The sequence below is a fragment of the Myxine glutinosa genome, chromosome 3, assembly GCF_964187855.1.
Source record: "Myxine glutinosa chromosome 3, kmMyxGlut1.1, whole genome shotgun sequence".
NCBI classification, from domain to species: Eukaryota; Metazoa; Chordata; class Myxini; order Myxiniformes; family Myxinidae; genus Myxine; species Myxine glutinosa.
In genome coordinates, this window is record NC_136263.1 from 45,392,923 (window position 1) to 45,681,280 (window position 288,358).

Here is a 288,358-nt window from a genome sequence, read left to right on the forward strand (position 1 = left end):
TGTAACGTTCACATTGTAACGTTTTCACATTCGTTACACTTCCTCCAAAATTGTTACACTTCTCAAAAACCGTTACACTTCTCAAATTCGTTACACACTTCTCAAAATCGTTACAATATATTTGTAGGTTTGTTGGGATTGAATCAGTGTGTGGTCGGTTTTTCTGTTGTTGTTTTTCTTTTCTAGTTCATTGTACTGTTTTGATTTCCTGTCATTATCTCTTTTTCTTTTCTGTATTTTTTTTTTTTTTTTTTTTTTTTTGATTATTGTGCCTGTATTGAATAGTATCTTCACCGACTGGCTTGTATTTTTATATTTTTGTAATAAAAAGTCTAAAAAGTCAAAAGTCTCTCTCTCTCTTCATGGTACTTCAAGCTGGCTGCCCGACGTGCTGGTTCGTCCTTCCTCGTGCTGGTGCTTGAGCTAAGGTCGTCGCCTGCATTGAATCGTTCATTCGACCTGGATTGTCGTTCGTCCTGAACGGCCTCGGAGCTGCGCGCCGAACCTGGTGAACCTAAGTCCGCGGCTGCACATTGCTCGGTACAAGTTAATCTGTGCGATTCATCCCCCGTGTGTGTGTGTGTGTGCAAGGTGCCTGTTGGAATTTAGATAGGTAAGAATTGATAAGCCTGCCTCTCGTCCTTGTTCTGTGAATAATAAATAAAAGTGTACATTTCGTTTCCTTTCAACGTGTTCGTGTACGTCGTTCCCCCATTGGCCCAGCATAGTCCGAACCGAATTTGACTTTAATTAGGCCCATAAATCACGCAGCACAACCGTGATTCACACCGGTGCAATAAAACCGCTCGGCGCACTCGTCACGAAACTTCACCAAGTTGTATAGGTCGTCCCAATTGAGAAGCCTGTTGATTTTGAGGTCAAAGGTCATCTGGAGGTCAAATTTCTAAAATCGCCATTTTTAATCCGATTGACTCGAAAATTGAATAGCATTTGTATATTGAGTCACTAAATTGGGAAACATACTATTTGAGGTCAAAAGGTCAACTCAAGGTCAAACTTCCACAATCATCACTTTACATATGAAAAACCATCAATTTTCATCCAATTTACTTGAAAATTGAACAGCATTTGCAAATTGTGTCACTACATAGGAAAACCAACTATTTGGGGTCAAAAGGTCAAAGGTCAACTCTAGGTCAAACTTCCAAAATCATTAATTTTCATCTGAAAAGCCATCAATTTTCAACCGATTGACTTGAAAATTGAACAGCATCTGCATATCGAGTCACTAAATTGGGAAACATACTATTTTTGAGGTCAAAAGGTCAAAGGTCAACTCAAGGTCAAACTTCCACAATCATCACTTTACATCTGAAAAACCGTCAATTTCCATCCGATTTACTTGAAAATTGAACAGCATTTGCAAATTGTGTCACTGAATTGGGAAACCAACTACTTTTGAGGTCAAAAGGTCAAAGGTCAACTCAAGGTCAAACTTCTAAAATCATCATTTTTCATCTGAAAAATCGTCACGTTTCATCCTGTTGACCCGAGCTTTGATCAATATCGTAAATTTTAATCTTCATGAAATGGACAATTTGCTGTATCAATGGAAACTTTTAGGGGGGGGGGGGGGGCGGATTTTGCAAGTATCGTGCTCCACATGACGTCTTCTTGTTTTGTTTTTTGATTAATCAATTAATTGATGAGTTATTTAATTATTAGCGATTAATAAAGCACATATACATTTCCTTTCTCATCTGGGCAATATCTCAGGCACCTTTTGAGCTAGGAAGCTGATATGTGGACATGACAATGACCAGGTGATTTGGCTGTAAAGGGTATTTTTTTATTTATTGATTAATTAATCGATTAATTATTTAATTATTCGATTAATGTAGGGGTTCCCAACCTGGGGTGCGAGATGGAATATCTGGGGGTGCGACAAAGGGTGGCTTGTGTCCTTGTCGTCATGTGTCATGAATCATCACTCAGCCATCTGCCAGTGTGCCTTTTGAAAATGACATAAAACTTTTATCTCTCTCTCTCTCTCTCTCTCTCTCTTTCTCTCTCTCTCTCTCTCTCTCTCTCTCTCTCTCTCTCTCTCTCTCTCTCTCTCTTCTCTCTCTCTTTCTCTCTCTCTCTCTCTCGCCCCCTGCAGGCCGTTCGTGTTGGGCGTGGCGTCATGGCGGCTGTGAGCAACTGCTCTGTGTTGTAGTGAGTCCGTTGTGAGATTTCCTCCTCTCCTGCCCTCCCCTGACCCCCCCCCTCCCTCTCCTTTCCATCCTGTGTACTTTGGCATTTTGTTTTCATCCGTTCTACACCTTTGTCTTCGAGAGAGAGAGGATTGAGAGCGGGCCCATTTTGGGTGTGGCCTACTGGCTTTGACGGCGCTTTGTAAGCCATTTTTGTGCTTATAATGCACGTTTATTACTTACTTTAGTTCGATTATTTAGGTTTGATACCTTCTTGTCCGGTTCGGACAAGTGGGGAGTGTTAAATTCGCTGGTATGGCGAATGCACGCTCTCGGTTAGAGGCGTTCGATAGCCTAACGAGGAAGCATGCATTTGTGTGTGTTCCACCAGAAGAAGTCCTCACTGAGGATGTGGTACTCGCAGTGGGGAAAATAATCGGGTGCGAACATGTCCGAGCTGCCTCACGAATGAATCAAAAAGTTGTTATTTTCGTGTCCGAAGAAAACTTTGTTCACGACGTCGTGAGTGCAGGTTTAACCACAGAGAGTGGTGTTTTTATGTTAGCGTCCCCCATGGATACTCCAGCGATGAAAATCGTCATATCAAACGTACTGTAGGAGCTATGCTCCAACGTAAATCGGAAGAATGGACGCGACAAAAAGCTGGAATTCGTCCGAGTTTCTTTGTTGTGTCAAATCAACTCGGGTACTGTAGCGGCTACCGCTGGGTTTTCACAATCGCCTTGCACCTATCAAGGACGCGGAGCGATCACCATGCCGGGCTCGTCCAGGACGCCCGGGCAGGCTCGCCCTCAACTTGCCAGGCCGCAGCCAGGACGCTGGGCCACGCCCCCTCTCGCCTTTCCTGGGCAAACGCTCCGGGATAATATGTATATATATTGCTGCCCGATAAACGGGCTTTTCAGAGTGCCTGAGTGTTTGGTTTGATTAAAGCAACTCGGATGAATTCCAGCTTTTTGTCGCGTCCATTCTTCCGATCGACGTGGGAGCCCCAGCTCCTTCATTGGTGACCTACCGACATGGACACGGCAGTCGCCCTTAAATTGCCTACCTTCTGGGAGGCTCACGCGGCGGTTTGGTTCGCACAGGCGGATTCCCTGTTCGCCCTGCGAGGCATCACGGCCGACGACACCGGCTTCCACCATGTGGTAGCAGCGCTCGGTTCGGCCACCGCGGCCCGCGCCCTGAGCCTCCTCGAGAGCCCGCCAGCCGCTGACAAATACGGCGCGATTAAGAAGCTTCTCCTCGACGCTTTCGCCCTCCCATCGGCGGAACGCGCACGGCGCCTGCTCGACCTGCCCGAGCTCGGCGACACGCGCCCTTCCGAGCGAATGGACTACATGCTTTCACTGCTCGGCGAGCACTCTCCGGCATTCCTGTTCCGGGAGCTGTTCCTCCGTCAGCTGCCTAACCCGGTACACCTCGCCCTGGCAAGCACGATGATCACAGATCCCCGGGCCCTTGCCAGAGAAGCCGACAAGATCTCCGCCGCAGGACAGCGCATCGCAGCGGCGACATGGGACCCACCGCCGTCCGACGCAACACCCATGGTGCCCGAGCACCCGGCACGGTCGACGACCGAACTGCCGACGCAATTGGCGGCCGCTACACCGAGCCGACCACCTCCAGCACGACGACCGGGGCCTCCACCTGACCAAGCGTGGTGTTACTATCATGCCAGGTTCGGACAGAAGGCCCGGACATGCCGACCCCCGTGCACCTTCCGCAGGCCGGGAAACGGCCGGGCCGGCGTTCATTACCAGCCATGAGCGCCGGCCACATGGGCAACTTACTGTTCATCATGGATAAAGCGTCTGGACGGCGCTTCCTGTGCGACACCGGCGCCCAACTGAGCGTCATACCCGCCTCTGACCAGGACAGGCAATCCACGGTTTGTGGCCCCTCCTTGGTTGCGGCCAACGGATCGACCATCCGCACCTTCGGCCCGCGCAACGTCACCCTCTGCTTCGGCGGCCAACGCTTTGCTTGGACGTTTGTAACCGCAAACGTGCCCATGGCTCTGCTAGGCGCCGACTTCCTCTGCGCACACGGACTGCTGGTGGACGTCCAACGGCGTCGTTTAATCAACGCCGAAACCTTCAGCTCCCTGGTATGCACATTGAGCAGCTCCGCGCCGACCGAGCTGGCATGCGCCGTCCCGGCGGCGAACGAGTTTGCTCGCCTGCTCACGGAGTTCCCGGCCCTCACGCGGCCGACGTTTTCGGCCGTCGCAGTACGGCATGGGATCGAGCACCACATACCAACCACGGGCCCACCGGTCTACGCCAGGGCCCGCCGCCTCGACCCAGCCAAGCTCGCCGTGGCGAAGGCCGAATTCGACGTGTTGGAGCACCTCGGCATCGTGCGGCGCTCCGATAGCGCGTGGGCCTCGCCACTGCACATCGTGCCAAAGCCGGGGGGTGGATGGCGCCCGTATGGCGACTACCGCCGTCTCAATGACGCTACCACCCCCGACAGGTACCCGATCCCGCATATCCAAGACTTCTACGCCCGTCTGGCGGGACGGGTCATTTTTTCGAAAATTGATCTCATACGGGGATATCACCAGGTACCTGTCAGGGCGGCCGACGTCCCTAAAACGGCAGTCATCACGCCGTTCGGCTTATTCGAATTCTTGCGGATGCCGTTTGGTCTCAAGAACGCGGGTCAGGCATTCCAGCGCTTGATGGACGGCGTGCTGCGTGACCTGCCGTTCCTTTTCGATTACCTGGACGACATCCTCGTCGCCAGCACGTCCCGGGCCGAGCACCTCCTCCACCTCCGAACACTGTTCGGGCGCCTCAGCGAGCACGGCCTCATCGTCAACCCGGCCAAATGCCACTTCGGCACGACGGCCATTGATTTTTTGGGCCACCACATCACCAAGAACGGGGCCGTGCCGCTGCCAACCAAGGTCGAGGCCATCACCACGTTCCCGCGTCCCCGCACCATAAAGGCCCTGCAGGAATTCCTGGGAATGGTGAATTTTTATCACCGCTTCGTGCCCCGCGCTGCTCAACTCATGCGGCCCCTCTACGAAGCCCTCCGGGGCAAGCCGGCCAAGCACGACATTGCCTGGTCCGCAGCAATGGATGCGGCCTTCCAAAGCTCAAAGCGGGCCCTCGCCGACGCAACACTGCTCGCTCACCCGGTGCTCAACGCTCCCATCGCCCTCACCACGGATGCCTCCGACTACGCGGTGGGCGCCGTACATGAGCAATGGGTGAACGGGGTTTGGCAGCCACTCGCTTTTTTCAGCCGGCAGCTCCGGCCGAACGAGCTCAAATACAGCACGTTTGACCGGGAGCTCCTCGGTCTACACCTGGCCGTCCGCCATTTCCGCCACCTCCTGGAGGGCCGACCTTTCACGGCGTTCGTCGACCACAAGCCATTGGTTTACGCCATGGCCAAGGTCACGGAGCCGTGGTCGGCCCACCAACAGCGCCACCTCTCCGCCGTGTCGGAGTTTACCACGGACATCCGGCACGTCGCCGGCAAAAACACCGCCGTGGCCGACTGTCTTTCCCGGGCCAGCTCAAACGCGGTCCCACCTGGGCGTGGACTTTGCGCTTATGGCGGCGGACCAAACCACCGACACCACGGTGCAAGCCCTCCGGGCGGCGGAGACGGGCCTCCGCCTGGCCGACATCCCCTTCGCGGACACTGTCCTGCTCTGCGACGTCTCCCAAGGCCAGCCTCGCCCCATCGTGCCCGTCACCTGGCAACGCCGCATCTTCGCCTCCCTCCACGGCCTTTCCCACCCGGGCCGGAAAGCTTCCCAGAAGCTGGTGTCGGCGCGATTCGTCTGGCACGGCCTTCGTCGGGACGTCCGCGATTGGACCAGCACCTGCACGGCCTGTCAACGGGCCAAGGTCCACCGACACACCCAGGCCCCGCTGGCACCTTTCACCGTGCCCGAACGACGTTTCGACCACGTCAACGTGGATCTGGTGGGCCCCCTCCCCCCGTCACGGGGGGTTCACACACCTGCTCACCATGGTGGACAGGACCACCAGGTGGCCGGAGGCCGTTCCCCTCGTCTCCACCACCACCGCCGACGTGGCGCAGGCTTTCATCGCCACCTGGGTCGCCCGCTTCGGCGCACCGGCGGACATCTCGTCAGACCGCGGACCACAGTTCGCCTCCGAGCTGTGGGGCGCGGTCGCCCGCAACCTGGGGGTCAAGCTCCACCGTACTACGGCCTACCACCCCCAAGCAAACGGGTTGTGCGAGCGATTCCACCGCTCCATGAAGGCCGCGCTCATGGCCGGCCTTCAAGACGGCGGTTGGGCCGACCGGCTGCCGTGGGTCCTTTTGGGCCTCCGCACGGCCCCCAAGGAGGACCTCCAGGCATCCACCGCCGAGCTTGTCTATGGCCAGGCGCTATGCGTCCTGGGCGAATTCGTGCCCGACGCTACCAGTCCCTGGTCCGCAGCTCACCAGCGCTCGGACCTCCAGGAGGCCGCCCGACAGTTTGCCCCCGTGCCAACATCCCACCACGGTGACCCCCAGTTCTACGTCCCCCCAGCACTTCGCACAGCGGAGTATGTTTTTGTGCGTCACGACGCACATCGGGGGCCACTCCGGCCGCCGTACGACGGGCCCTTCCGGGTGCTGCGACGGGACGACAGGTCGTTCGTCATCGACATCGGCGGCAGGTCGGACCGGATTGCGGTGGACCGCCTCAAGCCGGCGCACGTGGACGTCGACCACCCACCACGGGTGGCTCTTCCGCCGCGGCGAGGCCGCCCCCCGGCCACGGTGCCCCCCACTCGACCGCCCACCACCACACCGGACCCCCTCCCACGAACCGCCAGGGGTCGCTTCGGCCGGGTCATCAGGACCCCCCTCAAATTGACCCTGCCGGTGCAAGTCGATTCTGGGGGGACGTGTGTAGCGGCTACCGCTGGGTTTTCACAATCGCCTTGCACCTATCAAGGACGCGGAGCGATCACCATGCCGGGCTCGTCCAGGACGCCCGGGCAGGCCTGCGCTCAACTTGCCAGGCCGCAGCCAGGACGCTGGGCCACGCCCCCTCTCGCCTTTCCTGGGCAAACGCTCCGGGATAATATGTATATATATTGCTGCCCGATAAACGGGCTTTTCAGAGTGCCTGAGTGTTTGGTTTGATTAAAGCAACTCGGATGAATTCCAGCTTTTTGTCGCGTCCATTCTTCCGATCGACGTGGGAGCCCCAGCTCCTTCAGTACTCTGAAAAGCCCGTTTATCAGGCAGCAATATATATACACATTATCCCGGAGCGTTTGCCCGGGAAAGGCGAGAGGGGGCGTGCCCGGGCGTCCTGGACGAGGCCTGGCAAGTCGAGAGCGGGCATGCCCGGGCGTCCCAGACGAGGCCTGGCAAGTCGAGAGCGGGCATGCCCGGGCGTCCCGGACGAGCCCGGCATGGTGATCGCTCCGCGTCCTCGGTAGGTGCAAGGCGATTGTGTATACCCAGCGGTAGCCGCTACACACGTCCCACCAGAATGGACTTGCACCGGCAGGGTCAATTTAAGGGGGGTCCTGATGACCCGGCCGAAGCGACCCCTGGCGGGTCGTGGGGGGGGTCCGGTGTGGTGGTGGGCGGTCGAGTGGGGGGCACCGTGGACGGGGGGCGGCCTCACCGCGGCGGAAGGGCCAACCGTGGCGGTTTGTCGATGTCCACGTGCGCCGGCTTGAGGTGGTCCACCGCAATCGCCGATGTCGATGACGAACGACTTGTCGTCCCGTCGTAGGACCCGGAAGGGCCCGTCGTACGGCGGCCGGAGTGGTCCCCGATGTGCGTCATGACGCACAAAAACGTACTCCGCTGTGCGAAGCGCTGGGGGGACGTAGGACTGGGGGTCACCGTGGTGGGACGTTGGCATGGGGGCAAACCGTCGGGCGGTCTCCTGGAGGTCCGAGCGCTGGTGAGTTGCGGACCAGGGACTGGTAGCATCGGGCACGAATTCGCCCGGGACGCGTAGCGCCTGGCCGTAGACAAGCTCGGCGTTGGACGCCCGGAGGTCCTCCTTGGGGGCCGTGCAGAGGCCCAAAAGGACCCACGGCAGCCGGTCGGCCCAACCGCCGTCCTGAAGGCCGGCCATGAGCGCGGCCTTCATGGAGCGGTGGAATCGCTCGCACAACCCGTTGGCTTGGGGGTGGTAGGCCGTAGTACAGTGGAGCTTGACCCCCAGGTTGCGGGCGACCGCGCCCCACAGCTCGGAGGTGAACTGCGGTCCGTGGTCCGACGAGATGTCTGCCGGTGCGCCAAAGCGGGCGACCCAGGTGGGGATGAAAGCCTGCGCCACGTCAGCGGTGGTGGTGGAGACGAGGGGAACGGCCTCCGGCCACCTGGTGGTCCTGTCCACCATGGTGAGCAGGTGTGTGAAACCCCATGATGGGGGGAGGGGGCCCACCAGGTCCACGTTGACGTGGTCGAAACGTCGTTCGGGCATGGTGAAAGGTGCCAGCGGGGCCTGGGTGTGTCGGTGGACCTTGGCCTGTTGGCAGGCTGTGCAGGTGCTGGTCCAATCGCGGACGTCCCGTCGAAGGCCGTGCCAGACGAATCGCGCTGACACCAGCTTCTGGGAAGCTTTCCGGCCCGAGTGGGAAAGGCCGTGGAGGGAGGCGAAGATGCGGCGTTGCCAGGTAATGGGCACGATGGGGCGAGGCTGGCCTTGGGAGACGACGCAGAGCAGGACAGTGTCCGCGAAGGGGATGTCAGCCAGGCGGAGGCCCGTGTCCTGTCGGTGGTTTGGTCCGCCACCATAAGCGCGAAGTCCACGCCGAGGTGGACCGCGTTCGCGCTGGCCCGAGAAAGGCAGTCGGCCACGGCGTTGTCTTTGCCGGCGACGTGCCGGATGTCCGTGGTAAACTCCGACACGGCGGAGAGGTGGCACTGTTGGCGGGCCGACCACGGCTCCGTGACCTTGGCCATTGCATAAACCAACGGCTTGTGGTCGACGAACGCCGTGAAGGGTCGGCCCTCCAGGAGGTGGCGGAAATGGCGAACGGCCAGGTGTAGACCGAGGAGCTCACGGTCAAACGTGCTATATTTGAGCTCGTTCGGCCGGAGTTGCCGGCTGAAAAAAGCGAGTGGCTGCCAAACCCCGTTCACCCATTGCTCATGTACGGCGCCCACCACGTAGTCGGAGGCATCCGTGGTGAGGGCGATGGGAGCGTTGAGCACCGGGTGAGCGAGCAGTGTTGCGTCGGCGAGGGCCCGCTTTGAGCTTTTAAAGGCCGCGTCCATTGCTGTGGACCAGACGACGTCGTGCTTGGCCGGCTTGCCCCGGAGGGCTTCATAGAGGGGCCGCTTGAGTTGAACAGCGCGGGGCACGAAGCGGTGATAGAAATTCACCATTCCCAGGAATTCCTGCAGGGCCTTTATGGAGCGGGGATGCAGAAACGTGGTGATGGCCTCGACCTTGGTTGGCAGCGGCACGGCCCCGTTCTTGGTGATGTGGTGGCCCAAAAAATCAACGGCCGTCGTGCCGAAGTGGCATTTGGCCGGGTTGACGATGAGGCCGTGCTCGCTGAGGCGCCCGAACAGTGTTCGGAGGTGGAGGAGGTGCTCGGCCCGGGACGTGCTGGCGACGAGGATATCGTCCAGGTAAACGAAGAGGAACGGCAGGTCGCGCAGCACGCCGTCCATCAAGCGCTGGAACGCCTGAGCCGCGTTCTTGAGGCCAAACAGCATTCGCAGGAATTCGAATAAGCCGAACGGCGTGATGACGGCCGTTTTTGGGACGTCGGCCGCCCTGACAGGTACCTGGTGGTATCCCCGTATTAAATCGATCTTTGAAAAAATTACCCGTCCTGCCAAACGGGCGGAGAAGTCTTGGATGTGCGGGATCGGATACCTGTCGGGGGTGGTAGCGTCGTTAAGGCGGCGGTAGTTGCCACATGGGCGTCAGCCGCCCCCTGGTTTTGGGACGATGTGTAGTGGCGAAGCCCACGCGCTATCGGAGCGCCGCACGATGCCGAGGTGTTCCAAAGTGTCAAACTCGGCTCTGGCCACGGCGAGCGTGGCTGGGTCGAGGCGGCGGGCTCTGGCGTAGACCGGCGGGCCCGTGGTTGGTATGTGGTGCTCGATCCCATGTCGTACTGCGACGGCCGAAAACATCAGCCGCGTGAGGGCCGGGAACTCCGTGAGCAGGCGAGCAAACTCGTTCGCCGCCGGGAGGGCGCATGCCAGCTCGGTCGGAGCGGAGCTGCTCAATGTGCATACCAGGGAGCTGAAGGTCTCGGCGTTGATGAGGCAACGCCGTTGGACGTCCACCAGCAGTCCGTGTGCGCAGAGGAAGTCGGCGCCCAGCAGAGCCATGGGCATGCTTGCGGTTACAAAAGTCCAATTAAAGCGTTGGCCGTCGAAGCAGAGGGTGACGTTGCGCGGACCGAAGGTGCGGATGGCCGATCCGTTGGCCGCAACCAAGGAGGGGCCGCAAACCGCGTACTGCCTGTCCTGATCGGAGGCGGGTATGACGCTCAGTTGGGCGCCGGTGTCACACAGGAAGCGCTGTCCAGAGGCTTTGTCCCTGATGTAAAGTAAGTTGCCCATGTGGCCGGCGCTCATGGCTGGTAATGATCGCCGGCCCGGCCGTTTCCCGGCTTGCCGAAGGTGCACGGGGGTTGGCATGTCCGGGCCTTCTGTCCGAACCTGGCATGATAATAACACCAAGCCTGGTCAGGTGGAGGCCCCGGTCGTCGTGCTGGAGGTGGTCGGCGCGGCATAGCGGCCACCAATTGTGTCGGCAGTTCGGTCGTCGACCGTGCCGGGTGCCATGGGCGTTGCTTCGGACGGCGGTGGGCTCCAGGTCGCTGCTCCAATGCGTTGGCCTGCCGCGGAGATCTTGTCGGCTTCCCTGGCGAGGGCGCGGGGATCCGTGATCGTCGTGCTTGCCAGGGCGAGGCGTACCTGGCTGGGCATCTGACGGAGGAAAAGCTCCCGGAACAGGAATGCCGGAGAGTGCTCGCCGAGCAGCGAAAGCATGTAGTCCATTCGCTCGGACGGGCGCGCTTCGCCGAGCTCGGGCAGGTCGAGCAGGCGCCGTGCGTGTTCCGCCGATGAGAGGGCGAAAGCGTCGAGGAGCTTTTTAATCGCGTCGTATTTGTCAGCGGCTGGCGGGCTCTCGAGGAGGCTCAGGGCACGGGCCGCGGTGGCTGAGCCGAGTGCTGCTATCACATGGTGGAAGCGGGTGTCGCCGGCCGTGATGCCTCGCAGGGTGAACAGGGAGTCCGCCTGGGCGAACCAAACCGCCGCGTGAGCCTCCCAGAAGGTAGGCAGTTTGAGGGCAACTGCCGTGTCCATGTCGGGTCACCAATGTAGGAGCTATGCTCCAATGTAAATCGGAAGAATGGACGCGACAAAAAACTGGAATTCGTCCGAGTTTCTTTATTGTGTCAAATCAACTCAGGTACTCTGAAAAGCCCGTTTATCGGGCAGCAATATATATACACATTATCCCAGAGCGTTTGCCCGGGAAAGGCGAGAGGGGGCGTGCCCGGGCGTCCTGGACGAGGCCTTGCAAGTCGAGAGCGGGCATGCCCGGGCGTCCCTGACGAGCCCGGCATGGTGATCGCTCCGCGTCCTCGGTAGGTGCAAGGCGATTGTGTATACCCAGCGGTAGCCGCTACAGTACCACCATTTATATAAAACGACAAACTGATGTCAGTCCTTTCTCGTTATCGAACAGCTGTGTCGAGAATGTCCATGATCCCTCTGAAGAGCCTAGACGATAGGATAAAACACGTTATGAGCTTCCGTCGCCAAGTTTACATGGTACTTCCCGATCGTGGTGATGATACAGGGTTAAATATTTCATTTAAAGTAAAATCCGACGATCGGGAGTAGTATCAAATGTACGCCTCGTCAGCCTCACTAACGTGCTTTCACTGTGGAGCCTTTGGTCACGTTAAACGTTTCTGTCCCAAGGTTTCGTGTTCAAAATGTGGGGAAAATGGTCACGGAGACACCGATTGTAAAAAGGATAAGAACACTCGTGTTCCCATCAAACCGACTGGAGTTAATCCTGGGAGTTTACCGGTTCCTGCTGTTCCCTTCCCTCCTGCAGTGAGACGAGTCTTGAAAACGATCGCACTTCACTTCCTGTTACAGAAACCGAAGCGACTCCAACTCGCACAACCTTTGCGGCGATTCCCTCATGTAGTGAAGGAATGGAGGAGGATCCTATTATTGGTTCGAAAAAACGAAGGGCGTCGGTTGATAATTTTTCTACCAGTAATCCAAAAAAGGTGGTATTGGAGAAAGCCCGTGTAGCTGAACACACACCTCAATGTGTTCCTCATGCTTCCATCGGGTTTGGAAAAAAGGATGGTGAATCGGGTGCTGCAATTGAGGATAATATGTCTGAAAGTTTGTGTACAAACTCTGTGGACGCAAATTGCTATATGGGTGAAATAAGTTGCAACACTGAATACGTTGATAAACCCTCGAACGAACCGTTACGATCATTGACATCAGTCACTGTGAACGAGCAGACAGTGACTGACTCATCCCTCCACAGTGCTGCTCTACCGATGCAGATTCAAAACTGTGTTACCGAGTCGCTCATTGATTCGGTAGATTGTGCTCCACAAGAGGATGAAACCGAGGTTTCAACTTCTGACGAGCACAAATATCACCATGGCATCGTGGATCGCACAGTGGAGCTCTCCAGCGAATCCCCAGAGATACTGACAATTCCCATTGTTTCCACGGAGGCCGACATCCTCGATCCTGGAGGGACCTTGTCAGACTTGTCGGAATCTGATGAGGATGACGAGGTGCCCGAGTTGTCTCAGTCTCAGTTGAGTCAGCCAATGATATCTCCTCAACTCGTACTCTCCTTTCTGAATGAAACCTATAGACAGCGAAATGTAGTTATCAGGGATACATTTCCTGATTTCAGTTCATTTATTCAATCAGCAAAGGAAATAACAAGAAAGGGCAAAGAATTTCCACTAACAAGGTCACAATTTCACCGACTCAGGAAAATTATTACAAAAGCTGGTCTTGAGATTTCGCAACACCCAATCAAGCCTTTTGATAAGGAATGAAGCAAATTACCTTTGGCACCTTGAACGTTAACGGTGGAGGTGCAAACCCCAACCGCCAAGCTCAAGTGCAAAGTTTGTTTCGGCGCAAAAATGTCGATGTACTTTTACTGCAGGAAACGCACATCACCCAAAACGTAGAATATGATTGGTGTCGCGTTTTTGGGGGACAGTGCTTTTTTAGCAACCTGTCTGCCTTTTCGGCAGGTGTTGCTTTCGTACTTCGACCAGGGCTAGTACCTGAGTCAATCCTCTTCCAGGAGATCGTTAAAGGCCGATTCAGCTCTCTTGAACTGGTGGTTAATAATTTCCATTTCACATTATTCAATGTGTACGCACCAAGTGAGAGCACAGAACGGAAAGCTTTCTTTGCGTCTGTGATTAATCACCTGCAGACAGTTGATCTAAACCAATGTGTGTGTATCGGGGGTGATTTCAACTGTACCTTTGAACCTGTAATGGACAGGAACTCGGCAGAACCTCATCCCGAATCATGTATTGATTTATCCCTTTTCCTTTCTCAGGTTGGTTTGCTAGATGTATGGAGGGTACTTTTCCCCAATGAACCTCAGTTTACCTGGAGCCGCTCCACCAGAGGAAGAGTGTCCTTTGCGAGACTCGACCGATGGTATATAAACTCACCTTTTAGAAACGCTATCGTCTCTCCGGATTATTTTCCGTCAATATTCTCAGACCATCATTTAGTAACCATGGGGTTTCTTTTTCCTCAGTCAATAAATAAAAGTGCATACTGGAAATTTAATACCAGTCTTCTAGAAGATGGTCTATTTAAAGAAGCCTTCCAAGTTTTCTGGGCTAATCAAATCCAAAGAAAGCCCTCTTTTTCTTCAATTAATCTTTGGTGGGACAATATGAAAGCCCAGATTCGGGTGTTTTGTCAACAGTTTAGAGCAAACATTACAAATGTTAAGAATGTAACAATGACTTGTTTGGAAGCTGACATTGTACAGCTCGAAGGTAAACTTGCTAAAAATAACAATGCAAGAAACTTCCAGTTATTACTAGAAAAGAAGACTCAGTTGAGAGAGTTAATCCAGGAGAAAGCAGCAGGGTTGTTGCTCAGACTAAGGGTTAAGAACTTAAAGGTTTTAGATACCCCTAGTAAAGCTTTTTTTCGTCTGGACTCTGTCAATAAAGCACCCAAGAACATTTTTTCTGTAATTAATCCTGGCGGAGCTGTTGTAAATCCCAGAGACAGACGGTTATGTGTTCAAGACTTCTTTTCCAAACTGTTTTCAAAACAGGTTGTTTGTGATGAAACAATGAGACTTTTAACCTCTCACCTATCCTCGTTAACCGAGTCCCAGCGGCTGGATATGGACTCGCCAATTACGCTCGAGGAGTTAACGCAAGCCCTGGCTGGAATGGACTCGGGAAGAGCCCCTGGAATCGATGGACTGCCGGCTGAATTTTATGTGGAATTTTGGGAACTATTAGGTCCAGAGCTGATGCATGTTCTTGAATCATCACTGACTTATGGAGAATTGCCTTTAAGTTTGAGAAGAGCGGTGATGTCCCTTCTTCCAAAGGCTGGTGATTTGCGACAAATGAAGAATTGGAGACCGGTCTCTCTACTATGCACTGATTATAAAATCCTTTCAAAAGTTCTGGCGAATCGAATTAAAAGGGTAATTTGCGATTTGGTTCACCCTGATCAGAGTTATTGTATCCCAGGTAGATCTATGTATGATAACATATTTTTCATTCGAGATCTGATAGATGGCAACTGTGTGCAGAATGACTTTGGTATAATTTTTCTTGATTTAGAAAAGGCTTTTGATAGCATCGATCATGTCTTTTTGAATCATGTGCTTGAAGCCTGTGGATTTGGAGATATTTCAGAACTTATATTGCTTTATTGTACAACAATATATTCAGTTTAGTTAAGGTGAACAATGAGCTTTGTTCTCCCATACAGGTTCAAAGGGGGGTAAGGCAAGGTTGCCCTGTCTCCGGCTTACTGTTCACCCTTGTAATGGAATCACTTCTCGTGTTACTAAGGAATAACGTTTCTGGAATGAGTATATCTCCTGATCATCCTCCAGTTGTCGTATCGGCATATGCTGATGATGTTGCAGTTATTGTTAAAACAATAACGACATTGCAGCTCTTGCTAAGTGCCTACATTTGCTTGGTTTAGCTTCCTCGTTGAAGTGCAACTGGGAAAAGAGCAAAGCGTTATGGGTTCCCTCTGTCAGGGACAGTGCATCTAGAATGGCCCAAGGCCCGCCAATACACCTTCCTGCAAGTTTAAAGTGGGTGGATGAAGGTGTTCGCTATCTTGGAGTGTTCCTTGGATCCCCACAGTACAGCCAGAAAAACTGGGAAGGTGTTGCTGAACGCGTAAAAAAGAGATTGAGTAGATGGAGGAGAGCCCTGCCTCACCTTTCGTATAAGGGCCGAGTTTTGGTAGTCAAGAACCTAGTCGCCTCCTTTTTGTGGCACAGATTCATCTGCCTGCAACCACCAGAAGGCTTGGTGAAGGAAGTGCAAAGGCAACTGTTGAAGTTATTTTGGGGAGGGCATCACTGGTTACGGCCAAACGTTGTATGCCGTCCATTGGCCGAGGGTGGCTAGAGTATGGTCGACATCAGGAGCCGTATAATGGCCTTTCGGCTATGCCCTGTGCAAAAACTTTTGGTGAAAGAGCAATTACCAAACCATGTTTTGGCCACCCACATTTTGCGGCAAGCTGGCGGGCTGGGATATGGCCGCGAATGTTTCTTGGTCCTGCTTCAACAAGTTGACACATCTCCTCTTCCTGTTTTTTATCAGAGGGTGTTGAATGCTTGGCAGAACCTCACAGTGTGCCGTCAAGAAGACAACTACGACATCCATATGTTTGCACAAGAGCCTTTGTTCTGCAATCAGCTTTTCCCAAACATACCCAAAAGTAGGGACCTCTGCCAGCATTTTATAATTGCCGGCATCACAAAAGTATGGCACCTCCGGCAAGTTTCAGGTTGCGGGTGGAAATCAGCTCGAGAGGTAGTCGAGCTAGCAGGAATTCGGTCCGAAAGAGTGACTGCAAAAGTGTTGAGAGAGGTGATACGAATAGGGGTACGGCTGAGAGTATGCTGGTCCCACGAGCTCGAACCATTGCAGGATGAGTGGGGTTTTCCTAGGTTACTGGTGCACTTCAAGTTGGAAGACTTACCCCCGGTTAGCATGGGGTTAAGCCCCTTTCAAGAGACTAGCAGTAAAGAGCTATACAAGTCATGTGTCAAGTTACTGCTGGGGGATACGCCGCCAAATGGAGTAATCCGGTGGAAGAGACTGTTGCCTGTGGGACCCACCTCTGAACCTGTATGGAACTCCTTGTACAGCAAGCTCGTAAGTAAAAGATCTGGTGATCTCCAATGGAGACTGATCCACTGATCCACTGGAGGAGCTGCATTCTGGATGATGTATGACATGTAGTGGAGGAGCTGCTTTCTGGATGATGCTTGAAGTGTAGTGGACGCGCTGCATTTTGGATGATGCATGGTGTGTTCAGAATGGATGCGTTCTGGATGATGCATGACGTGTAGTGGACATGTTGCGTTCTGGATGTTGCATGGCTTGTCGTGGACAGGTGATTCTGGATGATGCATGACTTTCGTGGGCAGCTGCGTTCTGGATGATGCTTGAAGTCTAGTGGTCTAAAGGGTCTAAGTGGTGAGCCATTCGGGTGGTGAAGGGTCTAAGTGGTGAGCCATCCGTGTGGTGAAGGGTCTTAGTGGTGAACCATCCGGGTGGTGAAGGGTCTAAGTGGTGAGCCATCCGGGTGGTGAAGGGTCTAAGTGGTGAACCATCCGGGTGGTGAAGGGTCTAAGTGGCGGCCCATCCAGGTGGCAAAGGGTCAAAGCAGCGCCCCATCCGGGTGGCGAAGGGTCTAAGCAGCGCCCCATCCGGGTGGCGAAGAGTAAGCGGCGGCCCATCCAGGTGGGAAATCCCCAATATTACAAGAAGGTAGACAGGCGGGCATGAGAGAAAAAAAAAAGTGGTGGGGAATGGAGGGGGAAAATCCCCAAGATTACAAGAAGGTAGACAGAGGGTATGAGAGAAAAAAAAAGGGTGGGGACGTTTCTTATTAGACCCTCTAATTAGACACTCTTATTAGACCCTCTAATAAGTTAATCAACCATTTCTCTCCTACATCCACATGATGCCCATTCTGCATATGTACGGAGGACGTGTTCCACGCCTTCATTAATTGTGTGAGATTGGTTCCTTTGTTTCGGTGGTTTAATCTTGTGGCACACAGAATGAATGTTGTTTTCTCGTTGCGTTCTTTTATTTTCGGCTTTAATGCCAAGTCAAGCAAGGAAAATATGTTAATGAGGTTTCTTGTCGCAACAGCCAAGCTGGCAATATATCTCTCAAGAAGGGAGAAATTGAACGATAAACCTGCCGGGGAATGCAATGTTATGTTGTTTTTCAATGCCCTCGTGTCAGCAAGACTTAAACTAGAGTTTTGTTTCTATAAGGATGCAAAAAATCTTGATGAATTCACCAATACCTGGTGTCATGAAGGCTTGTGTGAGGTTCGTGAGAACCAACTGGTAATATTTTTGTAGTTTTTTTTTTTGTAGGTTGTATAAAGTTAATGGTTTATTTTGGCAAATTGTGTGCCGTAATACTTCTGGAACCTTTTCGTTTCATTGCTTTTTTCATGTATTTATGGTTGGTGTAAAGATATAAATACAATACTTTTTTTTTTTGTATTATTTTGATAACAAAAGGACACAAAGGTCATCTCTATCTCTCTATCTATCTCTCTCTATCCATCCATCCATCTCTCTCTCTCTCTCTCTCTCTCTCTCTCTCTCTCTCTCTCTCTCTCTCTCTCTCTCTCTCTCTCTCTCTCTCTCTCTCTCGTGCGTGCGTGATTTAATTGATATCTGTGATCTTAAACAAAGAAATGTTGGTTTGGTTTTTTTAGACCAAGAAAAGGCCTTTGACACCATTGATCACTTTTATCTTTTTTCGGTTTTACGTGGGTTTGGGTTTCCAGAAAATTTTATCTCTCACGTACAGTTACTGTATAATAATATCTTTAGTCTACTCAAGGTTAACAATATTTTATGTCCACCTTTCCCGGCCAGTAGAGGCATTCGCCAAGGATGTCCTTTGTCTGGCCTCCTGTACTCCCTCGCACTTGAACCTTTGCTTGTTCGCTTGCGTGCACGTCTTCTCGGTTTCCTTCCGCAACCAACGGCGCACCCAGTTAAGGTGATCGCTTATGCGGACGATCTTTGCGTAATCGTTCATTCGGATGAAGATGTCTCAGCCTTGGTCCAATGTGTCCATGAATTTAGTTTGGCAAGTTCTGCAAAGGTCAATTGGAAGAAGAGCAGTGCTCTTTACCTTGGTCCACAAAATGGAGCCATTCCTCCAACTCTGCCCGAACAACTTGAATGGACAAGGGATGGAATCCTTTATCTCGGTGTTTTTCTTGGCCCTGGAAACTTTATTTTAAAAAACTGGGAGTCTCTTATAATCAAAACTGAGAGACGGTTGCTGAAATGGAGGGGTTTACTCTGTCAACTTTCATATCGAGGCCGAACCCTTGTTATAAATAATCTTGCGGCATCAATGCTTTGGCATGTTTTAATGGCACTGCAGCCCCCAGATCCCGTTCTCAAAAAGCTACAAGCTACTTTCATCGACTTTTTTTGGGGAGGTAAGCACTGGCTTCGACCTGGTGTGCTCAGCCTGCCTGCTGCTCAAGGAGGACATGGACTGATTGCTGTTTCTAGCAAAGTGATGGCTTTTCGCCTCCTTTCACTTCGTAGGCTGCTGTACACCGACGTCTCGTGGAAAGCGTCGGCTCACTGCCTGCTTCAGCAAGCAGGGAAACTCAACTACGACCAAGAACTGTTCCTTATAGACACCACGAAAGTTGATGTAACACCAGTTCCTCTATTCTATAGGAGTATGCTGAAGGCATGGCAAGCGGTTCCTGTTCGCCATGACAACAGGAACTATTCTCTTGAGCTGTTTTTAAACGAGCCCATCTTTCTAAACCCCATATTTGAAGGGGTCTGCAGTAACCGTGCTTTTATGCAAAAGTTTATCGACGTTGGATGCATCAAGGTTAAACATCTCAGAACCCCTTTTCCTTACAAATGGAAGCCAGCTGCTGACATTGCTGTAGCCACCGGAGTTCGATCCATTCGAGTCATAGGAAGGATCTTTTCTGTGATCCTGCGTTTTTTCAAGGGAACCGGGCTAAAATGGGCCCCACAGGCGGAAGCTAGCCCTTCTTTATCCGAATTTCTCTTTCCTAGACTTCTACTTCATTTTCAGGGCTTCACCTCTTTTCATTTGATGGAGAAATCTTGTGTTTATGCTTTGTGTGTTTTAACCCTTGTTCATGATAGACCCGCAGAACCGCAAGCGCACTGGGGGAGAATGTTCCGGACCACTCCTTTCACCACCATCAATTGGCTTACTATGTACAAGGCCCCCATCGCCAAGCGCTCCGGAGACTTACAATGGCGGCTGGCGCACTACATTTTACCATCAAATGTTTTATCGCATCGCATATGTTCCGATAACACGGAATTATGTCCGTTTTGCGGTGCGACGGAAACCATTTCTCACATTTTTGTTGATTGTCCTCGGTTGGCACCCCTTTTTACAGTTTTATCGCGTGTGGTCCGGGGGCTTGGCCTAATTTTTACGCATTGTGTTTTTATCTTCGGTTTCACCACTTCCCGCCTGTGTAAAGATGAGTGCCTTTTAGCCAACTATTTGTCTTCTGAAGCAAAACTTGCCATATACTTGTCGAGAAAACACAGGATGCAAAATGCCTGTAATTCTGCTGATGATGCTGTTCACCTCTTCAAAGCCTTTGTCACATCGCGTGTAAATCTCGAGTTTCAATCGAATGATTGCACAGTGTTCTCACAACGGTGGTGTGTCAAGGCATCCTTATGTCAACTGGCTGATGGTTATCTTGCAATGAATTTATGATTTATCTTGTCTCCCATTTTAAACTTGTACAGCCATCGCCTTGAATTGTTTTTTTGGGTTTTTCACTGTGAACAATGTTTTCCTGGCAACAAACGGGGACAAATGTCGAATGTTTCTCTCTCTCTCTCTCTCTCTCTCCCTCTCTCTCCCCCTCGCTCTCTCTCTCTCTCTCTCTCTCTCTCTCCCCCTCTCTCTCTCCAAATTTGGGGGGGGGGGGGGGGGGTTACAGCTCGACCCGGGGGTAAATGAGTGAACTGATCACCGCTGTAGCCCCAGAAAGCTTGCAACTCCAAAGCTTCATACAAATGGAGCATCTGTAAGATGGAGAACCTACAAGATGGAGCACCTGCAAGATGGATGACCTGCAAGATGAATAACCTGCAACATTGCGTGCCTGCAAGATGGCGCACCTCCAAGATGGAGCACCTCCAAGATGGAGCACCTGCCCATTACGATCGGCCTTTTTTTCAACACCTCTGGAGTGGCTCACAAGTCCCCAAGTTCATCAAGGAAAACATATCTGAAAAGTGTTATGATGTAATGCGTTCACAAACATTCCTCCAACAGTGAACATGGTGACGTGTTACATGGTGCATTCAGAAAGGAACACGGCTGGGAAGGACACGGATGCTCTGTCGCTCCCGGCTACTGGTTGTGTGAGGTTTGTCTCCTGGTCTGTCCATTTGGATCGCATTGGGATCTCTCTCTCTCTCTCTCTCTCTCTCTCTCTCTCTCTCCCTCTCTCTCTCTAGTAAGGGCATTTTATGAGATATTTCACAAATCTGTTAACTAAATTGTTACCAAAAAATTTCTTCACCAATATGTTTGTAAAGGTGTGTAATAACATGTGTTAAAATGTTGAAGTTCAACTCCCGTGGGAAACCCAGAAAAAAAGCTGTTGAATTGGGGTACCGAAAAATTATTTTCGAGAATTTTTAATTTTTTTTAATCGGCCCTTAAGTAACTTATGAGGGGTCAATTAAGGGTTTTTCATGATTCTGAGTTGATTGTTAACATTTATATTTTCACTTTTACATTTACACACAAAGTAGCTTTTATTTCACATACGTGATAATACTCAAGAGTTATTTCTCATTCACAATGTCAGAAGTTTCAACAGTCATTGTCTATGTCTTCTTCAGACTCAACAACATCATGACTGCAGTTTCTGCATGTAATGCCATTACAGACTCCACAGGCCGAGATGCACGTGACCCCAACCTTGGAATGACGGGTAGATTTGCCTGCTTTATTATATTCACAGCCTTCAGCCAAATCGGAAGATCAAAGGTCACTATAGCGACCCCAGCGCGCCGTATGCACTCTTTCAGAGTGGTGAAGATGGTGTTGAGGTCATTAGGGTCTCCTTCAATAACTGGGAGGAACTCGATCTATGTGCTCTGCTTTGCATCATTAGCATGGATTCTCTTCATCCAGCCATTCCAGTTGGAGTGTGGGAACTCAGGATCGTTGGCTTTGATCACCCACCCCGCTGCCCAGAGTGTATCACCTGGAGTGAGGAGTGGCTGATCATGAGCCAGGGAGGAGGAAAGCTCAGCGAGGGGGAGAAACATGATCGCGTTCGTTCCTATCTGTTTCCTGTTCGTAAATGGAATAATCTTTACTTCAGTTCCTCTCAGGATCTTAGCTTTGTCGAGTGCCTTCAACTTCACCCGGGGGAAAGCTGCTGTTGTCTGTGGATCTGGCAAAGGTGGTGCCGGAGAGGTGACTTCGATCCAACCCATTGAGTGAAAGGGAGTGTTTCCGTGAATAGAGACAATGTTTAAATCTATATTGTCTCCAACAAACTGAGTGACTGCATTGTTTGTTTCCCCAACCTCCATAAAGACCACCTGATCATTACTTGACAATTCACTTTCACTGGCTGGCACTTTGGCTGTCATCACTGATTGATCCTCAAGCGCAGCATCAACCGCAACCTCATCATTGATCTGTTCATCGGTTTCCTCCACAATGGTGTCAAGAGTGCCAGAAGTATCTGGAACATCATCTCCACTCCTACTATTAAGGAAGCAGTATTTGTAGTTTTGTGTCTCCGTGTAAGACTCAGTGTATCCCAGCCGGTGGAACTTGTTGAGCATCCATTTTGACCCAAATCTATGATCAAGTTGTATGGCAAGCCCCATTTGGTGTGGCAATACTCCAGACCGAGGTCGACAGGCCTTAATAAAATTCTGCCCCCAAACGGCAACTCTTTCGTCTGTCTTGACAATCGGTCTCAAGAACATCTGAAGGCTTGCAGGAACAAGTGTCAGCTGACTATCGATGTCAGTCATACTGTGTGTGGTGGGGTATGACTTTGGACCTAAATCAATCAAGGCAATATCATTGGATATGAACTTGAGTGCCGTCTTTATGATCTGAGTCTTCTCATCTCCATGGTCAAGATTAGCATGATGCTCTCGCAGAATATTGTCGGTGCCATCTTTGAGACAGAGTACATCTGCCCTTCTTTCCTGTGTTGTGAAATACAAGGTGTCTTCGTATTTCTCTAGAAGTTTTATCTTTAGCCAATGCTTTGAATAAGAAAGGCTCTTCTCTGGTGACTGACCAAACTCCTGCAGCTTTTCATGGACTTGGTCCATGTTCATTACCCCATGCTCTAATTCTGAGTCTAACCATTCGCAGAATTCAATAAAAACTGCCTCTCGCTCCTCATCAATACTCCTCTGTCCTCTCTTCCTTTTTCCTTCCTCATCAGTCTTGGACAAACTGTCACCTCTCGCAAACATAAGTTTGCATCGCAAATGGTACAGTGTTTCTTCTGCTACCAAGTCGTTGATCCCTTCCAGGCGTCCAGTGACTTCAGTGCCCCAGTCATCCCCGCGACTCCGTGCTGTCTTCAGCAAGCTTGCCTTCAGTGTATCTGCAGTCAAATTATCTGGCACTCTGTATTTCTTTCTAGCTTGTGCTGGATTATTTTTGTAGAGCTGGGCTGGTTGGTTGCAAAGAATGCATACATCCTTATACAGGAGGTCAACTGACTGTGATCTTCTAGAACTGCAGCCAGTTGATGAACTGAACTCACAAGTAGTGCGTCTTCTCTTCAACTTTGATGACTCTTTCTCTGCCTTTGATGCTTGAGCTGACTTCTTGGTGGTTGCAACAAAGTTGTTGTACAGATCATTTTTACACTTCTGGTGGTACCTCAGTTTTCCTTCCTTTTGAGCCTCCTTCATACGTTCCACAACAGTAACATTTCGACAGTTTCTGCTTGTTTCAATAAAGTTGAGTATCCCTTTGGAGTTGCCTGTATGAGCCTTTCAGCTGGTGTATCCGAGCGTGCACAGATGAAGCAATTGAGCACAGGTGGAGTAACGTCTTCATCCATATTGCGAGACTCCATGTCCTGCAAAGTAGAAAATGAGATATATTTAGAAATTATTTTTCCACAAAGGAGTGTCTGTGGTGAAATATAAATGTTAACAATCAACTCAGAATCATGAAAAACCCTTATTTGACCCCTCATAAGTTACTTAAGGGCCGATTAAAAAAAATAAAAATTCTCGAAAATAATTTTTCGGTACCCGAATTCAACAGCTTTTTTTCTGGGTTTCCCACGGGAGTTGACCTTCAACATTTTAACACATGTTATTACACACCTTTACAAACATATTGGTGAAGAAATTTTTTGGTAACAATTTAGTTAACAGATTTTCATATGTTTCCCTTACTACTCCCCCCCCCCATCTTTTTACACGACAAGAAAAAAAAAAATAGGAAGGATGGGAGATCAACTAAGATTGTTGTCATTAAACGCGTGCTTCGTTGAACGGTGACTCATGAGGTAAATGCTCAAATTTTCTTCAAATTAAAGTTTGACCACTCAATAATATTAAAATTGTGGATTTTTTTTTCATCAACCGCTGTCACAACGGGAACCCAACGGGTTCACGGGTTGTCTAGTGTATTTATATAATTACTCCCGCCAAGGAGTAATGCATTCGATCATGTTCGTCCGTGTGTGTGTGTTTGTGAACAAGATATCTGGAAAAGTTTTGGACGCATTTGGAGGAAGGTTGGTGGGATGATTGCCCTTGGGATAAGGAAGAAATGATTCGTTTTTGGTGAAGCTCAGGATATTATTCCGGATCCAGGAATTTTTTGAAGGATTTTTTACCATTGGAAGATAGGGCTCAGCCGCCGAAATCCAGCACGGCTTGGGCGATTCTGCCCCTGTTTGGAGAACACCCAGCGAGGCCTTCATCGGGGCCGAGCGAGCAAGGCTTCCGCCGCCGAAATCCAGCACGGTTTGGGCGATTTTGCCCCAATTTGGAGAACACCCAGCGAGGCCTTCATCGGGGCCGAGCGAACAAGGCTTCCGCCGCCGAAATCCAGCGTGGCTTGGGCGATTTTGTCCCTGTTTGGAGAACACCCAGCGAGACCTTCATCGGGGCCGAGCGAGCAAGGCTTCTGCCGCTGAAATCCAGCGCGGCTTGGGCGATTTTGCCCCTGTTTGGAGAACACCCAGCGAGGCCTTCATTGGGGCCGAGCGAGCAAGGGTGTGTCAGGGCCTGGTTCGCGCCATTGACCGAGTGGTTCGCACCAACCGGAGCTGTTTTCGGATGACGTGCTGATGTCCTTGGACTTCGTGCCAGGCTCCAGGCCGACCGGGCGACGTGGTGTGGTGCTGACCGGGCCGACGTGGTGTGGTGCTGACCTGGCCGACGTGGTGCGGTGCTGACCGGGCCGACATGGTGTGGTGCTGACCGGGCCGACATGTTGTGGTGCTGATGGGGCCGACGTGGTGTGGTGCTGACCGGGCCGACGTGGTGCGGTGCTGACCGGGCCGACGTGGTATGGTGCTGACTCCGCCCCCCCCCCCCCCCCACCAGAATTTCCATGTTTTAAACGTTTCCCGGTTTGTACCCTGGTTTAGAATAGGTACACCGTATCCCTGCGTGTCGTAAGAGGCGACTAAGAGGGATGGTGTCAGGAAGGGCATCCGGCCATAAAAAACATTGCCTCAAAAAGAGAACCATGACAATTACAACTACATATGGGCAGGGTACAGCCCGAAGTGGAGATCGGTTTCTGAGGTTTGGGACATGGAATGTAGGGACAATGACAGGGAGATCAAGAGAAGTGGTGGAAGTATTGGTCAGAAGAAGAGTGGACATATGTTGTGTGCAAGAGACGAGATGGAAGGGAAGTGGTGTGAGAATTGTGAAGGGTAGGCAGGGACAGAAATACACGTTTGTGTGGCAAGGGTGCCCAGAGGGCATGAATGGTGTTGGTGTCCTGTTTTCTGAGGAGTTTGTAGACAGTGTGGTGAGTGTGACTGGAGTGAGTGATAGGTTGATGATGGTGAAAATGATGATTGTAAAGCTCTTGGTGAACGTCATCTCAGGATATGCTCCGCAGGTTGGTCAGAGCGATGAACAGAAGGACAAGTTCTGGTGTGCGATAGAGAAGCTGATGGAAAACGTGAAAGATGAGGAAGTTGTTGTGGTAGGAGGAGACCTAAATGGACATGTGGGAAGGAGTATGGACGGTTTTGAGGGAGTTCATGGGGGTTACGGATATGGTGTGAGAAATGGAGAAGGTGAAAGGGTTTTGGAGTTTGCTGATGGAGCTGATTTGTTGATTTGTAATACTCAGTTCCAGAAAGAGGATAATAAGCTTGTTACATACACGTCAGGTGGGTCGACGACAACTGTTGATTACATGATGGTGCGTAGGCGAGATAGGGGGCACCACCGGGACACAAAGGTGATCCCGGGGGAGGAGGCTGTTTCACAGCACCACTTGGTTGTCTGCGACATAAGGGTGAAAGGTGCGAGGAGAGCTCGGCGGGTGAAGTACGTACTAACCGAGAATGAAGGTGTGGAGGTTGAAAGAGGTGACAGTAAGGGAGGCATTAAAAGAGAGGATGAGTAGGGTAGAGGATGATGTGGTTGAGCTTGAAAGTGGTTGGATGTCAATGCAAGATAGTCTGTTGGGAGCCATTCGTGAGGGATGTGGATGGACAAAAGGACCACCGAGGCACTCAAAAACATGGTGGTGGGATGATGAAGTTGGAAAGAGGATTGACGAGAAGCGGAAGAAGTTGAAGGAGTGGCAGTAGGCGAAGGGTACGTGAGCAGAAAAAGCAGAGCATGAAAGTTATAAAGCAGCCAAGAAGGCTGCAAAGAAAGAGGTAGCAAAGGTGCAGGAGGCATGAAGGAAAATGTTCGGAGAACGCTTGGATTCGGAAGAGGGTCAGAGAGCGGTATTCAGGATTGCAAAGCAGATGGTGAAAGAGAGGTGTGATGTGATGGGGGTGAGTTGCTTGAAGGATGAAGTGGGACAAATCGTTGTGGACCCGGATGGAATGAAAGGAAGATGGAAAAGATATATGGAAATGCTGCTGAATACAGAGAATGAATGGGATGGCAACATGGAGAGTAACCCAGTTTTAGGACCGACAGAGAAGATAACTGAGAAGGAAGTTGAGGAAGTGATAAAAGCAATGAAGAGTAGAAAAGCGGGAGGGCCGACGGGAGTTGTGGGAGATATGTTGAAGGCAGCAGGAAGTTGGGGTGTGAAGAGAATGACAGAAATCTGTAATCTGGTGGTGAAAGAAGGCCGCATTCCAGTGGATTGGGAAATGAGTACCCTCGTCCTTCTATACAAGGTGAAAGGTGACCCTCTGGAGTGCGGCTCGTACCGAGCGATAAAGTTATTGGAGCATGGAATGAAGGTATTGGAAAGAGTGTTGCAGAGGAGGATAAGGAAGAAAGTGAAGAACGACGAAATGCAGTTTGGATTTATGCAAGGAAGAGGAACGACAGACATGCTTTTTATTGTGAGGCAGTTGCAGGAGAAGTACGTGGAGAAGAGGAAGAAGTTGTTTCTTGGGTTTGTTGATCTGGAGAAAGCATTCGATAGGGTTCCACGCAAAGTATTGCCATGGGCAATGAGGAAGTTAGGAGTGGAGGAATGGTTGATCAGAGTGGTGATGGCAATGTACAAAAGAGCACACACAGCTGTAAGGACGAAGGACGGGAACAGTGGTGAGTTTGAGGTGAAGGTGGGAGTGCATCAGGGATCGGTACGAAGTCCACAACTATTTGTAGCTGTGATGGATGTGCTGGCTCAGAACGTAAAGGAGGGTTTACCGTGGGAGTTGTTTTATGCAGATGATCTGGTGTTGATTGCGGAAAGTATGGATGGACTGAAGGAAAAGATGAACAAGTGGAAGGAATGTATGGAGACAAAAGGTCTGAAGGTGAATATCGGAAAGACGAAGGTGATGGCAAGTGGTAAAGCATGTGGTGAGGTGGAAAGAACTGGGAAGTGGCCATGTGCTGTGTGCAGGAAGGGTGTAGGAGTGAACTCCATTCAATGTACAATGTACACTGAGTGGGTTCATCAAAAATGTAGTGAGTGGTCTGAGAGGGTCATTAACCAGTGTGGCAGCTACATTCAAGTGTAAAGTGTGCACAGAGGCAGCTGCAGATGGAGGAAATGTTGAGTTGGATCTTGGAGACGGCATGAAGCTGGAAGGTGTGAAAACATTTTGCTACCTCGGAGACATGCTGAATGGAGAAGGTGGATCAGACTCGGCAATGGTTGCTCGAGTGAGATGTGCATGGACGATGTTTCGGGAACTGAGTGGCGTGCCGACGAGGAGGGGAGTGTCATTGAAGCTGAAGGGAAAGGTGTATGCTGCATGTGTGAGAAGTGTTATGATTTATTGGAGCGAGACATGGGTAAAGAATGTAGAGCAGCAACGAAGGTTGGAAAGGGTGGAAATGCGAATGGTTCGGTGGATGTGCGGAGTATCGTTGAGAGAGAGGAAGACAAAGGATGAATTGCGAAAGATGATGGGAATAGAGTCTGTGATTGATGCTGTGAAGAGGAACAGGTTGAGATGGTTTGGTCATGTGTTGAGGGAGGATGAAAGTGACTGGTTGAGATGAGTGATGGAAATGAATGTAGAAGGAAGTAGAGGACGGGGAAGACCGAGAAAGACTTGGCTAAAGATGGTGGAAGAAGAAATGCGGGCAAGGGGGTTAACAAGGAGAGATGCAGAAAATAGGGCAAAATGGAGAAGATTGTCATGGGGACCACAAGGCTAACCCCTGCTCTAGCAGGGAAAATGGCCTTAAAATGCATGTTGTTGTTGTTGTTGTTGTTTTTGGAAGATAGCTCTCAGCAGCGGCCACCCACGGCGGGAGTATGTGCTCCACTGAGTGGCGTTCTAGTTTTTTTTATGTGTAGCTTAAATTGCTTCCCCCATGACGAAAAATCACCACACACCACTGCAAACGTCTCAAACCAAACGTCAAACATATTCCACTCCGTATACGTTATTCATTTTTTTGTCTTTTTTCAGCACAAACAAACTCTTATCGTGTAGCAACTTTTTGTAACCTGTATACACCATTGTATACTTTTTACATATTTTTTATAATTGTTCCATATTAGCTCATATTTTTTTCTTTCTGTTTTGCAGATTAACCCTTCATCATGTCAAAAAGAAGGAAATGGAATGATGACTATGTGCGCTTTGGTTTCACTTGCATAACGGGAAATGATGGCTTGCAAAAACCCCAGTGCACTCTTTGTAGCATTGTGTTTTCCAACTCAAATCTGAAACCCTCCAAGCTTCAAGAGCACTTCAAGAACAAGCATGGCGGAACTGATGCTGAAGGACATGATGTTGGGTCAGTGAAAATCAAAAGAGCTCGTTTTGATTTTGTCGGAACTCTTCCAAAGTTGGGTTTCGTTTCTGTTGAAAAACCACTACTTCTTGCTTCATACCAAGTGGCATATGCAGTGGCCAAATCCAAGAAGCCCCATACAATTGCAGAAGATCTCATCAAGCCATGTGCACTGGAAATGGCAACAACTATCCTGGGCAAAGAAGCATGAAAAAAATTTGAACAGGTGCCCCTATAAAATAATGTCATTCACAATCGAATCAGTGATTTGAGTGAAGATATTATGGACCAAGTCATCTCAGATATCAAAGCTAGTCCTCTTAAAATCCTATTCAGTTGGATGAGACAACTGATGTCTCCAGTTGTTGTCAACTCATCACATTAGTGAGGTATGTCAATGATGGTGCTGTGAAGGAAGATTTCCTGTTTTGTGAAGATTTAAAAACAAGCACAACTGCAAAGGATGTGATGCAGCTGGTCAAAGATTTCTTCGCCAAACATGATTTAGATATCAAAGTCATTGGTTCTGTGTGCACTGACGGGGCACCTGCAATGCTTGGAAATAAATCTGGCTTTTCTGCATTGATGAAAAAGGAGATTCCAGACTTACAAGTTACCCATTGTTTTCTTCATCTGCATGCTTTGGCATAAAAAACATTGCCTTCAAATTTGAAGAAAGTCCTTGATACTTGTGTGAAGATCATCAACTGCATCAGTGGGCGAGCTTTGAACCATCGCATCTTCAAATCATTTTGTGATTTAACCTGCTTCTTTGAACTGCGGGAAGAAATCAAAGTTTTTCTGGAAGAGCGTGAATGTGATCTGGTTGGGGCATTGGAATCACAGCAATTCGCCCAAATGCTGGCTTACTAGCTGACATTTTCACTCGTATGAATGACCTGAGTGTTTCTCTTCAAGGAAAACGGATAAACATATTGAAGGCTTGTGAAAAGTTGAACGCCTTCAAAGAAAAGTTACGTCTTTGGCGTCAAAGGATGGAAAGAGGCAATCTCTCAAATTTTCCTTCACTTGAAGAGATGGTTGGTGATGCTGGATCCATAACTCCTGCTGTGCGTGAAGAAATTGTGGCTCATTTGGAAATGCTGTCAGAATCGTTTGATGGATATTTTGCTGCTGGAGACCTGAAGATTTCAGAAGAATGGATCATGAATCCATATTCCTACAATATGGAGAAAATGTCAAATGATGAAGAACTGAAGGAAGATCTTATTGATTTGCGGACAAATTGAGCTCTTGAAATGCAATTTGAAAGCAAGACTTTGGAGGAGTTTTGGTGTGCAGCACTGGACATGTTCCCAAGACTTGGTGGAAAAGCACTCCGTGTCCTCGTTCCATTTGCAACGATATACTTGTGTGAATCTGGATTCAGTTCTCTTTTGTCAATCAAGACAAAATCTCGGAATCGCCTGAATCCCCAGGCATGAATGACCTGCGGATCGCAGTCAGCAAGAAAGTTCCACGTTTTGACAAAATCATGAAAGACAAGCAGGAAGAAAGAAGTCATTGAATTTTATGTTCACAATTGGGATTGATTTTACTGTTTCATTTTTTTTCTGAATAAATTAGAATCTAATTGCTCAATTTATATTTGCATTTCATGCACTGAGTTAAAATCTTATTTTTTGAGTTCAATTTGTTCACCCACAGTATTGTATGTGGTTCAATTTGTGGTTCAAAAATTTGACTTCTTCATCTTCAAATGTGATATTACTTTTGTAGGGGGTGCGAACATTAATCAAATATTTCCTAGGGGTGTGGGGGATAGAAAAGGTTGGGAACCACTGGATTAATGACTTAATTAATTAATTATTTTAAAGTTACAGATTCGGATTAAATGGTGGTGGTTTATGTATTCTATTAGCCAATTGATTAACCATTTAATTTTTTTAATGATTATTTATTTATTCATTTTCATTATTAATCATTTATTTATTTATTTTCTCACCTGGGCAATATCTCAGGCATCTTTTGAGCTAGGAAGCTGTTATTTGGACATGACAGTGACCAAGTGATTTGGCTATAAAGGATATTTTTAATTCATTGATTAATCATTTAATCGATTAATTATTTATTGCTTAATCAATTCATTATTTAATTTTTTTATTAATGACTTATTTAATTACATTTCTAAAAGATACATCTTCGGATGAAGCACGAGTGGTTTAGTTATGCTATCAGCCAATTGATTAAGAAAATATTTTATGACAATCTTTTTTTGATTTTAATTATGCAATTAATCAATCAATGATTGTTCACCTCTCCCTCCCAATGCAGCCTCTATGAGCTGGCAATGCCGCGCTGTAGGATATTTAATTACTTGGCATGGGGGCGGTGTACTTTGAATGTATCTGTACTTGTTTTCTTTTCTTTTTAGAACAACACAAAATTTACTTAAAGCATGATAATTATTTTACTCCCAAAGAAATCCCCAAACCCCACTGTTGTGCCATTCGAGTTGAAGAACGACAGGTCTAACCGGGATGGAGGTTTAATCACTCTCGTGGACCTTCTGACGGTTGTTGGTGTCATGGTTGCACCCTCACTGCCGACTGGTGAGGATGAAACTACCGGTTTCTCATATACACCAGTTTTGTCATCTCCTGGTTCTGGTATTGGATTTACCAACTTCTCTGGAGGTTTTAAACGAACAGGAAGACTAATCGATGGGACGTCTAGTCTTGGTACCACCTCCGGTAGGTAAGCTCTCTCTACCGGATTTGGTGTTTGCTCTCGAGGGTCATCTGCGATCAAATGATCTGCGTGTACAAATCGGCGGTTATTTCCCGGTATCCTAAACAGGTGCGTATTAGGACCCTTAATGGATACGACGGTACCAGGTAGCCACTTCTCCTTTCCTCCCCTTAAATATCTAACACGTACCGGCTGATACATGTCATGTTGACGAACGTCCGGTGTAATCCGTCGTGTTGGAAGTTTGAAGCCCTCTGCCTCTTTTAGACTTTTCCTTGTGGACATGGTTTGATGAACGAAAGTCGAGTTCTGGGAGTGCGTTTCAGGAACAGTTCTGCGGGTGTTATCCCAGATGTAGTGTGCGGTGTGTTCCTGTAATTCAGGAGTACTTTTACTACCCTGTGTTGTATCGACCATGAATTATCTGATTTCTTGAACATATGTGTGTACGTTCTTTTCGGCCAATCCATTTGAAGAGGGAGGGGAGGGAGGACATAAAGTATGTTCAATACTATTGGATTTCAAAAAAGCAAAAAATTCGTCCGCAATGAATTGTGGTCCATTATCTGAGACTACCTGAGTGACCAACCCGTATCTTGCAAATAAGGATCGTAGAACCTCGATCAAACCCCCCGCTGTGGCGCTAGACACAGGGAAGACTTCTCGTCATTTAGATTAGCTGTCTACAACCACGAGAAAGTTTTGACCCTTGACCTCTGCATCGTCCACATGAATTCCCTGCCACGGTTCTGTAGCCCAAGACCATAACAAAAGAGGAACAACTTTCGGTGCTAATTGTGCGTCTGTGCATTTGTTACATGATCTGACCCTGTCTTATTTGTCCCCATCTAGCCGGGGCCACCAAACGAACGACCTCGCTAACGCTTTCATCCGACAAACACCGGGGTGACTTTCGTGAAGTTCACCGAGCAAACGCGTTTGTAACGGGTTGGGAACTTCAACCCGTCGTCCCCACAACAAACATCCGTCATCGACCGACAGCTCGTCTCGCCGTGTGACGTGCGGTTGTGACGTCTTATCCGTACAATAACTCGGCCATCCCGATAAAGTGTCGGGTTTGAGGACAAATTTGGAATGAATTTTCCATCGTAGTTGACCATTCCGAAACAGGGATTTCCATTCGGACATATTCGTTGGTTTTCCCACTTTTCGAATTACCTCCACCTTGTTTTGCAATGGACGAATCCCCTCAGCACTCAAACTATGACCGAGATAGTCAAGTCGTGTCTTCAAACTATGACATTTTACACCATTTATTCGCACATTGTGCTTCTTCAATGCTTGCAACACCTTTCCCAACACCTTCACATGCTGATCTACCGTATCCATGGCCACCACGACGTCATCCACATAGCAATGGACATTTTCTATTCCGAACAGAATTTTGTCCATGGTTGCTTGAAACTGAGATGGTTCTGTTTTTACACCAAAACTTTGTGTTTTTGGAGCTAGAAGACCTTTCTGTGTGTTTAGCACGAGTAATTTAGAGGAATCCTCGTAAAGAAATAACTGATTGAATGCTCCCATCAAATCAACCTTGGAAAACACTTTAGGCTGTGCCATTCTGTGTAATGTTGGCAAACAAGTCCTGAGTGTTTGGAAGTTTGTAATTATCATCCTCAATGGCCTCGTTTAGGGCTTTGTGATCACCACAAACTCTGATACACTGATTGGGTTTGGGAACATGTACAACTGGTGACGCCCAATCACGAACTGCTGCTGGTTTCAGTATTTCTGCTTTCATCAGCCGATCATACTCTTTGTCTACTTTTCCTGCCATGGAGTATGGAATTGGCCTCGCTTTCTGGAATACCGGTTTAGCATTCGGCTTTAATTTGAGTGTCGCTGTGTATCCTTTTATCCCTCCCCGGGAGTCGAGAATAGTACCTCGTTCTGATCCAGCAACCTATTGAACTCTGGGGTAATCCTTTGATTCTGGGACCTTGGTTTTGGAGATGTCTGACACTGAGAAAATATTTTCCCAATTCAGTTTGATTTCACTCAACCAATCTCTCCCCAATAGGCATGGACGTGCCCCCTCTACCACCACAAGTTCCAACATCTCTGGGTTATCCGGGTATTTGACTGGTACCTTCACACAACCCAATATAGGGACTACTTCCCCCGTGCAACTACGAAGAGTTATGTTTGTATCAATCAAGGTATACTTAGACAGGTTATTTCTATACACAGTCTCTGAAATCCTGAAGTGTGACTCCCCAGTATCCAGGTCCATGGTGACATCACAATGTCCAACAGCCACCTTTACTTTAATGGGTTTAACCTTATTGTGAGAGTCTTCACCGTTTCGGTACAACCCAAATCCTTCATGGTCTCGTTCCCTATCTGATTCCTGATCGCTGTGGAAATCCACGTACTTGGCGGAACTTACAGTTTTTAAGCCGAACTTCTTCTGTCTTCGATCCTGTTGATTGATGTTCCCTGGACAAACCTTGGGAATATGTCCCTTTTCATCGCAGGAATGACGGTTCACATTCCTGAGTCGGCAGTTTTCTGTGCGATGATTTGTCCGACCGCAACATTTGCACCAGACTCCGACCGCCGGCTTATTGTGTGCTTCCCTTTTCCTCCCACCTTGTACGAAACTTCTCTTCCCCTGCTGGACTCGATTCGCCTCCGCTGCCCAGTCCATGGTCGCCTCCGAAGATGTCTGACCCATGTGCTCTCGGTTCGCTTTGCTGGCCATCTCGTCCGCCAGACATTTCACCCTGGCCTCCTCAAACGACAAATCCGCCTTGGACAATAAGTTCGTCTACGTCCGAGACATTTGAGGGTGGAGTCCGGATACCAGCTTGTCTCGTAGGGCTTCGTTCAGAAAGGTCCCAAATGAGCACGTGGACGAGAGCTTCTTCAATCGCCACCGTCCACCGTCATGTAATCGGCCACCGTGTCGTTCTCTCCCTGGAAAGTAGTCCAAAATATATATATCGCTCCGCGATCACGATCGGTTTCGGGGGTCTGTCAACAACAGAATGTCCATTAATTGTTGTTCCTTCTTGTTGTATTATTATGTGTTGCATGATGTGTCGTGCTGAGCTTTGCATCTGTGTTGTTGCAGGTTGTCCTGTTCTGCCTGAATAAAGCCGACGTTGAATGATCTCCAATGAATCAAGCCTTATCGATCCACCCTTCGCCTTATCTCAGTCAGCGCCGACTTTCTGCCACGATCCTTGTGTAACTTCCTGTGGTATGAGCAGTTATTTACAGTTAGCTGGTCTAAACTTTACACACACTGGACATTTGGCTACAAGTTGCTCAATGTCACTGCTCATTCACGGCCAGAAGACGACTTAACGGGTTCCAGCTTTGCTTTTTTTTATTGTCAAAAATGACCTTCACAGATCGTACTGAGTACATTGCAACGTTGTACATTAGGGATAAATATGATGACCCAGATTAATATGCTGTCTCCAGATTAATATGCTGTCTCCAGATTAATATGCTGTCCCCAGATTAATATGCTGTCCCCAGATCAATATGCTGTCCCCAGATCAATATGCTGTCTCCAGATTAATATGCTGTCCCCAGATCAATATGCTGTCTCCAGATTAATATGGTGTCTCCAGATTAATATGCTGTCCCCAGATGAATATGCTGTCCCCAGATGAATATGCTGTCCCCAGATGAATATGCTGTCCCCATATCAATATGCTGTCTCCAGATTAATAAGCTGTCCCCAGATTAATATGCTGTCCCCAGATTAATATGCTGTCTCCAGATGAATATGCTGTCCCCAGATTAATATGCTGTCTCCAGATTAATATGCTGTCTCCAGATTAATATGCTGTCCCCAGATGAATATGCTGTCCCCAGATTAATATGCTGTCCCCAGATTAATATGCTGTCTCCAGATTAATATGCTGTCTCCAGATTAATATGCTGTCTCCAGATTAATATGCTGTCTCCAGATGAATATGCTGTCCCCAGATTAATATGCTGTCTCCAGATTAATATGCTGTCTCCAGATTAATATGCTGTCCCCAGATGAATATGCTGTCCCCAGATTAATATGCTGTCCCCAGATTAATATGCTGTCTCCAGATTAATATGCTGTCTCCAGATTAATATGCTGTCTCCAGATTAATATGCTGTCTCCAGATTAATATGCTGTCTCCAGATTAATATGCTGTCTCCAGATGAATATGCTGTCCCCAGATTAATATGCTGTCTCCAGATGAATATGCTGTCCCCAGATTAATATGCTGTCTCCAGATTAATATGCTGTCTCCAGATTAATATGCTGTCCCCAGATGAATATGCTGTCCCCAGATTAATATGCTGTCCCCAGATTAATATGCTGTCCCCAGATCAATATGCTGTCCCCAGATTAATATGCTGTTTCCAGATTAATATGCTGTCCCCAGATTAATGTGCTGTCCCCAGATGAATATGCTGTCCCCAGACTAATATGCTGTCCCCAGATCAATATGTTGTCTCCAGATTAATATGCTGTCCCCAGATTAATATGCTGTCTCCAGATTAATATTGTAACGATTTTGAGAAGTGTGTAACGAATTTGAGAAGTGTAACGGTTTTTGAGAAGTGTAACAATTTTGGAGGAAGTGTAACGAATGTGGAAACGTTACAATGTGAACGTTACAAAAGTATGGTAACATCCTCGTAATGTAAATAATGGTCGCAGCCGTCCTCCTAGTTAATTCCATGAAACTTACACGCAGGTCACGATATATCTATTAAATAGTGTATTTCCTTATTCTATGTAGGCTAAATATGTGTTTCCCACTAGATTGACTTTGCATTGTATCAAACAAAATAAGCGTAGGCCCTTCCAATTTCCCCAAACATCTCCGCTCTCCAAAGTTCTTTTCAAAAGGGGAGTTGTTTTCAATCCCGCAGGCCGCCATTGCCCATGTGCTTTGAGTCGGAGAAGAAAGGCGTGTCTCCACCTCGTCATAAGAGAGAAGGAGTGAACCAACCCTAACAGCCAATCAGCACCGCGGTAAGCGACCCGGTAGGCGTGCCCTCGGAGCCGGCGGCTTGATTTCGCCCGAGGTGATAAAAGCGACTGTAAGGGACTGCTTTACCAGAGGCCTTGGGAGATGACCTGGGAGATGAGCAAAGAGGCTGCACCAAGAGGAGCGGTGAGATGCGAAACGCTCCAAGCCAAAGAGGAGAGGTACTCGGCAAGGAAACCAGCTTTGGAGAGACGCGCTGAAAGGAGGGAGACGGCTCCACCACAAGAAGAGGAGCAGGTGTGCCGAACCAGCGCGTGACGTCTACCGCAGCGGATACACGACGGAGGGTTTTCCCGCCAAAACCGCGAGGAATTGCGAGCTGCTGCCTCCCGACTTTGCCTCCCTCTCAAGCAATCCACCTCAAGCCCTACCTGCCTGCATTATCCCCTGTGTAAGTGTGAACGTCCTGTCCTGCTCGTTGTCTTGGGGTTAAGTAAAAATGAATAGTGTAAGTTAACGATTCGCTGTGTTACTGCTTCTTCCATCCATTGCTGTGTGTGTATAATAAATCTGTTCTTCCTCTGTATTCTTCTTCTTCTTCTTTTTCATTCTCTTTCGGTCGCTTTAGAGGTTTCCCGATTGAATATCTGTGGGGCGATCTGGTCAACGTCGGGTGGAATCGGGTTCTAATCGGGGAGTAACTGTTCGGACGCGGTTAAATACACCACCGCTCGGTCAATATAACATCTAAAGCCGCGTCTGTAACATTTGGTGTCGAGGAGTTGGATTCGGACCTGGGACTAAATTTGTTAGGCCCAAATTTTGGAACACCAATTGTACTATTAGAGTAACAATTGGTGTCGAGGAGGGAGATCGGACCCGAAATCGGACCCGAAGCGCGCTTAACGCGCTCAAAATTACAAGCTGCCGAAATTTATTTTGTTTTATAAAGCAAAACCCGAATTTTGAGATCGCGCCATGGACAATCAAGGCGATCGGATGTCGGTGGGAGAGATAGACAGGGTGGAATCGACCCAGGACCTCGGGGAAATGTATGTGGAGGAAAGGGAGGAGGAGAACATTGGCAATGTGGTTGAGGGGGTATCAGACGCGCAAAGTGGCGTCCTCGCACACGTGGGTGTAGCGGCACCAAATTTTGCCGCGCCCGCGACCGTAGCAGCGCCGTTGGTGGATTTGAACCTTTTTTTTATACAAATGAAGGCCCTTATGGACAAGAATAGCGAAGAAATGGAAAGCAGAATGATGGGGGTAATGGGGAACCGGATGGATGCTCAGAGTGAGCGATTGGAGGGCCAAATGGGGGTAATGGGAAACCAAATGGGGGTAATGGGGAACCGGATGGTAGCTCAGAGTGAGCAATTGGGGGTAATGAGGGACGAAGCGAGGGGTACCGGTGAGGCGTTAGACAACGGGATAAAAGAGGTAAAGAATGGGTTAACGGGGGTGGAAAACAGAATGGCTGCCCAGGAGAATCAGTTAGAGGGGGTGAAAAATGGGTTAATGGGGTTAGAAAATAGGATGGAGGACAAATTGCGGGAAATAGGGGAACAATCTGCCAGGGAAATCAAACAAATGGGAGAGCAGATAGAGGAGGTGAAAATCGGGGTAGAAACCAAACTGGATGCTCAGAGGGATGAATTGGGACAGATGAGGGTGGCATCTACAAAAGAGATGGAGGAAATACGACGAGGGGTAAGTGAGGAGGTTTCGGGGCTACGCGAGGAGGTAAAGCGAGGTGAGAAGCGTATGGAGAAAGAGGTGAGAAATAATACGGCTAAGTTACAAGGGGGAATAGAAGATCTGACGAAGGGAGTAGAACAGCTGACAGTCAGACAAAGGGAACTAGCGGACCAAGTGGAAAAGAACACTACAATCATCGGGGGTTTGAAAGCGACACAAAAGGACATTAAAAACGAATTAATAGCAACACAAAAGGAATGTCAGATGGTACATGAGGGGTTGACGAAGAAGTTGGAGGAGGTGACAGAAGTGATGGAGACGAAGGACCGAGAGGTGAGGACGCACATCGAAACGGTTAAGGTGGCGTTAGAGGAAGAGATAGAGGGGGCGCACCGGGAGATGAAGGAGGTAAAGGAAAAATTAGAGGAGGTGGAAGAGGGGGTGAGTGAAATTAAGAAGAGACGGAGGGAAACTAAGAGGGAGATAAAGGAGGAAGTCATGGAATATGTACAAGGTCTGTGTTCAAATCATGATGAGGTGCTCACTAACCAAATAAAAAGTTTGCAGGTGGCAGAGGAGGTGCGACGACGAAGTACGGAGGTGAGTGGCAATGTATATGATGTGAGGAAAGCTTCAGTCGGCTTGGGGGTTGCTTTGGATCCGGGTGTTCGTGAAAGGCCGTTGGTGAAGTGTGCGACAGGTCAGGTGTGCGAAAAAGAGGTGTGCGAGAATGTCCGACCATGGGGTGTGTGAGGAAAAAGTGCACGCCGAGGAGTGAGTGTGCCGTCAGGAGTGAGTCGGTCGTAGCGCGTGTGCGAGGGAGCACAGGGAAGCGCGGTGTGGTGAGTGTTACGGAGGAAGTAACGAAAAAGTGTGCGCGAGAAAGGTGTGTAACGGGCGGGTGCATGAGGAAAGAGTGCGCTGTCGGGAGTAAGGGTGAGTGCGTTGTCAAGAGTGGAGGTGAGAGTAGTGAGAGTGACACGGAGCGTGAGTTGGTTGTGGCAGGTGAGCGAGGATGTACACCTGGAATGGAAGGATGCACACCTGGAATGGTAGAGCGTGAGTGGGAATGCACGCTGGAATTGGTAGTGAGGCACGTGGTTGGGTGTGCGGGTGAGAGCACACCTGTGATTGTCACAAAGGAGGTGACCGAGAAAGGGGCGCGAAGAGGTGTATTGGTGAGGTGTGCGAGCGACGAATGTGTGCCAAGGTGTTCGGTGGTCAGGTGTGTGACCAAGGCTGTGAGCGGAATGAGTGTACCGAGGTGTGTAAGGAAAGGTACGAGGAGAATGGGAACAGCTGCATGTATGAGCAAGAAAGGGGTAGCGTATGCTTGTAAGAATCCAGGTGAAGCGTCGACGGTAACCGGGTTAGAGGTTAGAACGACTTATAGCCGAATCGGGCCCTCGGTGCGCGTCGGGCAGCTTCGCGTGCCGCGAGGACCAGCGGGGATCCGAACCACGGCGGTTTCGAAAGAACCGCCGTACGCGATCCACGCTGTGCCTCGCTTGGAACGGCCGCGTCCGGGCTCCACTAGGCGGAGCGGGCAGCTGGATAGGAAGGGTCGTTATGGCGACCACGTTTTGTTGAGACGTGCCGGCAGGTCGAGATCGGGACATTGGATGGCTCCACGCCGAGGTGGTGCGTGGGATCTCGGCCCGGGTAAGCCCCCGCCCCTGCCCCGAATGCGGGACGCATCCAGCCGCCGGCACAAAAGAATCCGCGTTCATTGCTCGGCTGTACGAAGCCGGGCTGTAGACGTGAATTGGCGCACCGAGAGGATGTAATAAGTAGACGGGTGATGGTGATAGTGATAGTGATTTAAAACGAAATTTAGAAAAGTGAGTAGAATTGGCAGTAAATGGAAAATTTTTGAATTGGTTGGAATCTGGACGAACAAAATTAATAGTGAGAGACCCCCGATGTGGTGGGATGGCAAATCCACCATCCCTCACAGTGGGGGCAAATGCGCAATAGTTTATGGGGTGGCTATGACAACCGAGCCAGGGAGGGCTTGGATAATTGTAGGGATCTAGCGAAGATGACATTAGGTAACGTTAAGATTAGTTAGTGACTGATACCTGTAGTGGGGACGCAGGTAGATTAGTGTGGATTATAATGACGTGGGAGCGCAATAGTTTAAAGGGACGACTGGGAAGCGCAAGTTTCAGAGGGGAGTAGTTAGCTGAGATGATGCCGTGTGTGTGAGGATTGAACAGGTGAGAATGGAACAGGTGTGATTGCACAGGTGTGCAACTGAACAGGTGTGTGGAGCAGTGTATGAGGGAGTGAGTGATAGTGATTGCGTGTTGTGTTGACCAAATGGTCCAGGAAGAAAGGAGGGTGCAGGTGGCACCAGGTGTGAGGGCACAGGTGTGCAACAACAGGTGTATGTGGCTGTGTGGAATAAATGGTAGTGTGGAATATCTGGAGTATTGGAATGGATGGTCGTGGAGTGAGAATGGTGGAAATTGTGGAGTGGAGTGGATGGTGCGAAGGTGTGAATGGGGGAAGAGTGGACCCCCATCACGGATACCCGGGGCGGGTAGTGTAAGTGTTAGGTAGAGGGTATAGGTAAATTGTGGTTGGATATTGGCATCTGTGGTGCGGGTGAAAGAATGGTCTTTGAATGGGTGCAGCAGTGTGGTGGAAATGGCTGGGCGTGTAGCCTGTTAGTGTGTGTAGTTGGTTTGGGCACTCCACCACTGTGAGGATGTCGGCCAGGTGAGGCCGCAGGTGGGCTCTGGGAGCCGGTAGTAGTTGTTGTGGATGGGGCCCGAGGATCCGGAGGACGGACCCGGGTAGCCCAGTGCCAGAGGGCACCAAGTGGGGTGACAGAGCCAGGAGAGGCCTGCCCCAGTTAGATAGGTTAGGGTGAGGAGCTAGGTAAGCTCGGGTGGCAACTACAGTGGTGGAGGTGTGCAGGTGGGTAGACCTGTTGGGAGAGCTAGACGTCGCAGCCCAGAAATTGTGCGAGAGCACCGGGAGATGAATCGGGGGAGTGAGACCCCAAATTGAGAGGCACCACAGTTTGGTCAATGGGAATTGGTTTTTAGAACCCATAGTGTAAGTTGGCCAATGGATTGGCAGGGAGAGACCCCGGGTAGTGTAAAGTGTGTTAAAGTCATTTAGAGGATAGTTAGGATGAAGGATCTCCTCGCACCATCTGCATCCACTCACCTGAGGTGACAGGTACTCCACACCATGCCATGTTTTGATTATTTTTTATGATGCAAATGTTTGGATTGTGAGACGCATCATGACGTGGGTGTGACATTGTGCGTAATTCCATCTCTCCCTCCTTATGAGGATTGATGATGAATTGGTGATGGCAAATTTTGAAGTAGAGGGATTGTGGTGACGAATTTGGTATAGGGGAAATATGGGGAAGACGTGACAGTAGTGACGAATTTGTAAATGTGTAGATTTTGTACATATGGGGTAAGGGCAAGGGTAGGATAGGTGACAGGGGGGTGACGTACGGTAGGGACAAGCTTTCTCACTTCGCCCTCCGTACGCATTTCGCCTTGCATTGCCTTATTGACGTGTACCCTTGTGACCTTACCCCTCGCTCAATTGTCTTTCTTTTGTCTCCCACATGACCTGTGCGCCATTGGGTGCCAAGGGGAGCGTGCGTGAGGTGGCCATTGTGCGCCCGAGATTCCCAGAACCAGCATGCATTGCGTTGATGTACCACTTTATGGACCGCTGTTCTGCGGCCAAGTACCACTTGATGGACCCCAGGTTCTGGGGCAGGGCACCTCTGTTGGAGACCGGCCATAGTGGCCAGGGAATCTTGCTTGCGGACCTCGGTAAGGTGGCATCTATGCCAAACAGGTGGACCACCCTTAGTTGGCCCCTGAGGCCCTAAATAAAAACGAACACAAGCTGTGCTTTTTATTATGTCCAAATAGGCCGCATGAAGCCAGAAGACGTCGGGAAGAACATCGGCCCAGCAGAGAAAGTGAAGACCACCACCAGTTGTTTTGTTGTGTTTATTAAGAACCATGGTGACTGCGCACCGAGTGGTGCTTTTGGTGCTTTGTGGTGTTTTTGGTGCTTTTGGGTGCTTTGGTGGTATTGGTACTGGTGCATCGATGCAATGCGTGCTGTCTCCTCCCTCCCAACAGGAATTTCTTTCTCTTGTTCCCTAAAAAGAAAAAAAAAACACAGGTCCTGGGTTGCGTTGTAAATAAGAAATCACATCATTGTAAATAATGCTCCCCACCGTAAATGTATAGTTTGAGAATAATTCCGTAATTCGGTTAGCTGTGGGCTTGAGTCTGTTAGACAGGGTGCAATGCAATAGGGGGACATACTTATTTGTGTTTTAAAATTGTCACACTCAGGGTCAGGTTAATTGTAGAGGGAATTACACCTACGTGTCACACTAAGTTAAAGTTTAGTAGGCCCGAGTACGGGCCTGAAGAAAGGAGGGTGCAGTGTAACGATTTTGAGAAGTGTGTAACGAATTTGAGAAGTGTAACGGTTTTTGAGAAGTGTAACAATTTTGGAGGAAGTGTAACGAATGTGGAAACGTTACAATGTGAACGTTACAAAAGTATGGTAACATCCTCGTAATGTAAATAATGGTCGCAGCCGTCCTCCTAGTTAATTCCATGAAACTTACACGCAGGTCACGATATATCTTTTAAATAGTGTATTTCCTTATTCCATGTAGGCTAAATATGTGTTTCCCACTAGATTGACTTTGCATTGTATCAAACAAAATAAGCGTAGGCCCTTCCAATTTCCCCAAACATCTCCGCTCTCCAAAGTTCCTTTCAAAAGGGGAGTTGTTTTCAATCCCGCAGGCCGCCATTGCCCATGTGCTTTGAGTCGGAGAAGAAAGGCGTGTCTCCACCTCGTCATAAGAGGGAAGGAGTGAACCAACCCTAACAGCCAATCAGCACAGCGGTAAGCGACCCGGTAGGCGTGCCCTCGGAGCCGGCGGCTTGATTTCGCCCGAGGTGATAAAAGCAACTGTAAGGGACTGCTTTACCAGAGGCCTTGGGAGATGACCTGGGAGATGAGCAAAGAGGCTGCACCAAGAGGAGCGGTGAGATGCGAAACGCTCCAAGCCAAAGAGGAGAGGTACTCGGCAAGGAAACCAGCTTTGGAGAGACTCGCTGAAAGGAGGGAGACGGCTCCACCACAAGAAGAGGAGCAGGTGTGCCGAACCAGCGCGTGACGTCTACCGCAGCGGATACACGACGGAGGGTTTTCCCGCCAAAACCGCGAGGAATTGCGAGCTGCTGCCTCCCGACTTTGCCTCCCTCTCAAGCAATCCACCTCAAGCCCTACCTGCCTGCATTATCCCCTGTGTAAGTGTGAACGTCCTGTCCTGCTCGTTGTCTTGGGGTTAAGTAAAAATGAATAGTGTAAGTTAACGATTCGCTGTGTTACTGCTTCTTCCATCCATTGCTGTGTGTGTATAATAAATCTGTTCTTCCTCCGTATTCTTCTTCTTCTTCTTTTTCATTCTCTTTCGGTCGCTTTAGAGGTTTCCCGATTGAATATCTGTGGGGCGATCTGGTCAACGTCAGGTGGAATCGGGTTCTAATCGGGGAGTAACTGTTCGGACGCGGTTAAATACACCACCGCTCGGTCAATATAACATCTAAAGCCGCGTCTGTAACAATATGCTGTCCCCGGATTAATATTGTTGCGGACTCAGGGTCGGCGCTCCCCTTATCAAGGGGGGGGGGGGGGGGTTAGTCCCCTTGTCCTTTTAAGCTGGCCGTCCCCCGATCCTGGAAATTATAACGCTCCTTTCCGGTCGAGATTGGCCAGGGTGATTGGTCAATAGAGTCCCAAATACCTGAGTGCCAATCCGACCGCAAAGCAAGGAGATAATTCCCGCTCTGACAAGATGGAAATTGCTGAGCGGTTTAGCAATCCGAAGCCAGAGCCATTAACGATAAGACTAAACCCGATTAAAGCGGTTCCGAAATCGTGCCACAGGTACTCAATTGAGAAAAGACAAAGACGATCGGATAAGAGGAAACCAAAGTAAAGAAAGAACAAATATGATATATTAATTATGCACAATAACCCACGGAAGAGGAAACGAAAGGGAAAGAATATACAAGAAGAAGAAGAAGCAGACACATGGCAACCTTAACTATAGTCTTACTTAACCCCAGGATAAACAGACAGACTTACACGGGAGGGTTGTGGTAGGAGGAGAAGGTCCAGGCAGATGGCAGGGGAGGAAGGTCCAGGCAGATGGTCGGTGTTGAGGTCCGGCTCCAGGTGTTAACTCGTACCGTGGCGAGAACCCCGGCAGCAGCAAGCGCGTACTGTTGGCGCATGATCGGACCTTATATGTGGCGGGGGGGGGGGGGGGGGGTGGGGGGGAGGTAGTCCTTCGTAAGGCCGTATGCGCAGTTCCATACAATCAATCGCCCCTTGTGCAGTCCTCCCAATAACGTGACAATCAATCGTCCCCTGCGCAGCCCATGCAATAATCTCACAATCAATCAAGCTCTCCCTGCGCAGTCCGTTATGATGCAATCTGCTCGCTCGCCCAGCCTCCATGCAGTCCGTAATCAATGATGCAATCGACCGTCCCCTGCGCAGTCCTCTCCGTAACGTGCCAATCAATCATCCCCGGCGCAGTCCGTCATGATGCAATCTGTGTGCTCGCCTAACCTCCGCGCAGTCCGTTATGAATGATGGCTCCCTGCGCAGTACGTTCAATAATGTCACAACCAATCGAGCTCTCCCTGCACAGTCTGTAATGATGCACTTGACGGTCCCCTGCGCAGTTCGTGAAAGGGCTTGGCGCCTGCGCTTTTATAACCCGCTTAGAAATCAAGCCGCGCTTCATTGAGCCACGCCTATCAGTAAGCTCACCTCAGCCCTGGTTGGTTTGTCGACAGGGCCACGCCTCGTTTTTGGCGCTCCGCCCCCTTCTTCTCCGACTTGACCGCGTGCGTAATGGCGGCTGGGGCGAGCGCTAAAGCGGCTGCGACTGGCAGAGGCGCGTTCCAATTTGAAGAGAGGCAAGCCGCAAAATGAACGGAACTGAAAAGGACCTATCTTATTTAATTAATGCAACGCAGAGTCAACTATTGGGAACACAGCCTTAACTAAACACAGACTAAGGAAATAACTGAGAAGTTCCTATGGTGTCCTACGTGTTGCTGTGGCCTAACTATGGGTGCGACCTTTTTAAATGAAGAGAATTATTTACAAGAATTATTTACAAGTGAGGGGTTCTCAAAACCGCAACACTGCACCCTCCTTTCCTCCAGGCACAGCCCGTGCCGACAAAACTTTAACATAATGTGACACTCAGGTGTAGTAACCCTCTACTTTTAACCTCACCCTGAGTGCGACAGTTTTAACAATTAAGTATGTCCCACCTGCTGCGTTGCATTCTACCTAACAGACTTATTCCCACAGACTAACCGAATTGTGGAATTATTCTCAAAACTACACATTTAAGCTGGTGGGGAGCATTATTTACAAGACTACTATTTTGATTATTTACAGAACTCGAACCCAGGACCTGTCTTTTGGGAAACAAAAGCAGAACTTTTGATAAGAGGAAAATCATTGCACTGCACTGCACTGATACACCATACCATATGCACCAATCAACAAAATGCACCAAAAGCACCATAAAGCACCAATAAGCACCATCATCAAAAATGCACCAAACACACATTTTGAAATAATGATCAAGGATGATGGGATGTCTTCTCCTCTGGGCCGCTGGTTCTGGTTGTCGTCCTCTTCATGCTTGATGCCTATTTAAAAATAAAATGGCACAAACCACGTCCACTTTTTATTTACTGCCAGCAGGCCCAACTCCGGTGGTCCACCTGCTTGGCATAGGTGCCACTTTGAAAACAGTGGTCCGCAACCAGATACCGCTGGCCACATTGGCCGGTCCCCAGCAGAGGTGCCAGGCCCCAAAACGTGGGGTCCATAAGGTGGTGCTTGGCCACAGAACGTGTGGTCCATAAGTGGTGTACCAGTGCAGGCTGGAGGCAGCGGAGGTGTGGGCACACAACTGCGGTCACCTGCGCACTCCCCCCGGGCCTAAAAGAAACAAGCCAATGAGTGGGGAAGGAAGGACAAGCAAAGCAGCGGGGCAAGGTCACAAGAGTCCACGTTAATTCAAGGTAATGCAACATGAAGGGCGCTGGAGAGCGAGCGGAGAAAGCTCATCCCTAGCGTACGTCCCCCCCCCCCCCCCCACCACCCATTGTCACCTAACCTACCCTTGCCCCTATCCCGTATTTACACAGTCTACACATTACAGATTCCGTCTCTACCTGTCTTGTCCTTCCCATTCCCTCTAATGCCAAATTCATCATCAATCCCTCCCAAGAAGGAAGAGATGGAATAATAAACAATGCCCCACCCACGTCATGATGCGTCTTTTTTTTTTTTTTGTATACAAGATCGAGGCTCGTGAAAGAGCAAACATTAATCACACAAAAAGACAAACCGACACACAAAACACAAAAAACAAGGGGAGCGGCAGACAAGATGGGGAGAGAGGGGGGAGGACACAAAAGAGAGGGGGAAGAAGGGGAAGGACACAAACACAACATTTGAGAGCAGGGACATCGGGAGGACTTGGGGGGAGGTGGGAGAGGATTAAAACATATGAACACTGCAAGGACTCTGGGGTGAATTACCGGGGGTAGAAAAGATCAAGGTTTTCGATGGGGGAAGATAAGAGATGGTGGTGAACAGCTGTTTTAAAGACCTGGAGGGAGGAGTGGGATTGAAGGGAGTGGGGGAGTTTGTTCCAGAGGCGGGAGAAAAGGGGAATGAAAGAGTGAAGGTGAGCAGAGAGCCTAGACTTTGGCAGTTTAACCATAAGAGGGTTGCAGGCAGATCTTGTGCGACCTGAAGGAATATTGGGGGGACAGAGCACAGAGAGAGCTGGGGGAGCAAGGCCGGAGAGGAGTCGGTAGAAGACAGAAAGACCACCAACCTGCCTGCGGTGAGTGAGTGAAAGGCCCTCGGCGTTGACTACATCGCAGGAGATTCCAATGATTCTGAAAGCTTTGGCCTCAACAGCGTGAAGCCGAGCAAGGTGTGAGGCAGGAGCACCAGCCCAGAGGGGGGAACAGTATTCCATTGAGCTGTGGATGAAAGCCTTGTATGTGGTGAGGAGCTCAGGTGTGCCAAGGAAGGACTTCGCACGATGGAGGATGCCCAGTCGGCGACTGGCTTTGGAGGCCCGCTTGGAAATGTGGTTTTCCCAAGAAAGATCATGGCAGATAGTGAGACCCAAAAGCTTGAGCGACAGAACTTCTTGGAGAGGATTGTTGAGAAAGTAGATGGGAGGGTTGTCCAGTCGGTCCTTTCGAAGAGACATTGTAAGAGTGTGAGATTTGTCAGGATTGAAAGACATGTTCCACTTGTTTGACCAGTCTGTGATTTTGTCCAGGTCTGCAGAGAGTGAGGAGGCTGCAGACTGCCGATCTGAGGGATGAGGAATGGAGCGACAGAGAGTAGAGTCGTCAGCAAAGAGATAGAGAGGATTTTCAAGAGAGTCAGAGAGATCATTGATGAAGACCAGAAAAAGCACAGGGCCCAGAACACTACCTTGGGGAACTCCAGCCTGAACAGGAAGAGGAGATGAGAGAAACCCATTCAGGGCCACACGTTGACTACGACCAGAGAGGAAGTCCGCCAGCCATGCGTGGAGATTTCCATGGATACCAAAGGAGGAGAGTTTGGAGAGCAGAGCAGGGTGCCAGACCGTATCGAAGGCACGTGAAATGTCAAGGGAGACAGCTCTAATTTCCTGTTTGGCGTTGAGGACCTCCATCCATTGTTGAGAAAGCAGAAGCAGCATGTCCAGAGTAGAGTGACCAGGTCTGAAACCAAATTGATGATCAGAGATCAAGCCATTGGAGAAGAGGAAAGATTTAATATCTGAAGCAATGATGGATTCCATGACTTTGCTGATAATTGGGAGAAGGCTGATTGGTCTGTAGTTGCTGGGATCTGTTTTTGCACCTTTTTTGTGCAAAGCGGTGATGTTGGCTGATTTCCAAGCAGATGGCAGATGACCTTGAGCAAAAGAGAGGGTGAAGAGAACAGAAAGAGGGAGTGAAAGAGCAGAAGAACATGATTTTAGGACCCGTGGGCTGATGCCGTCAGGACCAGTTGCAGAATCAGAGTCGAGGGTTGACAGAAACTTTTCCACCTTGTCAGGAGGAAAGGACACAGAGTCCAGGAGCAGCTGGGTACGACTGGGTACGGTGGGTACAGAGAGGGATGGGTTTGGGACACAAGATTTAGAGGCAAACACAGAGTTGAGGCATTCAGCTTTTTCACGTGCGGAGTCAGCCGTTAAGCCGTTTGAGGTGAGGGAGGGGATGGAGGGGGAACAAACACCAGAAACAGATTTGACCAGATGCCACCAGGATTTGGAAGAGGGAGACAGATAAGAGAGTTCGGTCTTGAGAATGGTGAGATATTGTTTCCTGGCTCTCCTGAGGGTGGACACACACTTGTTTCGGGCTTTGTGAAAGGAAATGAGATTTCCTTCCGTTGGATTTGCTTTCCAGGAGACGAAAGCAAGTTGTTTCAGGGCAACAGCCTCACCACAAGATTCCGTGTACCATGGACGGGAGGAAGGGTATGACAACTGAAGACGAGATGGTATAAATCTGTGCATGAGAGAGAGCAATTTACTTTGAAAGAATTCCCAGGATGAGTTGATGTCAGAGGCGGTAGAGATGGGAGACCAGTCCAGATGATTGATGGCTGCTTGAAGACGGTGCCCGTTGGCCTGAGTGAAATGCCAGACTCGTCGACGTTGAGGAGGCTCTCTGAGAATGGTCAGAGAGATGTCCACTTTGACAAGCACATGATCAGATGAGCCGATTGGAGCAGAAGAAGAGCAGCAGACATTTTCAGGGAAGTTTGTCATAACCAAATCCAGAAGAGAAGATGCTCCGTTGACTGAGATCCGGGTCGGGAAATTGACAGATTGTGTCAGTCCCAGTGAGTCGCAGAAGTCCTTTGCTGAAGAGCCGAAGAGCCGCACTAATGCACCCATCCAAGCAGTACTCTGCTACTCTCGCACCACAGATGTCAATACAACAACAACAACATGCATTTTAAAGGCCATTTTCCCTGCTAGAGCGGGGGTTAGCCTTGCGGTCCCCATGACAATCTTCTCCATTTTCCCCTATTTTCTGCATCTCTCCTTGTTAACCCCCTTGCCCGCATTTCTTCTTCCACCATCTTTAGCCAAGTCTTTCTCGGTCTTCCCCGTCTTCTACTTCCTTCTACATTCATTTCCATCACTCTTCTCAACCAGTCACTTTCATCCTTCCTCAACACATGACCAAACCATCTCAACCTGTTCCTCTTCACAGCATCAATCACAGGCTCTATTCCCATCATCTTTCGCAATTCATCATTTGTCTTCCTCTCTCTCAACGATACTCCGCACATCCGTCGAACCATTCGCATTTCCACCCTTTCCAACCTTCGTTGCTGCTCTACGTTCATTACCCATGTCTCGCTCCCATAAATCATAACACTTCTCACACATGCAGCATACACCTTTCCCTTCAGCTTCAACGACACTCCCCTCATCATCAGCACGCCACTCAGTTCCCGAAACTTCTTCCATGCACATCTCACTCGAGCAACCGTTGCCGAGTCTGATCCACCTTCTCCATTCAGCATGTCTCCGAGGTAGCAAAATGTTTTCACACCTTCCAGCTTCACGCCGTCTCCAAGATCCAACTCAACATTTCCTCCATCTGCAGCTCCCTCTGTGCACACTTTACACTTGAATGTAGCTGCCACACTGGTTAATGACCCTCTCAGACCACTACATTTTTGATGAACCCACTCAGCGCACATTGTACATTGAATGGAGTTCACTCCGACACCCTTCCTACACACAGCACAGGGCCACTTCCCAGTTCTTTCCACCTCACCACATGCTTTACCACTTGACATCACCTTCGTCTTTCCGATATTCACCTTCAGACCTTTTGTCTCCATACATTCCTTCCACGTGTTCATCATTTCCTTCAGTCCATCCATACTTTCCGCAATCAACACCAGATCATCTGCATACAACAACTCCCACGGTAAACCCTCCTTTACGTTCTGAGCCAGCACCTCCATCACAGCTACAAATAGTAGTGGACTTAGTACCGACCCCTGATGCACTCCCACCTTCACCTCAAACTCACCACTGTTCCCGTCCTTCGTCCTTACAGCTGTGCGCGCTCTTTTGTACATTGCCATCACTACTCTGATCAACCATTCCTCCACTCCTAACTTCCTCAATGCCCATGTCAATACTTTGCGTGGAACCCAATCGAATGCTTTCTCCAGATCAAAAAACCCAAGAAACAACTTCTTCCTCTTCTCCATGTACTTCTCCTGCAACTGCCTCACAATGAAAAGCGCGTCTGTCGTTCCTCTTCCTGGCATTAATCCAAACTGCATTTCGTCGATCTTCACTTTCTTCCTTATCCTCCTCTCCAACACCCTTTCCAATACCTTCAATCCATGCTCCAACAACTTTATCGCTTGGTACGAGCCACACTCCAGAGGGTCACCTTTCCCCTTGTATAGAGGGACGAGGGTACTCAGTTCCCAATCCACTGGAATGCGGCCTTCTTTCACCACCAGATTACAGATCTCTGTCATTCTCTTCACACCCCAACTTCCTGCTGCCTTCAACATATCTCCCACAACTCCCGTCGGCCCTCCCGCTTTTCTACTCTTCATTCTTTTATCGCTTCCTCAACTTCCTTCTCAGTTATCTTCTCTGCCGGTCCTAAAACTGGGTTACTCTCTATGTTGCCATCCCATTCATTCTCTGTATTCAACAGCATTTCCATATATCTTTTCTATCTTCCTTTAATTCCATCTGGGTCGACAACGATTTGTCCCACTTCATCCTTCAAGCAACTCACCCCCATCACATCACACCTCTCTTTCGCTATCTGCTTAGCAATCCTGAATACTGCTTTCTGACCCTCTGCCGAATCCAAGCGTTCTCCGAACATTTTCCTACATGCCTCCTGCGCCTTTGCTACTTCTTTCTTTGCAGCCTTCCTGGCTGCCTTATAACTTTCATGCTCTGCTGTTTCTGCTCCCGTACCCTTCGCCTTCTGCCACTCCTTGAACTTCTTCCTCTTCTCGTTAATCCTCTTTCCAACTTCATCATCCCACCACCATGTTTCCGAGTGCCTCGGTGGTCCTTTTGTCCATCCACATACCTCACCAACGGCTCCCAACAGACTAGCTTTCATTGACATCCAACCACTTTAAAGCTCAACCACATCATCCTCGACCCTACTCAGCCTCTCTTTTAATGCCTCCCTTACTGTCACCTCTTTCAACCTCCACACCATCATTCTCGGTTGGTGCTTCACCCGCCGAGCTCTCCTCACACCTTTCACCCTTACGTCGCAGACAACCAAGTGGTGCTGTGAAACAGCCTCCTCCCCCCGGGATCACATTTGTGTCCCGGAAGTGCCCCCTATCTCGCCAACGCACCATCAGGTAGTCAACGGTTGTCGTCGACCCACTTGACGTGTATGTAACAAGCTTATTATCCTCTTTCTGGAATTGAGTATTACAAATCAACAAATCAGCTCCATCAGCAAACTCCAAAATCCTTTCACCTTCTCCATTTCTCACACCATATCCGTAACCCCCATGAACTCCGTCAAAACCATCCATACTCCTTCCCACATGTCCATTTAGGTCTCCTCCTACCACCACAACTTCCTCATCTTTCACATTTTCCATCAGCTTCTCTATCGCACACCAGAACTTGTCCTTCTCTTCATCGCTTCGACCAACCTGCGGAGCATATCCCGAGATGACGTTCACCAAGAGCTTTCCAATCATCATTTTCACCATCATCGACCTGTCACTCACTCTAGTCACACTCACCACACTGTCTACAAACTCCTCAGAAAACAGGACACCAACACCATTCATGCCCTCCAGGCACCCTTGCCACACAAACTTGTATTTCTGTCCCTGCCTACCCTTCACCATTCTCACACCACTTCCCTTCCATCTCGTCTCTTGCACACAACATATGTCTACTCTTCTTCTGACCAATACTTCCACCACTTCTCCTGATCTCCCTGTCATTGTCCCTACATTCCATGTCCCAAACCTCAGAAACCGATCTCCACTTCGGGCTGTACCCTGCCCATATGTAGTTGTAATTGTCATGGTTCTCTTTTTGAGGCAATGTTTTTATGGCCGGATGCCCTTCCTGACGCCAACCCGCTTAGTCGCCTCTTACGACACGCAGGGATACGGTGTACCTATTCTTGTCCAGGGTACACACTGGGAAAAGGCACTACGCACCACAGATGTCAATAGCCACCAAATTTACCTACTCCCTCTACCTACTTTTAAAGTACCCTCCCTGGGTACTCGTGAAGGGGTCCATCCTTTCCCCATCCACTTCCTTCGCACCATACACTCCACTCCACGTATTCTACAATACTCACTCCACACCATTCATTCCATACTCCATTTACTCCAGACCATTTATTCCATCCAACCATTCTCACTTGCCACCTGTATTGCACTTGCACACCTTGCAAGCCAATCACCCAATGCAATGCCATTCATCATGCTCACCACAAATACTCTCGTTCAATTTCTCGTTTCATCACTCTCACTCCAAACACACTGCATCATCTAATCTAACTACTGCCCTTGTATTACTCGTGCTTCCCAGTCATCCCTTATACTATGCACACCCCACGTCGTTATTATCCATCTAATCTACCTACGTCCCCACTACAGGTATAATGTCGCTACTTAAATCTACAAGTACCTATAGTCATTTATAAATCCCTATATATTGTTGTGGATATGAGAATGTTTTTTTATTTTATTGTTGTGGTAAAATGTTGTTGTAAAAGGTTGTTGTAAAATATCACCCCTCCTCCCTCCGTTTGTGGTTGTATAAAGGTCAAAGGGCGTTCCCGTAGTTAGTCCATAAAACATACATGCAGGACACGATATATCTTTTTTGACAGTTATATCCTTATTATGTGTATTAGTGTAAGGCTGTGTCTTCCATTAATTGAAATACTCCATTGCACCAGTGAAAGAGAATAGATCCCCTTTCCTTCCCATCCCCAAAATCTCCATTTCATATTACATCCCCTCTCGTCATTGCCGAGCCTCGATTGCCCATATTACCTCCCCTCCAATAACCGCCATTGACCACGAGGCTCGAGTCGGGGAAGAAAGGCGTGTCTCCACCTCGTCAGAGGGGAGGAGGGGCGTGCCCGCCCGTCGTCATCCAGGGCGGAGCCCGAGGGTCGCGCGACCAACCAGGGTCGAGGTGAGCACCCCGATGGGCGTGTCCAAAATGCCGGCGGCGTAATCGCTGGAGGCGCTATAAAAGGCGAAAACGGAAGTGAGTAGGTAGTTGGTCAGGGATGCGCAAGGAGTTGGTCGCAAGGAGTTGGTCTGAGTTGGTCTGAGTCGGTTGCCAGAGGAGGGTCAGTGGTTGCGTTGGTTGCGGTGGTAAGGAGTCGGTGGTCAGTTGGTCGCGGTGAGGAGTCGGTGGTGAGGAGTGAGAGAAACAAGAAAGAGTTGAGGGTTTGGACCAGACGAGTGGGACAAGGCCTGGCAAAGCACGCGACGTAAACAGCAGCCAAAACAGCAGCGTGGGGCCTGGCCTGAACGGCGGCTGCTAAACGCGCCGGTTGTGCTGCGGGACCCCCTTGGACCTCCCTCTCCCTCCAGCCATCCACATCCTGCCATTCCTGCAATTCCCCGCGTGAGTCAGTGTCTTTTGTTTGTTCTGTCCTGGGTTAATTAAGCTGTATAAGTTAATAATTGCACTGTGTCTCTAATCCTTCTGTATATTATTTTATTATCTTTCCTTCTCCTTGGTTACTTTGAGCATGTAAATAGTAGGAATAAATTTAGTGGTATTTCCAACCTTTTTGTCTTCTGCTTCTTCTTCTTTACATCCGTGTCGCCTTTGTCTTTTCCCTATTGACTAGCTGTGGTGCGATCCGGCCAAAGTCCTGGGTGAATCGGGTGAGCCAGGGATCCTGTTAGGTCGCGGCAATACCAAACCGCTCGGTACCTAACATCTTAAACCGCGATCAGTAACAATTGGTGTCTGGGAGTGGAATTCGGGGCCCGAACCAAATTTTAAAAACATCTAAAAAAAAAAAATTTTGGTCAAAATTTGAAGCGGACGAAATTTGTTTTGTTTTAAAGCAAAACCCGAATTTTGAAATCGCGCCATGGCTGGTCAAGGCGACGGGATGCCGCTGGGAGAGCTAGAGGAGGGGTTAGGAGTAACCCAGGATCAAATGGAGGGGAGCAATGAGGAGGCGGTTGAGGGAGTATCAGGCGCACAAAATGGCGCCTTTGCGCACGCGGTTACAGCGGCACCAAATCTAGCCGCGCCCGCGACCGTAGCAGCGCCGCAGGTGGATTCGAACCTTTTTATGTTGCAAATGGGGGCCCTTATGGAGAGGCTAGAAGCAAAAATGGGGGTAATGAATAACCAAATGGGGGTAATGAGGGACGAAAGGAGGGCTAACAGTGAGCGATGGGGAAACCAAATTGAAGCAATAACCAACAGAATGGGTGACCGCATGCAAAAATGTGGGGAGACCATGGATCGCATGGTGGGCGAAAGGGTCCCAGGGGTGCACGAGGAGGTAAAGCGGGTCGAAAAGCGCTGGTTGAGCGAAGCGGAGGAAAGCACGGGTACAATGACGGGGGTAGAAATCGCGACCCGGGGTTTGGAAAAGCCGGCGACCGATGAGGTAGAGGGAATTTTATTAAAGCCAACGGTCGTCGAGGTGAACAAAGAAATTATGGGTATAGTTGAAATTGGAGAGACCGGGGACTTAAAGTTAAAAGAGCAACAATCGGAGGAAGGAATGGAAATTGCTCAAAGTCTAAATGCACATCCTGATGCTGTACTCGCTAATCCAAATGGAAGTTTGCAGGTTTTGGTGCAGGGAGGAAGAAGAACCCCGAAGGTGAGACGTGCTGTATATTGTGCGGGTAGATTTTGTAAGAGGATGTTTAGCGACAAAATAATTTTCACGCGCTTGGGATCGAGGAAGCATCCGGGCGTTGGTGAAGGGTCCCGTGTGAGTGGAAATGGCACGCGTGGGAGGAAAAAGTGTGCGTCGGCGAGTGGGTGTGTTATAAAGTGTGGGAGTGAAACCGAGTGCGAGCGAGAATGCACGTCGGGGTGTACGGAGTGTGACACGAATAGTGAGTTGGTGATGGTGCAGGTGCGAGAGGGCACATCGGAGCGCGAGTGTGAAACCGAGTGCGAGCGAGAATGCACGTCGGGGTGTACGAAGTGTGACACGGAGAGTAAGGTGGTGGTGGAACGTGTGCGAGGAAGCACACCTGAGTTGGTCATGGCGCGGGTGTGGGAGAGCCCATGTGAGCGCGTTCGTGGGTGGATGCAAGAGTGCACGCCCATGGTGAGTGTTACGGAGGACGTAACGGAGGAGAGGTGTGGACCAAAGTGTGCGCGAGAGGTGTGGTGTATAACAGGGAGAGCGTTGGTGGAATGTACGGACGGCGTTGGAACGCCAGGTTTTGTGAGGGTGAAAGGGGTAGCGTATGCTTGTAAGCATGCAAGTAAAGCATCGACGTTAACCGGGTTAGTGGTTAGAGCGACGGATAGCCGATGCGAGCACTCGGGGCGTGGGGTGCTTTGTTGGGTGCGAGGCCCGGCGCGGATCGATGCTGCGTCGCTTCTCTTCGAAGCGTCGTTGCCGATTCGGGCTTGGCCCCGCCCCGCACGGTCGAGTCCGGGCTTTGTCGGGCGAGGCGACCGGTCCGGTTCGAGGGCGAGTGGGAGGAAGCGGAACGGTGCCCCCTCGTGGGGACGGGGCTCCGACCGGGGGAGATTGAGCCATCGGGCCCGGGACCGCAAGGTGCCGCGCCGAGATGGTGCGTGGAATCTCGGTCCAACCAAACCACCTCCCTTGAACCGAAAGCCGGACGGATTCAACCTGCAGGCAACCAAACCACCCGAATTCATTGCTCGGCTTTACGAAGCCGAGTTTAATGATGTCATGACGCACCGAGGCTAGGATATAGCGGACTGTGATGATGGTGATCGTGATAGTGATAGTGTTTTGGACCCAAAATTAGAGAAAAGCAAAATTTGATGATTGGCAAAGGATTGGCAGTAATGATTGGCAGATGATGAGTAGTGATTGGCAAATTTTTGATTTGTTGAAATTTGATGTGCAAAATTGGTAGTGAGCGATGGGCCCAGTGGGTAAGGGTGGCATCCCTGCCACCCTTCCCATGGCGGGGGCAAAGGAGCACTAGCTTATGGGGTTGATGGCAGTGAAAACTAGCCCGGGTGGGTTAGGATATTGTGTGTAGGGATCTAGCGAAGATGACATTAGGTAACGTTAAGGTTAGTTAGTGACAAGGATACCTGTAGTGGGGACGCAGGTAGATTAGTGTGGATGATAATGACGAGGGAGCGCAATAGTTTAAAGGGACGACTGGGAAGCGCAAGTTTCAGAGGGGAGTAGTTAGATGAGATGATGCTGTGTGAGAACTGGATAGGTGGGTGGAGCAGTGTATGAGTAGTGAGTGTTGTGGATCAGCGCGAAAGCGCTTAGGGGAGAGAAGGGTGCAGGCGGCACCAAGTATGAGTGCACAGGTGTGCAAGTACAGGTGTGTGGAATACATGGAGTATTGGAATGAGTGGTGTGGAGAGAGTTGGAGTAAGTGGTACGGAGTGGTGTGCATGGTGCGAAGGTGTGGATGGGGGAAGAGTGGACCCCTTTCACGAGTACCCGGGGCGGGTAGTGTAAGTGTTAGGTAGAGGGTATAGGTAAATTGTGGTTGGATATTGGCATTTGTGGTGCGGATGCAGAATGGTATTGTGGATGGGTGCATTAGTGTTGTGGAAATGGCTGGGCGTGTAGCCTGTTAGTGTGTGTAGTTGGTTTGGGCACTCCACCACTGTGAGGATGTCGGCCAGGTGAGGCCGCAGGTGGGCTCTGGGAGCCGTTAGTGTCAGTGGGTGCCTGAGGATCCCGGGTGTGGATCGGGCAGCCCAGTGCCAGAGGGCACCATGGGGTGACAGAGCCAGGAGAGGGGCTGTCCCCAGTTAGTTAGGTTAGGGTGAGGAGCTAGGTAAGCTCGGGTGGCAACTGCAGTGGTGGAGGTGTGCAGGTGGGTAGACCTGCTGGGAGAGCTACACGTCGCAGCCCAGAAATTGTGCGAGGGCACCGGGAGATGAATCGGGGGAGTGAGACCCCAAATTGAGAAGCACCACAGTTTGGTCAATGGGAATTGGTTGTTAGAACCCATAGTGTAAGTTGGCCAATGGATTGGCAGGGAAAGACCCCGGGTAGTGTAAAGTGTGTTAATGTCATTTAGAAAGTAGTTAGGATGAAGTCTCCTCGCACCATCTGCATCCACTCACCTGAGGTGACAGGTACTCCACACCATGCCATGTTTTGATTATTTTTTATGATGCAAATGTTTGGATTGTGAGACGCATCATGACGTGGGTGTGACATTGTGCGTAATTCCATCTCTCCCTCCTTATGAGGATTGATGATGAATTGGTGATGGCAAATTTTGAAGTAGAGGGATTGTGGAGACGAATTTGGTATAGGGGAAATATGGGGAAGACGTGACAGTAGTGACGAATTTGTAAATGGGTAGATTTTTGTACATATGGGGTAAGGGCAAGGGTAGGGTAGGTGACGGGGGGGTGACGTACGGTAGGGACGAGCTTTCTCACTTCGCCCTCCGTACGCATTTCGCCTTGCATTGCCTTATTGACGTGTACCCTTGTGACCTTACCCCTCGCTCAATTGTCTTTCTTTTGTCTCCCACATGACCTGTGCGCCGTTGGGCGCCGAGGGGAGCGTGCGTGGGTCGGCCATTGTGCGCCCGAAATTCCCAGAACCAGCTGTCTGCATCGATGCACCACATTATGGACCACATGTCTGTGGCCGAGCACCACTTATGGACCCCATGGGTTGGGGCATGGCCCCTCTGCTGGAACCGGCCATGAGGGCCCGAAATCTTGCTGGCGGACCTTGGCCACAGGGCACCGATGCCCCACAGGTGAACCACACATAGTCGGCCCTGTGGGCCATAAATAAAGCAAATAAAAAGGACACATTGGGTACACTTTATTGAAAATAGGCCGCCAGTAAGCAAAGCAAAAGAATGACAACATCTGGAAGACCAAAAATAATAACCAGCAGAGGGAGCCGAAGAGCAAGAGATCACCTGCAGGGTTAGGGGTTGTTGAATTTATTTTATTGTTGAACATTGATGAACAATGGTGACTGCACCGATTGGTGCTTGGGCTTGTATTGGTGCGTTTTTGGGTGCGTTCATGGTGCGTCGATGCAGAGCAGACTGTCTCCCCCCCAGAAAGAACAATCACAGGTCCTGGGTTAGTTTTGTAAATAAAAATAGCGTCATTGTAAATAATGCTTCCCACCGTCAGTGTATAGTTTGAAGACCATTCCGCAATTCGGTTAACTGTGGGCGTAAGTCTGTTAGGCAGGGTGCAATGGAGCAGCGGGACACATTTATTTATGTTTTAAAACTGTCGCACTCAGGGTCAGGTTAAAAGTAGAGGGAACTACACCTACGTGCCACACTAAGGTAAAAGTAATAGGCCCGGGACGTGCCTAAGGGGAGGAGGGTGCAGTGTTGTGGATATGAGAATGTTTTTTTATTTTATTGTTGTGGTAAAATGTTGTTGTAAAAGGTTGTTGTAAAATATCACCCCTCCTCCCTCCGTTTGTGGTTGTATAAAGGTCAAAGGGCGTTCCCGTAGTTAGTCCATAAAACATACATGCAGGACACGATATATCTTTTTTGACAGTTATATCCTTATTATGTGTATTAGTGTAAGGCTGTGTCTTCCATTAATTGAAATACTCCATTGCACCAGTGAAAGAGAATAGATCCCCTTTCCTTCCCATCCCCAAAATCTCCATTTCATATTACATCCCCTCTCGTCATTGCCGAGCCTCGATTGCCCATATTACCTCCCCTCCAATAACCGCCATTGACCACGAGGCTCGAGTCGGGGAAGAAAGGCGTGTCTCCACCTCGTCAGAGGGGAGGAGGGGCGTGCCCGCCCGTCGTCATCCAGGGCGGAGCCCGAGGGTCGCGCGACCAACCAGGGCCGAGGTGAGCACCCCGATGGGCGTGTCCAAAACGCCGGCGGCGTAATCGCTGGAGGCGCTATAAAAGGCGAAAACGGAAGTGAGTAGGTAGTTGGTCAGGGATGCGCAAGGAGTTGGTCGCAAGGAGTTGGTCTGAGTTGGTCTGAGTCGGTTGCCAGAGGAGGGTCAGTGGTTGCGTTGGTTGCGGTGGTAAGGAGTCGGTGGTCAGTTGGTCACGGTGAGGAGTCGGTGGTGAGGAGTGAGAGAAACAAGAAAGAGTTGAGGGTTTGGACCAGACGAGTGGGACAAGGCCTGGCAAAGCACGTGACGTAAACAGCAGCCAAAACAGCAGCGTGGGGCCTGGCCTGAACGGCGGCTGCTAAACGCGCCGGTTGTGCTGCGGGACCCCCTTGGACCTCCCTCTCCCTCCAGCCATCCACATCCTGCCATTCCTGCAATTCCCCGCGTGAGTCAGTGTCTTTTGTTTGTTCTGTCCTGGGTTAATTAAGCTGTATAAGTTAATAATTGCACTGTGTCTCTAATCCTTCTGTATATTATTTTATTATCTTTCCTTCTCCTTGGTTACTTTGAGCATGTAAATAGTAGGAATAAATTTAGTGGTATTTCCAACCTTTTTGTCTTCTGCTTCTTCTTCTTTACATCCGTGTCGCCTTTGTCTTTTCCCTATTGACTAGCTGTGGTGCGATCCGGCCAAAGTCCTGGGTGAATCGGGTGAGCCAGGGATCCTGTTAGGTCGCGGCAATACCAAACCGCTCGGTAACTAACATCTTAAACCGCGATCAGTAACAATATTAACCAAGCCCTCCCTGGCTAGGTTTTCACCGCCATACCCCATAAACCTATTGCTCCTTTGCCCGAAATAATGATGTGAGTGAATGGTTAAACTACCATTCGCCATCACTATCGCCATTACTACTACTATCAGTCCACTACACTACGAGCCTCGGTGCGGGAAATACATTTTTACTGCTCGGCTTCAAAAAGCCGAGCCATGTACACTGGTGGTTGGTCTACTGTTGGTTGGGTCCGTCCGGCATTTCGATTCTGGGGAGGAGGCATACTCGGTCCGAGATTCCACGGTCCATCTCGGCGCGGAGCCTTGCGGTCTCCGGCCCGATGACCCAACCTCACCTGGACGGAACACCGCCCCTGCCAGGGGGCGCAGGTCCGACCTGGCCTTTCTCCCCCGGAATCGCGCCGATCGCCTGAACGACGCGGCCCCGACCATACAGGGCGGGCCCCGGCCCGAATCGTGCATGGCGCCCCATGGAGGAGCGACGCGGCCACGATCCCGGCCGGCTCCCGCAGCACACAAAGAACACCGCGCCCCGAGAGCTCGCGTCGGCTATACGTCGGCCTAAACGCTGCCCCGGTCAACGTCGATGCTTCCCTCGCATGCTCACACCACTCGTTCCTCCTGTTACTCACACATTCTCGCGCGCCAACGCCTCTCATACAACCCATACATTCCCTGCACTCTATCACCGCACTCTCTGTTACACACCACTCCTCGGTTGCACACCTCTCCCCCGTTACGTACTCCGTAACACTAACGTGTGTGCACTCTCTTGCACACCCGCTCAGCGCACACCTACCCACAGGTGTGCAATCCCCTATCGCACACCCAAACACGTGCTCCACAATCAACTCAGGTGTGCATTCTTGCACACGCTCCACAACCAACTCACACTCCGTGTCACTCTCACCCTCACATATACACTCTCTTGTGCATTCTCCCTCGCTCTCGGTTTCACACCCATACTCTGTCGTGCACTCTTCCTCGCACTTGGTAACACACTCGCGCTCTGGCACCATTCGCACACGCATGCCATTCACCTTCATACACCTTTTCTTCACACTCGCGCCATTCACTTTAGCACAGCGCACAAAGGACCTTCCACGAACGCCCGGGTGCTATCTGGGTCTCAAGCGCGCGAACAATCCTCTCGTGCCAAACACTTTTCCGAAAAATCTTTTAGCACCATATACCAACCTACTCACCTTGGCGCTTCTTCTTCCTCGCTCCTGCACCTGCAAACTTTCATTGGGGTTAAGCACGGCATCACGATGTGAGCACAGACTTTGTACAATTCCCATCTCTTCCTTCCACGAGTGCTTTTCTAATTCCGCGGTCTCTTGAATTCCAATTTCCACTGTTATGAATTCTTTAATTTCTTTTCCCTCGACGACCGCTGGCTCTAATAAAATTTTCTCTTCTACCTCGGCGGTCGCCGGCTTCCCCATACCCCGGGTCGCGATCTCTACCCCGGTCCACGTCACTTTGCCCTTCTCAACATCGCTCAACCCGTGTTCCTCTAGTCACGTTACCTCGTCACGTACAATTGCGACCTCCTCGCTTAACCTGCGGTTAACCTCCCACTTAACTTCCCTCGTCTCATACCGGGCCTGCCCTCTCGCTAGCCCCTCGTTAATTTATTGGGCTTGACCATTTATGTCCTCCAATTGGTCCCCTACTTTGTTTTCTAACCCTCCCAATTTATTTTCGAATCCCCCAAATTTACTGTCTAATCCCTCAAATTTACTATCTAATCCCCCAATTTGATCTCCCAATTCTTTTCTTAATCCCCCAATTTGGCTTCCCTGTGCATCCATCTTTTTTTCTTGGATGTCCATCCTCCCATCTATGTTATTTACCTCATTTCTTTGGGCGCCCAATGTCGCATTCATTTCCCTCATTTGGGCCAGGAATAACTGTATGTACCCCGGCATTTCGGGCTCGGCTGCCGCAGCCATGTGTGATGCGCCGCCATTTTGTGCGCCTGCAACCCCCTCGACCGCACCTTCATTATTATCCTCCTGCATTACTCCCACTTCCTCCCTGGGGTCCTGGGTTGCCTCTAACTCCTCTTCTGCCCCCTCATTTCCCCCCACCGGCATCCAATCGCCTTGATTATCCATGGCACGATTTAATTTGGATATTGTAAAAAAAATTGGCCGCTCGTAATTTTGACCAAATTTTTCAGATAGTATAAAAATTTGGTTCGGGTCCAATCCCACTCCCGGACACCAATTGTTGCGGATTCGGGGTCGGCGTTCCCCTTAACAGGGGGGGGGGGGGGGAGTTAGTCCCCTTGTCCTCTCAAGCTGGCCGTCCCCCGATCCTGGAAATTATAACGCTCCTTTCCGGTCGAGATTGGCCAGGGTGATTGGTCAATGGAGTCCCAAATACCTGAGTGCCAATCCGACCGCAAAGCAGGGAGATAATTCCTGCTCGGACCGCGGACAAGATGGAAATTGCTGAGCGGTTTAGCAATCCGAAGCCCGAGCCATTAACAATAAGACTAAACCCGATTAAAGCGGTTCCGAAATCGTGCCACAGGTACTCAATGGAGAAAAGACAAAGACGATCGGATAAGAGGAAACCAAAGTAAAGAAAGCACAAATATGTTTTATTAATTATGTACAATAACCCACGGAAGAGGAAACGAAAGGGAAAGAATAGACAAGAAGAAGAAGAAGCAGACACAGGGCAACCTTAACTATACAGTCTTACTTCACCCCAGGACAAACAGACAGACTTACACGGGAGGGTAGTGGTAGGAGGAGAAGGTCCAGGCAGATGGTCGGCGTTGAGGTCCGGCTCCAGGTGTTAACTCGTACCGTGGCGAGAACCCGGGCAGCAGCGAGCGCGTACCGTTGGCACGCGATTTGACCTTATATGTGGCGGGGGGGGGGGGGGGTGGGGGGGTCCTTCGTAAGGCCATATGCGCAGTTCCATACAATCAATCGCCCCTTGTGCAGTCCTCCCAATAACGTGACAATCAATCGTCCCCTGCACAGCCCGTGCAATAATCTCACAATCAATCGAGCTCTCCCCGCGCAGTCCGTTATGATGCAATCTGCTCGTTCGCCCAACCTCCGCGCAGTCCGTAATCAATGATGCAATCGACGGTCCCCTGTGCAGTCCTCTCCGTAACGTGACAATCAATCATCCCCGGCGCAGTCCGTCATGATGCAATCTGCGTGCTCACCCAACCTCCGCGCAGTCCGTTATGAATGATGGCTCCCTGCGCAGTTCGTTCAATAATGTCACAACCAATCGAGCTCTCCCCGCGCAGTCCATAATGATGCACTCGACGGTCCCCTGGGCAGTTCGTGAAAGGGCTTGGCGCCTGCGCTTTTATAACCCACTTAGAAATCAAGCCGTGCTTCATCAAGCCACGCCTATCAGTAAGCTCACCTCAGCCCTGGTTGGTTTGTCGACAGGGCCAAGCCTCGTTCTTGGCAATCCGCCCCCTTCTCCTCTGGCTTGACCGCGTGCGCAATGGCGGCCGGGGCGAGCGCTAAGGCGGCTGCGACTGGCAGAGGCGCGTAGCCGCGTACCAATTTGGAGAGAGGCAATCCGCAAAATGAACGGAACTGAAAAGGACCTATCTTATTTAATTAATGCAACGCAGAGTCAACTATTGGGAACACAGCCTTAACTAAACACAGACTAAGGAAATAACTGAGAAGTTCCTATGGTGTCCTACGTGTTGCTGTGGCCTAACTATGGGTGCGACCTTTTTAAATGAAGAGAATTATTTACAAGAATTATTTACAAGTGAGGGGTTCCCAAAACCGCAACAATATGCTGTCCCCAGATGAATATGCTGTCCCCCAGATTAATATGCTGTCCACAGATTAATATGCTGTCCCCAGATTAATATGCTGTCCCCAGATTAATATGCTGTCCCCAGATTAATATGCTGTCCCCAGATTAATATGCTGTCCCCAGATTAATATGCTGTCCACAGATTAATATGCTGTCTCCAGATGAATATGCTGTCCCCAGATGAATATGCTGTCCCCAGATTAATATGCTGTCTCCAGATTAATATGCTGGCCCCAGATTAATATGCTGTCCCCAGATTAATATGCTGTCCACAGATTAATATGCTGTCTCCAGATGAATATGCTGTCCCCAGATTAATATGCTGTCCCCAGATTAATATGCTGTCCCCAGATTAATATGCTGTCCACAGATTAATATGCTGTCCACAGATTAATATGCTGTCTCCAGATGAATATGCTGTCCCCAGATGAATATGCTGTCCCCAGATCAATATGCTGTCCTCAGATCAATATGCTGTCTCCAGATTAATATGCTGTCCCCAGATTAATATGCTGTCCCCAGATGAATATGCTGTCCCCAGATGAATATGCTGTCCCCAGATGAATATGCTGTCCCCAGATCAATATGCTGTCTCCAGATTAATATGCTGTCCCCAGATTAATATGCTATCCCCAGATTAATATGAATTATATGAACCTGAAAGGAATTGTGGATGCTATTCTTAGTTTAGTAGTTTAAAACACATATCTGATTTGAATATTATTCGTGTGAAGTTGTTATAAAATATAGTGATTTCATGTTACAATGTACCCCATCTGATTCAATCTGTGTGGAGAGCAGATATAAATGCGGCTGAGTAAAGGGAAGACCAGATCACATCCCAAATGGAGTGATAACGACATCTGGGAAGAAGTTTGAGAAAGGACAATTTGTGAAAAATGAAGTTAATCCTGGCATACACCCTCTTTCTCAAAGAATGATGAAGAAATACTCCTTTGTAAGATGGATGTTTACCTTCACCAAGGGAAAATTATGTGACCATTTGTCTGGGTCACATTGCGACATATGGAAAAGGGCGATCACTTACTTTTGTTCGAATACCTCGAACATTCATCACATCAGCAATTGCAGGACGACGACATTTTACCTGCAACTTCTACGGGATACGGTGACGTGTGTCATTACTTCACCAACTTCCGGGGAGCCAGCATGGAGCTGCAAGCGAACGGCTGCGCCTTTTCCTTCACAACAGCTGTGCACGATTCTGCTGTGTGCCCCTGGTGTGGACCATGGACAACTGAGTACCATGGTCCCAACATCATCATTGCGGATGCATCCGGCATCCCTGCTCCACATCTTGCTGGCAAATCAACATCACATCAACACTTGCTCCATGCTCACGATGAGTGAGGAGGCACGTTGACTACAACTGGATGGAGGCCTTGTTCAAATCTACTATGGCTCACAGCAAAAGTGGCAAGGATGCTGCATGGAGAGCAGGGTCAGTCTATGACTCTGCCCAGCTATCACAACAGCAGAAAATCCTACGCAAATAGTGTAGGTGCTATGGAGACATCAGAAAAAAAATGTTTCATGCTGGAATTTCAAACACAAGTGATCCGCCCCTTTTTTCAAACAAAGAAAGTCAATATTTGATTAAAGGCAAACATTTTGCCAAATGTTACAGATGCTTTATTATTTTAATGATGAACTGAAATTATTGCGTTTTGGTAAAGGTGAAATGTTTTGTGATCTTTATGCAAATGAGTTGAATTGAATTATCAACATAGAAAGAGTCAATGAACAAGGAAATGTGTTGTGATCAAAATTCTTCCAGAATGACGGTGTATGCCTTAGGAAATTGAATTACCAGATTAGTGGTTTGAATATTTAATGTGGTAATGTTTAGATTAATGGTTAATATAAACATAAAAGAAAAAAACCGGGGACTGTTGGGGAATAAAATATTCATATTAACAATTGACCATATTGTTAAAAACTACCGAATGTGATCTGGTGTAAATATGCCAATGGTGTTTGGTAAAACTGTGAAGCCTCTTGAACTATTTAGCTTCTGTTAAAGAGCTACCAGGTGGTCAAGAGAGAGTTAATTTAAGTAACAGAATGTGTAACGCTCTTGGACTGCCATCTGTCTATCAAAAATAGCCTATGTTCAGTCCACTGAACACAGGCTAGAAAATGCATCTGTCACCTCTCTGACAGTTTTAACAATGGGCAAAATTCCCCCTCACAGGTCATACGAAAGTGACCTCTCAAAGGGGTATGAAGTACTTTTAGCTTTCCATCCCAAACTATGGCTAAATAAGGCTTTTTGGATAAAGGAACCAGAGACGCTTGCAGGATCTCATGTCCCAAGGGGTATTAACCCCTGGGTTGACCCGGCATGCTCCGTGACATCAAAGGAGTTTGGTCCTTTATAACCAAGAGAAAGTTGCTATTGGAGTTCAGTGAAACTGGGAGACCAACTGTGAAGTTCTGAAGACCTACAGACCGAGCTTCAACAAAGACCTACCGAACGAGCTTCAACAAAGACTGGAACAAAGACTCATTAAAGATCTCGGCTTAGTATACAACAAATTCTCTAAAGTAAATAAAACATTGATTTTGCTAAAACGAGTTTCTTGAAGTTTTAGTAGTAGAACAAAGAAATTCTTCTTCTACACTGTCTCCAGATTAATATGCTGTCCCCAGATTAATATGCTGTCTCCAGATTAATATGCTGTCTCCAGATTAATATGCTGTCTCCAGATTAATATGCTGTCCCCAGATGAATTTGCTGTCCCCAGATGAATATGCTGTCCCCAGATTAATATGCGGTCTCCAGATTAATATGCTGTCCCCAGATAAATATGCTGTCCCCAGAATAATATGCTGTCTCCAGACGAATATGCTGTCCCCAGATTAATATGCTGTCCCCAGATGAATATGCTGTCCCCAGATGAATATGCTGTCCCCAGATCAATATGCTGTCTCCAGATTAATATGCTGCCCCAGATCAATATGCTGTCCCCAGATCAATATGCTGTCCCCAGATTAATATGCTGTCCCCAGAATAATATGCTGGGCATACCCTGGGCCAGGTGCGGTTCATGTCTGGTGTCTTAATACGGTTTGATGATGGGTGGCAAGTTGGCTTTGTGGGATGGTCATCCATTTACAATAAATCCAGATAAAATCTGAAGAACATTATCGTCTGAGGCTCCTCCTTTTATGAACATCGGCTCCTTTCTCTGCGCCCTTCATAAGTGCCCTCTCATGTCCAAGATCACATGAACATTTACATCATCAATGTAATAACAGGACACAACACCCAGCACTCTCCACAACTCAGACAAAACTCATCAGACGACAGCGGCACACAGTGTCAATCTAACATCACGTAACACTCCCCCCCTTAAAGGAAGTCAGTTAACAACCAAATAAAGACAGAAGAGGGGAATATAAGGCATAACACAAACATCAATGAATGTAATCAAATGAAGTTAAAGAAAATCAAGAAAAACATCAAATTAAACCTAAATTGTTGAAACATTTCACAGAAAACACTCGGAGTTCTTTCAACCCAATTTCCAATAAACTACAAATTTCGTTTCCTGATCCTTTTGATCATTTTTCCAGACCGAGTGTGGTGATGGATATTCACAGGTGCGTTGGAATGTTGCTGGTTGGTTATGGTTAGAGATTGTTTTCATGGGATCCACAGCTAAAGCTGTAGGCCTCGATGAAGGGCATCTGGTGGTGGCTTTCGAGGTGGAACGGGAGCGGATGTTCTTTAGACCCCATAGCTGATGCTTGCATCTTGATGTGCGAGGAATTGTCTGTTCCTTTGGTGTTTTCTCCCATCGGGTGTGGTGACCTCAAGTTCTACTCTTCAGCTGCTTGTTAATTGTAGCTGAATCACTACTCCCTTTTGGCTAACTTGGATTCTCACCACATCAACGAGTCTTAAAGGCTTTAGGTTATATCTGTAGTTGTGGTGGTTGGCAACTACTATGTGATTGTCCTCCATATGGATTCTATCAATGCCACTGTGTTGTTTTCATCTCTAAAATCTGTCAGAGGTTGTTGTTGTTGTGTTGCCTCGGTCAGTTTTGCTCGAACAAACCCGCGGCACGGAGATGGCCGCTCGATTTCCAAGGAGTGACCCAGAGATCCCTCACATCTATAATGCTGTGTTCTTGTCTTAGTGAAGCCAGGACCGTGCAATTTTCCATGTTGTGTTGTATTGTGTGGTGGGAGGCCTGACAGTGGTTGCAGGTGTTGTCAGTGGTGTCATCGATTGTGTATAAATACTGTAAAAGCTGTGGGTGTTGTGCTTGGCGCAAAGACAATACATGATGGTATACATATGCACATCATTTTGCTTCGTGATGCGATCAAACATGGCCGACTGGCAGCCATTTTTGTTGTAAATGAAACATCGGGGCAATAGCCCAGGCGCTCACCTGGTAGAATAAACAGTATACTGCACTGACTAAAGGTATTTTAAACCAATTTCAATGGTTTATAGTAGACAGGGCAGTATGTAAAATCATACTCACATAATCATAAGACTTCAAACAAACAAACAATTTGGGGGCAACCCCCCCCCCCCACCCCCATTCCGACCCTGTACACCTCCTCAGACCCCAATTTTTCCAATGCCTTTAACAAACATTGGTACATCACGGATGATGAAGGTTGTGGTGAAGTTTCATTAAAATTGTGTGTGTTGGTTCTGAGAAAAAGCAAATACCTATTTTAGGGGGAAAGCCCCCCCCCCCCCCCCATAGACCACCTTAGACCCTGATTTTTCAAATGTCAGGAACAAACTTTGGTACAACACAGGTGATTAAGGTTGTGGTCAAGTTTCGTCAGAATTGCATTTGTAGTTTCTGAGAAGAAAGCAAATAACTATTTTGGGGGGTCAAACCTGGATCCACTTTGACCCCCGGTAGACTCCCTTAGACCACAATTTTTTTTAGTGCCGTGAACAAACTTTAATCACAACACAACAAATATCATTTGTGCAAAATTTGGTCGCAATCCCATCAGCGGTTTCGGAGAGGAAGTTTCAAGTGTTTACGGACGGTCGGATGACGCGCCATCACATAAGCTCCCTTGAACTTCGTTCCAGGTGAGCTAAAAAACCTGATGTTGAACACGTCCTCAACCATTTTTGGGAAATTCATTTACCGATCATGTTCATACTTGGCACACAGATAAGGAATGATGGCTTACATATGCACGTCATGTATTTTTCGAGATCTGATCGAAGATGGCCGACTGGCAGCCATTTTGTTGCTTAAACGTGTCCCGATCACCATGCATGTTTCATTGCTTCATCGAGATGGCCATTTCATAATGGCAAATTAGATATTGTTTAGATTTGGAGCTACCGATTCCGTTTTTATCTTCTGGGTGCGCGGTACTCATAACATGGTATTGTAAACCTTTGGGATGTACCGATACCTCATTCTCTCATTCGGCACATCCTCAATGAGCGAGATTTGGCAGCGCAATAACAGACGAGTTTGGAAACTCGGAGGGAGTTCAAATTGTAGAGGATTATATCCTCGTGTGGGGTGAGACTGCAACCCAACACGATTAGAGTGTGAGCAAACGAGTTGCACAGGCCAGGGCATCAGGACTAAAACGGATTGTGAAGAAATCCCCACCAAATTGACCCCCGCCCGAATACACAAACACCCTGTTCATAAATTGACCCCAGCCATATTGAACAAACACCCTGTTGCTAAATTAACCCCTGCCCAATGCACAAACACCCTGTTCCTAAATTGACAATTCCCAAAATGAGGACGTCGCACACAATCTGGCCAAGCAGTCAGGGTGTCAAAACTCAACTCACGATGACACGATCCCAACTCAACAACCCATTACTACGAGAGATGACAGACTCGTTGTGCTGACTTGTAAAATTGGCGCGTCACATTTCTTTGATACATTTATTATGGGGTTAAAAGGCAAACTTTGATAAGATTTGGGAAGAAATGATGATTGGGTAGATTAGATATAGATTGTTATGGTGAGATAGAATGTTGTTACATGACCATGATTAATGTTTTGTGTTATTAATGTTAAGCTAAAATCAAAATACATATTGATCTCTCCCATTGTTACTAAACTCGGTGTATTATTGTTACTAGTGAGGTACCCGTGCTCCGCATGGGTGGGAGGCCAGAAGCAAACAGACAATGCAGAAACCGCGAATGCTAAAGCATGAAAACAATAAATTCCACATTCCTGGAGCACCTTGAGTCGCACGTCAGACATGGACAACAAGTTCTTGAAGGACTTCCATGAAAAACGTGCCCGTTTGGAAACAAACGGGTACGTTCATGTGTCGGTCAGCAGCAGGGGGGGGGGGGGGGGGGGACACACACGACATGACACAGGGCACCTGAAATATATATTTAATTGTGTCTTTCTTTTGCTTGCTTCAAAAAAGCTAGATTGAACTGCAAAACATGTTGTTGTCCCATGGCTCGGTCAGATCCAGCCTGGGAGACGTTTTTTCAGCATCTTCTAAACGGAGAAAGTTATGGGAATAGATGCCAGTTAACCTCGAACAGAGTATGATGTAAGATGTATCCTTTGATTTGTTCCCTTGGTTTGTATGTGCTTGGCTCAATATGTTTTACTGCCAAATGTTCACACCATTGAACTTTATTATGAGAAACGTATCCCTGGGCCTTGAAAGCCCAGCTTGTTGGGAAAAATAGCCTGAGAAATATCTTACTTTCACACATCTGTGCCTTCAAACTTAATCTCTCTTGTCTGAGGTCATTACTTCAGCGCAGCGTTTTTTCTGTTATTCCATCTATAAAACAACTTGTCTTTTCTTGAGTTTTCAGTCCAGCTTGGACTTGCACGGTCTTGTGTGACAGGGCCCTGCGATTTCAAGACGTGCTCCACAATTGTGTTTGCTCGATTATTAAACCTCACTTGCTGCTTCAAAGGTGCCTCTTCTTGAGTTCCAGGGGGGGGGGGGGGGACTCCCCACACATGTATGGAAACATCGATCGTGGGACCTTGGCGAATTTGCATATGGCGATCCACGACGTTCACGTTCAGAAAGTAGAAACCATCATGGCATGTTGTCATTTACTTGAACTCGATTTCTCTTTTTTCATTACAAACAACATAACTCCAATCACAAATTAATCACAAAATAAACTTTTAGCAACATTGTTAATGTTTCCTTCATTGTAAAAACTACGAAGTCAACAGTTAAAAGGATTTAGAGCCGATAGGTGTTACGGCCTTGGCAAGATCGATGGAGACAGCAATCTGTTAACGTATACACCGCCCAAATAGCTTTTGGAATTCTCTCATGTAGAGATTAAACCCACGTCATTTGAACTTTGACCAAGGTCATTATTTACTTTTAGTGATGTTTATATACTAATCAAAAAGAAGATAATTGGTTTTGGGTTGTCCTTTCCGCATATCTCGTGGGATTGTGAGTTGGAGAGATGGCCGTGATGGCGGGGAGGGGGTTGGCATTCTCTCAAGCAGGGATTCAACCCATGTCCTTATAAAAGGTCTTTGTCCGAGGTCATTATTTACTTTTAATGATGTTTATATACGAATCAGCCGTTTGTGCGGCACCCAGGATAAATAACGTTATGCGGGAGTCCAAACCTGAAAATGCTGGAGTCCAAAGCTGAAATTGGCAAAACAATATAGCCTATTTTACTCGAGGGGATCCCAGGATTTCCCACCCAAAATATTGTTGCGATCGGTTCAGCCATTTTTGCGGTACCTTCGAACGGACAGACAGACAGACGGACGGGCATTTGGTGAATTATAGTAAGATAAAAGTTTTTCTTTATAACTTACAAAGTGGGAAAATGTAATGCATTTAATGATGATCGAAGGATTGGGTAGAATGGGCCTGTCTGCAAATCTTCGAGCTTTGCACCCATCCAAGCATCCTCGGGAGTTTGCCGGACAGGAAACCTCAAACTATCAGCTTTTTGGGTGAGTTCAGAACGTTTTCTAACTCTTCCTTGTGCAGAGGCATGCTCTTTACTCACTGGTATTGTTACGGGGTCCTCACCGATCTCCTGGTCTTGGTAAACCTCCGAACCCCGGCAGAAAAATATGTTACCCTGTGTTGAAAATCAATAGTGAAACCACACCAATGATTCGAAAGGAAAAGAATATATTCAAAATCACACAGGAATAATGATACAACCAGGATTGCCAGCCACCATATAATCAATATTTTAGGATGGTACCATCTGTTAAAGTAATCGAACTCACTGTTCCCAGTACATGGAAAGAACCTCCTCAATGTCTCTGTAACCTTCTCCAAGGCGAATTTGCTTCGCTCCAGCGATCGTTAGAACGAGGTCCAAACGACCAGAACCCCGTGCGGATGGCCAGGGCAGTCACACAGCCGAAGTTGTACAAAGGCGCCCTCAGGGCGACTGGGAACTCCAAAGGCGCCCTGCAGGTGACCGAGAAATCACACCCTCGGGTATGGACGAAGTAGCCTTCAAAAATCCACGTCACACGCACACACCAGATCGACGTCTGAATGCGGTGAGAATTGTTGAAAAGAAACGGAACCGCGAGCGAAGCACGAATCCTGTGCGAGTCAAAATGGCTGACGACCCAGTCTCGTGGCGCACGGCACGGCGATGATTCTCGCCTGAATCGATCACAAGACCTGACATGCAGGTTGACCGGTCACAGCGACGACAACTCCGTCGTAGGAATTCCTCTCCCGGAAACCCAAAAGTTCGCGAGTGACTCTGGCTCGCCAACGTTCGCTTCAGAACCCGGAGCAACTCGGCTTTCTCCTTCGACTTTCGCTTGCGCCGCTTCTTCCTCTTCACCTCCTTGTCTTTCTCTCTCAGTTTCCTGTTTCACTTAGTTATCCTTTTTAACTTTTGATAACCGTTCGTGAATAGTACACCTTTTGAACATAATAATAGTACATAGAATCAGAGACATGTCCAGTGGGTGAAAACCACAACAAGGGAAGTTACGAATCCGTAACAGTATGTTTCCAACTTTTCTCACTGGTAGGTTCCTAAATATTTTCAGCTTATTTTAGGAGCTTTGTGAACCATTTTAGTGAACACTCCTCATCTCGCCACATGATATACATTCAGCTGCCCTGATGACCCCCGTTGCTTGGGGTTTCTGCTCATTGGTGCCGAGCATTCTGGGGTGGATTACGCTGAGCATTCTGGGGCTGATTATGTCATTTCAAAAGTTGCGTATTGACTTCATCACACCCATCATTCTCGTTCAAAGACACTCAAATTCAGCAATTTCCAGATTTTAATCTTTATTGAATAATTGAAAAAAGTAATAATAAAACCATGTTTACTTAAGCAAATAATCATTGGAATTACGGGTTAAATTGAAGTAAAATGTCTTTTATTATTTCAGGAAAGATAAGAAAGCATTGCCGGCTCCAACGGGAAGCACATGTAAGAATAATAAGTGCAAACGACTATTCTACGTTATAAACGAGTCCGTGTTTTGAGGCAGAACCAAAACACCGACATGAAGTGTGTGTTTAAGCAACAGCTCTAACAACACATCACTCAAGGGGTCACACATCACATGACCCAAATCACAGGTTGGTTCATGGCAAGGCACGTGGACCAAAGGGAAGGGGGATTGTGTAAAAGATCTCACCTGGTTCAGTTAAAATAATTATTTAATCTCATTCTAGGTTGTTCTGCTGATTGTGCTGAATCTTCACAGAAACCAAACCTCGTAACGAATCCTCCTGGACGAGTTAAAATTCAACAACAAACACAGAAAAATAACTGTTTTCAACATCTTCTTCTCCCCCATGTGAACGAGGACCAATTATAAAAAAGTTTTCCTGCATTTTCAATTTTACTCGTTTCCATCTGTACCTTCACCTGTGTACACACATCAACCTTCCGAAAGCTGTGCCCTCCCACACCTGCATTTTTACTCCAATATGAGATCATCCGAATCATCAAAAGTTATGTATTTGTGAGAATGACAAACTGTGAGCCGTGGAAATCTTCCCACAAATATGATCAGAATGTGTGAACAGTGGGGTGTGTACCCTGAGAAACACACCGAGAGATGGGATTTCACTGTGGATGGGAATTTGGGATTTTACAATCTGGATGTCATGGAGAGTTCAAAGGTGATGTGTGATCAATCATTTTCATTAAAAATTAAAATCAATGCAAAATAAACCACCATAAAAGCCTCGCAATAATGATACCTGTGATACTGTAATCAAAGAATGAATCAAAATCAATGAATATGTCGAACAATTGTTAAAACTGAATTAAATGTAATCAATCAATTATTGTTTTGTGATTTATAGAGTAAATCCCACTCCAAGTACATGTTGTTCTCCCTGCTTGTGTATTGTGCGTGAACGTGGGTGGTCATAAATGTGGGCGTGAAAAAGGTAATGGGGTGTGGTCAGAACAATGTGGGTGGAGTGTAAATAGTGGGCGTGGCATTGTGTGTGAATGACGAGGACATGGGCGTGGCATTGTGTGTGAATGACGCGGACGTGGCATTGCATGTGAATGACGAGGACGTGGGCGTGGCATTGTGCGAATGACGAGAACGTGGGCATGGCATTGTGTGTGAATGACGCGGACGTGGGCGTGGCATTGTGTGTGAATGACGCAGACGTGGGCGTGGCATTGTGTGTGAATGACGAGGACGTGGGCATGGCATTGTGTGTGAATGACGAGGACATGGGCGTGGCATTGTGTGTGAATGACGCGGACGTGGACGTGGCATTGCATGTGAATGACGAGGACGTGGGCGTGGCATTGTGTGTGAATGACGAGGACAGCAGTGCATGCAGCTCGAACGGCAGGATGAGATGCAGAAAGGGTTTCAGTGAGGATGAGGTTGGTTCAAGAGATGAGAGAGAGTGGTTTTCTGCAAGATACAAAGAGAAAGGAGAAAAATAAATTAAAATGGGTACAAACTGAAAACGAGTGTGAATAGTAATAAAAGAGTAAACAAATAAATATTAATAAAGAACAGCTTTAGGAAGGTGTTACAGCAATCTATTGGTCAATCACAAGACAAACTAGAACGGCACTCGGTGGAGAGCACACCTCCGCCAGGCTGAAAATTTTGTGTTTTGTATCCCACTGATGGGCCGGATCTGGATTCGGATCTGAACCAAAATCTAATCGCTTGTTCTCGTCACCTAACCAACTTATTCACCTAGTTTAGTCATAACTCGTCCGTAACTTTAAAAAATATGTTGTATAACGCTTTTCGCCCGATCTCTCAATGGTGAAGGATCACTTTAGGATTAAATAATTATAGTATCCAAATCCATATTCAGATCTTCACCAAAATCTAATCGCTCCTTCCTTGTCAGACTCACAACCTGTCCACAAAGTTTCGTCCAAATCCGTCCATAACTTTTTGAGATATCCTGCTATGTATCGTTTTTGGCCACATCTCCCAATGGTGAAGAATCACTTTTTAAAAATTCTAGTATCCGTTTCCAAATCTTGATCTTCACCAAAATCGAATCATTTCGTCCTTGTAAAATACACTACATCTCCGCCAAATTTCGGCCGAATCTGTCCACAACTTTTTGAGATATCGTGTTCACAGACAGACAAAGAAATATTTCGTGCATGGCACGATACTTGCAAAATCCCTAAAATAAGTTGTTGGCCTATGATGACCTCAAAAATAGTTTGGGGTTGAATTCAGTGACAAGATATGCAAATCCTCTTCAAATTCAAGTCAATCAGATGACAAATGACGATTTTAGAAATTTGGCTTATGTTGACATTTTGGTCTATGTTGACCTCAAAAATACTTGGTGGTTGAATTCAGTGTCCAGATATGCAAATCCTCTTCAAATTTCAAGTCAATTGGATGAAAATGGATGATTTTAGAAATTCGGCCTATGTTGACCTTTTGGCCGATGCTGACCTCAAAAATACTTGGTGGTTGAATTCATTGACGAGATATGCAAATCCTCTTCAAATTTCAAGTCAATTGGATGAAAATGGATGATTTTAGAAATTCGGCCTATGTTGACCTTTTGGCCGATGTTGACCTCAAAAATACTTGGTGGTTGAATTCATTGACGAGATATGCAAATCCTCTTCAAATTTCAAGTCAATCGGATAAAAATTGAGGCTTTTAGCAATCTGACAAAGTTGGTGACCTTTGGCCTATGCTGACCTATTGACCCCAAAAACAATAGGCTTCTTGCTTATGACCAACTCTATTGTCAGATATGGTCAGAGGTCAGCAAACCTCATCGAGCACAACATCAGGACAGGCGATGCCACACCAATCAAATTGCGTGCATATCGCACATCACCTGCAAAACAAGCCATCATGCAGGGTGAAATCAACAAACGATGTCAGCAGGGCATCATCGAAGAGTCTTAGAGCCCATGGTCATCTCCTGTGGGTCTCGTTCAGAAGAAGGACCGATCATATCGCTTCTGTGTGGATTGCAGGAGACTCAATGCGGTTACCATCAAAGACTCTCATCCACTACCACGGGTTGATGATACCCTGGACAGGCTCTATGCTGCACAAATATTCAGCACCATTGATCTTACTTCTGGGTCCTGGCAAATTCCCCTCAATCCGGCTGACAGGGAGAAAACCGCCTCCTCGACAGGATCGGAAATGTACCAGTTTCACGCGATGCCAATAGGAATTTGTAATGCACCACCAAGATTTCAGCGCCTAGCGGAGTTAGTCTTGTGTGCACCTCACTGGAGCATCTGTCTAATCTATTTGGACGATGATATTGTATTCAGTGCAGGTTTCGAGCAACACCAGGAACATCTCAGAGACGGCTTTCACAGATTTCACCCTGCAGGATTAAAGCTCAAACCCTCCAAATGTCACCTTGCTCAATCCACTGTCACTTTCTTGGGACATTTGATCTCCAGTGATGGTGTGCGGCCTGATCCATCGAACACTGAAAAGATACAGACCTGGCCAACACCACAATCCCCCACACAGGTCGGGGCTTTCTTGGGTCTATGTTCCCATTACAGACGTTTCATCAAGGACTTTGCTCGCATTGTTGAGCCACTTCACCACCTCACCCACAAGTATGTACCATTTGTCTGGAGTGACAACGACGAGGAGGCCTTCCACACTCTGAAGCAAATACTGTCCAATCCTCCCATCATGCCATTCCCAAATCTTGGGGTTCCATTCTTGCTTTACACGGATGCCTTCGAGCATGCGATTGGTTCAGGCCCTGCTCAGAAACTGGACTCCAAGGAGCAGGTGATATCCTAAGTGAGTCATGTGCTAACAGCTTCAGAAATGAAGTGGTCCACTTTTGACCGTGAATTGTTCGCAATTGTGTGGTCAGTGCGACACTTCCGCCACTATCTTGCATGTCATCCATTTACTATCGTCGCAGACCACAAGTCCTTGGTGTGTTTAAAACGAATGCCTCTTGACAAAGACCCCACTGGAAAATTGACAAAGTTTGTGACATTTGGCCTATGTTGACCTATTGACCTTTTGACCCCCAAAACAATAGGCTTCTTGCTTATGACCAACTCTACCATTTGGTGAAGTTTTGTGAAGATTGGTTGAAAATTGTGACCTGTAGGCGACTGACATACAGACAAACAGACAGAATAACGCACAAGACGAACCAATATACTTGAAAAATCTTAGATTTTCGCAAGTAACAAACAAACAGAAAGACAGACGTGAAAAAAATAACCTCCATCCACTTTCGGTGGTGGAGATAACAACAACCGATTATAAAGGAATTTAAGTGAAATAAACAGAAGATAGAGAAGCTGTGGTGAGCAGAGGCCAGGCCTCACCTTATATCTATCTGCCTCGCCAGGTTCAGCTCATTCCAGGAGACGATCAACGGCCCTCAAGAGACGCATGAGATCCTGACAAGTCAGTGGAGCCACTTCTCTGATCACCACTTGGAACATTTCTGGAGCCTGTTTGGGAAATAAAGAAGAAAGGAGGAGAGGAGTGAGGAGGTGGATGAAATTCTGAGACGAAGAGGAATGAAGTGAAAAGCAAAGCCATGACCCCAATCCAAAACCATGATCTTTTCTGCCTATGGGCCCCCCCATAGGATCTTTTCTGCCGATGGTAACCCCCGCCCCAGGGCCTACGACTTCCAAATTTCCAGTTTTTCCTTCCTGAAAGTTGCCTTATGTATGCATCATGTCCACCCCAGGCATCTTCTCCTGCACCTCCCCCATTCCGCCCCACACCTTTTGTTTGTCCAAGTCTCCCTCTCTTTTATCCTTCAACTCTGCTGTTGGTGTTTCCCCCATCTATCTACTGTTCCTTTTGCATCCTGTTGCGTCCAGATCCGTTTAGTGTTCTAACTCTTCCACAAACCTCGACTCTATACAAACTAAAATGGCACTCCACGTCGCGACATCAACCGATATGCCTCCGCTCACATTTTACATCATGATAATACTCGTACCAAGTTTCATTTAAATCTCTTCAGCTATTCTCAAGTATCACATTTTCACATCACATGACCTCTGACCTTTGATGACAAAATCGAATTGCTTCATAATTTCATCATAATATATACTTATTGTACACCGCTCCTTTCCTATGCCATCTCCAGGCATTGCAAATCGTCATTGCCGGGCACCAAAGGGGGCTCGGCAGTGACGCACACTGAAAGAGAGTACTCAGTTTTCACTCTGGTTTCTTTCTTGTTGTACACCGCTCCTTTCCTATGCCATCTACAGGCATTGCAAATCGTCATTGCCGGGCACCAAAGGGGGCTCGGCAGTGACGCACGCTGAAAGAGAGTACTCAGTTTTCACTCTGGTTTCTTTCTTGTTGTACACCGCTCCTTTCCTATGCCATCTCCAGGCATTGCAAATCGTCATTGCCGGGCACCAAAGGGGGCTCGGCAGTGACGCACGCTGAAATAGAGTACTTAGTTTTCACTCTGGTTGTTGTACACCGCTCCTTTCCTATGCCATCTCCAGGCATTGCAAATCGTCATTGCCGGGCACCAAAGGGGGCTCGGCAGTGACGCACGCTGAAAGAGAGTACTCAGTTTTCACTCTGGTTTCTTTCTTTCTTGTTTGTTTTCTTTCTTGTTGTACACCGCTCCTTTCCTATGCCATCTCCAGGCATTGCAAATCGTCATTGCCGGGCACCAAAGGGGGCTCGGCAGTGACGCACGCTGAAAGAGAGTACTCAGTTTTCACTCTGGTTTCTTGTTTGTTGTACACCGCTCCTTTCCTATGCCATCTCCAGGCATTGCAAATCGTCATTGCTGGGCACCGAAGGGGGCTCGGCAGTGACGCGCGCTGAAAGAGAGTACTCAGTTTTCACTCTGGTTTCTTGCTTTCTTTCTTGTTTTCTTTCTTGTTTGTTTGGCCGGACGATATCTCAGCCATCCTTTGAGCTAGGAAGCTGAAATTTCGGCACAGTAGTGAGCAAGTCCTTTGTCAAAACGGTATTTTTTTTTTGGATTAATCAATAAATTGAGGAGTTATTTAATTATTAGCGGTTAATTAAGTACTTATTTAATTAATCAAATTTCCTTTCTCTTCTGACCATTAACTCAGGCACCTTTTGAGTTAGGAAGCTGATATTTGGACATGCCAATGACCAGGTGATTTGGCTGCAAAGGATATTTTTGATTTATTAATTAATCAATTAATCGATTAATTATTTAATTATTTGATTAATGACAAAAAAAAATTATTTTTTTTAAGTTACAGATTCTGATGAAATAGTGGTAGTTTATGTGTTCTCTGACCAAATTGATTAAGAATTTAATTTTTTTATGATTATTATTTATTTATATTCATTATTAATCATTTATTTATTTTCTTTCTCATTTGGCCAATATCTCAGGCACCTTTTGAGCTGGGAAGCTAATATTTGGACATGAGTGACCAAGTGATGTGGCTATCAAGGATATTTTTGATTTATTGATTAATCATTTCATCTATTAATTATTTATTGATTAATCGATTAATTATTTATTGAGTAATCAATTAATTATTTAATTTTTTATAAATGACTTATTTAATTAAATTTCTAAAAGATACATCTTCGGATGAAGCACTAGTGGTTTAGTTATGCGATTAGCCAATTGATTATGAAAATATTTTGTGATAATCTTTTATTGATTTTAATTATACATTTAATCAATCAATTAGTGTACACCTCTCACTCCCAATGCAGCCTCAATGAGCTGCACTGCGGTATTGCTGGGCGCCGGAGGTGCCCCGGCAATGCCGCGCTGCAGCATATTTAATTATTTGGCATGGGGCGGTGTACTTTGAATGTATGTGTACTTGTTTGTTTTCTTTCTTGTTTTCTTGTTTCCTTGGTTGTCCGGACGATATCTCAGCCATCCTTTGAGCTAGGAAGCTGAAATTTCGGCACAATAGTGAGCAAGTCCTTTGTCAAAAACGGAATTTTTTTTTTTTGATTAATCAATAAATTGAGGAGTTATTTAATTATTAGCGATTAATAAAGTACTTATTTAATTAATCAAATTTCCTTTCTCTTCTAACCATTAACTCAGGCACCTTTTGAGTTAGGAAGCTGATATTTGGACATGCCAATGACCAGGTGATTTGGCTGCAAAGGATATTTTTGATTTATTAATTAATCAATTAATCGATTAATTATTTAATTATTTGATTAATGACAAAAATCTTTTCTTTTTTTTTAAGTTACAGATTCTGATGAAATAGTGGTAGTTTATGTGTTCTCTGACCAAATTGATTAATAATTTGATTTTTTTATGATTATTATTTATTTATTTTCATTATTAATCATTTATTTATTTTCTTTCTCATTTGGCCAATATCGCAGGCACCTTTTGAGCTGGGAAGCTAATATTTGGACATGAGTGACCAAGTGATGTGGCTATGAAGGATATTTTTGATTTATTGATAAATCATTTAATCGATTAATTATTTATTGATTAATCGATTAATTATTTATTGAGTAATCAATTAATTATTTAATTTTTTATTAATGACTTATTTAATTAAATTTCTGAAACATACATCTTTGGATGAAGCACTAGTGGTTTAGTTATGCTATTAGCTAATTGATTAAGAAAATATTTTGTGATAATCTTTTATTGATTTTAATTATACAACTAATCAATCAATTAGTGTACACCTCTCCCTCCCAATGCAGCCTCTATGAGCTGCACTGCGGTATTGCCGGGCGCCTAAGGTGCCCCGGCAATGCCGCGCTGTAGGATATTTAATTATTTGGCATGGGGGCGGTGTACTTTGAATGTATGTGTACTTGTACCAAATTTGGTCAAAATCCCATCACTGGTTCACAAGTTAGTGCAGTAACAGAATTTTTAACTATTGAGACCTCTGACCTTTGACCGCTTGACCCCATAATTTAATCCTTTTATCTTTACATGATTATACATTTTTGTGCCAAGTTTGACGAACAGTGCATTCAGAAAGTATTCAGACCCCTTCACTTTTTCACATTTTGTTATGCTGCAGCCTTATGCTGAAATCGTTGAAATTCATTTTTTCCCTCATCAATCTACACTCAATACCCCATAATGACAAAGAGAAAACAGGTTTTAGAAGGTTTTGCAAATTTATTAAAAAGAAAAAACTGAAATATCACATTTACATAAGTATTCAGACCCTTTACTATGACACTTGAAATTTAGCTCAGGTGCCTCCCATTTCTCTTGATCTTTGAGATGTTTATACACCTTGATTGGAGTCCACCTGTGGTAAATTCAATTGATTGGACATGATTTGGAAAGGCACACACCTGTCTATATAAGGTCTCGCAGCTGACAATGCATATCAGAGCAAAAACCAAGCCATGAGGTCGAAGGAACTGCCTGCGGAGCTCAGAGACAGGATTGTGTCGAGGCACAGATCTGGGGAAGCCTACAAAAAAAATTCTGGTGCATTGAAGGTTCCCAAGAGCACAGTGGCCTCCATAATTCTTAAATGGAAGAAGTTTGGAACAACCAGGACTCTTCCTAGAGCTGGGCGCCCAGCCAAACTGAGCAATCGGGGGAGAAGGGCCTTGGTAAGAGAGGTGACCAAGAACCCGATGGTCACTCTGGCTGAGCTCCAGAGATCCTGTGTGGAGATGGAAGAAACTTCCAGAAGGACAACCATCACTGCAACACTCCACCGATCTGGGATTTATGGCAGAGTGGCCAGACGGAAGCCTCTCCTCAGTGAAAGATACATGAAAGCCCGCTTGGAGTTTGCAAAAAAACATCTAAAGGACTCTCAGACTGTGAGAAACATGATTCTGTGAGCTTTCATGTGTTCATATGAATTACTTCATATTTTCATCATAATATATACTTATACCAAATTTGGTCAAAATCCCATCACTGGTTCACAAGTTAATGCAGTAACTTCCAATTTGAAACTATCTTTCAAATCATTGTTTTATTTAAATTGATTATATACCTGAACACTGTGTGGGGTGTTGTATTCTATGAATTCTCTAGTTGCCCTCGCCTGAGGAGAGGGTATTGCAGTTGAGTCTGTTTGTCTGTCCGCATAGAATAAATATGATTTTCTCTGCAACCGTTGGTCCGATTGACAGAAATTTTCACCATAGGTGCAACATCACCTGTAGAATTTTTTAAATGATAAGTACAACGTCATAGGTCACGTGGTTCGGCCGCCATCTTGGAAAAACCGAAAATATTTGCACATCTACATCTCCGAAAGCGCTGCAGAGAAAAAATTGAGACATGGCTCATTGAAAATAACTCTCCATGTGGAATAACATCTGTTAATTATGATGTCAAAGGTGCCTCCATCATGACATCATAATTTGACAAGTACAAAACTTCATCCGATCAAGATGAAATTTCTTGAACATAATCTCTGAATAAATTGGTGGACAAAAAAAAAAAATGATGACATCGGTCAGGTAGTTCAGCCGCCATATTTGTTTTCACACAAAAGCCTTAAAAACCTCTGAAAACACAACCTGACAAGGGTCTGCAATCTACGATTGCTCTTTCTTGTTTGTATTGTTTAACATCTCACTCTATAAAATCCCGTTTTGTGCCTCATAATCAGCATCAGGTTCTTCAATAAGTTTGATGTATTTTACTTATGGATACTGAGAGCCCCCATCAAGCCAATACCAGTTCATAGATGTGAAGAAGTTTCTGGAACAGTTTTCCATCAAACTCAGCAAAGTGACGTGCATACTGATCCAGACGGTTGTTCTGGAGCCACTCGGCCACTTCTGGTGGCCCCCACTTCCGAACTCCTGGGGGGGGGGGGGGGGGGGGAATGAAAAAGAAAGTAGGAGGGTTAGGGGAGGGGGTAAGTTGTGGTTATAAATTAAGGTTTATGGAAGCACTTGTTATTAGTCCCCTACCGGTGTACACCGGAGGGGACTATAGGTTTGCACTCCGTCCCTCCGTCTGTCAGTCTGTCCGTCTGTCAGTCCGTCACGCAAAGAACAGTTTTCCGGACTTTTTTTCTAAACTCTTAATGCTAATGATTTCAAACTTGGTACGTGGTTTCCTCATGATAAGTTTCAGATCAAGTTCGAACTTCACGACGTTTCGATCATTTTTGACAAAGTTATGGCACTTTGAACTTTGGTAATTTCCCCAACAGTTTTCCGGACGACAGACTGCCGGTAGGGGCCATGTATTGCAGCGCAATACTCAGAATGCTTGTTTTATTTCATTTTCTGTCAACTCAGGTGAGAGTGAAACATTTTGAGAAACAATTAATCAAATTACAAATTGAAAACTAGTCTTAATTGTGAAGGCTAGTTTCATTCCCTGTACGTGTTCAGGTAGATCACAGGAATGAATTGACAAAATGTTGATTGAAATGTTTCACTAATATAATATCATGTTGTAATCAAGGAGATTGGACGTGCCACCACTGTCCATTGCAAACCTCTAGATTCACACAGACACTTCCAATCTCCCATTATCCCACCCACCCATGTCAATGATGCTGACGAGGAACTGGAAGATATTGAACTGTTAAAATAGCGGAGGATCTCAGGTTCAGTGAAGCTCAAATTAAGAACATCTTGAAGAGAAAAAGTGAAATTTTGAGTGACGTCTGAAAAAATGTCTCCAGTGGCGAACAGACAGATTCAGGACAAGTGCTTTCAAGACGTACTGACCAGAAAATTAAATGTTATAGGAGAACTGCTGAGGGATAAGACATTAATGCGCTACCGATATAAACTTCACAATGTTCAAGGTTTTGAACGGAGGATGGTTGGAGTCATTTTTGAGAAAGCACAACATAGTGTTCAGAAAAAGGAGTGATGAGAGAGGGGAATGTCCAGGACAACCACGGCTTGGGATACTTTGTATTTTGTCTCGAGTAGAGAAGTCTCAGCTTGCTTGGAATACGAGTTCCTCCATCTCTTGGCAGGATCAAGAGACCACCTCTGTTCAAAGACCCCATTTTGTGGGGTACGTTCCCAGATTTGCAGGATTAAGAGACCACCTCTGTTCAAAGACCCCATTTTGTGGGGTACGTTCCCGGATTTGCAGGATTAAGAGATCACCTCTGTTCAAAGACCCCATTTTGTGGGGTACGTTCCCGGATTTGCAGGATTAAGAGACCACCTCTGTTCAAAGACCCCATTTTGTGGGGTACGTTCCCGGATTTGCAGGATTAAGAGATCACCTCTGTTCAAAGACCCCATTTTGTGGGGTACGTTCCCGGCTTGGCAGGATTAAGAGACCACCTCTGTTCAAAGACCCCATTTTGTGGGGCACGTTCCCGGATTTGCAGGATTAAGAGACCACCTCTGTTCAAAGACCCCATTTTGTGGGGTACGTTCCCGGTTTGGCAGGATGATGAGACCACCTCTGTTCAAAGACCCCATTTTGTGGGGCACGTTCCCGGATTTGCAGGATTAAGAGACCACCTCTGTTCAAAGACCCCATTTTGTGGGGCACGTTCCCGAATTTGCAGGATTAAGAAAACACCTCTGTTCAAAGACCCCATTTTGTGGGGTATGTTCCTGGATTGGCAGGATTAAGAGAACAGCTCTGTTCAAAGACCTCATTTTGTGGGGTACGTTCCCGGCTTGGCAGGATTAAGAGACCACCTCTGTTCAAAGACCCCATTTTGTGGGGTACGTTCCCGGCTTGGCAGGATTAAGAGACCACCTCTGTTCAAAGACCCCATTTTGTGCGGTTCCCTTGACTGGTCGATTAAACCAGGTTTGACAGTAACATTCCTTCAAATATTGCATCATATTCACATTTTAAATATTTAATGAACATCTGTGAATGGTTGATTTAATGTTTGATGTATCTGTGAAATGGTTGATAATCGCAAAACTCACAGGGATGACAATGGTATCAGTGATCAAAAACACTTTTAATTGTAATAATTGAATCATCATTTTACGATATAAAACTAGAAAGCATGTCAAAATGTAAATGCCATCCGCATCTGCTGTACATTGAAACTAAACAACAACGGGAGTTTTGACACACACACACACACACACACACACACACACACACACACACACACACACACACACACACACACACACACACACACACACACACACACACAGCAATTATCTGTATGCAAGCATGCAAATCAAACATAAAAACATGGCTGGTCAATCACCTTCAATTTTTGCATATGTGTTGTTTTTTTAATATACAAAGTCGAGGCTCATGGAGGAGGAGGATTAATCTTTTCAAGTGAAGATTCAACTTGTGCAGCAACTTCCATCATTCACAATCAGTCATTGATTACTGCTTCACAATGATAAACGAGATGAATGTGAACACAAAACATCTGGAGAGACAGATACACACAAAACAGGTACAAACACTTGCAGTCAATGGTATTGTGGGTAATTTCATACCTGGATCATTGGAAGGTACCTCCTTGCCCTGGGTTGAGCCACAGGCCCCGAACAGGCCCCACACGGCCTTCACAAAAGTCTGCCCCAAAAGGAAGACATGTGGAGGTGCCAGGGTTAAAGTGTGGAATGTGTCCACATACCGAACCTTGTCTGCACACAAGTGATTTGTACTCTGAGTATCTCTCGTCTTTGTTTGGGTGTTCTGATCATAACTGGTTGTCTCTCTCCGCAGGGTGCTGTATATATTTAACCAAACAAGTACCTTTAGACATAGACAGGTGGATGTCATCACAAACTTCACAGCAGAAGTTGTGTCGATGTTGATGCAGTAACCTGACAGTAACTTTGCTCGTCTGTTTATGAGTTTGTGTAAAGGTGAGTCGTTTTATACCTGTCCCTTCCCTCACAATCTCCACGTGGCCTTGCTGCTGCTACTCATCACGCTCCTGTTACATGTTCTAGTCTTCCTCATGAAAATAGCTTAACAACCATCTGGGTACTTAAAGTGTGCATTATATTTCTACATTAGAAACACGATTTAAAGAGAGAATCATTATAATATTTCAGACTAGTGACTTCAACAGGTATTACAGGTGTGGTGCAATGATTATCGAAACAGCTTTCCTGGATCTTCAATGCTGAACTACATTTCATATTGGGTTCTTTAACCATCAGAAGATTATATAATTATGTTGATTCATCATTGTTACAATACCTTTTTTACCTTAACTTTATAGCTGAAGCAGTTACCTGGCAGGTGATCTCATTGAAACGTTTCAGAGCGATGTCCAAGATGTCTGAGCATCAACAGAGCAATGTTGACCGTTTAATTTCACGATTCATCATTATGGACAAAATGAAGTTAATCTGCAATAACTCAGGTCGAATAACAAACAAATCCTTTTTCAAATCACTCTCAGGTGAGTGAATCATTCTCAGGTGAGTGAATCATTCTCAGGTGAGTGAATCCTCAATCCTGAGTGAACCCCAGACTGACCTTGAAACCACACTGGGTGGTTTGGGACGACCTCTCCTTTTCATAGTTAAAAGCTCCATATTTCAGCCCCACTGGGAAAAGGGTGAAAGTGCAAAGAGAGGAATCAATTAATGAAGCTTCAAATTGTATTATTATTGATTTAAAATGATAATTTGATATCTCTGCTGAACCATCACTACACTCATTCTATCACACGGCCTACATTCCTGGATTTAAACTTGTATATTTATTGGAACCCAAAGTATGTCGGAATTATCGAGCATGACCAAGCAGTAAAAAATGGAGAATAAGATATTTAAATAAAGAACCCAAATGTTGGTGATTTGAAAATCTGAATTAAAGTGTAAAAGCTGATTATGGGATTTGTGTTGATGAAACGAAAATAAATCACTAAGTTTACACTGATTGGTTATGATAGTGGTTTGTTAAGAGGAAGAAGACATTTTAGCACACGTGACATTCCTGTCATGACAAAAAAATGTGGGAAGGAAAGAAAGAGGAAGAGAAGGAGCAGAAAGGTTCAGCAGGGAAATTAATCTGAAATAAAGGGACAAAGATTAATTAACAAGAAAGGAAAACGATAATTTATCTAAAAGATAGAAACTCTGATTTGTAGCCAAGAGAATGTGATGGAGGAGGTGTTGGGAATCTGATGTAGGAAACTCAGGATGACTGCTCAGGTTCTGTTCCTGCTCTTCACCACTTACTCTCTCTAAGCTGGGGACGGATCTCGGGATCCTGGACGAGGCGGTGCAGAGTGTTCACCGCGTGATGTTTCTCTGCATAACGTCCATCTTTCACAGCCTGGACCAGGATCGGTACCGAACCGGCTTCCACAATCTTGGGGGAAGAAATGGAGAGAACGTGAGTATGCATTACAGATACTTATCAACTCTCTCAAACGTGAGTATGTATTACAGATACTTATCAACTCTCCCCATCGTGAGTATGTATTACAGATACTTATCAACTCTCCCAATCGTGAGTATGTATTACAGATACTTATCAACTCTCCCAAGTGTGAGTACGTATTACAGATACTTATCAACTCTCCCAATCGTGAGTATGTATTACAGATACTGATCAACTCTCCCAAACGTGAGCATGTATTACAGATACTTATCAACTCTCCCAAACGTGAGTACGTATTACAGATACTTATCAACTCTCCCAAGCGTGAGTACGTATTACAGATACTTATCAACTCTCCCAATCGTGAGTATGTATTACAGATACTTATCAACTCTCCCAAACGTGAGTATGTAATACAGATACTTATCAACTCTCCCAATCGTGAGTATGTATTACAGATACTTATCAACTCTCCCAAACGTGAGTATGTAATACAGATACTTATCAACTCTCCTAAACGTGAGTATGTATTACAGATAATGATCAACTCTCCCAAACTTGAGTATGTATTACAGATACTTATCAACTCTCCCAATCGTGAGTATGTATTACAGATACTTATCAACTCTCCGAATCGTGAGTATGTATAACAGATACTTATCAACTCTCCCAAGCGTGAGTACGTATTACAGATACTTATCAACTCTCCCAAGCGTGAGTACGTATTACAGATACTTATCAACTCTCCCAAGCGTGAGTACGTATTACAGATACTTATCAACTCCCCCAAGCGTGAGTACGTATTACAGATACTTATCAACTCTCCCAATCGTGAGTATGTATTACAGATACTTATCAACTCTCCCAAGCGTGAGTACGTATTACAGATACTTATAAACTCTCCCAAGCGTGAGTACGTATTACAGATACTTATCAACTCTCCCAAGCGTGAGTACGTATTACAGATACTTATCAACTCTCCCAAGCGTGAGTACGTATTACAGATACTTATCAACTCTCCCAAGCGTGAGTACGTATTACAGATACTTATAAACTCTCCCAAGCGTGAGTACGTATTACAGATACTTATCAACTCTCCCAAGCGTGAGTACGTATTACAGATACTTATCAACTCTCCCAATCGTGAGTATGTATTACAGATACTTATCAACTCTCCCAATCGTGAGTATGTATTACAGATACTTATCAACTCTCCCAAGTGTGAGTACGTATTACAGATACTTATCAACTCTCCCCATCGTGAGTATGTATTACAGATACTGATCAACTCTCTCAAACGTGAGTATGTATTACAGATACTTATGAACTCTCCCAATCGTGAGTATGTATTACAGATACTTATCAACTCTCCCCATCGTGAGTATGTATTACAGATACTTATCAACTCTCCCAAGCGTGAGTACGTATTACAGATACTTATCAACTCTCCCCATCGTGAGTATGTATTACAGATACTGATCAACTGTCTCAAACGTGAGTATGTATTACAGATACTTATCAACTCTCCCAATCGTGAGTATGTATTACAGATACTTATCAACTCTCCCAAACGTGGGTATGTATTACAGATACTTATCAACTCTCCCAATCGTGAGTATGTATTACAGATACTTATCAACTCTCCCAAACGTGAGTATGTATTACAGATACTTATCAACTCTCCCAATCGTGAGTATGTATTACAGATACTTATCAACTCTCCCAAACGTGAGTATGTATTACAGATACTTATCAACTCTCCCAAACGTGAGTATGTATTACAGATACTTATTAACTCTCCCAAACGTGAGTATGTAATACAGATACTTATCAACTCTCCCAATCGTGAGTCTGTATTACAGATACTTATCAACTCTCCCAATCGTGAGTATGTATTACAGATACTTATCAACTCTCCCAAACGTGAGTATGTAATACAGATACTTATCAACTCTCCCAATCGTGAGTCTGTATTACAGATACTTATCAACTCTCCCAATCGTGAGTATGTATTACAGATACTTATCAACTCTCCCAAACGTGAGTATGTAATACAGATACTTATCAACTCTCCCAATCGTGAGTCTGTATTACAGATACTTATCAACTCTCCCAATCGTGAGTATGTAATACAGATACTTATCAACTCTCCCAATCGTGAGTCTGTATTACAGATACTTATCAACTCTCCCAATCGTGAGTCTGTATTACAGATACTTATCAACTCTCCCAATCGTGAGTATGTATTACAGATACTTATCAACTCTCCCAAACGTGAGCATGTATTACAGATACTTATCAACTCTCCCAAACGTGAGTACGTATTACAGATACTTATCAACTCTCCCAAGCGTGAGTACGTATTACAGATACTTATCAACTCTCCCAATCGTGAGTATGTATTACAGATACTTATCAACTCTCCCAAACGTGAGTATGTAATACAGATACTTATCAACTCTCCCAATCGTGAGTATGTATTACAGATACTTATCAACTCTCCCAAACGTGAGTATGTAATACAGATACTTATCAACTCTCCTAAACGTGAGTATGTATTACAGATAATGATCAACTCTCCCAAACTTGAGTATGTATTACAGATACTTATCAACTCTCCCAATCGTGAGTATGTATGACAGATACTTATCAACTCTCCGAATCGTGAGTATGTATAACAGATACTTATCAACTCTCCCAAGCGTGAGTACGTATTACAGATACTTATCAACTCTCCCAAGCGTAAGTACGTATTACAGATACTTATCAACTCTCCCAAGCGTGAGTACGTATTACAGATACTTATCAACTCCCCCAAGCGTGAGTACGTATTACAGATACTTATCAACTCTCCCAATCGTGAGTATGTATTACAGATACTTATCAACTCTCCCAAGCGTGAGTACGTATTACAGATACTTATAAACTCTCCCAAGCGTGAGTACGTATTACAGATACTTATCAACTCTCCCAAGCGTGAGTACGTATTACAGATACTTATCAACTCTCCCAAGCGTGAGTACGTATTACAGATACTTATCAACTCTCCCAATCGTGAGTCTGTATTACAGATACTTATCAACTCTCCCAATCGTGAGTATGTATTACAGATACTTATCAACTCTCCCAAACGTGAGTATGTAATACAGATACTTATCAACTCTCCCAATCGTGAGTCTGTATTACAGATACTTATCAACTCTCCCAATCGTGAGTATGTATTACAGATACTTATCAACTCTCCCAATCGTATGTATTCCAGATACTTATCAACTCTCCCAAGCGTGAGTATGTATTCCAGATACTTATCAACTCTCCCAAGCGTGAGTATGTATTCCAGATACTTATCAACTCTCCCAATCGTGAGTCTGTATTCCAGATACTTATCAACTCTCCCAAGCGTGAGTATGTATTCCAGATACTTATCAACTCTCCCAAGCGTGAGTATGTATTCCAGATACTTATCAACTCTCCCAAGCGTGAGTATGTATTCCAGATACTTATCAACTCTCCCAATCGTGAGTCTGTATTACAGATACTTATCAACTCTCCCAATCGTGAGTATGTATTACAGATACTTATCAACTCTCCCAAACGTGAGTATGTATTACAGATACTTATCAACTCTCCCAATCGTATGTATTCCAGATACTTATCAACTCTCCCAAACGTGAGTATGTATTACAGATACTTATCAACTCTCCCAATCGTATGTATTACAGATACTTATCAACTCTCCCAATCGTATGTATTACAGATACTTATCAACTCTCCCCATCTGACCTGAAAACTCGACCCGATCGAATTACTGCACAAATTTGCTTGTCTTTCTCTTTTCTACAGATATTACTTCGGTTTCTGATCCCGAGAACTTGTTGCTTGTGTACCTCCGCCATTAGCGAGACCACGGAATTACTCGATAAGCCACAACATCACGTGATTATTTTGTGACCATCGGAAAATCAAGGGTGGGTCGTTATGATGTTTGTTTCTTCCCATCAACTGCCAAAGTCTGGAACTCTTTAGCTTCCCATGTTTTTCCAAACACGACATTCCCCTTTTCAAAAAGCAGATTGTTTACTTCCTCAAAAATCTGAGACTATTCTCTCTTTTCTATCAATTCAGTTCTTTTATTCAAGGCCGAGCCTCGAATAGGACTATGTAGTCCGTGACTGGAGCCTCAACATAAATAAATAAATATTTTATAGTTCAGAGGCAAAATGTAAACACAAACCACAACACAAGAAAGAAATCTTCATACACGAACACAGATGTGAGTACAAGCAGAAAGACAAGAATAATGGTTGGAGCATCATTGATGCTCAGGGGTAAATCTTGTTTTTAAAGACAGCTCTTTTTTTTTTGTATACAAGATCGAGGCTCATGTAAGAGCTAACATCAATCACAAAAAAACAAAAACGGACACACAAAACATACAACAAAAGGGAGCGGGAGACAAGATGGGGAGAGAGGGAAACACACAAGTACAACAGCAGAGAACAGGGACATCGGAAGATCTGTGGGAGGGAGAGGGCTTGGGGGGAGGAGGCATGGGAAGGTGGGGGAGGTGTGGAGAGGGAGGGGGGAGGGATTGACCGATTGTTGTGAAAAATATAAAATATAACATGTTTATCTTAATGGGACTAAACTGTGATTGATTGAGCTCGAGTCTAATGACAGGTTATACTAGTTTGTAATGACAGGTTATACTAGTTTGTGTGGATATTTACAAACATTACAAAGCATTTCCTGTGAGGTTCATACTTTATAGTTCATGATAAACATAATATTTCTGACTTATTTGTTTATAAAAACCTTTTCTGTGTTTGTTTATTTTATTAATTTGTTCCCTCTCCTCATCTCCTCCCTCCATTACCCTCCTCCTCTCACTGCCGCAGTTTGTTAGCAACCACAGAGCCTCCATCAGCTCCTCTGTCAGGAATACACGGATATCCAGTAACTTGTATCTCCCGTACACGGTGCGCTTCTTCAGGGTGTTGAGAAGCACATTGAGCGCGTCTGTGGGACAAAGAGTGATGGGAATCAGAGATGTTTGAAGAGTATCCAGCAATGTACACTTATATAGGATTAAATCATGAATATCCAGCAATGTTCACTGATATAGGATTAAATAATGAATTATAAATATTCATAAAAATTATACTTGAATTTGTTTTTATTTAAATCACTCTCTAATTACAATCCTTCATTTGTATTGTCTTATGTAAAGTTTATATTTTAATCTTTACACAAATAACATGTAGTTTATAATGCTAAGATGTCACAATGAAATTCCCTTCCACAGTTTCGGTACAAATCCAAACTCTCCTTGTTTTTACAGGATTACTAACAAGTTTGTTTTTGTACACCTCGGATTTCATTTCGGTTTGTTGAAATCACTAAACACCGGACAAGGCAGTCCGAAGACTGAAATTTGTCAAGTTTACAATAACAATATTTCGTAAAACTTACAAATGCATATACTAATAATAACAATCATATACAATGACTATTCATGTACATATTATGTAAAGTCAAAAAAGCAGAGAACCAAAGCTGAAAACCCGGATGCTGCTCAACATCTCCTTCAATAACAAATGAATCCCTTCACAATGTCACGTTTGAGGCTCAGCTCCTGCGATCCGTTGGAATGAAAGAAGAATCCGTGACGATGAATGAAGCCTCTCCTCGCCAACACGTGGAATAGACAAAAGGATCACGGCAATCTCAGCAATCTCACCTCATCACCCCATGGAAGGGGGAAAACCAGGCAGCTCCGAACATCGCAGTAAGCACGTGGTCTGGGCAGCCTAGAACATCGCAGTAAGCACGTGGACCGGGCAGCTCTGAACATCGCAGTGAGCACGTGGATCGGGCAGCTCCGAACATCGCAGTAAGCACGTGGACCGGGCAGCTCCGAACATCGCAGTAAGCACGTGGACCGGGCAGCTCCGAACATCGCAGTAAGTACGTGGACCGGGCAACTCCAAACAGCGCAGTAAGCACGTGGACCGGGAAGCTCCAAACAGCGCAGTAAGCACGTGGACCGGGAAGCTCCAAACAGCGCAGTAAGCACGTGGACCGGGAAGCTCCAAACAGGGCAGTAAGCACGTGGACCGAGCAGCTCTGAACATCGCAGTAAGCACGTGGACCGGGCAGCTCTGAACATCGCAGTAAGCACGTGGACCGGGCAGCTCCGAACATCGCAGTAAGCACGTGGACTGGGCAGCCCAAAACATCGCAGTAAGCACGTGCACCGGGCAGCCCAAAACATCGCAGTAAGCACGTGGACCGGGAAGCTCCAAACAGCAGAGTAAGCACGTGGACCGGGCAGCTCCAAACAGCGTAGTAAGCACATGGACCGGGAAGCTCCAAACATCGCAGTAAGCACGTGGACCGGGAAGCTCCAAACAGCAGAGTAAGCACGTGGACCGGGCAGCTCCAAACAGCGTAGTAAGCACATGGACCGGGAAGCTCCAAACAGCGCAGTAAGCACGTGGACCGGGAAGCTCCAAACAGCGCAGTAAGCACGTGGACCGGGAAGCTCCAAACAGGGCAGTAAGCACGTGGACCGGGCAGCTCCAAACATCGCAGTAAGCACGTGGACCGGGCAGCTCCAAACATCGCAGTAAGCACGTGGACCGGGAAGCTCCAAACAGCGCAGTAAACACGTGGACCGGGAAGCTCTAAACAGGGCAGTAAGTGCATGGACCAGGCAGCTCCAAACATCGCAGTAAGCACGCGGACCGGGAAGCTCCAAACGGCGCCAATAGTTCAACACTTGCCGAAGGCCAGATGCTCACGCCATGTTGCTGACATCATCAGCATAGTGTTACGTGCTCCTCCCCGACCCCCTGGTCACGGTGTACCTCCGGGCCCCCGAGAGGGGTCACAGCAGAAAAATGTGTTATTCTGTGTGTCAAAGATCAATGGAGAAGCCACCCCAGTTGTTACTCACAAACAAATATTGTATTGAGATCACACAAGAATAACGTTACAACAACAATAGTATTCAAAAGTACAATCAATATGTCCTATGATGGTACCATCAGTTTTGCAATATATAACTCACGGTGCTCCAAGTGAGTGTAACAACAACATTCCCCAATGTCTCTTATTCCCGGCTCCAAGACGAAGTTGATTCGCTCCAGCGATCGCCAGAACGAGGTCCAAACGACCAGAAACCCGTGCGGATGGCCAGGGCAGTCACACAGTCGAAGCGGTACAAAGGCGCCCTCAAGGCGACTGGTAAATCCAAAGGCGCCCTACAGGCGACCGAGAGATCACACCCTCAGGAAGGACGAATTAGCCTTCAAAAATCCACGTCACACACACGCCCCAGATCGACGTCTGAATGCGGTGAGAATTGTCGAAAAGAAACGAAACAGCGAGCGAAGCACAAATCCTGCACGTGTCAAAATGGCCGACGGCCCGAAACTCGGGTCGAAACGACACAACGATGATTCCTCTGAATCCAACGCCAAACCTGACAGGCGGGTGATCGGTCACAGCGATGACAACTCGATCGTAGGAATCCCTGTCGCGGATAACCCGAACGTTCGCTTCAGAACCCGGAGCAACTCGGCTTTATTGTCCGACTCCTTCGCTCCGCCCTTTTTCTCTCCTCCTCTTCTTCTTCCGGCTCCTGATCCGGCTTCCTGTCTCTTTTTAACATTAACGCTTTTATCCTTTGCAAACAGTTCATGAACAATAAACCTTTTGAAGACAATAATAGTACATAGAATCAGAAATATTTCAAGTGGAGGTAAACCATAGCAACGGAAGTGACGAATCCGTAACAATAGCCACACCCTCCCTGTTACAAATGTTACATAGCCACGCCCTCCCTGTTACACTCGTATCTCTTGGGTTTTATGAGATCAAAAATGTTAGCACAACTTCCTGTGGCTGAGCTCCCTCACCTGTGCACAAAGCAATACTAATGGAAATGCACCTCAAGGAGAGATGTGCAGAGCATGCATCAGATCAATGAATAATCTTCCCAAGAATGGATGTTTCATCCTTTGGGGCTCATTAGCTTGAAAAGAGTTATTATTTAAATATAATCCAGAATTTTCACTTTCATAATGGAAATTGCATTACATTGAAGGATACCCAAGGATGAGAGAGAGAGAGAGAGAGAGAGAGAGAGACAGAGACAGAGACAGAGACAGAGACAGAGACAGAGACAGAGACAGAGACAGAGAGAGAGAGAGAGAGAGAGAGAGAGAGAGAGAGAGAGAGAGAGAATTTTTGAATTTGAACACCGTTTATTTCCACAAAATGCACAAGGATGTCAACCTATACCGCAAGGGTATTTACAAGCAGGGGCAGAGAAAAAAAAGGTACAACAACACCAAAGCATCACACTCTTGATGCAATTCTTAAAACATCATGACGAGTTTCGAGTCCTGAACCACACACAAGGCCTCGTGAGTGCACCATTTCCATTCAAAAAGTTCAACATTCTCGTTACTCATATGGTGATCAAATTCCAGCCTTAATCTTGCTGACACCAGCCCTTTAAATATTGGAATGACGTCATCACCATAACATTTATCAATCTTAATTTTCCTTGACTTATAAATTGCATATTTTGCAATGGCAATCAGGAAATTCATCAAGGCACCAGCATTTTTACAAGAGGAGGTAAAGGGTACACCAAAAATAAACATATGCAAGGTAAAAGTGAAGGATAATTTATAAGAAAGGTGTGCAATCACAGAAAATAGAGGTGCTAACCTCCTGCACTGGACATATGCATGAAAAAGATCCTCCTCCTGTTCGCAGAAGGGACAATTTACAGGCACCGAGGCATTAAGATGGTGGATAAAAGTGTTTGAGGGGAGAGCCCAATGTGTTAGCCTCCATTGGATATCCGCTAAGAACCCATAGATGGGTGGAACAAACATATTATGCCACAGTGGAGTAGAGGGAAACCCCGGCCCTAACCGTTCTGACCACAAGGCCACACGCATCGCTCCAGACAGGGATGAGACTTCTTTCCCCCTCACGAGTTTAAGGACACCAGCCTTAGTTACTAAGTGAAAGGGGGAGGGAAACCCATCATCATTGGACTGGACAGAGGGCAGCACCTTGATTTCGGGGAAAGATAGTCGAAAATCTTCGACAATTCCGGCACCTTCCCAGCCAATGTTTAGCTGCCTGAATTTTTTTACGACTACCTGTTTGATTTGTTGAACAACTCGAACAGATGCTACACAAACACCTGTCGCCACCACCCCAGCAGACCTCCACTTGGTTCCAGATGCATCCCTTAGATCACTCACTTTGCTTACGCCTCCTTTAATGAATTTTTTAATTAAAGCATGGCTACGAGGAATACATGGGAAAAAGCTGTTATAGAACAGAGGCTCTTGGAGGAAATTACGACAATTATATGCCTCAAGACAACGTTTAACCTCAAGGCCTTTCCATGCATCCAGCAAACTCCGATAAAAAGCGGGAAGTGAAGCACTGCTGACACAATCAAGGTCCACCAAGAGAAGGTGCCGATCATAGTTCATTCCACCAGCCTGTTGTAATAGAAAATGTGCAAATGGGCGCCAGGGCAGCTCCTCCGCATATAGTAGTCTCTGCACAGACTGCAGGCGAAAAGCCATAAGCCGCCCAGAGACATCAATGACTCCTTGGCCCCCCTCCTTCCGAGGGTGGTACAGTATACTGGGCCGCAGCCAGTGGTAGCCGCTCCAAAAAAAGTCTATCAACTTCCTCTGGATGGCAGGGATCAGCTCCTTGGGTGGCTGCAGGGTAATGACTTTATGCCACAATCTCGCTGCAATCAGGTTATTGATAACAAGAGCGCGGCCTCTGTATGAAAGAGACCGCAGTAGTCCTTTCCATGATTTTAAACGATATGCGATTTGTTCCACACCTCCTTCCCAATTCCTCATTTCCATTTCATGGTTTCCAAGATAAACTCCAAGATATTTGACCCCGTCTGTTTTCCATACCAGATTTTGTGGGAGTGATGGTGGTGATATGACTGAGGGGTTACCTGAACTACACCACAAGGCTACACTTTTACTCCAGTTTACTTCACCAGAAGAGGCTGCAGAGAAGTCTTTTAAGCACTGCTGTACTGCAGCTACACTGCCCGGGCCTTTAAGTAAAACACAAACATCATCAGCATAAGCTGTTACGACAAATTTTAACCCCTCTACCCCCATATCCTGAGGCAATCGTTTCCTGAAGGATGCCAAAAGTGGTTCAAGGGCAATTGTGTACAACAGTCCCGAGAGAGGACAGCCTTGGCGGATACCCCGTCGAAAGGGAAAGGGGGAGCATAAGTTATTATTTACTTTCAACATACAGAAAGTGTTTGTATATAACAGTTTAACATATGCTGTGAAGGTTTCACCAAAACCCATCCCCTTAAGAACCGAAAACAAGTATGCATGATCAACACGATCAAAAGCCTTTGTTTGATCCAGAAACAATAACCCAAAACTGGCAGGCACATACTTTTTACAGGAAATAATATCTCTTACCAGAAACAGGTTATCATGCATGGACCGTCCAGGAACACAGTAGGTTTGATCCGGCTGTATGACAGAGCTGATCACCTCTTTCAGCCGATTCGCTAATACTTTAGACAAGATTTTGTAGTCAGTACACAGTAAGGAAACAGGTCGCCAGTTCTCAATGAGTTGAATGTTCCCAGGCTTCGGCAAAAGGCATACGACCGCCCTTCTACAGGACAGAGGAAGTTCTCCAGCACGAAGGCTTTCGTCAAGGACTTCAAGCAGATCCGGTCCCACAAGATTCCAAAATGTCTTATAAAACTCTCCAGGCAGCCCGTCAATCCCCGAGGCTTTACCATCTTTCAAGCCTCGCATGGCTGCTTCAAGTTCATCAGGTGAAATTGACGATTCCAGTGTGTGCTGCTTGTCCTCCTCGACTTCTGGGAGCCCAGCAATCAGCTCCTGTATCGCCTCACTGTTGATACTCTGGGCAGAATACAGGTCAGAGTAAAATGCTTTCAAGGCCGCTTTAATCTCCAGTTGGGAGGTAACCGTTGACCCATTAGCAGTACAGAGCTTATGAATTTGCTGCGAGTTTTTCACCGAATTCTCCAAGCTAAAGAAGTCCTTATTTGGCATATCCAAAGTCAAGTAACTCATCCTCATACGCACCAAGGTACCCATTGCCCGCTGCCTCACCATTTCGGTCAGTAATGACCTTTTTGTCCATAGTAACTGATCATATCCAAAATCTTTCCCAGCCCCATTACGATTCTGTTCCAATTCTGCAATTTCGGCCTTTAATGAGTCAATTGAGAGACTTTGCATTTTAGTAGTAAACAGACTATACTGTTGACAAAACGTTTTAACTTGACACTTTGCAAGGTCCCACCATATGCGAAGGTTGGCATGCTCAAGCTTAGAGGACCGGATTTTCCCCCACACGGTTCGGAAGGCATCTTTAAATTTCTTATCACTTAACAACCGAGTATTGAGTGACCAGTATGCGCTACCTCCTGATGTCAGGGGTAATTTAAAGGACATTGCCACTAAATTATGATCTGAAAACCCTGTTGGGAGTATTTGGGTAGTGGACACCACATTCAGCATTGGCTTATTGATATAGATCCTGTCCAGCCTTGCCCTTGATATGACGCCATCATGACATCTGCACCATGTGTAGGCCCGTGAAGTTGGATGCTGCAACCTCCACACATCCTCAAAACAATAGTTCTTGATGAGGCTCGCTAACACCTTTGCAGAAGCGCCGTGGGGTTCATGTCCATTCCTGTCAACTGAAGGATCAATTGTACAGTTAAAGTCCCCTGCGATACAGGTGAGAGCAGCTGGATCCAGTCCCTCTACAAAGTCCCGCAATGTGGAAAAGAATGTTCTTCTTTCTATAGGTTCACTTGGTGCATACACATTTACTATAATAAGCTTTTGTGTATTGCAGTAGAACTCCACCGCTATCAAATGTGCCTTATAGACCTCCCTATAAATAACACTCTGAGTGGGAAGCCTGGGACTTAAGGCGATGGCAACACCAGCCTTGGGTGTGGAAACCCCACTCAGCCACCATTGCCCTTTAAAAAGTTTACACCATACAGCTGCCAAATTGTTTGTGGCATGGGTCTCTTGCAATAGAATGACATCTGCTTTTACCCTCTCCATTGCCTGGATTGCTTGAATTTTTCGTAAGGGGGCACATCCCCCATTGATGTTCAGGGAGGCAATATGTATTTCTCGCGTTGTCATTCTAAGGTGGTAGCTCACCGTCCGCCTGCAATTCCTTGTTCGCCTTTGTTACTGCTTTACGAAGACGTTGAAATTGAGGCTCTGAGAGCATGGGGTCATTTTTCTGTAAAAGAGGTTTTGAAACCTTAATGAAAGCTTGAACATCAAGGAAATGATCTCTAATTACAACATGACGTTGTCTAAACGTTTCGTTTAAGAAATCAATGACCTTCCCTTTTGTCACCTCTGCTTGCCTCACCTGCTCCTTCTGAGACTCACTCAGGGCAGCAAGACTGCATCCTTCCTCATCAGCCTCGACCCCACTCTCACCCAGTGGTGTGTCAGGTACTGGCACCTCATCTGTGTCATTGTCACCATGGTATTTTTGTTGCGTCTGCATGGCACCAACTACCCCATCGTTGTTGTCTGCCACCGACTTATCAATCTCTTTCTCATCATCTTCCGTTGAGATGAGGGTCCTTAACTGCTCGTCGCATGGTGCAGGGTGTCCACCATCACACACGGTGACACGCTCGGTAATGCTTCGATTCTCTTCATCCTGTGAAATGGGCAGATTCGCATCTCTACCTATTGCATTACCATTTTGCTCATGGTCATCAGGTTGGTCTGTATTACCATCTTCCTGCACGAGAACCATTTTGTTTCCTTTTCCTCCATTCTCATCGCTCGCAAGAGAGCGTTTCAAGTTTCTCCTCGACTCGGTCTCCATCAGCTTCACCTCCTCGAAGTCCCTTTGTTCTTGAGGTTGCAGCCTCTCCTCCACATATGGTTGCTCCACTACCGTATGGGCTTCTCCACCAGCACCACTGTCACCCGCACCCTCGTATTCCGGTGTTGACCTTTTTTCGACACCTGGCTCATCTACAGGGTCGTTCAAGTCATTTACAGGGGGGGCTGCCCCAGCTGCTGTGGCATAACTCTTCCTCACATCAGGACAATACTGCCGAGTGTGTCCGTATGCCCCACATGTATAGCAAATCAAGGTCTCAGTAGCTGCAAAGATCCGGTAATCATGATCTCCTATTTTAAAATTTATAGATATGTTCAGCTGTTTTGCCTCATCCTTTAGTACGACGAAACAAAAACGTCTAAACGACTCTACATGCTTCAGCCTTCCGTTCCTGGTTCGCAGGGGGACCGTGATAATTCGTGAGACGACAGTCCCATGCTCCCCTAATTTACATAGGATTTCTTCATTCCTCAGAAAGGGCGGAACGTTACTTAAAATAACTTTAACCGCCGGCGTGTCCATGGACGATACCGGAACAAATTGGTCGTTCCCCAACGTTAACCCGTTTTGCACCACGATGTCTGCAAGGCTAAATTGTGACACGAAAACCACCACTTTGTGGTTCATTCGAGACGCAGCACGAATGTTATTTACCCCGATCAAATCCCCGATTGCAAGTAGAACATCGTCCATTTGCACGTCTTCCGGCGGAACAAGGCACAGCCCGTGCTTACGCGATAACACCTCATCACTAACACGATCAGCAGTCCTTTGACTATTCCTATTAGCCATTTATCGGCAATAAACTAAACAAACTAAACAGTAACAATGCAATAAACTAACCAAACAAATCAAATTTAGTTAAATAAGTAAATAAATAAATAATCGGCACGATATAACCAACCCACGTTAGAAATTAATACAGGTGGCTAACCGTTACCGTGCTGTCTCTCTCTCCCTCTCTTGTCTCAAGAGCAGAAGGGAAACACGGAGAAACTTCACAAACTCGTACAAGGACACAAATGGAGTGAAAGGAGGATAGGAAAGACCACCAACACAGCACCGTACTCACAGCTCAACACCCACAGCCGCCATGATTACCACACCCACGCACGACTCACAACCATCCAGAAGGGGGCGCGCGAGAGACTGAGAGAGACAGAGAGACAGAGAGACAGAGAGACAGAGAGACAGAGAGACAGAGAGACAGAGACAGAGAGAGAGAGAGAGAGAGAGAGAGAGAGAGAGAGAGAGAGAGAGAGAGAGAGAGAGAAACTGCGGCAAAGAGAACATTGTTAATTTCACCTGTTTATGAGATCGTTACACTTTTTGTTCGAGGGAAATGAATGTTGTGAAGGGGGTTAAATGATGTTATTCCTTGATAAATGGATTGGGTTAAAAGATTGTACATTATATAAAGTTAAAATGTATGAATTTTCATGTATTTTTTTTCTCACGCTTTAACTGTGATAAAGTATTGTTACGTGTAAAGTGGGTAAAGGGTTCTATAGCTGGACCATGGTAAGTGCAATATGGTCCGTGTGTTTTGAGTAGGTCAGATTGTCATGTAATAGGGACCTGTGAGAGTAGGTCGTTTGTTGCACGTATTATTGAGGAAGCTGTGTATGTAATTTATAGACAGGTTAAACATTAATTTCACAGCTTAAACACCTCTTGTTTGTGGGCAGCACTACGTGATGATTTCACATGAGAGGCACATGTGTCACATGTGTGTGAAAGGCCATCACAATCTGTCTGGCCATTGTGTGTCAGCCATGGAGGTATAATGTGCTGTTGAGCCAGAAGAACCAATGTGCATTATTTTTATTGGCGCCACCCCGTGGGCAGGACAGCTAGGAGAAAGAAGAAGAGAGGGAACTCAAGAGAGACCTGGAGACAAGGAGGAGGATGAAGATGCAGAGGAGGTCCCGGGTGTTTGAAGGAGATCATAAAGCCTCATGTGAAAGGAGCACAAACAAATTTCCATATTTCGAACAAAAGTTTCAAATGGAGCACCTCGCCACCATTAGAGCATTTTAATTTCATCAGATGTAGAAATGCTCCCAGCTTCCTGGCTCCATGACAGACGACACCATTTGCATTTTTGCTTCCTGCATCCTACCCCATTTAGAATCCCGTGCAGGCACAGGCAACTTGCTAGTTTCCGAAATGTTACGTTCATGGGAGACATCACAAGCAGAAACAAGTCCTAATACAGGAATACGAAGACTGAATCAATCATTGGGCCAGGACTGTGTGGATGTTGTGAGAGGTGGAGCAGTAACACCTGCCAAGCAAATGCTGTTACCATGGAGTACAAAATATCTGACGGGAAATATTGAGCTGAAAAAATACGATATCGTTTTGGGCATGGAATTTCCGATTCAAAAGTAGAAGAGATGGACACAACTTTGTGCCTTCAAAAGCAAACAACAGAAACTGACTCGCAAGGTGTTATTGTGATATCCTGTAGCCATCCACGGATCCCCACAACCCTCGCCTCCAACAACACAGATCGACCAGAAAACACACTCAGCGGGAGCGGGACCTCACATCACGTCAATGGCATCAAAGTAAAACCACAATTATCCACCACTCAACTCTCCATGGTGATACCCGGAGCGCTGCGGAGAAGAAACACAGTATCACCCCCTGGTCCCCTAGAAATACCAGTTTAGAAATCCGGAAAAAGATTGGGCCGGAAAATTATAAAACCGCTTACTCTTTACTTTGAGTCAGAAGTTCAAACTACACAGATTCACAACCTATTGTGGTCTTTAGAAAGGTAAACAAACACTTCAGAACAATATATCAGCTCATGGACAATTATGGCCCAGGACAGTATCACAATAAAAGGACACAGGTGGCTATCTACCCACAAATAATACACCTGCAAGTTGGTTTGAAGGACAGTGAATGTAATCTGCAATAATATGATAAGTAAAACACAGTTTCACCCAGAAGGAACATTTTACATATCCAACAAAAACGTCATAACAGTTTAAATATCCACCAAACACCTCTTAACAGTTTACATATCCACCAAACACCTCTTAACAGTTCACATATCCACCAAACACCTCATAACAGTTTACATATCCACCAAACACCTTATAACAGTTTAAATATCTACCACACTCCTCGAAGCAGTTTAAATAACCAGCAAACACCTAATAACAGTTTAAATATCCACAAAACACCTCACAGCAGTTTAAATATCCACCAAATACCTCATAGCAGTTTAAATATCCAGCAAACACCTAAAAACAGTTTAAATATCCACCAAACACCTCATAACAGTTCAAATATCCACACAACATCTCATAACAGTTTAAATATCCAGCAAACACCTCATAACAGTTTAAATATCCACACAACATCTCATAACAGTTTAAATATCCACTAAACATCTCATAACAGTTTAAATATCCACACAACATCTCATCACAGTTTAAATATCCACTAAACATCTCGTAACAGTTTAAATATCCACCAAACACCTCATAACAGTTCACATATCCACACAACATCTCATAACAGTTTAAATATCCACTAAACACCTCATAACAGTTTAAATATCCACAAAACACTCCATAAGTTTAAATATCCAGCAACCACCTCTTAACAATTTAAATATCCACAAAACACTCCATAAGTTTAAATATCCAGCAACCACCTCATAACAGTTTAAATATCCACTAAACACCTCATAACAGTTTAAATATCCACTAAACACCTCATAACAGTTTAAATATCCACTAAACACCTCATAACAGTTTAAATATCCACTAAACACCTCATAACAGTTTAAATATCCACTAAACACCTCATAACAGTTTAAATATCCACTAAACACCTCATAACAGTTTAAATATCCACTAAACACCTCATAACAGTTTAAATATCCACTAAACACCTCATAACAGTTTAAATATCCACTAAACACCTCATAACAATTTAAATATCCACTAAACACCTCATAACAGTTTAAATATCCACTAAACACCTCATAACAGTTTAAATATCCACTAAACACCTCATAACAGTTTAAATATCCACCAAACACCTTATGATCGTTTAAGTATCCACAAAACACTCCATAACAGTTTAAATATCCACTAACTACCTCATAATAGTTTAAATATCCACTAAACACCTCATAACAGTTTAAATATTCACTAAACACCTCATAACAGTTTAAATATCCACTAAACACCTCATAACAGTTTAAATATCCACTAAACACCTCATAACAGTTTAAATATCCACTAAACACCTCATAACAGTTTAAATATCCACTAAACACCTCATAACAGTTTAAATATCCACTAAACACCTCATAACAGTTTAAATATCCACTAAACACCTCATAACAGTTTAAATATCCACCAAAGATCCCAACACATTACAACTCGTGTGCTGTCACGAATCTACTCTGCAGAAAAGTCCATCATATTGCTTCAAGTTCTAAATACACCGTACTGTACCTAGTACAGTATCATAAACTTAATTACATGTCTGGTTCCTTCTAATGGGACCAATATATGGCATTTGGTTTCTGGCTCACTGAGTATATGGGAGTTCCACTACCCATGATGCAGTGCGTGGGCGCCATCTTGGTTAGCACGCCAAACCAGCAGAAAAGGCAAACAAGACCGAACATGACCAAATAATGAGCGTTACTTTCCATTGCAGTAAATCAGAATAACGAGATAAATGTGGTAGATTGTAGAGCTACTGATGTTATCGTTACCAGGGAAGTGAATACAATCAACATGGCGATGTGCACGGCATTATGGGTAAATCTGAAAACCCTCTGTTTGGGAGCTCAAGCCCCAGGTGCAGGTGAGAAGGTATTCCAAATTCCAAGGTATTCCAAGGTATTCAAGGTGAGAAGGTATTCCAAACCCATCAAAATGAATCTATCCAGGTATTCCAAACCTATCAAAACGATTCGATCCAGGTATTCCAAACCAATCAAATTGCATCTATCCAGGTATTCCAAACCTATCAAAATGAATCTATCCAGGTATTCCAAACCTATCAAAATGAATCTATCCAGGTATTCCAAACCTATCAAAATGAATCTATCCAGGTATTCCAAACCTATCAAAATGAATCTATCCAGGTATTCCAAACCTATCAAAATGAATCTATCCAGGTATTCTAAAGCTATGGAAATGAATTGATCCAGATATTCCTTTCCTCTCAAAACGATTCGATCCAGGTATTCCAAACATATCAAAATGAATTGATCCAGGTATTCCATTATTATATTCATGGAATAATGAAATCAATCCTCAGTTTCTCCTGTTAGCATGAGCAGTGGAAGTGAGAAAGGAAGATCAAATCATTACCTGTGGAGTTTCCCAGGGGATCACAATCCAAGGCGTCCACCACGTGGGCTGTGATCATCAAAGCATCCAGTTTGAACAGATCGTCATCCAGGCTGGAGTAAAATTTCAAGGAATCTTGTACACCGGCCTGGCGGAGGCAGCCGCGGTTCTCGGGAACACGGGAGATGTTACAAAGAGCACCGGTGACGTCAGTCATAAACTCCCGTATCATCTACAGGAGGGAAGAGAGCAGAGTGGGGCTGAAATTACAGGATCAGGTGAGAAACTTGGGATCGGTGTTATATTAATACAACAAGGAGTTATATAACGAGATAAACGATTGGTAAAGGTTGGAGATGACGGAGCTATTAAAAATGTGGTGTGTGGTGTGTTTTTAATATCATAATTAATATAATGAGGCAAAACATTTAATGAATACGAACAGTTTGGGAGAAGAAAAAATAATAATTCTTACATCGTTGATGCATCGTTAAAGAAGACCGAAAGTCTAACATCGGATAGCCGGGCTTGTTTAATACTTCAGTTGAAGAGGATCATATGACCTGGGTGGGTATAGTATGACCTGGGTGGGGATAGTATGACCTGGGTGGGGATAGTATGACAAGGGTGGGGATAGAATGACAAGGGTGGGGATAGTATGACAAGGGTGAGGATAGTATGACCTGGGTGGGGATAGTATGACCTGGGTGGGGATAGTATGACCTGGGTGGGGATAGTATGACCTGGGTGGGGATAGTATGACCTGGGTGGGGATAGTATGACAAGTGTGGGGATAGTATGACCTGGGTGAGGATAGTATGACAAGGGTGGGGTAGTATGACCTGGGTGGGGATAGTTTGACCTGGGTGGGGATAGTGTGACCTGGGTGGGGATAGAATGACCTGGGTGAGGATAGTATGACCTGGGTGGGGATAGAATGACAAGGGTGGGGATGGTATCACAAGGGTGGGGATAGTATGACCTGGGTGGGGATAGTATGACCTGGGTGGGGATAGTATGACCTGGGTGGGGATGGTATCACAAGGGTGGGGATAGTATGACCTGGGTGGGGATAGTATGACCTGGGTGGGGATAGTATGACCTGGGTGGGGATAGTATGACCTGGGTGGGGATAGTATGACCTGGGTGGGGATAGTATGACCTGGGTGGGGATAGTATGACCTGGGTGGGGATAGTATGACCTGGGTGGGGTCAAACAGTCAATCAGTCAAAACAGTCAAGTCAAACAGTTCAATCTTGGTTTCATCAGACCACAGAATCTTGTTTCTCACAGTCTGAGTCCTTTAGGTGTTTTTTTGCAAACTCCAAGCGGGCTTTCATGTGTCTTTCACTGAGGAGAGGCTTTCGTCTGGCCACTCTGCCATAAAGCCCAGATTGGTGGAGTGTTGCAGTGATGGTTGTCCTTCTGGAAGTTACTCCCATCTCCACACAGGATCTCTGGAGCAAAGCCAGAGTGACCATCGGGTTCTTGGTCACCTCTCTTACCACGGCCCTTCTCCCCCGATTGCTCAGTTTGGCCGGGCGCCCAGCTCTAGGAAGAGTCCTGGTTGTTTCAAACTTCTTCCATTTAAGAATTATGGAGGCCACTGTGTTCTTGGGAACCTTCAATGCAGCAGAATTTTTTTTGTAGCCTTCCCCAGATCTGTGCCTCGACACAATCCTGTCTCTGAGCTCTGCAGGCAGTTCCTTCGACCTCATGGCTTGGTTTTTGCTCTGATGTGCATTGTCAGCTGTGAGACCTTATATAGACAGGTGTGTGCCTTTCCAAATCATGTCCAATCAATCGAATTTACCACAGGTGGACTCCAATCGAGGTGTAGAAACATCTCAAAGATGATCAAGAGAAATGGGAGGCACCTGAGCTAAATTTCAAGTATCATAGCAAAGGGTATGAATACTAATGTCAATGTGATATTTCAGTTTTTTCTTTCAAATAAATTTGCAAAACTTTCTAAAAGCCTATTTTGTCTTTGTCGTTATGGGGTATTGAGTGAAGATTGATGAGGGAAAAAATGAATTTAAACGATTGCAGCATAACGCTGCAACATAACAAAATGTGAAAAAAGTGAAGGGGTCTGAATACTTTCTGAATGCACTGTATTATATATGCACATAAGCAATATCAATGTTTTGGCTTCATTACATAATTTGAGTTGTTATTTTTTTGAAGCATCGAGCAATCAAGCCAGTGATCTGTACCTATGCACCGCTCATGGTAATCTTCATCCTGATGAAGCAGCACTAACATGGAAGGAAGGAAGAAATCCCGTTCAATGTTTTGACCTGTTATATTCCCATTTCGACCCGTACCCATTTGACATTCCATTATTGCAAATAATTCATTGGATGTAATCCAGAACCTTGTGTGTATAATCCTGTGTGTTTTGTTGAGTTTTTTCGACCCGTCGTGATTGTGACGTATATGCTTATTAAAAGCTGATACATTTGATTTTTAATTAACAGAATACTTTGATTTTATTTTATTACCGGCCATGGACACCAGTAACGATCTTTTTGGATTCGGATTTTGCTTTTTGTGTCAACTTTTGTTGCTCCAGTGAACGTCATTGTCTATTCTGTATTCTTGCTCTTCCACAACCCTTGATGATGTATATAAAAAAAATCCATTATTCTTTTATTTTCCATCTTTATTAATATCAATTATTGTTTACGACACTGCACTCGCAAAGCAAAAAGCAGGGGTGGCATTTGGTCGCATACATATCGCGTGTGTCTGCATTTTTAAAATTCATTTTCTCGGCATCCGTTGGTCTGATTGACACGAAATTTTAACATAGGAGCACCTCCTTCTTTACAGAATTTTAGTGATAATTATGACGTCATATGTCATGTAGTACGGGAACCATATTGGAAAAACTTTGCACAACTAGATCTCTGAAACCACTCCATGGAAAAAATTGAAATGTGGCTCATTGTAAAGAACTTCGCATGGGGAATAAGTGTTGTTAATGATGACGTCATGGTGCCTTAATTATGATGTCATAATTCGACAGAGAGAACGCTTAGTCTGATCAGTTTGAAATTTCTTGAGTGTGATCTACACAACAATTATATTCGAAAATATAAATTTATACTGTCATCGCTCACGTGGCCTGGCAGCCATTTTGGATATTTAAAAAACGTTCAAAAACAGAAGAGTTAGCTCGCACCAAGTTGACTGTACAGGGTAAGTATTCTATCAATTCCATATAGTTCATAAAGTAGTGCCACAAGTACACAAGAGTGCCATCCATGCAGCGATTGTTATTGACACAGGGCCCAGCGGAGTGCTTCGATGTATGTCCGCACACGACGACATCTTCTTTCACAGGCAACATATTTCGATCCCAAAAACGTCTGTTTATGGTTTAGAACTCCAACCCTGTACCTTCCCCCAATTATCTGCCATTGAAAATGTAATCATCAATTTACTTGGTTGAAAAAACTGTTGACATGGTTACGTATTCAATTCAAACGCACGTGAAGATGTGTGGAGAAGGGAAGGGAGACGGGGGCGGTGAGGGGATTGGGGGAAGAAGGGGGGGAGAGACAGGGGAGGGAAAGGGGATTGGAGGAGGGAGAGGGCAGTGGAGAAGAGAGGGGCGTGGGGGAGAGAGAGAGAGTAAGGGAGGGAGGAGAGAGGGGAGGGAGATCCTATGCTAGCTTTTCCTATCACTTGGGATGGGTACCTTCCGAGCAATCATATAACAATGCCAGCAATATGTCAGGGTGATACAATGTTCTGCAGGTATTAAACCCATTTATTTACTCGTTCCTTGCAATGTCTGTTAATTAATTTGATTGCTAGTTCACAGGATTAACATCTGCTGTTCAAATGTTATTCATTGCCCAGTAGTCCGGCAGCTAAGCTAAATATAGCATAACAATTGTGCATTTTGTGAGGAAAGCACCATATTTGGCACACTAGTAGACTATCATATTATGAAAAGATCTGGATATTGGGCCATCTCAGATTCAGAGATTGGATTTTTGCAAGATTTGCAGATTTTGCAGATTTGCAAGCTGAGATTGCAACGCCAGGGACGGCCGACTCCTTCCTATGAGCTGCCCACGTCACCCGCACAAGAAGAGCTCATCAAATCACTGCAGCGGCACTGCACATCCTGCAACACCGTGCGTATGAACGCCACTGTATGACATATGCTGATGATGCAGAAGACCTGCCTGAGTTCGAAAACTGGTGTCACCAGAGAGGAGAAGACATTCCCAACTTTCAGTACTGGGCAACTGTGCTGGAACTAGAGATGTTGGTACTGGTCTACATGCGTTCTCTGCGGCAGGCTTCATTCACGATGTACCTTGATGCCCTGACGGAACTGGTCCCATGGTTCCATGCCTTAGACCACACACACTATGCCAGGTGGGTCCCTGTTCACCTGAGGGACATGGTTGCACTCCCAATGAAGCACCCAGATGTAGCCAGAGAATTCAGGGCTGGCAAAAGTAATGATGACGACAATAAGAATGACAAGTCAGGAGACGACGATGGTTCACGAGCAAGAGGTATTCAATGACAAAGGACGGACTATAACCGGAACAGGTCCGGACTGGGGGGTCGGGGGCCCACGTGGTGGTGAAAACCCTGAGTTATATTCAGACTACTTTGAAATGGCCGTCCTTTGTGACCTTTAAAAGTGAAAACCGACATTGAAAATATATAAATAGGAATGTATTATCTGTTATGAGACAAGTTAGCTACACAATACCGAAAATTTGGTTCGATTCTGACAACTTTGAAAATTTGATCTTTGTGACCTCGAAATGTCAAAACGAAGGTTACTGACCTTGAAATGAGACAGAAAATAATGTATAATCAGTTATGAGGTTAGTTAGCCACACAATACGGAAAATTCGGTTTGATTCCGCCAACTTTGAAAATTTGACCTTTGTGACCTTCAAAGATCAAAGGTCGAAGATTCTGAAATTTGTTGGAAAACTTGTATTTCATGATGTATGTGATAATATAAGATCATGTACGACATTTCACCCTATGAGGAAGCGAACAATGTAATGAAACCATCAAAATCGACTTTTCTAAATTTCGTGACCTTGTGACCTTGGGGCGAAAATGAAAAATCGAGCTCCGTTGGGCTAGACACATGACATTGGCCGAACCAAATACCGAAACCCCTGTCAGATTCCACCAACTCCCTTGGAGAAGATGTAGCTTGAACTCGATTAACCCCTAAAAAGACATCTTTTTCGGGCGTGGCTCCGCCCACAATGGGCGCAATTCGCCCACTCTTGGCAGGACACAACTAGATCATGATATCAACCTCCCACCCAAGTTTCATCAAGATCGGATGATATCATCGGGTAGTTATGCTGCAGACAGACAGACACACAGACAGACGCACACACATGACGAATGTAGTGGTCACTCTGTTTGATAACTCGTGAACCAATAATCTTCTTTCGTATACAGGACAAGGCTGTGGGGTACCATCATTGCTGATGCAGTGCCCCCCTGTAGGTTCTGGCAGGAAATTGTAATTTGTTCATGGTACCAGTGATTGTTCGCCTACTCTTCGAGAAGGTCACCTTGGGATCTTTAACATCCACCAACTAATGTCGGCAGACGGAATGCTCAGTTTAACGTCCATCCGAGAAAGTAGCCCAGAGCTTCATTTCAAAACATTGGTCCTTTAAACATTTACTGTTAATCTTTGCCAACTGTTACGTGCTCCTCCCCGACCCCCTGGTCACGGTGTACCTCCGAGCCCCGAAAGGAGTCACGGCAGAAAAGATATGCTATCCTGTGTCAAAAATCAATGGTGAAACCACACCAATTGCAAATAATACAAACACCAATAATACAAACAAATATTGTATTAAAAATCACACAAAAATAACAGGAATCAATCACAGACTGGGCAAACAAGTGGAACATGTCTTTCAATCCTGACAAATCTCACACTCTTACGATGTCTCTCCGAAAAGACCGACTGGACAACCCTCCCATCCACTTTCTGAATAATCCTCTCCAAGAAGTTCTGTCACTCAAACTTTTGGGTCTCACTATCTGCCATGATCTTTCCTGGGAAAACCACATTTCAAATCTGGCCTCCAAAGTTAGTCGCCGACTGGGCATCCTCCGTCGTGCAAAGTCCTTCCTTGGCACACCTGAGCTCCTCACCACATACAAGGCTTTCATCCGCAGCTCAATGGAATACTGCTCTCCCCTCTGGGCTGGTGCTCCTGCCTCACACCTAGCTCGTCTTCACGCTGTTGAAACCAAAGCATTCAGAATCATTGGAATCTCCCGTGATGAAGCTAACTCCAAGGGCCTCTCACTCACTCACCGCAGGCGGGTTGGTGGTCTTTCCATCTTCTACCGACTCCTCTCTGGCTTTGCCCCCCCCCCCCCCCCAGCTCTCTCTGGGCTCTGTCCAGCAAATATTCCTCCAGGTCGCACAAGATCTGCCTGCAACCCTCTTATGGTTAAACTGCCAAAATCAAGACTCTTTGCTCACCTTCACTCCTTCATTCCTCTTTTCTCCCGCCTCTGGAACAAACTCCCTCACTCTCTTCAATCCCACTCCACCCTCCAGGTCTTTAAAACAGCTGTTCACCACTATCTCTTATCTTCCCCCATCCAAAACCTTGATCTTTTCTATCCCCGCTAATTTCACCCCAATTCCACTTTTTTGAAATACCAACTTCTGTCCTGGAAGTCCTTGGTGTCCTTGTGTTTTATACTTCTCCCACCCCCCCCCCCCCCCCCGTTCCCACGCCCTCCTCCCCCCAAGCCCTCTCCCTCCCACACATCTCCCTGCTCTTAAATGTTGTGTGCCCTCAAGTGTTTGTGTGCTTCCCCTTCTCTTGTCTTCCGTTCCCTCTTTTTATATATTTTGTTTGTCTGGTTGATTTGTTTGTGAAGTAAATGTCAGCTCTTTCACGAGCCTCGATTCAGTATACCAAAAAGAAAAAAGAAAAAAAAAGAAAGAAAAAAAAGAGTACAATGAATATCTCCGATGATGGTACCATCAGCTAACATGCATAAGGTAACTCACCGTGCTCCAAGTGAGTGGAAAAGAACCTTCCCCAATGTTTCTATATTTCCGTCTTCGAGCTCAGAGTTGGTCCCCTCCAGTGATCAACGGAACGATGTTGAATCGAAACCAGAATCTCGTTCAGAGGACAGGCACAGACATGCCGCCCAAAACGGCACAAAGGCGCACGCGGCCCAAAGCGGAGAAAGGGTCACATGTTAAAACGGCACCCTCCAGGTATGAACTTTCACTGTTCACGGTCGGCGAGCCGCGAAGTAATCATCAAAAGCCTCGGTGCACACACACACCACAGATACGTCTGAAAGCGGTGGAAAAGGTTGACGAAGCAAGGAAAGTTTGCTCGACGCGCGAAGAGCACGAGTCAAAATGGCCGACGGCTCGTTCTCGAGTCGTCATGACCCAGCGATGAATCTTCGGAATCTAACGCCAAACCTGACACGCAGGATGATCAGTCACAGCGATAACAACTTTATCGCAGGAATTCCTTTCTCCCAGGAAACCCAAAGTACGTGACACTTGCTCGACAACGTTCGTTGCAGACCGCAAAGCAACCAGCTTCTTCTCCGACTCTTTCGCTCCCACGCCTTCTTCTTCCTCTCCTCTCTCGTCATCTTCCGGTTCTCGAACCCGTTCCGGTTCCGGTTCTTCCTGTCTCTTTTAAACATTAACGCTTTTAACCTTTGCGAACGATTCATGAACAATAAACCTTTTAAAGATAATAATAGTACATGATATCAGAAATATGTCAAGTGGGTGAAAACCACAACAATGGAAGTGACGAATCCGTAACACAACACATACCAATCTGCATCATCCGAGCTTCTTTAAAATACTTGTTGGTTCACGAGTTATCAAGTGACCACTATATTCGTCATGTGTGTGCGTCTGTCGGTGTGTCTCTGTGTGTGTCTGTCTGTGCGTAGCATAACTACCCAATGATATCATCCGATCTTGATGAAACTTGGGTGGGAGGTTGATATCATGATCTGGTTGTGTCCTGCGTAGAGTGGGCGTATTGCGCCCATTGTGGGCGGAGCCATGCCCGAAAAAGAGATGTCTTTTTAGGGCGTAATCAAGTTCAAGCTACATCTTCTCCGAGGGAGTTGGTGGCAGCTGACAGGGGTTTCGTTATTTGGTTCAGCCAATATCATGTGTCTAGCCTCACGGAGCTCGATTTTTCTTTTTTCTTTTTTTCCCTATTTCATTTTTCACCGAATTTTCGGTATTGTGCAGCTAACTTACCTCAGAACTGATTATACATTATTTTCTATCTCATTTCAAGGTCAGTAACCTTCGTTTTGACATTTCCGGGCCTGGCCTGTCCGGGCCTGTTTCGGTTATAGTCCGTCCTTTGTCATTGAATACGTCCTTTGTCATTGAATACTGCTCGCTCGTGATCCATCGTCGTCTCCTGACTTGTTTTGTTGGTAATTAATTTTTTTATCTCACCACCAAAGCCTTGAAAATGAGCAAATTTGTAAACAAACCCCAACAACGCAAACTTCCCTTTCATACAAATATGAACCCCTTATCATCGTTTATTTGTAAATTTACAACTAAATTCTCATGTAAACACATGTACAGTTTCTTATCTAATACACCTTTCTTTCTGTTTCAGGTGCACATTATGTGGTGCCATGTACAGTAAGTAAAGCTAGCAAGATGGAGCACCTTGCCGTGTACAGTATGTGGTGATATGTACAGTGAATAAAGCTAGCAAGATGGTGCACCATGCCGTGTATAGTATGTGGTGCCATGTACAGTGAATAAAGCTAGCAAGATGGTGCACCTTGCTGTGTACAGTATGTGGTGCCATGTACAGTGAATAAAGCTAGCAAGATGGTGCACCATGCCGTGTACAGTATGTGGTGCCATGTACAGTAAATAAAGCTAGCAAGATGGAGCACCTTGCCGTGTACAGTATGTGGTGATATGTACAGTGAATAAAGCTAGCAAGATGGAGCACCTTGCCGTGTACAGTATGTGGTGCCATGTACAGTGAATAAAGCTAGCAAGATGGAGCACCTTGCCGTGTACAGTATGTGGTGCCATGTACAGTGAATAAAGCGAGCAAGATGTTGCGCCTTGCCGTGTACAGTATGTGGTGCCATGTACAGTGAATACAGCTGGCATGATGGAGCACCTTGCCGTGTACAGTATGTGGTGATATGTGCAGTGAATAAAGCTAGCAAGATGGAGCACCTTGCCGTGTACAGTATGTGGTGATATGTGCAGTGAATAAAGCTAGCAAGATGGAGCACCTTGCCGTGTACAGTATGTGGTGCCATGTACAGTGAATAAAGCGAGCAAGATGTTGCGCCTTGCCGTGTACAGTATGTGGTGCCATGTACAGTGAATACAGCTGGCACGATGGTGCACCTTGTCGTGTACAGTATGTGGTGATATGTGCAGTGAATAAAGCGAGCAAGATGTTGCGCCTTGCTGTGTACAGTATGTGGTGCCATGTACAGTGAATACAGCTGGCACGATGGAGCACCTTGTCGTGTACAGTATGTGGTGCCATGTACAGTGAATAAAGCGAGCAAGATGTTGCGCCTTGCCGTGTACAGTATGTGGTGCCATGTACAGTGAATACAGCTGGCACGATGGAGCACCTTGTCGTGTACAGTATGTGGTGATATGTGCAGTGAATAAAGCTCGCAAGATGGAGCACCTTGCCGTGTACAGTATGTGGTGATATGTGCAGTGAATAAAGCTAGCAAGATGGAGCACCTTGCCGTGTACAGTATGTGGTGCCATGTACAGTGAATAAAGTGAGCAAGATGTTGCGCCTTGCCGTATACAGTATGTGGTGCCATGTACAGTGAATACAGCTGGCACGATGGAGCACCTTGCCGTGTACAGTATGTGGTGCCATGTACAGTGAATAAAGCTAGCAAGATGGAGCACCTTGACGTGTACAGTATGTGGTGCCATGTACAGTGAATAAAGTGAGCAAGATGTTGCGCCTTGCCGTGTACAGTATGTGGTGCCATTTACAGTGAATACAGCTGGCACGATGGAGCACCTTGCCGTGTACAGTATGTGGTGCCATGTACAGTGAATAAGCCCGACAAGATTGGGAACCTTGCCAGAGATACTCACCAAAAAACCTTGACTGACTGAATATGGACTACAAACAATGTCTTATCTGCCAAGAAGAGAGTGCCGGGCAAATAGTGAACAGGCCAGCTTCTGAATCATATTACAGGGTTCTTGAATTAATTAAAGAAAGGGCAGAATATGGAGATGAACCATCTCCAACAGTCTTTGCACAATTACAACGCACAACATCACCACAACTCAAAGACAACCATGATATGCCTTCTGGTATGGAGACTGTTACACCAAAACATGTCACAAGAAAATGTTAAATACTGCACAGAAACGCTGAGAGAAATCAATGCAGGTAGGAAGGAATCTCTCATGCAGACAGGTCCCAGACATGTAACAACAACAACAAAAACAACAACAACAACATCCTCCAATACAGTGGATGATGACTGTCCCTTCAAGGCCTATACAAGATCATTAACAACTGCTCACTCAAATTCTCTGTTTCTTCTGTCAGATTGATCCAAAATAAAGGCTCCATGGTGTTTCCATGTTTAATGCAGGAGAGAAATTAAAAGTGCCGTAAACACCTGGATCAGGTTGGCTGAACACAGCAATTGATGCACATGCCATTGACGTGAAATACCATCTTTAATGTTGGGTTGAAATGTTGAACATGTTATTTCAAGGGCGGTAACTCATCTGCAAAGGGCACAGAGGAGCTGTCAGAGCCATCAAAAGAAAACCAAAGGGCCGTGCTGCCTGGAATTGCATTTGTCAGCATGTTGAGGAGTCTGTTCCAAGATGGCCTCATTCTTGACATTGCCTCCTTGGAGAAGAGATTTGTAGATATCAGGAGAGCCAATGACATCACAAGTGCCGACATTGACAGAATACAATATAACAAAATGAAAGAACACTTCAGCGATATCCAGTTTGGTAAACTTTGTCACGGAAATGAGTCTGAGAGTCTTTGTGAAAGCTTCAGCAGATGCAGCTATTGAACATGTTGCAGAACAGGACAACATGGAAGCAGTTTTCAAGAGTGCCAGAATTTTGTGATCAGTGATAGACAGTAAATATTGTGAGGGACGGAACTTTCGAGGATCCCTTTGAGAAACAGATGACCATGTACCTCCTGGGTTTTATTCCTTTTTGAGATGACTCTTGGTGAGGCCAAAGACTTGTGTTGATAAAAAGGATCGAGATGTGAGGATTCACAAAGATATGGTCACCATTTGTGATCTGATCAAGCATTCTTTCAAATCTAGCAGAGGATTCCACAGGAAAAACACAGAGAAACCCATGTTCAAGGATTTCATGACGACATAGAACTTGTACTTGCAATTCTAACTTTGATCAAAGCACCAGAAAAGGAAATGGGGACCTTCATGTATCTGCACCTGAAAGTCTCTCCAAATACTTATCGCTCGACGAAATGAAATATGCCAGGATTGTCCACCTGTACCTTTCCCACATTAAATAATTGGAAGAAAGTGAAGAAGAGGTGTGGAAGGAATTCAAGAGTGGCAACTTCTTGGTGAATAAGAATGAAGTTACGTTTTGTGCTGTATTTACCCAGACCGTGGTAGAGAACATGAGAATCGCTGGATGAAAGTTTCTGGAGGTCTGATTGGTAGAACACTGAATGAAAGTGGCTGGACAAGACCATTCTTCACAGATCTAGAGCTCGCTTGATGATCAGAAAAAGCTTCAATCCTGACTGGCTCTCAGAAAACAAGTAAACAACAGCATCGTGACCTGTCACACAGTCTGAACGAGCAGCAGGACAAGCAGGTGGACAAGCGGAAAAAAACAAGTAAACAACAGCATCATGACCTGTCACACAGTCTGAACGAGCAGCCGGACAAGCAGGTGGACAAGCTAAAAAAACAAGTAAACAACAGCATCATGACCTCCCACACAGTCTGAACGAGCAGCAGGACAAGCAGGTGGACAAACGAAAAAAAACAAGTAAACAACAGCATCGTGACCTGTCACACAGTCTGAACGAGCAGCAGGACAAGCAGGTGGACAAGCGAAAAAAACAAGTAAACAACAGCATCGTGACCTGTCACACAGTCTGAACGAGCAGCAGGACAAGCAGGTGGACAAGTGGAAAAAACAAGTCTACAACAGCATCGTGACCTGTCACACAGTCTGAACGAGCAGCAGGACAAGCAGGTGGACAAGCGGTAAAAAGGGATTGAGATTTACCAAGATCCAGTCATGTTTGATGGAGAAGAACTAACAAGCCTCATGAACCAAACAGTAATGCCAAGAATATCAGTGCATGATCCACTGATCCAGCAACATGACAAACTTTGGACAAAAACCATATAATATTTTGTGCAGGACCAAATGATTTCTGGAAGGTTGAATTTGTGGAGCCCCATGAATACAATAAACCTGCACACATGGAAAGCTGCAAACAAGTCAGCATCCTTCAAAGTAGGATCCCACGTCATAGAGGTGAAAGGTGAGCGTGATGAACTCTTTGCAAAGTGCATAATTCCTGCAAGATCAAGGCCAAACATTGATGTGAAAGAAACCCTTGGGAGGTTGGAGTTCTCTTCATGCCCGAGATCCCTTGTGGCAGCAAAGGATATTTACTTCCTACATTGGACAAGACACAACTTATGTCTGCACTTGAAGCACAACAGACAGCAGAAACTGATGATTGTAATGAAGGCCGAAATAACAACAATTCCCCAACTCCAAATGAGGGACCAGATAGCCCTCAAGATGGGCAACAATGACACACCTGTACTTTCCTTGATGGAATGCCATTGATACAGGAAATGGGAAAACCCCAATGTGTGAACACTTCTTCTGATCCTGAAGGCCTTTCTGTGCAAAAGCTGCACCTGAATCGTTCAGTATTTGTTACATGAGACTTTGTACCAGCTCTTCCATGAGCCTCGACCTTGTAAGAACCGATCATTTAACAGGGAAGACCCACAGTACATTCTCATGAGATTTTATATGTTTGTATTTTCACATTTGATAAACCATGGATTTTATGTGTGATGCTTTGTTTTAATTTAATAAATCACTGAAGTTATTGATCGACTCGTACTCGGTGTCGACGATACTCGAGGCTATGGGCGGGGCCTGTGTGTCTAACTATTGTACTTTACGGTGTACAAGGTTAAATGTGTTTTTAATGTTTTGTTTTTATATTTTACTGTTTCTACAATAATGGGGATGTCAGCCATATTCATCACTCGTTCTTAGTAAACAAGAGTGCACAACATCCCCAATAGTGTCTTGTGATGTAATTAATTTATTATTATTTCATGGAATAAACAACCAATGGGTTTAAATATTAATACATTTTGATACATTCATGTTTTTAATGGGGGAGCGGTTTTGGGATGAGCAACAACACAACAACAACATGCATTGTTGGTTTTGGGCTGAGCGCCCCCCAAATATCTTAATCCCCCTCTGTATACATGTGATTTATAACATGTATGAAGTAATCATACATAAACAATAAATCATGTATAATTAAGAGCAGCATCACTTTCTGGAAGTTTTTTGTTTGCCATTTTTTATGGCTCCACATCTGAAATTAATCGGAGTACACCAAATAAATTCTGTGGAAAATTTGGTGATTTTGTTCGGTCTGTAACTGTCTGGATCTGCCTCCCACCTTGCCAAGCCACCAGTCTGTCCGGATCTGCCTCCCACCTTGCCAAGTCACCAGTCTGTCTGGATCTGCCTCCCACCTTGCCAAGTCACCAGTCTGTCCGGATCTGCCTCCCACCTTGCCAAGTCACCAGTCTGTCCGGATCTGCCTCCCACCTTGCCAAGTCACCAGTCTGTCTGGATCTGCCTCCCACCTTGCCAAGTCACCAGTCTGTCCGGATCTGCCTCCCACCTTGCCAAGTCACCAGTCTGTCTGGATCTGCCTCCCACCTTGCCAAGTCACCAGTCTGTCGATCTGCCTCCCACCTTGCCAAGTCACCAGTCTGTCCGGATCTGCTTCCCACCTTGCCAAGTCACCAGTCTGTCGATCTGCCTCCCACCTTGCCAAGTCACCAGTCTGTCTGGATCCGCTTCCCACCTTGCCAAGTCACCAGTCTGTCCGGATCTGCTTCCCACCTTGCCAAGTCACCAGTCTGTCCGGATCTGCTTCCCACCTTGCCAAGTCACCAGTCTGTCGATCTGCCTCCCACCTTGCCAAGTCACCAGTCTGTCTGGATCCGCTTCCCACCTTGCCAAGTCACCAGTCTGTCTGGATCTGCTTCCCACCTTGCCAAGTCACCAGTCTGTCTGGATCTGCTTCCCACCTTGCCAAGTCACCAGTCTGTCTGGATCTGCCTCCCACCTTGCCAAGTCACCAGTCTGTCTGGATCTGCCTCCCACCTTGCCAAGTCACCAGTCTGTCCGGATCTGCCTGCCACCGTGCCAAGTCACCAATCTGTCCGGACCTGCCTCCCACCGTGCCAAGTCACCGGTCTGTCCGGACCTGCCTCCCACCGTGCCAAGTCACCAGTCTGTCTGGACCTGCCTCCCACCGTGCCAAGTCACCAGTCTGTCCGGATCTGCCTCCCACCTTACCAAGTCACCAGTCTGTCCGGACCTGCCTCCCACCGTGCCAAGTCACCAGTCTGTCCGGACCTGCCTCCCACCGTGCCAAGTCACCAGTCTGTCCGGATCTGCCTCCCACCTTGCCAAGTGAACAGTCTGTCCGGATCTGCCTCCCACCTTGCCAAGTCACCAGTCTGTCCGGATCTGCCTCCCACCTTGCCAAGTCACCAGTCTGTCTGGATCTGCCTCCCACCTTGCCAAGTCACCAGTCTGTCCGGATCTGCCTCCCACCTTGCCAAGTCACCAGTCTGTCCGGATCTGCCTCCCACCTTGCCAAGTGAACAGTCTGTCCGGATCTGCCTCCCACCTTGCCAAGTCACCAGTCTGTCCGGATCTGCCTCCCACCTTGCCAAGTCACCAGTCTGTCTGGATCCGCCTCCCACCTTGCCAAGTCACCAGTCTGTCCGGATCTGCCTCCCACCGTGCCAAGTCACCAGTCTGTCCGGACCTGCCTCCCACCGTGCCAAGTCACCAGTCTGTCTGGACCTGCCTCCCACCGTGCCAAGTCACCAGTCTGTCCGGATCTGCCTCCCACCTTACCAAGTCACCAGTCTGTCCGGACCTGCCTCCCACCGTGCCAAGTCACCAGTCTGTCCGGACCTGCCTCCCACCGTGCCAAGTCACCAGTCTGTCCGGATCTGCCTCCCACCTTGCCAAGTGAACAGTCTGTCCGGATCTGCCTCCCACCTTGCCAAGTCACCAGTCTGTCTGGATCTGCCTCCCACCTTGCCAAGTCACCAGTCTGTCTGGATCTGCCTCCCACCTTGCCAAGTCACCAGTCTGTCCGGATCTGCCTCCCACCTTGCCAAGTCACCAGTCTGTCCGGATCTGCCTCCCACCTTGCCAAGTGAACAGTCTGTCCGGATCTGCCTCCCACCTTGCCAAGTCACCAGTCTGTCCGGATCTGCCTCCCACCTTGCCAAGTCACCAGTCTGTCCGGATCTGCCTCCCACCTTGCCAAGTCACCAGTCTGTCCGGATCTGCCTCCCACCTTGCCAAGTCACCAGTCTGTCCGGATCTGCCTCCCACCTTGCCAAGTCACCAGTCTGTCCGGATCTGCGTCCCACCTTGCCAAGTCACCAGTCTGTCCGGATCTGCCTCCCACCTTGCAAAGTCACCAGTCTGTCCGGATCTGCCTCCCACCTTGCCAAGTGAACAGTCTGTCCGGATCTGCCTCCCACCTTGCAAAGTCACCAGTCTGTCCGGATCTGCCTCCCACCTTGCCAAGTCACCAGTCTGTCCGGATCTGCCTCCCACCTTGCCAAGTCACCAGTCTGTCCGGATCTGCCTCCCACCTTGCCAATTTACCAGTCTGTGAAGCGACGGACAATCAATGTACATCTTGCCACAGGGTTGGACATTTTGCTGCTGTGTGTCGACACTCACGTACTGTACAACAGGTGAATATCCACCTGTACCTTTCACCAGGTGAGGAAGAACGACATGAAGTTCACGCCCCGTGAAGACGACGGTGACTTGACATTCTCATAAATGACATTGCAGTAAATGTGGTTGTTGATTCTGCTTGTGATTCTTTACTGATGAATGAGGAACTGTTCACCAAATATTTCGTTTTTGATGCTTTACATCCATGCCAGGAATTATTTAATTCCCACACCGCTGATAATGTTCATGTTCTGGGCTATTTTGAGTCGACTGTCAAATACCAAGATGGACGTGTTGAGGCTAAATGGTTTGTTGTGAAAGGTTCGACACTGCTCGGTAAAGATCTAATCCAGGGTCTGGGTATCAATATCCATGGTAAAACACTTACATGTTTTGCTACTACCGCTGATGTACCTGCAAGTAGCGGTATTACACAAGAAACCTCCCGATCGCAGGTACATATTCAGTCTCCTGCTGCCTGTATGTACACAAAACGAGATACAGGAAACGAGATAATGAATAGGAAAATGAAAAATGAAATGATGAAATAATGATGATATGAAACAATGAAAAACTAAACTAAAACTAAAAACTAAAAATAATGAAATAATAAAATTAACGACATAATGAAACGAGATAATGAATTCCCTGCTCTGTTCTCGGGTGACTTCTGGTTGATAAAAGGTACTCTCATAAAATCAGGTTGAAACCCAATGCCGTCTCTGTCCAACAGAAGTTTCGCCCCCTTCCATTTGCTGTTAGAAAGGCCGAAGCGAAAGAGCTAAAGTACCTTCAGGACCAGGACGTCATGGAGCCTGTCGAAGATTCTGAATGGATATCGTCAGTCGTAGTTGCATGAAAAAGGACAATACCACACGGGTTTGTATTTATCTTATAAAGGTTAATGATTCTATTGTGGCGGACACAAGCAAGGGACACGAATTCAGCGCACCAGGAGGTGGCGCGAACGCGAACGTCCAGGCGGGGAACTGGATGCATGCCCCGCCTATCGACCGATCGGCCACGCCCGGGGACGAGGCGTGGCCTCGGCACATATATTTGGGCTCCAAGCTCGGGCCCGCCCAGTGCTGCAGTGCGAGCTTTTATAATAAAGACTTGGTTTTATCAAACGCGTTGTGGCCTACCTCTTTGGCAAGCAAGTTGTGTGCGCAGCACCACACTTCACTATGGTAGTTTAGAAATACCTCATAACAAACATTGACAAACTACGAGGTTTCACCATTTTCTCTAAACTTCACGTAAAAGCCGCTTTTACCATCAACTTGAATTGACTGAGGAAAGTCGTGACGTGACTCCATTTATCACTCATGAAGGTCTTTACAGGTACAAGCGGTTATGCTTTGGGTTAACTTCCGCCCCTGCTTCCTTTCAGAGACCGATGAACTCGCCTCTTCGCAACCTTCCGGGTGTTATTTGGTACTTTGATGACGTCTTTGTCTCGGGCAAAACACAATCTGAGCAAGAATCCAGCTTACGAGCCGCACTCCGACACTTGTCTAATTCTGGTATTAAATTAAATACCAAGTGCGTATTTGGTGTTCCTCCCATCGAAGTGCTCGGACATATTGCGGATAAAAATGGTGTCCGACCAAATCCAAATCTGGTAAATGGCATTGCTAATGCTGCTGCACCTATCAGCCCTGAACAGGTGAAATCTTTCATTGGCATGGCTGAGTTTTACGCGAAATTCGTCCCTCACTTTGCCTCACTTGTCCAACCGATACGCGACACGAAAACTACCTGCCGTGCCTTTCAAGTGGACCGATTCAGCTGCTTCCGCTTTCGCCGCCGTGAAAGATGCCTTTGAAGCGCGGTGCTACGCGTGCTACTTGCTAACCAAGGAGGAAGCGGACAACGCGGTGAATTAAAAGAGTCTTTATTGAAAGAGCCCTACTGTAGCGCTGCCGTGCTCGGGGCTGTGTGCCCCGTGTATATCCCGAGGCCACGCCTACCCCTCGGGCGTGGCCGCCGCCCACTTGGTGCGCGGAATGATGCCATCACGCCAGTGAGCTTTCGTGTCCGCCACATGCGCCCCCCCAGAATTCCCGTGCACCTGGAGGGTCAGTTTACGGGGCAAACGGATGACCCGGCCGAAGCGCCCTATGGCGACTGGCGGCGTCCGGGGTGCAGGGATGCCCGCTGGAATGCCTCCGGCTGCACCCGGGATGGGTGCGGGGCCGGGGGGCGTCGTGCCCGGGCAGTGCCGGGGGTCCGCCCGCAGGGGGGCGGCCCCGACGCGGTGGCTGAGCCACCGGCGGTGGGTGGTCCACGTCGAGGTGGGCCGGCTTGAGGCGGTCCACGGAGACGCGGTCGGGAGTACCGCCGATGTCCAAGGTGAAATGTTTCACCCCGGTCTCCAGCACGCGGAAAGGCCCGTCGTACGGGGGCCGCAGTGGTGTCCGGTGGGCGTCATGCCGGACAAAGACGTACTCCACGGTGCGAACCTCCGGGGCGACGTGCGTAGGTGGGTGCCCGTGGTGCGCCGTCGGCACCGGGGCGAACCTCCGGGCGGTCTCCTGCAGCGCGGAGCGCTCCTGCGCCGCGGGCCATGGTGCCGTGGGGTCGGGGAGGAACTCGCCCGGCACCTGCAGCGGTTGTCCGAAGACCAATTCCGCCGCGGATGCGCGCAGGTCGTCCTTGGGCGCCGTCCGGAGGCCCAGCAGGACCCAGGGGAGCCTGTCGACCCAGCCGCCGTCGTGGAGGGTGGCCCGGAGCGCGGCCTTCAACGAGTGGTGGAACCGCTCGCACAGGCCGTTGGCCTGGGGGTGGTAGGCCGTGGTTCGGTGCAGCTGGACCCCGAGCCCCCGTGCGACCGCCCCCCAGAGCTCAGAGGTGAACTGGGGGCCGCGGTCGGACGAGATGTCCGAGGGGGCGCCGAACCGGGCGACCCAGGTGGCGATGAACGCCTGCGCGACGTCCGCCGCCGTCGTCGCCGCCAAAGGCACGGCCTCTGGCCACCGGGTGGTGCGGTCCACCATTGTGAGGACATGGGTGCAACCCCGCGAGGGGGGCAGAGGTCCCACCAGGTCCACGTGTACGTGGTCGAACCTTCGTTCCGGCACCGTGAACGGGGCCAATGGGCCCTGGGTGTGCCGGTGCACCTTCGCGCGCTGGCACGCGAGGCACGTCCTGGTCCAGCCGCGGACGGCCTTCCGGAGTCCAGGCCAAACAAACTTGTCGGCGACCAACCTCTGGGAGGCCTTCGTGCCCGGGTGGGACAGGCCGTGGATGGCGTCAAAAACCTGGCGCTGCCAGCCCGCGGGCACGATGGGGCGAGGCCGCCCGAGGGAGACGTCGCACAAGAGGGCTGTGCCCGCGCCGTCGAACGGCACCTCGGCGATGCGGAGGCCCGTGACGGCGGTCCGCAAGGCTTGGACGCCGGGGTCGGCGGCCTGGTCCGCCGCCATCCGGGCATAGTTGATGCCGAGGTGGACTGCGTGAGCGACGGACCGGGAAAGGCAATCCGCCACCGGGTTGTCCTTCCCCGCGACGTTCCGGATGTCCGTCGTATATTCGGACACGGTTGAGAGGTGTCGCTGCTGCCGGGCCGACCACGGCTCGGCGACCTTGCCCATGGTGAAGACCAGCGGCTTGTGGTCGACAAAGGCCGTGAACGCACGTCCCCCGAGCAGATGGCGGAAGTGCCTGACAGCCAGGTGAAGCCCGAGCAACTCGCGGTCGAAGGTACTATAACGGCGTTCGGGCTGGCGAAGCTGCCGGCTGAAGAACGCCAGCAGTTGCCAGGCACCACGCACCCATTCCTCGTGCACCGCGCCCACCGCGTAGTCCGAGGCGTCGGTGGTGAGAGCGATCGGTGCATCGGGCGCTGGGTGCGCGAGCATGGTGGCGTTAGCCAAGGCGAGCTTCGCGCCCGCGAACTCCGAGTCCATCTGCTCGGTCCAGGTAACGTCACCTTTGCCCGGCTTCCCTCGGAGGGCCTCGTGCAGGGGGCGCAGGAGCTGGGCGATGCGGGGCAGGAACCGATGGTAAAAGTTTACCATGCCCAGGAACTCCTGGAGCCCCTTGATCGTGCGGGGGCGCGGAAACCCCTTCACCGCCTCCACCTTGGCCGGCAGGGGGACGGCCCCGTGCCTGGTGACGCGGTGCCCCAAAAAGTCGATGTCGGCGACGCCGAAACGGCACTTGGCGGGGTTCACGATGAGGCCATGCTGGCCCAGGCGTTCGAAGAGCGTGCGGAGATGGTGGAGGTGCTCTTCGTGGGACGCGCTGGCGACGAGGATGTCGTCCAGGTTGACGTACACAAAATCCAAGTCGCGCAAGACGCTGTCCATTAGTCGCTGGAACACCTGAGCCGCATTTTTCAACCCGAAGGGCATCCGAAGAAATTCGAAAAGTCCGAATGGCGTGATGACGGCCGTCTTCGGGATGTCCTCCGGCCTGACGGGGACCTGATGGTATTTACCATGCCCAGGAACTCCTGCAGCCCCTTGATCACGCCGGGGTCACCAAATGAAGCGCGGTGCTACGCGCTACTTGCTTACCAATGAGGAAGCGGACAACGCGGTGAATTAAAAGAGTCTTTATTGAAAGAGCCCTACTGTGGCACTGCCGTGCTCGGGGCTGTGTGCCCCGTGAATACCCCGAGGCCATGCCTACCCTCGGGTGTGGCCGCCGCCCACTTGGTGCGCGGAATGATGCCATCACGCCAGTGAGCTTTCGTGTCCGCCACACCTTCATACATAGCCCCGGGTAAGGACTTTTTGACCCTTCTCGAGATGTAAATATTACCACTGACGCTTCTGGTTACGGACTCGGTGCAATAACGACACACATTAACGGTGACGATGTTGAGGTCACCATTACCTGTGCATCCAGGAAATTGACTGATATTGAGAAACGTTATTCCGTCGGAGAGCATGAAGCTCTCACTTGCATTTGGGCTGAAGAACGCTGGCATGCTTATCTCTACGGTTCACAATTTACACTACGTACTGACCATCAGGTACTGGTTACCCTACTTTCGACTTCAGGTACAGGTCACAGACCTTTGCGTATAGCACGCTGGAATGCACGATTACTGTACTAAGACTACCCAGTACAGTATATTCCGGGCTCTCAGAATAAAGTTGCTGATGCCTTATCTCGGTTACCTGCCGATACTGCTGATGACAACACTGTCATGGATCATGATGTTGACTGTGTCTGTGAAGTCTTGCTACAAGATGTTCGTATTTCTCATGACGAGTTAGTCAAAGCGATTAGCACTGATGACACTCAAGTACAGATGAAACAGTACATTCAAAATGGCGGCCGTCCCAGTCTAAAATGGTCAATGACACTGCGAAACTGTACTTCCCCATTCGTGATGAGTTGTCAATTCACAGTGATGTTATATTCCGTGGTGAATGAGTTGTTATCCTCAATTCCCTTACTGCTCGACTAATTGGACATGCTGAACATCAAGGCATTGTTCGCACGAAACAACGATTGAGACAATTGTATTGGTGGCCAAAAATGGACACCCAGGTTCAATGTGCTATTCGAAATTGTTAGGTTTGTCTAATGAATGATGAGACTGATATTTGCCATAATGGCCCCATGCAACCAGTTCCACTTCCTTCTTCCGCATGGAGTAAGTTAGGATTAGATATTGTCGGACCATATGATTCCCTTGACAACAGATTTGCTGTCACTCTTATTTATTACTATAGTAAATGGGCAGAAGTTACATTTACCCAGTATACCACGACTGAAACTGTCATTGAGTTTCTCACCTCTGTTTTTAATCGAGAAGGTTTTCCAGATGAGATCATTACTGATCACGGACCGCAATTTGATTTTTACGAGTTTTCTACCTTTCTTGCTGAAAAAGGTGTTAAACGTTCAGATTCTGCGATCTACCATCCTGAAGGGAATGGTGAGATTGAAAGATTTAACAAGGTACTGAACGAGGCTGTGCAAACTGCTAAAACTACACACCGCCCAGTGGTTCCCTCTGTACGTAATTTGTTACCTGTGTACAGGTGTACTCCCCATAGTTATACTGGTGTTGAACCATCTGTATTGCTTCACCGACGTCACATGAAGAGCAAGTTAGATATTGCTGGAACAACTAAGATCCCTGCTTTCTGCAGGGAGGAGATGGTGCAAAATAGAGTCCAGAAGAAACAAAAGTCTAGCACAGCTTCTGAAGATAAGCGTACAGGTGTGCAATGTAAGGTATTTAAGCCAGGAGATGTTGTAAGAGTAAAAACTCCAGGACATGTTCCGAAAAGTGAAAGCAAATTCTCACAGCCTGTTCGAATAAGTGCTCGAGTAGGTTTGAATACTTATGCAACCGAAGATGATAAAACATGGAATGTTCAGCGATTAGCTCGATTCTATGGAACCCCTTTTCCCAAACAGGAAGAGTCTGGTGTTGAATGGCATGATTTTGAAAGCACGAATGCTCCGCCAATAAATGATGACCATATGACGTGATCACGCAGAGGGGTAGAGCGGGATGTGGCTGACTTGAGTTCGGATGGGTTAAAATTAAATGATCGCTTCGCATGCTCTTTGGAGTTATGGCGTTTGATTTGCTTCCTTCATACTTCGGAATACAACATAAGCCTTTTTGATGAATGACAGTTATATACAAGTACACATTCGCATAAATAAATACAAAACAATCACCAGACATTTGAACACAAATAATAAAACAATTCTGGAAGAGGTCGAAGTTGGTGGTGAGGCTTCTTCTTCTTCCTGAACGTCATCATACTTAACTCAGAAACGTGATGAACAGGTCATTCACCTGCATATATTAAACGAAAAGGTAAAATGATCATTTGACATTTGTGATGGATTCTGATTTGGATGTAATTGCTTTTCCATTATATTTGCCCTCATTTCAAATATGTTAATGTTTATTTTTCGCTTGAGCAACGCCAGGTACTCCAGCTATAAACACTTTTATGGCTCATTCAGGGGCCACGGCCTCATTCAGGGGTGTGGGGGACCGGGAGAGGCGCATACATTCTCTATGTAAATGTGTACCATGTAGCACCACCTGGTGATTGTGGCAGAGGGTATTACAATTTCCTTTTTTTACCTGTGCAACACTGAGGTTATGAAGCACTCTTTGCACGGGAAATATTTTCCTCCTTCTCTTCCCCCCTCCCTCCCCCAAAACGGAGGGGCCTGTGAAAGCCACCCCCTCCCCCCTTCCACCCCCGCTCCCCGGGCAACGCCGGGTACTCCTGATAGTGCTTCATATATGATTCTTGTAAATAGGGGAAAATGTAGGACAATATGTCTTGTCTTAATGTTTTGCACAGTTTTATTCATACTTCCTCTTCAACATTTAGAGCCTGGTGTTGGCTGAGCGGTTAGGGTGCCGGCTTGGGATCCTAGGATCCTGAGTTTGAATCCTGGTCGATTGTTGAATTAACACCAGGGGGTTTGACAGCCTGTCATCCTTCCAAGGTCGGCAAATTAAGTACCAGCTTTCTGGGATGAATGCGCTGGTGTGTGCCCCGGTTTAGAATAGGTACACTGTATCCCTGTGTGTCGTAAGAGGTGACTAAATTGTATTTTGTGACTAAATCTGACTAAATCTCACAATTGTATTTTGTCGAAACTGTATTTATCGTTCGGTGTGTGAACTTATGGTGTCCCCCTTGGAAGTTTCTCAGTGTTTATCTTTCATAAATTAATCGTTTGTTTGCCGCGTCGCGAGCAAGGCCTTGCAGCCTCAGGCTTCCCCCGTCGAAGGTTGTTCCTTCCTTCGCTGTTTTGCTAGCTTTTTTGATTTCCCCTTCTCCACCAAGCTTCACCAAACATCTACTATTTGTCTAACGTTGTAACCCCCACACCCTCCCCCCCCAAAACAAACAAAAAAACAAACAAAAAAAACTTTTATTTCCCTTTCTCCTCGTGTGCTTTTGCCTCTGCCCACGTGCGCTGTCTCGCCCCGCCCCCATTTTCCCCTTGCCTTCCACCTTTTGCCCTGTTCAAGTGACTCGTGGTCGTCGCTCTAGGCCTCCTCTCCCCATTGGTATTTTTGTGAATATAAGATTGTTCTTCACAGTTCTGTTTAAATATGTTTCAACTATCCCCTTCAGTGTTTTTTCAGTGGTTTATTACAACACGCTGTTTTTCTTCTTATTTAAAAGGCTCCTTTCAATTTCCTCTTCAACTCATTCCTTTTCAAAAAAATATTCAATCTCTTATGATTCCAAATCACTTCATGCTCTAAATTCTCATTCATTCCATCCCTCCTCCATCGTTCTTAAACGAATCGCTAACTTGAAAATCACAACAAACCCAATTTATTATATATGTTCATCTTTCATTAATCATCCATTTTCTAAACTCCCCCCTTGCCCCTCCCCTTCAAATCTCCCCCCCAACCATCCCTCCCAAATTCTCCCTCCTCCCACCTCCTTCTCAAAGCTGCCTCCTCCCCACTTCCTCTCCTCCTATGTCATACCTCCACCTCCACCAACCTTCTACTTTCCTCTGCCCCCCATCAAACAAACTCTCACTGTGCCTCATTCCATCACCATCAAACCTTTCGTCCTCCTCATCCTTCCCTTTCTTGTACCTCTTCTGTAATCTCTGACACACTATCAACTGCTCTTCCTACATCCCCCTCTCACCCTTCATCTGACCCTACCCCTCCCCTCCCCTGTCCTGCACCCGATGCTCCCCCTCTCTCCTCACTAACGGTATGGACCTCAAACATCCGGAGCCTTCGCTCAAACCTGATTGATCTCTCCATTCAGGTTGCTTCTGAAAATCCAGACTTGATCTGCTTAACAGAAACTTTCCTCCTTCAAGATGTCTCTGATTCCTTAATATCTCTTCCTGGTTACTCCCTCCTCCGGTACGATAGACCTGATCCTCGTCCTGGTGGTGGGGTGGCTATCTTTATCAAAAACTCTCTTCCTCACTCTCCCTGCACTGCCCTCTCTCCACCCCACCCACAGGAGTACCTCTGGCTACGGCTTCCTCTCCGCTCCCACCTTTTGTTCATATGTGTTCTGTACAGTCCTCCAAACAGTGATGACTCCATTTACATTGCTCTGTCGGACAACATGGACCAACTTCTATCAACTCATCCAAACTCTCTCTTCCTCATATGTGGCGACTTCAACTGTCATCATGCCAGCTGGCTGGGTGTGGGTTTATCTCTCACCAGCCATGGCACCTCAGCAAAGGACTTCTGCGACTCATTGGGACTGACACAATCTGTCAATTTCCCGACCCGGATCTCAGTCAATGGAGTATCTTCTCTTCTGGACTTGGTTATGACTAACTTCCCTGCAAATGTCTGCTTCTGTTCTTCTGCTCCAATCGGTTCTTCTGATCATGTGCTTGTTAAAGTGGACATCTCTCTGGCCATTCTCAGAGAGCCTCCTCAGCGCCGACGAGTCTGGCATTTCACTCAGGCCGACAGGCACGGTCTGCAAGCAGCCATCAATCAACTGGACTGGTCTCCCATCTCTAATGCCTCTGACATCAATTCTTCCTGAGAATTCTTCCAAAGCAAACTGCTCTCTCTCATGCACAGATTTATCCCATCTCGTCTTCAGTTGTCTTACCCTTCCTCCCCGTCCATGGTACACTGAATCTTGTGGTGAGGCAGTTGCCCTGAAACAACTTGCCTTTGCGTCTTGGAAGGCAAATCGAACTGAAGGCAATCTCAGTTCCTTCCACCAAGCTCGAAACAAGTGTGTTTCTACCCTCAGGAGTGCCAGGAAGCACTATCTCTCCACACTCAAGATTGAACTCTCAAACCTGTCTCCTTCCTCCAAATCCTGGTGGCGTCTGGTCAAATCCGTTTCTGGTGTTTGTTCCCCCTCCATCCCCTCCCTTACCTCAAATGGCTACACAGTTGACACCGCACGTGACAAAGCCGAATGCCTCCACTCTGTGTTTGCCTCAAAATCTTGTGTCCCAAACCCATCTCTCTCTGTTCCCACCTTTCCCAGTCGAACCCAACTGCTCCTGGACTCTGTGTCCTTCTCTCCTGACAAGGTGGAGAGGTTTTCATCAAACCTCGACTCTGAATCTGCAACTGGACCAGATGGCATCAGCCCTCGGGTCCTAAAATCCTGCTCTGCCGCTCTATCTCACCCTCTCTCTGTTCTTTTCACCCTCTCTTTTGCTCAAGGTCATCTGCCAGCATCTTGGAAATCAGCAAACATTACCGCTTTACACAAAAAAGGTGCAAAAACAGATCCTTGCAACTACAGACCAATCAGCCTGCTCCCAATTATCAGCAAAGTCATGGAATCCATCATTGCTTCAGATATCAAATCCTTCCTCTTCTCCAATGGCTTGATCTCTGATCATCAATTTGGATTCAGACCAGGTCATTCTACTCTGGACATGTTGCTTCTGCTGTCTCAACAATGGATGGAGGTCCTCAATGCCAAACAGGAAATCAGAGCTGTCTCACTTGACATATCACGTGCCTTCGATACGGTCTGGCACCCAGCTCTGCTCACCAAACTCACCTCCTATGGTATTCAGGGAAATCTCCACTCATGGCTTGCGGATTTCCTCTCTGGTCGTAGACAACGTGCGGCCCTGAATGGATTTCTCTCATCTTCCCTTCCTGTTCTGGCTGGAGTTCCCCAAGGTAGTGTTCTGGGCCCTGTGCTATTTCTGGTCTTCATCAATGACCTCTCCGACTCTCTGGAAAATCCTCTCTATCTCTTTGCTGATGACTCCACTATCTGCCGCTCCATTCCTCATCCCTCAGATCGGCAGTCTGCAGCCTCCTCACTCTCTGCAGACCTGGACAAAATCACAGACTGGTCAAACAAGTGGAACATGTCTTTCAATCCTGACAAATCTCACACTCTTACAATGTCTCTCCGAAAGGACCGACTGGACAACCCTCCCATTTACTTTCTCAACAATCCTCTCAAAGAAGTTCTGTCGCTCAAGCTTTTGGGTCTCACTATCTGCCATGATCTTTCTTGGGAAAACCACATTTCCAAGCTGGCCTCCAAAGCCAGTCGCCGACTGGGCATCCTCCGTCGTGCGAAGTCCTTCCTTGGCACACCTGAGCTCCTCACCACATACAAGGCTTTCATCCACAGCTCAATGGAATACTGTTCCCCCCTCTGGGCTGGTGCTCCTGCCTCACACCTTGCTCGGCTTCACGCTGTTGAGGCCAAAGCTTTCAGAATCATTGGAATCTCCTGCGATGTAGTCAACTCCGAGGGCCTTTCACTCACCCACCGCAGGCAGGTTGGTGGTCTTTCTGTCTTCTACCGACTCCTCTCCGGCCTTGCTCCCCCAGCTCTCTCTGTGCTGTGTCCCCCCAATATTCCTTCAGGTCGCACAAGATCTGCCTGCAACCCTCTTATGGTTAAACTGCCAAAGTCTAGGCTCTCTGCTCACCTTCACTCTTTCATTCCCCTTTTCTCCCGCCTCTGGAACAAACTCCCTCACTCTCTTCAATCCCACTCCACCCTCCAGGTCTTTAAAACAGCTGTTCACCACCATCTCTTATCTTCCCCCATCGAAAACCTTGATCTTTTCTACCCCCGGTAATTCACCCCAGAGTCCTTGCAGTGTTCATATGTTTTATTCCTCTACCATCTCCCCCCAAGTCCTCCCGATGTCCCTGCTCTCAAATGTTGTGTTTGTGTCCTTCCCCCTCTCTCCCCATCTTGTCTGCCGCTCCCCTTGTTTTTTGTGTTTTGTGTGTCGGTTTGTCTTTTTGTGTGATAAATGTTAGCTCTTTCACGAGCCTCGATATTGTATCCAAAAAAAAAAAAAAAAAAAAAAGGTTGGCGTCAGGAAGGGCATCCAGCCATAAAAACATGGTAAAAAAACAGGTAAAAAACCTCAAAAAGGGAACCATGATGATTGTCATGGGGCCCGCAAGGCTAACCCCCGCTCGAACAGGGGAAATGGCCCTAAAAAGGAAAAAAAAAAAAATTCTCCTTAACATTTCAATTATCTTGGGCAAATGTTGGATCTTTAGTAATAACTATGTGATTTATAACATGTATGAAGTAATCATATATCTATCTATAATTCCAGTAATCTCTGTGTGTATGTTTGTATGTTTGTATGTTTGTATGTCTGTGACCGCTGTTTCTCGACAACCACGGGTCCGATATACTTTAAACTTGCCAGGTATATTGCTGGGGACCCGAGGATGTGCCTTTTCAAGGTTTCATATTAATCGGAGAAGTAGTTACCGAGCTATGTCCAAAAAACGATTCAACCAATCAGAGAGCAGCGAGCTATCACGTGTGCCGAACGTGGCGAACAGACTCTGCCTCGGACGGCACATTCGAGAGCGTATTCATTTATTTCACGTTGGAAAACTATGTTGCCGTTAAACTATGTTTTAAAACTAATAAAAAATAATTTGCGATTCATCGTATTCATCGCTTCACATTTGCGACAGTGAAGACTTCACTTCCGGCAGCCAATCACAGAACGCGTTGTTGCGAGCCCGAGAGCCTGCGCCATTACGGTTCGTAATTCGATTTCTTCCGGAGAAAATAATAATTTCTCGATTTCTTATGCGCATTATTTCTCCCAATTCAGTCAGAGCGAAGGGCGGAAGCGAAGAGCGTTGTTTTTTTTGTTTACGGGCGTACGGGCGTACGGGCGGGGTAGAGCGTACGGGTAGCGTTTTTTTTTTTTTTTGGCAAGGAACGGGCACCCACGTACGGGCATGCCCTAGTAAACAATAAATCATGTATAATTAAGAGCAGCATCACTTTCTGGAAATTTTTTGTTTTCCATGTTTTATGGCTCCACTTCTGAAATTAATCAATGTACCCAAATAAATTCTGTGGAAAATTTGGTGCTTTTGTTTGGTCTGTAACGGTATTTCCTGTAAGCCACCTTATCAATAAGTGCGACTCGGTAAAAAAGCGATAAAAATCGACACCGAAATTGCTGCCATCCCTGTAGGCCTCACATAAAAGCGACAACCTCCTGATATCAGCATAAAGAGTGTTCAAACTGAAGATCTGCGAGCGTTGGGAGAAATGGATGAAAGAGGGCCTGCACGAATACACAGCCTCTAGGAAAATGAAGAAGAGCAGCTCTGCCGAAGTTTGTCGACGGGTTGTGGGAACATGGATTGCTGTTAATTTATCAACCACTGTGAACGATTTCAAGAAAGGTGGGATAATTAATGTCTGAAGAAGAAGAGGACGAGAGTGACGTCAGTGAGTGCGACAGACCCACACTTGCCGACTCCGAGCTGCTGTGCATGGTTTTTGTGGAGAACAACTGGAGTTTTATGATGTGGAATGTGATTCATCGAAATGATCGTCATGATCTCCTGAGTTGATTCGGATAATTTACTACAAAAAATCTGTACCGTAAAACCCGCACTCGAGTATCGTCTGCAGTTGGTATTTTTGGAGCTTTAATGTTGAATCCGCGGGTTATTTGTGTGAAAATACGGAACCGAATCCTCAAGGCGGGAATCCTGTGTGAGATCTTGATGGTGCTGCGCATGTTTACAAGGGAAGTGAGAGACGGTACCTCGACCAATGGGACAGCTTGTTCAGCCCCCGATCCAATGGGACAAGTGTGTTGGTTAACTCATCATCAGTAATGTGGGCGTGTTTAACTAATCCTATTTATTAACCTCTGTGCCATGTACAACATGCAGATGATGTGTGAGGACAGGGGGAGGAAAGGTCAAGTTCAGGGTTCAGGCCGAGTTCGTCATCATGGAAAAAGTTTATCATAATTTGATTGTTTGACTCGGACATTTTGCTTTTTACAAAACTTTAACAACCGGGTGGTGTCCTCTTCCTCATCTCCAAGGCACTTCACTGAAGGATCCTTGGTGCAGCACTTGATGTGCACGAGTTATTAACCCCCCAAGATAACCCACAGGGTGCTTTACACAATAGTTTGTTTATTGTAAATGTTGTATCAATGTATAAATGTTGTATAAACGTTGTAGAATTGCATGATAAGGGTCCACACAAGAGATTTCCGTACCGGTTCATGGAGTCTCTCCTGCAGTGGTTTGGAGTTGAGGATGTTCACCAGATGTTTCACGAGGCCACACGAACCCACGGCTTTGGCTGCAGCACACACGGTGCGGAACAGTTCGGTGTCAGACAGAAAATATCAGAACAGCACCAACTACAGTACAACACAACCACATTACCCATAATGCAGAGGGCTTGTTTGGTGATTCCAACTGAGACCTCACCTCATTTGCGATCCTGCGATCCCAAGTTTAAACAGGATAATGGGAGATGGTCATTTGCCTGGGAGAATTTTCAAAATAAAAAACCTCATTTTGCTGAGAAGGAACATGTGATACTGTCCGAGATCCACATATACAAATGATGAGGAACCGATGAGGGATTCTGATTCACAATCAGAGGGAGAAACATTCGAGGTTAAATAAATAAATAAATTCATTCCCCCTCATGTCGATGAACTGTGTTATCTCTTTTTGGGAGACGCGCGGACACGTTTTTAGCAAATGAACAATTTTTAAGTTGTCGGAACTGCTGTTAATCTCAATTCTGCTGTTTAAATGTTGAAAATCGGTTGAGGTTAAGAGTTTGTAGAGCGTATGGAGTTGAGCGGAAATTAAATAAAGGCACAAACACTCGTGTTTCCAAATGGAAACTTGCACTAAAAGTTGGGAAAATGCTGGAAGTTCATTTAAAAAGTCTGATGAGAAAATGAGAATCACAACATGTTTACGTGAAAAAGTAAATAATTACCAAACTTTCATTACAATGTTTATTATCCAGGTGACCTTTTCTGCTTCTGAACTCTTTTACTGTGAAGAAGGTTTTGATCCCTTGGCTGTTGCGGTAACAATCAATTTAGACTTTCCTTGCTTCCTGAAGCGTGCTGCTTGATATCAGAGAAGCCGCCGAAAAACTCCGAGAGCACACTGTATCTGTACAGTAAGCTCCATGACAATTTTCAGTCTCCTTCATCAACCAGTCATAACTGGTGGAAAGCAGCCATTCCTCACGAACACACATCCTTTTTGTGGTCGCCTTCCTCTTTGTCAGTGAACTTTGGCCCTTCAAAGTTTCATCAGTCCCGTGTAACCCATGACGTCCAATGACGTCATGACTGCGTTTCATTTTCGGCTGCTGCTTGGCCTTATTGATGGCATATTGTTGCCATGATGGAAGCGTACGCGCCAGCGCTACATGCCACCTTTCCTTTCGCTTTTCAAATATTGTTCGGAGGATGAAAAATACGGGACAAATGACGTCCCGAGAAGGGTTGAAATGGGATGCGGGACCATTGAGTAAAAAACAGGATGATCTCGTAAAATGCGGGACACTTGGTCAGCCAGCTTGTGGGGTATATAGACTGCAGTAGATCGACGATCATGTGCCTTTTTGTTTTTTTGACGTGATATGCATAGATTGATGGCCGGATTCCTCCAAATTTCTTTGTTTCGTGTTAAACAGCATCAGCGACTGTTTGAAAAGGTAATCATATGTGTTTGTGGATTATAATTTTTTTACTTCTTTTCGAGGCCTTTGCTTCCATGAAAACGGCACGATAAGATGTTTATACACGATAAGCTATTAACATATGTCGTTTGTTTAAGGGGGAAACACCCATTGGGGAAGGAGGATATTATTATTATTAATACCCCAGCCTGGTTTACCCCTGAACTCCGCCTGATGAAAACTCGTGCTCGCCAACTTGAAAGACTCCGCAATAAAACAGGTCTCACAATTCACTCCCAAGCCTACAAGGACCACCTACAACACTACAAAGATGCCCTCTCCCGCGCCCGCTCCGCCTACTACTCTCAAATTATCCACTCTGGCTCCGGAAACACAAAAGCACTCTTCTCTTCAATAAACAAACTCCTCAGCCCCCTGAACACCACCACCCAGTCATTCACAATAGACAACTGCATCTCCTTCCTTTCATTCTTCCAATGCAAAATTGACAACATCTACAACAGCTTAACCACCACCGCACCGCTCCCCCTCAAACCACCTGCCCCCCCTTATCCTGCCAACCCCTGTCTCAATTCTCCCCAGTCTCCCCTACTGACCTCTCTGAACTCCTCATAGGAATGAAAACTGCCACCTGCACTCTTGACCCCATCCCCTCCAGCTTTGTCAAGGCCTCCCTTCCTGCTCTCTCTCCACTTATCACTGCAACAATAAACTCCTCACTGTCTACAGGCATCGTCCCACCATCCCTCAAAATTGCTGCTGTTACCCCCATTCTGAAAAAACCTGGACTCAACCCTGACACCCTAAATAACTTCAGACCCATCTCCAACCTACCCTTTCTGTCAAAAGTTTTGGAACGCGCTGTAGCCACTCAACTTACACATCACCTCTCTGCCAATAACCTGTATGAAACATTCCAATCCAGATTCCGCTCCAACCACAGTACTGAAACTGCTCTCCTCAAAATCACCAACGACCTTCTCCTCTCCTCTGACGCTGGCAACCTCAACATTCTCATCCTCCTCGACCTCAGCGCCACCTTTGACACCATCAATCACACCATCCTCCTCACCCGACTTGAAACCACCTTTAACATTACCGGCACTGCCCTCTCTTGGATCAAATCATACCTCTCTGACAGACGCCAGTTCATCTCCATCAATAACTGCAAATCCCCCACTGCTCCCCTCCCCCAAGGTGTCCGCCAAGGTTCAGTTCTTGGCCCCCTCCTCTTCATCCTGTACCTGTCCCCCCTTGGTCACTTAATCCGCCGTCATGGTCTCCAATTCCACTGCTTCGCCGATGACATCCAGCTTTTCATCTCCACCAAGTCCATCTCCACCGCCACCCACTCTATCCTGACAAACTGCATCACTGAAATAAAATCCTGGCTTCAAATCAACTTCCTCAAACTTAACTATGATAAATCTGAAATCATCATCATTGGCCCAAAAACGCTCACCAAATCCACCCATAACTTTGCCCTCAACATCGACAGTTTCCCAGTATCCACCTCCCCTCACATCCGGAATCTTGGCATCATCTTTGACCAAACCCTCTCCTTCGACAAATACACTAAACAGATCACAAAGACAGCCTTCTTTCACCTGAAAAACATCGCCCGTCTCCGTCCATCCCTCTCCTCCACGGCTGCAGAAACCCTCATCCACGCCTTCATCACCTCCCGTCTGGACTACTGCAACAGCCTCCTCTATGGTTCACCCTCAATAAACTCCAATACATTCAGAACTCCGCTGCCCGTCTACTCACCCATTCCCGGACCCGTGACCACATCACCCCCGTCCTTTACAAGCTTCACTGGCTCCCCATCCCCCAGAGAATCCAGTACAAAATCCTCCTCTTGACCTACAAAGCCCTCCATAACCTGGCCCCATCCTACCTGGCTGACCTCCTCTCCAGACACACTCCCACCCGCAACGTCCGCTCTGCTGGTACCAACCTCCTGACCCCCCCCCCCCCCCCCATCCGGACCAAATTCAGATCCTGGGGGGACAGGGCCTTCTCCATCGCTGCTCCCACCCTCTGGAACTCACTACCTCACACCATCAGAGACTCCTCCTCACTCACCACATTCAAAACATCACTCAAGACCCACTTGTTCAACACTGCATTCAACATTTAACCCACAGCATTTAACCCCTGACTATCTCTTCTTCTCCTTCCTTTTGCTTTGATTATTTACCTATTGATTTTTGTCTTTTTGCACTTGTTTTTTTGTACTCTGTCAAAGCGTCTTTGGGCTTCTTGAAAAGCGCTATATAAAATAAATGTATTATTATTATTATTATTAGTACAAATATTGTTTTGTAATAACATTAATATTGTGCTATTATCATTAGTTTTGTTATTCACAGGGCCTTCTCCATCGCTGCTCCCACCCTCTGGAACTCACTACCTCACACCATCAGAGACTCCTCCTCACTCACCACATTCAAAACATCACTAAAGACCCACCTGTTCAACACTGCATTCAACATTCAACCCACAGCATTTAACCCCTGACTATCTCTTCTCCTTCTCCCTCCTTTTGCTTTAAATATTTCCCTATTGATTCTTGTCTTTTTGCAATTGTTGTTTTCATGTATTGTTATGCATTATGTTTGCCACTCTGTCAAAGCGCCTTTGGGCTTCTGGAAAAGCGCTATACAAAATAAATGAATTATTATTATTATTATTCAAAGCGTCTTTGGAAAAACGGAACGATAAAGCTAACTTAACACGGATACAAACCTCAACATACATCCCCATTGGCAGGGAAAACACCCTTGGGGAGGGGGGCAATTTCATTCGCCACAACCTTCATTGTGTGACCCTTTGTCCTTCTGCTAAGTTTCGTTCAGATTGGATGAATAATGACCGAATGTATCGCGGTCAAAAATCATCAGACAGACACCAAATTGCGTCTTTTAGTATGATGATGTGTCTACGGAGAGGTGAACTCTTGTAAATTGTTTTTGTGAGGCTCACTTAGCTGTGCCTGGATAGATTAGGGGGTAGAGGAGTTGCAACTGAAACCCAAATCCGATTCTAGTTCCTCCTGATGACTCCATTTTTGCCTATTCGCGTTCCTCCTGATGAATCTTATCTTTGCCTATTCGGATTCCTCTTGATGAATCTTATCTTTGCCTATTCGGGTTCCTCCTGATGACTCCATCTTTGCCTATTCAGGTTCCTCCTGATTATTCCATCTTTGCCTATTCACGTTCCTCCTGATGAATCTTATCTTTGCCTATTCAGGTTCCTCTTGATGAATCTATCTTTGCCTATTCGGGTGCCTCCTGATGACTCCATCTTTGCCTATTCAGGTTCCTGTTGATGAATCTATCTTTGCCTATTCGGGTGCCTCCTGATGACTCCATCTTTGCCTATTCAGGTTCCTCCTGATGAATCTATCTTTGCCTATTCGGGTTCCTCCTGATGACTCCATCTTTGCCTATTCGGGTTCCTCCTGATGACTCCATCTTTGCCTATTCGGGTGCCTCCTGATGACTCCATCTTTGCCTATTCAGGTTCCTCCTGATGAATCAATCTTTGCCTATTCGGGTTCCTCCTGATGAATCTATCTTTGCCTATTCGGGTTCCTCCTGATGACTCCATCTTTGCCTATTCGGGTTCCTCCTGATGACTCCATCTTTGCCTATTCGGGTGCCTCCTGATGACTCCATCTTTGCCTATTCAGGTTCCTCCTGATGAATCAATCTTTGCCTATTCGGGTTCCTCCTGATGACTCCATCTTTGCCTATTCGGGTTCCTCCTGATGACTCCATCTTTGCCTATTCGGGTGCCTCCTGATGACTCCATCTTTGCCTATTCAGGTTCCTCCTGATGAATCAATCTTTGCCTATTTGGGTTCCTCCTGATGAATCAATCTTTGCCTATTCAGGTGCCTCCTGATGACTCCATCTTTGCCTATTCAGGTTCCTCCTGATGAATCAATCTTTGCCTATTCGGGTTCCTCCTGATGACTCCATCTTTGCCTATTCGGGTTCCTCCTGATGACTCCATCTTTGCCTATTCGGGTGCCTCCTGATGACTCCATCTTTGCCTATTCAGGTTCCTCCTGATGAATCAATCTTTGCCTATTCGGGTTCCTCCTGATGAATCTATCTTTGCCTATTCGGGTTCCTCCTGATGATTCCATCTTTGCCTATTCGGGTTCCTCCTGATGATTCCATCTTTGCCTATTCGGGTTCCTCCTGATGACTCCATCTTTGCCTATTCGGGTGCCTCCTGATGACTCCATCTTTGCCTATTCAGGTTCCTCCTGATGAATCAATCTTTGCCTATTCAGGTTCCTCCTGATGAATCTATCTTTGCCTATTCGGGTTCCTCCTGATGACTCCATCTTTGCCTATTCAGGTTCCTCCTGATGAATCTATCTTTGCCTATTCGGGTTCCTCCTGATGACTCCATCTTTGCCTATTCGGGTTCCTCCTGATGATTCCATCTTTGCCTATTCGGGTTCCTCCTGATGACTCCATCTTTGCCTATTCGGGTGCCTCCTGATGACTCCATCTTTGCCTATTCAGGTTCCTCCTGATGAATCAATCTTTGCCTATTCAGGTTCCTCCTGATGAATCTATCTTTGCCTATTCGGGTTCCTCCTGATGATTCCATCTTTGCCTATTCAGGTTCCTCCTGATGAATCAATCTTTGCCTATTCAGGTTCCTCCTGATGAATCTATCTTTGCCTATTCGGGTTCCTCCTGATGATTCCATCTTTGCCTATTCGGGTTCCTCCTGATGACTCCATCTTTGCCTATTCGGGTGCCTCCTGATGACTCCATCTTTGCCTATTCAGGTTCCTCCTGATGAATCAATCTTTGCCTATTCGGGTTCCTCCTGATGAATCTATCTTTGCCTATTCGGGTTCCTCCTGATGATTCCATCTTTGCCTATTCGGGTTCCTCCTGATGATTCCATCTTTGCCTATTCGGGTTCCTCCTGATGACTCCATCTTTGCCTATTCGGGTGCCTCCTGATGACTCCATCTTTGCCTATTCAGGTTCCTCCTGATGAATCAATCTTTGCCTATTCAGGTTCCTCCTGATGAATCAATCTTTGCCTATTCAGGTTCCTCCTGATGAATCTATCTTTGCCTATTCGGGTTCCTCCTGATGACTCCATCTTTGCCTATTCAGGTTCCTCCTGATGAATCTATCTTTGCCTATTCGGGTTCCTCCTGATGACTCCATCTTTGCCTATTCGGGTTCCTCCTGATGATTCCATCTTTGCCTATTCAGGTTCCTCCTGATGAATCAATCTTTGCCTATTCGGGTTCCTCCTGATGACTCCATCTTTCCATATTTTGATAGGGGCGGTACCCGACAGGTTGGCTTTTTAAAGAGCAGCATCTCAAAGAAATTAGATGACTTAAAAAAAAAACTTCAGTTCTTTGTTTATTACTTTAAAAATATGTTTAATCACATCAAACAAATTCAGTGTCTGTGCCCTTCAATGGCCATGATGGCTCGTCTTGTTCCAAAGATTGAAGCCGGTCAGGCTGAAATTAAAGCCCCGCAGGCCAAATTATCAAATAAAATGGTAGCTGGTCAGGCCTTGTTTCATGAATTAATTAATTGTGAAAGACTCTCCGTTGATTCATTGGTTAAAGTTAAACTACACTTCCGCGAAAATGCATTCGGGGAACCTTTACTTTGAAGGTTTTTTTACTTGGTTTCCCTGCTAAACATGAGCTTGATTTTATATTATTTCGTTTTTTAATGGCCACTGCTAAACGTGCTGTGTACTTATCAAGACTGATTGTAAGAGACTGATTTATTGTGAGGGACTGATGTAAGGGTTGGAATGTGTAAGGGACTGATTTATGTACACATTTGTAGAAAATAACTTTGAGTCTTTTGGTTCACGAGTTATCAAACAGAGTGACCACTATATTCGTCATGAGTGTGTGTCTGTCTGTCTGTGTCTGACTGTCCGCAGCATAACTACCCGATGATACCATCCGATCTTGATGACACTTGGGTGGGAGGTTGATATCATTATCTAGTTGTGTCCTGCCAAGAGTGGGCGTATTGCGCCCATTGTGGGCGGAGCCACGCCCGAAAAATATGTCTTTTTAGGGGGTAATCGAGTTCAAGCGACATCTTCTCCGAGGGAGTTGGTGGAACCTGACAGGGGTTTCAGTATTTGGTGAGGCCAATGTCATGTGTCTAGCCGCACGGAGCTCGATTTTTCATTTTCGCCCAAGGTCAAGGTCACAAGGTCATGAAATTTAGAAAAGTAGATTTTTGATGGTTTTATTACATTGTTCGCTTCCTGATCGGGTGAAATGTCGTACATCTTTTTATATTATCACATACATCATAAAATATAAGTTTTCCAACAAATCTCAGAATCTTCGACCTTTGAAGGTCACAAAGGTCAAATTTTCAAAGTTGTCGGAATCAAACCGAATTTTCGTTGTTGTGTGGCTAACTAACCTCATAACTGATTATACATTATTTTCTATCTCATTTCAAGGTCAGTAACCTTCGTTTTGACATTTCCGGGCCAGCACCACACACAATTACGTCCAGCTGGCTCTTAAAGGCCTACGCACGCAGCGCATTGGGGCCCTTTGTAAATAGGCATGTACACCGCATGTTGGGGGCCGACACCTGCCACGTGGGCCTCCGACCCCCAGTCCGGGCCTGTTTCGGTTTTAGTCCGTCCTTTGTCATTGAATACCGCTCGCTCGTGAACCATCGTCGTCTCCTGACTTGTCATAATCTATTTTTTTCAGATTTGCAGCAAAATGGAGTTTTCAATCCAAACAATGAAGGATTCCAACAAGTTTGGGACATGTAAGACTCTATGGGACTGATTTAGTCTTGATACAGTTTATCACGTGACTGGGGGTCTGCACGTCTAACAAGGTTGGAATATATAAGGGACTGATTTACTCTTGATTCAGTTCATCACATGACTGGGGGTCTTCATGTTCTAACAAGGTTGGAATATGTAAGGGACTAATTTACTCTCGATTCAGTTTTCAGTTTATCATGTGACTGGGGGGGGAGGGGGGGTGGGAGGGGGTTGCACATTCTAACAAGGTTGGAATATGTAAGGGACTGATTTACTCATCATTCAGTTTATCACGTGACTGAGGTTCTGCATGTTCTAATAAAGTTGGAATAAAGAACCAAAATGAAAAAAATGTCATTTCCAATTTGTTTTGATTTTATTTCTAAAATAAATGATTTCAAATCAAATGGAAACATTGGTTTATGGAGTCAGAATCTCTCAAACTTTTCAAAAATGTAAATTGTTACAAAACTCAATAAAATCGGAACGAACCTTAAAATCTGAGCATAAGGAACCTGACGAATGGAACAGAATATAAATATTTTATTTTTCCACAAAGCGTTAATGTAAGCTCGTTTGTTGGTTCAGATACTCAACAGCCAATCACGCAAACAACCAGGCCAATAACTCGACTTGCTTCACTACAGATAGGTCTTGGGGTCCAAATGAACTAACATTTTGCTGAAAATCTTTGATAGAATCATTGAATCGCCATGGGGAGTGATAATCTTATTGAGAAGTGAAGAAATTTGAAATGGATGGAGCATCCTCTCAAGGAACAGAGGTACCAGCTTACAGCTTGCAGCACACCTGCCTGCACATGTGATCAAACCACCTTTATTTGTGGATTATAACAATCGGAAATATATTCATACACATCAAGAAGGAGGCAACAAAGAAGGAAAAAGAAAAACTAGGTTAGGCCAGCACGAGGGTGAAGGAATAGGCAGCCAGGGAGCTGGAGGGTGCTGCTAATGTAAAGGACAGGGTGACCTTAAGGAACCACTTGGAATCCGGCCAGTTCCAATGGAGGACCTGCAGTCCGATGGTCCGGAAAATGTCCAAAGAGGACAGACCCAGACGATGAGTTGGTGGGCGGCACCGTATCCTCCAGTGTCAAGCTCAATGCAAGATCGGGGATCCTAACTGGAGGAGCCGCAGCAAGAGTTTGAGCAAACATAGTCTTCATGCCCCCCCCCCCCCTTCCAGGAGGCCACCCCCCCCCTTCCAGGAGGCCACAATGCAGGCCCAACCATAGGCCCCACAGTAGATCCCAATGCAGGCCCACCATAGGCCCCAATGCAGGCCCTACCTCATATAGTCCGCAAGGTAGAAATACGGCAGCACTAGTTCGATCGAACACAACCCCCCAACAAGCAAAAGGCACTCAGCAATGAGTCATCCTCAAAATTGCCACCCTCTCCTCCTCAAAATGGCCACCCTCTCCTCCTCAAAATGGCCACCCTCTCCTCCTCTGCATCAACTTCCTTATTCTCTCCCACCCCACAGCCAATCATAGGCTTTATACTCATGGGCTGAGAACCACTTGGTCGAACTCAGGGGGGGTTGGGGGGGGGGGGGGGAGGGGAGAAGAGGAAGAAGCATCAGAGAGAAAAGAAAGGTCCACATTTAGGGCAAGTCAAACCCAGGGGGTGAAGGGGGAGTAAAGAAAAGGTCACAGACGTAACACGAGGCTTTACTCAAGAACACCATGTTCAGTATGTTACAGACAATGGAGATCGTAATACCAAAACACCTGATGATCGTAACATTCCATGGCACCGGGATCAGAGCAGCGATGATTCCAGCAACTGGAATATTCAAACCTGTACCAAAGGTAAGTGTCACATTGGAAGATGTTGTTGGTCAAATTGGGATCTATTTCTGTAAGTTGGGATGGAATGGTCTCTCATCTCTCAAGTACCATGATCCATGAGACAATTTCCACATTGGCGCTGCTCTGAATGTTCTTCTGCTTGAACAAGGATTCCAGGATACCTGGAATTCTGTCAGAAAACAGAGAAGTATTTTGACGAAACTAACGTTGAATATGAAATTGGTGCTTGAGAAAGGAAACCTTGAGAAAGGAACAAGGAACAGAGAAAGAGAAAGTCGAGATCATGCCTTTTATTGTGCCTTATGTAATTGTGGTTTGCATTTAATAATGGTTGCTTTGTGAAAAGGATTAAGCTTACTATGTTCCCTCTTGCTTTTTAACTATGTTTTATTGTCCAACTGTGCCAAAAAATGTAGAAAGATAGTGAAACCGCTTGCTCCGTTAGACCCCCTCGTGAAAACGCGTCTGTCTGTCCTTGACCAAAAGCCAACATGGAAGATAAGTTTTGAGAATGTCACGGTGCTCTTGTGCTCTTTCTCCCCATGCCAAAGAAGATAGGGTTTCGGTGGGAGATGTCGAGGTCGAGCCAGTTTTCCTTTGTCCGTGCTCATTTTTCAGCGGAGATTTTTTGTATAATTTTGTGTATATAAAGAGACTCTGGGTTGCCAATTTTCTAGGAGTGTATGTGGCCATGCTGTTCAATTGTGAATGGTATGACTCTTACACCCTCCACAGCGCTGTGATATTGGTTCATCAATAAATCTTGTTATCTCTTGAACTCAAGGTGTGGAACATGGTTCTATTCTCGTCAGTTTTGGTGTCAGAAGTGGGATCCGACTCTGAGTGATATTTGGGAGGCAGACCCTGTGGGGACACAGCGGAGAGGCTGGCCAGCACTGATTCGATTAACGTGAGCTTTCATACTGAGGGGTCTTTCCAAATTGAGCTCCGTTTACTCACCCAGGCTGTCTGTCTTCTATTTTGTCGTTCCGTGCTTGGATCACGAACAAATTGGAATCTGGTGTGTAAGTACAGGCCTATTTGGCTCGGGTAACAAGTCGTCTATTGATGAACCAAGAAATGGGGGTCAGTTAGCAAAAAGGGGGGACTTCTTGGTAAAGCCAAGAACTTCCCAGGCAGGGCAGTCTAGAGACAAGATGGAGTTGATGGGGTTGATAGTAACCAGAGAAAGTATTGGCTGCGGACTAACGGAGGGGACCCAAGGAGGATGGCCAGGATAAGTGTTAAGCTAAATTAAGAAGGGAGAACCCCTTTAGAAAAGCCCTGGCATGGGTGATAAGTTAGACAAGTTAGAAGCGCTATACAAGCATTGACCGCGAGTTAGCGTCGCGGGAGGACCGGATTAGGGAAATATCGGCGCGGTAAATCAAAAGGCAGGATTTTTCGGTGGATGGCCTCGGGGCGCTTCCTTGCGCCTTCTACGCATCACGAGCTGCTTCTTGCAAATAGTGGTCGTGCTGCCGTGCGCTGGGAGCGACCGCCTGGGCGCATGGACGGGAAAATGTTCCGTGCACGTTAATTAAATATCTTGAGGGAGATTAAGGTATGTCGGAGTAATACTCAATCTGAAGTAAACTAGAATGATTTGAGTTCTGGAGACGGAGTGCGTGTATTCAATGCATTCGGGTGGCCGAGTCAGGCGGAAAAAGGATTATAATGAGCCAGGTAAAGAAAATGATGCAACCAGCCGCATCGGGTGGTTGCACCTTTATGAAAAACTGAAGATGAGGGAAAGAATAACGTGCGGAGTTGCCGCATGGGGATGCAGGCCGGCTAGCATGGAGGCCGGCGAGATAAGCAGAAGATTGGGAGAGACCCAAAAATCCTGTGAACAGGTGCAGTTGGGATTGAGACGGACGAGTGTGGGAGAGCCGTCTGGAGAGAAAGGCGCATTATGGAACAGGAAGATGCGTGAGTACGGGGGTCGGGGGAGAACCCTGCTATGAGGTTGCTTGGAGCTGGAGGATGTGTGCCCAAATGCATTGTGGGCCACTTCAACTTTCCTACACGTGAGTCGTTCATGCCTTGCCAGCAAGGTACTTCATGCGGTGTGCTATGCGCCATGTCGGTATTGTGGTCGCCTGTGAATCCTGCCATGCAATATCATGAGGAATACATTGTTTGATAATGGCATTATAAGAGGAATGCTGAATTAACGTTGATAGTAACGCGAAGTATATTAAATGAGGCGATTGACGTGGTTGAATGTAGGATTTCAAGACAATAATGAATTTCCGGTGCCAACAGGAAGTCTTGTTCTTGTCCATTGTCCATACAATGAATGATGTATAGTGTGGATGAGGTCTCTCTGAATGAGGTGAATGAGGTTGTCTACAGCGGATGAAATAGAGATTGGCAGTTACAAGACCGAGGTACGGATGTGATGCGGAATGCCAGCTGGACGATGCATCGGCACATTTGTGTTGATCAATGCGCCGGACAATGGCTTTCCAGGCAAGCGATGGTGGTATGATTTAGTTATGAAAATGCATATGGGTCTCAGGGCAGATAATGCGAGACAAGCTGCCCCACAGGCGGATGGGGGAAAGTATTGGAGAAGATAATGTGGGTCGAACGCTCATCCGAGGGATGAAAACGGTCGAGGTTTCAACTGTCGGTATATGATGTGGCTCACACCGTGCGAATGATGTGTGGATGGGTTGCGTAATGCATCCTGGAGATGCATTGGTGCAAAGACACAGGGAAGGTGCTGAGAGTGGCACGGAGTACGAGTTGGTTGTGGCAGGTGAGAAGGAATGCACACCTGGAATGGAGTGTGCGAACGACGAGTGTGTGCGGAAGGTGTGCACCAGGTAAAGGGTGCTGCATGATAGAGCACGCCTCCCTAGGAAGGCTGTGGGGAAGTTATTGGTTATTTTGAGGTCCATTTCGGATTTTAGTGAGACCCCTCTTGCAGAGGCAAGTTGTATTTTTTAAGATGACGTCTGTTTTAATTTGTTTTGGGATTTGACTTGGGAATGCGTTGAATGAAGAGAGATGCGCACTTGAGGATGGGAGCTCTGAGCTCTCTCGGTCGTCCTCCAGGTCGGAGGGACGAAATGGCTCGGGCTGGCAACGAAGCAGGCTCAATGCCGTGTGTACCGCTGATAGTGCCTCGACGGAGGTTGAGGCGAAGGCATGTTGTGGGCTGTGACATGCGACAAAGTTGATATGAAGCGGTTTCTTGGTAATTCTAGTTGACACTCGATGGGCTGCCTGCTGTTTCCTTTGCAACAGGAATCATGGCAGGAATAGGGATTTGTTCAGAATGCCGGCGATAACCCACCTGGTTGGGTCCCTAGGTGTGTGTCTCTGACACAGGTGTGTGTGTCCATGACAGGGACTTAAATCGGGACAAAGGGAAACATATTGTTGGTTAAACTAAGATTGTGTACGTAATTTGTGAACAGAAAATATGGATTTCTGCAATTTGTTGTTGTCGTTTCGTTGGTTGTTCGTGGTGGAGGCCTTGTGTTGAAGTTAGAGCGTGTTGCTAAGGATCTGGGTGGCACCTCGTGTGGTTGGAGGTTTTAGTTGCGTGGAGTGCAGAGAACATGCCCGACTTTTGGCCTTGTGAGGCTCCAGATAGAGGTTGGCATATGGATGCTGTGGGTTGGATTGTGCCTGTCGAAAGGAGCGGTGTCTGTTATGTTATGTCTGTCTGTGTCTGTTATGGTGTTATGGTGGTGTTATGGTTATGGTGTCTGTTATGGTGTCGAATGTCATTCACTGCGTCTGCAGGCATGACTGAGTGTGACTATAAAGGGGTGGTGTGTACCTGCGGGAAGAATCGTGGCAGCCTACAGAGTGGATTGAATGGGTCTCGGTGAGACCTTCCTGTTAGGACGTTGGGGGTACGTTTATCTGTCTGTCTGTCTGTCCGGACACGGAGCTCTTGGGGAGAGCCAGGATGGGTTGGGGTGACCAAGATGAATGTGGGCAATATATTAATTGTTTGCCATTATGAAAATTTTGCCCTCGATTTGAGACGAAGACATATGGCATTTGCTGTCCGGCTCAGGTTGGCTGGTTTCCTCAGCTCTGGAGGATCAGAGCGGGTGTATATTTCAAGCTGATACTCCTATGACAAATGTTGATACTCCTATGTGATGCGGGGTATGTGTGTGGTGATGGTGTCTGGGGCCTCGGGGTTTGCCCCTGCCTATTTGCCGGTCTGTCTGTCTGCTACATTTGACCCTCAGAAAAGGTTTCGTGAGATTTCAGAATTGGACAGCCCATGTGTTATGACATGCTTGGGTGTCTCAAAAATTTGCTGAACAGACGTGGTGCGTCAGACAAATCGATTACATTTTCATGGGAAAGATGACTGAGAAGGACTTCAAGGGCAGGTGGGTGGTCACCTGCTGTGAATTGTGGTGGAACATTCGAGATGTCCCCTAATACAACGAGGGGACGAATTGGTTTGTAAATGTGTTGTGCAAGTACTTTCTCTGTAGGTAGCCAAATTCTACCTGGGGTAAGTCCAGGTGAAGAGGGGAGTTGTCTCTGGTGCCTTGCTCCACGGAGCAGTCCTGGTGTTGAGTCTCATATAATCGTGGTTAAAGTACATGTGCAAACAAAAGTGTACTTTGGTTTGTATGACTGGAAAAAAAGACAATATGGGTTTGTTTTTGGGAATGCTAGCTTGGTGGGGGTGTGAAGGTCACGGCGTGCTGGGATATCTTTGTGTACAGTTGCTGGCTTGGACTGACTTGTGTGCGGGGGAAAAAGAAAAAAATTGGAGCTGTTTCGGAGAAACAGTGGCTTGGTTGGAGGTTGGGATCCAGTATTCTGTTGGGAGCACGCAATCTGAACAGAATGGATTGCCATTGGCTATTTTTCAAATGATTTTATCAAAATGATGGCTCCTGAGTAAGGGGAGGGGGCAGGGGAAATATATTCACTGTAACAGGTGCATGTGATGCTGTAGGAAGGAATTGGAGGAAATCGGGTTGAATTTAAATTGAAATGAAGATTGAAAAATCCAGATGGGGCCATAACAGTGTATGGGGAAGCGTCGTTAAATGGTAATAGGTTTAGACAGGTATTGAAAGGGTTCGTGCAATGTCCATGCTCCAGTATTTTTGGGGGTAACCATGCTCCAGGTGGTGGGGCAGCCGGGATACAAATGGGGGTCGGCCAATTTAAGGATGTGGATGCGCACACACCTGGAACAAGGCATGTTCCTAAAGCTTAGGTGTAAATGTTGGTTGGAAAGGGGAATGAGTTCTGGGAAAATGAATTCACTTATTGGATGTTGTTGAATCTGTCTGTTTAAGAACATTGGGGCTTGTGGCTCGCCATTGTCTGTCTGCCAGTTATGGTAGGCAGAGGGAAGAGGGAGTAATGATGCTCCTGCCTCTTGCTTGGCAGAAGGTAGAGGTGGTGGTGGGCCAAGATGGGTCAGAATAGGCCATGGAACAAAATTGAGCTCTCAAGAGCTGAGGTGATTTTAACCTGAGGATGCATCTCTCGATGGACCCCAGGCTGGTCCGAGGTGTGAAATATGGTGACGTTGTCTTGTGGACACTTTGTGAGTGGCTAGACACGCGCCTGAAAGGGGAAATTGTATTCATAACTCATGTGGGTTGTGTCTGAAGGAAAGGTTTGGGAGGAAGTGTGAAGAAGGTCGTGGAAAGTGCAAAGATGATTGGATTGGAAAGTCGACTCAGATGGATTATTTGTCAATGACAGGTGACTTTGTTGGGAATTGTTGAGGAAGTAGGGGAAAAGGTTGTAAAAAGTTAATGGAAAAGACAGGAAATAAAGGAAAGTGGTTAGTTATGGACTGTTGTTTTTGTGATAAGAAGGTGATGCAAGGGGTTGGCTTGCACTGGGGGGACCAATGAATGTAAAGTTGTGAATTTCGTTTAAAAACGTTGTGTTAGATTGCTACATGCAGAATGACCCCAATCAAGGAGGTGATTGGGGGCTGGTGAAGATTGGATCACGGCTCTGCAGACCAGGTGAACAGAACTCCACCAGGTATGTGGGAATCACATCAATTGAATTATTGCTCAAAGGGAGGTGATAGAGCAAAATGAAGAAGATTGTCATGGGGACCGCAAGGCTAACCCCCGCTCTTGCAGGGAAATGGCTTTGGGAGGCTAGTTGTTGTTGTTTTGGTAGACTCTAGGTTCTAAAACCTAAGGCAAAATGCACAGGAGGGTAGAGTTGGTGATTGCGGACGGAGATTAGCTAGAGAACTTGGAGACGATTTCGTTATTTTTCAGATAATTTTTCCAGTGGGTATATACTGGTGTGAAATTCGCGTATCTAGGAAGGAAGGGAAAAAATGTCCAGGTATTGATAGGATAACAGTGAAATTTTGAAGGGGAGAATACCGATTATTTCCATTGACCGATTATGGTTGGGGGGGAAATGGTTGGTAAATCATGTATTATTAGATGTAGGGAAGATGATTAAAAGGAAGGTATTTTCGGAAATTGGTGAAAGTAAATATGGCATTTGAATTTCCAGACACGACACAGGAAATGCGGCTATGAATAAGCCAACCATCTGAGAGATAAGGTAACTAAATGCCAATTGGTGGGACGGGGGGCTAGGAATTTGATCATGGTGTGTGTAAGAAAGTATTTTTCAGGATGGACGATGAAGAAACCGCCGTCGGAAGACCATGATCTTGACCGCCGAGGCCGTCGACCTGAATGAGCCCCTGGGCGATGCCGATGTGACCGGCGCATCAGAAGACTGTTGATTTATTTGATTTATTGTGATGATTTTGTTGTAAATCCCCTGCGGGAATTGGCTAATGCTTCTTATGTATTATAAGCACACAGCTGCACATCTCCGCTTGATTCGACTATGGATCTGACTGCAACGCTGGGTCTGGCTGCCAAAGGACCTGACACTGATACTCTGGTTCCACAAGCTGATTATGCGTCCATGAACGTCTTTGACACAAAAGGAAGTCTCTCTCTTTACTTTGAATTGTAATGCTCTGTACTCTGACCAGGAACACGTGACACAAGATATTAATTACATTATGTATTCCTCAGAACAACAGCATGGATGTCGATTAACTTCGAAGATCGGCAAGGACCGGGTCTGTGCGAGGACGGGGAGCCCTTCGATTGGGGGGGATTTCAGCCGCACCTACGCTGCTCCAAGGGTGGGCTGTCAGACCCCCCCGGGCAATATCCTTGGCCGGACCAGGCGCCTTCGTTGCGGATCTGAAAAGTTAATAGATCTTAATGTTCCAAACACGCACAACATGACACACCTTTCAAGCGTGCATGCGAGGTACTTTATGTGCGTGGCATGCCCTTGGAGGACACACATACAACACTCAATAAAGCCCGATGTGGCCACATATAACACTATTCTCTTTTGCTTTGCAAATAAAGCCGATGTGGCCTGGTCTCTGTGATACGTAGTCTCGTAGAGACCAAATGGGGGAATGTCGAGATCATGCCTTTTATTGTGCCTTATGTAATTGTGGTTTGCATTTAATAATGGTTGCTTTGTGAAAAGGATTAAGCTTACTATGTTCCCTCTTGCTTTTTAACTATGTTTTATTGTCCAACTGTGCCAAAAAATGTAGAAAGATAGTGAAACCGCTTGCTCCGTTAGACCCCCTCGTGAAAACGCGTCTGTCTGTCCTTGACCAAAAGCCAACATGGAAGATAAGTTTTGAGAATGTCACAGTGCTCTTGTGCTCTTTCTCCCCATGCCAAAGAAGATAGGGTTTCGGTGGGAGATGTCGAGGTCGAGCCAGTTTTCCTTTGTCCGTGCTCATTTTTCAGCGGAGATTTTTTGTATAATTTTGTGTATATAAAGAGACTCTGGGTTGCCAATTTTCTAGGAGTGTATGTGGCCATGCTGTTCAATTGTGAATGGTATGACTCTTACACCCTCCACAGCGCTGTGATATTGGTTCATCAATAAATCTTGTTATCTCTTGAACTCAAGGTGTGGAACATGGTTCTATTCTCGTCAGATGTTGTTGGTCAAATTTGGATCTATTTCTGTAAGTTGGGATGGAATGGTCTCTCATCTCTCAAGTACCATGATCCATGAGACAATTTCCACATTGGCGCTGCTCTGAATGTTCTTCTGCTTGAACAAGGATTCCAGGATACCTGGAATTCTGTCAGAAAACAGAGAAGTATTTTGACGAAACTGACGTTGAATATGAAATTGGTGCTTGAAGTGGTAACTTGACGAGGCTATCAACAATCCAGATCTGAAAGTGTAAATGTCTTTGAAATGGTTGTGAAAGAATAACTGCCAGTGAAGGAGGCATGGATGAATGAAGTGCTTGACAGTGAAGGAGGCATGGAGGAATGAAGTACTTGCCAGTGAAGGAGGCATGGAGGAATGAAGTGCTTGACAGTGAAGGAGGCATGGAGGAACGAAGAGTGCTTGCCAGTGAAGGAGGCATGGAGGAATGAAGTGCTTGCAACTGAAGGAGGCATGGAGGAATGAGGTGATTGCCAGTGAAGGAAGCATGGAGGAATGAAGTGCTTGCCAGTGAAGGAGGCATGGAGGAATGAAGTGCTTGCCACTGAAGGAGGCATGGAGGAATGAAGTGGTTGCCAGTGAAGGAGGCATGGAGGAATGAAGTGATTGCCAGTGAAAGAAGCATGGAGGAATGAGGTGCTTGCTCGGCTTCAGTACATCGACATGTTTGATATTCGTCGAAGATTCATCAACGCCGAGAGAACAGGTAACCGGAAACTGCATCTTCTGTCACTGTCACAGACACTTCCCTATTTTTCTGCTTCAGGACAATATTTACACCAAGTCAGTTCATCTTTACCTGCAGAATATGGTGGAACTGCAAAGGTACATCGTGATGTATTCACAAGTTTTCAGAAGGGATTTCATGTTGATGCCACATTGAGCGATTCTGGGCTCGTCTCTCATCTAACTTGATCATTGAACAGGTGTTGATGAAGAACATGAAAGCATCTGATGGTCTCACCTGGAGAAAAGGAATGGGAGAAATGCAGGGCCTCACCTGGCTAATCTCAACACCTGCTTGTGTTGCAGTGAATAATTCCATGCAAGATGTGACAGGTGTGAACTTGAGTACAGGTGAGCAGCACAAAGGCACACCAATAGTGACCAGGTAGATATTCTGACTCTTCATCAGTTTGTTGATCAGTGGAAGTTTTTATTGAAGATCGAGCTTTGTGCAACATTGACACGGGACAAGTACCAGATACACCTGTAAATGTGGACGAGGGTGTGAAACATGAAACATGGATTACGGATTCAGTGACAGGAAGGAATGTAATAAACTTCTCCTTCAGGAAAAAGACCAGGTGGAACATCACCTTCAAAATCAGGATTGGAAGTAGATGAAGATTTGGTCCTTCTCCCCCTTCCCTCGATCTCACCCTCACCTATACTCTGCTGTTGCTGTTTCCCTCTTTCTATTCTGTCCCATTCTGCTCTCGCTCTCCAGGAGCCTCGACCATGGATACCTGAAGATTAGCAGCACCTGTTGAGTGCACTTCAGACAAATTATTAATAACAATCCAACGTTTTCAATCCACAGGTGACAAAAAACCCATGAAGTTTTTATTCCTCCATGCAGCACCTTGTGGGAAGGTGGAGGGGGTGGGGGGGGAGGGGCTTTCCCAGGTTCTGCACCAATAATTTAGGGTCTCCATGTGCTCTGGTTCAGCCATGAAAGTATAAAGTACAAACACATAAACACTTGAAAACATTGACACAGATTTTATGTTTTAATGCAAACCTCAAATCATGACGTCATATTCTTGCCTGAATAAAATGCATCTTGGAAGAAACAGAGAAGGACATGGAATATCAGGGAAGTACAGAGACAACTTGGTCCAGACATGGATTACAATGTTTTGTTTGTACATGAACTATTTGGATGTGGTAAAACTTCCTGGTTATTTGGAGTTGGAAAAGGTGTTTCAATGAAGAAACTGAGGACTGATCAGAGTTTGAGATCACTCGTTTCAATCTTCCTTGAATGATCAACTACAGATTACGTCATTTCAGATAGGGAGAAGGTCTTTGGTGTGAGTGTGTGGGGGCAGGCCTGGTATGAATTTGGATGTTTAAAGATATGTTTTTGTGAAAAGTTGAGGGGAAGCACAACATTAGTTCCGTCTCAGATTTTACCTCCTGCAGCTACAAAGTAACACTACAGGTGTATATATTATCAAGCACAGGTAGGAAAGGAGAGCCACCACGTGACATGATTCCACAGGACTGGGGATGAGAGCTAATGGAAGGTCAAGTAGTCGCTGTCCTGTCATTCTTCCCACCAGCTCCTGTCATTCTTCCCACCAGCTCCTGTCAATCTTCCCACCAGCTCCTGTCAGTCTTCCCACCAGCTCCTGTCAGTCTTCCCACCAGCTCCTGTCAATCTTCCCACCAGCTCCTGTCAGTCTTCCCACCAGCTCCTGTCAATCTTCCCACCAGCTCCTGTCAGTCTTCCCACCAGCTCCTGTCAATCTTCCCACCAGCTCCTGTCATTCTTCCCACCAGCTCCTGTCATTCTTCCCACCAGCTCCTGTCAATCTTCCCACCAGCTCCTGTCATTCTTCCCACCAGCTCCTGTCATTCTTCCCACCAGCTCCTGTCATTCTTCCCACCAGCTCCTGTCAATCTTCCCACCAGCTCCTGTCATTCTTCCCACCAGCTCCTGTCATTCTTCCCACCAGCTCCTGTCATTCTTCCCACCAGCTCCTGTCAATCTTCCCACCAGCTCCTGTCATTCTTCCCACCAGCTCCTGTCAATCTTCCCACCAGCTCCTGTCATTCTTCCCACCAGCTCCTGTCATTCTTCCCACCAGCTCCTCTCAATCTTCCCACCAGCTCCTGTCATTCTTCCCACCAGCTCCTGTCAATCTTCCCACCAGCTCCTGTCATTCTACCCACCAGCTCCTGTCATTCTTCCCACCAGCTCCTGTCAGTCTTCCCACCAGCTCCTGTCATTCTTCCCACCAGCTCCTGTCAGTCTTCCCACCAGCTCCTGTCAGTCTTCCCACCAGCTCCTGTCAGTCTTCCCACCAGCTCCTGTCAGTTTTCCCACCAGCTCCTGTCAGTCTTCCCACCAGCTCCTGTCAGTCTTCCCACCAGCTCCTGTCAGTCTTCCCACCAGCTCCTGTCATTCTTCCCACCAGCTCCTGTCAGTCTTCCCACCAGCTCCTGTCAGTCTTCCCACCAGCTCCTGTCAGTCTTCCCACCAGCTCCTGTCAGTCTTTCCACCAGCTCCTGTCATTCTTCCCACCAGCTCCTGTCATTCTTCCCACCAGCTCCTGTCAGTCTTCCCACCAGCTCCTATCAGTCTTCCCACCAGCTCCTGTCATTCTTCCCACCAGCTCCTGTCAGTCTTCCCACCAGCTCCTATCAGTCTTCCCACCAGCTCCTATCAGTCTTCCCACCAGCTCGTCATTCTTCCCACCAGCTCCTATCAGTCTTCCCACCAGCTTCTATCAGTCTTCCCACCAGCTCCTATCAGTCTTCCCACCAGCTCCTATCAGTCTTCCCACCAGCTCCTGTCATTCTTCCCACCAGCTCCTGTCAGTCTTCCCACCAGCTCCTGTCAGTCTTCCCACCAGCTCCTGTCAGTCTTCCCACCAGCTCCTGTCATTCTTCCCACCAGCTCCTGTCAATCTTCCCACCAGCTCCTGTCAATCTTCCCACCAGCTCCTGCCAATCTTCCCACCAGCTCCTGCCAATCTTCCCACCAGCTCCTGTCATTCTTCCCACCAGCTCCTGTCATTCTTCCCACCAGCTCCTATCAATCTTCCCACCAGCTCCTGTCATTCTTCCCACCAGCTCCTCTCAATCTTCCCACCAGCTCCTGTCAATCTTCCCACCAGCTCCTGTCAATCTTCCCACCAGCTCCTGCCAATCTTCCCACCAGCTCCTGCCAATCTTCCCACCAGCTCCTGTCATTCTTCCCACCAGCTCCTGTCATTCTTCCCACCAGCTCCTATCAATCTTCCCACCAGCTCCTATCAATCTTCCCACCAGCTCCTGTCATTCTTCCCACCAGCTCCTGTCATTCTTCCCACCAGCTCCTGTCATTCTTCCCACCAGCTCCTGTCATTCTTCCCACCAGCTCCTGTCAATCTTCCCACCAGCTCCTGTCAATCTTCCCACCAGCTCCTGTCAGTCTTCCCACCAGCTCCTGTCATTCTTCCCACCAGCTCCTGTCATTCTTCCCACCAGCTCCTATCAGTCTTCCCACCAGCTCCTGTCATTCTTCCCACCAGCTCCTGTCATTCTTCCTACCAGCGCCTGTCATTCTTCCCACCAGCTCCTATCAGTCTTTCCACCAGCTCCTGTCATTCTTCCCACCAGCTCCTATCAGTCTTCCCACCAGCTCCTATCAGTCTTCCCACCAGCTCCTGTCATTCTTCCCACCAGCTCCTATCAGTCTTTCCACCAGCTCCTGTCATTCTTCCCACCAGCTCCTATCAGTCTTCCCACCAGCTCCTATCAGTCTTTCCACCAGCTCCTGTCATTCTTCCCACCAGCTCCTATCAGTCTTCCCACCAGCTCCTATCAGTCTTCCCACCAGCTCCTGTCATTCTTCCCACCAGCTCCTATCAGTCTTCCCACCAGCTCCTATCAGTCTTCGCACCAGCTCCTATCAGTCTTCCCACGAGCTCCTATCAGTCTTCCCACCAGCTCCTGTCATTCTTCCCACCAGCTCCTGTCAGTCTTCCCACCAGCTCCTGTCAGTCTTCCCACCAGCTCCTGTCAATCTTCCCACCAGCGCCTGTCATTCTTCCCACCAGCTCCTATCAGTCTTTCCACCAGCTCCTGTCATTCTTCCCACCAGCTCCTATCAGTCTTCCCACCAGCTCCTATCAGTCTTCCCACCAGCTCCTGTCATTCTTCCCACCAGCTCCTATCAGTCTTTCCACCAGCTCCTGTCATTCTTCCCACCAGCTCCTATCAGTCTTCCCACCAGCTCCTATCAGTCTTTCCACCAGCTCCTGTCATTCTTCCCACCAGCTCCTATCAGTCTTCCCACCAGCTCCTATCAGTCTTCCCACCAGCTCCTGTCATTCTTCCCACCAGCTCCTATCAGTCTTCCCACCAGCTCCTATCAGTCTTCGCACCAGCTCCTATCAGTCTTCCCACGAGCTCCTATCAGTCTTCCCACCAGCTCCTGTCATTCTTCCCACCAGCTCCTGTCAGTCTTCCCACCAGCTCCTGTCAGTCTTCCCACCAGCTCCTGTCAATCTTCCCACCAGCTCCTGTCATTCTTCCCACCAGCTCCTGTCATTCTTCCCACCAGCTCCTGTCAGTCTTCCCACCAGCTCCTGTCAGTCTTCCCACCAGCTCCTGTCAATCTTCCCACCAGCTCCTGTCAGTCTTCCCACCAGCTCCTGTCATTCTTCCCACCAGCTCCTGTCAGTCTTCCCACCAGCACTGGTTGAGCTACTCAGAGTTTTCCGCTGTAACTGTAAAACTGACTGGTTCATCAAGGTGCAGCTGCAGAAATCACGGCCTGGACTGTCCATGTGGGTGTAGTGAGTGCAGGGAGTAATCTGTACAAACTCTTAGATGAACCGCTTCGGCATCAAAGTTGACGGCCAATGATTCTGTGTTTTGTACAAAGACAGAATCTATTGCTGTGACAATAAAATCGATTATATCACAATTACTGTGATGTCAAATGACACGTGAAACGTAACATTTGTGATCGCTGTGACATTAAAATGTAATTCACTTCTGGACAATACCTGATGAAGGTTCTTATGAAGGTATATTTATACACCGACTTGTATCCTCCTCATCATCTCCACTTTTGATATGTAGTTTGGCAATGATCTCTCTGAGGCACAAGATGATTTTTCCTCATCGCAATAAGTTTTAGATTGGGCCCAATTTGACTTAAATTGACCGGATCGTTATTGAATCTTTGGGGTGACAAGTGGTGAAACCGCATTCTATGTGGTTAGTCGGTCTGTGTGATGTGGAGAGGGGGAATGTGTATCGGGGAATGGGGTGTGGGGTGGGGGACAGGTGTGGGGATCACGATGCAATCATAAAGCCACTTATCATGCCGAAGGTTCTCGTCATGATGAAATGTTTAACTCAAACAACCTGACATGGAGATGTTGATGCATTCAAACTGATTTACATATTTTGAAAGATTCCACGAAAGATCCCAAACAGTTTCCTGCATGGATTTTCTGCTCCACTGGAATCTGAACAAAACATCAGAAACGAGAAGGTCACTCTGTGGAGCGCACACCTCCACCAGGCTGAACACTTTGCTTTGTATCCCAATGATAGGCCGGATACGGATTCGGACCTGAAACAAAATCTAATCGGCTTGTTCTCGTCACCAAACCAACTCATTCACCTAGTTAAGTTATAACTCATCCATAACTTTTTTTAATATCATGTACAGTTTGTCGCTTTTCACTCGATCTCCCAAAGGTGAAGAATTACTTAATAATTAAATAATTATTGTATCCGAATCCATATTCAGATCTTCACCAAAATCGAATCGATTAGACCTTGTCAGACACCCAACCTGTCCACCAAGTTTCGTCCAAATCCGTCCACAACGTTTTGAGATATCCTGCTATGTATCGTTTTTAGCCCGATCTCCCAATGGTGAAGATTCACTTAAAAAGTTCTCGTAGCCGGATCCGAATCCGGATCTTCACCAAAATCTAATCATTTCGTCCTTGTCACATTCGCTACATCTCTGCCAAATTTCGTCCGAACCCGTCCACAACTTTTTGAGATATTTTGTTCACAAACGTACAGACAAACGGACAGACAGGAGTGAAAACATAACGTCCATCCACCTCCGGTGGCAAAGGTAATAATTATCTGATGGTGTTGGAGGATTTGCTCCAGAATCTCTGGTACAAATTACTTTATTGTGGTTAAAATGGCAGGTATGCCACGAGGTAAACCACCTGGAAAGTTTCCGCAAAATAGGTGTTGGAACAATAAACAAGGACTTTGCAAGTGCATCGGAGGAAGACCGGCATGACCAGTCTTGTCGATCTGTGATCCATCACCAATCAGGAGAGTTTGATCCATCCCACCAGGTACCGATGGATCGGGAGCTATGGTGGATGAAGTCACGTGACCACATCACCAAGTCACATGAACATGTTGCACACGGATCTGCTCATGTTTCCATTTGCAATCCAAATTCCATGTTTGTTTCTTCTGGAGCAGAATTCCATGTTTGGTTCTATTGGAGTATAATTCCATGTTTATTTGTGCCAGAGTGGAATTCCATGTTTGGTTCTATTGGAGTATAATTCCATGTTTATTTGTGCCAGAGTGGAATTCCATGTTTTTTCTACTGGAGCGGTCAGGCTTGGAAAATAGTTTCGTAAACATTTTATCATCGTGTTCTAGTCAGGTCTGTGAGATTTACGTGTTAAAAAACAAATAAGTAAATTTGAACAACTAATTAATTAAATATGATCTCCATGTTTACTTGTTCAACGCTTTAACCCTTGATAGGTAACACGACGTTTTGAGGACCCCAAGGTAAGCTGGTTTTTTCTGTTAAAATAAATAAATTTAAGAGCATATTTTTTTCTAAAGACGTTTCTTCGAAAAAAATAAAAATAGTTACTAATGGTAGATTAATCTCGTTTTGAACTTACAATATTGCAAAGGGTTTCAATTTGATATGTACATAATGTTATTGCAATAAAATGATGAGACCACGTTTTGCCAAAATTATTTTCCTGAGGTGAGTCCGAAAGACCCGAGGTTGTCAATGCTGTGATAACTCCTTCAAATACAGGGAGTAGTGACCCCCGCAGTAGTTTATGGAGAAAAAGTACATCGGAGTAATGTATAACTATTTCATTTCATGAGAATTTGTTTCAAGTATATGGAGAGGGCTGGGAGGGATACCTTTGAGGTGTGCGTGCATCCCTTAAGGGTTTAAGGGTACCTTTAAGGGTTTAAGGTTTAAGGGTACCTTTAAGGGTTTAAGGTTTTAGGTTTAAGGGTACCTTTAAGGGTTTAAGGTTTAAGGGTTTAAGGTTTAAGGGTTTAAGGGTACCTTTAAGGGTTTAAGGTTTAAGGTTTAAGGGTACCTTTAAGGGTTTAAGGTTTAAGGTTTAAGGGTTTAAGGTTTAAGGGTTTAAGGGTTTAGGGTTTAAGGGTTTAAGGTTTAAGGGTACCTTTAAGCTATCTGGCATGGGTTTGAATCTCGACCTAGATCTAAACTGTCACTCTGGAATCTCTGGGTGTCCCGTCCATCACAAGATTATTAAGGTGGGGATTCGCCTGGCAGCATTGGTCGATGGTGGAGTTTAAACATTTCATGGTGCCACTAAAGTCGGCTCGGGAATCCTACGGGAAGGCTAACTAGCACGGAGGATAACAAAGAACAGCAGCTTCAAGAACATTCCTCAATAAAGTGGCGTGGCCGATAGAACGAGACACCGGGATCCTTTAATGTCTGACGGTTTATTGAAGAGCAGCTCGAAGTTAGCGGTACAGTTTCGGCATGCACACGTGAGATCCTGAGGCGCAAACACTCCTCTTGGGCGGACACGGAATGAGCAGGAGAGGAGGGGGATCAAAAATTACAAGTTTGCACTACACCAACATGGGTTCAACGGACTGCATAAAAATCATTTATAAACACGACAGTAAAAATGTTCCCTAAGGGTCTCTTTCACGAAGACGAGGTGCTTTGTCACCAGTTCGTGAAAGACTTGGGCTAAAAATGGTCCATGGTCAACCCAGCGAGAAGGATGGCAATATGTGGAGCAGCTAAAGACCATCTCCATAGAGATGGAGAGGCGTCTGACAAAGTAGCAGAGGATTTTTGTCCATGACCAGAAGTGTACGTATGATTGAAGAAAACGAAACAAATGAGTACAAATTTAGTTTACTTTTTATCCATTTTCAGATATTTAAGTCAAGATACTCTGAACTAGAAAGTAGAAATTGTCACAAATTTGTCAATGGATAATATGCCTCCGCCCACGTTAGATGTCAACCCACTGTTACTTTTGATCTCCCTCCCCCATCAAAAACCTTGATCTTTTCTACCCCCGTTAATTCACCCCAGATCCACTTTTTTGAAATACCAACTTCTTTCCTGGAAGTCCTTGCAGTGTCCATGTGTTTTATACTTCTCCCCCACCCCCCATTCCCACACCTCCTCCCCCCCAAGCCCTCTCCCTACCACAGATCTCCCGATGTCCCTGCTCTCAAATGTTGTGCTGCTCAGGGCACTTGACCTTTGACCTGTTCAATATCAAATTTAATCAATTCACCTTTGTATTACAGTCCATACATGTGTTGAAATCTCTTGAGTGGTTCATAAGTTATTGCAGTAACACAGATCTTCAATCTAAGGGCACGTCACCTTTGACCTTTAAAACACCAAATTTAATAATTTCGTCTTTTTATGACATTCCATAATTATGCCAAGTTTGGTTAAAAAATCCCCTTTAGCGGTTCACAAGTTATCGGAGTCAGAAAAATCTACTACTTTCAGTGAAAGGTCACATGACCGTTGACCCTTTTCAGTTCATCTTTGCATCATGATACACCTTTGCGCCAGGTTTGTTAAAAATCCTTTCAGTGGTTCACAAGTTATCGTGAAAACAAAAATTGAGCACGGACCAACTGGGAACCCCAAACCAATGCTTTGGCTCATTCGACGGCGGAGACATACAAATGTGTTGTTTTGCTGTCCACAAACAGGGTAACAAAATGTAGTTTTCCTAATTCATGTCTCAGCATTGTCCGGTAAATACATTTTTGCTGTGAATAAAAATGGTAATGTCGGTAATACTGAGTTTAGGCCACAGTGTTTTTATGGACAAACTAGTGAAGCAAAACTCCATGAAGTTCCCAAAATAAAACAAATGAGTTTGTTTTTCATATTATTTTCATTCATCTGAGGTATTAGTCTTGTATCCATGAGTGGGTTCGAGCAATTCAGGACAAGTCCAGTTACATCTCCATTGACCATAATCTGGGTCTCAATCTCATCACAAACAAGACCAAAAGTCTAACAGTGGTGTAGCCGGGATTGTTTGATACTTTACTACTTTAGTTGAAGAGGATAGTTAGTATGACCTGGGTGGAGATACCAGTTCGCAAATAATGTAAGTATTAAATTATTTTGAAGTACTGCAAGTCTCTAAACTATCTGTCACCATGGAAGTGAACAGATTGCATTGAGACAATGGTTTATTCCACATGTTTCGTGTCAACAATGAACCAACCATACACCGCTTCAATCCACTAACCTTGTGATCACGACAAAGGGATTGCAGTGTTAACATTATATTCACTATATTATTATTATTAACGTTATTATTATTATTACGAAGACAATGTTACTGTATTAATAAACCAATGCTAATTCCTTACTCCCGTGATAATTAGTACACCACTACTCACCAAGTCATCCATGAACCATACACCGTTCAATCCAGTAACTTTGCAGTCATGACAAAGGGATTGCAGTGTTATGATTATATTTACCATATTATTATAATTAACGTTATTGTTATTATTATTACGAAAACTATACTACTGTATTTAGAAATCCAGGCTAATTTGTCTGAAGTGGCTGGAAGGTGAGGTATGAAGCATAAGGCCTATATGTACTATGTTGTTGAAGACCGGTAACACCAATGCTTTTGATATTTGATGGTCATTTTAACAATCGGTTTGTTTGTGTTTCACACTGAATGAAAAACGTAAAGGTAGAGAATGGCAATTGTGATATATGACAGGTTCGACGATATGTTCGGCCTGAACGGCATATAAATCAAAATGGCGGAGTGTGAAGTCAGCCGTGGTATGCCGTAATGACATGACAGATGTAATCACATCACCCGTCATGTGACCAGATCCTCAGTTCTGATTTGGTGTACGTTTATGAGGGGCATACATGCATACGGACAGACAAACACTGTTCTAGACAACTTTGCCAAAGCTGTAAAATCCAACCACACATCAGCTTTATCAGCTTTTGGGTACAGCATGACGTCACCATTGATATCACAAGTCATGACTGATGTCACAAGTCACCACTAGCCTCACAAGTCACCACTGACCTCAAGTCACGACTGATATCAAAAGTCACCATTGACCTCACAAGTCACTACTGACCTCACAAGTCACGACTGATATCACAAGTCACCACTGACATCAGTGTCATACATCGTGACATTAACAATATCGTCATCACGTACTTTGTGTTTCTCTTGTAATATTTTGCAATTCCTCCTTCTTTGTCATTCACAAAAGGTAAATAAACAACAAGGACAACAGAATGTGATAAACTTCATACAACATGATCGTGTCCAAGAGAAATTCCACGCTACATGGTGTCCTTTTCGTATATTTACAATGGTAATGCTAATTCCACATTGGATGCATGAGTGCGTTTCACATTGCGATATAGTATCAGGTGAAGAAGAAGAGCAGAAGAGATATGGTGGAGATCAAAGCCGAATGCCGAATGCCTCAACTCTGTGTTTGCCTCAAAATCCTTAGTCCCAAACCCATCTCTCTCTGTTCCCACCTTTCCCAGTCGAACCAAACTGCTCCTGGACTCTGTGACCTTCTCTCCTGACAAGGTGGAGGAGTTTTTGTCAAACCTCGACTCTGATTCTGCAACTGGACCAGATGGCATCAGCCCACGGGTCCTAAAATCCTGCTCTGCCGCTCTATCTCACCCTCTCTCTGTTCTTTTCACCGTATCTTTTGCTCAAGGTCATCTGCCAGCATCCTGGAAATCAGCAAACATTACCGCTTTACACAAAAAAGGTGCAAAAACAGATCCTTGCAACTACAGACCAATCAGCCTGCTCCCAATTATCAGCAAAGTCATGGAATCCATCATTGCTTCGGATATGAAATCTTTCCTCTTCTCCAATGGCTTGATCTCTGATCATCAATTTGGTTTCAGACCAGGTCACTCTACTCTGGACATGCTGCTTCTGCTGTCTCAACAATGGATGGAGGTCCTCAATGCCAAACAGGAAATCAGAGCTGTCTCCCTTGACATATCACGTGCCTTCGATACGGTCTGGCACCCAGCTCTGCTCACCAAACTCTCCTCCTATGGTATCCATGGAAATCTCCATGCATGGCTTGCGGACTTCCTCTCTGGTCGTAGTCAACGTGTGGCCCTGAATGGATTTCTCTCATCTCCCCTTCCCGTTCAGGCTGGAGTTCCCCAAGGCAGTGTGCTGGGCCCTGTGCTTTTTCTGGTCTTTATCAATGATCTCTCCGACTCTCTGGAAAATCCTCTGTATCTCTTTGCTGATGACTCCACTCTCTGCCGCTCCATTCCTCTTCCCTCAGATCGGCAGTCTGCAGCCTCCTCACTCTCTGAAGACCTGGACAAAATCACAGACTGGTCAAACATGTGGAACATGTCTTTCAATCCTGACAAATCTCACACTCTTACTATGTCTCTCCGAAAAGATCGACTGGACAACCCTCCCATCTACTTTCTCAACAATCCTCTCCAAGAAGTTCTGTCGCTCAAGCTTTTGGGTCTCACCATCTGCCATGATCTTTCTTGGGAAAACCACATTTCCAAGCTGGCCTCCAAAGCCAGTCGCCGACTGGGCATCCTCCGTCGTGCGAAGTCCTTCCTAGGCACACCTGAGCTCCTCACCACATACAAGGCTTTCATCCGCAGCTCAATGGAATACTGTTCTCCCCTATGGGCTGGTGCTCCTGCCTCACACCTGGCTCGGCTTCACGCTGTTGAATCCAAAGCTTTCAGAATCATTGGAATCTCCCGCGATGAAGCCATCTCTGAGGGCTTTTCACTCACTCACCGCAGGCAGGTAGGTAGGTGGTCTTTCTGTCTTCTACCGACTCCTCTCCGGCCTTGCTCCCCCAGCTCTCTCTGTGCTCTGTCCCCCAAATATTCCTACAGGTCGCACAAGATCTGCCAGCAACCCTCTGATGGTTAAACTGCCGAAATCTCGGCTCTCTGCTCACCTTCACTCTTTCATTCCTCTTTTCTCCCGCCTCTGGAACAAACTCCCACACTCACTTCAATCACACTCCTCCCTCCAGGTCTTCAAAACAGCTGTTCACCACCATCTCTTATCTTCCCCCATCCAAAACCTTGATCTTTTCTACCCCCACTAATTCACCCCAGATCCACCTTGTTTGAAATTCCAACTTCTTTCCTGGAAGTCTTGGCAGTGTCCATATGTTTTATACCTCTCCCAGCTCCCCCCCCCCTTCCCATGCCTTCCCCCCAAAGCCCTCTCCCTCCCACAGTTCTCTCGATGTCTCCATGTCTCTCGGTCCCTGCTCTCAAATGTTGTGTTTGTGTCCTTCCCCCTCTCTCCCCATCTTGTCTACCGCTCCCGATGTTATTTGTTTTGTGTGTCTGTTTGTCTTTCTGTGTGATTAATGTTCGCTCTTTCACGAGCCTCGATCTTGTATACAAAAAAAAAAAAAAAAAAAAAAAAATTGAATAAAGCCGGTTGTTTGTACGCCTGGGATCCGGACCTGAATCTTCTCAAGCACAACAAAATTGGCGACGAGGATGAATGTTTCTGTCCTGCTTGGGAAAACCTGCTATTCCGTTCTCTTCTTGGCACAAAATGTTTAAGAACTATTTACTTGTGATTGATGCCGCTGGTGAGGCCTGGGCCTGCAAGCCGAAAACATGCAATTCTGTTGCAGTGCTTGGAGACGGAGGGACAATGACTTTTCTACAACTTACCGGATGCAGGTAGTACTTTCGAATCTGCCGTCACTGTTTTAGAAAAGCACTTCATACCGCAAATCAAGTTGGCTATAAATTCCGTCAGAGGGCTCAGAGGCCTGATGAAACTATCGATGAATATGTTGTGGCCTTGCACGAACTATCCGCCTCTTGTAAGTTCGAAGGAATGGAGAAGGAGGAGATGCTATGTGACCAAGTGGTGGAACCTGCTTCAAACACCAGGATTCATGAAAGACTGCTGTTGGAGCCAAACCTTACTCTGACAAAAGCATTTAATATGGCCTGCCAAAGCGAATCTGCACTGCTGAATGTAATCTTGCGGTCCGATTCACCTTCGGTCCAAGCGATCAAAAGCGATTCTGCACTGCTGAATGCAACCTTTCTGTCGAATTCAGCTTCTGTCCAAGCGAGCGAGCAACGCAGGAATTACATTCTGCTCCTTCACCTTTAACCCGTGCTGTGGATTCTTCATCTGTGAAAACTCGCCGTTCCTGCTCCAGGTGTGGGTCTGCAAACCACCTTGCAAATGCACCTTCTTGCCTTGCTTCAAAGGTGAAATGTAATGCTTGTGGGAAAGTGGGACACTTCTCAAATGTCTGCTGCTCTGCCCAGAAAGAGGTATGTGAGGTTTTACTTCCTGTGAGGTTGTACTTCCTGAACTGACCGTGGTTTACCTGTGTGATGCTTTCCCTGCAAAGGTCAAAATTCTCTGTAATATGCAAATGAAGGCACCAACTGGGCATACCTGCAATGTGAAGTTCATCGTGGATACTGGCTCCTCAGTCTCGATTCTGCCAAAACAGCTGTACCAGAGACATTTTGCCGACTGTCCTTTGATCAAGACTTCAATAGTCACGGCAAATTCATCAATTACTCAGGAGACGGGATGTCCTGTACTGGATGTCTACATGTCACCGTTTTTCATGATGGTGTTACGGCTCCAGCCATATTTTACATAGTTAAGTCTGGTTCACCACTGCTACGAATGGACTTAATCAAAGCGTTGCGATGTCATATTGTAGGTGATTCTGTACCTGTACTAACCTCACAACAAAGCATTCCTGTACGAGAAACCCATCCCGAGTCTGTGGCACCTGTGTGATGTGCAAAAGGTCTCGTCCATAAGGTTAAATTCCGAAATGATGCTGCTCCTGTACAACAAAAATAACGACGGCTTCCACTCTCTGTGAGATAAGCTGTCTCAGACGAACTGAAACAACTGCTAGAGATGGGAATAATTGAGAAAGTTGATGCGTCTCCTGTGTTTCTCCAATAGTTGTTCTTCAGAAGAAATCAGGGTGGATTCGGATGTGTGTTGATCTGTGGAAGCCCAACAAAGCAATAATCGTGGAATGTTACCCATTGCCTCACAGGGAGGAACCTTTTGTTGAACTGAGAGGTGCTACAGTATTTTCAACAATTGACCTTGCTGGAGCTTACCATCAGGTTATCCTGCATGAGGACAGCGCGATTTGACAGCTTTTATTATGCTTGAGGGACTTTTCCGATACTGCAGAGTTCCATATGGCTTGGAATCAGCCCCTGCTGCATTTCAAAAACGTATGGTGACGATTCTTCAGGGATTACCAGGTATACAAAACTACCTGGATGACCTAATTATTTATGGTCATTCCAAAGTTGAGCATGATACAAACCTCAGTGCTGTTCTGTACCACATGCATGAGGCTGGACTAAAACTCAACACTCAAAAGTGTTCATTCAATCAGACCACCTGCGTTTTCTGCCATTTCAAAAGATGGTCTCCTTCCTGATCCTGACCACATCGCAGCCATAGCTGAGGCACCTGCTCCTCTCGACATGGTCTTCCTGTGCTCCTTTTTGGGACTTACCTCTTGGTACATTAAATTCTTGCCACACTATGCCACTGTTGTTGAACCAATGAGCGCATTGCTTAGATCTGGGAGTGATGTAAAGTTTACCTGGACTGCTGAAGCCGAGTGGAGTTTCACTGCTTTGAAGACACTGATTGTTGAGAGCCCTGCTCTTGCTCTATTCAATCCAAACCTGCCCACATTCGTTTCAACGGATGCATCTGAATACGAGCTAGGGGAGTGTAAACTCAGCTGCACTCTAACAATACTGAGTGCATGATGGCTTTCACGTCCCAAACATTGACTCCTGCCGAAAGGAAATACTCGACACTTAAGAAGGAAGCTCTAGCCTGCATCTGGGCTGTGGAAAAGTGGAGGACATATCTCTGGGGACGTCACTTCACCCTTCAGACTGACCCCCAAGCCCTGTCCACACGATTGGCTACAAAAGTCTTTTGTTGTGCTGGACTGCGAATTGCCAGATGGTCTGCTCGACTGCTTTGCTTCTTTTACGATGTGACGTATCACTTTGGAAAATGAAATTACACTGAAGACAATCTATCTAGACTGCCTCTACTTTCCAGTTGTGATGCAGAGGATGAACCTGAGCTGATCGCTGCTATTTTGGCTGTCCTGACTGCTCTGTCTGTAACAGAGTTCTCTGCTGCCTGTGAAACCGCAGTGTTGAAACCTTCCAAACAGTGATGACTTCATCTACATCTCGCTGTCCGACAACATGGACCAACTTCTATCCACTCATCCCAACTCTCTGTTCCTCATATGTGGCGACTTCCATTGTCATTATGCCAGCTGGCTGGGTGTGGGTTTCAATTGTCATTATGCCAGCTGCCTGGGTGTGGGTGCTTCACGCACCAGCCATGGCACCTCAGCAAAGGAATTCTGCAACTCATTAGGACTGACACAATCTCTCAATTTCCCGACTCAGATCTCAGTCAACGGTACATCATCTCTTCCTGAATTGGTTATGACTAAATTCCCTGCAAATGTCTGCTGTTCTTTTTCTGCTCCAATCGGTTCATCTAATCATTTGCTTGTTTGTTCAAGTGGACATCTCTCTGGCCGTTCTCATAGAGCCTCTTCAGCACCGATGAGTCTGGCATTTCACTCATGCTGACTGGCATGGTCTTCAAGTGGCCATCAAACTACCAGACTGGTTTCCCATCTCAACTGCCCCTGACATCAACTCATCCTGGGAATTGTTCCAACGAAAATTGCTCTCTCTCTCTCATTTACAAATTCATCTTTGAGCCAAGCAGGTGGTTTCGTCTTCAGTTGTCATACCCTACCTCCCATCCATGGTACACTGAATATTGTGGTGTGGCAGTTGCCTTGAAACAACTTGCCTTTGCCTCATGGATGGCAAATCCAACTGAAGGTAATATCAGTTCCTTTCACAAAGCTCGGAGCAAGTGTGTGTCTACCCTCAGGAGTGCCAGGAAGCACTATCTCTCCACACTCAAGAATGAACTCTCAAACCTGTCTCCTTCCTCCAAATCCTGGTGGCGTTTGGTCAAATCTGTTTCTGGTGTTTGTTCCCCCTCCATCCCCTCCCTTACCTCAAATGGCTACACAGCTGACACTGCACGTGAAAATGCTGAATGCCTCAACTCTGTGTTTGCCTCAAAATATTGTGTCCCGAACCCATCTCTCTCTGTACCCATTCGAACCAAGCTGCTCCTGGACTCTGTGCCCTTATCTCCTGCAAGATGGAGAAATTTCTGTCAAATCTCGAATGGACGGCATCGGCCCACAGTTCCTAAAATCCTGCTCTGCCACTCTTTCACACCCTCTATCTGTTCTCTTCTCCCTCTCTTTTGATCAAGGTCATCTGCCATCTGCTTGTAAATTAGCATATATTACCATTTTACACAAAAAGGTGTAAAAACAGATCCTTGGAACTCCAGAACAATCAGCCTGCTCCCAATCATCTTCTAATATTTAATCTTTCCTCTTCTCCAATGGCTTAATATCTGATCATCAATTTGGGTTCAGACCAGGCCACTCTACTCTGGACATGCTGCTTCTGCCGTCTCAACAAAGGATGGAGTTAATACACCCCAAATCCCTCTTTTTCAAATTCCTTTTTTTTTTCCTGAAAGTCCTCGTAGTGTCCATTTGTTTTATCCTCTGTACCTTACCCCAGCCCTCACCCTTCCACAGATCTCCCGATGTCCCTGTTCTCTACTGTTGTTGTGCTTTCCTCTCCCCCACCCCCTCTTGTCTCCCGCTCTCTTTATTATATGTTGCATGTGTGTTTATGTTTATGTGTTTATGTGTTTATGTGTTTTATGTGTTAGCTGTTACACGAGCCTCGACTTTGTATACAAAAAATAATAAAATAACTTGTCTGCTGCGTGCCCAGGTCGGGAAAGGCTGGCTAAACTCAAAGAAAGCAGTTGCACCTGTACTTGCTTCATCCCTCCCTGTCTGTCATGATCTGACAGTGGACAATGCACATGTGTTGTGAGGGACCTGTTTGATTGTACCGTTGTCGTTGTGCACCAAAGTCGTCAACCTGGCGCATGAAAGTCACCAGCGCATCGTGCACACCACACAGCACCTCCGTGACCTACACTGGTGGCCCCAGATGGACAGTCTGTCTTTTGCAATCCATTATATCGTCTTGCATGTCTTGTTAAATGAGCGACAAAACCGCGAAAACCTTCCCTGCTCCGCTGCAGCCGGTCAAACTACCCGAGGGACCAAGGCAGAAAGTGGCAATAGACCTTGTTGGACCGTTCGAACTTGGCACATGGGATTGCCGCTTTGCCATCACCCTGATCGACTATTACAGCAAGTGGCCTGACATGGCATTTACTTCGTGTCACCACAGAGATCGTCACTGCTTTCCTGTGCTCCGTTTTCAGTTGAAACAGAAATATCCAATGGGTTGTTGCTGACAATGGACCGTGGACCGCCATTCACCTGTACCGCCATTCACCTGTACCGCCTTCTCTTCGTTTTTGGAAGAAAGAAATACGGCAAAGTTGCTCCAGCGTCTACTACTCCCAAAGGTGCTGTGGAGAGGTTTAACGTGGTGTTGAAGGAGTGTGTACAGAATATGGAATGAGAACGTAAACCATGCGTGGATCCAGGTGGGTAGGGCGAGTGGTGCCATGGCACGCCCCTCTTGGACCACAAGTGCACTTTTTTGCAAAACCCCGGCATATTTTCTGTAACCGAGAGCTTAACAGCATCCATGGCTGCGGAAAATGTGGTTAAACATTGATTATATGTTAAAAATATAGCCATGGGGTTCCGCAGCTCAGACGCCATTTAATTAATTGATTTAGTGTTCAGGCCACCCCAGTGGATCACCGGCTGCAACGAGCGATATGAATGGTCACCTGGCCATGCATCACGTGCTTTCAGCCACGTTCCCACCGATCAATCAAATTCCTCCTTTTTATTGGTGCTCGTTGGAGTTGAACTCATGGAGGTTGATTACAGGTCGGTTACAGTTTCTGTTTTCTGTCAGCAAGACGATTTAATTGCCATTATTGTCCTAAATCACGTCACGACATCAATGGTTGAAGAAGAAGAAAGAGTTGGAGCTGCAGGCTGAAGCAGCAAAGTGCAGCAAAATATCAGATATGTTGAGGTAAATACGAGGTTTGCTTGCGATTCGTAGATGGATGGATGGATTGATCGACCGAATAGGTTATCCTGATCGATCTATCGTAGCGTACGCTGGCTGGGCCGGGACAAGCCGACCAACCGAAGGAGGCATAGGCCTATTTAGGCGCTCACTCGCTGAGCTGGGAACGTTAAAATTGGGCCGAAATCTCCATTTGTGCCAAATCGAAAAAAGCTTCCTTAGTTCAAGGAGCTCGGTGTGACTCGACGTGACAGCAGAGATTACGGTGATCGGACACATTCGGCCGTTTCCCTTTTGCTGTGCTGAAGATGTGGATTTGTTTTATTCACAGTAAAGTTATCGGCGCCAATTAACAGAACTCTGTCCCACATGTCAGAGTGGAGGCAAAGCGTACAAGTGCACGGGACGATAACTCGATTCCAAGGACAAGTGGTGATGCGGCAAGCACTGTTAACGACCCAAGTTTGAGTGGTGATGCAGCAAGCACTGTTAACGACCCAAGTTTGAGTGGTGATGCAGCAAGCACTGTTAACGACCCAAGTTTGAGTGGTGATGCAGCAAGCACTGTTAACGATACAAGTTTGAGTGGTGATGCAGCAACCACTGTTAACGATACAAGTTTGAGTGGTGATGCCGCAAGCACTGTTAACGATCCAAGTTTGAGTGGTGATGCCGCAAGCACTGTTAACGATCCAAGTTTGAGTGGTGATGCAGCAAGCACTGTTAACGACCCAAGTTTGAGTGGTGATGCCGCAAGCACTGTTAACGATCCAAGTTTGAGTGGTGATGCCGCAAGCACTGTTAACGATCCAAGTTTGAGTGGTGATGCAGCAAGCACTGTTAACGATCCAAGTTTGAGTGGTGATGCAGCAAGCACTGTTAACGATACAAGTTTGAGTGGTGATGCAGCAACCACTGTTAACGACCCAAGTTTGAGTGGTGATGCAGCAACCACTGTTAACGACCCAAGTTTGAGTGGTGATGCAGCAACCACTGTTAACGACCCAAGTTTGAGTGGTGATGCAGCAACCACTGTTAACGACCCAAGTTTGAGTGGTGATGCAGCAAGCACTGTTAACGACCCAAGTTTGAGTGGTGATGCAGCAAGCACTGTTAACGATGCAAGTTTGAGTGGTGATGCAGCAAGCACTGTTAACGACCCAAGTTTGAGTGGTGATGCAGCAAGCACTGTTAACGACCCAAGTTTGAGTGATGATGCAGCAAGCACTGTTAACGACCCAAGTTTGAGTGGTGATGCAGCAAGCACCGTTAGCGACCCAAGTTTGAGTGGTGATGCAACATGCACTCTTAACGACCCAAGTTTGAGTGGTGATGCAGCAAGCACTGTTAACGACCCAAGTTTGAGTGATGATGCAGCAAGCACTGTTAACGACCCAAGTTTGAGTGGTGATGCAGCAAGCACTGTTAACGACCCAAGTTTGAGTGGTGATGCAGCAAGCACTGTTAACGACCCAAGTTTGAGTGGTGAGTTGTCCAGCGTTGTAGCTGACCAAAGTCCTCCGACGAGCATTACTGCAGTTGATCCGAGTTCAATTGACGAGTCCCCGAGCATGACCCTCGTCAACATACCTCCAGTGAGTTCTGATGTTCCCGATCACAATTTGATATTATGTCCGAGATCGTTTTATCAGCTCAAACTGGTGAGCACTTGAGCGCTGCGTTTACCGGGACCAATAAAAACTGTCGTCACCTTCCAGGTGACATCAAACTCACTCTCCTGAAGCAGCATTTCACTCCAAGCACAAGTTCCAAGCTCCCTGCTCAGGTGTACAGAGAAAAAGATGGCACATCACGATCACACATGTTCCACACAGAATAGTTACCATATACAAGGGATTGGGTTATTCACCTCATTGTTCTGGAGCATTTTGCCTCTACTCCGCTCTATTCGGCATGGAAGAACCTGGTATCCTTGTGTCGTGTCCCCTCACTGATATGGTACACGCTACAAATCGACTCATTGATCATTTTGGGAAAGGAAAAGTTCCTACAAAAAGTAGTCCCCTGAACTCTTGGGAACTCGCTCTGTCCTTCATTAATGTGATGGAACGAAAAACTTTGGATGTTCAGGAGAATGTGAGCGAACCTTTTCGGGTGCAGACTTGAAAAAACAGAACTTTTGAAGTCAGTCCGAAAGTGTGTGCTGTTCTGTGGCCGGGAAAATGTTGCACTCTTCGGGCATCGAGTTGATGTCAGTGTGCGACAGCTTGGAGGAAATGCAGGTAACTTTGATGTGCTGGTGAAATTTCGAGTGGATTCTGGTGATTCTGTACTCTAGAACCACTTCAGTAGTGGACTCAAAAATGCACAATATGTGTCCAAAACCATCCAGAATGATATCATTGATGTTCTATGAACGCACATTATTGATAAGCTCGGAAACCAAATCCATGATGCTGGTATTTACACGCTACCGGCTGATGAGAAAGGGGACGTCTCAAACAACGAACAGCTCGCCATCGCCATCCGTTTTGTGGACGATAAGGACAGAATCCGTGAAGTTTTCATGGGATTCATTGATGTTCGTGGAAGCACCAGCGGAGAAGCAATTGCTAACAGCATAAAGAGTGCCATATCAAGCTGGGGGTTAGAATTGGGTTTGTGTGAAGGCCAAACAATGATGGAGCATCAAACATGTCGGGACCCAAGAAAGGAGCAGCTGCTATCATCACAAAGGAAGACAAGCTAGCCCAGTATGTTCACTGCAACAGCCATTGTTTGAATCTTGTCTTGGGAAAGTCAATGGAAAATGTCTTCATCAAAAACGTCATGGATGTGTCAGAGGAGGTGATAATCTTCTGTAAGTATTCACCAAAACGAAACTCTAATCTTGTGCAATGGAGTATAAAACTATATTGCAAACACTAAACTCGTAGATACGTGCACCACCACTCACCAGGTTTGTCCAACGACATGATGCCATCGCTAAGTTCATGGACAACTACGAAGCCATTGAGGAATCTCTAGCAGACATATTATCAGATGTCACCTCCAATGGTGACACGTGCAAACAAGCAGGGCCATTACACGCTGCAATAACTCAGTTCAAATTCATCATCGGCATGGTGGTACTGCACAATTGTCATGTCTACACCAAGATTCTGAGCCATAATTTGCAAGCCCGTTATCAAGATGTTATCAGTGCCGACAGTATGGTCAGAACGGTCATAAATACGGTTAGTGCTGCCCGAAATGAGATCAATGAGACATTCAACGAATAGTTCATTCAAGCAGAAAATCTGGCAGCCAAGGTGGATGGACAAGCTTCCATGACACGAAACTGTAGTCGGCAAACGTTGAGGGTGAATATTGTGGCCGATTCACCATCAGACTACTACAAAAAAGCTTTGGCCACACCGTTCCTGGATCATCTTCTTGCACAACTGCACGACCGCTTTGAAGGTCCAACCAGCATAGCCGTGAAGGCTCTCATTGTTGTTCCATCATTTCTAGCAGATGCGGCACCCTCGGTCAATATTTGGAAGGACGGCATAAAAGATTTCTACGAAACATACAAAAAGGATCTGGAAGGAAAAGCTGAAGTTCAGGCGAAGGTTGGGATGTGGGTTGTGAGGTGGAGGAGCACCCAAGCGCCAGATTGGCTGAAATCCGCATCTGGAGCAATGAGCAGAGGTGCTGGCTGCGATAACATACACAAGATGCTCAAGATTGTGTGAAATCCGCATCTGGAGCAATGAGCAGAGGTGCTCGCTACGATAACATGCACAAGATGTTCAAGATTGTGTGAAATCCGCACCTGGAGCAATGAGCAGAGGTGCTGGCTACGATAACATGCACAAGATGCTCAAGATTGTGTGAAATCCGCACCTGGAGCAATGAGCAGAGGTGCTGGCTATGATAACATACACAAGATGCTAAAGATTGTCTGAAATCCGCACCTGGAGCAATGAGCAAAGGTGTTGGCTACGATAACATGCACAAGATGCTCAAGATTGGGTGAAATCCGCACCTGGAGCAATGAGTAGAGGTGCTGGCTACGATAACATGCACAAGATGCTCAAGATTGGGTGAAATCCGCACCTGGAGCAATGAGTAGAGGTGCTGGCTACGATAACATGCACAAGATGCTCAAGATTGGGTGAAATCCGCACCTGGAGCAATGAGTAGAGGTGCTGGCTACGATAACATGCACAAGATGCTCAAGATTGGGTGAAATCCGCACCTGGAGCAATGAGTAGAGGTGCTGGCTACGATAACATGCACAAGATGCTCAAGATTGTGTGAAATCCGCACCTGGAGCAATGAGCAGAGGTGCTGGCTACGATAACATGCACAAGATGCTCAAGATTGTGTGAAATCGGCATCTGGAGCAATGAACAGAGGTGCTGGCTACAATAACATGCACAAGATGCTCAAGATTGTGTGAAATCCGCACCTGGAGCAATGAGTAGAGGTGCTGGCTACGATAACATACACAAGATGCTCAAGATTGGGTGAAATCCGCACCTGGAGCAATGAGTAGAGGTGCTGGCTACGATAACATGCACAAGATGCTCAAGATTGGGTGAAATCCGCACCTGGAGCAATGAGCAGAGGTGCTGGCTACGATAACATGCACAAGATGCTCAAGATTGGGTGAAATCCGCACCTGGAGCAATGAGTAGAGGTGCTGGCTACGATAACATGCACAAGATGCTCAAGATTGGGTGAAATCCACACCTGGAGCAATGAGCAGAGGTGCTGGCTACGATAACATGCACAAGATGCTCAAGATTGGGTGAAATCCGCACCTGGAGCAATGAGCAGAGGTGCTGGCTACGATAACATGCACAAGATGCTCAAGATTGTGTGAAATCGGCATCTGGAGCAATGAGTAGAGGTGCTGGCTATGATAACATACACAAGATGCTAAAGATTGTCTGAAATCCGCACCTGGAGCAATGAGCAGAGGTGATGGCTACGATAACATGCACAAGATGCTCAAGATTGGGTGAAATCGCACCTGGAGCAATGAGTAGAGGTGCTGGCTACGATAACATGCACAAGATGCTCAAGATTGGATGAAATCCGCACCTGGAGCAATGAGTAGAGAGAGGTGCTGGCTACGATAACATGCACAAGATGCTCAAGATTGGGTGAAATCCGCACCTGGAGCAATGAGTAGAGGTGCTGGCTACGATAACATGCACAAGATGCTTAAGATTGGGTGAAATCCGCACCTGGAGCAATGAGTAGAGGTGCTCGCTTCGAAAACATGCACAAGATGTTCAAGATTGTGTGAAATCCGCATCTGGAGCAATGAGTAGAGGTGCTGGCTACGATAACATACACAAGATGCTCAAGATTGTGTGAAATCCGCACCTGCAGCAATGAGCAGAGGTGCTGGCTACGATAACATACACAAGATGCTCAAGATTGTGTGAAATCCGCACCTGGAGCAATGAGCAGAGGTGCTGGCTACGATAACATGCACAAGATGCTCAAGATTGTGTGAAATCCGCACCTGGAGCAATGAGTAGAGGTGCTGGCTACGATAACATACACAAGATGCTCAAGATTGGGTGAAATCCGCACCTGGAGCAATGAGTAGAGGTGCTGGCTACAATAACATGCACAAGATGCTCAAGATTGGGTGAAATCAGCACCTGGAGCAATGAGCAGAGGTGCTGGCTACGATAACATGCACAAGATGCTCAAGATTGGGTGAAATCCGCACCTGGAGCAATGAGCAGAGGTGCTGGCTACGATAACATACACAAGATGCTCAAGATTGGGTGAAATCCACACCTGGAGCAATGAGTAGAGGTGCTGGCTACGATAACATGCACAAGATGCTCCAGATTGTGTGAAATCCGCACCTGGAGCAATGAGTAGAGGTGCTGGCTACGATAACGTGCACAAGATGCTCCAGATTGGGTGAAATCCGCACCTGGAGCAATGAGTAGAGGTGCTGGCTACGATAACATACACAAGATGCTCAAGATTGGGTGAAATCCGCACCTGGAGCAATGAGTAGAGGTGCTGGCTACGATAACATGCACAAGATGCTCCAGATTGTGTGAAATCCGCACCTGGAGCAATGAGCAGAGGTGCTGGCTATGATAACATGCACAAGATGCTCAAGATTGTGTGAAATCCGCACCTGGAGCAATGAGCAGAGGTGCTGGCTACGATAACGTGCACAAGATGCTCCAGATTGGGTGAAATCCGCACCTGGAGCAATGAGCAGAGGTGCTGGCAACGATAACATGCACAAGATGCTTAAGATTGGGTGAAATCCGCACCTGGAGCAATGAGCAGAGGTGCTGGCTACGATAACGTGCACAAGATACTCCAGATTGGGTGAAATCCGCACCTGGAGCAATGAGCAGAGGTGCTGGCAACGATAACATGCACAAGATGCTCAAGATTGTATGCTGAATCGGTGTAACATCTTGTGAGGATGAAAGAGCAAACAGCGAGACACGACTGTTGAAGACAACTGTGGGTGAAGACCGCATGAACGGGTTCGCTCTCCAACATGTCCACTATGACATGGAAGTGAACATAGAGGAAATTGAGAATATGTTTACCGGAAAAACATCCGAGAAGGTGAGCCGAAGTCACGTGTTTCATTGAGCAGGCGGTGTGGGCACAATGTGGACCCCGAGTCCTTCAAGTTGCGGCAACACGAGTATTTAACTTTGTGTCTCATGTAATAAACCTGCATCACACTGCACCTGGTTTCATCGAATAAAGAACAAAGTCTCAAATTCTCTTCCCCGGATATTTCCTCTAGAATATTCTCAATAATAAACCATCGACACCTCAAACCTTTTTCCGGTTCCCTGAGTTTAGTTGCATCAAGATTGCTGAACACAGTGAGATGCTGAATTGTCGCATTGGCTCCATAATCACATCGGAGCTGAGGCACGACACAGATTCCCTTTTTGGAGGAGATTATGAGGGATTGTGGGAAATGTTCTCCAACATGATGATAATTAAACGAAACATTGATTGGAGTTCATGTGTGAAGGTTCCACGTCATGAGACACGTGCTGCGTGTTCATTCTGTGCGACTTGTTCTTTTCTTTATCATTTCAAAGTTCAAATCTGCATCACCGAAATGTTTTCAAAAAAAGGGAACATGTTGTGTCCTGTTCATGTATTTACTTGTATGAATTTATATATTTACATGTAGTTCATAGTTTTATATATTTACGATGTAAATGCTAATTACACTTTGGACGCATGAGGGCGTGTCACAATGATGTGCGGTACCTGGTGAAGAAGAAGAGGAGTGAGAGAGAGAGAGAGATGAACACACAACCCATCCACTCACTCAGGACACAACCCAATCAATACAACAACACCAAAGCACAACACAAACAAACCACCAACCCACAACATAACCACCACCAACCCACAACATAACCACCACCAACCCACAACATAACCACCACCAACCTACAACATAACCACCACCAACCCACAACACCTCCACGTGTGGGAACTCATCACAACCTCCCATTGTTTATCACTTCATGAAACGTGTTCATTTCCCGGTAATGACGAACTCAGCAATGAGATCTGAATTGTAATAACACGAGGAATTCAATTTGATTATTAACATTTCATTTATGATCAGCTGTTATTATTATTATTATTATCATTATTATTATTATTTGATAAAAAATCCTTTCAAACTAAAATACGGTAAAGGTGTAAATGAATGATCGCTCTTACCATGACCATGGTACCATTTACACACACAACGTTAATGTTTAAACTTTAACAACGCTTTAACTTTACAAAACAATATTAACAATAGTTTACACGTTGTATAGTTTAGTGTAGTTCACAGGAAGTTCCACAGTGTTATTAGCGGTTTGTGAGACACGACCAGTGCGAGGAGGTGATCTTACCGAACTTGAGGCTGATGTCTGTGTACTCCAACAGGATCCTCACAGTCCATCTAATGAGTCTCAGGTTCTCATCCGGTACCGGCGAGTCCTTCCCTGAGAGTTCATTCAGAGCTCGAGCAAAAACCTCTGTGGGAAGGAATCATCATTCATTCACTGGATGGAGAATAACAACGAACATTCCCTCATTCTTTAGAAACAAACCAGTGATTGAATAAAAATCCTCACAACTTTACAAACAACAACAAACAAATACAATAGTTTATAATAATTATTTAATCATTGAGAGAGGAACTGTGACTGCCCTGTTCAATGATTACTACATGTTGCCCTGTTCAATGATTACTACATGTTGCCCTGTTCAATGATTACTACATGTTGCCCTGTTCAATGATTACTACATGTTGCCCTGTTCAATGATTACTACATGTTGCCCTGTTCAATGATTACTACATGTTGCCCTGTTCAATGCTTACTATATGTTGCCCTGTTCAATGATTACTACATGCTGCCCTGTACAATGATTACTACATGTTGCCCTGTTCAATGCTTACTACATGTTGCCCTGTTCAATGATTACTACATGCTGCCCTGTACAATGATTACTACATGTTGCCCTGTTCAATGATTACTACATGTTGCCCTGTTCAATGATTACTACATGTTGCCCTGTTCAATGCTTACTATATGTTGCCCTGTTCAATGATTACTACATGTTGCCCTGTTCAATGCTTACTATATGTTGCCCTGTTCAATGATTACTACATGCTGCCCTGTTCAATGATTACTACATGTTGCCCTGTTCAAAGATTACTATATGTTGCCCTGTTCAATGATTACTATATGTTGCCCTGTTCAATGCTTACTATATGTTGCCCTGTTCAATGATTACTACATGCTGCCCTGTTCAATGATTACTCCATGTTGCCCTGTTCAATGATTACTACATGTTGCCCTGTTCAATGATTACTACATGCTGCCCTGTACAATGATTACTACATGTTGCCCTGTTCAATGATTACTACATGTTGCCCTGTTCAATGATTACTACATGTTGCCCTGTTCAATGCTTACTATATGTTGCCCTGTTCAATGATTACTACATGCTGCCCTGTTCAATGATTACTACATGTTGCCCTGTTCAATGATTACTATATGTTGCCCTGTTCAATGATTACTATATGTTGCCCTGTTCAATGCTTACTATATGTTGCCCTGTTCAATGATTACTACATGTTGCCCTGTTCAATGATTACTACATGCTGCCCTGTTCAATGCTTACTACATGTTGCCCTGTTCAATGCTTACTACATGTTGCCCTGTTCAATGATTACTATATGTTGCCCTGTTCAATGATTACTACATTTTGCCCTGTTCAATGATTACTACATGCTGCCCTGTTCAATGCTTACTACATGCTGCCCTGTTCAATGATTACTACATGCTGCCCTGTTCAATGATTACTACATGTTGCCCTGTTCAATGATTACTACATGCTGCCCTGTACAATGATTACTACATGTTGCCCTGTTCAATGATTACTACATGTTGCCCTGTTCAATGATTACTATATGTTGCCCTGTTCAATGCTTACTATATGTTGCCCTGTTCAATGATTACTACATGTTGCCCTGTTCAATGCTTACTATATGTTGCCCTGTTCAATGATTACTACATGTTGCCCTGTTCAATGCTTACTATATGTTGCCCTGTTCAATGATTACTACATGCTGCCCTGTTCAATGATTACTACATGTTGCCCTGTTCAATGATTACTATATGTTGCCCTGTTCAATGCTTACTATATGTTGCCCTGTTCAATGATTACTACATGTTGCCCTGTTCAATGATTACTACATGCTGCCCTGTTCAATGCTTACTATATGTTGCCCTGTTCAATGATTACTACATGCTGCCCTGTTCAATGATTACTACATGCTGCCCTGTTCAATGCTTACTACATGCTGCCCTGTTCAATGCTTACTATATGTTGCCCTGTTCAATGATTACTACATGCTACCCTGTTCAATGATTACTACATGCTGCCCTGTTCAATGCTTACTATATGTTGCCCTGTTCAATGATTACTACATGCTGCCCTGTTCAATGATAACTACATGTTGCCCTGTTCAATGCCTACTACATGCTGCCCTGTTCAATGCTTACTATATGTTGCCCTGTTCAATGATTACTACATGCTGCCCTGTTCAATGATTACTACATGCTGCCCTGTTCAATGCTTACTATATGTTGCCCTGTTCAATGATTACTACATGTTGCCCTGTTCAATGATTACTACATGCTGCCCTGTTCAATGCTTACTATATGTTGCCCTGTTCAATGATTACTACATTTTGCCCTGTTCAATGATTACTACATGCTGCCCTGTTCAATGCTTACTACATGCTGCCCTGTTCAATGCTTACTATATGTTGCCCTGTTCAATGATTACTACATGCTGCCCTGTTCAATGATTACTACATGCTGCCCTGTTCAATGCTTACTATATGTTGCCCTGTTCAATGATTACTACATGTTGCCCTGTTCAATGATTACTACATGCTGCCCTGTTCAATGCTTACTATATGTTGCCCTGTTCAATGATTACTACATTTTGCCCTGTTCAATGATTACTACATGCTGCCCTGTTCAATGCTTACTACATGCTGCCCTGTTCAATGCTTACTATATGTTGCCCTGTTCAATGATTACTACATGCTGCCCTGTTCAATGATTACTACATGCTGCCCTGTTCAATGCTTACTATATGTTGCCCTGTTCAATGATTACTACATGCTGCCCTGTTCAATGATTACTACATGTTGCCCTGTTCAATGATTACGATATGTTGCCCTGTTCAATGATTACTACATGCTGCCCTGTTCAATGATTACTACATGTTGACCTGTTCAATGATTACTACATGCTGCCCTGTACAATGATTACTACATGCTGCCCTGTACAATGATTACTACATGTTGCCCTGTTCAATGATTACTACATGCTGCCCTCTTCAATGATTACTACATGTTGCCCTGTACAATGATTACTACATGTTGCCCTGTACAATGATTACTACATGCTGCCCTCTTCAATGATTACTACATGTTGCCCTGTACAATGATTACTACATGCTGCCCTGTTCAATGATTACTACATGCTGCCCTGTTCAATGATTACTACATGCTGCCCTGTTCAATGCTTACTACATGCTGCCCTGTTCAATGATTACTACATGCTGCCCTGTTCAATGATTACTACATGTTGCCCTGTTCAATGATTACTACATGCTGCCCTGTTCAATGCTTACTATATGTTGCCCTGTTCAATGATTACTACATGCTGCCCTGTTCAATGATTACTACATGTTGACCTGTTCAATGATTACTACATGCTGCCCTGTACAATGATTACTACATGCTGCCCTGTACAATGATTACTACATGTTGCCCTGTTCAATGATTACTACATGCTGCCCTCTTCAATGATTACTACATGTTGCCCTGTACAATGATTACTACATGTTGCCCTGTACAATGATTACTACATGCTGCCCTCTTCAATGATTACTACATGTTGCCCTGTACAATGATTACTACATGCTGCCCTCTTCAATGATTACTACATGCTGCCCTGTACAATGATTACTACATGCTGCCCTGTACAATGATTACGACATGCTGCCCTCTTCAATGATTACTACATGTTGCCCTGTACAATGATTACTACATGTTGCCCTGTTCAATGCTTACTACATGCTGCCCTCTTCAATGATTACTACATGCTGCCCTCTTCAATGATTACTACATGCTGCCCTGTACAATGATTACTACATGTTGCCCTGTTCAATGATTACTACATGTTGCCCTGTTCAATGATTACTACATGTTGCCCTGTTCAATGATTACTACATGCTGCCCTCTTTAATAATTACTACATGCTGCCCTGTACAATGATTACTACATGTTGCCCTGTTCAATGATTACTACATGTTGCCCTGTACAATGATTACTACATGTTGCCCTCTTCAATGATTACTACATGTTGCCCTGTACAATGATTACTACATGCTGCCCTGTACAATGATTACTACATGCTGCCCTCTTCAATGATTACTACATGTTGCCCTGTACAATGATTACTACATGTTGCCCTGTTCAATGCTTACTACATGCTGCCCTCTTCAATGATTACTACATGCTGCCCTGTACAATGATTACTACATGTTGCCCTGTTCAATGATTACTACATGTTGCCCTGTTCAATGATTACTACATGCTGCCCTCTTCAATGATTACTACATGCTGCCCTGTACAATGACTACTACATGTTGCCCTGTTCAATGATTACTACATGCTGCCCTCTTCAATGATTACTACATGTTGCCCTGTACAATGATTACTACATGTTGCCCTGTACAATGATTAATACATGTTGCCCTGTACAATGATTACTACATGTTGCCCTGTACAATGATTACTACATGTTGCCCTGTACAATGATTACTACATGCTGCCCTCTTCAATGATTACTACATGCTGCCCTGTACAATGATTACTACATGTTGCCCTGTTCAATGATTACTACATGCTGCCCTCTTCAATGATTACTACATGTTGCCCTGTACAATGATTACTACATGTTGCCCTGTTCAATGATTACTATATGTTGCCCTGTTCAATGATTACTACATGCTGCCCTGTTCAATGATTACTACATGTTGCCCTGTTCAATGATTACTACATGTTGCCCTGTTCAATGATTACTACATGTTGCCCTGTTCAATGCTTACTATATGTTGCCCTGTTCAATGATTACTACATGCTGCCCTCTTCAATGATTACTACATGTTGCCCTGTTCAATGATTACTACATGCTGCCCTGTACAATGATTACTACATGCTGCCCTGTACAATGATTACTACATGTTGCCCTGTTCAATGATTACTACATGCTGCCCTGTTCAATGATTACTATATGTTGCCCTGTTCAATGATTACTACATGCTGCCCTCTTCAATGATTACTACATGTTGCCCTGTTCAATGATTACTACATGCTGCCCTGTACAATGATTACTACATGTTGCCCTGTTCAATGATTACTACATGCTGCCCTCTTCAATGATTACTACATGCTGCCCTGTTCAATGCTTACTATATGCTGCCCTGTTCAATGATTACTACATGTTGCCCTCTTCAATGATTACTACATGTTGCCCTCTTCAATGATTACTACATGTTGCCCTGTTCAATGCTTACTATATGCTGCCCTGTTCAATGATTACTACATGTTGCCCTGTTCAATGATTACTACATGCTGCCCTCTTCAATGATTACTACATGCTGCCCTGTTCAATGATTACTACATGCTGCCCTGTACAATGATTACTACATGCTGCCCTCTTCAATGATTACTACATGCTGCCCTGTACAATGATTACTACATACTGCCCTGCACAATGATTACTACATGCTGCCCTGTACAATGCTTACTATATGTTGCCCTGTTCAATGCTTACTATATGCTGCCCTGTTCAATGATAACTACATGTTGCCCTGTTCAATGCTTACTATATGCTGCCCTGTTCAATGATTACTACATGTTGCCCTGTTCAATGATTACTACATGTTGCACTGTTCAATGATTACTACATGCTGCCCAGTTCAATGATTACTACATGCTGCCCTGTTCAATGATTACTACATGCTGCCCTGTTCAATGATTACTCCATGCTGCCCTGTTCAATGATTACTACATGTTGCCCTGTTCAATGATTACTACATGTTGCCCTGTTCAATGATTACTACATGCTGCCCAGTTCAATGATTACTATATGCTGCCCTGTTCAATGATTCTACATGCTGCCCTGTTCAATGATTACTACATGTTGCACTGTTCAATGATTACTACATGCTGCCCAGTTCAATGATTACTACATGCTGCCCTGTTCAATGATTACTACATGCTGCCCTGTTCAATGATTCTACATGTTGCCCTGTTCAATGATTCTACATGTTGCCCTGTTCAATGATTCTACATGTTGCCCTGTTCAATGATTACTCCATGCTGCCATGTTCAATGATTACTACATGTTGCCCTGTTCAATGATTACTACATGCTGCCCTGTTCGATGATTACTACATGTTGCCCTGTTCAATGATTACTACATGCTGCCCAGTTCAATGATTACTACATGTTGCCCTGTTCAATGATTACTACATGCTGCCCAGTTCAATGATTACTACATGCTGCCCAGTTCAATGATTACTACATGCTGCCCAGTTCAATGATGACAACATGTTGCCCTGTTCAATGATGACAACATGTTGCCCTGTTCAATGATTCTACATGCTGCCCTGTTCAATGATTCTACATGTTGCCCTGTTCAATGATTACTCCATGCTGCCATGTTCAATGATTACTACATGTTGCCCTGTTCAATGATTACTACATGCTGCCCTGTTCGATGATTACTACATGTTGCCCTGTTCAATGATTACTACATGCTGCCCAGTTCAATGATTACTACATGCTGCCCAGTTCAATGATTACTACATGCTGCCCAGTTCAATGATTACTACATGCTGCCCAGTTCAATGATGACAACATGTTGCCCTGTTCAATGATGACAACATGTTGCCCTGTTCAATGATTCTACATGCTGCCCTGTTCAATGATTACTATATGCTGCCCTGTTCAATGATTACTATATGCTGCCCTGTTCAATGATTACTACATGCTGCCCTGTTCAATGATTACTACATGTTGCCCTGTTCAATGATTACTACATGCTGCCCTGTTCAATGATTACTACATGCTGCCCAGTTCAATGATTACTACATGCTGCCCAGTTCAATGATTACTACATGTTGCCCTGTTCAATGATTACTACATGTTGCCCTGTTCAATGATTACTACATGCTGCCCAGTTCAATGATTACTACATGCTGCCCTGTTCAATGATTACTACATGTTGCCCTGTTCAATGATTACTATATGCTGCCCTGTTCAATGATTACTACATGTTGCCCTGTTCAATGATTACTACATGTTGCCCTGTTCAATGATTACTACATGCTGCCCTGTTCAATGATTACTATATGCTGCCCTGTTCAATGATTACTACATGTTGCCCTGTTCAATGATTACTACATGCTGCCCTGTTCAATGATTACTACATGTTGCCCTGTTCAATGATTACTACATGCTGCCCTGTTCAATGATTACTACATGCTGCCCAGTTCAATGATTACTACATGCTGCCCAGTTCAATGATTACTACATGTTGCCCTGTTCAATGATTACTACATGTTGCCCTGTTCAATGATTACTACATGCTGCCCAGTTCAATGATTACTACATGCTGCCCTGTTCAATGATTACTACATGCTGCCCAGTTCAATGATTACTACATGCTGCCCTGTTCAATGATTACTACATGCTGCCCTGTTCAATGATTACTACTCCTATTGAGTAGTATAATAGTATAATACTCCTATTGAGCCGACATAGCCTGGTGTTGGCTTAGCGGTTAGGGTGCCGGCTTGGGATCCTCGGATCCTGGGTTCGAATCCCGGTCGATCGCTGAATTAACACCAGGGAGGTTGCCATAATACTCCATAATTCGCCTACAGGTTTCAGCCGTAATACTCCTATTGAGTCTACAGGTTTTAGTCCTGCACAGGTGATGATGGGTCGGAGGTTGAAGACAACGATGCCGACCTTGTCGCAGAATCTCCATCCGAAAGAGTGGTTGGTTTTGTGTGGTTAACGATCGGTTAATGATACACTCCAAAGTGGTTTTAATCGAAGGTCATAATGGGTTACAATGACATCACACCTGCTCACGGACCTCCCACCCCCACCCCCCGCTCTCACCATTCCTCCATCTGCTCACCGACCTCCCACATCGTCCCACTTCCTCCCCTCACTCCTTACCTCATCCCCTCCCTCACCATCTCCTCACTCCTTACCCCCTCCCCTCACTCCTTACCCCCTCCCCTCACTCCTTACCCCCTCCCCTCACTCCTTACCCCCTCCCCTCACTCCTTACCCCCTCCCCTCACTCCTTACCTCCTCCCCTCACTCCTTACCTCCTCCCCTCACTCCTTACCTCCTTACCTCCTCCCCTCACTCCGTACCTCCTTACCTCCTCCCCTCCTCCGTGCCATGGCATGGTACCAACATTGTTAAATGTTCGATGATAAAGGTACCATACGTCATTGTACCTGCTTTAACAATTGTAACAAAACCATTATTATCCCAGGAGTGTAATTACCGTTTCTAAAACGTTTCATTTGAAGTTATTTACATTTATCTGCACGAGCGGGTGTTTGATTGATTGTGTCCAATTGATTGATTGTTTGTTTTTAATCTGAGATTAGAAACTTCGATCAACAGACAAATAAACATTCACAGAGAGTTTATTCAAAGTTCATGTCCATGTGTATCCATGTGTTTCCATGTGTGTCCATGTGTGTCCATGTGTCCGTGTGTGTGTGTGTGTGTGTGTGTGTGTGTGTGTGTGTGTGTGTGTGTGTTTTCATGTGTGTTCATGTCTGTGCATGTTTTTGCATGTTTGTCCAATTGGGTCCATGTTTGTGCATGTGTGTCCATGTTTTTCCAAGTGGATCCATGTGTGTCCAGGTTTGTCCAAAAGTGAGTCCAAGTGTGTCCAAGTTTGCCCAAATGTGTCATTTTCTGAGTGTAACTACACAGTCCCCTCTGCTGCACATCACCTGTACTCATGCTCGGTGTAGTTAATAGGTACTCAACAACATGCAGGTAAAGGGTGTAAAAGTAGTGTAAATTATGTTTTTAAAAAAATGGTTGATATTGCACAATATGTATAAGAATATTATGTTGTACCACAGTACTGATCATGGTACATTATACAAACCAATCACACAGTGAGAGAAACGACAGAGTGAACACGAGGTGTAAGGAATGAATGAATGAATGAATGATGAGTTCCCACCTGCTGTTCCTTCGTCTGCCATTACATTCCCTGCAGCATCTGCAATGAGCTTGGGTTTTGGATACAGCTCTCCTTTAATATCCATTAATTTCTGCCCAATTGGTATGTAATGCTCCACATCGAACCTACAGGAAGAGTAAATCAGTGTTAATGAACACACGAAACTCACTAAATATACTCACCGAATGGGATGATTACACGAATAATATAAATGTTTCATTTGATAAATATATTTTGATTATAAAATAAACATTTGTGAGTGAAACAACTTAAACCCAAAATTACCGCATTTACTGCACGAAGTTAGAAAGGGATTTGGATGAAAATCAAATAAACCGGATCAACCGAAACAACGGGATAAACTGGACCAACGGGATAAACTGGAACAACGGGATAAACTGGGACAACGGGATAAACTGGGACAACGGGATAAACTGGAACAACGGGATAAACTGGAACAACGGGATAAACTGGACCAACGGGCTAAACTGGAACAACGGCATAAACTGGAACAGCGGGATAAACTGGGACAACGGGATAATCTGGAATAACGGGATAAACTGGAACAACCGGATAAACTGGGACAACGGGATAAACTGGAACAACGGGATAAACTGGAACAACGGGATAAACTGGAACAACGGGATAAACTGGAACAACGGGGTAAACTGGAACAACGGGATAAACTGGAACAGCGGGCTAAACTGGAACAACGGGATAAACTGGACCAACGGCATGAACTGGAAAAACTGGATAAACTGGACCAACGGGATAAACTGGAACAGCGGGCTAAACTGGAACAACGGGATAAACTGGACCAACGGGATAAACTGGAACAGCGGGATAAACTGCAACAACGGGATAAACTGCAAACAGCGGGCTAAACTGGAACAACGGGATAAACTGGACCAACGGAATAAACTGGACCAACGGGATAAACTGGAACAGCGGGCTAAACTGGAACAACGGAATAAACTGGACCAACGGGATAAACTGGACCAACGGTATAAACTGGACCAACGGGATAAACTGCAACAACGGGATAAACTGGAACAGCGGGATAAACTGGAACAGCGGGATAAACTGGAACAACGGATTAACTGGACCAACGGTATAAACTGGAACAACGGGATAAACTGGACCAACGGGATAAACTGGACCAACGGGATAAACTGGAACAACACGATAAACTGGACCAACGGCATGAACTGGAAGAACTGGATAAACTGGACCAACGGCCTAAACTGGAACAACTGGATAAACTGGACCAACGGGCTAAACTGGACCAACGGCATAAACTGGACCAACTGGATAAACTGGACCAGCGGACTAAACTGGACCAGCGGACTAAACTGGACCAACGCGATAAACTGGACCAACGGGATAAACTGGACCAACGGAATAAACTGGACCAACGGTATAAACTGGAACAACGGGATAAACTGCAACAACGGGATAAACTGGAACAGCGGGATAAACTGGAACAACGGATTAACTGGACCAACGGTATAAACTGGAACAACGGGATAAACTGGACCAACGGGATAAACTGGAACAACGGTATAAACTGGAACAACGGGATAAACTGGACCAACGCGATAAACTGGACCAACGGGATAAACTGGACCAGCGGACTAATCTGGACCAACGCGATAAACTGGACCAACGCGATAAACTGGACCAACGGGATAAACTGGACCAACGGGATAAACTGGACCAACGGTATAAACTGGAACAACGGGATAAACTGGACCAACGGGATAAACTGGAACAACGGTATAAACTGGAACAACGGGATAAACTGGAACACCGGGATAAACTGTAACACCGGGATAAACTGGAACACCGGGATAAACTGGAACACCGGGATAAACTGGAACAACGGGATAATCTGGAAGAACGGGATAAACTGGACCAACGGAATAAACTGGAACAACTGGATGAACTGGCCCAACGGCCTAAACTGGACCAACGGATTAAACTGAAACGGGATAAACTGGACCAACGGTATAAACTGGACCAACGGGATAAACTGGACCAACGGGATAAACTGGAACACCGGGATAAACTGGAACACCGGGATAAACTGGAACACCGGGATAAACTGGAACACCGGGATAAACTGGAACAACGGGATAATCTGGAAGAACGGGATTAACTGGAACACCGGGATAAACTGGAACACCGGGATAAACTGGAACACCGGGATAAACTGGAACAACGGGATAATCTGGAAGAACGGGATAAACTGGAACAACTGGATGAACTGGACCAACGGAATAAACTGGAACACCGGGATAAACTGGAACACCGGGATAAACTGGAACAACGGGATAATCTGGAAGAACGGGATAAACTGGACCAACGGAATAAACTGGAACAACTGGATGAACTGGACCAACGGCCTAAACTGGACCAACGGATTAAACTGGAACAACGGGATTAACTGGAACAACGGAATAAACTGGTACAACGGGAAAAACTGGAACAACGGGATAAACTGGAACAACGGGATAAACTGGAACAACGGGATAAACTGGAACAACGGGATAATCTCCACATTGTAGCGGTTACTGGAAGCATGACACAATTACCGTGCACTGGCCGATGACGCAACCGGCAAGCGCCAAGCGGTCACGTTTCCGGACTCGCCCGGGCCCGGGCGTGTCCAGACTTGTCTTTCTCGGGCGAACACTTGCCTTGCATACCACGCCCCGTCGAGAGGCGTGACTTACCTATTTTGCATACCACGCCCCGCCTGAGAGGCGTGGCTTTTGTGTGTTCAGTTTGCGATATAAATTGCCGCCCGTTCGAGGGGCGGGTTCAGACTCTGAGTGCTTTTGAGTTCTTTGGTTTTGAGCTAAATAAATAGCTCGGTGAAACTTCGTTCCTAGAGTTCCTGTATATAGAGTTGTGTCAACTCAAATTTGGACGCCATTTTGTGTCTAAGTGTGTCGGATTAGATATACATGTACATTCGCGATATGGGGTGATATATTCTAAACCTGCTAAAAAAAAATTTACTACACATATTTAGTCTTATTATTACATACAGGTGATATTTGTTTTGTCAAAAACTCAGCTATTGCCGTGAAAAAGAGCTGTGTGGTGATATTAAAAGTGGTATGGCAATGCATATTACAAGCCAACACTGCATATAAGAGCTAACGTTATAAGTAAGACAAACCAATGCTGTCGTTCTCTGAATTTTAATAACTTTTAGAAAGGAGTGTGGGCATATCCAATATTTTTTAAAGGGTGCCGAGAGCAATTCCGGTGTAGGACTTCCAGCCGACATATAGTTTAACACACTTAAAACAAATTCTGTACGTGGTATTGCCATATTTCTATAGTGTACAACTTTAGTTTTATCGACATTTATATTCAATTTCCATTGTAATGATTTAACAAGCTGCAAGTCAGCTTCTGTCTCTGACATAAGGAAAACGTCATCGGCATCTAGTAAGATTGAAACGTTCATTTATTACTACACCCTTGCCCAGAACTCTGATGGATATTGCCTGATCGATTAATATGTTTCATAGCTGGCGACTTAATTAACACTTAATTTTCGACTGCGCCAAGCCGTAATTAAACAGAGAAAAAACTTTTAAAAATACCTGCAGTGTTCACGGTTCGTCTAGTCGAACAGATATGGAAAAGCACAGATAAGACGTCGTATTCACCATAACTTGTTTAATTTCACCAGGAACACGATGAGGCCAACACAGTAAACATTCAGTACAAAACTTGGTTCATACATTCAGTACAGAACATGATTCATACATTCAGACCGTAAGAAAACTCTGCCCGTAATACAACACTCTGACCAGACCAACACTTCATCCCACTACGTTCACTCCTCACAAGTGAAACTCATCACTACTCCGTTCACTCCTCACAAGTGAGACTCATCACTACTCCGTTCACTCCTCACAAGTGAGACTCATCACTACTCTGTTCACTACTCTCATATTGTATGTTTTGGGAACGATAGCTGTCACCAGGTTAAATATATAGGGATTGTCCAATGTGCAAAATCTTCCATCACTACAATTTGGCCATAAATCCCGGGGTGGGAAATATTTGAGCAAATATGCCACAAGACGCATGAGCACTGTACAAAGCAAACAATAACTCGTCAAATTTTGGACGTATGGATGGCTGCACAATCCGCAAAAAAATTGAGCAGGTCCCCCCCTAAAATTGCTTTTATGATTGCCGATTAGGCTAAAGATTTTAAACCAAAAAAATAACTTGCCTCGGAATAAGTTTTGAATGGACGGACAGACAACTGAAAACAAAATGGACCATGGGTTTCCCACCCCTATAAAATCAAAATTCATTCCCTCTGAAAAAGTACAGTGACATTTCCCGCAGACTACCCAACCGCAGACCAGGCAATGTCACTGTACCGGGACATTTCATCAATCAATGACAATATGCGGTCCGCTAGGACTACCCGAAAAAAATTGAGCAGGGTTCTTCCCACGGAAATGCATTTTTGGTCAGCTCCTTGAAGATTATAAACAAACACAAATCACTTCCCTTTAAAAGGGTTTTCAACGGACAGACAACCAAAAAAAAACCGAGCAGATAGAATTGCTTTTGAACATCGATCATCAAGCGGCGTGGGCCTACCTGGCAGAGTCTCGAGGAGTCGATCGCTTTCCAGCTCTTTCGTCTGACTTTCGCTTCCCAAATTTGTCTTCTGACTTTATCACTTGGAAATCTATACATCTTATATTTCCCAGATTGGTTTGAACAACCAAAAGCAGAACAACCAGTCATTTTGTTTGGCAATAAACAACATTCCCGTACCAAGCTGACGTTCACGCACGGTGAAGTTAGACACAAAATGGCGCCACGAAATCACGTGACCAGAAATCTCGGGTCAGCGCATGGCGCAACTCTCTTTATACAGGGACTCTATTCGTTCCTGTGTCGTCCATTTTGTCTGGCTTTCGACCGACCGAACCTGACGCGACCGCCGGAGCCTCCACCAGAGCGGACCATGTGCTATTACCACGCCAGGTTCAGGCAGAAAGCCAGAACGTGCCGCCCACCGCGCACTTTCGGCAGATCGGGAAACGACCAGGCCGGCGCTCGCTGCCTGCCATGAGCGTCGGCCATTCAGGCAGCCTTCTGTTTATCACGGACACGGAGTCCGGGCGGCGTTTTTTCTGCGACACCGGCGCTCAGCTGAGCGTGATACCCGCCTCGGTGCAGGACAAACAGGCCGCCCTATGTGGCCCCGCCTTGGTCGCCGCAAACGGTTCCTCCATCCGCACCTTCGGTCTGCGCAGCGTCGCATTCTGCTTCGGGGGCCAGCGCTTCAGGTGGGACTTCATCACGGTGAACGTGCCCATGGGCTTGCTGGGTGCAGATTTTCTTTGTGCGCATGGGCTTTTGGTCGACGTCAAACGGCGTCGGCTCATCAACGCAGAGACATTCAGCTCGCTCGCTTGCTCATTGAGCGGCTCCGCTCCGACCAAGCTAGCCTGCGCGCTCCCGGCCGTGGACGAGTTCACCCGCCTACTCGCCGAGTTTCCCGCCCTCACGCAGCCGACGTTTTCAGCCGTCGCCGTCAAGCACGGCGTCGAACACCACATCCCGACCACAGGTCCACCGGTCTACGCCAGGGCTTTCCGCCTCGACCCGGCCAAACTCGCCGTGGCGAAGGCGGAATTCGACGCGCTGGAGCGATTGGGCATTGTTCGTCTACCTGGATGACATTCTCATCGCCAGCACTTCCCGGGCGGAGCACCTCATCCACCTGCGCACGCTTTTCGAGCGCCTCGGCCAGCACGGCCTCATCATCAACCCGGCGAAATGCCAGTTTGGCGTAACGGCCGTGGACTTCCTGGGGCACCGCATCACGAAGCGCGGGGCCGTCCCGCTGCCTACCATGGTGGAGGCAGTCACAAGTTTCCCGCGCCCCCGCTCCATCAAGGGCCTACAGGAATTTTTGGGGATGGTAAATTTCTACCACCGGTTCCTGCCTCGCGCCGCCTAACTCATGCGCCCCCTGTACGAAGCCCTCCGGGGCAAGCCGGCCAAGCACGACGTCGCCTGGACCACAGAGATGGACGCGGCGTTCACGGGTGCTAAGCTGGCCCTCGCCAACGCGACCATGCTGGCGCACCCGGTGTTCGACGCACCCATCGCCCTCACCACGGACGCTTCCGACTACGCGGTGGGCGCCGTGCATGAACAGTGGGTGAACGGGGCTTGGCAACCGCTGGCCTTCTTCAGCCGGCAGCTTCGCCCTAACGAGCGCAAGTATAGCGCTTTCGACAGCGAGCTCCTCGGCCTTTACCTGACTGTTCGCCATTTCCGCCATCGTTTGGAGGGCCGCCCGTTCACGGCGTTTGTGGACCACAAACCCCTGGTCTTCGCTATGGCCAAGGTTACGGAGCCGTGGTCGGCCCGCCAGCAGCACCACCTCTCCGCCTTGTCCGAATTTACGACGGACATCCGGCACGTCGCGGGCAAGGACAACGCTGTGGCCGATTGCCTCTCCCGGTCCGGCGCGAACGCCGTCCACCTGGGTGTGGACTTCGCCCGCATGGCGGCCGACCAGACCGCCGACCCCGCGGTGCAAGCCCTCCGGACAGCGGACACAGGCCTGCGGTTGGCCGACGTCCCCTTCGAGGACACAGGCACAGTTCTCCTGTGCAACGTTTCCCTGGGCCAACCTCGCCCCATCGTGCCTACCGGATGGCAGCGGCACATTTTTGACGCCCTCCACGGCCTGTCCCACCCGGGCCGGAAAGCATCACAGAAGCTCATGGCAGCAAAGTTCGTCTGGCACGGGCTCCGTAAGGACGTCCGCGACTGGGCCAATGCCTGTGTCGCCTGCCAGCGCGCGAAGGTCCACCGGCACACCCAGGCCCCGTTGGCACCATTCGACGTGCCCGCGCGGCGCTTCGACCACGTCAATGTGGACCTGGTGGGACCCCTTCCCTCCTCGCGGGGCTTCACCCACCTCCTCACGATGGTGGACAGGACCACCAGGTGGCCGGAGGCCATCCCGCTGGCATCAACAACATCCGCCGACGTGGCGCAGGCCTTCGTTGGCACTTGGATTGCCCGTTTCGGCGCCCCCTCGGACATCTCCTCCACCAGAGGCCCGCAATTCGCCTCCGAGCTTTGGGGCGCAGTCGCCCAGGCCTTGGGGGTCAAGCTGCACCGCACCACGGCCTACCACCCCCAAGCCAACGGCTTGTGCGAGCGGTTCGACCGCTCGATGAAGGCCGCTCTCAGAGCCAGCCTCCAGGACGACGGTTGGGCCGACAGGCTCCCGTGGGTCCTATTGGGCCTCCGAACGGCCCCTAAAGAGGACCTCCAGGCTTCCACCGCCGAGCTGGTCTACGGCCAGCCACTGCGCGTGCCGGGCGAATTCATCCCTGACGCCACCGGCCCCTGGTCCGCGGCTCGCCAACGCTCGGACCTCCAGGAGGCCGCCAGGAGATTTGCCCCCGTGCCCACGTCCCACCACGGCTGCCCCCAACCCCACGTCCCCCCAGCACTTCGCACTGCGGAGTACGTTTTTATCCGGCACGACGCACACCGGGGACCGCTCCGGCTGCCGTAAGATGGACCTTTCCGGGTCCTGAAGAGGGACGACAAGTCATTCATCGTCGACATCGGCGGCAAGCTGGACCGCATCTCTGTGGACCGCCTCAAGCCGGCCCATTTGGACCTCGACCAACCTCCACGGTTGGCGCTTCCTCCACGACGGGGCCGTCCCCCGTCAACCAAGCCCCCCGCCCGACCATCCACCGCCACGCCACCTACCACCCCCACACGGATCGCCAGGGGTCGTTTCGGCCGGGTCATCAGGACCCCCCTCAAACTAACTCTCCCGGTGCAGGTTAATTCTGGGGGGGCGCATGTAGCGGTTACCGGAAGCATGACACAATTACCGTGCACCGGCCGATGACGCAACCGGCGAGCGGTCACGTGTCCGGACTCGCCCGGGCTTGTCCAGACTTGTCTTTCTCGGGCGAACACTTGCCTTGCATACCACGCCCCGTCGAGAGGCGTGACTTACCTATTTTGCATACCACGCCCCGCCTGAGAGGCGTGGCTTTTGTGTGTTCAGTTTGCGATATAAATTGCCGCCCGTTCGAGGGGCGGGTTCAGAGTGCTTTTGAGTTCTTTGGTTTTGAGCTAAATAAATAGCTCGGTGAAACTTCGTTCCTGTGTCGTCCATTTTGTCTGGCTTTATCGTGCGAGCACAGCTCCCACAACATCTACAATCATCAGAGGATTAATTAGAGATTCACTAAATTCACTTTTTTAAACTTTTAAATTCCCAATCTTTTTACATCTTTTTGTGTAATTGTTTGTCTAATTTTATATTTTTACTTTTCTTTGTAAAACGTTTTGAGATTCAATTTAAAATGAAAAAATATAATAAATAAATGGAATGAACTATCACAGGTACAACATTGATATGACCAACATCAGGATATTGAATATTTAGGGTCGAATTTACGAAAGGTGTTGGTGAGAGTCTTGCTAACACATGTCTAACCCTTAAACACCGACAAAAACATCTTTGCACACGCACAACTAATTACCCATTTAAATAGCAATTTATGAAGGGAGATTAACATCCATTTAGTTGTGCGTGTGTAAACAGCCGATTAACCCGTGAAACCCCCGATCATATCTCCAACATCCAATTGAAAACATGCACCTGCATGAAAACAAAACCACCAACAGACAATTGTTGGAGGGGAATCAGCACGTTGCTCCTCATCGTAGGTTGATCAAGGTTAACTTGCATTTTTTTTTCCGCTTCCGGTCCCGTCTGGAGACGACGCTGGCGTTACTTGTTCGCCGCTCCTCCGATTGGGTCATTGTACTATCTCTTCTCCTTCTCCTTCCTTTTGCTTTGATTATTCACCTATTGATTTTTGTCTTTTTGCACTTGTTTTATGTACTCTGTCAAAGCGCCTTTGGGCTTCTTGAAAAGCGCTATATAAAATAAATGTATTATTATTATTATTAGATTCAGCAGCCATTGAAATTATTCATTCCATTGAGAGATCCATCCATCCCTCCTTCGAGATTACCCATCCTTCCTTCCCCTCATCCATCCATCCGCTCATCCATCCATCCCCCACTCATCCATCCATCCCCCCCACTCATCCATCCATCCCTCCACTCATCAATCCTCCCACTCATCCATCCATCCCTCCACACATCCATCCATCCCTCCACTCATCCATCCATCCCTCCACTCATCCATCCTCCCACTCATCCATCCATCCTTCCACTCATCCATCCATCCCTCCACTCATCTATCCTCCCACTCATCCATCCATCCCTCCACTCATCCATCCTCCCACTCATCCATCCATCCCTCCACACATCCATCCCTCCCTCCACACATACATTCATCCCTCCACTCATACATTCATCCCTCCACTCATCCAGCCTCCCACACATCCATCCATCCCTCCACACATCCATCCATCCCCCACTCATCCATCCATCCCTCCCACTCATCCATCCATTCTTCCCACTCATCCATCCCTCCTTAAAGATTACCCATCATTCCTTCCCCTCATCAATCCATCCCTCCACACATCCATCCCTCCTTCCACTCATCCATCCCTCCATCGACTCTTCCATCCCTTGTTCCAATCATTCATCCTTCCTTCCCCTCATCCATCTATCCCTCCACTCATCCATCCATCCCTCCAATCATCCATCCATCCCTCCTCATCCATCCATCCCTCCACTCATCCATCCTCCCACTCATCCATCCATCCCTCCGTTCATCCATCCCTCCTTCCACTCATCCAACGCTCCATCGACTCTTCCATCCCTTCTTCCAATCATTAATCCTTCCTTCCACTCATCCATCCTCCCACTCATCCATCCATCCTTCCACTCATCCATCCTCCCACTCATCCATCCATCCTTCCACTCATCCATCCATCCCACCACTCATCCATCCATCCACCCCTTCCCTCACCTGAACAATGATGTAAATGGTTCAGATCCATCTAATTTTGCTCCCTTATGGATGGTTTAAGGTTCAAGGCATGGAATGATTCAAAGTACCATGGGGAGTGAATAAGATCTTAAAAGTCTATAAAATGTTTGGGTTTGAGGATTAAAATAACTTTGTGGATTTGATCAATTACACTCGTGTGGAGAAACTAGGCCAAAACCCGCCGAGTGGATGGTTCCTTCAAGCTCGATGCACCTGTCGAGCCTCTACCTGAAATTTAGGTTTTTCTAAGCCACAGGTTATGCTCAGCATGAAAAAGTAGTTTCACATTCGAGATTTCATTTCAGATGCACAATTATCGGCGTCGACCTTCGGCACTCTTAGAAGATCATGCTCGTTTTTGAGCAGCATTCTCCGGTGCGCACAACCAATCAGAAGCCTTCAAATCATCCATGGATTATTACCTGAGGATGCTTGTTGGAGGATGGTGACCTCCATGGGAGGCGTGTGTCAGGTGAAATGCCAGGAGACATGATGATGTTTTATCCATTTATGTACCAAACACACCGGTCATTTGGTGCCGTTCAAATAGAATAGTTGGGCACGAGTGAAGAGTTTGATTTGAAGTGTTCCAGACGAGAAGGTGAAGGCGTGGATGAGGGTTTCTGCAGCCGTGGAGGAGAGGGATGAGCGGAGACGGGCGATGTTTTTCAGGTGAAAGAAGGCTGACTTTGTGATCTGTTTAGTGTATTTGTCGAAGGAGAGGGTTTGGTCAAAGATGACGCCAAGATTCCGGATGTGAGGGGAGGTGGATACTGGGATACCGTCGATGTTGAGGGCAAAGTTATGGGTGGATTTTGTGAGCGTTTTTGGGCCAATGATGATTATTTCAGATTTATCACAGTTAAGCTTGAGGCAGTTGATTTGAAGCCAGGATTTTATTTCAGTGATGCAGTTTGTCAGGATAGAGTGGGTGTCGGTGGAGACGGACTTGGTGGAGTTGAAAAGCTGGATGTCATCGGCGAAGCAGTGGAATTGGAGACCATGACGGCGGATTAAGTGACCGAGGGGGGACAGGTAAAGGATGAAGAGGAGGGGGCCAAGAACTGAACCTTGGGGGACACCTTGGGGGAGGGGAGCAGTGGGGGATTTGCAGTTATTGATGGAGATGAACTGGCGTCTGTCAGAGAGGTATGATTTAATCCAAGAGAGGGCCGTGCCGGTAACGTTAAAGGTGGTTTCAAGTCGGGTGAGGAGGATGGTGTGATCGATGGTGTCAAAGGCAGCGCTGAGGTCGAGGAGGACGAGAATGTTGAGGTTGCCAGCATCAGAGGAGGAATTTTGAGGAGAGCAGTTTCAGTACTGTGGTTGGAGCGGAATCCGGATTGGAATGTTTCATACAGGTTATTGGCAGAGAGGTGATGTTTGAGTTGAGTGGCTACAGCACGTTCCAAAACTTTTGACAGAAAGGGTAGGTTGGAGATGGGTCTGAAGTTGTTTAGGGTGTCAGGGTTTAGACCAGGTTTTTTTAGAATGGGGGTAACAGCAGCAATTTTGAGGGAAGGTGGGACGATGCCTGTAGACAGGGAGGAGTTTATTGTTGCAATGATAAGTGGAGAGAGAGCAGGGAGGGAGGCCTTGACAAAGCTGGAGGGGATGGGGTCAAGAGTGCAGGTGGCAGTTTTCATTCCTATGAGGAGTTCAGAGAGGTCAGTAGGGGAGATTGGGGAGAACCGAGACAGGAGATGGCAGGACAAGGGGGGGCAGGTGGTTGGAGGGGGAGCGGGTGCGGCGGTGGTCAAGCTGTTGTAGATGTTGTCAATTTTGCGTTGGAAGAAAGAGAGGAAGGAGATGCAGTTGTCTACTGTGAATGACTGGGTGGTGGTGTTCAGGGGGCGGAGGAGTTTGTTTATTGTCGAGAAAAGTGCTTTTGGGTTTCCGGAGCCAGAGTGGATAATTTGAGAGTAGTCGGCGGAGCGGGCGCGGGAGAGGGCATCTTTATAGTGTTGTAGGTGGTCCTTGTAGGCCTGGGAGTGAACTGTGAGACCTGTTTTATTGCGGAGTCTTTCAAGTTGGCGAGCACGAGTTTTCATCAGGCGGAGTTCAGGGGTAAACCAGGGAGCAGAATGGGTGAAAGAAACCGTTTTGGTTTTTACAGGCGCAAGCTGGTCAAGGCAGGAGGAGAGAGTGTGGTTGTAATAGTCAGTGAGGTCGGAAGGGGTGTGGAGGTCAACGAAGGGAGAAGTGGACATTTTTTCAGAGAGGGTGGATGAGAATTAGATAGGTGAAAGAGCGTTTAGCTTACGGAAGTTGATAGTGCGATAATGTCTTGGTGTTGGGGTGGGGATGTTCATGGTCATCGTGATAGCTAAGTGGTCAGAGAGGGTGAGGTCGGAGCCAGAGAGATGGTGCAAAATTAGTCCAGTAGAGCAGACAAGGTCCAAAATGTGACCACGGATATGGGTAGGAAAGTTGACATGTTGAGTGAGGTTAAAGCAGGTGAGTAAATCAGTGAAGTCAGTGGTTATTGTGGAGTCAGTGGAGTCCATGTGGATATTGAAATCACCAAGGAAGAGGATTGAGGGGGAGAGGGAACATAGCTGGGTCAGAAAGTAGGAGAAGTCAGACAGGAATGATGGGTGTGGTTTGGGAGGGCGGTAGACGACAGCCATGAATGACTGCGTGCGACCAGAGAGTTTAAAAGCCAGGTGTTCAAATGATGAGGATGAGGCGATGGGGATGAGGCTGGTCCTGATGTCTTGACGGTGGATAACGGCAATTCCACCACTCCGAGCGTGGTTTATTGACGTAGGAATATCCATTGGGTGTGGTGAGGTTGAGTGTGTAGTAGTCCAGAGGTTTTTGCCAGGTTTCAGTGAGACAGAGAAAGTCCAGTTTGTTATCCAGGATGTATTCGTTCAGGATGAGGCATTTGTTGTTGAGGGACCGGGCGTTGAACAGGGTGAGCTTGATGTTGTTTTAAACAGCAGGGATGAATTCAGGTGATTTAGCCAGGGTTCGTAGGCAGGAGGTGCGATTGTGTGCATTGCTGTGACCAGGTGTGCTGGGACGAAGAGTGAGAGTGCGCTGAGCCGACCAGAGGACGGGGATGGAGTGACCTGATTGCAAATATACAAACTTACGACCGGAGCCACGGTGAATGTACCTGGGTCGACGGAGGAGTCCATTTGATTTGATGGCAGAGATGCATGATGGGGTGGAGCGGGTATTGAGCAGAAGGAGCCTTGCGGCGGAGTACCGCAGAGCCATACCAGGCAGGAGCGGAGAGACGAGACGGGGCCAAGGTTGAGGAGGTGAAACAATGGTCCCAACGCACGGGAGTGGGCCCGAGGAAACGAAGGAGCCAGGTAGGTGAAGCCAGGAGCAGAGCCGGGACCAAGCAGAGGGCAGGCAGGAGCAAAGAGACGATCACGAGGCCAAGGTTGATCACGGCAAAGCGGCAAATGCAGCGGCAATCGACCGTCGCTGCTATAAATCAAGATCACGGCGGGAAACCGCCACCAAACCGCTGCGATGGTCACAACCCACGAGAGCGTGCCCGAGGAAACAGCGAGCAGGCGAAGGAGCCGGGCAGGCAAAGCAGGGAGCAGAGCCGGGGCTATGCAGAGGGCAGACTCGATGGCCAAAAAATCCGCACGACCACCAAAAAAAAGCAAGCAACTGACAGTGGCCCGGTCGAAGAAGCGCCGAGCATGTGACGCCTGCGTCCTCTTCATACCGGACCGGAAGCGGAAGTCCCTACTGGAGGACGTGATCACGTTTGGTGTGGTTCACAGGTCCCGCGTCCCTGCGTGGGAAAACACGCGTTGGCGCGAAGTCGTGTCCACAGCCAGCCGCCGGTGCGAAGCAAACAGGCAAGAGCTCCTCCCTTTGTCCTTCTCGTTCGGCTGCACCGAGCTCTGCCCATCTCTTAGGCACATCCAGCACAAAGAGCAGCATGATCACGTCCTCCTTCGTCGGCCATTACCTACTGTTTATTCATTACCTACTATTTATTCATTACCTACTGTTTATTCATTACCTACTGTTTATTCCGTGGGACTAATGGAGTTTCACAATAAAAAGTTACATTGGAGCATCTGAAACAGTTCCTACAACAATGTAGTTACCGGTTTGGCGTTTGGAATCCGTTTTGTGTGACCTGACAATGATTCAGGTGAATTTCCACACGGATCACATGATTGTGGAGAAATCTTTGAAAACAAAAAGTAGATCCGTGTTGAATGGAGAGAAGGTAGGCCTGTGTATCCGGCCCCTGCCAGTAGGTAGATAGGTAGGTAGACCATAGCTTGGGAATTCAAACAGAAGAAACTATGGCAGTAAAAAAGATCCTGGTTCCTGGTACCAAGCAAGGATTACTTACAGGTGTTTTTATGCCTCCGCCGATGAAGTCGCCAGAGGCATTATATTTTTGGGTTATCCATCCGTTCGTCTATCCATGTGTCCGTTTGTCCGTCTGTGCGTCCGTCTGTCCGTCTGTGCGTCCGTCTGTCCGTCTGTGCGTCTGTGCGTCTGTGCATCCGTCTGTGCGTCCGTCTGTCCGTCTGTCCATCTGTGCGTCTGTGCGTCTGTGCGTCCGTGCGTCCGTCTGTGCGTCCGTTTGTCCGTGATAGGTTTTGATTTGCGCGATAACTTAAGAACGGCTGAAGGGAACTAAGTCAAATTTGGTACAAGTATATAAAGATCAGCTGGTTGGAAAGATCAACTGATTTGATTCCGGGGTCAAGAGGTTAAGGGTCAGAAGTCATGTCAGGTAAAAATTCTGTTACCACACTAACTTGTGAACCAGTGAGGGGATTTTGACCAAACATGATACAAGTATATATTATGATGCAACGACAAACTGATTCGATTTTGGCATCAATAGGTCAAAGGTCAAAGGTCATGTTAGGTAAAAATGTGATACTTGAGAACTGCTGAAGGGATCTAAATCAAACTTAGTCCAAGTATGTATAATGAGGTCATCATGTGGGCGGAGGCATATCGGTCGAAGTCAAAGAGTGCCGTCCATTCTACTTCTAACATACATGACAAGTGGATCATCAGGCATTGTAATCAAAGCTACTACTGCAGTATATGGATATCGCGGGTATCATTTCACCTGCTACAGGAAATTCACGGATCGCCAGAAGGACGAGAAGGCCATAGAACGCCGTCAGAAGGTTGAAAAGCAAATTCAAGCAGAAGCATAAACTGGAAAACTCCACAATCCTGGTATTTCATCCCTTGCAAGAGACTCAGGTCATATCCAGCTGCAGCTGCCTTTGGGAAGAAGTCTATTTCAAGGCATCATTGATGTGCTGCCTCATGTTTTCATCATTTGTAAGAGAGAAGTGAAGATGGTTAAATCTGTCCAAATCTTCAGATGGGATAAGCTTGCTCAAGGAGAGACAATTGATGCAGGTAAGCTGGACCTGAAACTTGACTTTAGCAATGCTGTCCAAGCAAATGTGATGAAGCCATAGAATCTTTGTTAGATAATTGAGAAAGAAATGTTATTTGTATTTGTTATTTGAACCTTGGCCAGAAACAGATTAACACTGCTGCAGCCTTGAAACTAGATCCTCTAAACGCTCATCTTCGACCTGGTCTTCGACCTCTGCACTGCAGCAAAAGTTATAGTATTTTTTCGATTCGTGTCTTCGTCAATTTCTACTCGCTTTTTATTGTGCATGTGTTGCAGTGTGTTTTCCAGTTGGTGTTAATTTGCAATTCTTGCAAACTTTTGTATAATTTAATCGTTTTCTTTTCCCACCACGTGCGCGGCCTGGTTTCTCTCGGCTTCCCTACCCCCGTAGGTGTTCTGTGAATTCAAGTTCTTTCCTTCGCTGTATTGCTTATTTCTTAGATTTTCTCTTCTCCCCCTAACTTCCCCGAACATCGACCACTTGTCTAACGTTTTAAATCTCTTCAAAGTCTCTTCACGTCTCTTCTCGTCACGTCACGTCTCTTCAAAGCTGTCCATGCGCGCACGCTTTCGAAGTTAAGTAACTTTTCACAATTGTGTTTTTGTCGAAACTATCTTTCTTTCGGTGTGTGTAACTATTGGTGTGTCTTTAATAGTATTCTTGGTGTTGGTTTTTCATACCTGTGTACAGAATCGTCGGTTAGTTCGTGTCGCGTATTCTGAGGCCTAGTGTAGTACTAGTAGGCTACCGTGTCTGACCTTGGCTTGAGGCTTTCTTTCTGTCTCAGCGGTTCTTCGATTGCGCTCGCAATTCTTTCGGTCTCTATTTTTCACGTTTCACGTTCAGTCTCTGTCTCTGTTTTCATCTCAACTCAAAAAAAAAAAAATTCCCTTCTCTGTTCTTATTCGTTGTTCGTTCTTATTTGTTCATTCGTTCTTCGACCACGTTGTTCGTGATCACGTGTTCACGTCGTTAAAAAAATGTTTCAACTGTCCCCTGAAGAACTGTATTCTGTCATATACTATAGGTTTTCCCGCTCAATTTCATACTTTTTTCACTCAATTTCGTTTACGAGCTATCAATTTCACGCATAAACCGATAACGGAACATTGTGTGCATTCAATTACACAATCGGAGCATCCAAATTCGTTAAGGAGCAATCAAATTGAGAATGCATTCAACCATCTTCACAAGATATGCAATCGATTTCATTAAAGCATCAATTGAATATTGGAGCATTCAATTTCACATGGATTCTCTGACACCTGCGTTTCGTGCAAACGATTTCATTTGTAAGCAAACATTTTCATGTTAAGTGCAATCAATTTCAAGGATTGCAGACATTAATTCCCTAGCACAAGATGTTCTGATAATCTTTTGATGCATTTATTGACATGGAGTTTATTGTAACTTTTAGAGTAACGTTTGCGGTGTGTGTGTGTGTGTGTGTGTGTGTGTGTGTGTGTGTGTGTGTGTGTGTGTGTGTGTGTGTGTGTGTGTGTGTGTATTTTGTACTTTTCCGCTTCACTTCCCCGCTTGGTAACTCTCTCAAGTACGTCGCGACGATGGACCTGGCCGTTGCTCGGTTGATGCCAAGGTTGTCTGCCAACTGCATATAGTCCATGTTTTCGCTTTCGAATGCGTCAATCAGTCTCCCCCTGTCTTCATTCGAAATGCGCCTGTATCGAGCACGCCTTGCCACCATTTTTAAATAGAGCTCGACAGACTCAGAGCTATCGGGTTAGATGTATAATTTGTTCAAGACTTACGTCCTGTACCTAAAGCACATGGAATGGGTGTGATTTTGCTATGAGCAAGTATTTACTAACCTTTTAAATTCAATGTACTTATTTAAAATATGGTTGCTCATTCGTGAATATGAATGACCGAAGAGATACCGAAGACGGCTGAAAACAGCTGCGGATGAATTTGGATGCTCCTTGAAGACTTATGCTCGTAATTAACATTTGAATGACGCTTTTTAAATATTGAACGCTCGGAGTGGGAATTTGGTTGACCATATTAAAAAATTGAATGCTTGTTTTCATTGGCGGGCGCATGCCACATTAAATTGAACGCCTACTTATGAAATTGATTGAAAAAAATATGAAAGTGAGCGGGAAAACCTATATAACACCTTTTTCTTCTTCTTCTATAAAAGGATGCTTTCAACTTGCTCACCAAACCTATTCATTCCAAAAAAAAATTCCATCTCTTACAGTTACAGTGCCTCTTTCATACATTCCCTAAACTCTCCAGAACTCCACCCATCCTTCAGCGTCCTCAAACGTATTTTTGACTCGAAGGTCTCAAGAAACTCATTTTGCAACAAATGTTCGTTTCCCATTAATCGTACATTTTTCAAAATCCAATCTCACCCCTCCCCTCCAAATCTTCCCCATCACACCCCTTCCCTCAAAAACTTCCCCATCACCCCTCCCCTTCAAAACTTGCCCATCACCCCTCCCCTCCAAATCCACCCTTGCCCCTCCCCTCCAAATCTTCCCCATCACCCATCCCTCTCAAATCTTCCCCCTTGCCCCTCCCCTCCAAATCTTCCCCATCACCCATCCCTTTCAGATCTCCTCCCTTGCCCCTTCCCTCCTAAACTCCCCCCACACCCCTCCCCTCCTAGACTCCCCTCTCACCCCTCCTCCTCAAAGCATGCTCCCCGCTTATTCCCCCTTCCAACTTTCACCTTCATCTCCCTCAACCGTCTGCCTCACTCTTCCCCCTCCTCAAATAACACCTCACTGCGCCTCACCCAATCACCACCAAACCTTTTGTCCACCCCATTCTTCCCTTTCTCCAAGCTATTCTGAAATCTCTGACACACCTTCAACAGCTTTCCCTACCTCTTCCTCCTCTTCCCCATCTTACCCTACCGCTCCCCCCCCCCCTGTTCTGTATCCAATGCTCCCCCTTCCTCTTCTTTAACAGTATGGGCCTCAAACATCCGGGGCCTTCGCTCAAACTTGACTGATCTCTCCATACAGGTTGCTTCTGACAAACCAGACGTGATCTGCTTAACAGAAACTTTCCTCCTTCATGATGTCTCTGATTCCTTGGTATCTCTCCCAGGTTACTCCCTCCTCCGGTATGATAGACCTGAGCCTCGTCCTGGAGGGGGGGGGGGGGGGGGGGGTTGCTATCTTTATAAAAAAACTCTTCCTCACTCGCCCTGCACTGCCCTCTCTCCACCTCACCCCCAGGAATACCTTTGGCTACGGCTTCCCCTTCACTCCCACCTTTTGTTCATACATGTGTTGTACCGTCCACCAAACAGTGATGACTCCATCTACATCTCGCTGTCTGATAATATGGACCAACTTCTATCTACCCATCCCAACTCTCTCTTCCTCATATGTGGTGATGTCAATTGTCACCATGCCAGTTGGCTGGGTGTGGGTACCTCTCTCACCAGCCATGGCTCTTCAGCAAAGGACTTCTGTGACTCACTGGGACTGACACAATCTGTCAATTTCCCGACCCGGATCTCAGTCAACGGAGCATCTTCTCTTCTGGACTTGGTTATGACTAACTTCCCTGAAAATGTCTGCTGCTCTTCTTCTGCTCCAATCGGCTTATCTGATCATGTGCTTGTTAAAGTGGACATCTCTCTGACCATTCTCAGAGAGCCTCCTCAGCGTCGACGAGTCTGGCATTTCACTCAGGCCAACTGGCATGGTCTTCAAGCAGCCATCAATCATCTGGACTGGTCTCCCATCTCTACCACCTCTGACATCAACTCATCCTGGGAATTCTTCCAAAGTAAATTGCTCTCTCTCATGCACAGATTTATCCCATCTCGTCTTCAGTTGTCATACCCTTCCTCCCATCCATGGTACACGGAATCTTGTGGTGAGGCTATTGCCCAGAAACAACTTGCTTTCGTCTCCTGGAAAGCAAATCCAACGGAAGGAAATCTCATTTCCTTTCACAAAGCCCGAAACAAGTGTGTGTCCAGTGTCCACCCTCAGGAGAGCCAGGAAACAATATCTCTCCGTTCTCAGGACAGAACTCTCTTATCTGTCTCCCTCTTCCAAATCCTGGTGGCGTCTGGTCAAATCCATTTTTAGTGTTTGTTCCCCCTCCATCCCCTCCCTTGCCTCAAATGGCTACACAGTTGACACCGCACGTGACAAAGCCGAATGCTTCAACTCTGTGTTTGCCTCAAAATCTTCTGTCCCAAACCCATCCCTCTCTGTACCCACTGTACCCAGTCGTACCCAGCTGCTCCTGGACTCTGTCCTTTCCTCCTGACAAGGTGGAAAAGTTTCTGTCAACCCTCGACTCTGATTCTGCAACTGGACCTGACGCCATTAGCCCACGGGTCCTAAAATCCTGTTCTTCCGCTCTTTCACTCCCTCTCTCTGTTCTCTTCACCCTCTCTTTTGCTCAAGGTCATCTGCCATCTGCTTGGAAATCTGCCAACATCACCACTTTGCACAAAAAGGTGCAAAAACAGATCCCAGCAACTACAGACCAATCAGCCTTCTCCCAATTATCAGCAAAGTCATGGAATCTATCATTGCTTCAGATATGAAACCTTTCCTCTTCTCCAATGGCCTGATCTCTGATCATCAATTTGGTTTCAGACCTGGACACTACTCTGGACATGCTGCTGCTGCTTTCTCAACAATGGATGGAGGTCCTCAATGCCAAACAGGAAATTAGAGCTGTCTCCCTTGACATATCACGTGCCTTCGATACAGTCTGGCACCCCGCTCTGCTCACCAAACTCTCCTCTTTTGGTATCCATGGAAATCTCCACGCATGGCTGGCGGACTTCCTCTCTAGTCATAGTCAACGTGTGGCCCTGAATGGGTTTCTCTCATCTCCTCTTCCTGTTCAGGCTGGAGTTCCCCAAAGCAGTGTTCTGGGCCTGTGCTTTTTCTGGTCTTCATCAATGATCTCTCTGACTCTCTTGGAAATCCTCTCTATCTCTTTGCTGATGACTCTACTCTCTGTCGCTCCATTCTTCATCCCTCAGATCGGCTGTCTGCAGCCTCCTCACTCTCTGCAGACCTGGACAAAATCACAGACTGGGCAAACAAGTGGAACATGTCTTTCAATCCTGACAAATCTCACACTCTTACGATGTCTCTCCGAAAAGACCGACTGGACAACCCTCCCATCCACTTTCTGAATAATCCTCTCCAAGAAGTTCTGTCACTCAAGCTTTTGGGTCTCACTAACTGCCATGATCTTTCCTGGGAAAACCACATTTCAAATCTGGCCTCCAAAGCCAGTCGCCGTGCGAAGTCCTTCCTTGGCACACCCGAGCTCCTCACCACATACAAGGCTTTCATCCGCAGCTCAATGGAATACTGCTCTCCCCTCTGGGCTGGTGCTCCTGCCTCACACCTAGCTCGTCTTCACGCTGTTGAAACCAAAGCATTCAGAATCAATGGAATCTCCCGCGATGAACTAACTCCAAGGGCCTCTCACTCACTCACTGCAGGCAGGTTGGTGGTCTTTCCGTCTTCTACCGACTCCTCGTTGGCCTTGCCCCCCCCCCCCCAGCTCTCTCTGGGCTCTGTCCCGCAAATATTCCTACAGGTCGCATAAGATCTGCCTGCAACCCTCTTATGGTTAAACTGCCAAAATCAAGACTCTCTGCTCACCTTCACTCCTTCAATCCTCTTTTCTCCGGCCTCTGGAACAAACTCCCTCACTCTCTTCAATCCCACTCCACCCTCCAGGTCTTTAAAACAGCTGTTCACCACCATCTCTTATCTTCCCCCATCCAAAACCTTTATCTTTTCTATCCCCACTAATTTCACCCCAATTCCACTTTTTGGAAATACCAACTTCTGTCCTGGAAGTCCTTGGTGTCCTTGTGTTTTATACTTCTCCCACCCCCCCCCCTTCCCACGCCTCCTCCCCCCAAGCCTTCTCTCTCCCACACATCTCCCTGCTCTTAAATGTTGTGTGCTCTCAAGTGTTTGTGTGCTTCCCCTTCTCTTGTCTTCCGCTCCCTCTTTTTATATATTTTGTTTGTCTGGTTGATTTGTTTGTGAAGTAAATGTCAGCTCTTTCACGAGCCTCAATTCAGTATACAAAAAATAATAATAATAATAATAATCTGGGTCTTTTTTTATGTTGAAGGCTCCAGTCATGGACTGTATCGTCCTCATCGAGGCCAGGCCTTAAATAAAAGAACTGCATGAAGAGAAACAAGTGAATCCACTTGGATTCCGCCCAGGTTGGCACATGGAAATTATGATGTAGCATAATTATCATCTCTGGTCAAGATTTGAAATTATGCCATGGTTTTTGTAAAATTGCTACTAGTATTCACATTATGTTCACATTCATTCACATTCACAGGGTCCTCTGGGTCCTCTGGGCATTTGGGTCCTCTGGGTCATTTTCTGGTCTGGGTCTGGCAAATTTTCATTGACATTTGCCCAGTTTCAACTTTTATTGACCCAGAGGGTCATTTGGGTCCTCTGGGTCATTTGGGTCCTCTGGGTCATTTGGGTCCTCTGGGTCATTTGGGTCCTCTGGGTCATTTGGGTCCTCTGGGTCATTTGGGTCCTCTGGGTCATTTGGGTCCTCTGGGTCATTTGGGTCCTCTGGGTCATTTGGGTCCTCTGGGTCATTTGGGTCCTCTGGGTCATTTGGGTCCTCTGGGTCATTTGGGTCATTTGGGTCATTTGGGTCCTCTGGGTCATTTGGGTCCTCTGGGTCATTTGGGTCCTCTGGGTCATTTGGGTCCTCTGGGTCATTTGGGTCCTCTGGGTCATTTGGGTCCTCTGGGTCATTTGGGTCCTATATTCCTATCCTATAACATATATATCCTATAACCTATCCTATATATATCCTATATCATATAACATATATCCTATATATCCTATAACATAACATATAACAAATATATCCTATATTATGTACTAGCGAGCGGCCGCGTACCAGCCAAAGGGGTAGCCCATGGTTAGCCTAAATATAGATTTGATGACGTCATGTTTACACATCTGAGCGACAGAAACTGTCTACACATCTGAGCGACAGAAACGTCTACACTGTTGGAGCTTCACTTTTGGAGAGACAGAAATTCTGGGTCATTTGGGTCCTCTGGGTCCTCTGGGTCATTTGGGTCCTCTGGGTCATTTGGGTCCTCTGGGTCATTTGGGTCCTCTGGGTCATTTGGGTCCTCTGGGTCATTTGGGTCCTCTGGGTCATTTGGGTCCTCTGGGTCATTTGAGTCCTCTGGGTCATTTGGGTCCTCTGGGTCATTTGGGTCATTTGGGTCATTTGGGTCCTCTGGGTCATTTGGGTCCTCTGGGTCATTTGGGTCCTCTGGGTCATTTGGGTCATTTGGGTCCTCTGGGTCATTTGGGTCCTCTGGGTCATTTGGGTCCTCTGGGTCATTTGGGTCCTCTGGGTCATTTGGGTCCTCTGGGTCATTTGGGTCATTTGGGTCCTCTGGGTCATTTGGGTCATTTGGGTCCTCTGGGTCATTTGGGTCATTTGGGTCCTCTGGGTCCTCTGGGTCATTTGGGTCCTCTGGGTCATTTGGGTCCTCTGGGTCATTTGGGTCCTCTGGGTCATTTGGGTCCTCTGGGTCATTTGGGTCCTCTGGGTCATTTGGGTCCTCTGGGTCATTTGGGTCCTCTGGGTCATTTGGGTCCTATATTCCTATCCTATAACATATATATCCTATAACCTATCCTATATATATCCTATATCATATAACATATATCCTATATATCCTATAACATAACATATAACAAATATATCCTATATTATGTACTAGCGAGCGGCCGCGTACCAGCCAAAGGGGTAGCCCATGGTTAGCCTAAATATAGATTTGATGACGTCATGTTTACACATCTGAGCGACAGAAACTGTCTACACATCTGAGCGACAGAAACGTCTACACTGTTGGAGCTTCACTTTTGGAGAGACAGAAATTCTGGGTCATTTGGGTCCTCTGGGTCATTTGGGTCATTTGGGTCCTCTGGGTCATTTGGGTCCTCTGGGTCATTTGGGTCCTCTGGGTCATCTGGGTCATTTGGGTCCTCTGGGTCATTTGGGTCCTCTGGGTCATTTGGGTCCTCTGGGTCATTTGGGTCCTCTGGGTCATTTGGGTCCTCTGGGTCATTTGGGTCCTTTGGGTCCTCTGGGTCATTTGGGTCCTCTGGGTCATTTGGGTCCTCTGGGTCATTTGGGTCCTCTGGGTCATTTGGGTCCTCTGGGTCATTTGGGTCATTTGGGTCCTCTGGGTCCTCTGGGTCATTTGGGTCCTCTGGGTCATTTGGGTCCTCTGGGTCATTTGGGTCCTCTGGGTCATTTGGGTCCTCTGGGTCATTTGGGTCCTCTGGGTCATTTGGGTCCTCTGGGTCATTTGGGTCCTCTGGGTCATTTGGGTCCTCTGGGTCATTTGGGTCCTCTGGGTCATTTGGGTCCTCTGGGTCCTCTGGGTCATTTGGGTCCTCTGGGTCATTTGGGTCCTCTGGGTCATTTGGGTCCTCTGGGTCATTTGGGTCCTATATTCCTATCCTATAACATATATATCCTATAACCTATCCTATATATATCCTATATCATATAACATATATCCTATATATCCTATAACATAACATATAACAAATATATCCTATATTATGTACTAGCGAGCGGCCGCGTACCAGCCAAAGGGGTAGCCCATGGTTAGCCTAAATATAGATTTGATGACGTCATGTTTACACATCTGAGCGACAGAAACTGTCTACACATCTGAGCGACAGAAACGTCTACACTGTTGGAGCTTCACTTTTGGAGCGACAGAAATTCCCAGGCAAACGCTATAACGCACCAGGTTTACAACCTGTGCGTTAATAAAAGAGAGAATGTAAAGGTGAGGAGTGAAAATGAATAAGACAAGTACACATACATTCAAAGTACACCGCCCCATGCCAAATAATTAAATATGCTGCAGCGCGGCATTGCCGGGGCGCCTCTGGCGCCCGGCAATACCGCAGTGCAGCTCATTAAGGCTGCATTGGGAGGGAGAGGTGTACACTAATTGATTGATTAATTGTATAATTAAAATCAATAAAAGATTATCACAAAATATTTTCATAATCAATTGGCTAATCGCATAACTAAACCACTAGTGCTTCATCCGAAGATGTATCTTTTAGAAATTTAATTAAATAAGTCATTTATAAAAAATTAAATAATTAATTGATTACTCAATAAATAATTAATCGATTAATCAATAAATAATTAATAGATGAAATGATTAATCAATAAATCAAAAATATCCTTGATAGCCACATCACTTGGTCACTTATGTCCAAATATTAGCTTCCCAGCTCAAAAGGTGCCTGAGATATTGGCCAAATGAGAAAGAAAATAAATAAATGATTAATAATGAAAATAAATAAATAATAATCATAAAAAAATTAAATTGGTAATCAATTTGGTCAGAGAACACATAAACTACCACTATTTCATCAGAATCTGTAACTTAAAAAAAAATTTTTTTTGGGTCATTAATCGAATAATTAAATAATTAATCGATTAATTGATTAATTAATAAATCAAAAATATCCTTTGCAGCCAAATCACCTGGTCATTGGCATGTCCAAATATCAGCTTCCTAACTCAAAAGGTGCCTGAGTTAATAATGGTCAGAAGAGAAATGAAATTTAATTAATTAAATAAGTACTTAATTAAACGCTAATAATTAAATAACTCCTCAATTAATTGATTATTCAAAAAACAAAAAATACCGTATTTGACAAAGGACTTGCTCACGACTGTGCCGAAATTTCAGCTTCCTAGCTCAAAGGATGGCTGAGATATCGTCCGGACAACCAAGAAAGCAAGAAAACAAACAAACAAGAAACCAGAGTGAAAACTGAGTACTCTCTTTCAGCGTGCGTCACTGCCGAGCCCCCTTTGGTGCCCGGCAATGACGATTTGCAATGCCTGGAGACGGCACAGGAAAGGAGCGGTGTACAAAAAGTGTATGATGAGAAGTGTATGAGGTTTGTTTGGAAGAAAGAGAGATTGAAGGTGTGGTAGCTATGGTTTGAGTGAGACAGAAAGTAAGACCAGCAATCCTGACACGGAGAGTGTAAGATGGTTCCGGGCACCACTTTAACGCTCCTAAGTCTGAACAGTAGTACTACCCTGAGTGGTTGCCGTCTCCATCCAACTACCTAAAAAAACGGTCCAGTCAGATGAGTGTTTTTTAGGAGACACCATCTCCTTACTGGATGGCTGTTGGCTCCCAAAGTGAGCTCATCCACCCTTTATCAGGTATTGTTTTTAGTCTCACAAGGTGTCACAGCCACCCTCCCCACTGGCGAGCCAGTGTAGGTAGTCAGTTTAGTCGCCGACTACCCGAACATGTGGCAGGTAGCACTGAGTTACATGTTACCAGTGGCAGTCAAGAGACTGACCTGACCTGAACCTGACCTGACCACACTGCTTCATTGCATCACCTTCATTGGATACGCATCCTGCTCTCATAATCTGCGCTCTGAAATCCCTTCCTTTGGTGACAGGTCCTTTTCTCATGCTGCATACCGCATACCACATCACGACTGCACAGTTCCTTGAACGGTGTTTTCCCACTGGATTTGAGGCTACATCTGCATCATGATAAATACCAATAAATTGTGTGTTGTACATGTCTAAATCAAGTCTCCTTCGCTTTGGCCTTGGTCCGAGTATTGTCTCAGAATTTCCCAATCGGACTATGACCCTTTGACCCTCCCACAAGCAGCAATGGTCCCTCCATTGGTCCCAATGAACAGGAAATCGTTTCCACTTTCCAACGACACCACACGTGTAGCTTACGGATGTGCGACTCACAAGTTAGCCGACTGACTGGTAGTCAGGTTCACTATGTTTTTTCTTTCAAAATTTTGGTAGATTAGCAAAACTATACATTTTTGGAATATTCAGAGCATGAGGAATCCAAAAATTAATGTTTACATTTGCGTAGACACCTTTACGAAAATGACACTCAGGACAGTGATGAAGATCTGTAAAAGCATATTCCTGAACGGTATAGACCTCGTAGATCCTGTGTATAGGACTTTGTAGTTCAATCTGATACTACCTATAACTTCCTATAACAACCTATAACTTCAAAGGACTTGCAATATCATGTATTATGTAATACAGTTATATCACAAATATAAAGACAATGGTTTTCAATTACCTTAGTTTGTTGCTTTTCTATAATCCTGAGCACTATTTTGAGGCCTTTATTGGATTCCTTGACCCAGAAAACATAGGATTAGCATATTTAATGAAGTTTCTAGGTTGACGAGAAGCCGAGATAGCGCAAAATATGTATTTTATGGCGGCCATTTTCAAAATCCAAAATGGCGGCCATGCAGGTGTCTGTGCAAATGCCAACATTGATTTTCGGATTCTCCATGCTCTGAATATTCTAAAAATGTACAGGTTTGCTAATCCCAAAATTGTGAACGAAATTATATTTGTTAACATAGTGAACCCGACTATGGTGTGACCCTGGAGACCTGTCCCTCCTCGAGTCCGCTTAGACCCCCCACTGGTGAACAGGAAGCTGCCCACCTCACCCAATGATACCATGTGTACATTTCGGGTCGATGGCGAGTAAAACGTCTCCGACTGCTGTGAACCCTCAGAGCCTCGTCAGAAGTTCAAGGCCATGTTTGACTCCCTTTGAAATATCGTGTGAAACTGCAGATTCGTTATCAGCATATCGTAAACCCCCGGAAATGTTTACCTTCACTTGGAGACCAGGTGGTGCAACGAGTCATTTTCTAGCCTTCTGTCAGATTCTGGTTTATGGTCTAAACAGGAAAGAAACTCAAACCTGGGTTTTTGTGGAAATCTTGGTGGAACCTCGAGATTAAAAAAATACATTAAAAGGTAAAACAAGGTTCGAGATTAAGGAGGTTTTGTGATAAAGCAAGCCCACAGCTGGGGATAGTGAGGGAGGGGTTTATGGTTCATGGGGGTAGATTACCCCCCCTCCACCCCCAATCACTTCCTGCCATAAGTATATCCATGTTTGTTTTGTTATAATTCTCACATTGTTCCTTTATGTAGCATTAACAGCCCCTTGGTGAGATAAGGCCAAATAATATCAAAGTTCCTTTTTTTGGGGGAAATGACCCAGTCTCCCACTTCGAAGGGGACAACCCCTCCCTGACCATATCTGGTGACAAGACCCCCCCCCCCCCACCCCCTCCCCATTAAAATTCTAGTGAGAGACTTGTACAATGGTGATTATTGATTCATTGCCATGGTGATTACAAGATGTACAGGATGCTTTATCAGCACCTTGTGTACCACAGAACCAGCAGAACTCACTCTTTTAGAGTCTTCAACTCTTGGGCCGCAGCTCGAACTTGATCAACATATTCCATTATGTCTGCAGATGGAGATTCTGTTCAGAGGGTGAGGAGCTGAGTTAGGAGATGATCACCAAGTACAATATAAACTCACCACTCGGTGTTACAAACACAGTAATGAAAGTTCAGATCTCCCTCCTCTCCACTTCAAACAACTTCATCTCACAAACTCATTCCTTGGGTGTTTGTGCAAAATGAGTTCATTTTTAACTTTTCAAATAAACATTCGATGTTCAAAATAAAAATAAATATTTAAACCTTGCAGAAGAAATGCGTTCGTCGTTATGAACCTGAAACATAATCTCACAACAACCAGGTAATTATTCCGTCCATGTGTCCCACACCCCTCATAGGACATCAGAGACCCCATGAGAGGTTGTGGGTATTTCAATGATTGATAAATTAACCAATGACAGGACTCTGTCAAAGAGATCTATTGTAATTGTAATTACTAGGGCATGCCCGTACTATATATATATCTAAAATTATATCCCCCCCCCTATTTACATGAAATGGTTTGGTCCAAAGCGAACGGCTTGCGAGTGGTGACAATCCCCCCCCTCTATTTACATGCAATGGTTCGGTCCAAAGCGAACGGCTTCCGGAGTTTGGTAAAGAAATCGCCATCGCGTACACAAACGCGCAGGAAAGCGAATGAATCGCAAATTCGTTTTTATTAGTTGTAAAACATAATGCCCAATTATTCAATTATCGCCAACGTATTTTGGCTGTTTGCAATTTAATCGCAAGGCAAAGTAGAAAGAGAAGAGGGGAAAAAAGAAAAGCCTTGCCTTGCTGCAAACAGCTGCTGCAAACAACAACAGCATGGAAGGCTGCACTGTCCGGAAGTTGGCATATCGCAGTTACGATTATTTTAGTGTTAATGGCCAATTATTCAATTAGCGCCAACGTATTTTGGCTGTTTGCAATTTAATCGCAAGGAAAAGTAGAAAGAGAAGAGGGAAAAAAAGAAAAGCCTTGCATTAACGCATTAACGCTTGCATTGCATTAACGGTTCGGCACACGTGATAGCTCGCTGCTCTCTGATTGGTTGAAGCGTTTTTTGGACATAGCTCGGTAGGTACTTGTCCGATTAATTACAAACCTTGAAAAGGCACATCCTCGGGTCCCCAGCAATATACCTGGCAAGTTTCAAGTATATCGGACCCGTGGTTGTCGAGAAACAGCGGTCACAGACAAACACACAGACACACAGACACACAGACACACAGACACACAGACAGACACACAGAGATTGCTGGAATTATAGATAGATAATCAGACTAAACTACACAATTTGGTGTCTGTCGCGATACATTTGGTCGTCATTACTTTTCCAATCTCAACCAAACTTCGCAGGAGGACTAAGGGTCACACAATGAAGGTTGTAGCAAAGGGTTTTCCTTTTTGAGGGGGTTTTCCCCACCACTGGGATTGCGTGTTGAGGTGAAAATCAATGTTAAGAGAGCTTTATCATGAGGGTTTTCCAAGGACGCTTCAAACAACAAAAGCATAATATTAATGTTGTTGCAAAACCTATGGAGAGTTCTTTACAATGAGCCAAGTCTCAATTTTTTCTATTCAGCGCTTTCGGAGATATAGAGGTGCAAAGTTTTTAAGTTTTCGAAGATGGTAGCCGAACCACGTGACCTATGACGTCATAATTATCATTAAAAAAATTATACAGGTGGAGTTGCACCTATGGTGAAAATTTCCTGTCAATCGGACCAATGTTTGCTGAGAAAATCATATTTATTCTGTGCGGACAAACAGACAGGCAAACAGACAAACAGACAGACAAACAAACGCACTCAAATGTAATACCCGCTCCTCAGGCGAGGGTAATGACAGCGCCACACCCCATGATCCAGTGAATCCATGGCTCCCCAGGCCCGACCCAGAAGTCGAGATGCGGAGACATGAATATCACTGCCAAGGTAAGTGAATCTCTCTGTGACCTCAACATCCTCACCACAGACAGGAATAGCAGCATCCAAGATAAAGGTCTTTGAAAGCCTGGATTCTACTATCTTATTCTTGACCATCAATTTATATGACTAGCAACGGTACCCGCCCTGCGGGCGGGGCTTCGATTGGGAGGCCCAAATGAAAAGGTAAAATATCAGAAATTGAAGGCTTTTTTAAATTTTTAACGATTCATATAAACATCCGTTAAATCATATCACACGCAAATCAAAATCTAAACAGTATCTTACTATAATTCACCAAATGTCCCACAGTGATCGATACACTCTGATCGTGGTGATTGTGATCGATAATCGTGTTCACAATCGCGATGTCGTATGTCCTCCTGATACGTGTTTCCTTCAGTTGAAATGGGTTGGAATTCTCTCAAGCAGGGATTCAACCCGTGTCCTTATAAAAGGTCTTTGTCCGACGTCACGGAGTCCGATCGAGTCCGTGCAGCGATCGGTGCAGCCGTTTGTGCGGCACCCGGGAAAGCAACATCGTCACAATCTTACTATAATTCACCAAATGTCCGTCCGTCTGTCTGTCTGTTCGAAGGTACCGTAAAAACTGCTCAACCGATCGCAAAGATATTTTAGGTGGATAATCCTGGGTACTCCAGGAGTAAAATACGCTATTTAGTTTTCCCAATTTCAGCTTTAGTCTCCAGATTGTCAGGTTTGGACTCCCGCATAACATTCGAGTTTGCATAACGTTCATTGTTCTCACTAGCAACGGTACCCACCCTATGGGCAGGGCTTCAATTGGGAGGCCCAAATGAAAAGGCTAAATATCAGAAATTGAATGCTATTTTTCTTTTAAACGATTTATATAAACATCCGTTAAATCTCGATCGGTGCGGCCATTTGTGCGGCACCCGGGAAAATAACGTCATGCGGGAGCAAGTATCAGCAGGATGTGGCAGTGTGGGAGTCCACGTTTCTGATCCTCCTTCATGCCGAAGTAGCGCACCACTTCTCCAAGCATTCCGCTCTTCAGATCCACCATGACATATTTAAGCTTGATACTGAAGACGCGTGCAGTTAGTACTCCCGATGTTGTATGTACTCCCGTGTCCTCTAACAAACCCGTGTCCTTATAAAAGGTCTTTGTCCGAGGTCACCGAGTTCGATCGGTGCAGCTGTGCAGTGATCGGTGCAGCTGTGCAGCGATCGGTGCAGCCGTTTGTGCGGCACCCAGGAAAACAACATCGTCACAATGAGAACAATTAACGTTATACGAACGCAAATGTTATGCGGGAGTCCAAACCTGAGAATGCTGGAGACCAAAGCTGAAATTGGGAAAACTAAATAGCCTATTTTACTCCTGGAGATCCCAGGATTATCCACCCAAAATATCTTTGCAATCGGTTCAGCAGTTTTTACGGTACCTTCGAACAGACAGACAGACAGACAGACGGACAGACGGACAGACATTTGGTGAATTATAGTAAGATACCACAAGATGGTGGAGGGTCACGCAAGACCGACGCCGGCTTCGAGCAAGACCTGGCAGCCATGTTTAGTCAATCCCTGATGTGAATAAATAACTGTGTGACGATTTTTAGTCGATTTCACGAAACTGCCACAAAATGGTTTACGGCCCCACACCTATCTGTACGAACAAGCTGAAAAGGGTCCAGGGATCAGTTTTCACAATATTTATTCCACTAATTGACTTCAACTGCCACAAATGGAATGGAAATTATCTGTTCGGGAGTGGTTTCTGCAACCTGGAAGTGATTTTACCACTTCGGTCGTTGATTTCATGAGATTACATAAGTAAACAAGCAGAATGTGTGTTTTTCCTTTAATACCGTTATTGGTAATGGCCAACTCGGACATCAGGTGAAAACGCCCCCCACGTCCCTCCGCGGGGATGCCAGAAGTATGTACACCTGGTGATCGTGCATTGAAGTAGGAACCATCATCGTGCATTGAAGTAGGAACCATCATCGTGCATTGAAGTAGGAACCATCATCGTGCATTGAAGTAGGAACCATCATCGTGCATTGAAGTAGGAACCATCATCGTGCATTGAAGTAGGAACCATCATCGTGCATTGAAGTCGGAACCATCATCGTGCATTGAAGTCGGAACCATGATCGTGCATTGAAGTAAGAACCATGATCGTGCATTGAAGCAAGAACCATGATCGTGCATTGAAGCAAGAACCATGATCGTGCATTGAAGTAGGAACCATGATCGTGCATTGAAGTAGGAACCATGATCGTGCATTGAAGTAGGAACCATAATCGTGCATTGAAGTCGGAACCATCATCGTGCATTGAAGTAGGAACCATCATCGTGCATTGAAGTAAGAACCATGATCGTGCATTGAATCAAGAACCATGATCGTGCATTGAAGTGAGAACCATGATCGTGCATTGAAGTGAGAACCATGATCGTGCATTGAAGTAGGAACCATGATCGTGCATTCAAGTGAGAACCATGATCGTGCATTGAAGCAAGAACCATGATCGTGCATTGAAGCAAGAACCATGATCGTGCATTGAAGTAGGAACCATGATCGTGCATTGAAGCAAGAACCATGATCGTGCATTGAAATAGGAACCATGATCGTGCATTGAAGTGAGAACCATGATCGTGCATTGAAGTAGGAACCATGATCGTGCATTGAAGCAAGAACCATGATCGTGCATTGAAGTAGGAACCATGATCGTGCATTGAAGTAGGAACCATGATCGTGCATTGAAGTAGGAACCATGATCGTGCATTGAAGTGAGAACCATCATCGTGCATTGAAGTAAGAACCATGATCGTGCATTGAAGCAAGAACCATGATCGTGCATTGAAGCGAGAACCATGATCGTGCATTTTTTTTTTTTTTTTTTTTTTTTTTTTTGTATACAATATCGAGGCTCGTGAAAGAGCGAACATTAATCACACAGAAAGACAAACCGACACATAAAACATATAACATAGGGAGCGGTAGACAAGATGGGGAGAGAGGGGGAAGGACACAAACACAACATTTGAGAGCAGGGACCGAGAGACATGGTGACATCGAGAGATCTGAGAGAGGGCGAGGGCTTTGGGGGGGGGGGGGGCGTGGGAAGGGGGGCAGTGGGAGAGGTATAAAACATATGGACACTGCCAGGACTTCCAGGAAAGAAGTTGGAATTTCAAACAAGGTGGATCTGGGGTGAATTAGCGGGGGTAGAAAAGATCAAGGTTTTGGATGGGGGAAGATAAGAGATGGTGGTGAACAGCTGTTTTAAAGACCTGGAGGGAGGAGTGGGATTGAAGGGAGTGAGGGAGTTTGTTCCAGAGGCGGGAGAAAAGAGGAATGAAAGAGTGAAGGTGAGCGGAGAGCCGAGATTTCGGCAGTTTAACCATCAGAGGGTTGCTGGCAGATCTTGTGCGACCTGTAGGAATATTTGGGGGACAGAGCACAGAGAGAGCTGGGGGTGCAAGGCCGGAGAGGAGTCGGTAGAAGACAGAAAGACCACCTACCTGCCTGCGGTGAGTGAGTGAAAGGCCCTCAGAGATAGCTTCATCGCGGGAGATTCCAATAATTCTGAAAGCTTTGGTTTCAACAGCGTGAAGCCGAGCTAGGTGTGAGGCAGGAGCACCGGCCCATAGGGGAGAACAGTATTCCATTGAGCTGCGGATGAAAGCCTTGTATGTGGTGAGGAGCTCAGGTGTGCCGAGGAAGGACTTCGCACGACGGAGGATGCCCAGTCGGCGACTGGCTTTGGAGGCCAGCTTGGAAATGTGGTTTTCCCAAGAAAGATCATGGCAGATAGTGAGACCCAAAATCTTGAGCGACAGAACTTCTTGGAGAGGATTGTTGAGAAAGTAGATGGGAGGGTTGTCCAGTCGATCTTTTCGGAGAGACATAGTAAGAGTGTGAGATTTGTCAGGATTGAAAGACATGTTCCACTTGTTTGACCAGTCTGTGATTTTGTCCAGGTCTTCAGAGAGTGAGGAGGCAGCAGACTGCCGATCTGAGGGAAGAGGAATGGAGCGGCAGAGAGTGGAGTCATCAGCAAAGAGATAGAGAGGATTTTCGAGAGAGTCAGAGAGATCATTGATGAAGACCAGAAAAAGCACGGGGCCCAGAACACTGCCTTGGGGAACTCCAGCCTGAACAGGAAGAGGAGATGAGAGAAACCCATTCAGGGCCACACGTTGACGACGACTAGAGAGGAAGTCCGCCAGCCATGCGTGGAGATTTCCATGGATACCAAAGGAGGAGAGTTTGGTGAGCAGAGCGGGGTGCCAGACCGTGTCGAAGGCACGTGATATGTCGAGGGAGACAGCTCTAATTTCCTGTTTGGCATTGAGGACCTCCATCCATTGTTGAGACAGCAGAAGCAGCATGTCCAGAGTAGAGTGACCTGGTCTGAAACCAAATTGATGATCAGAGATCAAGCCATTGGAGAAGAGGAAAGATTTCATATCAGAAGCAATGATGGATTCCATGACTTTGCTGATAATTGGGAGAAGGCTGATTGGTCTGTAGTTGCTAGGATCTGTTTTTGCACCTTTTTTGTGCAAAGCGGTGATGTTGGCTGATTTCCAAGCAGATGGCAGTTGACCTTGAGCAAAAGAGAGGGTGAAGAGAACAGAGAGAGGGTGAGATAGAGCAGCAGAGCAGGATTTTAGGACCCGTGGGCTGATGCCGTCGGGTCCAGTTGCAGAATCAGAGTCGAGGGTTGACAGAAACTTTTCCACCTTGTCAGGGGGAAAGGACACGGAGTCCAGGAGCAGCAGGGGTGCATTGAAGCAAGAACCATGATCGTGCATTGAAGCGAGAACCATGATCGTGCATTGAAGTGAGAACCAAGATCGTGCATTGAAGTGAGAACCATGATCGTGCATTGAAGTAGGAACCATGATCGTGCATTGAAGTGAGAACCATGATCGTGCATTGAAGCAAGAACCATGATCGTGCATTGAAGTAGGAACCATCATCGTGCATTGAAGTAGGAACCATCATCGTGCATTGAAGTGAGAACCATCATCGTACATTGAAGTAGGAACCATCATCGTGCATTGAAGCAAGAACCATGATCGTGCATTGAAGTAGGAACCATCATCGTGCATTGAAGTAGGAACCATCATCGTGCATTGAAGTGAGAACCATCATCGTGCATTGAAGTAGGAACCATGATCGTGCATTGAAGTGAGAACCATGATCGTGCATTGAAGCAAGAACCATGATCGTGCATTGAAGTGAGAACCATGATCGTGCATTGAAGTGACAACCATGATCGTGCATTGAAGCAAGAACCATGATCGTGCATTGAAGTAGGAACCATCATCGTGCATTGAAGTAGGAACCATGATCGTGCATTGAAGTAGGAACCATCATCGTGCATTGAAGTGAGAACCATCATCGTGCATTGAAGTAGGAACCATGATCGTGCATTGAAGTAGGAACCATCATCGTGCATTGAAGTGAGAACCATCATCGTGCATTGAAGTAGGAACCATGATCGTGCATTGAAGTAGGAACCATGATCGTGCATTGAAGTAGGAACCATGATCGTGCATTGAAGTGAGAACCATCATCGTGCATTGAAGTAGGAACCATGATCGTGCATTGAAGTAGGAACCATCATCGTGCATTGAAGTAGAAACCATGACCGTGCATTGAAGTAGGAACCATCATCGTGCATTGAAGTGAGAACCATCATCGTGCATTGAAGTAGGAACCATGATCGTGCATTGAAGTAGGAACCATGATCGTGCATTGAAGTAGGAACCATCATCGTGCATTGAAGTGAGAACCATCATCGTGCATTGAAGTGAGAACCATGATCGTGCATTGAAGCAAGAACCATGATCGTGCATTGAAGTAGGAACCATCATCGTGCATTGAAGTGAGAACCATCATCGTGCATTGAAGTAGGAACCATCATCGTGCATTGAAGTGAGAACCATCATCGTGCATTGAAGTGAGAACCATCATCGTGCATTGAAGTAGGAACCATCATCGTGCATTGAAGTAGGAACCATCATCGTGCATTGAAGCAAGAAACATGATCGTGCATTGAAGTAGGAACCAAGATCGTGCATTGAAGTAGGAACCAAGATCGTGCATTGAAGTAGGAACCATGATCGTGCATTGAAGTGAGAACCATGATCGTGCATTGAAAGTGTTTTACATGATTGAATGTTGGATATAACAAATTTGGTTGAAACATTTTCTATTTGTGGCCTAATAGGAGTTTTACATGTTTTGGATGGCCTCGACCTTGACTAATTTTGACCAGATTGTATTCACATAAACTACACACATAAAAATAAGCTGTGTAAGTGTCAGTCTGATATATTGAAAAATCCCCGAGGTTTAGCAATAATAAAATCACAAAAAGGCCCGTTTGATTATAATTGGGTGAAATTGTTGTCATGGAAACTGTTGACATGTCAAAAAGGCTAAATTGATCGTTCTGATTTTTGGTGAACCAGGTAACCTTTAACCCCCAAGTATTTTAATCACAATGTGGATAAACTTTAACCCCCAAGTATTCTAATCATAATGTGGGTAAACTTTGACCCCCAAGTATTTTAATTACAATGTGGATAAACTTTAACCCCCAAGTATTTTAATCAAAACGTGGGAAAGCTTTAACCCCCAAGTATTTTAATCACAATGTGGGTAAACTTTAACCCCCAAGTATTCTAATCACAATGTGGGAAAACTTTAACCCCCAAGTATTTTAATCACAATGTGGGTAAACTTTAACCCCCAATTATTTTAATCACAATGTGGGAAAACTTTAACCCCCAAGTATTTTAATCACAATGTCATTAAACTTTAACCGCCAAGTATTCCAATCATAATGTGGGTAAACTTTAACCCCCAAGTATTTTAATCACAATGTGGATAAACTTTAACCCCCAAGTATTTTAATCACAATGTGGATAAACTTTAACCCCCAAGTATTCTAATCATAATGTGGGTAAACTTTGACCGCCAAGTATTTTAATTACAATGTGGGAAAACGTTGAACCCCAAGTATTTTAATCACAACGGTGGAAAACTTAAACCCCCCAGTATTTTAATCACAATGTGGGTAAACTTTAACCCCCAAGTATTTTAATCACAATGTGGGTAAACTTTAACAGCCAAGTATTTTAATCATAATGTGGGTACAATTTAACCCCCAAGTATTTTAATCAAAATGTGGGTAAACTTTAACCCCCAAGTATTTTAATCATAATGTGGGTACAATTTAACCCCCAAGTATTTTAATCACAATGTGGGAAAACTTTAACCCCCAAGTATTTTAATCACAACGTGGGAAAGCTTTAACCCCCAAGTATTTTAATCACAATGTGGGTAAACTTTAACCCCCAAGTATTCTAATCACAATGTGGGTAAACTTTAACCCCCAAGTATTTTAATCACAATGTGGGTAAACTTTAACCCCCAAGTATTGTAATCACAATGTGGGTAAACTTTAACCCCCAAGTATTTTAATCACAATGTGGGAAAACTTTAACCCCCAAGTATTTTAATCACAATGTGGGAAAACTTTAACCCCCAAGTATTTTAATCATAATGTGGGTAAACTTTAACCCCCGAGTATTTTAATCACAATGTGGGTAAACTTTAACCCCCAAGTATTTTAATCACAATGTGGGAAAACTTTAACCCCCAAGTATTTTAATCACAATGTGGGTAAACTTTAACCCCCAATTATTTTAATCACAATGTGGGAAAACTTTAACCCCCAAGTATTTTAATCACAATGTGGGTAAACTTTAACCGCCAAGTATTCCAATCATAATGTGGGTAAACTTTAACCCCCAAGTATTTTAATCACAATGTGGATAAACTTTAACCCCCAAGTATTCTAATCATAATGTGGGTAAACTTTAACCCCCAAGTATTTTAATCACAATGTGGATAAACTTTAACCCCCAAGTATTCTAATCATAATGTGGGTAAACTTTCACCCCCAAGTATTTTAATCACAACGTGGGAAAACTTAAACCCCCAAGTATTTTAATCATAATGTGGGTAAACTTTAACCCCCAAGTATTTTAATCACAATGTGGATAAACTTTAACCCCCAAGTATTTTAATCAAAACGTGGGAAAGCTTTAACCCCCAAGTATTTTAATCACAATGTGGGTAAACTTTAACCCCCAAGTATTCTAATCACAATGTGGGAAAACTTTAACCCCCAAGTATTCTAATCACAATGTGGGTAAACTTTAACCCCCAAGTATTTTAATCACAATGTGGGTAAACTTTAACCCCCAAGTATTCTAATCACAATGTGGGAAAACTTTAACCCCCAAATGTTTTAATCACAATGTGGGAAAACTTTAATCCCAAGTATTTTAATCACAATGTGGGAAAACCTTAACCCCCAAGTATTTTAATCACAATGTGGGTAAACTTTAACCCTCAAGTATTTTAATCACAATGTGGGTAAACTTTAACCCCCAAGTATTTTAATCACAATGTGGGTAAACTTTAACCCCCAAGTATTTTAATCACAATGTGGGTAAACTTTAACCCCCAAGTATTCTAATCACAATGTGGGTAAACTTTAACCCCCAAGTATTTTAATCACAATGTGGGTAAACTTTAACCCCCAAGTATTCTAATCACAATGTGGGAAAATTTTAACCCCCAAGTATTTTAATCACAATGTGGGAAAACTTTAACCCCCAAGTATTCTAATCACAATGTGGGTAAACTTTAACCCCAAAGTATTTTAATCACAATGTGGGAAAACTTTAACCCCCAAGTATTTTAATCACAATGTGGGAAAACTTTAACCCCCAAATGTTTGAATCACAATGTGGGAAAACTTTAACCCCCAAGTATTTTAATCACAATGTGGGTAAACTTTAACCCCCAAGTATTTTAATCACAATGTGGGTAAACTTTAACCCCCAAGTATTTTAATCACAATGTGGGAAAACTTTAACCCCCAAGTATTTTAATCATAATGTGGGTAAACTTTAACCCTCAAGTATTTTAATCACAATGTGGGTAAACTTTAACCCCCAAGTATTTTAATCACAATGTGGGAAAACTTTAACCCCCAAGTATTTTAATCATAATGTGGGTAAACTTTAACCCCCAAGTATTTTAATCACAATGTGGGAAAACTTTAACCCCCAAGTATTTTAATCACAATGTGGGAAAACTTTAACCCCCAAATATTTTAATCATAATGTGGGTAAACTTTAACCCCCAAGTATTTTAATCACAATTACTTTAACTTGGGGGTAAACTTTAACCCCCAAGTATTTTAATCACAATGTGGGAAAACTTTAACCCCCAAGTATTTTAATCACAATGTGGGTAAACTTTAACCCCCAATTATTTTAATCACAATGTGGGAAAACTTTAACCCCCAAGTATTTTAATCACAATGTGGGTAAACTTTAACCGCCAAGTATTCCAATCATAATGTGGGTAAACTTTAACCCCCAAGTATTTTAATCACAATGTGGATAAACTTTAACTCCCAAGTATTCTCATCATAATGTGGGTAAACTTTGACCCCCAAGTATTTTAATTACAATGTGGGAAATCGTTGAACCCCAAGTATTTTAATGACAATGTGGGAAAACTTTGACCCCCAAGTATTTTAATCACAACGTGGGAAAACTTAAACCCCCCAAGTATTTTAATCACAATGTGGGTAAACTTTAACCCCCAAGTATTCTAATCACAATGTGGGTAAACTTTAACCCCAAAGTATTTTAATCACAATGTGGGAAAACTTTAACCCCCAAGTATTTTAATCACAATGTGGGAAAACTTTAACCCCCAAATGTTTTAATCACAATGTGGGAAAACTTTAATCCCAAGTATTTTAATCACAATGTGGGAAAACTTTAACCCCCAAGTTTTGTACTTCATTGTCTGTCCATCAATTGTCGATCTGATTTGTTCATGCAACACAGGACGATCCTCAGATTAATTGTCAATTAAAGCAAAAACCGTCAAAACTCCAATTTAATCACAAACTAACACGCGACCTGCAGATCCATCAGGTGAGGTCTGCAAGATCTACACGTTTCTCCACATCAATAACACGTGACCTGCAGATCTATGAGCCAGACCCTCAAATTTTCGACATTATGCTCAATCAGAGGGATGATGGCTAACAGTTATTTTTGGCAAGGCCAGGGACCTTAGTGCTGAAAAAAATGTGATAGCAGTGTGAAACTCTTAGCCGTATCTGTGTTATCATCACATTTGTCAGACCACCCCAATAACGCTTTCGGTAATTTTTCCGCCTAAGATTTAGGGGGTAGGGTTCGTTTAGGGGCTTTCAAATAATATCTCCTATATGTATCAGTTAGTGTTGTATACCAGGTGAAAGGTAATTGAATTATCTTTCACATGATGTATAGAAAGTGCCTGTGTGATATATAGTAACCTCTTTATGATCATTAAAACATAATTATTTCCGCCAACCCTCAAAAATTTATCACAAAATCCCCAATGAAAACAAAATTAGGCAAAAATTCAGTTTGGTGGATATTAAATGAATTTTTGAATTTGAGAAACACACAGTATGATTAAAGTCAAATTTGGGCCTTAAATCTCATACACCTTGATAAAGATGAGAAAATCCAATATACAGTAGTTGCTGTAACCATGACCTAAAATCCATAAATGTATATCTTTCCGCTCTTATGATATTGTTACAGACGCGGTTTAGATGTTATGATGGGCCGAGCGGATGGTCCAACCGCGACCGTTACAGGATCCCCAATTGGCCCGATTCCACCCGACGTTGACCGGATCGCACCACAGATATTCAATCGGGAAACCTCTAAAACGACCGAAAGAGAAGAAGAAGACAGAGTACGGAGGAAGAAGAGATTTATTATACACACACAAGCAATGGATGGAAGAAGCAGTCACACAGTGAATCGTTAACTTACACTATTCAATTTACTTAACCCCAGGACAACATTCAGGACAGACGACGTTCACACTTACACGGGGGAAATTGCAGGCAGGGATGGCGGAGGTGGGTTGCTGGAGAGGGAGGCAGGGTCAGGTCCCTGCAACCGGCAGGGCTGGAGGTAGCAGCTCCCACTTCTTCGTATTTTTGGTGGGAAAACCCTCGGTCGCGTCGACGCTGCTGATACTGTAGACGTCACGCGCTGACTCGGTCACACCTGCTCCTCTCCTTCTGGTGGAGCCGTCTCCCTCCTCTCAGCACGTCTCTCCAAAGCTGGTTTCCTCTCCGAGTACCTCTCCTCTTTGGCTTGGAGCGTCTCGCATCTCACCGCTCACAGCTCAGCTCACAGCTCCTCTCGTATGTCACCTCTTCGCTCATCTCCCATCTGGTCTGGTCAAGCAGTCCCTTCCAGTCGCTTTTATCACTCGGGGCAGAATCAAGCCGCCGGCTGCGAGGGCACGCCTACCGGGTGGCTAACCGCGGTGCTGGTTGGCTGTTAGGGCTGTCCGATTCCTCCTTTGCTCATGACGACGTGCCACGCCTGTGAGTTGGCGGCTCCTACCCCCCTTTTCTCCGAGATGAGCACATGGGCAATGGCGGCTTGCGGGATTGAACACCACTTGCACCCCTTTTGAAAGGAACTTTGGAGAGCGGAGATGTTTGGGGAAATTGAAAGGGCCTACGCTTATTTTGTTTGATACAATGCAAAGTCAATCTAGTGGGAAACACATATTTAGCCTACATGGAATAAGGAAATAAACTATTTAAAAAGATATATCGTGGCCTGTGTGTAAGTTTCATGGAATTAACTAGGAGGACGGCTGCGACCATTATTTACATTACGAGGGTGTTACACACAACAAAACCATACTTTTCACATTCGTTACACTTCCTCCAAAATTGTTACACTTCTCAAAAACCGTTACACTTCTCAAATTCGTTACACTTCTCAAAACCGTTACAATATATTGATTTACATTTTACGATTTTTGACCGACAGCATGTATATAGTTTGTATACCATTATTGGTCTAAAAATAGTATATATAATATTGGGATGTCAGCCATATATAGGCCAAAAAGTACTGAAATTGGTGTCAGAAATGTCTAATTCTAAAAATATGAAGGCATTATGACCAAACTGTATGTGGTGTTCTTGAATATACCACAGACGGTTAATCATGTGATGATTAACCTACTCCATGTATATGTATGTATCCTGATGTACCCTAACTTGGCGAGATAATTTACATCATATTCATGCAAACGTTTTTAGTCTTGTAGTGTTGTATGGTTCTCTTATATTACCTACCAGCTATACATAAAGTAAACCAAAGGAAAACAATGTACTTTCTATTTAAGCAACATATATTTATAGACATCATACCATAAAGTATGCTCAATCCATGCATAACAGCTCAAGTCCAAAAATGGCCTCTAAACGGTGGTTTTTATACCATAAAGTACACGAGTTATCAATTCAGCGTTCACCATATTTGTTACACATATGTACATGATCTTTCTCCATACAGTTCTACAATTCAGAAGTTATCCTCGTCATCGTCGTCGTCTTCTTCATCGTCTTCTGCCGAACTGTCATCACTCTCACCATACACTCTCTGGTTGTCACATGTGGTGAGTTTGCACATGTCTGTGCACTTCAAACCACTGGCCATGCAGACACACATGGGTAGTGTGCATCTTTTCGAACAGGTGCATGCCAGTAAATCCAGAACCGCCTGTGGTGCGGGCTGTCCTTGCATCCAGTCGACTGCCAGCTGCACGCGACCATCCTGGGTATCCCAGTGCCATCCTTTCCCGATTGGACTCGGTACTGCTGGATCCATCTTGAGACTCCTCTTCCAAATAGCGGCTTGATAGTTGGCTCGCTGTGCATGTTTGGTTAAGCAGTCTTTGCACGGAGGTAGCTGGTGACTGTCGATCTCTCCCCTCTTGGCACAGAACAGGTGATATCTCAAGTCATTCACCTTAACTGTCCCCGACTTCAGTGCGTACATGAGACAAGTGAAGTTCTTATCCATCAGTTCCTCACTGACGTCCCAGTCCTCTCCCAGCTGTGTACATGCATCCTGCACATCTTTGTTGGTTCTGATGAGTTTTAGTGCAGTCAGTTTTCCTCGTCCAGTGAACGTGCTGACTGTGTCGCATCCGGTATAGGCATGCATTCCAATTATGGCCTGACATACATTTGTGCCGACTGACTTTCCTATTTTCCCTATGTCTAGGATTTTAGCCCTTGCTTTGGTGCCACATTTCTGAAACAACTTGGCATGAATCTTGGTATGAAATGCCAAGCCAATGACAAGTACGTCGGTGTCATCTGAGCTAATAAGCACAGACTGGTATCCATGTGCGGCAGCATGGGCAGCATGCAAGAACAGACGACCATCTGCTTCCTCGTGTGTGCTTTCCAGGGCCACTACTTCTTGGCTAGCATCAGATGTGATCTGATAACACTTGTCATCGCATGTTACAAAGAGAACCTTTCCCTGTAGGCGTCTGATGTACTCTGGTTTCTTCCACTCTTCGACCAGGAACATGATAAGACTTGACTTGTTCCCAACATAGCTGAGAAACTTGCGCCATTGCCTTACAATTTGAGATGCCGTGATGTTTTTCAGCTCAAGTCCAAGTTCTTCCCCCCTGGTTAACCGTTCGCTGTTTTTGATGGAAGTCTCCTTGTAGGTGTCAAAGACGACATCGATCCTCTGGCTACTGCATCCATCCTTCAGGGCCATGGATAGGACAATCATGGCCACTTCGGCAAATGTAGTTTGATCACCTGCCACCTTCTGTATAAGGAGCATCCCGTCAATAATTGTTGCCGAATTGTCGGGTATCCTTTCAGCCGGGGTCACAGTCCTTTGCAAGGCCGTGGCTAGGGCAGCTTTGTTGGTTTTCCGTAGAAGGCCTTCGGGTGTCGCCAGGGCCCATGGCAAGGGACCTAGAGGATGAGATAGCACCTCTGCCATGTGAAGATCTCGGCCCTGTGCCATCACGATAATTCTACCAAATAGAGCTCTGTCTGCTTGAAGAATTACTGCCCTGCCATTGCTTCTGCATTCCTTCTTCTTAGTGAGGTTGCTGAAAGTCTTCAGCTTGTTCAGTTGCAAAGGGTCGTGGAATTTCTTGATTGGTGGGTTGCTCTCAAGTCGCTCAATCTTGAAGTTTGTGTAGCACTTGTCTCCGACTTCCCATGCTTTCTCCAGATCCTTGGCAATATTTGGAGGGGCTGCGCGTGCGGTGGAAATACTGATGAGAGAGCTGGCCATAGTGAATGGGTTCACCCAACTCTGGATCAGAGTTATCAGTGATGATACAGCGTCCTCATCTTTCTTGATCCGTGTTTGCTGCAGATCCGCGTGTTGTACGTGTGTGTTGCTCACATTCACCATTTCCCTCATCTGGCGGAGAAACGCACTCCTGTGTTCGGATGTGACATAGTAGCGTTTCACTGCTCCAGATTTCAAGTTGAACCTGGTAGTGCCACCTGGTGTCTGTGTGTCTTTGTTGACAGTGACCTCAGTAGTTTGGTCAACTGGAATGCGTCCAAACGGATTGCTTTTTGACATTTGAACTGAGAAGTACCCATCCGAGAACGCTTGGAAGATGCCAGGGTGCTGCGTTGGAAGGTTTGTCATTTGTGCGTAGTATGCTGATAAATACCGTGCATAGTTGATTTTGTCGTATGCGAAGCACCAAGGAATCATGGCTTGGATAGCAGATAGATGTAATGGCCAATTACCTTCTCGGGAAGCGTGCAGTAGAGCAAGCAAGACCGTTTCAACGATATCCACGTACGACATCCAGAATGACGACAATTCACCATTATCATGACGAAGGTGATGCAGGATTTGCTTCCAAACAGCCTGAAATTCTTCACACGATTGATCTTCCAACAGGTTGTTCCACTGGCTCTCATCTTGTCCCAATTCAGCAACTTCTGCTAACAACGTAGTGACCGTCTGTGTTGCCTCTGGTCGCATCTTTTCCAACCAAGGGAGAAATTCAATCCACGCAAGCCTCATGAATGCTTCGTAGATGCTCTTATGTACACGGACTGCTCGGTTGTACATCTTCCCCTCCATAACCCGATTGAGTGAGCCTTCTGCGACGATTCCTGTTTCGATGCAAAAGTCTCTAAGACCAGCATCTTGGAAACGAGCACCAAGAATCGACATCACATTGCAGATTGTGTGGAACGTGCCGAGGCGAAGTACGATGTTAGCATATGTGTTTGTGTGTTTCCAGACGATCTCGGCAGCCTTAGCATACAGGGCCTGATCCATGACGACGACGATGTCCTGCAAGTGTAGGATCTGTCGGACGCTTTTTGGGGATTTTGGGGATTTTGTGATGAAGTTTTGAGAGTTGGTGGAAATAATTATGTTTTAATAATCATAAAGAGGTTACTATAGATCACACAGGCACTTTCTATACATCATTTGAAAGGTAATTCAATAACCTTTTACCTGATATACCACACTAGCTGATATATACACGTGATATTATTTGAGAGCCAAAAAACTAACCCCACCCCCTAAATCTTAAGCGGGAAAAATGACCCGAAAAGCGATAAATGGGTGATCTGACAAATGTGATGATAACACAGATACGGCTAAGAGTTTCACAATGCTATCACATTTTTTTCAGCACTAGGGACCTTGGCCTTGCCAAAAATAACTGTTAGCCATCCTCCCTCTGATTGAGCATGGTCGACCCCTCGGCTCATAGCCTAGATCCATCAGGTGAGGTCTGCAAAACACGTTTATCCACATCAATAACCGGATCATCCTGATGATCCAGATTTGGGTTCCGCACACTGAGATCTGATCTTCCCTTTAGCTGATGCTGCAGTTATGTCATTACATTTGCTGCATCCTCTCATTTAGTGTTTGACTTATTCAGGTGTTTCAGCTTTCAGTTCCATTTGGGGGTTAAACTGCAAGGGGAAGAGGTCGTTATGGGGAAAAATGGTGCATGGACGTGAGGAGGAACATGACATGAATCAAGTTGGGAGATGGAAGATCACCTCCAAGCTGAAGTTGTTGGATGATGTAAAGCTGAATGATGAGGTTGAAGTTCAACTGAAGAATCAAAAACACGAAGGAATTATTAACTTAACCGTTTTCATTCCCAATAACAAGGATTTTTAATGCAGGAGGACGACATTCGGCCCAACAAAGTCTGTGCTACAATCACCAACCTATGGTTGTTTGCCAGTGCCCTATCCTTTTAAAAGCTGAATGTCAAACAAGGAAGCAGCTTGTACCATTTTAAAAGTCTTTGGAGTGACTCGACCGGGGTTCGAAGCTTCAACCTGGCAGACTCAGAGCAGAAGCTCTTGGGATGACAGGATGGTCCAGAGTCGAGAGGTACAGCACACTCACCTCTTAGTCAGGTTCACAATGTCAATAAATTATATTTCGTTCAAAATCATGGTAGATTAGCAAACCTATACATTTTTGGAAAGGTTATAGCATAAGGAAACTAAAAATCAATGTTTACATTTGGAGAGATACCTGTATGGCGGCCATTTTAGATTTTCAAAATGGCCACTAAAATACATATTTTGTTCTATTTCTGCCTCTAATTACCCTAACAACTTTTTAAAATATACTAAACCTATATTTTCAGGGACAAGGAATCCAATGAAAGTATCAAATTAGTGCTATGGGGAATGGTAAGACACGAATCAAAGGTTTTGAATTGCAAAATACTGTCTTTATATTCGCGATAAGTTGCATAATCAAATACATGTTATCATTTTGTACAGGCAGTTAATAACGTCAAAATGTGTCACAATAATTCATATCACCAAACATACACAGGCAGTCAGCAAAATCATATATACACATGCAGTCAGTATAACTTCACATCTACACAGGCAGTCAATGACAAAATATACACAGGCAGTCAATGGCATCAAACATACACGATTACAGAATATGCCATTTAGAGTTCGTCATCACTGTCCTGTGTGTCGTATCCGACAATATAGTCCGCATCGTTTTCACAGTCCGTTCCACACAAGCAAAGATCGGTCAAATTGATTGGAAAATCGAATTGGTCGAATGGTCGATCGAATCGAATTCGATGAATCGAATCGAATCGAATCGATCGAATTGGTTGATTGGTCGAATGGAATTGGTCGATTGGTCGAATTGGTCGAATCGAATTGGTCGGAATTGGCAAATGTAAACATTGATTTTCAGATTTTCCATGTAATAACGTTTCCAAAAATATATAGGTTTGCTAATCTACCATGATTTTGAACGAAAAAACATAGCGAACCTGACTATCTAATCTGTCAAGCCTGGGTTTGAATCCCGACCCAGTTATACGCACACTGACCTCTAATCTGTCAAGCCTGGGTTTGAATCCCGACCCAGTTATACGCACACTGACCTCTAATCTGTCAAGCCTGGGTTTGAATACCGACCCAGTTATACGCACACTCACCTCCAAGCTGTCAAGCCTGGGTTTGAATCCAGACCCAGTTATACGCACACTCACCTCCAAGCTGTCAAGCCTAGGTTTGAATCCCGACCCGAAGCTTATTTGCCGCTCATCACTCCACTGGATCCTTGGTGATAAGGGATGGTTGGGGTGATAAGGGATGGTTGGGGTGATAAGGGATGGTTGTGGGTGATAAGGGATGGTTGGGGTGATAAGGGATGGTTGGGATGATAAGGGATGGTTGGGGTGATAAGGGATGGTTGGGGTGATAAGGGATGGTTGGAGTGATAAGGGATGGTTGGGGTGATAAGGGATGGTTGGGGTGATAAGGGATGGTTGGGGTGATAAGGGATGGTTGGGGTGATAAGGGATGGTTGGGGTGATAAGGGATAAGTATTTTGTCTGATTACTTCCACCACCGAAGGTGAGCAGAGGTTATGTTCTCGCCCCTGTCTGTTTGTCTGTCTGTGAACAGGATATCCAAAGACATTGTGGACGAAACTTGGTGGTCAGGTTGGATGTTTAACAAGGACAAATTGATATTATTTTGGGGAAGATCAGAATCTGGATCCAGATAAGTGAGTTTTTTTTATTTTCTCAGGGATTCTTCACCAATGAGAGAGAGAGGGCCAAACATGATATATGGCGCAGGATTTCAAAAAGTTGTGGACAAATTATGACAAAACTAGAGTGGATGAGTTGGTCAGGTGACGAGAACAAGCCGATTCGATTTTGGTTCAGGTCGGGATCCAGATCAGGCCTATCAGTGAGCTACAAAACGTAAACTGTTCACCTGGCGGAGGTGTGCTCTCTACCGAGTATCGTTCTAGCTTTAGTTCTGCAATCCTCACTATCTTGATATGGCCTCTGGTTCTTGAATTCTCATTCATTTAAAATAATAATTTCTAGACAGTAAGTTGACCAATTCCTTGCATTATCTTACATATCTGGACGAGCTCCACTCGTTGTCTCCCGTAGACCAGCGCAGGTAGATTCAGTGCTCTCAGTCTGTTGGGATACTCGTGGTGTCTGGAATCTCGCAAGACCCTGGTTGCCCTCTGTTGGACTTTCTCAAGAAGGTCTTCATCTTTCTTATGTATCGGGCACCACAATGAATTACAATATTCAAGAGTTTGTCTCACTGTAGTTTTATACAATTGGAGAAACACTTTCCTCGCCAAGTCGGGTTCACTATGTTAACAAATATAATTTCGTTCAAAATTTTGGGATTAGCAAACCTGTACATTTTTGGAATCATCAGAGCATGGAGAATCCGAAAATCAATGTTGGCATTTGCACAGACACCTGCATGGCCGCCATTTTGGATTTTCAAAATGGCCGCCATAAAATACATATTTTGCGCTATCTCGGGTTCTCGTCAACCTAGAAACTTAATTAAATATGCTAATCCTATGTTTTCTGGGCCAAGGAATCCCATAAAGGCCTCAAAATAGTGCTCAGGATTATAGAAAAGCAACAAACTAAGGTAAATGAAAACCATTTTCTTTATATTTGTGATATAACTGAATTACATAATACATGATATTGCAAGTCCTTTGAAGTTATAGGTTTGGGTTTATAAAGCAAGAAAGCAGCCTTGTTAGTATCAGATTGAACTATAAGTCCAACACACAGGATCTACGAGGTCTACACCGTTCAGGAATTTGCTTTTACACATCTCCATCACTGTCCTGAGGGTCATTTTCTGGTAAATTAATTCGCAAATGCCAACATTAATTTTTGGATTCCTCGTGCTCTGAATATTCCAAAAATGTATAGTTTTGCTCATCTCCAAAAGTTTTGAATCAAAAAAACATGGTGAACCTGACTAATGCTGAGAATGATCTTTTGATTATTCCGAGTTTCATACTTGCGCTCCTCAATAAATCTGCAGCCCATTGACAAACTTGTGTGGAACAAAACAACCAAATTTCTTCCTTCGTGATGTTTTTTTATTTCACTTATGCCTGAATCACTTTCTATGGTGGAGGAAAACTTAAGGTCGCTCCTCCAAAAGTGGACCACCTTGCATCTATGCTCATTGAATGGAAGATGCCATTTTTGGGACCACCCTGCAACTGCATTCACATCTTCTTGCAGGACTTCTACTTCATCCTGGGTATCAACCGTCCTCTACAGTTTTGTGTCGTCTGCAAACGGTTTTAACTCGGGACCAACAACACCTGGGAAGTCATTGATGAAGGTGCTAAACAGCAATGGACCCAGACCACTGCCCTATGGAATTCCACTTGACATTGAGCTGTATTCAGACATCCTTCCACTTATCACAACCATTTGTGTTCGTGGAATCAAGAATGCTTCTGTCCATCTTAGTACGTCTGCTTGAACACCTTATGATTTGAGTTTGTGTCGAAGGTGTTTGAGTGGATTTGCCTTAATCTCGGCGACTAAGACTCCAAGTAAATACAGTCTATGCTGATCATCTTCCATCTCTTGTCCAATGCTCCAGAACTTCCACAAGTTGTGTTATTCATTTAACACACAACGCACTCATGGAATATGTTCAACTAATCTTGCACACGTGCGTTGTACGTAAGTAAATCATGCTTGTTCATGACATTAAACATTGCTGGGATTATCGTTCATGGGGGTGAAAAGGAAACCCGGGGTTAACGCTTATCTACAGGATAGGAAAGTCTGGGGAGTGAAAAACCCACACAGGAGATAAAAATGATAATTGTGATTTGAACCATTTCTGTTTTATCCGCAGAAACACGAATTCGGGAGGGAATGGGTTAATATTTTCTGCAGTGCATGATATAACGATGTGGGTGGAACCCAAGAGTTAACGAAGTGAAACCGAAACCGAGGGATGGGGCCACCCGGGAAATCCCCTGTTTTACCACAAACACAGACCCGAAATGTGCACCCCACCCGGACCGCGCATGGACCCAGAACGCGCGTGGACCCGACGAGCCCCGGAACGCGCGTGGACCCGACGAGACCCGGAACGCGCGTGGACCCGACGAGACCCGGAACGCGCGTGGACCCGACGAGACCCGGAACGCGCGTGGACCCGACGAGACCCGGAACGCGCGTGGACCCGACGAGACCCGGAACGCGCATGGACCCGACGAGACCCGGAACGCGCGTGGACCCGACGAGACCCGGAACGCGCGTGGACCCGACGAGACCCGGAACGCGCGTGGACCCGACGAGACCCGGAATGCGAGTGGACCCGATGAGACCCGGAACGCGCGTGGACCCGACGAGACCCGGAGCGCGCGTGGACCCGACGAGACCCGGAGCGCGCGTGGACCCGACGAGACCCGGAACGCGGGTGGAACCGACGAGACCCGGAACGCGCGTGGACCCGACGAGACCCGGAACGCACGTGGACCCGACGAGACCCGGAACGCGCGTGGACCCGACGAGACCCGGAACGCGCGTGGACCCGACGAGACCCGGAGCGCGCGTGGACCCGACGAGACCCGGAACGCACGTGGACCAGACGAGACCCGGGCGTGCACCCGACGAGACCCGGGCGTGGACCGGACGAGACCCGGGCGTGCACCCGAGACCCGGAGCGCGCGTGGACCGGACGAGACCCGGGCGTGCACCCGACGAGACCCGGAGCGCGCGTGGACTGGACGAGACCCGGGCGTGCACCCGAGACCCGGAGCGCGCGTGGACCGGACGAGACCCGGGCGTGCACCCGACGAGACCCGGAGCGCGCGTGGACCGGACGAGACCCGGGCGTGCACCCGACGAGACCCGGAGCGCGCGTGGACCCGACGAGACCCGGAACGCGCGTGGACCCGACGAGACCCGGAACGCGCGTGGACCCGACGACACCCGGGCCGTGCGCGCACCCGCTGAGGGACCCGGAACGCGCGTGGACCCGACGACACCCGGAACGCGCGTGGACCCGACGAGACCCGGAACGCGCGTGGACCCGACGACACCCGGGCCGTGCGCGCACCCGCTGAGGGACCCGCGGACCGAGCGTACATCCCACAGTGAACCCGATACTGTCATTTACCACATTGTCAGAGTTTTTGACTGCAGTCAGTGATCAGAAATTGTAAGCATAACGAATCGGAATTATAATAATAACAACAACAATAACATACCGAGTCCCAGGTTCCGGTGTATAACTCCGATCAAACGCCGCACTCGATGTACGAACTTCCTCCCGAGCAACGACAAACGAACTTTCCGGAAAAGCCTTTTGTACCGCGAAATGACGTCATCACCCCCTGTATCTGATTGGTTTACGGAGCTTGGTCTCACTGTGAGCTCCGCCCCTTCCCAGAAATGACGCGGAGATTGAATTTAGAACAAAATGTGTTATTTTCATTTACGGAGAATTGTTTGAAGAATGTTGATTGGCGGATAGTTCAGAGATATACACCTGGAGTGTCTAGTCTGGGTTCCAATCACCACCGACACCTGTAAACCGTTTCCCTAATATTACGAACCCAGGTGATGCATCAATGGGTGTTCCGTCCGTGGGAGACACGTGATATGGACCCGTCTCCCAGCACCCACTGGCCATGCGGAGACGGTCAAGATCCCACGGTGTCCCTCACGAAGAGTCGGCCAGTTCTCGCCGGCATCCTGAACAAAATCCGAGAACAGTCGAACGACAGGCCTGGCCACCCAGTTCGTGAAGGACTTGGGCCAGAACTGTTCACCCCGACCGATCACACGAAGGGTGTGCATAATTGGGCCTGAATAGTTCGATATAAACACGTCATTAAAATATTACGTCATTAAAATATTATGGGGAAACATTTATTTAATTCACCACGAAACGAATACGACATTTTATAAAAGGGCTTCCGGAGAACTCAGAGGGAACAAAATAAGTTTTTATTAATGAGGCCTTGATAATGAGGAACTGTTAATGAGGGATTGATCATGAGGGATTGATCATGAGGGATTTATCATGAGGGATTTATCATGAGGAATTTATCATGAGGGATTGATCATGAGGAATTTATCATGAGGGATTTATCATGAGGGATTGATAATGAAGAATTTATCATGAGGGATTGATCATGAGGGATTGATCATGAGGAATTTATCATGAGGGATTGATCATGTGGGATTGATAATGAGGAATTAATTATGAGGAATTTATCATGAGGGATTTATCATGAGGGATTGATAATGAGGAATTTATCATGAGGGATTCATCATGAGGGATTGATCATGAGGGATTGACAATGAGGAATTTATCATGAGGGATTGATAATGAGGAATTTAACATGAGGGATTGATAATGAGGAATTGATCACGAGTTGATAATGTGGAATTTATCATGAGGGATTGATCATGAGGGATTGATCATGAGGAATTTATCATGAGGCATTGATCATGAGGGATTGATAATGAGGAATTTATCATGAGGGATTGATCATGAGGGATTGATAATGAGGACTTGATAATGCGGAATTAATTATGAGGAATTTATCATGAGGGATTGATCATGAGGAATTTATCATGAGGGATTGATCATGAGGGATTGATCATGAGGGATTGATCACGAGTTGATAATGTGGAATTTATCATGAGGGATTGATCATGAGGGATTGATCATGAGGAATTTATCATGAGGCATTGATCATGAGGGATTGATAATGAGGAATTTATCATGAGGGATTGATCATGAGGGATTGATCATGAGGACTTGATAATGCGGAATTAATTATGAGGAATTTATCATGAGGGATTGATCATGAGGAATTTATCGTGAGGAATTTATCATGAGGGATTGATCATGAGGGATTGATCATGAGGAATTTATCGTGAGGAATTTATCATGAGGGATTGATCATGAGGGATTGATAATAAGGGATTTATCATGAGGGATTGATCATGAGGGATTGATCATGAGGAATTGATAATGAGGAATTAATTATGAGGAATTTATCATGAGGGATTGATAATGAGGAATTTATCATGAGGGATTGATCATGAGGAATTTATCATGAGGAATTTATCATGAGGGATTGATCATGAGGGATTTATCATGAGGGATTGATAATGAGGAATTTATCATGAGGGATTGATAATGAGGAATTTATCATGAGGGATTGATCATGAGGGATTTATCATGAGGGATTGATCATGAGGACTTTATCATGAGGGATTGATAATGAGGAATTTATCATGAGGGATTGATCATGAGGAATTTATCATGATGGATTTATCATGAGGGATTGATAATGAAGAATTTATCATGAGGGATTGATCATGAGGGATTGATCATGAGGAATTTATCATGGGGGATTGATCATGTGGGATTGATAATGAGGAATTAATTATGAGGAATTTATCATGAGGGATTTATCATGAGGGATTGATAATGAGGAATTTATCATGAGGGATTCATCATGAGGGATTGATCATGAGGGATTGACAATGAGGAATTTATCATGAGGGATTGATAATGAGGAATTTAACATGAGGGATTGATAATGAGGAATTGATCACGAGTTGATAATGTGGAATTTATCATGAGGGATTGATCATGAGGGATTGATCATGAGGACTTGATAATGCGGAATTAATTATGAGGAATTTATCATGAGGGATTGATCATGAGGAATTTATCATGAGGGATTGATCATGAGGGATTGATCATGAGGAATTTATCGTGAGGAATTGATCATGAGGGATTGATCATGAGGACTTGATAATGCGGAATTAATTATGAGGAATTTATCATGAGGGATTGATCATGAGGAATTTATCATGAGGGATTGATCATGAGGGATTGATCATGAGGAATTTATCGTGAGGAATTTATCATGAGGGATTGATCATGAGGGATTGATCATGCGGAATTTATCATGAGGAATTTATCATGAGGGATTGATCATGAGGAATTTATCATGAGGAATTTATCATGAGGGATTGATCATGAGGGATTGATCATGAGGACTTCTTCATGAGGCATTATTTATGAGGAATTTATCATGAGGGATTGATCATGAGGGATTTATCATGAGGGATTGATAATGAGGAATTTATCATGAGGGATTGATAATGCGGAATTAATTATGAGGAATTTATCATGAGGGATTGATCATGAGGAATTTATCATGAGGGATTTATCATGAGGGATTGATCATGAGGAATTTATCATGAGGAATTGATCATGAGGGATTGATCATGAGGCATTGATCATGAGGACTTGATAATGCGGAATTAATTATGAGGAATTTATCATGAGGGATTGATCATGAGGGATTGATCATGAGGAATTTATCATGAGGGATTGATCATGAGGGATTGATAATGATAAATTTATCATGAGGGATTGATAATGAGGAATTTATCATGAGGGATTGATCATGAGGAATTTATCATGAGGGATTTATCATGAGGGATTGATAATGAGGGATTGATCATGAGGACTTGATAATGAGGAATTTATCATGAGGAATTTATCATGAGGAATTGATCATGAGGGATTGATCATGAGGAATTTATCATGAGGGATTTATCATGAGGGATTGATAATGAGGGATTGATCATGAGGAATTTATCATGAGGAATTTATCATGAGGAATTGATCATGAGGGATTGATCATGAGGAATTTATCATGAGGGATTTATCATGAGGGATTGATAATGAGGGATTGATCATGAGGCCTTGATAATGAGGAATTTATCATGAGGAATTTATCATGAGGAATTTATCATGAGGGATTGATCATGAGGGATTGATCATGAGGACTTGTTCATGAGGAATTATTTATGAGGAATTTATCATGAGGGATTGATCATGAGGGATTTATCATGAGGGATTGATAATGAGGAATTTATCATGAGGGATTGATAATGCGGAATTAATTATGAGGAATTTATCATGAGGGATTGATCATGAGGGATTTATCATGAGGGATTGATAATGAGGAATTTATCATGAGGGATTGATCATGAGGAATTTATCATGAGGGATTGATCATGAGGGATTGATCATGAGGAATTTATCATGAGGGATTGATAATGAGGAATTTATCATGAGGGATTGATCATGAGGGATTGATCATGAGGAATTTATCATGAGGGATTTATCATGAGGGATTGATGAGGAATTTATCATGAGGGATTGATCATGAGGGATTGATCATGAGGAATTTATCATGAGGGATTGATCATGAGGGATTGATCATGAGGGATTGATAATGAGGAATTTATCATGAGGGATTGATCATGAGGGATTGATCATGAGGACTTGATAATGCGGAATTAATTATGAGGAATTTATCATGAGGGATTGATCATGAGGGATTGATCATGAGGGATTGATAATGAGGATTTAATTATGAGGAATTAATTATGAGGAATTTATCATGAGGGATTGATCATGAGGGATTGATCATGAGGGATTGATCATGAGGGGTTGATTGTGAAGAATTTATCATGAGGGATTGATCCTGAGGGATTGATAATGAGGAATTTATAATGAGGGATTGATCATGAGGGATTGATCATGAGGAATTTATCATGAGGGATTGATCATGAGGGATTGATAATGAGGAATTTATCATGAGGGATTGATAATGAGGGATTGATCATGAGGACTTGATAATGAGGAATTAATTATGAGGAATTTATCATGAGGGATTGATCATGAGGGATTGATCATGAGGAATTTATCATGAGGGATTGATCATGAGGGATTGATAATGATAAATTTATCATGAGGGATTGATCATGAGGGATTGATCATGAGGGATTGATAATGAGGATTTAATTATGAGGAACTAGGAGAAGTACCCGGCATTGCCGGGCGGGGGAGCGGAGGGGGAGGGGGAAGGGGAGGGGAAGGGAGAAGGGGAGGGGAGGGGGGAGGAGAGGGAGAGGGGAGAGGAGGGGGAGGGGAGGGGGAGTGGAGGGAGGGGGAGGGGAGGGGTGGGGATGGAGGGAGGAGGAGGGGAGGGGGATGAGGGGGAGGGGAGGGGGGAAGGGGGAGGGTAAGGGTGGAAGGAGGAGGGTAAGGGTGGAAGGCGGAGGGTAAGGGGGGAAGGGGAGGGGAAAGGGGAGGCGGTAGGGGGTAGGGGGAAGGGTGGGGGTAGGGTGGAAGGGGAGGGGAGGGAGAGGGGGGAGGGGGGAGGGGAAGGGGGGAAGGGGAGGATGGAGGGGGGAGGGGAGGATGAGGGGGGAGAGGGGGTGGGGAGGGGGAGGGGAGGGGGGAGAGGGGGGTGCGGAGGAAGGGGGAGGAGGGGAGGGGGAGGGGGAGGGGAGGGGAGGAGGTCGGGAGGGGGAGGGGAAGGGAGGGGGAGGGGAGGGGGAGGAGAGGGAGGGGGAGGGGAGGGGGGAGGAGGAGGGGGAGGGGGAGGAGGGGGGGGAGGGGGAGGTGGGGGAGGAGAGGGAGGGGGAGGGGAGGGGGGAGGAGGAGGGGGAGGGGGAGGGAGAGGGGGAGGGGAAGGGGGGAAGGGGAGGATGGAGGGGGGAGGGGAGGATGGAGGGGGGAGGGGAGGTAACATTACATTACACACACACAAACTGTGTTTTATGTTCAATGGTCTGGTGGCGGGGATGGAATATCACGTGATCGCTCTGAGCGAATCAGCACGCGGCTCTGCCACCGGCTCAGATTCCATGTATAATATTCCTCGCTGAAAAAAAATCTCTGTGAAACATGCTTCTATCTATGCTAAATCATGCTAAATCATACTAAATGCTAATCATGCTAAAATCTATGCTACTTGCTGTGAGTTTATGGCGGCAAGGAACATCACGTGATCGCTCTGAGCAAATCAGCGCACTGCTCTGCCATCGCCTCAGATGCCGTGCATAATATTCCTCGCTGAAATGCGCTGAGGTAAAAATATGGTAAAAAAATATTATGAAATAATTTTTTTTAGGTCGGCCCTGTTCTTCCCAGGCTCAATGGCCATGTCTATGCCAAATATCAAGCACGTGAGCCTCTCCAAGTTAGGAGTCTATCGGTAACATTACACACACACACACACACACACACACACACACACACACATGCACACACGCACACACACACACACACACACACACACACAAACTGTGTTTTATATATATAGATTGATCATGAGGGATTGATAATGAGGAATTTATCATGAGGGATTGATCATATGGGATTGATAATGAGGAATTTATCATGAGGGATTGATCATGAGGGATTGATCATGAGGGATTGATCATGAGGGGTTGATTGTGAAGAATTTATCATGAGGGATTGATCATGAGGGATTGATCATGAGGGATTGATCATGAGGGATTGATAATGAGAAATTGATCATGAGGGATTGATCATGAGGGATTGATCATGAGGGCTTGATAATGATGAATTAATTATGAGGAATTTATCATGAGGGATTGATCATGAGGGGTTGATTGTGAAGAATCTATCATGAGGGATTGATCATGAGGGGTTGATTGTGAAGAATTTATCATGAGGGATTGATCATGAGCGATTGATAATGAGGAATTTATCATGAGGGATTGATCATGAGGGATTGATCATGAGGGATTGATCATGAGGAATTGATCATAAGGATTTGATAAGGAGGCGTTGATAATGACGAATTGATCATGAGGGATTGATAATGAGAGATTGATCATGAGGATTTAATCATGAGGGACTGATGAGAGATTGATCATGAGGGACTGATAATGAGGGACTGATAATGAGGGACTGATAATGAGGAATTGATCATGAGGAATTGATGATCATGAGGGATTGATCATGAGGGGCTGATAATGAGAGGTTGATAATGAGGGATTGATCATGAGGGACTGATAATGAGGAGTTGATAATGAGGCGTTGATAATGACGAATTGATCATGAGGAATTGATAATGAGGAGTGATAAGGAGGCGTTGATAATGAGGTATTGATCATGAGGGATTGATAATGAGGGATTGATGATCATGAGGGATTGTTCATGAGGAATTGATAATGAGGGATTGATGACAGATTGATCATGAGAGATTGATCATGAGGAATTTATCATGAGTTGATAAGGAGGCGTTGATAATGAGGGACTGATAATGAGAGATTGATCATGGGGGATTGATCATGAGTTGATAAGGAGGCGTTGATAATGAGGGACTGATAATGAGAGATTGATCATGAGGGATTTATCATGAGGGATTGATCATGAGGAATTGATCATGAGTTGAGAAGGAGGCGTTGATAATGAGGGACTGATAATGAGGGACTGATAATGAAGAGTTTATAATGAGCTGTTGATAATGAGGGATTGATAATAATCAGTTGTTGATGTTGATGTGTTGACAACACGGTGTTGATATTGAGTGTTTGCTATTGAGTAGTTCATATTGTGTTGTTGACATTGAAGGGTTGATATTGAGTGGTTGATTTTGATGTTGATATTGAGTGGTTGATAATGAGGGGTTGATAATGAAGAGTTTATAATGAGCTGTTGATAATGAGGGTTTGATAATGAGTTGTTGATGTTGGTGTTGACAACGAGGTGTTGATATTGCGTTTTTGCTATTGAGTAGTTTATATTGTGTGGTTGACATTGAAGGGTTGATTTTGAAGGGTTGATATTGAGGGGTTGATATTGAGGGGTTGATATGAGGGGTTGCTATTGAGGGGTTGCTATTGAGGGGTTGCTATTGAGGGGTTGCTATTGAGGGGTTGCTATTGAGAGGTTCATTTTGAGGGTTTGTTATTGAGAGGCTGATAATGAGGGGTTGCTATTGAGTAGTTTATATTGTGTGGTTGATTTTGAGTGCTTGATTTTGAGTGGTTGATTTTGAAGGGTTGATTTTGAGTGGTTGATTTTGAAGGGTTGATTTTGAGTGGTTGACATTGAAGGGTTGATATTGAGGGGTTGATAATGAGAGGTTGATATTGAGAGGCTGATAATGAGAGGTTGCTATTGAGGGGTTGCTGTTGAGGGGTTGATATTGAGAGGTTGATATTATTTCTTATTTCTGATCTGAATTTACGTGTTGGGTTAATTCTTATTTCTGATCTGAATTTACGTGTTTGGTTAACTGTTCCTTTAGATTCGAATTTCAAGAAGCCTGGTGTTGGCTTAGCGGTTAGGGTGCAGGCTTGGGATCCTCGGATCCTGAGTTTGCATCCCGGTCGATTGCTGAATTAACGCCAGGGGGGTTGGGGGGGTTTCCTCAGCCTGTCATCCTTCCGAGGTCGGCAAATTGAGTACCAGCTTGCTGGGATGAATGATCCCGGTGTGTACCTCGATTTAGAATAGGTACACCGTATCCCCGCGTCGTAAGTGGTGACCAAGGGTTGGCGTCCGGAAGGTCATCTGGCCATAAAACATTGCCTCAAAAAGGGTACCATGAGGTCATGGGGCCTGCAGGGCTAACCGCGCCCTAGCTGGGGAAATGGCCTTAAAATGGATCATTTATTCATTCAGATTCGTATTTCAAATCCTATTTTACGTGTTGGGTTCATTCTTATTTGAGACCTGAATTTACGTGTTGGGTTCATTCTTATTTCACTTCATTCTTAATCTTATTCTTATTTCAGATCTGAATTTACATGTGGGGTTTATTCTCTTTTGCTCAAGGCCATCTGCCATCATCTTGGTAATCAGCAAACATCACCACTTTACACAAAAAGGTGCAAAAACAGATCCTTGCAACTACAGACCAATCAGCCTTCTCCCAATTATCAGCAAAGTCATGGAATCCATCATTGCTTCGGATATCAAATCCTTCCTCTTCTCCAATGGCTTGATCTCTGATCATCAATTTGGTGCCTCACACCAAGCTCGTCTTCACGCTGTTAAAACCAAAGCTTTCAGAATCATTGGAATCTCCCGCGATGACGCCATCTCCGAGAGCCTTTCACTCACTCACCGCAGGCAGGTTGGTGGTCTTTCCGTCTTCTACCGACTCCTCTCCGGCCTTGCTCCCCCAGCTCTCTCTGGGCTCTGTCCCCCAAATATTCCTGCAGGTCGCACAAGATCTGCCAGCAACCCTCTTATGGTTAAACTGCCAAAATCAAGACTCTCTGCTCAGCTTCACTCCTTCATTCCTCTTTTCTCTCACCTCTGGAACAAACTCCCTCACTCTGTTCAATCCCACTCCTCCCTCCAGGTCTTTAAAACAGCTGTTCACCACCATCTCTTATCTTCGCCCATCCAAAACCTTGATCTCTTCTACCCCCGTTAATACCCCCCAGATCCACTTTTTTAAAATCCCGACTTCTTTCTTTCCTGGAAGTTCCAGCAGTGTCCATGTGTTTTATACCTTTCCCACTCCCCCACCCCGCCTTTCTATGCCTCCTCCCCCCAAGCCCTCTCCCTCCCACAGTCCTCCCGATGTCCCTATTCTCTGCTGTTGTACTTGCGTGCTTCCCTCTCTCTCCCCATCTTGTCTCCCGCTCCCTTTATTGTATGTTTTGTGAGTCCATTTTGTTTTTTGTGATTGATGTTAGCTCTTACACGAGCCTCGATCTTGTATACAAAAATAAAATAAAAAATAAAAAAAGATCATAATTTACGCGTTGGGTTCATTCTTATGTCAGATCCGAATTTATGTGTCGAGTTAATTGTAATTTCAAATCCAATTCAAAATCAGCATACTCTAATTAGTCTAAGACATACTTTTACCTCGGTATTGTTGTTGTGTGTTGTCCAGTGTTATCAAACACTCATTATCTTCTTCCTCAATGGCCACAATTATTCTCATGTTCTTGTGGGGGTCGTTGGGGAATTCTTGGCCCGAGTGTTCACGAACCGACTGGGCATTCCTGATATTCGACGAAGCTAAGTAGTTAGGGCAGGGATTTGTAATTTGTTCAGGGTGCCGGTGATAGCTCGACTAATCTTCATGAAGAATCTTCAATGTCCATCAAGTAATGTGGGAAAATGGGACACCAGTTTAAGGTCCATCCAATAAACTGCACACACATTGATGATTCACCCAGGCTGTTAAACACCAGGATGACAGTTTATAGATGGGTCTGGCTTCCAACCTCGGCGAGACGGCTTAAGGGTGGGTGTTCATCCCTCCAGACTATCCTTCCAACACCAACCACATCATCAACTCATTATCAAGCAGTCATCATCAACTCATTATATCAATCCCTCCATCAACACCCAATATTATCAACTCATCACTATCAATCACTTATTATGAACCCCTCATGTTTCACGTCAATGGGTGGAGCGGTTCAAGAGAGAGAATTTTTTAACTGATTTTCATTCAATCCAATATGGCTACCAGATCATGTGACCTATGAATTATTTGAGAACACCATTGTATCTCTAAGGCATAAGGAATGTGTGTGAAGTTTCCACTCAATCTAGCCGTTCGGCAGGTGTTGATTTTTGAAGGTTTATTCAGCAAAAGATAATAGCTGCCAAACCATGTGACCTATGGCATCATGGCCGAGGACACATTTATTTCTCATGGATAGGCGATCATGCCTGTAAAGTTTCACCTCAATCTGTTCAGTAATTTCAGAGGAGAAAAGTTTTCATGGGTTTTTAAGGGTTTTGTGTCAAAAAAAATATGGCTACCAAACCACGTAGTCAATGGTGTCATCAATTTAATTTTCCCATATGATTTTTGCGTAGATCATGTTCAATAAATTTCGTTCTGATCAGATAAATGCATGTCCGATAAATGCAATTTGGACGTCTTCAACATCTCATTTTTTACAACTAAAATGGCCGCCAGTCGGCCATCTTTGATCACATCGCAAAACAAAATGAAGTGCATATTTATACCATCAAGTGCTGTCTTTCTGCCAAGTAAGAAAAAATCGGGCCGTACATCTCCGAGATATGGTTACAGATGCACGCACGGATGGATGGCCGGCGGAAGAAACCCAATCCATAAACCCCCGTTTCAGACTTAGTCTAACATGGGTTAATAATCCAAAAGAATGGCCAGTAAGAATGGACCATACTCCAGGAAAATTCAATATGCCACAAGTACATCTGCAAAGAATGGCCAGCAAGAACCGACTCCAGGAAAATTAAATGTGCCACGAGTACATCCGCAAAGAATGGCCAGCAAGAACCGACTCCAGGAAAATGAAATCTGCCACTAGTGCATTCACAAAGAATGTCCAGCAAGAACGGACCATATTCCAGGAAAATTAAATGTGTCACTAGTACATCCGCAAAGAATGTCCAGCAAGAACAGACCATATTCCAGGAAAATTAAATGTGTCACTAGTACATCCATAAAGAATGGACAGCAAGAAAAAACCATACTCCAATCTAATTCAATGTGTCACTAGTACATCCATAAAGAATGGACAGCAAGAACAGACCATATTCCAGGAAAATTAAATGTGTCACTAGTACATCCGCAAAGAATGGACAGCAAGAACCGACTCCAGGAAAATGAAATCTGCCACTAGTGCATTCACAAAGAATGTCCAGCAAGAACAGACCATATTCCAGGAAAATTAAATGTGTCACTAGTACATCCGCAAAGAATGTCCAGCAAGAACAGACCATATTCCAGGAAAATTAAATGTGTCACTAGTACATCCGCAAAGAATGGACAGCAAGAACAGACCATATTCCAGGAAAATTAAATGTGTCACTAGTACATCCATAAAGAATGGACAGCAAGAAAAAACCATACTCCAATCTAATTCAATGTGTCTCTAGTACATCCGCAAAGAATGGACAGCAAGAAAAAACCAGACTCCAATAAAATTCAATGTGTCACGAGTACATCCGCAAAGAATGGCCAGCAATAACAGACCATACTCCAATAAAATTCAATGTGTCACGAGTACATCCGCAAAGAATGGAGAGCAAGAAAAAAACCATACTCCAATAAAATTCAATGTGTCACAAGTGAATCTGCAAAGAATGGACAGCAAGAAAAAACCATACTCCAATAAAATTCAATGTGTCACGAGTACATCCGCAAAGAATGGACAGCAAGAAAAAACCAGACTCCAATAAAATTCAATGTGTCACAAGTGAATCTGCAAAGAATGGACAGCAAGAAAAAACCAGACTCCAATAAAATTCAATGTGTCACTAGTACATCCGCAAAGAATGGAGAGCAAGAAAAAAACCAGACTCCAATAAAATTCAATGTGTCATGAGTGAATCCGCAAAGAATGGACAGCAAGAAAAAACCATACTGTAGCGGCTGCCGCTGAACATACATAATCGCCTTACACCTGCCGGGGACGCAACCACGGAGCGATCGCTGTGCCGGGCTCGCCCAGACCGCCCGGAGACGCTCAGTCTCGCCTTTCCCGGGCACGTCTGGACTCGCCTTTCCCGGGCTCGCCCAGACCGCCCGGAGACGCTCAGTCTCGCCTTTCCCGGGCATGTCCGAACTCGCCTTTCCCGGGCTCGCCCAGACCGCCCGGAGACGCTCAGTCTCGCCTTTCCCGGGCATGTCCAGACTCACCTTTCCCGGGCTCACCCGGCCCGTCCGGCGACACCCAGTCTCGCCATTCCCGGGCATGTCCAGGCACGCCCAGCCCGTCCGGCGACACCCAGTCTCGCCGTTCCCGGGCATGTCCAGACTCGCCCAGGTCTCCCGGACACGCCCAGTCGCGCCTTTTAAGGGCAAACGCTCCGGCATGAGATATTCGAGTGCTTGTATATAATGCTGCCCGATAAACGGGCTTTTCAGAGTACCCGAGTTGATTTGATGCAATAAAGAAACTCGGACGAATTCCAGCTTTTTGTCGCGTCCATTCTTTCGATTCGAGTTGGAGCACAGCTCCTTCAATACTCCAATAAAATTCAATGTGTCATAAGTACATCCGCAAAGAATGGCCAGCAAGAACAGACCATACTCCAGGAAAATTGAATGTGTCACAAGTACATCCGCAAAGAATTGCCAGCAAGAGCGGACTTCACAATACTTCAGGAAAATTCAATGTGCCACGAGTACATCCGCAAATAATATTTCTTCCTCCATCATCTGTAAAACTGGCCTGAATGAATGACTTTGTGAAGGTAATAAGTGTTGAAGGTGCGGGATTGTCCAAATTGGGAAAGAGGAGGAGGAAGGGAAAGGGGAGGGGAAAGTAGGGGGAGGAGGAGAGTGACTATATCGCAAAAAACTGTCAGTCAATGAAAAATGGGTACGTGAAAAAACAAAAAGGCAGATCTGTCTACTGTAACGCCATGGCTTGCAAAAGCAGCCTGAGTAGTGTTCACCAAGTGGTGGTTCATTCACATCGTTAATCATATTCCAAAAGGGTGTTATAACACATCCAAACTTCCACGGCCTTGTGACTAATTAATTAAGTGCACAGGTATTTCTCACTTCATTTGTAGAGCCCTCGCCAAGCGGCTTAAGTTCTCCGGCAAGCACTCCAACGAAAAAGGTGATAAGGAACGGCTGGCTTGGCAAGCGATAGCAAGCTGATTGCTTCTGGTTGAAATGGCTGAAAATGTTCGGGACACGACCTCTTAAATTAATACAATGAAAGTATATCGGACAAAAATGTTAGTCAATAAAGCAACGAGTACGTAAAAACAAAAAGGGAGCTCTGTCTACGGTAACGCCATGGCTTGCAAAAGCAGCCTGAATAGCATTCACCAAGTGGTGGTTAATCGTATTTAAAAAATAAACGAAAGCTGGGTCCATCATCAATAGGCAATTTTTAAAAACAGATTGCAGGTACAGTGGAGGTACCATGCAGGTACAGTGGATTGCAGGTACCCTATCCCATGGAAGTATTAATTAAGTCAAAAATTATTTTTTAATGAAATTTAGAAAAAACTAACCCGAGAAGGAAAATCACAGCCTTGCTTAAATAAATGCATATATACACTTAGTTATAAAATCGCAAGATATGGTAAATTTTGTCAGATTTCACTCCAGATTTGTACATTATTTAGTCTACAGCATCCAATACTCACATCCGAATCCAGATTTTGATGATAAGCTTCAATTTTGTAATGATTATAATCGATCATGTTTCCAAGGCAAGGCACGTTTGAGTCGGCCGAAACAAAATGGTGGCTTAAGAATCCAGCGAGGTGCAGTGGGCTGACCAAGATGGCGGGCCGCCATATTGGTAAGCCTTTTTGGGGTTTTTTCTCATGAACACTTCATTATTGGCGCTGAGGAAGCGCCTTTAGCGATTGACTTCCAGCCAGTGTAACGCTAATTCCTGTCACAGGAATTCTGAGATCATATAAGTGGGCGTGGCAGTTCCTGATTGGTTCGTGTTGGGGAACGCCTTCTCGCTGCCGACGTGACGTAAATTCGCGCACGCGCACTGGTGATTGGCGCTGAGGAAGCGCCTTTAGCGATTGACTTCCAGCCAGTGTAACGCTAATTCCTGTCACAGGAATTCTGAGATCATATAAGTGGGCGTGGCAGTTCCTGATTGGTTCGTGTTGGGGAACGCCTTCTCGCTGCCGACGTGACGTAAATTCGCGCACACGCACTGGTGATTGGCGCTGAGGAAGCGCCTCTAGCGAATGACTTCCAGCCAGTGTAACGCTAATTCCTGTCACAGGAATTCTGAGATCATATAAGTGGGCGTGGCAGTTCCTGATTGGTTCGTGTTGGGGAACGCCTTCTCGCTGCCGACGTGACGTAAATTCGCGCACGCGCACTGGTGAAGCTTACTCGATCTTACTCGATCCCATATTACATGTACTTTCATTGCATACAAATTATACTTCCTCCTAGAAATTCCATGCCCGAACCTCAGCGCAATCCAAGAGGTTTCACTTGTTCATTTTCAAAAAGGGTGTTATGACACACCCTAACACCCAGTTTTCATCATTGCAATCTGTTGGAGGTCCAGTTGTATGCATGCAAAGTTTGGGGCTGCTTTGTTTCATGGTTTTGGAGTTATGAAGCAGACAGAAGGATGGACGGACGGGCACTGCCTTATATTATTATAGGCTAGTGGGGGCACCCTCGGTAATCCCACGGACATGGATGTGTGTGACATTTGGACATCTTCATTAGATGCTGCAGCTGCACCTGCACATTCAGTTTTACAAAATGGTTACTTGCAATTCATCAGATCCACAAATTATATCATCTACACAATTTATTTACTTTATATAATCTTAATATGAATGCACGTCCATGCACATGGGAAATACAGTTTGTTTATAAAAATCCCAAATATCAGATGAAGGTTTTTAAAATTTAGAGTTATTCTCACTCAGAGTTAAACATCACCATAATATTATGTTGTGGCGGACACAAAAGCCCACTGGCGTGGTGACATCATTCCACGCACCAAGTGGGCGGTGGCCACGCACCAGGGGTAGGCGTGGCCTCATGATATACACCGGGCGCCCAGCCCGGAACAGTACAGTGTTACAGTGCAGTCTTACAATAAAGACGTTTATATGTTACCGCTTGTCCGCTTCCTCCTTGCTCACAAGCAGTGCGCGTAACGCCGCGCTTTACTGGTGACCCTCGACGTTGGATCTGCCGTAGCGATCCTTCCGAACACGACGCCATGGCAATGGCGATTAAACTTCCCGAATTTTGGGAGGCCCAGGCCGAGGTCTGGTTCGTTCAAGCCGAAGCCCAGTTTCAGCTTCGGCGCCTCACCAACGACGACCTGCGCTACTGCCATGTCGTCGCCTCCCTCGGGCCCGGCACGGCCGCTCGAGTTGTGTCCGTCCTTCGCCACCCACCGGACGGCCACAAGTACGAGACACTCAAGCGGCTACTCCTAGCCACGTTCGGCCTCACGGACGACGCACGTGCCGACCGCCTCCTGGATCTCCCCGAGCTCGGTGAGACGCGCCCGTCGGTCCGAATGGACCATATGCTGTCCCTGTTGGGCGACGAGGCCCCCGGTTCGCTATTCCGGGCGCTTTTCCGTCGCCAACTTCCAGCGCAGGTTCGCCTCGCGTTGGCCGGGACCGGGCTAACGGAACCCCGAGCATTGGCGGCCGAGGCGGACAAGTACTTCGCCGCTTCGGACACGCGGGCGAGCGTTGGCGTGGCCGTCACGGCCTTCGACGCTGATGTTCCACAGCATCATCTTCTACAGCACGCTGATGTTCCACAGCATCATCTTCTACAGCACGCTGATGTTCCACAGCATCATCTTCTACAGCACGCTGATGTTCCACAGCATCATCTTCTACAGCACGCTGTGGTTCAGCAGCATGCTGATACGCACCTCGTGAACGCCGCCACGCCCCGCCCACCGCCACGGCGAAAACCGCCACCGCGGGGAAACCCGTCGACTCCACCGGCCTGGCGGAGCCAGCCGCGCTCCTCCAGCTCCACCACCTGGTGCCGGTTCCACGCCAAGTTCGGCCACGAAGCTCGGCGGTGTCATCCGCCGTGCTCCTTCAACGGGTCGGGAAATGCCCGGGCCGGCGCTCAATTGTGGCGATGAGCGCCGGCCGTTCGAGCAGCCTGCTGTTCATAACGGACACCTTCTCCGGGCGCCGTTACCTGTGCGACACGGGAGCACAGGTGAGTGTCATTCCCGCCGGCACGTCAGACAAGCACGCCGCGGGTGGGGGCCCCGCGCTGCTTGCCGCGAACGGGACGCCCATCCGTACGTACGGAAAACGCTGCCTCTCTCTGCGGTTTGGAGGGCAGGTTTTCCGATGGACGTTCGTCACCGCCGACGTGCCCATGGCACTGCTTGGCGCGGACTTCCTGTGCGCTAATGGGCTCCTGGTCGACGTCAAGCGCAGACGGCTTGTCCAGGCCGAGACGTTCAGCTCGCTCGCATGTGCGTTGCCCAGCTCAACGAGCGGCTTGCCAAGCGGCTTGCCGAACGATTCGGTTCCGGCCACGTTGGTCTGTACGCTTCCGGCAGTGGACGCATTCACCCGCCTCCTCGCCGGCTTCCCGGCCCTCACGCGGCCCACCTTCTCGGCGGGGGCCGTCAAGCACGGGGTGGCCCATCACATCCCCACTGTCAGGCCACCGGTCTACGCCCGGGCACGCCGCCTCGAGCCGACGAAGCTGGCGGTGGCAAAAGCGGAGTTTGCTACCCTGGAGCGACTCGGCATCGTTCGGCGCTCAGAGAGCGCTTGGGCGTCGCCGCTGCACATCGTGCCGAAGCCCGGCGGGGGATGGCGACCGTGCGGGGACTATCGCCGTCTCAATGACGCCACGACTCCCGACCGCTACCCCGTCCCCCACATTCAGGACTTTTCCGCCCGTTTGGCGGGCAGGTCCTTCTTCTCGAAGGTGGACCTCATACGTGGCTACCATCAGGTCCCCGTCAGGCCGGAGGACGTCCCGAAGACGGCGGTCATCACGCCATTCGGACTCTTCGAGTTCCTGCGCATGCCCTTCGGTCTGAAGAATGCGGCTCAGGCGTTCCAGCGACTGATGGACAGCGTCCTGCGCGACTTGGATTTTGTCTACGTCTACCTGGACGATATCCTCGTCGCCAGCGCGTCCCGCGAAGAGCACCTACGCCACCTCCGCACGCTCTTCGAACGCCTGGGCCAGCATGGCCTGATTGTGAACCCCGCAAAGTGCCGGTTCGGCGCCGCCACAATCGATTTTCTGGGGCACCGTGTCACCAGGCACGGCGCCGTCCCCCTGCCGGCCAAGGTGGAGGCGGTGAAGGGGTTTCCGCGCCCCCGCACGATCAGAGGGCTGCAGGAGTTCCTGGGCATGGTGAACTTTTACCATCGGTTCCTGCCCCGTATCGCCCAGCTCCTGCGCCCCCTGCACGAAGCTCTCCGAGGTAAGCCGGGCAAAGGCGACGTTACCTGGACCGAGCAGATGGACACGGCGTTCACGGGCGCGAAGCTCGCCTTGGCTAACGCCACCATGCTCGCTCACCCGGCGCCCGATGCACCGATCGCCCTCACCACCGATGCCTCGGACTACGCGGTGGGCGCGGTGCACGAGCAATGGGTGCGTGGAGCTTGGCAACCGCTGGCGTTCTTTAGCCGGCAGCTTCGCCCGCCCGAACGCCGTTACAGTACTTTCGACCGTGAGTTGCTCGGACTTCACTTGGCGGTCAGGCACTTCCGCCATCTGCTCGAGGGCCGGGCGTTCACTGCCTTTGTCGACCACAAGCCGCTGATCTTCGCGATGGGCAAGGTCACCGAGCCGTGGTCGGCCCGGCAGCAGCGTCACCTCTCGGCCGTGTCCGAGTACACGACGGACATCCAGCACGTCGCGGGGAAGGACAACCCGGTGGCGGATTGCCTTTCCCGGGCCGTCGCCCACGCAGTCCACCTCGGCATCGACTATGCCCGGATGGCAGCGGACCAGGCCGCTGACCCCAACGTCCAGGCCTTGCGGACCGCCGTCACGGGCCTCCGCGTCACCGAGGTGCCGTTCGACGGCGCGGGGGCGGCCCTCTTGTGCGACGTCTCCCTCGGGCGTCCTCGCCCCATTGTGCCCGCGGGCTGGCAGCGCCAGGTGTTTGACGCCATCCACGGCCTGTCCCACCCGGGCGCGAGGGCCTCCCAAAGGCTGATCGCCGACAAGTTCGTCTGGCATGGCCTCCGGAAGGCCGTCCGCGGCTGGGCCAGGACGTGCCTCGCGTGCCAGCGCGCCAAGGTGCACCGGCACACCCAGGCCCCGTTGGCCCCTTTCACGGTGCCGGAACGCCGGTTTGACCACGTTCACGTGGACCTGGTGGGACCTCTGCCCCCCTCGCGGGGTTTCACCTACGTCCTCACCATGGTGGACCGCACCACCCGGTGGCCGGAGGCCGTGCCCTTGGCGTCGACAACGGCGGCCGATGTCGCGCAGGCTTTCATCGCCACCTGGGTCGCCCGGTTCGGCGCCCCCTCAGACATCTCATCCGACCGCGGCCCCCAGTTCACCTCGGAGCTCTGGGGGGCGGTTGCGCAGGGGCTCGGGGTCCGGCTGCACCGAACCACGGCCTACCACCCCCAGGCTAACGGCCTGTATGAGCGATTTCACCGCTCATTGAAGGCCGCGCTCCGGGCCACCCTCCGCGACGGCGGCTGGGTCGACAGGCTCCCCTGGGTCCTGCTGGGCCTCCGGACGGCGCCCAAGGAGGACCTGCGCGCATCCGCGGCGGAGTTGGTCTTCGGGCAACCGCTGCGGGTGCCGGGCGAGTTCCTCCCCGACTCCACGGCACCATGGTCCGCGGCACAGCAGTGCTCCGCTCTGCAGGAGACCACCCAGAGGTTCGCCCCGGTGCCAACGGCATGCCACGGGCACCCACCGACGCACGTCGCCCCGGAGCTTCGCACGGCGGAGTACGTCTTCGTCCGCCACGATGCCCATCGGACACCACTGCGGCCCCCGTACGACGGGCCTTTCCGCGTGCTGGAGACCGGGGCGAAGCACTTCACCCTGGACATCGGCGGTACTCCTGACCGCGTTTCGGTAGACCGCCTCAAGCCGGCCCACCTCGATGTGGACCATCCACCGCCAGTGGCCCGACCCCCACGTCGGGGCCGCCCTCCTGCGGGCGGACCCCCGGCACCGCCCAGCCCCGCCGCCACGGCGCCCCCCGGTCCTGCACCCATCCCAGGGGCAGCCAGGGGCATCCCACCTGGTATCCCTGCACCCCGGACGCCGCCGATCGCCAGGGGGCGCTTCGGCCGGGTCATTCGTCTGCCCCGCAAACTGGCCCTCCAGGTGCGTGGGAATTCTGGGGGGGCGCGTGTGGCGGACACAAAAGCCCACTGGCGTGGTGACATCATTCCACGCACCAAGTGGGCGGTGGCCACGCACCAGGGGTAGGCGTGGCCTCATGATATACACCGGGCGCCCAGCCCGGAACAGTACAGTGTTACAGTGCAGTCTTACAATAAAGACGTTTATATGTTACCGCTTGTCCGCTTCCTCCTTGCTCACAAGCAGCGCGCGTAACGCCGCGCTTTAATGTGGTTGTTTAAACTTTTTTGGCGAATTTAAACTACCGAGCCACAAAGGCTCTCGATACTGACCTGCCATGTGAGTGACTGTCTATGATTACATCTCTCATTGTGACTCGTATGAGACCGCCATAGCGGCCCTGAAAGACATCTATGTAAAACCAAGAAGCGCCTTGTATGGTCGCCACATGCTTGCGAATCGACGACAGGATCTGTCAGTCTCAAACAATACCTACAGGAGTTGAGACGACTCGGCAAGGATTGCCTGATGGAACTACTAACGGTCGCAAAGTTGACTGATGATCTAATGTGTGACGCATTTGTGGTGGGCATCGCTTTGCCGGCCATAATGCTGAGGTTGCTTGAGAAAATTGCTATGTTGCTTCAGGATGCGTTCGAGCAGACGCGTGTTTTGCAGCTGGCCCATACTCGTAAGGAGGCATACGGCCGCCCCAACATAACCGCGGGGGAGGGGCCGAGGTTTGCATGGAGCCGGCTTTCACAGCTGAGTGAGCTCTCGCCGGCTCCACCGCAGCTCCAGGATTAGCCGCCGCGCTGCCGGCTGTGGATGAGGAGAATTTGGGCGCTGCCTCCGCCACTTCTTCTTCTTCTTCTTCTGCTGCTACTTCTTCTTCTTCTTCTTCTTCAGAGAATGCAACATGCTATTTCTGTGGCAATAAATGGCACGTGCGGGCTTTGTGCCCTGTGAAAGATGCCTTGTGTCATAATTGTGGCCGGAAAGGTCACTTTGCGAAGGTCAGCCGTGCGGCCAAGACACGGCGTGCGACCCTCGCAGGAACCAACACCTCATGCTTTTCGTGCTCCAGGGACCCGGGAATATCGCGCAGTATGCAAACCGCTGTGCTACCGGTGCTCGTCGAGGGAAAGCCGGCTGATGCGCTGGTGGGTACCGGAAGTAGTACAAGCTTCGTCAGTCAAGCCCTGGTGCAACGCCATGGATGGACCGTGGGACAAGCTACAGGGCCAATCTACCTGGGGTCTTCGGGGCTGGGGGTCCGCACGAAGGGCTTGTGTACACTTAATCTGGTTGTCAACGATGTGTCGTATCCCGATGTCAAACTCATGATAATGCCTGATCTATTTGCGGACGTGCTTCTCAGACACGATTTTCTGCGTAGACATGGGCGGTTAGAAATGCAATTTGGTCAAGGGGAGAATACTTTTTCGGTGTGCGGTCTGACCGAAATGGCCATCGAACCACCAGCTCTGTTCCCTAGACTGACAGCCTATTGTAACCCACAAACTCTAAAGTCCCAACGGTATACTCGTGCAGACACCCAGTACATTGCGAATGAGACCAAGCGATTGTTACGGGAGGGCATTATAGAGCCTGTATGTGAGTCGGACAGGCCATATACGGGGTTCCAGTCCGGACAACGGCTATATCAATTCCCTCACATACCGTTTGGGGTGACGAACGGAGTGACTTGTTTTGAACGCGTGATTGATGATATTGTGGCTCGAGAGCAATTAAAAGACATTTTCGTGTACGTGATAATGAGACTATTTGCGGACATACCCAGGAGGACCACGATGCTAACTTGAAATAATTTTTGGCAGCGGTGCGACAGTACAATCTGACCTTCAATGAGGATAAGTATCACTATGCCACCAAGACAATAGACCTCCTTGGGTACACGGTGACCGGGGGCGAGATAAAGCCTGACGCCAAGCGGCTACGGCCTTTGCTCGAGATGGCGGCTCCATGTGATCGGGCGTCCCTGAGGCGGGCCTTAGAGCTATTTGCTCATTATAGCCAGTGGGTACAAGGTTACTCAGAGAAAATAAGGCCTTTGGTGGATTGTAAAGCCCTTCCTCTGATGATGGCTGCCAAGGACGCATTTCAACATGTGAAGGAAAATATCGCGGGGGCGTGCTTGGCTTCCATCGACGACACAATACCATTCCTGGTCGAGACAGACGCCTCAGATTGTGCGATTGCAGCGACCCTCACACAGGGTGGTCGACCAGTAGCTTTTTTTTCACGCACTTTGTTCCCAAGTGAACGCAGACACTCCGCCATCAAATAGGAGGTGTACACGATCATGGAATCAGTGAGACGGTGGTGCCATTTGCTTCTGGGAAAAAAGTTTGATCTCATGACAGATCAGCAGTCTGTCGCATTCATGTACGACCATCGGCACGCACAACACATTAAGAACAAGAAAAAGAGCAATCAGACATTGCAAACCCTTGCCAGGATGTATCTTCAGTGGTTTTTAAGGCTTTTGTGTTAAAACAAATATGGCGGCCGAACCACGTGACCGATGACATCATCATTTTTTTTCTCCGCCAGTTTATGCCGACACGGCACTCAAGAAATTTCATCTTGATTGGATGAAGTTTTTTACGAGCCGAATTATGACGTCATAATGGAGGCATCTATGACATCATCATTAACTTGTTTTATTCCCCATGGAGAGTTCTTTACAATGAGCCATGTTTCAATTTTTTCTATTCAGCCCTTTCTGAGATATAGAGGTGCAAAGTTTTTCGATTTTTCCAAGATGGCGGCCGAACCACGTGACCTATGACATCGTAATTATCATTAAAAAATTCTACAGGAATAGTTGCACCTGTGGTGAAAATTTCGTGTCAATCGGACCAACGGTTGCAGAGAAAATAATATTTATTCTGTGCAGACAAACAAACAGACAGACAAACAGACAATCTGACTCAAATGCAATCCCCTCTCCTCTGGCGAGGGTAATAGTGCAGGCCCATATGTCATAACAATATTGTTTGTGTTTTTTGTTTGTTAAAATTGATTTAGCAATGGATTCTGCTTCAGAATATTATAGAGATGTAAAAAAAATAGGGTTCCATTTTTTCTTTTACGTCTAATAGGTAGTAATTCGAAGAAATCCAAGATGGCCACCATAAAATTTGGAAAATACACTTTTGTGCATATCTTTGTATCTAGATATCATATAAACATGAATAATATGTCCTTTTATATGTTTTCAGACCCAAGGAAGCCATTTCTGCCATTGTTTTTACAGAAAAATGCAAGGAAAATAAAATAGTGGACATATACCAGCCAAAGTGGGGTCGGCCGGCATGAAATCGGTTAATTAAGTTTCCACCATCTAGTTAAGGTCTGGTTTTGACTGTGTTGACGAAATGTGAATCTGAATAGTAGTATCTATCTTTGCAGGACCGACGACAGTTCAAGAGTGTCTAGAAAATTACACCTACCTTCAAGATGAGTGACTCACCACCCAGGAAGATTGAGAAGTCAGTAGATTTCGGACTTTGTTTTGTATGCCAAATGGCCATAGGGCAAACAGACTATACAACCTTTGTAACGAAACCAAAACTCTCCTCTGTCGAGAAACTGATGGCAGGTGCTGAGGAACAGTACACGTATGGTGAAACAAAGTTTGCATCATTGAATAGACGTTTGCAATATTCCTCTGCTGAAGAATTGCTCGCAAAAGGTCTCCGCTACCATAAAGCTTGTTACAAAGATGTTACCAATAAGATCGCTTTGTACAACCTGTACTTCCAGAGATTCCTGGCAATGGAACCTGAAGAAAGGGCCTATCTGAACGAGTCATCTGTTCGTCTGGGAGAGGCATATCAGAGAGACATCAGCGGGAGCATGGAGCCAGAGAAGAATCTATGCGACATTCTCAAAAAAACATTGGCCATGATGGAGTCCAGAGATATGACCAAAAAACTGGAACAATTTGAGGTCAGCACAAACAAGATACAGCGCTTCATCCTGAACTACATGAAACAGTTTGAGACTATCCTTCTGTTCATTAGAAGTACAAGACAACGTGATCTGCTGCTGCATATGGAGAGCATCGAGTCTCTCACGAAGTACTTCTTCGCTCACGATCATCTAAACTATGCTCGGTTGCTCCCTCTCTACATTTCAACAATGCAGGAGACTGAAAAGCAGCACCCAGAACTGTGGAGGGAATTCATGAAAGGGAACTTCTGTGTGACAAAAGGATTGGCAGGCTTCACATCAATAGCCCCAGACCATGGCATTGAGCAAGAAAACCGTACACTGAAGGTGATTGGAGGAATCGTAGGGATAACTCAAAATGAGAAGGCGCTTGACAAGTTCTTCCTCATTGCACCTGAGCTGTCAAAGTCACTGCACGAGTTTGCGGAGGGATATGGTCTTGGTGAAAACCAGAGCAGAAAACAACACCACGAAATCACGGGGGGAAAGCTTTCCCGGGTGATGAGCCATGCCTCCAAGCTTTCTAGGGTGTTCCGTGAACATGGCGATCCATTTATGGAAGAGGAAGTAGACGAGGTCTACAACCTGCTCACCAAAGAAGTCATGAATGAAAAAGTGTCCAGCGACATCTTAGAGCGCGACGAGATCGGACAACAGATGTTCCAGCAATTTGCCACAGATCGTTTAGCTGAGGGAAAACTTTCTGTGTGGGACAAAATGACGAAAAGAAAACTTCGAACATTCAAGAGTTCGAATGCCACAACAGAAGTGAGATCGGGCGACAAGCTGATCAAAGTCAAAGAAGAGCGAGGATTGTTGCAGAGGTTCATCGTTATCTCACGGAGCCGACCAGAGCTCGACCTGAAAGAATGTATTGGCACCTATGAATTTGGCATCGTTCCACGTTCTTTATTTGCATCTGATGGATCCCTCTTGTTGGCATACGACAAGGCAAAAATCCTTCGTCAACTTGAGCATCTGGCTGAGCCTGAAGAGCAGGATGTACATGATCCACCAGGAGAACCTATTTCGACAGAAATCAATGAGCATCAAGACGCGGGAATTGCCGCTTTGAATGATGCAGCAGCACACGCTGGGGAAGAAACTAATGACCCATCAACTGACTATGAAATCTCAAGCCAAAATTTGCAGGAACCCTCTCAGATCAGCCAAAACCCAGACACAACCACAAGATCAGGAGTGATCAATGAAAACGAGACTACTTCTCGCCATAGAGTGATAAATCATTGATGGCATGGCTCTTGTTAACGGGATCTCCAAAACAGAACAAATGATTACATGCAGTGACTTTGCTCAATCGTTCATTGAACGCCTCGAAAATATTGCCGTGCATTATGATGACGTGAGGTTGGTATTCGACCGATACATCGATAACTCACTGAAAGACAAAATGCGCCTAAAGAGGACAAAGGGGAAATCAACATACTATCACGTCAGGGATAGTACATTGATCCAGAAGATTTCACTCAAAGATTTCCTTTCCAATGTGAAGACCAAGGCAGAGCTTACAGAGTACTTGGCTGTGAAGTGTCTATCTTACAGCAAGGCTCATCCAAACAAGTTGAAGAAGTTCATGGTGACATCAGGAACTAAGACCACGGGCAACACTGAAGTTCCAGACAGTCTACTCACGCACAGCCAAGAAGAGGCCGATACACTCTTAATTCTGCATGCTCTCACAGTCGACAAAGATGCAGAAGTTATCATTGATTCGCCAGATACCGATATCTTCCTCCTACTGATTCAGAGATTTCACGATCTACCACCTGCTACGAGGTTTCTCACTGGGAAGGGAAAGTTGAGGAGGAGCATTGCAGTCCAACCTATTCATGGCATGCTAGGAGAGAAACGTGCGTCTGCAATACTTGGATTCCACGCATTCACGGGAAGTGACATGTCTGGAAGGTTCGCTGGCAGGAGCAAGGACTGGTGCTTTAAGGTCTTCATGACATGTGACAACAAGATATGGGAGGCTCTGGAGTCTTTGGGACAAACTGATCCGTCACCAGAAGTGTGTTCCCAGCTGGAACGCTTCGTCTGTCTGCTGTACAAGTCTAAAGTTCACACGAAAGTAAACGAGCTTCGCTGGTTCTTATTCTCCAACCGTGCTGCTGAGGGAGAGAGTCTTCCACCTACCACTGGTTCGCTAAAGTTACACGTTCAGCGAGCACATTATATCGCAATGATATGGAGAAAGGCAGCAGAAAGCCATCCGTCCCTTCCATCACCTGTCGAGTATGGTTGGCAGTTACTTTCGGATGATGGGGTTTATGCCCCAAGTCGATGCCTGAATCCTCCAGCCCCAGAAGCAATAATGAATCTCATGAACTGTGGGTGCAAGAAAGGGTGTATGGGAAGATGTAGCTGTCGCAATAACAATATTCCTTGTACTGAAGTTTGTGGGTGTGTGGGTTACAGTTGTAACAACAAAGCAAACATCAATGAACCGCGTGTGATAGATATGGATGAGGATGAATGAGGCATTCGTTTATGTGATCGTTTATGTTCATTCATCGTTTATGTTTAGGTGTGTGTGTATGTGTGTGCGTGTGTGTGTGTGTGTGTGTGTGTGCGTGTGCGTGTGTGTGTATTCAAAATAAATGTTATCAGTGAAGATTGTTTATTGAATCGATTCTAATTGGGAAATTATACGATCCGATTTCACGACGGCCGTCTCCATTTTGGCTGGTATATTGCCCACTATTTTAATTTCCTTGCATTTTTCTGTAAAAACAATGGCAGATATGGCTTCCTTGGGTCTGAAAACATATAAAAGGACATATTATTCATGTTTATATGATATCTAGATACAAAGATATGCACAAAAGTGTATTTTCCAAATTTTATGGCGGCCATCTTGGATTTCTTCGAATTACTACCTATTAGACGTAAAAGAAAAAATGGAACCCTATTTTTTTTACATCTCTATAATATTCTGAAGCAGAATCCATTGCTAAATCAATTTTAACAAACAAAAAACACGAAATTACTAATCGCCCTAGACTATAATGAGAAAATATTGAGATGGAGGGTGGAACTGGCTGACTATTGCTTTGAAATAGTCTATCGGCCAGGACGCGAAAATCTGGCCGCTGACGCTTTGTCTCGACCAGTTTGTGCTGGCATGACCACCCATGATCTGCGGGTCATACACAAATCATGTCATCCGGGGGTAACGTGACTTGCCCATTTTGTTCGCATCCATAATCTGCCCTTCTCGGTGGATGACGTTAGACGATTATGTCGGGCATGCCCGATGTGCACTGAGCTAAAGCCTCGTTTTTATAAGCCGTCGCCGGGAACTCTGGTTCAAGCCAGCCGACCTTGGGAGAGACTAGGCAGTGATTTAAAAGGGCCTCCACCGTCATCGGGGTCACTTCGCTATATGTTGACGGTTGTGGACGAATACTTTCGATTCCCTTTTGCATTCCCTTGGCCGGACATGTCGGCTGTGACGATAATTTGGTGTCTCTGTCAGCTGTTTCTATTGTTCGGGTATCCGGACTTTATTCACTCGGATTGGGGCACCGCCTTTATGTCTCAGGAGGTAAAGTCCTTCCTGATAGAGCGGGGAATCGCCGCCAGCCTAACTACTCCATATAATCCACAAGGGAACTGACAAGTAGAGTGATTTAATGGAGTAGTCTGGAAGGCTGTGGAGATGGAGTTGCGGACACGATCATTGGGACTTCATCAATGGCCTCAGGTATTGCCCGAGGCTTTACACGCGATTCAGACTTTACTCCTCACGGCGACTAATGAAACGCCGCACGAGCGAATGTTCCGCGGCCAGCGATGCAGTGCGAGCAAGCGATCATTGCCCGGGTGGTTGGTAGAGCCGGGGCCCGCAATAGTGATAAGCGATAGCAATAGTGATAGCAATAATTCAAAGCACTGGTCAGCCATGGAGTTGCGGACGCGATCATTGGGACTTCATCAATGGCCTCAGGTATTGCCCGAGGCTTTACACGCGATTCGGACTTTACTCTCTCACAGCGACTAATGAAACGCCGCACGAGCGAATGTTCCGCGGCCAGCGATGCAGTGCGAGCAAGCGATCATTGCCCGGGTGGTTGGTAGAGCCGGGGTCTGCATTCTTAAAGCGTCTGGTTTGGCCAAGCAAGTACGAGCCTTCACTCGATCGGGTCGACGTGCTGGAGGCGAACCCGGAATACACAAATGTCCGGATGGTGGATGGATGGTTAGTTACTGTGTCAATACGACATTTAGCTCTGTGCGGAGAGAATTCGAGTGCAGAGCCATGTGAAGGAAATGCATTTCAGCCGAACCCACCCTAACTGCTGATATCACCTGCACCGCTCATGAAACCGGCACCTACACTTTCGGACCTGGTAACCAACTTACCCTCTTCGGATCCCCCGCTAACCGATGGGTCCCCGATTCCCGAGCCTTCATTGGGATCTGATTCAATTAGACGGGAGTCGCCCCGTTCAGCGGTCTCCGAGTCCGGCACCGCACGCTACCGTACTCTGGCTGGGCGAGAATGTCATAGGCCACAACACTTGGGATGGGAGGGAGGGGTGTGGGGGTGTTTCGTGACTTAAATGCCATAGAGATATTTTATAATCATGCTGGCTTGCTGGAACTTTAACCGGAGGTTGAATGTGATGAAATTATGGTTGACAACTGTTGCAGTTCCTGCTTCAACCGGTGATAGCTCATAAAAGGGGCTGAGTTGTCGGGAGAGGGGTTGGTCTGCATCTGTCTTACTTCAAGTTGGTAAGAAAGATAATGTGCCTTACATATGAGCGGCTTTATATAATACATTGATGAATACTGGCCTATTAGTTTATTAGTCTTTTAATAGATGGTGTGGCGTTAGATCGGAATAAAGCTCATGACTCTGGAGTTTTGTGGACTTGATTTTCACCACAAATTATATGTCATCATTGTGTTTTATTTTTAGAAATGTTTTTTTTTTTTGAACTGTTCCTCATTTCCCCCTTCTCCCCACTGTCCACTAATTCCCCACTTTTATTCCCGCACTGTCCCCTATTTCCCCCTTCTCCCCACCCCACACTGTCCCCTAATTCTCCTCTTTTATCCCCGCACTGCCCCCCATCTCCCCACCCTGCACTGTCCCCAAATTCCCCACTTTTATTCCCACACTGTCCCCTATTTCCCCCTTCTCCCCACCCCGCACTGTCCCCTAATTCTCCTCTTTTATCCCCGCACTGCCCCCCATCTCCCCACCCTGCACTGTCCCCAAATTCCCCACTTTTATCCCCGCACTGTCCCCTATTTCCCCCTTCTCCCCACCCCGTGCTGTTCCTGTTTTGTTTGTTTCTGTTTCTGTAACTTCCTCAATGCCACATCCGGATCACCGCGGAGACTTTGCACGAGGATGACGTCATAATCATGCAACCTCACAAGTTCTGCTTCATCCCAAGAACAACAACAGCACAAACTAGAACGGTACTCTGTAGGGCACATACCTCCACCTGTATGAACAGTTTGTGTTATATATCCACTGGTAGTGATAGTGATAGTGATAGTGATAGTGATAGTGATAGCGATAGTGATATTGAAAGTGATAGTGATAGCAATGACGATATTGATACAGTGACGGTGATAATGTTAGTGATATTGATAATGATATTGATAATGATATTGATAATGATATTGATAGTGATAGTGATAGCAATAGTGATAGCGATGGCGATAGAGATAGTGATATTGCTCGCGTGATAGTGATAGTGATATTGATAGTGACAGTGATAGTGATAGTGATAGCGATAGTGATGGCGATAGCGATGGCAATAGAGATAGCAATATTGATAGAGTGATAGTGATAGTGATAGTGATAGTGATAGTGATAACGATAGTGATGGCGATAGCGATGGCAATAGAGATAGCAATATTGATAGGGTGATAGTGATAGTGATAGTGATAGCGATGGCAATAGAGATAGCAATATTGATAGAGTGATAGTGATAGTGATAGTGATAGTGATAGCGATAGTGATGGCGATAGCGATGGCAATAGAGATAGCAATATTGATAGGGTGATAGCGATAGTGATGGCAATAGAGATAGCAATATTGATAGAGTGATAGTGATAGTGATAGTGATAGTGATAGCGATAGTGATGGCGATAGCGATGGCAATAGAGATAGCAATATTGATAGAGTGATAGTGATAGTGATAGTGATACTGATAGTGATGGCGATAGCGATGGCAATAGAGATAGCAATATTGATAGGGTGATAGTGATAGTGATAGCGATAGTGATGACGATAGCAATGGCAATAGAGATAGCAATATTGATAGAGTGATCGTGATAATGATAGTGATAGTGATAGTGATGATGATGGCGATGGCAATAGAGATAGCAATATTGATAGAGTGATAGTGATAGTGATAGCGATAGTGATGGCGATAGCGATGGCAATAGAGATAGCAATATTGATAGAGTGATAGTGATAGTGATAGTGAGAGTGATAGTGATGGTGATAGCGATGGCAATAGAGATAGCAATATTGATAGAGTGATAGTGATAGTGATAGCGATAGTGATGGCGATAGCGATGGCAATATAGATAGCAATATTGATAGAGTGATAGTGATAGTGATAGTGATAGCGATAGTGATGGCGATAGCGATAGCAATATTGATAGAGTGATCGTGATAATGATAGTGAAAGTGATAGTGATGATGATGGCGATGGCAATATAGATAGCAATATTGATAGAGTGATAGTGATAGCGATAGTGATGGCGATAGCGATGGCAATAGATATAGCAATATTGATAGAGTGATAGTGATAATGATAGAGAGAGTGATAGTGATGGTGATAGCGATGGCAATAGAGATAGCAATATTGATAGAGTGATAGTGATAGTGATAGTGATATTGATGGCGATAGCGATGGCAATAGAGATAGTGATATTGATAGAGTGATAGTGATAGTGATAGTGATAGTGATAGTGATAGTGATAGTGATAGTGATAGTGATGGCGATAGCGATGGCAATAGAGATAGCAATATTGATAGAGTGATAGTGATAGTGATAGTGATAGCGATAGTGATGGCGATAGCAATGGCAATAGAGATAGCAATATTGATAGAGTGATCGTGATAATGATAGTGATAGTGATAGTGATGATGATGGCGATGGCAATAGAGATAGCAATATTGATAGAGTGATAGTGATAGTGATAGCGATAGTGATGGCGATAGCGATGGCAATAGAGATAGTGATATTGATCGCGTGATGGTGATATTGATAGTGATAGTGATAGCGATAGTGATGGGGATAGCGATGGCAATAGAGATAGTGATATTGATCGCGTGATAGTGATTGTGATATTGATAGTGATATTGATAGTGATAGTGATAGCGATCGTGATGGCGATAGCGATGGCAATAGAAATAGCAATATTGATAGAGTGATAGTGATAGTGATAGTGAGAGTGATAGTGATGGTGATAGCGATGGCAATAGAGATAGCAATATTGATAGAGTGATAGTGATAGTGATAGTGATATTGATAGTGATAGTGATATTGATAGTGATAGTGATAGCGATAGTGATGGTGATAGCGATGGCAATAGAGATAGCAATATTGATAGAGTGATAGTGATAGTGATAGTGATAGTGATAGTGATGGTGATAGCGATGGCAATAGAGATAGCAATATTGATCGAGTGATAGTGATAGTGACAGCGATAGTGATGGCGATAGCGATGGCAATAGAGAGAGTGATATTGATCGCGTGATAGTGATAGTGATATTGATAGTGATATTGATAGTGATATAGATAGTGATAGTGATAGTGATAGTGATAGTGATAGTGATGGCGATGGCAATGGCAATAGAGATAGCAATATTGATAGAGTGATAGTGATAGTGATGGTGATATTGATAGTGATAGTGATAGTGATAGTGATATTGATAGTGATAGTGATAGTGATATTGATAGCGTGATAGTGATAGCAATAGTGATATTGATAGCGTGATAGTGATAGTGATATTGATAGTGATAGTGATAGTGATATTGATAGCGTGATAGTGATAGTGATAGTGATATTGATAGCATGGTCGTGATAGTGATAGTGATCTTGACAGTGATATTGATAGTGATATTGATAGTGATAGTGATCGTGATAGCGATAGTGATGGCGATGGCGATGGCAATAGAGATAGCAATATTGATAGAGTGATAGTGATAGTGATAGTGATATTGATAGTGATATTGATATTGATAGTGATAGTGATAGTGATATTGATAGTGATAGTGACAGTGATATTGATAGTGATATTGATAGCGTGATAGTGATAGTGATAGTGATATTGATAGTGATATTGAGAGTGATAGTGATAGCGATAGTGATGGCGATAGCGATGGCAATAGAGATAGCAATATTGATAGAGTGATAGTGATAGTGATAGTGATATTGATAGTGATATTGATAGTGATATTGATCGTGATATTGATAGCGATAGCGATATTGATAGTGATAGTGATAGTGATAGTGATATTGATCGTGATAGTGATAGTGATAGTGATATTGATCATGATAGTGATATTGATAGTGATAGTGATATTGATAGTGATAGTGATAGTGATATTGACATTGATTGTGATATTGATAGTGATATTGATGGTGATATTGATAGTGATATTAATCATGATAGTGACATTGATTTACCATCAACATCCCCACCCCAACACCAAGACATTATCGCACTATCAACTTCCGTAAGCTAAACGCTCTTTCACCTACCTCATTCTCATCCACCCTCTCTGAAAAAATGTCCACTTCTCCCTTCATTGACCTCCACACCCCTTCCGACCTCACTGACTACTACAACCACACTCTCTCCTCCTGCCTTGACCAGCTTGCGCCTGTAAAAACCAAAACAGTTTCTTTCACCCATTCTGCTCCCTGGTTTACTCCTGAACTCCGCCTGATGAAAACTCGTGCTCGCCAACTTGAAAGACTCCGCAATAAAACAGGTCTCACAGTTCACTCCCAATCCTACAAGGACCACCGACAACACTACAAAGATGCCCTCTCCCACGCCCGCTCCGCCTACTACTCTCAAATTATCCACTCTGGCTCCGGAAACCCAAAAGCACTCTTCTCGACAATAAAGAAACTCCTCCGCCCCCTGGACACCACCACCCAGTCATTCACCGTAGACAACTGCATCTCCTTCCTTTCTTTCTTCCAACGCAAAATTGACAACATCTACAACAGCTTGACCACCGCCGCACCCGCTCCCCCCTCCAACCACCTGCGCCCCCCTTATCCTGCCTTCCCCTGTCTCAATTCTCCCCGGTCTCCCCTACTGACCTCTCTGAACTCCTCATAGGAATGAAAACTGCCACCTGCACTCTTGACCCCATCCCCTCCAGCTTTGTCAAGACCTCCCTCCCTGCTCTCTCTCCACTTATCATTGCAACAATAAACTCCTCCCTGTCTACAGGCATCGTTCCACCATCCCTCAAAATTGCTGCTGTTACCCCCATTCTAAAAAAAACCTGGTCTAAACCCTGACACCCTAAATAACTTCAGACCCATCTCCAACCTACCCTTTCTGTCAAAAGTTTTGGAACGCGCTGTAGCCGCTCAACTCAAACATCACCTCTCTGCCAATAACCTGTATGAAACATTCCAATCCGGATTCCGCTCCAACCACAGTACTGAAACTGCTCTCCTCAAAATCACCAACGACCTTCTCCTCTCCTCTGACACTGGCAACCTCAACATTCTCGTCCTCCTCGACCTCAGCGCTGCCTTTGACACCATCGATCACACCATCCTCCTCACCCGACTTGAATCCACCTTTAACGTTACCGGCACTGCCCTCTCTTGGATTAAATCATACCTCTCTGACAGACGCCAGTTCATCTCCATCAATAACTGCAAATCCCCCACTGCTCCCCTCCCCCAAGGTGTCCCCCAAGGTTCAGTTCTTGGCCCCCTCCTCTTCATCCTTTACCTGTCCCCCCTCGGTCACTTAATCCACCGTCATGGTCTCCAATTCCACTGCTTCACCGATGACATCCAGCTTTTCATCTCCACCAAGTCCGTCTCCACCGACACCCACTCTATCCTGACAAACTGCATCTCTGAAATAAAATCCTGGCTTCAAATCAACTTCCTCAAATCTGTGATAAATCTGAATCACTTAACTGTGATAAATCTGAAATAATCATCATTGGCCCAAAAACGCTCACAAAATCCACCCATAACTTTGCCCTCAACATCGACGGTATCCCAGTATCCACCTCCCCTCTCATCCGGAATCTTGGCGTCATCTTTGACCAAACCCTCTTCTTCGACAAATACACTAAACAGATCACAAAGACAGCCTTCTTTCACCTGAAAAACATCGCCCGTCTCCGCTCATCCCTCTCCTCCACGGCTGCAGAAACCCTCATCCACGCCTTCATCACCTCCCGTCTGGACTACTGCAATAGCCTCCTCTATGGTTCACCCTCAACAATCACCAATAAACGCCAATACATTCAGAAATCCGCTGCCCGTCTACTCACCCATTCCCGGACCCGTGACCACATCACCCCCGTCCTTTACAAGCTTCACTGGCTCCCCATCTCCCAGAGAATCCAGTACAAAATTCTCCTCTTGACCTGCAAAGCCCTCCATAACCTGGCCCCATCCTACTTGGCTGACCTCCTCTCCAGACACACTCCCACCCGCAACCTCTGCTCTGCTGGTACCAACCTCCTGACCCCCCCCCCCCCATCCGGACCAAATTCAGATCCTGGGGGGACGGGGCCTTCTCCATCGCTGCTCCCACCCTCTGGAACTCACTACCTCACACCATCAGAGACTCCTCCTCACTCACCACATTCAAAACATCACTCAAGACCCACCTGTTCAGCACTGCATTCAACATTCAACCCACAGCATTTAACCCCTGACTATCACTTCTCCTTCTCCCTCCTTTTGCTTAAATATTTCCCTATTGATTCTTGTCTTTTTGCAATTGTTGTTTTCATGTTTTGTCATGTTTTCATGTTTTCATGTTCATGTTCATGTTTTCATGTTGTTTTGTTATGCATTATGTTTTGCACTCTGTCAAAGCGCCTTTGGGCTTCATGAAAAGCGCTAAACAAAATAAATGAATTATTATTATTATTATTTTAGTGATAGTGATAGCGATAGCAATGGCAATAGCGATGGTGATATTGATAGAGTGATATTGATAGTGTTACGTGGTCCTCCCGGTAACTACCTGGTCTTGGTGACCCCCGGACCGTGGGAGGGACCCCGCCAGAAAGATATATGGTTTATACGCTTTCGTAACGCAATCAATATGAATTCCGGTCAAGAAGAAACCCCACACCAAGGATCCGGAATAATCAATAATATTGTTACAGACACGACTTTGATGTTAAGGTGGGCCGAGCGGAATGGCCGTCGTGTCCGCACAAATTACCCGATTATACTCGACGTTGACGGAGCCGCGCTACGCTGGATCAATAAAGGAAAAGAAGACACCCGGCTGGATTATAATGACAGACACCAATGTTTCGATTCTCAAGTATATTCGTACGGAAAGGTTAGATTACAGGGGCTAGAGGTATATCACAGGAAGACAGGCACTTAGACACACTCTTATATTGACCCCGGACAGACGACAGATAAACGGGACAACGGCTGACTCACACGGGGATTGATGGCCAGGAAAGGCAGATAGCGATGGCTCAAGGTGCACTCTTGGCTCAAAGCAGGGTACAGTCCGGTCCAAAGATGCGGGGAGGTCACAGCGCTCGGAGGGGACGTTCTTTCTCAGGCGGGTCTTTCTCTCTCAGCGATCGCAGGCAACGTTCTTTCTCAGGCGGGGCGCATCTGACTCAGCGCTCGCAGGTACCTCTTTCTCCAGCTGGGGGCGCATCTCTTTTCACTTCCGGTAAGTCGCCACGTATATCCGGCGGGGAGTGACACGCCCTCGGCTCGCTAGCGCCGCCCCAGATGGAATCGGTCCGCCCTTCTGATTGGGTGCGGGGGGTTACCAGGCTCCGCCCTTGAGGAGGAGCTGACAGCCAGCCCCTCCGTGGTAACCCCGTGGAGCGCGTGGTCAATGGCGCTAATCGAGCCGGTGTGAGGACGCATCCTCCCCCGTGCCGCCGCCATCTCCTCTGTTGTTGTTGTAATTGTTGGGGAAGAAGATGGAAGGAGGTATGGGAAAGGTCCTAAACTCACTACTGGTGCCATATAATCACATTCTGGTGCAACGAAGAGTCATAATTAATGGAAACGAGGCCTTAACTGACATAGATTAAGAATAACTAGCAAGATGTCCGAAAGTTGTCTACGTGTGGTGCGGTGGACCTGGGCACGACATTTAATGGGGGAATAAGGGGAAGGTCGGCTCTACTGAGTGTTATTTACATGCAATGGGACTAGGGAATGGGGGATTGGGGAAAGTTGGGGAGTATTGGAGAAATAGGGGAATATTTACAAGCGGATATGGAGGCCAAATTCCATATTCGCAACAATATATTCTCTGAGCAATCAACAACCATCAACAATGCACAGTCAATATTACAAAGGTATAAACTCATCTACACAAACTCTAAGATGGCCATCTTATATATTCCTCACGTGAGCCCCACTCCTGACTCCCTCCGTGGTCAATGTCTCCCACAATGTCTCTCGTCTCCGCACACGGGCGGTTGAACGAACCCCGGGCGGACGTGCTCCAAACGTGCCGTCTCGTACCGGGGACAGCTGTTGCAGCGCACCTCCTTGCCAAGCAACGGGGCAAAACCCAGCGCGGCTTCCAACGCGCGCGAGGCCCCGAAGTGTGACCCGTACGCGTCCTGGTAGACGGGGCAAAACCCAAACGCGGTTTGCACCGCGTGCGAGGTTCAACGTGCGACCCGTACGCGTCTTTGTAGACGGGGCAAAACCAAACGCGGTTTGCACCGCGTGCGAGGTTCAACGTGCGACCCGTACGCGTCTTTGTAGACGGGGCAAAACCAAACGCGGTTTGCAACGCGTGCGAGGCTCAACGTGCGACCCGTACGCGTCCTTGTAGACGGGGCAAAACCAAGCGCGGTTTACAACGCGCGCGCGCGGCCCCACGTGCGACCGCTTGGTTCCGTGCACGAACTCACGGGGACTTGACGTGTCAAAAGGTAATTACGCGTCCAGGTAACTCCTCTCGCCAAACGGGTTTCGGAACGCCTCTCTTTTCCGCGCAGCGCAAGGTCGATTCCACCTTCCCGTCGTCGCGGGGCGAGGAAGAAGAATCCCCGTCCTTTTTCTCCTCGTGTCTTTTCTTCTTCCGTTTCCGGCCACTTCCGTTTCCGGCCACTGGTTCCGAAGGGCTCCTGACCCTCCAACCACAACAACTACACCACAACTTAATATACTACACATGGATAAGCAAAGACCTGAATGGTAATTCACATACATTCACATAAATATGTAACACTCCCCCCCTTCAAGAAAGAAAGTTTGAACCCAGCGAAAACTTTCTTTGCCGGCCAATTTGGGAGAAACAAACCAGATAACTCAACCCCCCCCCACCTTATCAGTTCCCCCCGGGCCCCGTTATCACTTAAAAATAAAGCAACCAAAATTCCACCACAACCCCTCCAGATTACTCCCTCTGGACTAAGTACCACAACGACATTGTCCCTGCCAAATCAAACTCCATCTCATGACCCTCGGACTTTGACCGTCCATATCTTGGGAATGAAGGTTAAGGGTTGATCAAAGATCCAAAGTTAAGCAACTCGATAGCACTTTTTCCCGGGAGGCCAAGCCGAGTATTCACTACATGGATGCCTTTAGGAACGCGGAGTTCACGGTTAGTCTGTGCAGGAAAGTTCTCTACATGGGCGCCTTGAGGAACGTGGAGTTCACGGTTAGTCCGTGCCTGAAAGTTCACTACCTGGACGCCTTTAGGAACGGCGTTCACGGTTAATTCGTGTAGGAATCTTGGCTCGGCGGCTCCGCCGCCTTCAGTGCTTCAACTTCTCAGAACTTCCCTAATAATTAGGGTGGGACCACTGGTCCCTGTAGTCCCATGAATAGCGGTCTCCTTCTCGGCCACCACCAAAACTACCGCCCAGTTGTCCTCTCCTGTAGACCTCTCGACGCCTACGAAATGCCTTCCCTACTGTTATGGTCCGACCCTCCAAATCCTTGCCATTCCAATTCTTCTCTGCCTCTCTGGCGTCTTTTGTGCTGGCAAACGTGACAAAGCCGAACCCTCTTGACTGTTGCGTTTCCCAGTCTCTTACCAACCGCACTTCCACCAGCGGCCCATATCTGTTGAAGACAGAGGTCAGAACCTCTTCCTCTGTTTTGAAGTTCAGTCCCCCTACAAATAGCTTGGCACTTTTGTCGCCATCCCGAGCTGGTGTGGCGTTATTTTCCCTGCTGGGCTCTTTACCAACCCTCAGGTTACCATAAACTTGACCCCCGGCCAAATCATTCCCGATAACCACAGATACACCCTCTACAGGAAGCGTGGCTTGTAAACCGACGGTGACCGGTCCGGACACCAAATCGGACTCCAAATGGATGACATGAAGGGGAGCACTAACACCGCCCCCGATCCCCTGTAAACGAACACTATCCCCCGTTGCCGTCTCCTCGGACCATGGCAAAATGCCTTCAAGCATTAAAGATTGATGTGCCCCTGTGTCCCTCAATATCCTAACCGGTTTCCGGTTAGTCGAGGCTCCATCCCGTGACACAAACCCCTCTGAAATAAATGGTTGGTAACCCTTTTGATGGCGATTTCTCACAATGGCCATTGCGTTTGGAGTCGTAGTAGTCGGACTCCGCTCTGGGTCTTCGCTTTTCATGCGGTAACAACTGGACATCAAGTGTCCAGGTTTCTTGCAAAAAGCGCAAGTAGGCCCGGAGGAAAAACTCGTGGTCTGCCTCGGGCCCCCCGAACTATAAGTTTGTCTTGGGCCCTCATCCCTCCGATTTCGAACCGGTGGGGTATCATAGTTGTCCCCATAATCATCTCGAGGCTGCCGCCATGTATGGTCGTTCTCCGCACCTGCTGTTCCCCACCTCCCCTGCAGAGATCTAGGCGAGGAGTTAGGTTCGTGGACCCCTATTCGGTGGGTTAAGGCATAATCATCTGCCATGGTGGCTGCGTCCCACAACTTTGGTACCTTCTTTTCCTGCAGGTACACTTTGATGTCCTCGTGGACACACTGCTGGAATTCCTCCACCAGGATCAAGTCCCGCAATTTCTCGAAGTCTTTCCCGACTCCTTTTGACTCACACCACCGATCAAACATGTTTTCTTTCACTCTGGCAAACTCCACATGGGTCTCACTCTCCCTCTTCCTGGCATTCCTGAATTTTTGCCTGTAAGCTTCCGGAACCAACTCATAGGCCTTGAGGATGTGCTTCTTCAGTACCTCATAATCTGCACATTGGTCCATTGGTAGCGCCGAATAAATTTCCTGAGCTTTCCCCACCAGCACACTTTGCACGAGTATGGTCCAGGCCTCCTCCGGCCAGTTTAATTGTCGAGCCACTTTCTCAAAGTGTGGAAAAAATTTCGCGACTTCTTTTTCACTGAACGGTGGAACCAGCCTCACATGTCTGCCCACATCCCAGGTTTTCTGGTTAGGTGTCGACCCCGTCAGCAAGGGTGGTGCCTCTCCCCGTTCTCTCATTAACTCCAGCTCCTTGAATTTGATTTCTTGCTGACGCTCCATGTCACGTTCATTTAATTCCCTTTCCGCTTTTCTCTCCTCTGCTTCGAGGTCCCTTGCAGCTCTCCTTTCCTCTGCTTGTTCCTTTTCTCTTCTTTCCTGGAGTTCTCTTTCCACTCTCCTTTCCTCGGTTCTTTCTTGTGCTGTTTTCTCTTCCAACCTTTCCTGGAGTTCTCGTTCCACTCTCCTTTCCTCTGCTTTTTTGTCTTCTAACCTTTCCTGGAGTTCTCGTTCCACTCTCCTTTCCTCTGCTTGTTTCTCTTCCCTCCTCTCTTCTGCTTTCCTTTCTTCTTCTGCTCTTTCCTTTTCTGCTTTCCTTTCTTCTTCTTTAATCCGTTCCTGGCTCCGTAACTGCAACTCCAGTTTCCGGAGCTCAACGTCTTCTGGTTCTTCGGGTAGCCACTCCCAGGCTAACTCGTCCCATTTTCCTAATCCCACCATAGATTGTATCACCGTGGCCTGCAACTCTGCCTTCCTCAAATTAGTTTGGACCTCCAAGTTAAAATGTTTGGCCAATTTCAAGAGGTCCGACTTTAGCAACGCTCGGAACTGTGCCTCACTCGGTGTTACCCCAAAGTTCTGTGCCACAAACGCCATGGTGCCTATCGTTAACACCTGTTAACCTTCACCCAAGACTTTACCCCAATTTCTCAAAAAAAAAATTTTACCAATTAATAATTAATTAATAAATTTTAATTAATAAAAAATATTATTATTTTATTATTTTATACAATTTTAAATCCCGGACGAGCCCCCAATTCTGTTACGTGGTCCTCCCGGTAACTACCTGGTCTTGGTGACCCCCGGACCGTGGGAGGGACCCCGCCAGAAAGATATATGGTTTATACGCTTTCGTAACGCAATCAATATGAATTCCGGTCAAGAAGAAACCCCACACCAAGGATCCGGAATAATCAATAATATATTCTCTGAGCAATCAACAACCATCAACAATGCACAGTCAATATTACAAAGGTATAAACTCATCTACACAAACTCTAAGATGGCCATCTTATATATTCCTCACGTGAGCCCCACTCCTGACTCCCTCCGTGGTCAATGTCTCCCACAATGTCTCTCGTCTCCGCACACGGGCGGTTGAACGAACCCCGGGCGGACGTGCTCCAAACGTGCCGTCTCGTACCGGGGACAGCTGTTGCAGCGCACCTCCTTGCCAAGCAACGGGGCAAAACCCAGCGCGGCTTCCAACGCGCGCGAGGCCCCGAAGTGCGACCCGTACGCGTCCTGGTAGACGGGGCAAAACCCAAACGCGGTTTGCACCGCGTGCGAGGTTCAACGTGCGACCCGTACGCGTCTTTGTAGACGGGGCAAAACCAAACGCGGTTTGCACCGCGTGCGAGGTTCAACGTGCGACCCGTACGCGTCTTTGTAGACGGGGCAAAACCAAACGCGGTTTGCAACGCGTGCGAGGCTCAACGTGCGACCCGTACGCGTCCTTGTAGACGGGGCAAAACCAAGCGCGGTTTACAACGCGCGCGCGCGGCCCCACGTGCGACCGCTTGGTTCCGTGCACGAACTCACGGGGACTTGACGTGTCAAAAGGTAATTACGCGTCCAGGTAACTCCTCTCGCCAAACGGGTTTCGGAACGCCTCTCTTTTCCGCGCAGCGCAAGGTCGATTCCACCTTCCCGTCGTCGCGGGGCGAGGAAGAAGAATCCCCGTCCTTTTTCTCCTCGTGTCTTTTCTTCTTCCGTTTCCGGCCACTTCCGTTTCCGGCCACTGGTTCCGAAGGGCTCCTGACCCTCCAACCACAACAACTACACCACAACTTAATATACTACACACGGATAAGCAAAGACCTGAATGGTAATTCACATACATTCACATAAATATGTAACAATAGTGACAGTGATAGTGAGATTGATAGTGACAGCGATAGTGAAAGTGACAGTGATAGTGATATTGTTAGTGATAGTGATAGTGATAGTAATAGTGATAGTGATAGTGATAGTGATAGTGATAGCGATAGCGATATTGATAGAGTGATAGTGATCGTGATGGTGATATTGATAGTGATATTAATAGTGATAGTGATAGTGATAGCGATGGTGATATTGATAATGATATTGATAGTGATAGTGATAGCGATAGCGATATTGATAGAGTGATAGTGATCGTGATGGTGATATTGATAGTGATATTAATAGTGATAGTGATAGCGATAGCGATAGCGATAGCGATATTGATAGAGTGATAGTGATCGTGATAGTGATATTGATAGTGATATTAATAGTGATAGTGATAGTGATAGCGATGGTGATATTGATAATGACATTGATAGTGATAGTGATAGCGATAATGATAGTGATAGTGATAATGATAGTGATAGTGATAGTGATAGTGATAGTGATAAGCCGGATCTGGATTCGGAACTGAACCAAAACCTCATCGTCTTGTTCTTGTCGCTGAACCAACCAAGTTTTGTTATAATCCGTCTAACTTTTTGAGATATCGTGCTTTGTATCGGTTTTGGTTCCATCTCTGAATGGTGAAAAATCACTTGAAAGAATAAATACAATTCTCGTATCCGGATTCGGATCTCACCAAAATCGAATCATTTCTTCCTTGTCAGTCTACACCTAGTACCTGCCACGTCATTGCCATGTAAGCGGCAGGACAGTTTCAGGCGGCTTGTTTATTACTTGTAAAAAACCAAGATTTTTCAATCAGATTGATTGTTAACTTTGTTACTACTTGGCAAAAAAAAATTTTTTTGGACAAGTACATTGATCACTTGGGTTTGTTTGTTTTACTGTCTGTCACCTTTCATCGCCTACGGGTCACAATTTTAAACCGATTTTCACGAAACTTACAGGTCTTCCGTAGATCGTACAGGGGGAAATGTTCATTGCTGGTCCTCTTGTGGGTCTGTAGACCATACAGGGGGAAATGTTCATTGCTTGTCCTCTTGTGGGTCTGCAGACCATACAGGGGGAAATGTTCATTGATGGTCCTCTTGTGGGTCGGTAGACCATACAGGGGGAACTGTTCATTGATGGTCCTCTTGTGGGTCTGTGGACCATACAGGAGGAAATGTTCATTGATGGTCCTCTTGTAGGTCTGCAGACCATACAGGGGGAAATGTTCATTTCTGGTCCTCTTACAGGTCTGCAGACCATACAGGGCGAAATGTTCATTGATGGTCCTCTTGTGGGTCTGTAGACCATACAGAGGGAAATGTTCATTGCTGGCCCTCTTGTGGGTCTGTAGACCATACAGGGGGAAATGTTCATTGATGGTCCTCTTGTGGGTCTGTAGACCATACAGGGGGAAATGTTCATTGATGGTTCTCTTGTGGGTCTGTGGACCATACAGGGGGAAATGTTCATTGATGGTCCTCTTGTAGGTCTGCAGACCATACAGGGGGAAATGTTCATTTCTGGTCCTCTTGTCGGTCTGCAGACCATACAGGGGGAAATGTTCATTGATGGTCCTCTTGTGGGTCTGTAGACCATACAGGAGTAAATGTTCATTGATGGTCCTCTTGTGGGTCCGTAGACCATACAGGGGGAAATGTTCATTGCTGGTCCTCTTGTGGGTCTGTAGACCATACAGAGGGAAATGTTCATTGCTGGCCCTCTTGTGGGTCTGTAGACCATACAGAGGGAAATGTTCATTGCTGGCCCTCTTGTGGGTCTGTAGACCAAACAGGGGGAAATGTTCATTGCTGGTCCTCTTGTGGGTCTGTAGACCATACAGAGGGAAATGTTCATTGCTGGCCCTCTTGTGGGTCTGTAGACCATACAGAGGGAAATGTTCATTGCTGGTCCTCTTGTGGGTCCGTAGACCATACAGAGGGAAATATTCATTTCTGGTCCTTTTGTGGGTCTGTAGGTCATACAGGGAAAATGTTCATTGCTGGCCCTCTTGTGGGTCTGTAGACCACATAGGGGGAAATGTTTATTGCTGGCATTTAAACCACCATAAGGTGTTCGTGCCAACCTCTCGTATGCCAGGCTATGCCGCAGGGGGTGAAGAACGGATAAGGAATTTAAAACATCCATCCACACCCAGCTCTGCATCATCACGTGGTCTGTTTCCTTGTACACAAACACACACCCAGTGATTTTTTTAATTATAACATACCCCCATATGCTTGTATTTCCCTTCCAGTGAAACAAACACCAGGTGTTTCTCTCTCTTTTCCTGGTATTTACTAATTTACGGAGTGTTTGAAAAGTCTGGAACCAACCACAGATCATTTACTACTCTACGTGTTCCTAATTTCAGACACGTGACTGATTATGGTGCTGTCAAAGCACGAGAAGGTCGAGTTTATGCTGTCGTGTTGTCGAGAAGGTTGGACCCAGCGGAAGGTTGCTTCATCCGGAGAGAGAGAAACATCACTCAGTGTTGTTGGAGGTTGATAACTAAATTTAAGAAGACTGGAAGTGTGGATGATAGGGAACACCCTCACAGGGCCCCTCATGTGAGGAGAAACACCTGGCTGATTTGGCCAAGACACCTAGGCCAGCCCTCGGAACACATTCTCCAAAATTAGTTGAAGTGCTTTGTGGTCCCAGACGTTTTGGATACTCTGAAGTGGAGGAAGGCCTAACAAAATTCTCATTCCCTCTATACCTTGTAAAACTTCCTCGATTCTGGTTAAATATATGGAACTTTACACAAAACACCAGGACGACAGTTTATAGTTGGTCAAGATTCAAACCCAGGCCATACAACACAGAGGGGAGTGTCCGTACTTCTAGTCTAGGCTATGCCACCAGTCCTTACTACCTGTTTTGATTTATCACCTTGCCAAGGCAAGCGAAAACCTCATTACAATATTCGGTTTATTTATCATTTCTGGGCAATGTGATGTGTGAGTAATTGTTATTTATTTAATACATGGTCAAGGCTCGTGGAAGAGCCAGGATACCGAACACATGAGGCCACAACATAACAAATGAAACAGCAGGAGAAAGGGGAAACACCAATAGTAGGGAGGAGGCAGAATGTAGACGCGGACAACCAAGGGATGCAGGTAATGATGAGGGGTAGAGGAGAACGGAAGGGGTGGACAATATGGATACATAAACAGGATTTTGGGATCAGTGGGGGATGGTTTATCGGGTGCAGAAATGATCATGGATTTGGATCGATGGGGGGGGGGGGGGGGGGGGTTGACCTCTGACTCTGTGAGGTGGTGGTGGACAGTTGTCTTGAAGACCTGGAGGGAAGAATAAAATTGAAGAGAGTGTGGAAGGTGGTTCAACATGCAATTAATGAGTGCAGGTGAGCATTGATCCTGGATTTAGGAATTTTCACCAGGAAGGGTTTGCTAGTGGATCGTGTATGTCCTGGAGACACCATGTGGAGGGCACAGAGCACGGAGAGGGCAGAGGATGCAAGACCAGAAATGAGACAGAAGAACACAGAGAGACCAGACCACCGACCTGTCAGCGATAGCGAAGTGATCGGCCTATAGACTCGGCTTCATTGTGAGATGTTCCAATGATCTTGAAGGTCTTGGTTTTCATGGCGTCAAGCTGAGCAAAGTGTGAAGCAGGGGAGCCAGCCCAGAGGGGAGAGCAGCACTCCATCAATCTGCGGATGAAAGCCTTGTAGGTGGATAGAAGTTCAGGTGGACTAAAGAAGGAGTTTATATGATGGAGGATGCGCAGGAGGCGTCTCGCTTTGGAGGCCATCTTTGAAATGCGGCTTGCCCAAAAGAGATCATGGCTGATCATGAGATCCAAGGGTGTGAGTGACTGAACCTCTGAGACGGTTGTTGAGAACGTAGATGTGAGGGGTTTGTGTTGCGGTCCTTTCAGAAAGAGAGAGAGAGTGTGGGATTTCTCAAGGACTGAAAGACATTCCAAGTGTTTGATCAGTTTGTGATTTTGTCAAAGTCTGAGAAGAGAGAGTTTTGTTGATCTCAATCTTTCTTTGTCTTCATTATAATAACCTCACCACCCCCCTATCCACCCCCCCTTCCCCCTCCCTCAACTTGTTTTGCTGTTTCTGTAACTTCCTGTTGGCCTCGCGCCCAAATCACTTCACGGACTTTCCACGAACCCGTCCCGTGACATATCTCATTCTCACACCTTTACACCATGGACCAAGTTCAGTTTTACAAAAATGCATTGCCATGTATTGAATCATTACTTATATCTCAGAGGTATGCATACGCACATTGAAGATTATTGGAGACCATGGTGTGACCGAGATCACATGACATGTTGGCAAAAACAAACAAGAGCAGGTTTAACAACAGGTGTGCCACCCACACATTGATGAATATCAGGTTTCTGGTTCACACTGTGCCACATACACAACGATTATTTATTTATTATCCTCACTGTATCACTTGAGGTAGGTTGGTGTAATACCTTAGAGAGTTAGAGATATCCACATTCACCGACGAGTTATTACCCTGCGCTCGCGAAGTGAAAAGCAGGGGTAGGCATTCGGTTGTGTAAGTGTGGTGTACGTGAGTGTCTGCATTTTAAAAATTAATTTTCTCGGCAACAGTTCGTCCGATTGACACGAAATTTCGCAGTAGGAACGCCTCCTCCTGTGGAATACTTTAGTGATAATTATGTCACATCACGTGGTACAGGCGCCATCTTGGAAAAAACTTCGCACCTCCATATCTCCGAAACCACTCCATGGAAAAAAATTGAAAAAAAAAAAAATGTTAATGATGATGTCATTGGTGCTTTCGTTATGACGCCATACTTTGACAGGGACAACACTTAGTCTGATCAGTCTGAAGTTTATTTAGCATGATCTACACAACAATAATTATATTAGAGAATATAAATTTATGATGTAATCGCTCACGTGGTCTGGCAGCCATATTGGATCAACGGAAAAAAAACTTCAAAAACAGAAGAGTTGGCTCGCACCAAATTGACTGTGCAGGGTAAGTATTCTAAGAATACGATCTAGTTTAGCCTGGGTTCGAATCCAGACACAGCTATAAACCGTCATTCTGGTATTTTACAGGTAACATGATTTATCAATGTGTGTGCTGTCCCTCACATGGATGTTAAATGGGCATCCCGTCCCGTCTGCCGGTATTAGTTGGCGGACATTAAAGATCCTCGGATGTCCTTTGATAAGAGTAGGCGAGTCATCACCAACAACATTTCAAATTATTCGCCTGACGACAACTGGGAAGGCAATGGTAAACCCACCCACCCCACCTACCCACACTACCCCCCAACCCCTCTCCCTTACCAGTAATTCCTCTGGTGGCACCACTGAACTTGCCTCGGGGCAGAACATTAGAAAGAAGAATCACATGATATTATATGTAATCTAAAAAAATAAAAGGCACTGTCCGTCTGTTCGTCTGTCTCCTCCATAATTCCAAAACCATGAAACCTAGTGGCCCCAACCTTTGCAGGCATACACGTGGACTTCCCACAGATTGCAAGGATGAAAAGTGGGTGTTTGGTTGTGTTATAACATCCTTTTTGAAGATGATTAACGAGGTGCTCAAAATAATTTTAAAAACCCGATGTGGTCGTGTTCCAATATGGCGGCCCGCCATCTTGGTCAGCCCACTGCACCTCATTGGGTTCTTAAGCCACCATTTTGTTTCGGCCTACTCAAACGTGCCTTGCCTTGGAAACATGATCGATTATCATTACATAATTGAAGCATATCATCAAAATCTGGATTCGGATATGAGGATTGGATGCTGTAGACTAAATAATGTACAAATCTGGAGTGAAATCTGACAGAATTTACCATATCTTTCGATTTTATACCTAAGTGTATATATGCATTAATTTAAGTGAGGCTGGGATTGTAGCGGCTACCGCTGGGTTTTCACAATCGCCTTGCACCTATCA

The 288,358-nt window shown here is 46.5% G+C and overlaps 2 protein-coding genes and 1 long non-coding RNA gene across 4 annotated transcripts; 1 reads left to right on the forward strand and 2 right to left on the reverse strand.

Annotated features, from left to right (window-relative positions):
• Positions 1-360: 360 nt before the first annotated feature.
• Positions 361-35,191, forward strand: LOC144891115 (uncharacterized). The gene is made up of 3 exons (XR_013622709.1): positions 361-540; positions 2,123-2,178; positions 34,676-35,191. It is a non-coding gene; the product is annotated as an uncharacterized LOC144891115 (long non-coding RNA).
• Positions 35,192-73,297: 38,106 nt separating this feature from the next.
• On the reverse strand, positions 73,298-241,611 carry LOC144891299 (uncharacterized). Its single transcript, XM_078773978.1, has 13 exons — positions 241,458-241,611; positions 217,955-218,030; positions 190,241-190,365; positions 181,265-181,390; positions 136,088-136,173; positions 106,047-106,257; positions 92,594-92,736; positions 87,573-87,705; positions 86,866-86,936; positions 85,869-85,947; positions 83,137-83,264; positions 77,831-77,959; positions 73,298-74,921 (listed from the first exon to the last, which is right to left on the reverse strand). The coding sequence occupies exons 2-12, from the start codon at positions 218,008-218,010 to the stop codon at positions 77,861-77,863; spliced, it is 1,257 nt and encodes a 418-aa protein (XP_078630104.1). The 5' UTR covers positions 218,011-218,030; positions 241,458-241,611; the 3' UTR covers positions 73,298-74,921; positions 77,831-77,860.
• On the reverse strand, positions 92,745-95,825 carry LOC144891301 (uncharacterized). 2 transcript variants are annotated; one of them, XM_078773981.1, is made up of 3 exons: positions 95,204-95,825; positions 94,790-94,982; positions 92,745-94,629 (listed from the first exon to the last, which is right to left on the reverse strand). In XM_078773981.1, exon 3 carries the CDS (start codon positions 94,444-94,446, stop codon positions 93,454-93,456), a length of 993 nt encoding a protein of 330 aa, XP_078630107.1. In that variant the 5' UTR covers positions 94,447-94,629; positions 94,790-94,982; positions 95,204-95,825; the 3' UTR covers positions 92,745-93,453. The 2 variants fall into 2 exon arrangements, with proteins under 2 accessions (XP_078630107.1, XP_078630106.1); XM_078773980.1 differs by having other exon boundaries at positions 94,790-95,825.
• Positions 241,612-288,358: the final 46,747 nt, after the last annotated feature.

Excerpts from the sequence above, each read along its gene's own strand:
- LOC144891301 (XM_078773981.1), bottom strand. The coding sequence starts at position 94,446 with ATGTTTGGAGCTGCCTGGTCCATGCACTTACTGCCCTGTTTAGAGCTT.
- LOC144891299 (XM_078773978.1), bottom strand. The coding sequence starts at position 218,010 with ATGGAATATGTTGATCAAGTTCGAGCTGCGGCCCAAGAGTTGAAGACT. Across the intron at positions 87,706-92,593 it reads GCGGCAGTGAGAGGAGGAGG|ATTGTGGAAGCCGGTTCGGT; the intron begins GTAATGGAGGGA and ends TCTTCCCCCAAG. Across the intron at positions 77,960-83,136 it reads TTCTTCACATCTATGAACTG|GCTCCAGAAATGTTCCAAGT; the intron begins GTATTGGCTTGA and ends TTTCCCAAACAG.